The sequence below is a fragment of the Dipteris shenzhenensis genome, chromosome 30 (genome assembly GCF_047967505.1).
Source record: "Dipteris shenzhenensis isolate YYH24624 ecotype China chromosome 30, Dip_SZ_1.0, whole genome shotgun sequence".
Taxonomy (NCBI): Eukaryota; Viridiplantae; Streptophyta; class Polypodiopsida; order Gleicheniales; family Dipteridaceae; genus Dipteris; species Dipteris shenzhenensis.
Window position 1 is genome coordinate 21,480,184 of NC_141625.1, and position 235,642 is coordinate 21,715,825.

The window sequence follows — 235,642 nt, forward strand, 5'->3', positions numbered from 1 at the left end:
ATTGATTGGCACATGGCATCTCAAATGTGTGTATTCGTTGTGCCATACATGAGAACTAAGGTTTCTTTTCCATGTAGAGTACTTGAGCTACATAGCATTAGACATTGAAATGAAGAGAGAGAGAGAGAGAGACAGAGAGAGAGAGAGAGAGAGACGGGTGAAATAAGTGGCGACCTTGCTCTCTTGTGCCATTCCCCGTGTACTCTTCATGTGAAACGTTACATTTCCATCTTTTACTATGGAACATTGTAACATAATCTCGAGTCTTTGTTGGATTTTTCCCTTGTTTCTTTGGAGCCATGGTTGTTGGAAAGGCTATACGAGAAACGTTAACAATGTGGAATGAGTAATGTGTTTATCTTTCCATTTTTATGTCTATAACATAAGATTTAGGAGTTAGGAGAAACATCAATCTTTGGTTTTATTCCAGTTGCAGATCCAATAAATTGATGTAGCAAAACTAACTTCTGGTTTTTTATGGAAACTTGTTGGACCTCGAGAGAGAGAAATCATCCAATCGTCTTGCTCGCTCTTGACATAATTGGATGATTATGAATGTGATAATCTATACCTCTTGACATAGACGTGGAATGGCACACCACCCTCTCTCTCTCTCTCTCTCTCTCTCTCTCTCTCTCTCTCTCTCTCTGCAATATGGAATGTATTGAAAAGTCGATTTGGGACTATATATGGTAGAATCAATAGCATACCATGGGCTAGTTGATGACAATACCAAAGGACAAGGGGGCCCTTGGGCTAGAGCTAGAGTCCCCAAGGGAGAAAATTGTTTGTATGTATGTATGTATGCATGTATATATGTATCTCTGTCTCTCTCTCTTTCTCTAAGCAACTCGTTGCTAAATAACTAATTCTCATGTGGCGTATTTGCACATGGCTTGGTTGGCTTAAATGCAATGGATACCCTAAAAGAATAATCCTAAATGAATATCTAGTTTGAATTTGCTTACCACACTCAGAGCTAGTGAGTTACCACCACATATGAATTCCATCCAAATCAAGCTACCTATAACTCATTAATAGGTGCTATGAACGCGGGGAGTGTTATAGCATGGCCATCTTGAGGTGGCCATAGGTGATCCCTTCGGATCTGCAGATAGATTCAATGGCAAGGAAACATAATCAAGCTTTCATATCCAAAGCAAGATTTCCTTTGAAGAAGCCCACCAATGAAATACTTTCATTTCCATGACATGAAAGCCACGTTGGTTCAAAGTATAAAGAAACACAAACTTTTCAAGGCAACTTTCAAAGGCAATGAATGTGATGACGTTATATCGTTCATATGGAGGAGATTCAATAAGTTGGGCATTGTATCAGGTAACACTTATTTCTTTCATGCACTTTCAAAGCTAGTTGAGAAATATATTTTCATTTAATGAACCTTTTTTACCATGTAATGGAGGATCCGGTCATACTCCCAGCATTTCACGATGATAGCCTCTGTCGAACTTCATCAGACTGCACAGTACAGCCCACAGATCAGGGACGTCAGTTACTGAAGCTCCTCACCTCGCACGGTATGGTCATTTATAACGGCTTGTCCAGGTGGCCACAGTCTTCCATGCCTACATTCTCTTCTGCTTCTGGGCGTGGTACTAGCGTGATCGACTACATCATAGGTCCCGCGACTCTAGTCCCTTCCATCCATAGCCTTATTGTTAGCCCCTTCATGCCCTCTACCGACCATGCACTCATCCACTTTACTTTGACTCATGTCTCCCATGACCCACCCCCCCCCTCGTTATCACGACCGCCAATCCTATTATGAGGTTCATTTCGACCACCAGTTCGATGATGTATATAGCTAGAACCTCAGCCGCCTACTCCGTCCTCATCTATTAGATGCTCTACCATCCACGCAGGACCGGTGGGAACTTGTACATACTTCACTTGTTTCTGCTGCTCACATGTCGTTCCTTGCCACATGCCATTCGTCTAGTCCCCCACCTTGCAACGGTTGGTATGACGAGGAGTGTAAGGAACTCCGTAGGAAACTTCACCTTGAGACCAAGGAGAAGTCTCCCCTCCTTGTCGAAACCAAGAGAGACTACAAGCGGTTGGTTAGGCGCAAGAAACGCCAATTTCTAGCCCGGAATGAGGAGGAGCTGAGAAGTTTGCTTTTCAGCTGTGACTCCAAGGAATTCTGGAGAAAATTCCACCGCTTGAAGTCTCAGAGCCCCCTCACAGATCCACGTGTCTGGTCTGCATATACTTCAGCTCTATACGATGTTCCAGATCAGCCAGCCATCGATTTATCCCATACCCCTAGGCTAGCTTCATCTAGTCTCTTCACACCAGAGAGTGTCCGTGCAGCAGTCCACCGATTGAAGAACAGGAGAGCTAAGGATCATGATGGATTGCAAGCGGAGTATGTAATCCATGGGATTGATGCCTTAGATTTTGTTCTTTCCCGTCTCTTCAATGAGTCTGTTTGTACAGGCCTACCACAGTCCTGGTTAGGCAATACCATAGTACCTATCCACAAGTCGGGGGACCCTATGGAGCCGTCGAATTACAGGACCATCATGATTGGCCACGTTATGGCCAAGATCTATGCATCAGTTTTGGAAAGCCGTATAAATGACCATGCCGAGACGACAGGACTCAGAGCCAGAGGGCAGGCTGGATTTCGCAGGGATCATTCGACACTTGACCACATCCTCACACTCAGGGCACTGGTAGAGGAGGCGAAGTCACGAAGGCAACGGCTTTATTATTGCTTCGTGGACTTCAGGAAGGCATTTGACACAGTTCCGCGATTCAGATTGTTTCAGAGGATTCGTCAGATGGGCTTCAGTGGAGAGATATAGTGGGCTATCATGGCTTTGTATGAGAGGGTCACTGGTCGGGTTCGGACACGTGAGGGGCTCTCAGAGGAGGTATGCAGCACGATTGGGGTGAAGCAGGGTTGCCCGCTCTCTCCTACTCTCTTTGGATTATATATTGATGAGCTAGAGATGTTTGTACAGATGACAGGAGGCGGTGTGGGCTCTACTCTCTCAGGATCCTCCATTCCTATCCTCCTGTATGCGGACGATGTGGTTCTCATTTCCTCTACTGCTCAGGGCCTCCAGGCACATATTGAGGCACTCCACAGGTTTTGCCAGGATAGGGGGTTGACCGTAAACCTTGGCAAGACCAAGGTTATGGTTTTCAACACCTCTGATCGTATTTACAGCACGGATGAGTTTTGCTTCACTTATGACGGATAGCCCATTGAGCTTGTTAGAGAGTACACTTATTTGGGGGCAATTTTCAGGGGACCGGTCTTCACCATGACATATGCAGCACGAGATAGGATTAGTAAAGGGTATGCTTCGTTGGCTCATCTTGAGCGTCAGTGTTTTCAATCCCACTTTCAGCATCCCGATACGAAATCCTTGCTTTTTGATACATTGGTGAGACCAGCTGCGATGTATGCAGCTCCTTTCTGGGCAGGAGACCTCGGCGCTGCAGATTGGAGACGAGTAGAGAGGTTACAGATCATCATGTTCTCTCGGCTCATTAGGGCCAAGGCTACAATTCCGCACGAGATCATGCTAGCAGAGTTTGGAGCTACTCCCCTTGCATTGGATGCAGCGTTTCAGTCGGTCATGTATTTGCACAGGGTTAGGGAGTTTGGAGACTCAGCAGCAGGCAGAGCTCGGTTGCCATGGTTAGCACTTGCATCTTCTATGGAGTTGGCACAATCTGGGGCCTGATACTGCTGGTACTTCAGACTCACTAGGTGGCTCACATCTCTTGGACTAGACATGGATAGACTGCCTCCCTTCCGATACAGCATGGATGCCCCTCATCTCGAGTTGACTCGCCACGAGCTTAGCCAAGTCATGAGAGCAGACTTGCTACAGCTTCATACGTATCGCACTTGGATTTATCCCACGTAGCTTCCGACGAAGATGGCCACATATCGTGACCACTTCCTTCGGATCTTAGAGGATGGGTTTGTCATTCCACCAGGCTCATTCCACCAGGCTATACAGGTATCCACATGTCCCACTCACTGAGGATTGCCCTTGGCCAGCTTAGAGTCTCTTCGCATCAGCTTGAGATAGAGGCTGGTAGGATGCGACGCATGGAGGATGGACGGCGACCAGGCCGAGAGACCAGGATCTGCCCTTGTTGCACCATGGGAGAGGTGGAGTCAGAGGAGCACTTCATTTGCAGATGCCCGCTATATTATGAGCTCAGAGGTAGATTCCACTGTCTCTTCACGGATGGCTTTGGACCTCTCTCACGAGTGATGGACTACGAGGATCAGCATTGCCTAGCTCTTTATGTCAAGGAGGCCACTATGCTTCGACGACACTACCTCAGAGACCATCAGCACAGACCGGAGCGTGATAGAGCCCAGCCTGATAGAGCTCAGGCACACGTTATACCAGAGGACAGAGACCAGGAGGAGCATGAGGAGGTCAGAGCTCACACAGGACACATGCCTCCACCCTGTGGATGTACATATGAGATGGTTTGTAGACGTCGCAGGATCTTGTTACATAGGGGATGTACTCGCCGCTTCATCTCCAGATGATCCAGGATGATGGCAGCTTTTCGGAGGAGACTTACTCATGGAGATCTCGCCCCACCAGCCGCTCACCTCACCTTTGCTCAGATTTGTACTCTCATAGCAGGAGGCAGAGTCGATGGACAGGATTTCCAGTATTATTTTGGTTCTCAGACTCCGTGACACCTGGACTTGTATCTTTGCATTGGCATATTGTACTCATCCCCCCATTTTGTACCCAGGGGCGGTTTTCTTGCATCTAGTTTACTTTGTATTTAGGCTCAGATTTGACATTATGTACTTTCACTTGCATTGTATTGTGTAGCACTTAGATGATATTCGACGATGCCTCTTCTTTGTGGCATGTTGATTTTGTGCTATCTTGTATGCAGAGTTCTTGATGTCCCATGGGCCCATTTTGGCCTTTAGTGGACAATAATACACTTTCTTTCTTTCTTTCTCTCTCTCTCTCTCTCTCTCTCTCTCTCTCTCTCTCTCTCTCTCTCTCTCTCTCTCTCTCTCTTGCGTGCGCGTGCGCATGCGCACTATTGCCCGTCGTCGTGGTGAAACCTCCCACCCCCTCCCCCCCAAACAACATGTGGCGCACGCCATATGTTGGCCGCTGCTAAGGCATCTCAAGGCAGCCAACCTGCCCCCTTAGCAAAAAAACCTGTTGCAGGCTACCCCTTCTTTTCTGCGAGGTAGTGTTGAAGGGGATTTCTAATCTTTGTGCATCCCTTGGCTGGTCAGCTGTCGTATGCTCCCCCAAAATCTAATGCCTTTACTATCACCCCTACCTTTGGATACAGGCAACCCATTGGGTACCATTTGCATGGTCAGAAAGCCATATTTTCATCTTTTTAGCACACAAGGGTGTGGACGCATGCAAGGAACGCCAGCAGAAGGGGGGGGCTGGAGATGGAAGAGAAGGGGGGGGGGGGGGAAAGGGTGGGTGGAGGTGGAGGGGGGGAAGGGAAGGTGGAGGGGGAAAGGGGGAGATGGGGGTGTAGAGAGAGGTAGACAGATGGTGGATCCGACATCGTGCGTCAGTTTCTGCATGCGTCCTCTTGAACGCAAATTCGAAGTCCTGGGTCAGCGTGGAGTAGACTTAGGCTTTCGTTGGATTCCAAGAGAGGGAGAAAACGATGTCCATAGTTATAGGAGTCCCACGTTGCTCCATGGGGTCCAGGGTTGGGAGGCGTGCAAGGGGGGCAAGGAAGCAGAAAACCCCACTCGAGAGAGTTTGATTGACGGTGACTGCATACCAAAAATGTGTGGCTTGTTGAGATGCATAGCCAGAATTGTGTTAGAATCAATCTTCTTATCATTTGTTGTGTGTGTGTGATTTCACTAAAAGAGTGTGTGTGTGGTTTCAAACCGATAACCTTGCTCGGACATGCAATATGTTGTGTATGTTATCTCACAGATGTTTATGGTTTTGACAGTAGCTAACGAGCGAAAGCAAACTTAGGCCGACCTTGCATATGTGCCTTGACCACTAACGGAAGCTTCAATCGACAAAAACATACCTTGGAGCAGTCTTACCACATTGATTGCATAGAGCCTAGAAGTCCATATTCTCACTCTAAGTTGCATTAATTTACTTGTATTTTATTTTAATTCAAAAAACATGCGTAAAGATATAGATCAGGTACAATGCTATTCGGTATACATCTTCTACCTACATAGCCTATGTTTTTTATTGCTAAGGTCTCCGGTGCTGACTCTAAGTTGTCCTTACATTTTTCACCCCGAAAGCAATACGCTTTTGGGTAGCCTAAGGAAAGTACCTCTTCCATTTATAGATAACAAACACCCCAAAAAAATCTACCCCCACTTTGCTTACCTGATTTCCATAGCTAGTGAGGGTTCTATGTACACCAGAAGAAGATGCCTTTTGCAAAGCTTCTCCAACAATGATAGCACAGACACTATTTGCTAGCTTACCTTAGCTTAGCCAGACTGTTAATTAAGGTTAGTATTCAAGACCTTTTTACCATGATACAAATTGCCTTTAACTAAGGGAGTTGTGCAAGAGTCTGTAGGAGCCTTTCACATATATGGTGCTGTGGGAGAACCATGATAAGATTCAGTTAATGAGAAAGAAAGCCATGCCCTCAAAAGATAAATTATTGATCTAGATAGTGAGCATATGGTGAGTAATATCGAGATAAATGAAATCCTATTTTGAATTGCAATCAGTGTCTTCTCTACCAAACAAAAAGACTAACACGAATACAAAATGAGTGGCAAGGTGACGCAAGGCTGGTCCGTCCCCTCGCGGGGCTATATGCTTAATCTATCTCGCAGACTTCTATGATTGTTGATAAGATACTGAAAAATGTTGAGGAGCAGCAAGGTAGAGGAGGGAGGAGGGCATAAGTAGCGATGGGGAGGGAGGGGGGAAAGTGGAGAAAGACGAAAGTAAGCAATATGGCAAAGGGAGAGAAGCGAGAAAATAAGGACAACAAGCCAAGAGGGGTTGCTATAAAGGAAAGGATTTAGAGGACCTATCAAAAGATTGGAACACGAGAATGACGAGGTGGAAGGAGGCACGGTCCTCAAAGGTATGGTGGAAGCGGACGACGTGGGGCTAACCAAGATAATAAGGCACTTTTAGCTAAAGGAAAAAGTCAATCCCAGCAAGGGGAATGGTGCGCCCACACACACACACACACACACACAATGTTGCACAAAGAGAGTACGAGGGGAATGTCCGAAAATCAAATATATTTTTCCTTGGAAGGAGAGGAAGGGGGTAGGTGTGCATGAGGGACAGATGGAAGGGACAATTGGAACCTCGTCAGATGATGCACCAATGCTCGGGAGAGCGGAGTGAAATTCTACGCATGGGCAAACAATGGTTGGTACTTTGACAAGGGGTTCATGATCCTCGCCATCCCGCTCACAGTCATTCCAAACGTTGATCACCGGATCTCAGAGAGAGAGAGAGAGAGAGAGAGAGAGAGAGAGAGAGCCTCCTGACCCCCTGTCACACCCCGTCGTGCACCCTCGTCACCCCTACGTGCCCCCTCGTCGTGGTCCCAGGCTCCCACATCTTACTACTCTCGTCCAAAATCTTGGGTATGGGGTGACAAGGTCCATGTATAATATGCATGGATTTTGACGTGCGATCAGGCTATCTTGATGTTGATACATATGTTCCAAAATATCACAAACTCCTTAGAACAGTCTTGTTGTATTCCAATATCTTCTAAGCATAGCTTTCTGGGATCTCAATCTTGCCTCTACGATGACGGCCCAGAGAGTGAAGACATGATCTATAGTCCTAAGAATGAGGAAGAACTTAATGACCTACAACCGTTGGGATTCCAGTGTGGTGACCTGCCTTTTTTCCTGCCCCCCGTGCAAAGGGGGATGCCCATCAGATATATGCTAGTTTGAATAACAATTTCTTGTGGGCAAGATCGGATGGCACACGTAACACCCAAGCGCCTAGCAGACAGTGATCCTACCCCAGGCCCAAGGAGTATTGGGCATCATTGAGCAATAGATTGCCGTGGTTCTACAGAGCGTAAAAGGTGTGATATATTCTCTTAAGGACTCAATCTCCTTCTTCTTCACCTCATAAAGCCAACAATATCCGATGGTTGTCACAGTACTAGCATTTGTTTGCAAATTCATGTGAGTATTTCATTACTATTAGCCATTGGAGTGGAAGGCTAAGGGGAGACTACAACCATTGATATAGGTTGCCTTTGGCGGTTCTTAGCAAATCTAATTGATGAAGATTGATTAAGGGCAAGCACGCTTGGCTTCTCTTGGAGGGCCACATGCAATGAGCTTGGATTCGAGCAAGCCATTTGGGTGAGTATGCACCCAAAAAGACAAAGTCCTAGTGGGAATAGCCCGAGAGAGAGAGAGAGAGACAGAGAGAGAGAGAGAGAGAGAGAGAGAGAGAGAGAAGAAAGAAAGAAAGATATATTAACATCTGTGAGAGGCCTCGCGGGCCTATGAGACAAAGTGCGAACCCAAGAAGTACCTCATACAAGCCACTTAGGGCTGAAGTAAAGAGAGAGAGAGAGAGAGAGAGAGAGAGAGAGAGAGAGAGAGAGAGAGAGGACAATCAATTAACATGCATAGGAGATGCCTCCATTATGTGCTCTACTTTGCAATCCATAACTTTGGATGCTAGCTAATGTATGTACAACAAGGGCAATGGCCTCCCATTCCCCCCTTCTTTGCTCTATCTCTACTTCCTTCATGAAACATGCAAGCTCACTCAAAGTAAAACTCAATTGTCCATATGTTGCATCTTCTAGCACAAGAAAATCCCAACCGGGACAATTATTGTTCCAAAATTATTCTCTGCATCCACTAATGTGGCATGCTCAATTTCCAAATTTACCACTATTGCAACACTTCAATACTTGAATTGCAAGCTCAACAAGGATTTCACATTGACTTCTGTTGTGCCATTCATGAGCTTATTGTTTCTCAAGAAAATTGACTCATTAATATGTCGTTTGATGGCTAGTCTAGCAACTCCACCACTCTAGAGATGTGCCATTCATGAGCCTATTGTTTCTCAAGAAATTTGACTCACTGATGTGTCGTCTGATGGCTAGTCTAGCAACTCCACTACTCTAGAGATGTTACATTTGTGATTCAATCCATTCAACATCCCAACGCTACCCTTGGTTAGTGTTGTTTCTTGTGCAAGCCTAGCAATTAGCAACCCACAGTGCTCAAACAAAAGTGAGGCTCTACTACATCTTACCATTTGCCCATCTAATAGCCTTAATAGCACAAATCGAAAGCCATCATATGAATACACATTGCTGCCCAAAATCATTAACAATGACTAGACACAAGCAAGTCAATTATATCATTATGGACATCCATCAACTTAGGGGAGTATGGGAGCAGCAGGTATAGGGAGTAGGCGAAAGAGACAGGCGGAAGTAGGAAAAGTAATGAGGCCAAGCATAAAGATCACTAAATGCAACTACCTAGATGCGCACACAACTATGTCTTGAGCTAAGGTGAGTGCTAATAGACTTACGAGAAGTATAGGCCATATGCTTGAATCCTCCAAACAAAGCTCACTATGGATGTTAGAACAACAACACTCTTTTCTTAGCAACACAATTTTGGCTCATCAAAGTTTGATCGGAAAGAAAGAGGTTTGATGCTTAACACATATCACCAATGAGTTTAAACCTACTGCAAAAGCAATCATTTTGTCCATCTTCGACATGCTTATCTCCACAAACAAAGACTTCATTGAACCATAGGGCAATCTTTTGGTCCATCTTCGACATGCTTATCTCCCCAGACAAAGACTTCATTGAACCATAGGGTTCAAAGACTTCAACTTCAATATATTAAATAGAACAATTCTCTTCATTAATACGAATATGCATGTAAGGCTGCCCTGGAATAAATAAAAACTCAAGCTCAAGGTCCACATACTTGCCAGTAACATCATGCATGACGAGTATTGGGAAAGCCTACATAATGGTACATGAGTAGGCTTGGACTGATTCAAAGACGAGAAGTAGATGCCTGTGAGCACAATGCCCCATGCGTGTCAGTAGCATTATCTCAAGATCTTGTCAATGCATCTAATGCTCGTTTTTTATGAAATATTCGTTAACAGGCCATGCAACAAACGCATCCTACAGGTACTAACATCAGTGGTATGCACACCTTGTCAACCATCCATTCTTCTACTAAATAAGATTATCATGGTGCCTCGATTCAGAATCGCTCCAAAGGTAGTGTCATTCTATCATGTGACAACCATAGCTTGGTACAGAGACTAAGATTTACTCTCTCAACGTTGGTGACTGCTTATGGAACATATCAAACAAATCTCAGGTAAAAGGAGCTCCTGTGTCGATAAGTACGCTTTAAAATCAAAGCCAGTGGGGTAGTGCATTTTGCACACCCCTTGCACAAGCTTGCATGCCTTAACCAGGATGCAGCTTGAACTCTCTTGACTTCATATCAGCTTGAATCTTACCCTAGAACATCCATTGAAAAGCAGCACATGTTTGAAGTGAGGCCGCTGTTGAATTGATTCCACTCCCTCAAATTAAGGGAGATGACTTCAGAGATGTACCGACAGTGAAGGCTAAAATCACTGTGGTGGTGGAATTGGCACGACTTGAGCAGCGATCCGCCTTTTCCTCAGATATAGGACCGTCATCAGACAGACAAAAAGAGTTGCCAATGTTATGTTTCCTTCGTCCAATATGATTCTCTTGAACCAGTCTCCAATCTTTGGTAGTGATTCTGGTAGAGCATCAATCAATTTCACCTGCAAACACGAGAAGGATTGAGAAGCAGTCTACTTACTGCAAAGGTTATAAATCCAGTTCACCTAGTACCAGCATGTGGCAACATGTTTACCAAAATGCTGTCCTTGTTATGCTGACGCAACCAGAGGCCCGCAAGTGCTAGATATACTGGAAGAGCAGCAGCTGCATCAGTTTGGACAGCTTCATCATAGTACCGTTTGGCAAGATGAAGATCTAAAGGAAGACCTTCACCGTGTTCATGCATGTAGCCCAGATTGAATATTGCCTGTGCATTTGCTTGCAGACGAGCATGCTTGTATGCCCCAGCAGCACGCTCTAAATCCCTCTCAGTTCCCTGAATATTTTTCAAACACATTCATATGATCAGCTTGAGCATGTAAAGCAAGGGGTATAAGACCCCTAGAACTCGATCACAATCGTATGATCAACTTGAACATGTAAGCAAGAGATGAAGGAAAATAAAACTATCATGTGAATGCATAACAACAGAAGATATAAGACATACACGACCATAGTAATACGCATCTCCAATGAGGAGTGCAGCATCATCATTTCCTTGCTCAGAGGCATGCCACCAGAGAGTGTGAGCTCGCCGATGACGCTCTGCACTTGTGCAAAAACCAGACTCTCCAAGACATGATTCATCTTCACGGTATCTCTCTAGGATCCATGCAGCATTGCTCTGTGCAATTTCATATCCAAGCTCTGCTGCCCTAGAATACAATAGCAAGGCTTTTCCAATATCTCTTTTTAAATAGCTCTCCAAAGCCCACCTCATAAGTGATCCCCATGGACCTCTTTCCGCAACAATTTTATATAGAGTTGTTGCCTGCATAAGAGCACTGTTACTCCTGGATTTTAAAAATAAGAACAGGCAAACTGCACAAGAGAATAATCAAAATATCGGTACTGCTAGATAACAAAATTAGAATAGTAAACTACTTCAACACACAAAAACCATGAGTTCAGTCACTAAAATTCCAAATGAAAACATAAGAAACAGGTGTACTAAAAAGAACTCGTAAACATTGTCCACACCTTGAAGACATGGCAACACTTTCTATGGTTCTCAGCTTGTCCAGACACAACACGGATCACTGACTGCACCTTGTACTAGCACCAAACTCGACAGAGGTAGAATTCTACAACTCAAGATTTTACGTTCAGGCACAGGGGAGCTGCAGCAGAGGCTCTCAAAACATAAGATTTCATATTGCCCTTTCAAGAATCAAGGACAGCAACTACTGCGATGCACCATACATTTCAATCATGTACTTGGGTTAAAGGCTGCATTCAAGATGTTCAGGCGTGAATAGACGCCTTATACACATAAGCTTCATGCACCCAACAGATATAATAATGAAGACAGCAAACGTCAATATCACATAAGTAATGAAAAGACTTGATGTCTTCAGGTAGAGAAACTGATGCCCGGAATTCCCAATTTACTAAATCACATCAAAACTAGGTCAGGTAGCTACTTCAGAAATGCCATTTGACAACTTGAATGTGAAGTTGATTTCCTGCATGACGTTAACCCATACCACCAATGGCTAAACTCCGTGTTGGCATGTAACCATTAACATGTTGATGATAGGAAGCACTCTAGATTAACTGCTCATTCAGTGAACATCAGAAAGTCTTGGCAAGTTGCTTTGAATGTCAATTTCAGTTCTAGCACCTGAGCATCTACCTAGATGAATCTAGGAACATTCCCAAACTCATCCTCTAAAAACACAACATAGTGCAGTTTCAATCTCACGATAGTCACTCATAAGATTGAAAACCATAAACTCCATCATCCATAGCAGGGACTAGCTACTATGACATCCCCACTGACGTCATCAGCGCCCAACAGTGGGTGTAGACCATAGTATAAAAGTATGCTCTCACACATACAAATCCACACACCCACACATACTTGAGCATCCATTTATACAAAGTCTTCGTACTGAGTTTCTGTCGGCACTCCGGAGGTGAAGGGAAAACTCAGCCATCACGAAGGCTAGCACTAAAGGAGAAGGCTAGCACTTGAGCAAATCTTTAAAAGCGTAACAGCTTGACCAAGCTAATCAAGCCCATGAAAGAACATTTTGGCACAATATTCCCTGGAGGCTAAGACAGATCAGATCATTGTCCTTGTATTAAATGCAGGTCCACCCTTTAGGGAAAGACCTGTCCCACAGTGGACAGCCATGGTTCTGGCCATCCCGTGGGCCACACACAGGCATTATCAAGGGGCAGGATTACAGTCAGACCAGTCAGCCAAGCCCTAACTGGGTTGGCCAGTCTGGGCATTCCAGCCCCCATTGGGGGAGGCACAAAATAATTGAACAGAGGCCCTTGCAGGCTGCAGGCAAGGCCCTCAGACGTGCATCCAAGGCAATAGAGGGAGTGAGCAGAAGTGCAGCAGCAAAGACTTCATATCTAAGATTGTGCGTACTTTTTTCATTATTTTACCTCTTGTGTAATAGTAAAGTGATCAAATTACTACAATGAGTGATAAAAGACTCCTTAGTTGTACAAAGGCAGGAAAATCTATGGAATTGGGAAGAAATGACTCTCCATATTTTGCCAAATCAGAAATGTTTGAGTCAATGTGAGGCATTTTTATAATGTGTGTAAACCACTATATGCAGGTTGTTCACGTTTATCGTATATATCAACCTCTAATCCTATGATAGATTGAGAAAGTCTAAGATCTAAGAAAACACAAGAATCCCCTCTTGAAGTGCAGTTCAGTTCACAAGAGTCACGAGGATAGATTCCTTCTCCAAAAGCACTAGCGTCTTTGTACATAAAGTCTTGAAAGTTAGGAACATCTGGTATAAATAAATCATCTATAAAACGCCTAACTTGGCTAAGCTTATGTAAAATGATAGGGCAGGTATTGATAGAAATAAGACTGTCCAACCAACATTTGACCTTACCGACAAACCAGGTGGTCAGCCTGCAAAAGAAGCATCCAGCCTTGCACAGTTGATCCTTTACTTGCAGCCTGCTAATTGTCCTAGAGTCAATGATAGGATGCTAGAATAGAACATCTGCATGGGGACACCCAATGCATCTTACAGGGAAATGATATTCACTCATTCCTGGATCAAGGGCTCAAAATCCTATGAAGGTCTGCCAACTTTTGTTTCTCACCACACAATGAGAACGTGCTACAACACTATATGCTCTCTAAAAATACCAGAGGGAAGATTAAATTTCAAACTAGTCAAAAGCATGCAATGACGCATACTGCATAGCATTGAGACATTGATTCCAAAGTGCTCCTTTGCTACTACAGTATATATCACCATACACTAAGTAGAACATGAGCTACTAAGACTCAAGAGACAACAAATGTGCATCTCAAGGCTTAGTATTGATAGCAATGTATCAACACAGAATGAGTCATTCTAACATGCAACATGAAGAAGTGCGAGTCTGACAGAACTTCTCACGATCCAAGCCTGTGGATGGCTATGCTTTTCGATGTTCAGGTTTCAAATAAAATAACTACATTGTGGTTTTTAGATATTTGGTTTTGAAAATTTGGAAACAAAGATCAATCCATAGAAATACAGGACGATCGAATAAGTTCAAATGCTATTTTATGAAATAGCTGCTTTTCAGACACACTGTACGGTCTGCACCACAATTCTTTAAGAATCTTTGGACTAAAATGAGTGAGATGTGGTAGATGTTACTCATGGGTAACAGCTAAGAGACTCATAGACCCTTAGCGTCCACACAAACAGGGATACTGAACATTCAACGCAGAGCCAATGATACTGTGTTCAGCAAATTGTATTCGACTTTGTGCATGCTGTCCTATACTCAAAAGTACTTTATGCCTAAGACAGCAACAGGGATATAGCACAGTTGATGATGTTAAAATCCATTGATATGAATAAGGAACAAGAGAGAAGAGCACATTAAAATCCAGAGTGTCTATTACCATTGCTAGATCCTTCTTCACACCCATGCCTTTCTGAAATAGCTTAGCTAACTGATAATATGCCTTTGGGTGACCAGCATTAGCAGCGTTCACAAAATGTTTACTTGCAGCCTCCACATCTTTTCTCACTCCTTTCCCCTTAAGATATAAAACTCCCATATTATAGTGCCCATCTGGATCATCATGTTCTGCTGCCATCTTAAAAAATTCTCTGGCCTGCAAAAAAAGGATCACACATGCAAGAATTCAGCATTTCAGATCCCAGACATCCCATGTGTATAAGTAATAGCATCACCAGCAGAACAGAAAAGTTGACTTCTGATATTGAGAATGATCACATACGAGGCACATGAAGTTCAAGTAATCTAATTTGCTGAATGATTCTTTCCATGATGGCTTTGGCTCTTGCAATATGTTTATGAATTTTACAAGTGCCTGCCTCTAAACAATGGAGTAGATTCTGTCTGTGATTCTTCTTTTAGAAGGTTTGTCTTTAAGGAAGTGAACCCCTGAACTGTAGCATGAAAACAAAATGTATATGTACCTTCGTGTAGTTTCTTTTATCTACACCCTGGCCCTTGACGTACAGATAGCCCATGCCATTATAAGCAGAAAAGCGCTTCTGCCTGGAAGCTTTCTTAAACCATTCAAGAGCTCTTGTAAAATTCCTCTCTACGCCATGACCACGTGCATAAATTTCTCCTACAAACTCCATTGCAGTTGGGTCGCCCTTCTCAACAGCCTTTAGAAACCAATCTAATGCCTTGGCATGGTCACGCCGCACTCCTCTCAAACCAGAATAATAAAAAACTCCAATTTTAAACATAGCTGCTGCATTTCCTTTGTGAGCCTGATATCCCAGTATTTGGAAGTCATCATCTTCCTCGCCCCGAGACCTCCTTAGAGCTTCTTTATTTTCTTCCAACCCATCGTTTAAGGCTACTGGCTCCACCAGAGGACTATCAAGTGAAGCTGAGAAACTCGCAACTGCTGTCCCAGCAAGTTCTGCATAGAGTTTTACTGCCTCTTCATTCATCTGCATTCAACTTGAGTTGTGAGAAATGAAGCATTTCCAAATGCATCAACTTGTAGTTGGTCAACTGTGTAGAAAGACATCTTTCCAAACAGGCGGCAGAGTGTGGAGGATGGATGCAGACTGCATGCAACTAACGCCCTAAAACATGTTTCCTTCCGTATTCATGCGCTTATAAAAGGACCCGCACATAGGATTTCTTTCACGCATAAATTGAAGACATGGCAATGATGACACTTTTAATTTAGATGCAGCTATTACCGTTCAAATTTCTCAGCAAGCCCAATATTGAAAAGTAGCCACTAAAAGTTTAGAGGGCTGCAAACCTCAAGAGGAACTTGGACTGGTAAAAAATTATGCTGTATTGCACTTTGGGGCTATTAAGCAGCATTGTATTATCAAAACCAAGCTGCCCAAAGCGTATGATAGCGTCAAGCATAAACCTTGTGTCCTAACATAATGAGGCAGCTTGGAATGTGCGGCAAGTGTGGTGTCTAAAAGCTACGAGCCCATGAAGCATTCCTGGACGATTTCACACGCTTAGATGAACGTGAACCACTAGAGGTACCTGCCGACGAAAGTAGCTGTAAGCAAGAGCCAATTTGGACTGGAAATTGCCGCCCTCGACTGCGAAATAATGATATAAGAATGATTGCGCATCGCTCTGCTCGACACCGATCCCATTTCCATGCAAGAATGCCAACGTTGACTGAGCGTGACTATTGCCGTGATCGGCTGCCTCCTGAAGGTCCCTTACCGCAGCCGCCAGGATCTCCGGGTCGCCTTCACTAACTGCTGAAAGCAGTTTTTGGACTCCGTCCCTGTAGAGCACCCCATCGTGAGCTGGCGAGACGAGGTCGGTCTTGTGGTCTTCCAGAATTAACTTCCATGAACCTGGATCCAGATCCTCAATGCGCGGGTCGTCCGAATCGCCAAAATCGTCCCAATCGGACTGCTCCTGGGCGCTGTCCTCCGACGATTCAAAATCGATGCCCTCGATCCCAGCTTTCGAACCTTCATCCTCAGCAAAGACGAGGACGAACTTTTTCTGGTTTTTGCGAGCGGAAACAAGGAGGGGGGAGGGGAGGAGGAGGAAGAGGAACAGGAGGAGGAGGAGGAGGGCGGAATGGGATGGCATAGCGGGCAACCCAATTCAATTTGTTGTGTGGATATGGCGAAATCCGACTGTGGGTGCACTAAGAAGTACGAGCTTGGGAATGGCAACAAGCAATGTTGTTGTTGTTGATTGTTGTTTGTTGTTGGCTACTATGAATTTGTTGTTTCGGTGGAGGAACCTATGACCATCATCATCATCATCATGAAGTCGGCTCCTCAAGTTCCTTACAAATCACGGTCCAGGTCGGTTTCACCTCAAGTCCCTGCACATGAGAAACCCCTCCCTCATTGCAAAAAAAACCAAGAGTAAATGAATGCCCATGACTAGATTTTAATCCTGATTTGTTTGACCAATTTCTCTCCTCATCTCTAGCTAGTCCTTCCACTTGAATTCCCCTTGGCCAGATCTACCCCCAACATTCACCCCCTTTTCATATAGCATATTGGCTTTGAAAAAATCAATTTCCCTGCATCCTTGAAAATAAAGTTACCTAGATGGAGTCAAGACTCGTAGGCCCCTTTACGAGTTAATAGAATTTGACTTTTGATAGCTGCAAAATCCTTCCAAATAGACTTCCACATTGCACTCTCCTTAGATGAACAAGGTTTTGGATTACAAAGTGTACTCCCCTTAGATGACCAGGGTTATGGATTACAAAGTGTAGAGAGCATGGGATAATTCTTCCACCTAGGGACCCTAATAGGTACATGACGTGAGGAAAAGTCCATCTAAAGATTAAGGATAACTTTGATGATCCATGCCATTGAGAGTTTGTAGGTAGATTGTTGGATGTCAACAACCCCCAATACTCCTCCTTCTTGGGTCTGGTGCAAAATTCCCACCTATCTTTAGATATTCTTCTTTTAAATCTATTTCCCCCCCATAAAAAGGACCTACATATTCTGGCAAACTTTTCCATACTAGGTTCAAAGGGACACCACTAGGGTAGATAGAGATGGCCATAGGGTAGATGCAATGGTCAAGTACCATCCTTCTACCAGCCAAATTTTCTTGAAACCCTTTCCACTTTTCCACCTTTCCCTTAAACCTATCAAGAAACCAGTCCCACATATCCTTCACTGAGACTTCAGACCCCATTGGTATCCACATAAGTTCAAACATAATGCCCTTAGGAATCTTGTGGCAACCCAATAGTGTAAGCAAGTCTTCCTATTCATCCCCCTTGAGAGTTTAGTACCTTGTTTTAGCATGGTTTATTACAGACCTTGATGCACTATTAAAAAACCCTCAAGCGGTGAAGAAGCCCCTTAACATCTTGAGTTGTATTTCTTAGGGTTAGTTTGGTATACTAATTGCATACCAGAAGGTATCTCAATCCCTATTATGTGCCCGTTTTCCACCTATTCATGTTGGAGCCATCCCGAGGCAATAACAAAGATTAGCCTACCTAGTTGAGCATGAAGGCTTGGGTCATTTCTCCATTTGCATAAACTTTTGTAGGAGCATTTGTTAGGATTAACATGAAAAATGACACAAAAGTTTGTCCTAGTCCCATGGATTGGAGAAGAAAGTCCCACTCGAACTTGTCATATGCCTTGTCACAAAGACAATCTTGAGAAAGCATATTTCATGTCTTGTGTCCTTGGCATACTCACACCCCTCCCATCAATTGACAATAGCCTCAAGAAGCTACACGTGCTTCACGAATCCTTTTTGCATCCATGCATTGATTCTCTTTTGAGTTCTTAGTGCCAAGGCTTTGGCAAAAATCTTGTAGCTACAGTTGAGCATAGTAAGAGATATCCAATTTTTAAACTCTTCTTGATTCCCTATTTGGGGATGAGTTTGATTATGTTACCATTTATGTGTGGAGGCCAATGTTATTGCTCCATACTTTCTTGCCAAAGCATCAAGAGATGGGTCAAACTCCTCTAAGAAGACCTTGTAAATATTATATTGGAAGACCATCTTCCCCAGGGTTTTTCCATAACCAATATTATCCACAGCTTCCTTGAGCTCCTTCAAGGAGAGGGGGGCTTTCTAGGTGTATGTTTCCAAAACTATATATCGCCCTTTCTCTAGCTTGTTGATATTTTTTCCTTGCATCCATGAGATCAGCATTAGCTTTCATAGAGGTAGAGGGAAGACCTTGACAATACTGGAAACCTACCATCAAGTTCTCCTCTCTAGAGGTAGCCGTTCTCAAGTCCCCTTTTATTAAAAAAGGAACCTCTTTAGTATCCTCTTCCTCCAGATGACCCTAAAAGTTTCTTTAGTAGGTTTGTCAAATTTTCCAGCCCACCGTTCTCTGTAGTATAACCTAGAGTCATTGATTCTGATTTGTTCCTAAGCCCTTAGATCCCTCCTAGCCTTTTTGAGTTCATCCTATGCCCTCTAATCCCATTGTCTAGCATTTTGCTCAATCCTCTCAATTGTTTGTTTTATGCTATCCATTCTTTCTACTCTAATGGAAACTCTATTATTTTTTGCCCTTTCTCTAGCTTGTTGATATTTTTTCCTTGCATCCATGAGATCAGCATTAGCTTTCATAGAGGTAGAGGGAAGACCTTGACAATACTGGAAACCTACCATCAAGTTCTCCTCTCTAGAGGTAGCCGTTCTCAAGTCCCCTTTTATTAAAAAAGGAACCTCTTTAGTATCCTCTTCCTCCAGATGACCCTAAAAGTTTCTTTAGTAGGTTTGTCAAATTTTCCAGCCCGCCGTTCTCTGTAGTATAACCTAGAGTCATTGATTCTGATTTGTTCCTAAGCCCTTAGATCCCTCCTAGCCTTTTTGAGTTCATCCATTGCCCTCTAATCCCATTGTCTAGCATTTTGCTCAATCCTCTCAATTGTTTGTTTTATGCTATCCATTCTTTCTACTCTAATGGAAACTCTACTATTTTTTGCCATTTTGAGGATCTCTTGAGTTTTTCCCATTGCCTCAAGCCAAGAATCAGTACTAGGTCTGGGATTTGAAAAGGATACCCTCCAAACAACCTTTATTTTCTCCTGAAGAGACTTTAATTACAGGAGTTTGGGGCTAACCTTAAACCAAGATGGAGACCTCTTACCTTTTCTAAATTCATAATAGAGCAAAGGGGTATGTGTTTAGACAAAGTAAATGGTGGAGTAAATGTGGGAAGAGTAACTAGTGGTTTTATCCAAGCAATCCTGAGTGTGGTAACATTTATCAAGCCTTTCTTCTGTTGTCTCCTACATATCCTTTACACCAGGTGAAGGACCCTATCTTGCCAATGTCTACAAGTGAGAGAATCCTATAGATTTCCCCCCAGTTACTGTAATAGATCAATTGTATGTGTCGATAGAACTTGTAAAGGGTCCACTCCTTTCATTCGCATAAAAAACAAAATCAATGGGTTACCCATATACATCTAGGGACATCTGCTTTTGAAAGTGTTGCCTTTTAAATTAAATCAAATAGATTCAATCTCTTTAAATGTGGTTGTAGATGTAACCGACTTGCAATAGCATGTAGTTTAGAGCCCTTGATAACAGATCCTTTGCTCATCCATTTGTCATTCTAGCTCTCCATGATATTGAAGTCCCAATGAGTATGGTATCTCCTCTAAGGACAGAGAGAGACTCCCAGGTTGCTTTTGACAATGAGACTTTGAGCATAAATAGAAAGCACATTGAAAAGAACCCCCTTTATTTTGCATTGTAGAGCCAACCACCTTTCTTGAGTATCAGTAAAGTCAATGACAATATCCCCTTTGAAGTGAGAGAGGACCCCAATTGTTGTTCCTCCTCTACCCTCATCATGCTTGGTATAGAACCACATTCTTCTTCTATCAATTGTTTTGAGCCTCATCTCTAGAGTTTGTTGAGTGAGCTTGACTTCCTACAAAGCTAAAAAATTTACAGTAGAGAATTTGCTCTCCACCTGTTAGAAACTTTCCACCCTCTAAGGGGTCAGTTAAACCTCACACATTAAGTGTGAGGAACGAGGTGGGTTTGCTTACCATTTATATTTTTCCCTTCTTAGCCTTGGGGGGAGGGCTTTTGGTATAAGGAGTATAGCTTCCTTGATTTGAGAAAGTCTTCTTTCATTTTGAATGGTAGCTACTTCTTGCCCTTTTATAGTAAAGTCTTTTCCCCTATCTTTGCTGGAGAAAGTTCGTCTTTAGAATCATTTTCCTCTCCTAGCTAAGTGATCATAGCATCCCCTTGGTTCACCTCATTTTCAAAATCCATTGACCATTCTAGCTTAATATCAATATCTACCTCTGTTTCCTTATCAATTAAAAACGTTATTAGAAATGATAGAAGAGATTCCTATTTTTTACCTTTGCTTTCTTTAGATGTAGCCTGTTTTCCCCTTGCTAAGTCAGGATTTTCCTATATTACATTCACTCCTTTTCTCTCCTTAAGAGTCCATTTAGGCATATTCACCTGAGGTGGAGGAGGGGAGGCATTAGCTTTGATCTTCCCCTTTTTTGGGGGGCAATTTTGATTATACGGGTGGCCAGCCCACACATAAATTAAGAATTAGGGAGGTTTTTGTATATAAGAGGCTGGCCCTTATACACCTCCCCATTCTATTCAAGATTACGAGAGTAAGATATAAGGGTTCCCTCTTGAGTTGTTTTTCCAACCCCTACTACCTTACCCAACTCTTCACAAAATTTGGTTGCTTGATTTGCAAAGAGAGAGGGAGATTTGGAAGCTCAACCCACATTGTATCTTGGTAGATCTAAACCTATCTAGATACAAATCTAGAGTTCAGGGCTCCAAACACAATGGTTGATTCCTTAGGGTCCAAAGACCCTGATTCAAGGCTTTGAAAGCCATCTCCTCTTTCTCAAAGAGGAAGACATAAAACCCTTTTCCAAGAAATCTTACATTTGTAGCTACAAGCCCAATTTTCACCTAATTATTGATGACACAATTTTCAATGAAGAGAGTGTGGGGCAGATTCTAGGTAGGTATCCTACTAATGCATGAGTGCTCAGCCAAAAGCCACAAATTTCTCGCCCCCCCACCCAGCGGCCCAGCTGGTATGCACAGGGTATTTCCAGGTTCTTTTTGCAGGCATTCTGGAAGGCCTTGTGGGAGAGCTGGCGGCCGTGGAAGATCTCATACTTCCTGTGGCTTCTTGCCTACAAAGGTCTTCCAGTGGGGAGCTGGTTGCGGCAGATAGGCCAGGACGGATGCTGTCAGATTTGCCATGAGGATGAGGAGTCACCAAAACACTGCCTGTGGAGCTGCACTCGCGCCCAGGAAGTGTGGAGGTGGACTTTCGGGATTCTTACTCGCGCAGCACCAGAGCTAGGATTGATCACTTGGGGCGCGTTCTGCTGGTGCAGCACCGCACCTGGTCTTCATCACTTATTCGAGGCATGCCAGCAGGACCCCACTTTCCTTATCACACAGGGGACGTGGGGGCCACTCGAGGGTATCCCGTAGCACCTAGCAGAGGCTGATACAGGAGTTTGGGAGAGGCAGCCAGTCTGGGAGATTATTAGCAGCATTGCAGGGTGGCACATCTGGACCTCGCGCTCTGCACACAGATCCTCGGTGGCACCTCCTTATCGACTGCCCAGATCATGACGGAGATTTGGAGCGAGATTATTCATACCCTCAGAGGCCAGTGGGACCAGATTCAGGGAGATTCCCGGGCCGGTCAGGAGAAGCGGAGACGCTTCCTCCGGGCTTGGGACACACAGGGCCTCTTCTTCGAGTAGACTTCGCAGGGCCTTCGGTGGCACTACTCACCACCCCGATGGCTGTTCATTCACACTCGTCTTATCCCTCCGTGAGAGTATGATTTATTTTGTTACCTTTTAGGGCTGTGTCCGATTTGTGAACGCAGCCCGTCAACTACAAGCTGACCTTTTGTATCTTGTTCTCGAAGTAATATAATTAGCACTGTTTTTTCGGCAAAAAGCCACAGATTTCGACTGCATCCCCTCATATATGAAAGCAAAAATTCTATTACCTGGTGCAAGAGATCCGTCCTCTATTTTAGATTCCCCTCCCTTAGAGCAATAGTCATGTGCCATGTTACATGCTCCATTTCTTCCTGTTGGGATCCTGTCTACTGCTAGATGGGGGACGGTGAACCATTCACTTGGGTCAAGCTTGACTTTAGAGGCTCTCCTTTCTTGCTAAGATTTGATATTTCCCTCATTATCATAGGAATTGTTCCCAACCAGCTCTCAAATTTATCCTCTTTCCACTACCTGCTGTGAAGATGCTTGAGACCCTCTAGAGCTATTATCATGGCTTGTCTTTGAGAAGGGGCTAACCAAAAAACTTCCCTTGAATTCCTTGAATTCAATGAAGAGAGTAGGGGGGGTGGGTTCTAGGCAAGAATCCTAGTGATGTGTGAGTGCTCAGCAAAAAGCCAAAAGCCATAGATTTTGAGTGCAGCTCCTCATCTATGAAAGCAAAAATTCTATTACACGGTGCAAGAGATATCTCCTTTGTTTCAAATTCCCCTCCCTCATCAAAGGAGTAGCTTTGTGACACATTGGATGCTCTGCTTCATTATGTTGGGGTCCTATCTACTGCTTGATGGGGGCCGGTGAACCATTCACTTGGGTCTTGCCTTCAGAGGCTCTCCTTTCTTGTTGAGCTTTGGTATTTCCTTATCATCATATCTCTCATGCATTTAAGAATTTTTGTGAGCTACATGGCATCAAGCGGGAGTTGACCACTCTTGAGAATCCTTCTCAGAATGGGGTTGCTGAGAAGATGAATAGAACTATTCAAGAAAGGAATATAAGAATGCTTTCTAATGCCGGTCTACCTCATGGCTTTTGGGCTGAGTCTATCAAGCCAACAGTACATCTTATCAATAGATTGCCTAGCAAGGCACTAGATGGGAAAGTGCCAGAAGAGGTTTGGTCAGGCAAGCCACCATCTTATGGGCATATTCGTGTATTTGGCTGTGAAGCTTATGTTCATATCCCTAAGGAAAAATGCAACAAGCTTGATCCAAAGTCAAGGAAGTGCATTTTTCTTGGATATGGTGATTCAAGCGAGATGGGATACCGATTGTGGGATCGAGAGGTCAGGAAGATAGTACGCACCCATGATATTATCTTTAATGAGGACAAGATGCACAAGAAGCCATAAAAGACTGTTGAGATATGCAGAGTGGTGTTTCAAGAGGATGGACAACCACCATATGAGAGGCATGCACAACCTGTTCCACATGATACAGGGCATGGACAACCCATAGATCGTGAGGTGGGAGAGCCACATCTAGGTGCTCAGTTTATGCAGGAAAATTAGTTGGGATAGCAAGATGCTCATGGTGAGCAAGTGTTGAGATGTTCCACTAGAGTCTCACGACCTCCACAAAGATATGCTCCATCTCTAGATTATGTCATGTTGACAGATTGTGGTGAGCCTTCATGCTTTGAGAATGCTATGTCTAGGAATGACAAGCATAAGTGGGAGAAGGCTATGCAGTCAGAGATGGATTCTTTGATGAAGAATGCTACTTGGGACTTGGTTTATTTGCCCAAAGGAAAGCATGCATTGCCATGCAAATGGATTTACAAGCAGAAGATGTCTCCAGCAGATGCATTGCCTAAGTGTTGGAAAGGTCACCTCCCCATTTGTAAGCCCCCAAATGAGGAGAGCATGGGGGAGGGAGACCTAGGGCAGGATGTGCCCCAAAAGAAGAAAGAAGGGTACCTAGCAAGTCGTGGAGCTCTTGATGTACAGGGCAGACACGTGGACATCAGGGACCTGCAGCAGCCTGATTGCGCAGGGATTTCCAGCAAGGACAGACAGTGCAGTAGTACGGAAGGGTACGGTATGCATACGTGGCTGTATGGGGCTGGTGAAGGCCTGGCAGGAGGCAAGGATGCTGCAGTAGGAAGGCGCCTGCATGAAGAAAGATACGGGGCAGATGGCAGAGGCTATGGGCAGGAGTACAGCCTGCAAAAGGGTCTCCAGCAGTAGCAAAGGTAGCCCAAAAGGGCCTGGCTATGGCCCTTATATAGGCTGGGCCCTTGCCTAGATTGGAGGGCCAAAAGCCCTAAAAGTGTGGGCCATAAAGGCCTAGTTTTGTGAGCCCTTAAAGGGCTGGTTGGGCTGAGCCAACCAGGTCGGTTGGGCTAGCCAACCAGGTCGGTTGGGCTAGCCAACCTAGTCTGTCTAGTCAGCCCAGTCAGGGCAGACTGGTCGGTATTTTTTGCCAGGCCTTACGGCCTATAAAAGGAGAGGCTTCAGGCCTCATTTCATATCCAACAACCAGCAGTTCCAGGGCAGAAAGGAGCAGCAGGAAGCCACCCTTTGGGCCTATATCTAGGAGGTGAGAGGGTGCTTGAAGGGCTGCAGACTTAGCCAGGAAGGGCTGGACCTTGGCTGTCTTCTAGGGCAGCAAGGCGCTGAGATCATCATCTGACTATCCAGCAGTTCAAGGAGCAGACAGGAGCAGCCAGGAGCTACTCCCTTGGGCCTCACACTGGGGGTGAAGGAGAGTTGAAGGTGAGCTGCAGACTGAGTTCCTAAGGGCTGGGACCTTGGCTGTCTTCTAGGGTAGCAAGGTGTTGTGATCATCATATCCAGCCTAGCAGCACTTTAGGGAGCGGGAAGGAGTAGCAGAGCAGCAGCAGTTGGGCCTATGACCAAGAGGTGAACTGTGCTGAGGTGCTGCAGACTTAGCTCAGGGAGAGGCTAAACCTAGACTGTCTTCTAGGGCAGAAGGTTGTTGAGATCATCATCTTCTGGAGCAGCCATTCACAAGCAGGTTGGAGCAGTGGAACAGGGATCTGTGTGCTGCAGACAAAGCTTGGCAGGGGCTACCCACCTAGGCTAATTCACAGGCAGTAAGGTGGAGAAGAACACACTAGACAGAAAGTCTACAGACGCTCGAGGTGGAGCATGCGGGCTCGAGTCTAGAGATAGCCAGCAAATAGGAGAAGGACCTTGTGGTAAGATCAGAGGACCACATCATTGGTGGGACTCTGGATCTGTCTCTTTTGTATTGTGTCCATAGTTGTGGACGGAAATATATATTTTGGTGGTTTCTCTATCTGGTTGGTTCATTGTCTATTGATGAGTCTGCACACCTATTGTATGCACATAAGTAAAGAAGTCTGTGATTCCACACCCACACCGCACACTGTGTGAGCTCTTGGGCATTACTATAAGTCTTCCGTTGTGCATACCCTCTGTTGGGTATTTTCTAACACTAAGTATAAGGCAAGGTTGGTAGCCAAGGGTTTTAAGCAGGAGAAGGGTATTGACTTTGATGAGATCTTTTTCCCCAGTGGTGAAGATGACTACCCTTCATATAGTGCTTGCATTGGTTGCCAGAGAGGACATGGAGCTTGTCCAAATGGATGTAAAAATAGCTTTTCTACATGGAGATCTTCATGAGAACATCTATATGCAGTAGCCAGAGGGGTTTGTTGTGCGGGGCAAAGAACGGATGGTATGCAAGCTTCACAAAAGTCTTTATGGGCTGAAGCAGGCTCCTAGGGAGTGGTACCATAAGTTTGATGCATTTATGCGATCCCAAGGGTACACACGGAGTCATACAGATCATTGTCTCTACACAAAGAAGTCATCAGATGGCAGCCTTCTTATTTTGATTTTATATGTTGATGACATGCTTATTGCTGGGAAATCTTCTTTGGATGTGGATGCCTTGAGAAAAGGTTGCATGAGACCTTTGACATGAAGGATTTGGGTGATGCCAGTCACATACTTGGCATGAGGATTGTTCACATTAGCGAGGTACTTGAGCGTTTCAATATGGAGAGGGGGAAGTCCATAAGTACTCTGTTGCCTCCATATGTGAAACTCAGCCAAGCGGACAGCCCTAAGTCATACGAGGAGAGGGCTGAAATGGCAAAGATACCTTATGCATCCATAGTAGGAAGCTTGATGTATGCCATGGTTGCTACATGTCCAGATATTGCTTTTGTAGTGGGAGCTATTAGCAGGTATATGGCAAATCCTGGCAAGAAGCATTGGGAGGTAGTGAAAGGTATCATGAGATACTTGAATGGTACAAAGAACATGTGCATTTTCTTTGGGAGGAAGGACACATCTATTGTTAGATATGCAAATGCTGATTTTGCAGGGAATGTAGACACCAGGAGGTCTACTATAGGATATGTTTTCTCATTCACTGGAGGTGCAGTTTCATGGGTCTCTTGTTTGCAGCCATGTGCGGCTTTGTCTACCACTGAGGCAGAGTATGTTGCAGCCACTGAGGCATGCAAGGAAGCTATATGGCTTACTCATCTAGTGGGAGACTTGAGCATTGCAGGAGAGATTCCAGTTTTGCACTGTCATAGTCAGAGTGCCATCCAGTTGGCACGGAATCCTATCTTCCATGCAAAGACAAAGCATATTGATGTGAAGTATCACTTCATCAGAGAGGTGATTGAGGACAAGCGCATCCAGCTTGTCAAGGTTCACATAGATGAGAACCTTGCAGAGCTTCTTACAAGGAGTCTTTCCTTAGAGCGGTTTGCACATTGTAGAGTATTGATGGGTGTCGGATGACATTAGGATGCCCATCTTCTCCCTTAAAGGTGCATTGGCCTTTAAGTGGGAGGTTGTTGGGGTAAAGGCCAATGGTCCAGTCTATACCCCTTTGTACCATACATACATAATAAGAGCTTACCTTGATCTGGGTGAGTTAGCACCCACAATTTCGGTGTTCTCCCTTTCTTTGTTGCTCTCCAATAAGACCTTCTCTCCATCATGGAGTTACATAGCAAGTGCCAATGTATGACTTGCAAAGGAGTTATGTAGTAAGCACCAAATGTCTCCAATTGAATCCCCAAGAGTTTATGACTCATTACATGAAATTTGCAATAAGGGAATCTATGGAGACACTAGTAGATTTGGGCATGGCTATTTTAAGAGGTGGAGAATAGGGAATTGTGAATAGCACTCCCTTTAAGAGGAGAGCCTCATTGGCAAAATGCTTTTGCATCCCCATGGCTGGAAGATGCGGAGAGTTGCATTTTTCCTGGTGGTGGGTTGCTAGTCTAGCTGCTTGGGATTTGCAAATTCCAACCTAGCATTCCACGGTTGGGTTGACTGAACCCGCTAGCCTGGGGATTTGTGAATTGATTGCTCTACAGCCTTAGGGTGCCTCCATGGTAGGCTCTTTGCTGCTGCTGGAAATGACTTGGTTCAACGGGTTGCAGACGGTGGAATAGGGTGTCCATCCAACTAAAGGCTAGCAATACAACACGAGGGAAAACAGTCAGTGTCTTCTCAATGCAGTGTAGCTAGCAAGCTCTAGAGCACGAGCGTTGACGCGGGGAGCTGCTCTAAGGGAGGACAAAAAAATGTGGGAGGGGGAAAAAAACAAACAAGGTGAATGATTTTTAATCATTCATAAGGCCTGCCCAAGATCAAATAGGGTGAATGATATTTAATCATTCAGAAGGCGTGCAAAATCGAAAAAGAATACACTGGAGATGATGTGTAGGCAAATAAAGAAAGGGGAGAGAGAGAGAGAGAGAGAGAGAGAGAGAGGGGGGGGGGAAGAGAGAGAGAGGGGAGAGAAAAAGGTGGAGGATTTCAAGGAAAAGAAATAGAAAGTGGGGAGTTGGACCATTCATAAAATCTAGGACTTTCACAAAATGAAAATTTTGAATTTTAGCTTCTTAGAGAAAACCTCCACTTAGACCTACCCAAAGGGCAGGCCAAAAACCTATTGAGGATGACCAAAATTGAGTGCGTGCCAAAAGCTATCCCCAAAAGCCACAATAAGATATCAAGTTGATTCCCGAAAGCCACAATAAGCTATTCCCAAGCTAGTGGAGACCATTGGCAATGCTCAACACAACCTACAAGATTGTGGCCAAACTATTAGCTAATAGAATCAAAGTTCATTCTAGGAAGAATTATTCACCAGAGACAGTACGATTTTAGTATAGGAAGGAACATCAAAGATGCGGTTCTCAACGCCATGATTACACAATGGCTCAAAACAAACAGTATGTGATGCTAAACATGGACTTGGAGAAAGCATCCGACAGGGTGTCATGGGATTTTATATTACGCACAATGCGAGCTCTGGGATTTGGGGAGAAGTTCTGCGGTATGGTCAGAATGCTTTTTTCCAATGCTTGGGCTTAGATAGCTGTTAATGGTTACCATTATTAGAGTTTTGAGATGCATAGATCAATTAGGCAAGGATTCCCACTGGCACCTCTCCTATTTGCCATAGTACTATTGAGTCAAATAGATTTGCACTAGAGCTGAGGAACACTGAAGGGGCTGCTGCTCCCAGATGGTACCAACTATTGCACACAGTTCTTCGCAGACGACAACACGACCCTTCTTGAGGGAACTGAAGAGAATATCGAGAATTTTATGGAAGTTTTTAATGAGTTTGCAGAATTGTCTGGTTCGAAATTCAACAATAATAAAACTGAGGCCCTATGGCTCTCTTGGGCAGAGTAGCCCCAATGGACATATAGATTTGATTTCAAATGGGTCGCAAAGGGCCAGGACATCAGGTACCTTGGATGCCGCATGGGGGGTAGGAGGGAACTTGAAAGATGAGTTTGAATGGGCATTCCAAAGAATCAAAGCAAAGTTTGATAAAATGGTTGGGCAAGACACTGTGACTCATAGGAAGATTAACTGAAGCTAAACACGTGCTATATGGTTGTCGTTGCAAAGTTTGTAAAGAGGGAGGGAAGCTTGTTGTGGAAAGGGAGCTGTGTCAAATATGCAAAGGTTGATGTATAGAGAGTGTTCAGAGGGACTGTTGAAAACGAGCTACTTCAAAATGCACATTCGTTTGCTAGCTGCTGCTGCTTCTTCTTCTTCTTCCTCTTCCTCTTGCTCCCTCCGTCTCCCAACCCTAACATTCCATCGCCATGCCTTGCCTCCCTCCTCCCATTCCTTCTCCCATCCCTTCCCCTTCCTCCCCTCCCCCCTCCCCCCCCCTCCCCCTCGCTTTCCTTCCCTCCGTTCCCTTTCCAGCTTCGCTCATGACTCTGGTGAGCTTCTCCGCAAAAAGCCCGCCAAATCTCGCACCGTCTACGTCTGCCAGAACTGCGGTGACTCCTACGGCCAGTGGTGGGGCATTTGCAATAGCTGCAAGATGCCCAACAGCCTCCGGAAGTACTCGGAGCGATTGGGGACGGACGGCGGCGGGGGTGGAGCTGGTGTTCGAGCTGCGGAAGCAGTGCCCGTCGTCTTGTCGAAGAAGCCGAACGAATTCAGAGCCGAACAAGTGGCGATTGGAGCCAGGGCAAAATCTCACGACACCAGGTCGTGGTTCAAGACGGGAGATTTGATAGGTCCACAGCGTCTCTCCGATATCACAAGAGGAATTTCGGAGTCCCAGTGGCGGCTTCCCTTGTACGTGAGATTCAACATCTCTTTGCTAATCGACTTTAATCGAAGGATCGGTTTCGTTTAAAATTTTTCTCTATTTGGTTACTGTCTATGCGGCATTGAGATTTGCTTAAGAGAATTCCGAAACGCGTCTTCCTTTTGATATGTTTGCCAGTTCGTTTACCAATACCGTTGCGTCTCAATGTTTCCACGGAGCCAAACTCGGGGACAGTCTTACCTGAAGTGATTGTTCCGGACTGTTTTGGATACCAAATATTGTCCAAATATCTGACGTAATGCGACCTTTAATCACAACATTCGGATGCGAAATGCGGCGAGCCCAATGTCGCAAACTTCTCTTTGTATACTCTTTGAGCTGGAACAGCGCGAGTAACACTTAAGTTTGCACAGTCAGCGTGCGATTTAATATTTACGTGGCGTATGCGTGAGCGTGGCGGCTCTTTGCAGAAAGCTGAGGTCGCTTTGGGCGGACGAACTGACACGTGGAGTGTGCTGCGAAGCACGTCTGCTCTATTTTGGACACTTCGCAGTTTTGTAAAGCCTTACATGCTATCTCGTCATCTGTCCTTAGATGTCCTGGTATTTTTGATGATTCTGCACAAAATGCAACGGTTGCATGAAAGTTTTACTCTCGGTTGAATTTGATTATTGAATTCAAAGTGAAAGCAATCCATAGGTTTGTGATCATGTCTACCAGATGCGACTTGTGGGTACATTATAAATGCCACTTTCTCTGTCTTGTGGGCACGACAGGCCCAAACATCTCGTTAGAAAACCTTCTTCGCGCCCTAGGACAACCAAAATATTTTAAGGATCAAAACATATGGATGTGAAATCCTTATGCATGTTTTTGTGTGTGTGTGTATATATATATATATATATATTTGGGCAAAGAAAAAGTTGATTATATTATATTCATATGATTTGTACAATGATGTCAGAGCACTTTACGCATTGACTATAGACCAGATAAGAGGATCTGAAATGTTTTCTATCACTGATCAGTGGAAGTTTTGTCTTCAGACTAGATCTTCCTCCTTAGAGGAGAGAATTTTGTTCATGCTTGTAGATATTACCCCTAACAGTTAAAACATTTGTTTATATTCATTTGGGAAACTGCTGAATCGAAACCCACGTTGGGCCTCCATGCAAACATCATGCTATCCAACTTTTTTTACACTTTTGTTGCAAACATTTTCATTCCATAGACAAATGTAATGAATGCATTATGTAGACAAACTTATGCATTGATCATGTCCGAATCCAATGCGTGCCTTAGCAGTGCCATTTTTTGGCCAGTGGCTCTGGATGTTTCTACCCTTTGGCAAAGACAATTAGAGATTGATATCATGGGACCATATGGAACCCTTGGTTCTTGTGGCAAGACTTATATACCATTGGTGGAAACCGATGGGCCCTTTTTGTATGCATGAGGGAGTTGCTAAGTGTAGAACCATGGAAAAAAGTCCTTTGATTGTAGATAGCAAAAGCCAAAGCTCTTGCTCATTGGAGCGCCTCCATATTGTGTGCCTTTTTTGCACTTTCACTTCTTTTTACATACTTTCCGTGCTAGTATGCGGTTTGCCAGCTCCGTTCCCACCTAGAATAGTTTCTTCTGCAATGCCCTTTTCTATCTCATCAAATGAAAATGTCTTCAATCTACAGTTGCATTTATAACATAGAAACATTGCCATTTGGCAGTTCCTGATCATGTTTTACTCAAGTCAGGCAGACCAATATCATTGAGACCCCTACACCACTATTCAAATTCTATGTTAACCTGCACTGGGAATTGACAGTATTGAAAGGTCACCCTTCCATGTTTTGAAATTGTGTCTAAAAGTGAACTTAGTAGCACCATTCATTTTGTCTTTTTGGCCTGCCATGGGTAGGCCTTAGTGAAGGTTGTGGTTTTGAGATGGGAAAATTTATTGTTATTATTTATGCTATGTTATGTGCTAATTTGTGGTTGGTGCACTTGTTAGGTGCATTCATTGTTATTTTGGGTGTTCGAAATTCCCATTGGCTGCTCCCAACCTCGGTGGAGGGTATTGATGATTTGGGGTCCCCTTTTATGACTTTTGGGCCTTCTCATGCACTCCTCTTTGCACACTCTTAATCTCCTTCTTCCTTTGGGGCCTCCAATTTTATGCTCTGTTGGCATTTCACTCACGCAGAGGCAGGCCTAATGAATGATAGATATATCATTCACCTTGTTTTCTTTGTGTCGAATGTTGAAGTCAAAGTCTTACACCGAGTTTGCCTGGCTCACATTGCGGGCTTTAATGACGGCTACATTATTATTTACAACTTAAAAGAACAAGAAACTTGGGATGATGTACTCAACTGGGAAGATACAAATTTTTAGTCCAAACACTGTAAATACACCCAATTGCAATCGTGCAAAATGAGATATCTATCATATTTAAAGTTCACATAGCAACATGTGCTTGTTGGAAAGGTCACCTCCCCATCTGTAAGCCCCCATATGAGGAGAGCATGGGGGAGGGAGACCTAGGGCAGTACCCCACAGAAAAAGAGAGAAAGGGGCTGCCACATGGACAGCATCATGGCTTTCATGTGGGCAGCACATCTAGAGAAGGTCCAGGAGCAGATCAGTGGCGATTTGGAGCTCTAGACAGAGGCGAGGAGTGGCTGTATGAATGCGACACATGGCGGCTGACCTCAGTAGCAGTACGGATCAGTATGGTGCTGCACACGTGGCTGGAGAGAGCCTGGCAGAGGGCAGAACCAGCAGGACAGAAGGGGCAGAGGTGGAGGCTATGGTGGGCCAGCCACCTGGCCATAGATGTGCCCAAGGGTAGGGCCCAATGGGGGCTGCCCTTGGGGCCAGGCAGCAGCCCAAAAGAGCCCAGCAACAGCCCTTATATAGGGCAGTAAAGTCGGCCCAGGAGGGGCCAGAAAAGTCGGGCAGGGGGGGGAAGAAAACCGACCAGCAGTCGGCCATTAGAGGCTGCTGGGTCTGTAGGTTTTCCCAGCCCCTTGGGGCCTATAAAAGCAGAGGCTACAACCAGCAATACAACCCGTATTCGACGAAGGGTGATACAACAGCTATGGCTTATACAACCCAAACTGACGAAACAGCTTTGACTTTATTTCCACGACGGAAATTAACTCTCCAAAGGCTCTCCCTCTCTCTCTCTCTCTGAACATACACTAGGGCCCAGGACAAATTGTCGGGCTGGACCCCCCCAAAGGTCTTCATTCATTTCAGAAAATCTATTACAGAAGTTCAGCTTCAAGCTGTCTCGTAAGTCTCTCTCTAAACATGAAAAGAATTCTTCTTTTACAAGAGCTTCAAGCCCCATTCAAATTGGCAACATGCCACTTGTCTAAAATCTAGACTAAAACCTATTACAAGCCACTATGGGCCATTCTGGAGTCTTCAAAGCTCTCGGTCACACGAACCGCTTCCTGGATGCTTGTCAGGCTCCCATTTCGCTTTGGAAAAATAATCCTTCTAGTACCTGCAACAATTAATTAAAGCGCACCACCATGGTACCCATTAATTGTTAGTGCTTTGCATGCAAATAACACACTGTGGACTAATCCTAGTCACGGTGGGCGTCCCCACTAAACACATGTGCACATCTAAACAAATATATATATATATATAAATAAATATATATATATTTTCTCTGGTTGACCGGAGTCAACACTCTTGATTATAATTAAAGAGCTTCGACCCAAGGTCAAGGCGCCTTAATTATAGCCAAGTCTCTCCAACCGAGGTTGGCACATCTTGGTTAACCGGGGTTAACCCTCTTGGCGCATACCAAGACTTGTTGACCGAAGTCAACACTCTCTGACCGTAGTCAGGTTTACTTGACTAGAGTCAAGTATCTTTGACCGTAGTCAATCCTTTGACCATTAAAATAACTTTTTGACCGTAATTAACACATATAAAACTCTTTAATTATGATCAAATAAATGGTCAACTGTACTTTGACTTAGGATATTTACATTGTGGTGACAGAGGCCCTTGGCTTCATTCTACATCTTCTGGAGCAGCAAAAGACAAGCAGGCAGGAGCAGCAGGAGACATACTCTTGGAGCCTATTCGTGGAGGACCAGGAGAGAAGGAAGAGCTGCAGACTGAGCTTGGAGGGCTGCCTATCTAGGCTGACACACAGGGCAGCAAGGTTGAGAAGATCATTCTGGACAGAAAGTCTATAGACGCTCGAGGTGGAGCACGCAGGCTCGAGTCTAGAGATAGCCAGCAGATAGGAGGAGTACCTTGTGGTAAGATCAGAGGACCACACCTTGGTGGGACTCTGGAACTATCTCTTTTGTATTGTGTCCATAGCTTTGGACGGAAATATATTATTTTGGTGATTTCTCTATCTGGCTGGCTCATTGTCTATTGATGAGTCTGCACACCTATGCTATGCACATAATTGTGATTCCACTCCCCTATTGTGTCCATAGATTTGGACGGAAATATATTATTTTGGTGATTTCTCTATCTGGCTGGCTCATTGTCTATTGATGAGTCTGCACACCTATGCTATGCACATAAGTTAAAGAAGTTTGTGATTCCACTCCCCACACCACACTGTGTGAGCTCCTTGGCAATTCTATTAGTCTTCCGCTGTGCGTACCCTCTGTTGGGTGATTTCTAACAGTGCTCTCATAAAGAGAGGAACATGTTCTCTTTTCAAGGTGACGATGACTCAGACTGAGATGTGGCAGAAATGATGTAACACGCATGTGAGCTTAAACTACTCTTGTTAGCTGGTAGGACTCAACTGTGAACTGATATGTACTCATGTGTAGCATGCCTGTGAGTGATGGAATTACTACTGTCGGTAAAGGCTGAAAGCTTTCATGTAAGGAGGAGTGGAGGGTCAAAACGTCTTTTCCCTCACTGCTTTAGAATTGGGGAAAAATTGGGCATACTTGCTGTAGATCCTTACTGAACTGTGAAGGCTTGAAGCTATGCTGTAGGACTAAATTGCAGCTGAAGTGCTGCTGCCAAGTGATGATGGAAGAATGAAGGGAAGGAATGGCCCCTTCGAATGCTCCTGTAAATGCCATTCCAACTGCATTGTAACTACCATTTCACAGACTGGTTAGTCTTGAAACTACCATTACCGAACTGTGAAGGCTTGAAGCTATGCTGTAGGACTGAATTGTAGCTGAAGTGCTGCTGCTAAGTGATGATGGAAGAATGAAAGGAAGGAATGGCCCCTTCGAATGCTCCTGTTAAGTATGAGAGAAACAGCTGAGAGAAGAAACTCAAGGCAGAAATACATCATGCAAAGCATGAAATAAAGAAACCATATGTCAGAACAATATAGCTTAATTTGGGAAGGCAAGTAAAGCTTATGCTTTTTGGCTTGTTTCGCTTTACCTAGGAACAAAGACTTACCTACAGATTCTAAGGTTAATTTTTTTTTGGGGGAAAAATGCAAAAATTCATTAGGGAGGTAGTCCACACCTAGAGTAAAGACAGTTTAACAATGAATGATTGTACAAAAAATTACTTAATGAAGGGGGATAATTCACATCCTGAATGATAATTAAGGGAAACAAATTTACATGAATTAAAGATGGGACGTAATTATAGAGAAACGATAGAGAAACCATAGGGTTTGCAGTGGAGCGATCAGAAAATAGACAATACTCAGATACAACTGAAGAACGGAACTCAGAAAACATAGTGCCTGTCGGTAATATGAAAAACTGAATACAAGAACCTCAAGCCATCGTGTCTGAAGGACCGTGGCTGAGGTGAATCTGTAGAGAGACAGTAGAACAGATAGCCGCAGAGGGAGCGTCACGCAGTCCTCCGTGTAGCTCAATGATGACGAGGATGATGGGAGCTGGAGCTGCCCTTGGAGATGGCTGAAACCAGCATGCTCTGAGGAAGGAACCTTCAGGCTATCTGGAATAGCAATAGGATGAAGAAAAGGAACTGATCTAGGGCAGAAGGAGCTGTTATGTAGCAGAGGAGCAGAAGGGGACAGATCTGGAGTAGGATGGGACAGATCTGGAGTAGAAGGATCTGATCTGGAGAAGAGGAGCAGAAGGGGACAGATCTGGAGTAGGATGGGACAGATCTGGAGCAGAAGGAGCTGAGCTGAAGTAGGGGAGCAGATCTGAGCAGAGGAGCAGAAGTTGGGAGCAGATCTTGGAGTAGAGGATGAAGCAACCAGGAGGCATGAAGGAGAGGCAGGAGAGGGAGACAGCAGAGGAGAGGTAGATGGAGCAGGCGGGCCTGCAGCAAAAGATGGAGGAGATGAGGATCAGCTGCAGGTCCTGTCCTGTCCAGGAAGAGTGAAAAAAGAAGAGTGAGGGCAAAGGCCTCTTATAGGCCAGACCTAGCTGGTCGGCCAGCTGGTCGGTGGGCCTGCCAGCTGGTCGGCCAGCTGGTCGGTTGGGCCTGCCAGTTGGTCGGTGGGCCTGCCAGCTGGTCAGCCAACTGGTCGGCCAGATCTGGTCGGCCAGACCAGCTGGACTTGCAGGCCATTTGTTTGGCTGAGAGAGCTGGCCTTTTGGCTGGCCTGTAAGCCATTTGATTGCCCCGTAAAGTGGGAATTGCTTAGTTGCTTAATAGTAATCCACACCCATGATTGGAATTTAAGGAGTAAACAATCAATAATCAAGGTGGAGAAAATTAAAATAAAGAGAAAAAAAGAAGGGGGTCCTTGAGGCATTAATAATGAGTAGGTGATTACAAGTAAATGATTAACTGATTAAAGAGGGGGTCCTCCACATCCTCTTTTGAGAATAAAAAGAGTTAAATGAGGATAAAACTCTATATCATCTTTTTAGGACACAAATTATTAACATGGATAGGGTAAATAATTGTATATGTAGAAACACATAAGGAAGTAGAGTTAAAAGTAAGTGAACGTGTGAGAAGGCCATAGAGTTTTTTTATATAACCAAGGAATTATAGGAAAAAATTAAATAGACAACATCTAAACACAAATATTGAAGATAATTAATGAACCAAGTCCATGGTTAATGGTAAACCACGCCTATGGTCTAAGATAAATACAATAAAATAAAAAATCTTACAACAGTCTGTGGTTAAGTAATGCTAGAGTAAATAACCCTCCTAAGGAAAAAATTACGAGAGAAAGGAGGATTAATTTGACTAGAAACAAAAATTTATAAACAATTAGATAAGGAACGAAACAGAGGAATCACCTTTATGAACAAATAAATAAGCTAGCCATGATTGTTTGGTTGCTTCACCTCAGTTCTGTAAGATAGAAATTTCGGTCTGATAGCGTTGATCTTTTTCTTGCTTTGCCTCAGTCTCAATCTAGCTTTGTGCCTTTTTAATTATAGAGCCACATATTTGTACGCATAAATCCATATTTAAGTACTGTTGTGTTCGGGTGGTACACATACATTCATAGGAAATTTCCTTCTTTGTTTTACTGGTTATTGAAGAACTTAATTCTTGTCATTTTGTGTTTAGAAAATGAACTTTTCCATGCTTATGAAAACTAAACCCTATTCATACTATGTATGTTATTTCACTTGTTATAGTTTTTCGTTTTTGAACTTTTGCATGCATGGTAATCCTTTCATCTTGGTTTTTATATTTACAACGCAAATACCTACTTCAGCATATTATTCCCTCTTGTCATGTGTGTGTCGTTAGGCAATTTCACCATGTCATTGCTTATCAAGTGGTAGTTCATTGAAAGTTGTGTTGCTTTGGTCGTGAATAATGCAATGTGGTGATACTGCCTCAAACATTGGATGGGTTGGCAGACTAGGAGCGACAGGCATGGAAATCTCAAGGGTTTTGGGTGGTGGCCTTGTACCAGGTATGGTTATTTGCCAAGTATGGAAAGCTTTTGTGCACACTTTTGATATACCTCTCTTCACTCTTTCTTGTTTTTCAATTCGAAGAAAAAAATATATTGATAGATGAATCAACCAGTGTTAAAGAATGAGTTGTATTGTTGCTTCTGTTTTCTTCAAAGGCCATGGGATTGGCAATAGTCTTTGGATGAATCAATTAGTAGTTGCAACTTGCACGCATGTTACATCTCTAACTAACCTGTGGTTGCTAGAAGCTAACCTTGGGGTTAGCGAGATTCTAGAGGGTGAGGCTGAAAATATGGAAGAGCATCTTTCTATATTTAGCCAAGTTTGGGCATCTAATGGCAGCCAGTACAGAACGCTCTTTCAAAACTACCAGCCAAATGCTGAACCTATGAGCTCAGCCAAGTGCCTGAACAAACTGAAGGCAATGCTGCTGCTATACTCCTATTGCACATTGTTGGAAGCCTTGAGTAGGACGAGGGAGGGAGTGTTGGGAGGGTCAATGCCCCACCTTTCAGTCCCCAAATAAGGGACTTGACACCCACTGCATCTTGGGTGTAGATTGTGCCATGAATGACAGAGGCCGCCACATAGGCAGCAACCATACATCCTGAGTTTTAGGGCTACCTCATGGGCCACCAACCCACCTGAGTTGGTTGTCCTACAGACAGGTATAGGTGCCTGTAGAGGGCCTATTTATAGGTTGAATTGGTTGGAACATGTGCCGGTCGGAAGTACAGCAGCAACTACAGATTGTTTGGGGCAGCTATTGGTTTAAATACGGGCAGTGCTGGTCAGCAGTACAGTGCATCAAGTACAAACGGTAGTTAGTAGTCCTGCAGTGGAGTTGGCAGATTGCCACTGGCAGAGTTGGCCAATGGCATGAGAACGTGCACAGACTGGGTCGGCCTAGTCTGGTCAGCCGACCATTACCTTTGTCTTATCTATATTGACCTGCATCCCCGAGTGTTCGTGGAAATCTCTCAGCTCATCCAAATGTGCTTGCAGGCTCTCCTTATTCTTTGTGAAGAATACTACATCATCTACGTAGATAAGCATTAGCGAAGCGTACTTGCAATCTGAACCGCCTCTTTGCTGTGTATTTTCATCCACTCTCCCAACTCATCGATAAAAAGATCGAAGAGTGTCGGTTAGAGGGGGTAGACCCCTATGTCGCTTCTTATTACAACTTTTCCCTTGGAGCATGACCCATCCGCTAGTGGCTGTGCTAACTCAGCTAGTACATTCTCATAGAGTTGGTATGTGGCTTCTCTAACTTCTTGAGAAACTTTGAGGTTTTCTAGTCTTCCCATAGCCTGTTACGCGGCATTGTGTCGTAGGCTTTATTGAAATCTATGAAACAGTAGTAGACAGCCTGTGTCTTTAGTGATGGAGGCAGATCTAGACGAGGTTAAAGACGGTGCTAAAAATTGTCGATGATTATTGGAACGATTGCAGATCAATTCTTGTGTGCATTGCATTTAGTTGGTGGATATTGCAAGCTAGGCTTGAAAGATCTATATGAGATCAACAATGCAGTGCGAATACTTAACCTCCGATATCAATTATACACGATGACTCAGAGAGAGGGGGAACCTGTCAACGAGCATTTGGTCAAGCTGAAGGTTCTGAAGGATCAACCTGCACAGCAGTGTGCCAAAAGCTTGATAGCAATCGGTTTGAGGATCGGAGGATCCATATCCTTTTGTGAAGGTGATGGACATCACATGTTGCTCAGATCATGCTGAGTAAAAGGCTGTAGTAGACCAGGATGTGATGGAATGTGGAGGAGTGGAACACGTTCGTGAATGCCTAGAGATTTAAAAGAACGCTGTCCTTATGGGTACTTCGAGAAGGTACTTGACTCGCTCCAAAGGCAAGAAAAATACGGATCATGGTATGTTTTCTCTTTGTGCATCATGGATTTCCAATGCATGCGAGGGTCACAATATTTGTCTAGGTGGAGACTGAAAGCCTTCTAGACACACAAAAGGAAAGTCTCAAGGTAAGAGGAATTTGGATCCGTTTGCATGTCTTATGAATATCTTAGTGTCTCAGACTTTGCGGAGATTGAGAGACTAACAAATGTAGGTGACAAGGAGGATTCTCCAAGAGAGATCATTGGCATGTTGCTGAATAGGGCATAGTTACCAGGGCAATACGAATAAATGGATGCTCAAGTATGTGTGGGTGTGTGGATTTATATGTGTGAGAGCATATTTTTATACTGTGGTCTACACCCATTGTTGGGCGCTGATGATGACATTAGTGGGGATGTCATAGTAGCTAGTCCTTGCTATGCGTGATGGAGTTTATGGTTTTTAACCTTATGAGTCACTATCATGAGATTGAAACTGCACTATGTTATGTTTTTAGAGGATGAGTTTGGGAATGTTCCTGGATTCATCTAGGTATATGCTTCCGTCGTATTAGCGGACATGCAAATTTGACCTTGTGAAGTTTTTGTCCATGCTGCGGCCTGTTGGTATTGCGATGATTCTTTCTATCTTAAATGGTGCGTTGCCCTATCAACTAGATTTAGATGCTCGTTTGGGAGAGACTAAAATGAAATTGTTTAGACTTCACAAGCAATTGTCGCTTGAATGAAGAGATTTTGGACTACTTTTTGATTAGCCTTCTCTTTAGTGCTAGCCTCCGTCATGGCTGAGTCTGCCCTACACCTCTGTAGTGCCGACAGAAACTCAGTACGAAGACTTTTATAAATGGATGCTCAAGTATTTGTGGGTGTCTGGATTGAGAGCTTATTTTTATACTATGGTCTACACCCATTGTTGGGCGTTGATGACGTCAGTGGGGATGTCATAGTAGCTAGTCCCTGTTATGCGTGATGGAGTTTATGGTTTTCAACCTTATGAGTGACTATCATGAGATTGAAACTGCACTATGTTGTGTTTTTAGAGGATAAGTTTGGGAATGTTCCTGGATTCATCTAGTTATATGCTTCCGTCGTATGAGCGGACATGCAAATTTGACCGTGTGAAGTTTTCGTCCATGTTGCGGCCTGCTGGTATTGCGCTAATTCTTCCTATCTTAAATGGTGCATTGCCCTATCAGCTAGATTTATATGCTCATTTGGGAGAGACTAAAATGAAATCGTTTGGACTTCACAAGCAATTGTAGCTTGAATGAAGAGGTTTTGGACTACTTTTTGATTAGCCTTCTCCTTTAGTGCTAGCCTCCGTCATGGTTGAGTCTGCCCTACACCTCCGGAGTGCTGACAGAAACTCAGTACGAAGACTTTTATAAATGGATGCCCAAGTATATGTGGGTGTGTGGATTTGTATATGTGAGAGCTTATTTTTATACTATGGTCTACACCCATTGTTGGGCGCTGATGACGTCAGTGGGGATGTCATAGTAGCTAGTCCCTGCTATGCGTGAAGGAGTTTATGGTTTTCAACCTTATGAGTGACTATCATGAAATTGAAACTGCACTATGTTGTGCTTTTAGAGGATGAGTTTGGGAATGTTCCTGGATTCATCAAGGTATATAGCCATATGGTTCTCACTTTACAGCAAATCAGTTGAAACATGCCCAAGATGCTTGATACTGTGTAGGGTCTAGTCTATTCCTCCTGTTGGTGCTCGGTTATCTTCCTGGCTTGGACCAGTGATTGTACTTCCAATACTTCCAGGTTCTGGTCCTCATCGTATACAAACAACTGGATCTAGTCTAGAACATTGGTGGGGTTCGTGGACCAAGTGATGAAGGTCCCACATGGGAGCTGCGATAGAGTGGCTATTGAACCATGGTGTCATCTAAATGATATTAAGGGTCAATGCCAACCTCTTAGCCCCTAAACAAGGAGTGCAATGGGGCTTGACACTACAGCATGTTGGGTGTAGATTGTGCCACATGGGCACATGTAGGGGGATTGAGAAACACTGCCATGTGGGCTGCAATTGTACGTCCTAGGTTTAGGGCAGCTAAATGGGCCACCAAACTTATCAGAGTTGGTTGTCCTATGGGGCGTGGATAGGAAAAATATAGGTGTCTGAAGAGGGCCTATTTATAGGCTGCACTGGTCGACAATACAGCAACAAGTACAGGTTGTTTGGGGCACGGATTTGTACTTGTTCAGCCAACCATATGAGTACAGAACCAACTCTGATTGTACTTGTTGCTGTACGTTTTCATAAAGGTCTGGGAACCCCTTTTCCCCCCCCAACCATATGAGTACAGAACCAATTATGATTGTACTTGTTGCTGTACGTTTTTATAAAGGTCTGAGAACCCCATTTCCGGAAGTCCTTGGATTATTACATTCGATTGTTAGATCGATATTCTCACCAAGCATTCGATTTTGGATCCAGGTAAATTTTGAATTGTAATCGATGCCTGCCCTGAGGGTGCACTCTCATAATGATCAGAGATGTCTGAAATGGACTATTGCTCAACCACAATTGAATCCGAGGGGGGATGTCAAGTTTCTAGGGTAATAACAATGTGCAACTTACACGTCCTATGGATGGCAGACGGTCCATTGCGATACTCAATACTCCTCGAAAGGCCTTGGATTATTAGGTCCGATTGTTAGATTGATATTTCCACCAGGAATTTGATTTTGGACTGAGGCAAAGAATGAATTGTAATCGATGCCTACCCTGAGGCTTCACTCTCAGAATGAGCAAAGATGTCTTAAATGGACTATTCCTCAACCACAATTGAATCCGAGTTGGGGGATGACTATCAAATCTTCCAAATTGAAATGGAAGAGATGATTTTCAATGCCTTGGATAGAAAGGAGCCAATTGTAAGATAGGCTAATGTTAGAATGCATTAAACACATGCACTAAATGGGGTACTTGCATATGATTGGCTGCCCTAGGGTGAATGAGATGGTAAGTGCATGCCTGTGTGGGTAAGGCCACAAGAGATAGACCAATGGAATGGTCCCATGTTGCAATCATCCCCTTAGTCATTGATTGATGGATGTATGGGGGGGCTTGCCACATCATCTGGCCTTTTAAAAAAATACTTGTCCATGACATAACAATCATGGATGTCGTACTTTAGGACCTAAGGTCTACCTACCACTCTTTTTGACCTTTACTTAAAGCTAATGCAAAATTACTCCATAGCTTATCATTTTTTCCAAAAGGTAGCACTTGACAACCTGGCTTGCAAATTGATGAATGAAAAAAATAGAGGTGTCTCTACATGAGCATCCTAGTGGGATATGTCATGTCGTGAAGAGTGCTTAGATATGCATTCCTCTTTGTAGCAAACCCATGTTAACAAATTGACCCTTTTCATGCTCTTTGTATTTTGGAAATAAGTATTTAAATAGTAATAGATGTGAATATTGCAAATTGCATATGCTATCTCAGGGATATGTTTCTTATCTTTTGGTTTCCAGCCCTTCATTCTCTTTCTTTTATAGGTTTGTCTTGTTTGTTAAGTTCTTCCAACGTAACATTACAAAAGTTATGGCTTCTATTGAAGAGACTTTAGCTAGATAATAATGTGTATGGTTGCGTATGAGGCGATTAACTTTTCATTGCTTTCCAGGATGCCTTTCCTTCACTTTTCTTTGAATTCCGTTGTTTTTGGTACTACTCTATTTTGATTTTGTACAAGATTTGGGTATGCACACATATGCATCATAGGTTAAATGGTTATATATGATTGTTTGTAGGATCCGTCATACTTCTTGGAGGTGACCCTGGTGTTGGCAAAAGTACACTTCTTTTACAGGTTTCACACCTAGACTCCCTTTTTGTGCTTTTTAGAAGAACTAAAGATGAAAACAACGACAAGTTTAGCGCCCACCAAGAGTGAAAGTGGAAAGAGGGGTAGCAAGACTTCATTGCATAGGTTTGTCGAAAAGTAGAGATGCCATGATGCAATAGAACCCTTGTATAGGCTAATAATGCAATCATTCAAGCATATAGATTGATATGAAGGGACATATGCAAATACATGGATGGACTTATGAATAGATATTGGCATAGAGGCTCAAAAAAGAGTGGGAAGGTGGAGTGTGAAAATAGGACAGAAGTTGGAAATGAGGGAGGCCATATGTGAACATCACCCCAAATATGCCAACTATACATGGTTCCATATGCAATGGGACATGTGAAGGACCTTGCCATGGAATGGCTCAAAGTCCATGAAGCTCTTCATCATCATGGGCCCCTTTAGGGGAAGAGCATGGTTGGATCAGACAACCTATGTGGCATACGGGCTTACACAAACACGTGGAGAATTCATAGAGGTGCACATGGTTTAAGATGGCACGGTTGTGGATCTCAATGATGCAGCTAACACGCACATGTTGCAAATGTAATGGTGCATTGAATGTGCCTCCTAGTTCGTCCTCGAGCTAGTAGGGTGTGGAGCAGAAGACCAAGAGCTCAACCAATGAGTAGTGGAAGCTAGAGGAAGGTGCCATGACACGTTATCCCTTGGCTCAAGGATCCATCATCTAAGTGCGTATGTTACGCTCTAGCCGAGGTAGCATGACCTCGGAAGAATCAGTCGACATTTCCCTTAAAGGATCTATGTTTGTAATTATTTGTTTGCGCTTCATGTAAATGATCGGGAGGGAATTAATGTCAAGGTCCTAGGTGAGGGTTGATAGCACCAGACTAGGTGGATCTAAGGCTGAGGGCCTAATGCAAGGAATGTGCCTAGGGGCAAAGGATTTTAATGCATCCCAAGAGAGGGGTGAAATGTTGCATTAGGAAGGCCCTGTGATGATGACATGTGGCATCTAGATCCATCTAGGGAGATGGGGCTTGTTGAAGCTAGTGAGAGAAGAGAATGTGTGATTTTCACGTATGTTTTTGATTCGTAATTCTCTGTCAGCTTGTAAGCTTCAGCAAGGTTGGCTGGGAGGAAAGTAATGGTGCTGCTCCCGTGATCTGCAGTAGGAATAGTTGTTGTGTTTAACATTTGGTATCAGAGCCCAAGGCTAGGAGTTAGAGAGGGATCGTGGTCTACGACGGAACCAGCAATGGTCGACGGGAGGCCTTCGATGATTCGGGGATGAGCGATGCAGGATTACGGAGGTTATGCGGAGCCTGTAAAATTATGCTTCGTCGTATCTCGTGATATGTGGCTATGGGTCTGGCTGACCCGTAACAATCTTTGACCTGCTTCCCTGGCGCACATACGCTCAAAGCCCTCCAACGTCATGCGGCCAGCTCGTAAGTTGTGACTGGAGCGACGCTCAAGCAAAGCTATTGATAGCAGGCGTGGAGCGTAGGTGTGGCGACTCGACCACTTGTGACCTCCACGCGATGGACATATGCGATCGACGCTGACGGGCGACGACGAATTTGGAAGGGGCTACCCGTGACGACGAACAGCATGATTGCAGCGTAATTGGGAGCGATTCGTGAACAAGGAGACCCTTCGATGCAGATAGCCCGTGACTGACGCCGGATCAACGGAGAGCCCAAGGGAAGGTACTAGGAGCGTGGAGCGATTCGGCTACTGCTGACCTGCGACGGACGGACGAACGAACGGAGATACGTATCTAGGAATTCCAAGGTGCAGCGTGGCGTGACGCAGGGTGGAGCGCTATTCGACGAGCAGTTGGCCGTGATTCAGAACTTGGACAGCGAGGGTGAAGCAGAAGATGATCCAAGAAGGCTGTGACGAAATCGTTGATGACCAAGGAGCTCTCTTTGACCTCCATCAATTCCGTGTTTTTTTCTCTGGATTTTGTCGGTTGATGCTCTGCTTTCATAAACAGGATCTCGTAAGTGATTAGTCTGCATGAAGCTTTGATGCTGTAGCAGGGACAGATTATGCTTGAAATTATGCCTATGTGCTACAGTCAGAGTTAGTTTGCAGGAGCTTCCCTAGGATAGGGAAAAGCACTATTTGAGATATATGCCTGTGTCAAATGCCTAGTCAGTGTGCATGTGGGATTGCAGGAGCTCCCTAGTATAGGGAATTGTGTCAGAATGTCAGTACATTGAATTGCGTCAGTTTGTAAATACAGTTTTCTAGCGGTGTTAAAAAAAAAAAAACCAAAACAAAACAAAATAAAACACCCATTGAACTGAATGGAAGGGGAAGAAGGGGCTTCCAGGAGGGACCCTGGTGAGTCAGGAGTCCGGCCGACCCAGCAGGTGTCGCGCCCAGTAGCTCATACCTTATCTGGCAGGATTGCATTGCTGGAGGATGCCTTGCAACAATTGTTAGCGCAGCAATTACAGGCCAATGCAGGGCAGTCTGAACTTAGGAGAGCGATACATAGTATGTCTGCCAGACCTTCTCGAGAGGAGAAGGGAAAGGCTCCAATGGAACCGGAGTCTAGTGTTCATACGGTCGAGCCTAGGAAGGCTAAAGTGCCAAATATTGCCAATTACAGGCCAGAAAAGTATTCTGGTCGGATGAACGACCGTAGTTCCGATGTCATTGAGACCTGGTTACACAAATGGGACGAGGCATTCGCCATTTGTGAAATCAGAAATGACATCAAGAAGATCCGCGAGGCCACCCACATGTTTAGTGAGGTTGCGGATCGGTGGTAGATTAAGCAACAAAAAGATGGTATAGCATCCACTACCTGGGAGGGGTTTAAAAGAGAATTCAGGAAACACTTCTTACCTCCTGACAAAGCATCCCGAGCTTGGGATCAATATAGGAACCTTCGTCAGAGAAATTTATCGGTGGCAGAATACACTGATAAGTTTCGAGAGAGTGTAATGAAGGTTGACGAACCCCTGCCTCAATCAATCCAAGTGAAAGATTTCATATTTGGATTGAATGATCGAATGAAAATGGAAGTTCGGGCTAAGTACGCGAACACGTTAGATGATGCAATAGCCATAGCCCTGAACTATGAAGATGCCAAGGGCAGCAGGCCAAGTGGGTTTGCACAGGTCGGAACCCAGTATGGGTATCCGAAGAAATCTGGGTTTAAGAAGAAATGGATTAGTAAAGGGAGTGGTTCTCAGCCGAGTGGTCAAGCTAAGCAGGCGAAACCGGCTGAAACTCCTAAACCAAGTACCATCATTGGAGTGAAGAGGAAAGTAACCCCAATGGCAGCCCGGGCTTGGTCTAAGTCTCTCTTAAACCCAGAACAAAGGGAAAAAGCGAGGAGAGAAGGCTTATGTTTTGGTTGCCTGCAGCCTCATCAGTGGAAGGATTGTCCACGTAACAAAGATCGTCGGATGGCTGAGATGGTGATCTCGGAATGCGACGTGGAGATGGAGGGAAGTCCCAGAGCGGAAGAGATGCAGATTCAGCTAGCGGGATCTTCTCAGAGGTTAGTACCTTGTTTGTTATGTGTGTCTGTTGCTAAGCTAGTAACGAATGCACTTGATAACATCCTATCTAAGCCCGCAGCAACGGGGTATACAGCCTTTAATGATACGGAGTTAATTAAAATGAAAGGACAAGTGGCCAATCATGATGTCATTGTGTTGTTTGACTCGGCGTCAACTCACAATGTAATTAACTCCAAGCTCGTGAAGAGGCTGAAATTAAAGACAAGTCCATCTGACTATGCGTATACAGTCAGGATGGCAGATGGAAGTTCAACTGAAGTATGGGACAAAGGGTTACCCAGTTGGAGCTTCGGATTCAGGACTATGCTGAGAAGCTTGATTTTGAAATGACCAAGCTTGCTCATGCGGATATAGCCTTGGGTATGGCGTGGCATTCTAGGAAGAATCCAGCCATTGATTGGAAAAAGCACGTATATCAATTCAGGATGAATGATGCTTGATGATTCTTCGGCTAGCACTGATGTTACACAAAGTGGTGAGATGGCCAAGCTAGCTAATCTTATAACAGAGGAGTTCTCTGAATGTTTTAGGGATGAACTACCTTATGGGTTACCTCCAGAGCGGAATGTTCAGCATAAGATTGAACTGATTCCGGGGGCAGAAACTGTAAATAGACCTCCCTATAGAATGAGTTTTACTGAAGAGGTGGAGGTGCGTAGACAACTGGAAGAATACCTCAAGTTGGGGGAGATTCAACCAAGTTTCTCACCTTTTGCTTCGCTAGTGATATTAAAGAAGAAAAAGGATGATACGTTTCACCTCTGTATAGATTACAGAGCATTGAATAATATCACTGTTAAGCACAGGTATCCGATGGCTCGGATTGATGATTTGCTAGATGCATTACATGGAGCCGTGATTTTCAGCAAGATAGATCTTAAGTGTGGCTACCATCAGATCTGGATTAGAGCCGAGGATGTGCATAAAACCGCTTTCAGAAGCAGGTTTGGTCATTATGAGTTTTTGGGAATGCCCTTCGGACTTACCAATGCTCCGGCTACATTCGTCATGCTTATGAACGAACGATCTACTACGTCCGTATATCGGAAAGTTTGTAGTATATTTTATTGACGATATTCTAGTGTTCAGTAAAAGTATTACTGAGCATCGTGAACACCTGAGAATAGTGTTCCATACTTTGAGGAAAGCCAGTCTTTATGTAAATAAAAAGAAAACTATACTGTGTATGGTTAGGCTTGAATATTTAGGATTCATAATTACTCCAGAGGGGGTAGAAATGGATCCGAAGAAAGTGGCTGCGATACTAACTTGGCCAATCCCTCAGAGTTTGACCGTGTTGCGATCATTCCTGGGATTTGTCCAATTTTATAGAAGGCATATCAAAGGATATTCTGAAATAGTATCGCCATTGACTGATCTGACCTCAGATAAAGTACCTTTTATTTGGGGACAGAATCAACAAGAAAGTTTTAACACCATAAAACAAGCTGTGGTCACAGGACCGGTGTTAAAAATAGTTGATTGCCAGAAACCGTTGTTTCTGGAAACCGATGCAAGTGGCATTGCGGTAGGAGCAGTTCTCCTTCAAGAGGGAAGGCCAATAGCCTTTGAAAGCAAGAAGCTTTCTCCCTCTCAAAGGAATTGGCCAACTCATGAAGTGGAGTTGTATGCTGTTATCCATGCTTTGAAAACATGGAGGCATTATTTGTATGGTTGAGAGTTTTATGTGGATGTGGATCATGATACTCTGAAACATTTTTGTAAATAGCTTGACTTGAGGGGCCACCAAGCCAGGTGGGCAGAGCTCATGCAGGAGTTTAATTTAACGATTCGGTACCGAAGAGGGAAGGATAATAAGGTTGCTGATGCGTTGTCTCGCATTATGCACAATATGAGTTTCACGGTATTAGAGAGTGCTCTAATGATCGAGATCAGAGAAACTCAAAAGGTGGACGAGTTTGTCCATAGCTTATGGCCTAAAGCTCATGTGTTTAGACCTGGGGAAAATGAAAAGGATGACCTGGCATCCACCAAAAAAGGCCAAACATATGCAAGATATACCATAAGGGATGGTATGCTAGTTAGAAATGGCAAGGTTGTAGTACATAGTCAGAATGATCTCAGGCAGAGAGTCATTCGACAGTGCCATGATAGCCCGTGTGCGGGACATCCAGGAGTCGAGAAGACATATGATCTCGTGAAGCGAGATTTCTTTTGGCCAAAGATGAAAAAGCATATTCATGAATATGTGACACGGTGTTTCTCGTGTCAAGTAAGCAAGGCCGAACGGGTGAAGCCACCCGGACTTTTACAGCCTTTGAAAATACCACTAAGTAAGTGGGAGAGTATTTCCATGGACTTTATTGTAGGGCTGCCTACGACACAAGGAGGGTATGATTCTATCCTTGTGGTGGTTGATCGTCTAACCAAGATGGCTCACTTCATTCCGACTAGAGAGTCTGTTAGTGCCCCGCAAGCGGCGGATTTGTTTATTAGACATATATTTCATGTGCATGGATTGCCTAGATCCATAGTGTCAGACAGAGATGTCAGATTTACCGGTCATTTTTGGACAGCGGTATTTGAGACACTAAGGACTGAGTTGGGAATGAGTAGTGGGGATCATCTTGAGACGGATGGTCAGACGGAGAGAGTCAACCAGACCTTAGAGGATATGCTGAGGGCATATGTGTCATTGAGGCAACATACATGGGACAAGTGGTTGCCATTGTTGGAGTTTGCCTACAATGATAGGAAACATTCCTCTACAGGGTTCAGTCCGTTTGAGCTGAACTATGGTTATAGACCGGCAAATCCAACTATAGTTAGAGTACCTCAGAAAGTGCCTAGTGCTGCGAACTTTGTGGTTCAGATGCGGGAGATGCTAGCACTTGCGAGAGCTAATATCCGCCAGGCTATGGATAGAGCCAAGGTATATGCGGATGAAAACCGGTCTATAAGAGTATTTAAGGAAGGAGAAAAAGTTTTTCTCAGAGTTCCTTCGCACTCGAAGTCATTGACTTCAGGAGAGTGCGCTAAGTTATCACCTCGATACTGTGGGCCGTGGTTAACTCTAAAGAGAATAGGCAAGGTAGCCTATAAATTAGAATTGCCACAAGGGTGTAAGGTGCACCCGGTTTTTCATGTTTCGCGCTTAAAGAAATTTTTACATACAGGTGACTCACTAATCGAAGGTGTGGTTTTGTTTTAGGAGATAGAGGATAATGCGAGGCGCAAACCAACAAGAATCTTGGACCGAGGAACAATGCAAATACGAAATCGGAAGATACCCATGGTGTTGGTTGCATGGCATGGTCAGCCTCTATCCGAAGCTACTTGGGAATCCGTATGAGAGCATGGGGGAGGTAGACCTGGAGATATTGGGGCTGCCACATGGGCAGCACATAAGGTGCCATGTGGGCAGCTGTCAAGGCAAAGGGCAGGCCATGGACCTGCAAAAGAAGCAGCAGATGAGGGCTGGAGGCAGCGACATGGTGAACTGTCTGGCAGAGCAGATGGGCAGGCTCAGGGCCTGCATCAGGCCTGACAGAAGGACGGAACAGCCTCTGGCTATGGCGGCCTGCTTGGTGCAATAAATGGGCAGGCATAAGGCCTGCAATAGGCGCAAGAAGGGGCAATGGCAGCAGCCCAAAAAGAGAAAAGGAGCAAGGGGGCATCCCTGACGGACTGATCTGGAAATCTGAAATCTCTCACCCCTTACCCCACCAATAAGTACCTGGCTGTGGGCTGATCTGTACAAAGAGGAAACACCTCTGATCCAAGCATCAGTGAAGCCAAAATGTTGAAGGGTGCCCTCCAGAAAACCCCAATCTACTCTGTCATAAGCTTTCTCAAAATCCAAAAGTAGAATGGCTAGATTCTGGTTGCTTTGCATGGCCCACTATGAAGCTTCCCAAAAAGAGAAAATGTTATAAAAAATGCTTCTGCCATGCACGAATCCCGTCTGAGTGTCATGAATAAGATATGGGAGAAGGGGCTGCAATCGGAGGCTGATTGCCTTGGCCAAATTTCTGTAACAAGTCCCACAGAGGGTACACGCAGCGGAAGACTTACAGTAAAGCCCAAGAGCTCACACAGTGTGCGGTGTGGGTGTGGAATCACAAACTTCTTTACTTATGTGCATTCAATAGATGTGCAGACTCATCAATAGACAATGAACTGGCCAGATAGAGAAACCACCAAAATATATATTTCCGTCCACAACTATGGACACAATACAAAAGAGACAGATCCAGAGTCCCACCAATGATGTGGTCCTCTGATCTTACCACAAGGTCCTCCTCCTATCTGCTGGCTATCTCTAGACTCAAGTCCGCGTGCTCCACCTCGAGCGTCTGTAGACTTTCCCTCCAGTGTGTTCTTCTCCACCTTACTGCCTGTGAATCAGCCTAGGTGGGCAGCCCCTGCCAAGCTTTGTCTGCAACACACAGGTCCCTGTTCCATTGCTCCAACTTGCTTGTGAATGGCTGCTCCAGAAGGTATGATGATCACAACACCTTGCTGCCCTAGAAGACAGCCAAGGTCCAGCCTCTAGGGAACTCAGTCTGCAGCACACCTTCCACTCTCCTTCACCCCCAGTGTGAGGCCCAAGGAAGTGGCTCTGGCTGCTCCAGTCTGCTCCTGAGCTTGCTGGATAGGTGGATATGAAATGAGGCCACAAGCCTCTCCTTTTATAGTGCTCAAGGCCCCCTTGAACCAACCGACCAGCCAGCCCTAAATGGGCCGACTGGCTGGTCTGTAGCAGCCCTAACCAACCAACCAGTTGGTTGGCTGGTTGGCTGCCTATCCAGCCCTATTTAGGGCCCTTTGCTGGCCCTTTGTTCCATGCAGGGTCCAGCCCCTTTGCTGCTGCTGTCCTGCCACCTGCCAGCCCTGCTTGCAGGCCATAGACCCGCCCATATACTTTGCCAAGGACCCTGTCATGCAAGCGCCTCTACCAGGCCCTTCTACAGCGCTGTACAGTTCCGTACATTGCTGATGTCATCGCGCCTTCCATAGGGTCCTGCTGCAGTCCACTGAGTGCCTCATGCCAGGCCTGATCCAAGACACTGTGTCCCCGCCATCTTCTTGCACATGAGCTGCTCCTGATGTAGCCTTTCATCCTTGGGATACCCCACCAACCATGAATGCTCCAGATCTGTCCCAGATCCACACATCCAGGTAATCTCTCTTTGGGCACATCCTGCCCTAGGTCTCCCTCCCCCACGCTCTCCTCATTTGGGGGCTTACAGATGGGGAGGTGACCTTTCCAACACCCCCTCTCACCAACACATCTCGGCCCAATGCCAACATGTCGATGAAGATGCATCAGTAACTCCCTGGTCGTAGTCCTCTGGAACTTTTCGATGTCGAAATCTTTTCCTGGCTTTTTATCCAGTGGCTCTTGCTCCACCAGGTCCGGTTCCGGTTCCGCTTCCGCACACCATCCTGGTACACAGGTCCATCTCTGGTAGCACCTACTGACACCACCCCCTTCCATCACATTCCTGGCGTTGTATTCGAGCAACCGAGCCTCCACGATCTTCCAGTCGTCCCCCTCATAATGAGTGAACAACCTGGAGTCTTCCAGGCACCATGCTATGAGGGTCTGTTTCAACCCGTCCTTCCTTTGGCAAGGTCTGCAACAAAAGTACATCTCTAGATTACCTGGACTGCGAACTTTAAACGCACCTAACTGAACCTGAGTCACCCTCCTTCTCGCAAGGGCACAATCCTCCAGTCGTGGAAGGCGATTCCCAAGAGCTTCTGAATCAGGGTCGTCCTTCAGCAAGGTCCTTGCCTTCAGGCTCCCACACCTGTGAGCCTCCTACTTGGGCTATGATACCATGTTAGAAAAGATACCCAACAGAGGGTACACGCAGCGGAAGACTTACAGTAAAGCCCAGGAGCTCACACAGTGTGCGGTGTGGGTGTGGAATCACAAACTTCTTTACTTATGTGCATTCAATAGATGTGCAGACTCATCAATAGACAATGAACCGGCCAGATAGAGAAACCACCAAAATATATATTTCCGTCCACAACTATGGACACAATACAAAAGAGACAGATCCAGAGTCCCACCAATGATGTGGTCCTTTGATCTTACCACAAGGTCCTTCTCCTATCTGCTGGCTATCTCTAGACTCGAGTCCGCGTGCTCCACCTCGAGCGTTTGTAGACTTTCCGTCCAGTGTGTTCTTCTCCACCTTACTGCCTGTGAATCAGCCTAGGTGGGCAGCCCCTGCCAAGCTTTGTCTGCAGCACACAGGTCCCTGTTCCACTGCTCCAACCTGCTTGTGAATGGCTGCTCCAGAAGGTATGATGATCACAACACCTTGCTGCCCTAGAAGACAGCCAAGGTCCAGCCTCTAGGGAACTCAGTCTGCAGCACACCTTCCACTCTCCTTCACCTCGCTGGATAGTTGGATATGAAATGAGGCCACAAGCCTCTCCTTTTATAGGGCTCAAGGCCCCCTTGAACCAACTGATCAGCCAGCTCTAAATGGGCCGACTGGCTGGTCTGTAGCAGCCCTAACCAACCGACCAGTTGGTTGGCTGGTTGGTTGCCTATCCAGCCCTATTTAGGGCCCTTTGCTGGCCCTTTGTTCCATGCAGGGTCCAGCCCCTTTGCTGCTGCTGTCCTGCCACCTGCCAGCCCTGCTTGCAGGCCATAGACCTGCCCATATACTTTGCCAAGGACCCCGTCATGCAAGCGCCTCTGCCAGGCCCTTCTACAGCGCTGTACAGTTCCATACATTGCTGATGTCATCATGCCTTCCATAGGGTCCTGCTGCAGTCCACTGAGTGCCTCATGCCAGGCCTGATCCAAGACACTGTGTCCCCGCCATCTTCTTGCACATGAGCTGCTCCTGATGCAGCCTTTCATCCTTGGGATACCCCACCAACCATGAATGCTCCAGATCCGTCCCAGATCCACACATCCAGGTAATCTCTCTTTGGGCACATCCTGCCCTAGGTCTCCCTTTCCCACGCTCTCCTCATTTGGGGGCTTACAGATGGGGAGCTGACCTTTCCAACAGTCCCTAGAAGTGTGATAGGCCTCCATTGGGACACTATATTTCTGCAACCTCCTTTCGGGATAAGGTGGATGAGACTTTCTGTAAGCGACCCGGGCATCTCGCCAGAGTCCCAAATGCCCTACAGGGCTGAAGTAATGTAGTCTCCAATCATATCCCAAAATGCAATGAAAAAAGAAGGGGTAAGGCCATCCGAACGTGGGTACTTGCCCTTGTGAAGGGCTGAAAGTGCAGTCCTGAACTCTGTGTTGGTGAAAGGTGCATCAAGCAAAACATGCATATCCGGTTTCACCAACAAAGGGATGCTCTGCCAAATAACCTATCTAGCATCCTCTCTACCCCGTGTTTCAGGATCAGCAGTAAGGGTGGCATAAAAATCTGAAGCTATGCGCAAAACATCATCTGGATCTGTCTGTAAAACCCCATGTGAGTCAATAAGATGGGATACACTCTCTCTACTATGTCTAGGGCCAAGAGTAGAGAAAAAGTGTTTATTGACTCTGCCACCTATCTGAATCCAGAAGGACTCCTGTGCATGAAAGGCATACTGTGCTCTCTGATCAAGCAATATCCGTTGATGAGCTCTTGCTGAAGCAAGGCGCTCTTCAATCCAAGCCTTTGAAGGTCGTTTCTGCTCTTTCCTCTGCAAAGCTGCCAACTGCTGGTGAATACCAATCTCACGTCTCAGAATATCTCGTCTCCTGGTGCAAGCAACTGAGAGGTAGAAGTCGCTAATACCAGAAAGGTTAGTAGCTACATGTGATGGAGATGGCTGCCCATCCTGGACATGAGAACCCATATCTGCAGGGCTGCCTCTATAAGGTCCTCCTCTGTGTACAAGGCATCTGGAATCCTGATGCTGGCAGACTGGCTTCTGAGGTGAGGCTCTGAGATAGCCAGCACAACTGGAAAGTGGTCTGAAGTGGAAACCCCAGCAGCAATGCATACCGATCCACCTCTGTCTAGTGCCCAATCATCTACATAGAATCTATCAATGCGTGCATGAATAGGCATTTGCTGCCTCCTGTTCGACCAAGAGAACAGGATGGACTGTGGCTGAATAGGAAAGGCATCGTCCAACCAAGTATCTCTACCACAGTAGTGAAAAAGGAAGGCATCCCATGCTGCTCTCTCCAAAGAGTGAAGTCTTCCTTCTCTACCCCCTTTTTTGTATGACGGTAACTCAACCATGTTAAAGTCACCTCCAATCACCCTTGAATCCGCAATGGGGGCCTAGGAGAGCAAATCCTGACACGTTCCTCTCTAATGTTGGAGGCATACAGGTTAAGGAAACCAACCGTATGCCCTTCAATCAAGAGAATAATCCACTGAGCTCTAGAGGGAATAATGACTCCGTGTCCAACTATTAAGGGGAGAACCGACTGCGAAACTGAAATAGAAGTTCCCCCCTTGGTGCCCAAGGCAGGCGACCAAAAGGTATGGCCAGAAAGCAACTTGCCTGACTCGGCACAATCTCTATAATCCAGTTTGTGCTCCTAAATAAATAAGATATCAATGGAAACCCTAGTAACACCTGGATGAAGCTAATCCCGGATTAGCTGTCTACTGCGGCGATGTGGGACGTCACCTAGGCCCTGTATGTTCCAACTAATAATCCTCATTAACGTGAGAATGTAGAGTGGAACACCTTACGCGACCTAGTGGCGAAAACAAACCCCTCAATAGGGGAAGACCTCTTGCTCGAGGAGCGAGGAATGGAACCAAGTGGCGGAAAATTAACAGGGCAAAGAACCCTGCCAACTGAAGAAGCCTTGTTAAGAGGAAACCCAATCATTGGCTCACCAAAAGTAGAGGGCACAAACTCCTCCTCTAGGAAATCTGAAGCATCTGCCAGGGCTGAAAATGAGTTCCTATGAAGCAAGCCAAACACCGGAGTGCGAAGGATCCCTTCTGAGGGAAGAGGATCAATAGTGTAAACCATCCCCTTCCCCCTAACCAAGGGAGGAAGTGAGGATTGCTCTCGATCTTGTGTCTGCCCAACCGTGGAGACCTCTACTGCCTCAAGGAGAGCGTCTGGCACCGCTGGTTCTAGGGGAGAAGCTGCAATCGAGGAGGAGGTCGAAGCTTCAACGTCTCGGACTGTGCAAGGTGAGACTAGAAGGACAGCCCGAGGTGAAGCAGAGTCCACTAGTGTACCCTCCTGAACCGAAGGAGGGATCTGCATACGAACCGGAACCCACTAGAATGCGTTGGGTGCTCCTGAGGTAGAAGGTCGTGGGGCAACTGAGGTAGAAGGTGGCGGTATCAAAGGAGTGCTCATTGGAGGAGCACTTTGGCGAGTAGGAGCTAAACCACCATCTTGAGGAGGACCGCCATGTGGAGGTCGAGGAGCAGGTGCCGGACTTGTACCACCACCATCCATGCGGAGGTCGAGGAGCAGGTATTGGACTTGTACCACCCCCTGTCGAGGCCGAGGAGCAGGTGCTGGACCTGTACCACCCCTTGTGGAGGTCGTGGGGCAGTAGCTGTATCAGAGGGATTCTTGGGCCTTTTCTTCTTCGTGGGGCAATTCCTGGCAAAGTGTCCAATGGTCCTGCATATCCTGCACTGGTCCTGCTTGCCTGTAATCTCTACTCTCTGGCGAAAAAAGGAACCATCTGGGCATTGGATCATAACATGGTCCATCGTGAGGTTAGGATCCTTACAGAGGACCCTAACTCTAGGTACCCCATCAGCCTTGGCTGCCTCTGTTGTAGTCAATGGCAACCCAGGGAGGGATGGGATCTTAGCAACCGTGTCAAAATGCTCCCCAATAACAAAAAGAAGTCAATGGTAAACCTGGGGAAGCTCGGGAAATTTGATGAAGAGCGAAAAGATTTCCTTATCTGCGTCCATTGGTTGAAACCAATATCAAAGGCGTCAAAGAAGATCTTCCTGTGTCCCAGTTGTAAAAACTCAGCTTTGAGCACAGTGCTCGCAGCCTTTGGAGTATCAAAAACAACTTGGAAAAAACCTCGTTCCAGAAGACGAACATCTAACAATCTTGGAGTGAGGTTTGGGGGGAGAGCCGCAAGCATCCAGTCTCGGGCTTGGGATTTGGAAGGGTGAGACCCGAAGATGTGTGCTAGCAACATGGTAGAGCATTCAATCTCTACGTCCTTCTTGAGCTACTATAACTCGTCTTTAGAAAAAGTAATAGTTTTCGCCGCTGGTGGAGGTGGAGTAGGATTGGCTGAGAGAATATCCATCGCCAATTGAGGTGAGGAGGCCGACTCTGACATTTTTGGGCTCCTTCTACTCCAAAAACCGCTGTGGGAGGAGGAGGAGGGGGGAGACCGGAAGAAGGAAAAAAAAAGGCGGGGGTAGGGAGCGGGGTAGAAGGAGGGCTGAGGTAGAAGCAGGGGGAGGGAGCAGGGTAGAGTGAGCGGGGGAGCGAGGAAGGGGAAGCGGGCTGAGAGGGGAGGGGGCAGCTGAGCGGGAGAGAGGAGGAGGAGGTGGAGGAGAGGGAAGTAGAGATGGGGGGGTAGAGGCGGGGGTAGGGAGCGGGTAGAGGGGAGGGGTGTAGAGGCGGGGGGAAGGGTAGAGGCGAGGGAGGGGTAGAGGCGGGGGGAAGGGGTAGAGGCGGGGGGAAGGGGTAGAGGCGGAAGAAGGGTAGGGGGAGGGAGGAGGCGGATGGAAGGGTAGAGGCGGGGGAGAGGGGAGCGGGGGAGAGGTAGAGGCGGGGGTGAGGGGAGAGGGGTAGAGGGAGCGGGGGAGTAGGGAAGAGGGAGCGGGGGAGAAGGGTAGAGGAGGAGTGGGCTGAGAGGGGTAGAGGAGGAGTGGGCTGAGAGGGGTAGAGGGAGTAGGGAGCGGGGTAGAGGGAGCGGGGGAGCAGGGCAGGGAGGATCGGGCTGAGAGGGGAGGGGACGGGCTGAGAGGGAGAGGAGGGGAGGGGGCAGCGGGTTGAGAGGTGAGGGGTGGGCTGAGAGGGAGAGAAGGGGGAGGAGGGGAGAGGCTGATGGCGGGGGAGGGGGAGCGGCTGAGGCAGAGGGAGGGGGCTGAGGGAGGGGCTGAAGGAGAGGGGGCAGCAAGGGAGCGGGGAGGAGCAGCAGCTGTTGGCAGAGAACCTTTGATGATGGGATTTTTGGAACTGTTGGCCATGGATTATGCACTGGATTTGGATGCCTTTTTGAGCCAGGGATTGGCTGAGTAGTAGGTTGCTTGTGCTGGCCAGTGTTGAGACTCAGTTGGGCTTTGTGTGGACAGATGCAAGGGCATTTAGCCTTGCTGTAATGTTGCCTACTGGTGGATAAAGAAATAAAGAAATACTGTAAGGGGCGCCAAGTTTGGGTCCGATTGTGTGTCCGGTTTGTAAGCAAGAGCAATCTAGCTCCCCGTTCTGGGTTTTGTGTTTTCTTTGTGTTGTGAAATTATCTTCTAAGTGGCTGAAATATTGGTACTTGCTGGTTAATATTTATTTACCGTCTTTTAGTTTATCTGAAGGCTGGTTTCAATAATCACACGAGGACTATAGTTTAGGAATATGAATGACTCTATCCTTGCATTGACATGGTCCCATAGCTGAGGACAGGGTCTCGGCCTCCTTTTGCTACAGGATTCCAGGGTTGAATGCAAGGGGATTGAGCCTGTCAACTCCCACCAATATGAAGTCTGATAAATCATACAATTGTAGCACAAACTCCATCAAGACCTGCGAGACATCGTAGTTGGGGCCAATCAATTGACGGTCAATCGGGAAGGTTGGCAAAATTGACAATTTTGCTTTGCTCTCCGCCATCTTAGCCAGGTTAATCATGTCGGAGTGAGGAGAGAGTCGAAGGTGTGAAGAGACTTGGAGCCTAAGTACCTTCACACCTTTGCTGTCCCGACCCTCGAGAACTACTCCTTTCGAATCGGAAAACACCCTTCAAAGAATCCACGCCTTCGATGACACCCATGAAGGAACATGGTAGAGAGAGGGTAGGCTAGGGAGAGAGGAAGTGATACTCAAAAGGAGACATAATGAAATGGAAATGAAATGATGAGCAATGAACAAAAATGAGAGTACTCACATGTAGACCAAAGAGCTTGTAGCTTGATACTTGATTGATTTGACACTAGACAAGTACAACTCTTATATAAGAGCACACAGACACATATGAACACCTATGTATATGGGATAACTCCCAATATGACACGTGGCATCTAGGACACACTAGACTAGAACTCATAGTAGAACACACATTTTTGACTCACTTTGGCTTCATATTCCAACACCCCCCCATGAAGGCAAGGTGAGAGACTACTGGAATGGAACCAAGAACAGAATATGACAATGATGGTCTAAGGGGAGGGACTATTGGAATGGAACCAAGAACAGAACATGACAATGATAGTCATCAAACTGTGCATCCTATGTAACTCAGAGACTAAAGTCTGAGCGTGTTTAAAGGTTGATCCAAGCACTCTCATGGCTTGAGACTCAACATGCTTAGAGGCTCACGTTATAGCATGGCTACATGACCAGCTCATAGGTCTAGGAATACACCACCATCTTGGAACTCGGCCAGGGCTGATAACGGGACCTATCAAAGCCAATACATGGCTCCCACAATACATCCCCCTCTAAGCCTATCAAAGCCAATACATGGCTCCCATAGTACACATTCCCTCTTGACTCCAGGGTCTAACTAAAAACATGGAGTCACACATCAATAATATAAAAGAAATACATCATTTTAGGAGGACTATCCAAGGCAGAGGACCTTTGACTCAACACACATGATTTATTTGCATTCATTTTGGGGGACAACCTAGGGCAGAGTACCCTTGACTCAAACAAGAAAGTAGTAAAGATATATTTCATTCATTTTATGCATAGCAAGGGCAGAGAACCCATGTGCCCGAAGTAGCTACTGCACAAGAGTGTGCACATCCTGATGCAAAGAGGTATGCCGGTGAAGAATCAGGCGAGAATGCCCTCGAATGATGTGTCGATGAAGGCCATAGGAGCAGCTACAAGGGAGATCACGTCATGACTCTCAATGTGCCAATCGGAGAGTCACCGAATGCGCAGAGGAGCCTCAAAAAAATAAGCGAAAGTGCTCAAGGGAGCTTCCCAACTCACTGTACGGTAGTGGTAATTAACTACAATGTGGCTAGTAATCATGAAGCAGATGCCACTCACCTGATAATGAACTGATAATTAAATGTGGAAATTAACTACACTCTACTGAGCATGCAAGCCCAGTGAGACTGGTAATTAATTGCACTCTAGTGATCATGCAAACCCAGTGGTGGTAACTAGAAGGTGAGTAATTATATGCCACTTCGGTGGTGGCCAATAATTAACTGCCAGCCTGGTGGAATCTTAGCTTCCACCACAGATGTGGTTGGTAATCTTAGCCGCCACCTCGATGGAATCTTAGCCGCTACCATTGGCGAAAAGTGACTGTAATTACCACAAACATAAATCATGAAGCCTAATCACTTCTAATCACTCATTGCTATGTAAGGTAGTAATGCCGCCTTGAATTAATTAAAATTTGGGCCAACCACCATGGTGGCTGTCACCTTGACAATTCCATTCCCTTCATTGTTTTGTCTGATATCCATCTCAACCGTTTTCTTCTCCCTTGCAATCAGGCTACAAACTTAAGCCTCCACTATTCCATTCCCTTCGCTGTTTCATCTTTTATTCCTCTTGATCGTTTCTTTCTCCCTTGCACTCGAACTGCAAACTTAAGCCTCCACTATCCATTTCCTTCATTGTTTCGTCTTCTATCCCTCTCGACCTTGCTCCCTTGCACTCTTCTTGCAACTTTTATCCCCTCTGATAATGGATACCCTTGGACACACCGAGCTCCAAAATGTGTTTGCATAGTTTGAAATCTCCTCACATAATCTTTCCTCCCCCTATGCACAATTCGGGAGCTTCTCACGCAATCTTTTCTCCCCCTCTACAGCATAGTGCGAGAGCCTCTCCTCCCCTGATTTTAAAATCGTGACATATGGGAGATCTCACTCGTTCTTCAAAAGCCCAATTAGGATTCTCTCACGGGAGTCCAAATCTGAGCAAAAAATGCCAAAAAATAGCCTAAAACTGCTTGGAATCGCCTTCTGACAAGTTGTACAGACTCTTGCCACTGTTGCGCATCCGCTTGCAGGAGTCCGTACGGACAAAAAAGTCGATTATATATATATATATATATATATATATGTATAGATATATATATGTATAGATATATATATGTATAGATACATATATATACATATATACATATATATACATATATACATATATACACATATATACATATATACACATATATACATATATACACATATATACATATATACACATATATACATATATACACATATATACATATATACACATATATACATATACATATATATATATATATATATATATATATATATATATATATATATATTTTTTTTTCTCTCGCAAAGATGCAGGACACGGTTATTTATGTTTGGGACGTGCCAAAATTTCTAAAAACGTAGAAATTGGACCTCAAAAGGTGAAAAAACAGCCGCTAGATTGCTTCAAAACAAGTTTCTGGCGACCCTGACAAGGAATGTCCGCCAATGCTGAGGGAGAATCACGAACTGATGTGGGAGTGAGCTGAACTCACAAACGAGGACCGCGGAGTACTTAAGGGCGAGGAACCATGGTGAGGCTAAGGGAAGGGAGGCTCTACCTTAGAGGAGAGTGGAGCTTCCATTTGCAGGCTTCTCTCATCCTCTAGATAGAGCAAGAAGAAGGGGAAGGTAGGAAGGGAGGCTCTGATACCACATGAAGGAACATGGTAGAGAGAGGGGGAGAGAGAGAGGGTAGGCTAGGGAGAGAGGAAGTGATACTCAAAAGGAGACATAATGAAATGGAAATGAAATGACAAGCAACGAACAAAAATGAGAGTACTCACATGTAGACCAAAGAGCTTGTAGCTTGATACTTGATTGATTTGACACTAGACAAGTACAACTCTTATATAAGAACATAGACACATATGAACACCTATGCATATGGAATAGCTCCCAATATGACACATGGCATCCATAGGACACACTAGACTAGAACTCACAGTAGAACACACATTTTTGACTCACTTTGGTTTCATATTCCAACAACCCATATGGTCCATACCTCTGCACACCACTCCTCACGAAAATCTACGTACAGCAGCCCTAAACCTCCTCTTAGTTTGCTGGCTCAACACTCCCTCCACGCCTCAGTCTTCAGCCAACCGTGGCTGTGATACCACGTGAGAAGTGCAGCGGATCTGATGAGAAAATGGAGAGAGAGAGAGGAAACCACTCACAAACTGAACTGGAAAGGAGAGAGAGAAACACGAGAGACTGCAAGGGATCTCAATACAAAAAGTCCCTGAACTGTGGGGAAAACCTCTTCATATATAGGCATAGAACGGCTCCACACTTAGATGCAACATGTGGGGAAGGGGGGGCCTATACATAGGAAGCCATTGCCTCCCTAGGCAGGCTGGTCTACTTGGACCGACCAGCAGGCTGAGGTTGACCGATACCTCTCCCTTGCAGGTTGGAAGGTGTCCAGCAGAAAGCGACACACCATTTCACCACCATCCGATTCTTTTTGTGGCTCACTCCAAGATGGCAAGAAGCAGCCCTAGTCTTCCATTCGTCATCCTCCTCCTATTCTTCTAGTACCTCTTCCTCAAGTTCCTCCTCTACCTCCAGTTCTAGCTCTTCATCCTTATCATCCCTTTCACTAGTGGGTGCCTGCAAACAAAAGAGGAATAGCAAGAGAGCTACTAAGTCAAAGGGCAAGGACGAAAAGCTGGAAAAGTTCAAAGGAGGAGGTAAATTAGGTCGTTTTATAACCTATGATGGTGCATATAGGCATACAGCAAAGGCTATGCAGTTTATGTGTTACTTTGACGTAGCTTTTGGGTCCCGGACGTTTGAGGAGGCACCCAAGCTGCGTATGGTTAGTGTGGGACAGCCAGTGCAAGGTGGAGTGCCCTGTCTGCGGAGGGGACAGCTCCCACAACATGAAATAAATTTAAGAAGGCATTCTACAGGTAGTGCCTCCCCAAGCAGTTTCTGGATGCGGTACACATACCTTGGGAGGGGCTCCATGTGGAGGCATGAGAGACTATCGATGAAATTTGTTTGGAATGCCTATCTGTAGGTTATGTGTTTGGAGGAAGTCTCACACAAGGCGCAGCTCTGTAAGTATAGGGCAGGTTTTCTTCCTATAGTAAGAGCCTTTGTAAACATCTTGCCTAACATGAAAATTCAGGATTTGATGCATTGAGCTTCGGTAGAAGTTCTTATGCCTATGAAAGAGCTACCCTCTGCTACAAGAAGGCTCTAGAAAAGACAGCTTTGGTATCACCGTGTTAGGACAAAAACAATTTGCACCCCTTTTGTTTCCCAAGAAGGAGTTTCAGCCCAAGAAGCTGAGGGGGAATCAAAGGCCCTTCACGGGTAGAACTCGGCTCACATCTGAGCAGATTGAGACCTTTCGAAAGGAAGGCAACTGTTTCCGGTGTGGAACAGAGGGGCATGTTGCTGCCCAAAAGGCCTACGGGTCCGAGGGAGCAGTAAAGTGTTGGGGTAAAGGCACATTGCCTACCCTTAATTAAAGATAGGACACCTATGACTGTCTTAAGACAGTCATAGGGTAAACCTAATCCTAATAAAACATAAGTGAGTTTGTGGTGTGGCTCACTATCACTTCACACCCGCACTAGTGTGTCTCTCTCCCTCTGTCTCACTCTCTTGCTCCCTTTCTCTTCCACTTCCCTTTCCCCCTTACAACTGGTATCAGAGCCTACCTTGCTCCCCCCCTTTTCCTACCCAGCCTCCTCTGACAGATCCGTACGAACGTACGGACAGATCCGTACGGACGTACGGACAGATCCGTACGGCCACGTACGGACAGATCCGTACGGACGTACGGACAGATCCGTACGGCCGTACGTCGTCCGTACAACCGTACGGACGGGCTCGACGCAGGCTGCAGGGCGGCGACACAGGGCGTTGCATTTCGAAGGGCAGCTACAGGGCGGTGCAATTCAGGGCGCAGGCGGCGCAGCAGACCAGAGCGCAAGCGGCGCAGTAGGTCAGGGCGGAGCTGCTAAGGCAGCTGCACAGCAGCTGCATAAGCTGCTACGCTCTTCGGGGGTCGCACAGCATCGCCATCTCCTCCAAGGGCAGCCGTACGGACGACCGCCGTACGGACTGCCGTACAGTCGTACGGTCTACCGTACAACTGTACGGACGACAGTCCTTCACAGCAAGGACTCGTTTTTTGCTGACTCGTTTTTGCTGCAAAGACTCGTTTTTTTTTTTGGGGAAGTGTACCTGCTACAGGGACAGAAGTACAGCAGGTTGTTTGCAGGTACTGGAAAGTACAGCAGACATTTTTTTTTGGTTGGAAGAGAAATAGTGCTGAAGCACTCTGCTTTGTGCATGTACACGCAGTACATGAAGCATTCCGATGCATTCCTGAAGCATTTCAGCGGTATACTGTGCATTTGTTGAGGTACAGCAGGTACTCTCGTGTCACTCACGCTTGAGGTGACTTGTGCCACAGTGGTGGTGTTTGTGCAGTTACTTGTCATTCAGGAAGGTCAGATGCTTGCAGAAGCTTCTATGCATTTACTGAGTGCAATTCTCAGTTTTGGGTGATCTTATCAAAGGGCTTTTGCCTGGATGTGTTTGCAGTATATGCCTTGAGGCAGTGTGTAGCCAGGGAGCACACATTTGCTTTCTTTCCGCAGTGCATTTGGTGACATTTGTTGCAGGTCACATTCTTTGTGCGCACTTTGAAAATCTCAGTCGAGCCACGTTTGGTCAGGGCGCATCGAGTTTACTTGGTTCCTAACTGCCCATCGTTGACAGTGCTCAAAAGATTTTCTTCTTGGTGTCTGTACGTTGTGATTTGTGTTGTTACTGAGTACACAGGGGCAGCCTATGCATTACACATTGTCAGGTACAAGTGTCAGAGAGATTTCATATTGCATGCTACCTCAGTGTTGAGGTGTTCTCCACTTGATTCAGGTGTCAGATCAAGGGGCTTTTGCCCACACTTTGTTTGATAGCACTTGGGTTACCGACAGAGATCTTCAGATGCATTTTCTCCCCTTGGTATAAGGGTGATTGCTTGGGATTTATCCCATTTACTGTTGCAGGTTTTGTGACAGGCTGAAGGATCATTTACTGTTTGTGGGGTGTTTGTCAAGTGGTTTTTGCAATTTAACTCAGTGCCATACCTCATCTGAGGTGGGAGAAGTGATCAGTACAGTCAGTACAGCAGTGTTTACAGCAGTGTTGGTGGTTTTGTCAGATGATTGTGCACTGTTAAGCACTTGTTGAGCAGCAACAGCAGTCTAAAATCACTGTTTTTATGCCTTTTTGAGCTCAGAACAGTTTGTCAGAAGGTACAGTATTTGCAGGGACATTTATTGTTTTGCTGCAGATTTTACTGACAGTAAAAACAGCACCATTGAGAGTGCTTCTGGCTCTTGAATAGAGCAGGCTTTTCTGAGAAATCAGAACTTTTATTCAGTCTTTTTACTTCCAGGGAGTCAGGTACTTTCCTCATCTGATATGGCATCAGGAGGAGGTGATTCTTCAATTCTGAACATAAAGAAACTGGGGGAGCACATAACTATGCATTATGGGCAGAACAGTGCTTGAATGTACTTCTGTTAAAGAAGATTGCTAAGCCCATAAGGGTAAAGGGTGTCAAGCCATCTGATATGGCAGCTGATGACTGGGAAGAGCTTGATTTGTCCGCGAGGGCAGCTATCATGCTCACTATTTCAGACACTCTTGTGTTCAATGTACAGGCTGAAAAGACCTCTTATGGTCTATGGCAAAGACTAGAAGAATTATATGCCCAAAAGAGCTCAGCCAGTAAGGTTTATTGGCTGAAGAAGCTGGTTGATCTTCGCATGAAGGAAGGTACATCACACTTGAGTGAGTTCAATGCTATCTTTACAAAGCTGATTGCACAGGGGTTGAACCTTGATGAGGAGTTCAAGGCTACTTTCTTGTTGTGTACCCTCCCTGAGAGTTGGGACACTTTCAAGACCACCCTGTCAAACTCAAATGCCACTCTTATTTATGCTGATGTAGAGAGCTCTCTTCTTATGGAGGAGATGAGCAGGAAGAATAATGCGGGCAGCAAGTCTTCAAGTGCTTTGCAGGTACAGGACAGAGGCAGGACTCAGCAGAAGGGGAGATCTGCTAGTAAGTCCAAATCCCGTAGTCAGTCCCGTGGCAAAAAGGACATTGAATGCTTTTATTGTGGCAAGAAGGGACATGTGAAGTCGAAGTGCTTCAAGTTCATACGGGATCAGAAAGCCAAGAAGGCTGAAACAAAGGATGCAGGAAATGCAAGCAAAGGCAAAGGCAAGGCCAAGGCAGATGACTTGGATGCAGTGAATGTTGCAGCAGAGGACAGTGACAGTGACATACATGATGTTTTATGCTCTTCTGCTGTAATAGCACATGCTTTGGTTATTGATGGCCATGACATGCACACCTGGCTCTTGGATTCAGGTGCCTCTTTTCATGTTACTCCTCATAGGGAGTGGTTTACTTCCTACACAGGTACTCATGGAGTTGTTCATCTTGGGAACAACTATGCATGTCAGATTGCAGGGATTGGCAGTATAGAGATAGTATTTCCTGATGGACAGTCATTTATGCTTGATGGTGTTCGCCATGTGCCGCAAATCAAGAAAAATCTGATTAGCACTGGCTTATTAGATGACAGTGGTTACCACACCACATTTGGGGATTCCAAATGGGTGATTACTGATGGCCAGACTGTAGTGGCTGAGGGTTTTAAGAGTGATACCTTGTACCCTCTTTATGTTTCCAGTGTGGGTAATCATGTTGTTGCCATAACTGAGCTGCCAAAGGTTTCATTGTGGCATAGCCGGTTGGGACACATGTCTGTTAAAGGAATGCAAGAACTGTCACGTTTGGGTTATCTGCCGCCTCTCTCTTTTTCAGATTTGCCTACTTGTGATCATTGTATTTTTGGCAAGCATTCTGTGACTCCTCATAAGAGGAGATCTCCCCAGAATAGAGCACCACTTGATCTAGTGCACACTGATTTGTGTGAGATGCCACAGTTATCACTAGGGGGTGCCAAATATTTTATTACTTTCATTGATGATGCCACACGTAAGGTGTGGGTCTATTTCTTGAAGCATAAGGGAGATGCCCTAGATGCTTTCAAGAGGTTTGTCGCTCAGGTTGAGAATCGGACAGGTCGTAGGCTGAAATGCCTCAGATCCGATAATGGGGGTGAGTATGTGTCACATGCTTTTGTGTAGTTTTGCCAAGCTAAGGGCATCAAACAGGAACTCACAGCCCCTCATAATGCATCTCAAAATGGTGCAAGTGAGCGGATGAATCGAACTATTCAGGAGAAGGTTCGATGTATGTTGTCTTATGCTGCATTACCCCATGGCTTTTGGGCAGAAGCCGTGCAAACAGCAGTTCACATTATTAACAGGTCACCAAATAAGGCTTTGGAGTTGAAAGTGCCAGAGGAGGTGTGGTCTGGCAAGCCACCCTCATATAAGCACTTACGGGTATTTGGCTGCGAGTGCTTTGCTCATGTACGCAAAGATCTACGCACCAAACTGGATCCAAAGTCTATCAGATGCATCTTTATGGGATATGGTGACGAAAGTGAAATGGGGTACAGGTTATGGGATCCCGTTAAACGGAAGATTATACGCAGCAATGATGTCATCTTTAAAGAAGATAGTGTACACAAGGAACCCGTGCAACCTGTCGAATACAGGAGGGTTATTTATGATGATGTTGGACAGCAAAGAATGCCCATTTATATGCAGCAGCAGCCTGCTGCAGATCACTCTGTTCAAGAGGGTATACAGGCTGAAAATCAGCCAGATAATTTTGCCAATGATGCACCACTGGATGTGCCAACAGATGGGGCTGTAGAACAGCCAGATATGGTGGTACAGCCACCCGTCATGCATGAAGAACAGGCTGGACAGCAGCCTAATCCAGAACATTTTGTGAGGAGGAGCACCCGTGCACAACGGCCTCCTTCCAGGTTTGTTCCAGGAGCCAATAATGTGGCTGATTTTATCATGCTGACAGATTGTGGTGAGCCTTTCAGCTTCAAGGAAGCTATGGGAAGAACAGAGAAAAAGAAGTGGGAGAAAGCCATGCAGTCAGAAATGGACTCCCTACTTCAGAATGATACATGGGACTTGGTGCAGTTACCTGCAGGCAGAAAGGTTTTGCCATGCAAGTGGGTTTACAAAGTCAAAGTGGATTCAAATGCTTTACCTCGGTATAAGGCCAGATTGGTTGCCAAGGGATTTAAGCAGGAGAAGGGCATTGACTTTGATGAGATTTTTTCACCTGTAGTCAAGATGACTACTTTGAGAGCAGTGTTAGCTCTTGTTGCTCATGATGACATGGATTTATGTCAGATGGATGTGAAGACAGCTTTTCTTCACGGAGATCTTCATGATGAGATCTATATGAGTCAGCCAGAGGGATATGCTGTTAAAGGGAAAGAACAGCTTGTGTGTAAGCTCAAGAGGAGCTTGTATGGACTCAAGCAGGCGCCAAGGGAATGGTACAAAAAGTTTGATGCCTTCATGCAGTCCCAAGGGTATCATCGGTGTGAGACCGATCATTGCTTATACACCAAACGGGCAAAGGATGGCAGTTTGATGCTACTCATTCTATATGTGGATGACATGCTTATTGCCAGTAAATCTCAGCATGAGATTAGTGCTTTGAAGAAACAACTGCATAAGTCTTTTGACATGAAAGACTTGGGTGATGCAAATCATATTCTTGGCATGCGTATTACTCGTGACAGGTCCAAGGGACTTTTGTTTCTGTCACAGAAAGAGTATATTGACAAAGTACTGCATAGGTTTAAAATGGAGGGGGGGAAGTCCATTAGTACCCCGTTGCCTCCACATTTAAAACTCAGCAGTAAGGACAGCCCCAGATCAGATGATGATAAGGCTGAAATGGCCAAGGTTCCGTATGCATCTGCAGTTGGATCTTTGATGTATGCCATGGTTGCCACTCGTCCGGATATTGCTTTTGCGGTGGGAGTCATCAGTAGGTATATGGCAAATCCAGGCAAGCGGCATTGGGAAGCAGTGAAAGGTGTCTTGAGGTATCTCAAAGGTACCAAAGACTTGTGCATATGCTATGGTAGGCAGGATGCATTGGTGCATGGTTTTACAGATTCAGACTATGCAGGGAATGCAGATAACCGGAAGTCTACTACCGGTTATATTTTCACATTTGCAGGAGGTGCTATATCATGGGTGTCTCGGTTGCAGAAATGCGTTGCACTGTCAACCACAGAAGCTGAATATGTTGCAGCCACTGAGGCTTGCAAGGAAGCAATATGGCTTACTCGGCTGGTGGGAGATTTGGGCATTACAGGTGACATGCCAGTTTTGCATTGTGATAGTCAGAGTGCTATCATGTTGGCAAAGAATCCGGTCTTTCATCAGAAGACCAAGCACATAGAAGTGAAATATCATTTCATCAGGGAGGTACTGGAAGACAAGCGTCTTGAGCTTGTGAAAGTACATACTGATGACAATCCTGCAGATTTGCTCACTAAGAGCTTGCCTACAGAGCGGTTTGCATATTGCCGCCACATCATGGGATTAGGATGAGACCATTCTTACTTTATGGTCTTGTATACAGTAACTGTATATTGCTGTAATTTTTATTCTTTTCTCCCCTTTAGGCACATTGGCCTTTAGGTGGGAGGTTGTTGGGGTAAAGGCACATTGCCTACCCTTAATTAAAGATAGGACACCTATGACTGTCTTAAGACAGTCATAGGGTAAACCTAATCCTAATAAAACATAAGTGAGTTTGTGGTGTGGCTCACTATCACTTCACACCCGCACTAGTGTGTCTCTCTCCCTCTCTCTCACTCTCTTGCTCCCTTTCTCTTCCACTTCCCTTTCCCCCTTACATAAAGACCACAAGGGCCGCCAAGAATTATGGCGGGGAAATTCTTGATGTACCGGGAAGAGTGGTCGATCCAGAGGCCAGAGAGCTTTGCCTATCATGGGGCAAAGTCAGAGATCAAAATGTGCTGATCCTTTTTTACTCTGGGGCTATGGAAAACTTCATATCCGAGGAGCTAGCCTTGCAGTTGGGGATCGAGATAGAGGAGCTAGGAAGGGCTCTTGCTGCAGATTAGAGGTTTCATGGAGATGCTGTCCCTGTTACTCCCATTATTGGGAAGCTTCGAGTGCATGTATAGGAGTATGTTGGCCAGGAAGAGTTTTCTATTTCACCTTTAAAGCATCATGATGTGGTGCTGGGTATTCCCTGGTTCCATAGGGAGTGAATCTTATAATGCCAAAAAGAGAGCTGGTTTTTACCCATGGGGGTCATGAGATATGCATGAATGCATAAATGCCAAGAAAAAACAGGAGACGATTCCAGTTTTATCAAATGCCTCTGTTGTTGCCAAATCAATAAAGTTTGCAATATCTGCGATTATAATCTTTTCAAGGATAAAGAAATAGATATAAATTCTGATTTGTCTTCTTCAGATCTGAATAAATTTCGGTTTCTTGAAGTTTTCCAAGGCTGTTTTTCAGATATCCTAGCAGGGGAATTACCACTTGAGTGCACAAAAGATCGTACTATTGAACTCATTCCAGGGATTGAGCCACCTAATAAGCCACTCTATAGAGTGAGTGCAACTCAAAGGGAGAAGATAATGACACAGGTGTAGGATTTGCGTTCGAAAAGACTGATTCAACCCAGTTCTTCACCTTTTGTTCACTTGTATTGTCAGTCCAAAAGAACGATGGCTCATTTCGCATGTGTGTTGACTACCGTGCACTAAATAAGATGACTATTAAAAACAGATTTTCCATTCCATGCATTGATGATGTTTTGGATAAGCTGTGAGGAGCTTAAGTCTTTAGCAGGATAGATCTCAAAAGTAGGTATCACAAGGTTCACATCTCCTCTGCCCAAGACAGCTTTTCGGACTACCTTTGGTTTGGATGAGTATCTGGTAATACCTTTTGGTTTGATTAATGCACCAGCCACCTTTAATAGAATGATGGATCGAATATTTAGACTCCATCGACACTTTATGGGCACCTTTTCCGATATCATTGTTTTCTCTCACTTAGTGGAAGAGCATAATTAGCATTGGCCATGGTATTCTAGGAGTTACAAAATCACAAGCTCTATGCAAATAGCAAGAAGAGTGAATTCTCAGAGATCCACTATCTGGGGCATATCATTTTTAAGGATGCGATACAAATGGACCCCTCTAAAATACAAGCCATTCGAGAATGGCCCGAGTTGAGAACCATACATGAAGTATGTTAGGTTCTTGGGACTTTGTTCCTATATCAGGAGGTTATCAGACACGTTGCTGATATTGCTGCTCCACTTCATGTTTTGATCAAGAAGAATGCAGCTTTCAGATGGGGAGAGCGGCAAAAGACATCATTCAACACTCTCAAGGAGAAGTTGAGTACAGAACCGATTCTTGTTTTCCTGATTTGCATAAGTCCTTCGATGTGGACTGCAATGCATGTGGAGAGTGTGTTGGGGATGCTCTTCATCGAAATGGTCACATGGTGGCCTATGAAAGCTGGAAATTGCAGGATGCATATGAGGATTTATCACCTCAAAATAGGTGAGCGGGATAGAGGGGGCTGTTGGGGTAAAGGCACATTGCCACCCCTTTATTAAAGTTATGACACCTAAGACAGTCATAGGGGGAAAAACCTAATCCTAATAAAACTTAAGAGTTTGTGGTGTGGCTCATCACTTCACACCCGCACTTTTGGAGTCTTCTCTCTCTCATTCTCTCCCTCATGTACTTCTCCCACATTCCTTCTCCCTTCAACTGGTATCAGAGCCAGGTTTCCTCCCCACCCCAACCTACGAGCTCCCTCTACCTCTACTTCCCTCGGGGCTTGTGCCCCCCCTTGATATAGAAAAAGCAGCGCAGGCAGCTGCAGCAAGGCGGCGCGGGACGCGAAAAGCAGCGCAGGCAGCTGCAGCAAGGCGCATCGCGGGCTGAAGCAGGGCGGCGCATCGTGGGCTACAGCAGGGCGGCGTCGAGCAGTGCACGCGTGGGCAGATCTGGGCATCGCGCGGTCGCGCTGTACAGTCGTACGGACGTACGGCCGTCCGTACATCCGTATGGACACCGTACCTTCGACTGGTGAAGGTACCGCCGTACGGATTGCGACAGGAAGGGGCGTCTTTTCTCCTTCGTCAGGGATCTGCATCAAGAGAAGTACATTTTTCGGAAATTTTTTTTTCTGAATCCTTCAGAAGTACAGCAGGTACACAGGTACTCTGCACAAGTACACTGGTACAACAGTACAGCAGGTACACAGGTACTTTGCACAAGTACACTGGTACAAAAGTACAGCAGGTACATCAGTTTTTTTTTTGGGAGAAAAAGAGAAGGAGAAAGAGCACTCTGCTCTTCATTCAGGATCATTTTCAGTTCTCAAAACTGTGTTTTTTTGAAAGTACAGCAAGTACCTTCATCTCCCTCGTGCTTGAGGTGACCAGTACCACAGTGTGTGGTTGATTGCACAGTTATCTTGTTTTGGGAAGGTAATGCCTTGATCTTGCAGAGGACTTTTATGCTTTTGCTGAGTGAAATCTCAGCTTTTGGGTGACATTATCAAAGGGCTTTTGCCTGGAAGCTTATGCAGTGTATGCCTTGAGGCAGTGTGGAGCCAGGGAGCCCACATTAGTCTTGTTTCCGCAGTGTATTCAGTGACATTTCTTGCAGGTCACATTTTGTGTACGACACCTTGGAAAATCTCAGTTGAGCCACGCTTGGCCAGGGCGCATTGTACACAGGGCTGTTTATGCATTGCATTGTCAGGTGAAAGTGCCAGGAGAGCGCTACATTTTGTATGCTACCTCAGTGTTGAGGTGTTCTTCACTTGGTTCAGGTGTCAGATCAAGGGGCTTTTGCCCAGATTTTGCTTGAGAGCACTTGGGTTACTGTCTGAGACCTTCACATGCCTTTTATCCCCTTGGAAGAAGGGTGATTGCTTGGGATTTGTCCCATTTTCTGTTGCAGGTTTGTGACAGGCTGAAGTGTCTGGAGCTTTTTTTTTCAGTGAACAAAACAGTGTATGCCAAGTGGTTTATGCATATTAAATCAGTGCAATATCTCATCTGAGGTGGGAGAAGTGATCAGGACAGCAGTGTTTTGTGCCTTGTCAGCTGATGATGCACTGTTAAAGCACTTGTGGAGCAGCTGCAGCATTCTGAAATTACTGTTTTTTATGCCTATCTGAGCACGGTACAGTGTGTCAGAAGGTACAGTAACTGGAGAGAAATTTTCTGTTGTGCTGCAGATTTTCTGACAGTAAAAAAACAGCACTATTGTGAGTGCTCCTGACTCTTGATAGAGCAGGTTTTTTCTGAGAAATCAGAATTTTATTCAGTCTTTCTTGACTTACAGGGAGTCAGGTACTTTCCTTATCTGATATGGCATCAGGGGGAAGTGAATCATCAATTCTGAACATAAAGAAGTTGGAAGGGGCACACAATTATGCATTATGGGCAGAACAGTGTTTGAATGTACTTCTGCTTAAGAAGATTTCTAAGCCCATAAGGGTGAAGGGTGTCAAGCCATCTGGGATGTCAGATGATGAATGGGAGGAGCTAGATCTGTCCGCGAGGGCTGCTATCATGCTTACTCTCAGTGATTCTCTTGTGTACAATGTTCAGGCTGAAAAGACCTCTTATGGTGTATGGCAGAGGCTAGCAGAGTTGTATGCCCAAAAGAGTTCAGCCAGTAAGGTGTATTGGTTGAAGAAGCTGGTTGATCTTCGCATGAAGGAAGGTACAGCTATGACCTCACACTTGAGTGAGTTCAATGCCATCTTTACACAGCTGATTGCACAGGGGTTGAACCTTGATGAGGAGTTCAAGGCTACTTTCTTGTTGTGTACCCTTCCTGAGAGTTGGGACACTTTCAAGACCACCTTGTCTAATTCGAATGTCACTCTTATATATGTTGATGTAGAGAGCTCTCTCCTCATGGAGGAGATGAGCAGGAAAAATAATGCGGGCAGCAAGTCTTCAAATGCTTTGCAGGTACAGGAAAGAGGCAGGACTCAGCAGAAGGGGAGATCTGCTAGTAAGTCCAAATCCCGAAGTCAGTCCCGTGGTAAAAAGGACATTGAATGCTTTTATTGTGGCAAGAAGGGACATGTGAAGTCTAAGTGCTTCAAGTTTATACGGGATCAGAAAGCCAAGAAGGCTGAAGTAAAGGATGCAGGTAGTGGAAGTAAAGGCAAAGGCAAGGCCAAGGTAGATGACTTGGATGCAGTGAATATTGCAGCAGAGGACAGTGACAGTGACAGACATGAGGTATTATGCTCTTCTGCTGTAATTGCACATACCTTGGTTATTGATGGACGTGACATGCACACCTGGCTCTTGGATTCAGGTGCTTCTTTTCATGTTACTCCTCATAGGGAGTGGTTTACTTCCTACACAGGTACTCATGGAGTTGTTCACCTTGGGAACAACTATGCATGTCAGATTGCAGGGATTGGCAGTATACAGATAGTGTTCCCTGATGGACGCACATTTATGCTTGATGGTGTTCGCCATGTGCCGCAAATCAAGAAAAATCTGATTAGCACTGGCCTGTTGGATGACAGTGGTTACCACACCACATTTGGGGATTCCAAATGGGTGATTACTGATGGCCAGGTTGTAGTGGTTGAGGGTCTTAAGAGTTTGTGGTGTGGCTCATCACTTCACATCCGCACATTTGGAGTCTTCTCTCTCTCACTCTCTCCCTCATGTACTTCTCCCACATTCCTTCTCCCTTCAGGGGCCTCAACACCGTATTGGAAGGTAGTTAGCCTATCTATGTGAGTCCTAAGCTCTCAAACCATCTGTATGCTTGTGCATACCAGCACCTCTGATCACCTTGTGCTGCCAATGCCATGGAGGAAGATAGGGCCAACCAAGGAAGCCTAGGATTCTTGTGGTGTGGGATCCATACTATCTAATGTGGTAAAGATATGTGATAACCTGAAATGTCGCATGGAGTTGTAGTGGAGATGTCCCAAACTCCGCCAAAACTATTTGATGTGGGACTAAAGGCTTACTGCAAATCATCCGTGAAAGCATGAGAACTTGAAGCCTCTCAACATGGGCCCAATCTATTTCTGATAGGTCTGGTCCCCGACACGGGCTCCCATACATACCTACTGGTCAGACCAAAGAGTCAAAGAGGCGAGTCTTGGTTTGAGGGTCTTGAAAATGAGAATGAAGCACTGTTGAGTTTGGCTAGCGCAACATATCCCTTGTTGAATCGAGTTTGTAATGCTGGTCGCATCGAAAAGATCAGGCCGGAGAACAACACTTCTAGATGGGTCGGACCTCGATCGTGCGTGTTGTGGCCACTCTTGTGTCATGTGTGGACTCTGCACCCCTTGCTTAGCAGTACCATCGTCTCATTCCATTGAGCCATGCTCGCATGTTTGCTAACTCGAGACCACCAATGTGGCATTGCTAAATGAAAAAGCACTTGTAGACAAAGCATTGGCTGAAATCAAGAAGCAAAGTGGACGAATGTAAGAGGAATGGCGAAGGAGAAGAACAAGAAGGATGAATGGGAGAAGGATAGAGCAGTATGGGAATCTGAGAAGACCAGCCTCAAAGACCAAATGCAAGCTATAGAGATTGAGCTACAACAGCTGAGAGATGCACAAGGGGCCCCGGAGGGAGCATACAAAGCGACGGAAGATCTGAAATCTGAGAACGTAAAACTCAGGAAAGACTATGCAAAGTAAGCACGCTGAATTCACACAGAAAATCACCAAAGGGGAAGCTGCAATCCTAGAATGGAAGGATGTGGTCAAGAAGGGCACAACTGCCCCCAAGAAAGAGTTTATTTCAGATGCTTTGGAGGAGGACAAAAGGAGGAACAGCAACGCTCTTAATGTTCTGGTTCAAGGCCTCACATGAGAGCCCAAGATAGACCGATCACAACATATCACGGACTTTTATGCATTTGAGTCAGCTCCGGGCCATAGAGGGGTCGACCTTCTCACATCTTGTGAAGGTGAGAGATGACATTAGAGATCCTACCTTTGGGCGTTCCTCCTACTGTGTAGGCATTTATAGCAGCTTCCAAAGCTTGCTTTCTCCATGTGTCTTCCACACAACCTTGTGTAGGCATTGTGTCAAATATTTCTCCAAATCCTTACTGTTTTTGAGTGCAGTAGAAACCTTTCCTTCTCTCTTACCTGCCTGGCATATTCCGTTTGCTGTTTTCATATCGATTTTCTCTGTTTGTCCTCTATTTTGCTCTGCCTTTCATGCCTTCCATGTTGTTTTCCACAGAGAGAGAGAGAGAGAGAGAGGGGGGGGGGGGAGAGAGAGAGAGAGAGAGAGAGATGTATGAGTGAAGGGTTTTGTGATGAACAAGTGGAACACAAGGGTTTCCAAAAAAATCGTATTTTGAAGTGAGAAAAGGATTAAAAAATTTTGGAACTGCTTTTGAGAATTTGGAACTGTTGATACAGGTTTCTAGCATCTTGGCAGATGGCTGTGAGTTTTATGAGCCAGCACCAGTCCTCTACGTTTCAGGTGAAGAGGTAAAATTATATCATACAAGGCTTTGAAAAGGGCAATTAAGATGCTGATTATGAGTTGCTCGTATCCTTGTAAATCCAACTTGTGGTTCCAATGAAAAGTGCATTTTGTTGTGAAGTGAGTAGCAAGTGAACTTCACAATTTCAATCTTTGGTTGAATTTTGGGCTATGATTTTCATTAGGGTTTCCTCTTAACCCTCAGAAGAGGGAAGCTTGGATTAGTTGGTGGGTTCTTTTAGGCACTATTGAGATTGTGGGCGATATGTTCTCTCACTTAAGGGGAAATTGTGTATTGTATATTTTATTATGCACATGGCACCTTCGCTCATCCTCAAATAATGAAGTTGTTCTTTGAGCTTCGATAAGGCAAGCATTATTCACCTCAAAGTTATCTTGCAATATCTTCCATGCGTGTGCTGAAGTGTCTGCACAAATGCAATATTTGCAGCGAGAACAGATAAAATGCTTGTTCATTATAATCCATTCTTCTATTTTCTTGGCATCCGTGAGTGGCTTTTTGGATGTGCATTCAACAGTCTTTTGTAAGATCTTTTTTCTTAATAGCATTTTCATTGTGAACTTTCATACATTATACTTCTGAGTGTCACTAAACGTTACTTCCACATGAGGCATGCTATCTAAAGTCATGTTTGCAAAGATTTTCTATCTCAAAATATTGATGTTGTAGAGACTGAAAATACTAGTAGTACCCTTGCTAAAGGCGAAAAACCCAGTTGTGGTTTGCTCAAATCACTAAAAGATAGCTAGAGCACCTACAAAACTTCAAATATTACTGAAATTGCAAAAGCCCTTTGCCAAACACTTTAAACTTCTTTGAAATATGTGCAGTAGTACTCAAAATGCATAAGTCCCTTGTTTCTGGTCACTACAAATTTGAAACTATAGAAAGAATTGGCTTTCTCAAAGCTGAATTTACTACTATCACAAATGCTTAGAAAGATCTTGATGTGTACCAAATTTCATCCTAAGATGACTGTTGAAATAGAATGTGAGAACTCAAAAAATTTCAAAACATAGCACAAGAACGCCAAATCTTTTGTTTGTTTTGCTCATTGTCACTTGCTTGGATGTGCTCGAATTTGAGCATGCATTGATTTCGCCAATTAAAATAGTTATCATATAGAATTCCGTTGCCAAAAAAGAAAGAAAGAAAGAAAAGAGGAGAAAAAAAAACCAAGAAAATAGGATTTAGGCTTATTGATTATCTGTGCATATTCTTAAGATTCTCTTGATTTGTTGGAATCCAAAAAAGCTGAGTTGTCTTGTTGCAAATCGACTTGCATTGTGTGCCAAATTATTCAGGCTGCGTGCTTGCTGTCCCGAGTTGTGTGAAGTGCTCCTAGGTTGTTGTGGCATGTGTGCCTTGATTGTGTTGAGCATGCATGTGCTTTCTAAGGAATTTAATTTTGCATCATTGTAGGAAGCAGTACATAAGTGTAAGTTGTTCCTTTAGTTTTTAATGTTTTTCGTTCATTCTGTCATTCTTGCTTTCCTTAATAAAAGAGAGAGAGAGAGAGAGAGAGAGAGAGAGAGAGAGGAGATTTTATTCCTGTATTTTGGTCTCTTTTGTTTTGTGATTTGTTTGTTTTTTTTTGCTTAGTCACTCTCTTTGTTTCTTCTTTATTTCTTGTTTTCTTTCCCTTTTGTTTAATTGCCGCATTTTAATGAGCACTGGCTTTGCGCAAGAATCTCCACGAGTCTTTAGTAACCCAGTTTATCTGCTTATGCTTGGGTACCCATGACAACATAAGCATTGCTTTGCTTGCTAGGTATGCCTATCTTTGGTTTTCAAAATTTTTGATAGCTCAGTTTTCTTCTCTTTCGTTTTCTCTTTTGTTTTCATTGTAGAATTTCGGACTTTCAATTAACAAAATCTGAATTTGTACGATTGGATTTATTCTAGTCTTACAAAGGTCTATTTTTCTATCATCTTAGTGAACATACAAATTTTTTGAATTTTCGTCAAAGTGGTGATTAACTATTCAACTATATCAAGATATTTTAGGCGGGTGCAAAATCCCAACTGCTAAAAATTCTCAATAGTGTGTTTTTGTTTAGTAATTTTATTCTTTTCATTTTGTTTAATTTTATTTTTATTTATTTATTTATTTATTATCAATATTATTTCTTTAAAAAAGTGAGTTTTGTTTTAGTTGGTCGCAACAGCAGCTAGTTGTGATCCTTTCGTTTCTTTCAACAATCTTTACTTAGTTCTTGTCTTTCCTTTTTTAAATATTTATTTATTTTGTAGCTTTCCTCTTCTAGGATCAGAAGGCTCTTACATTGCCTTGCGGCCCTGGCTAATCCTATTTTTAGCCAGCACTTTGGGGATATATTGGCTTATCGATACACGTTCTGATGAATTTGACTTGTGGAAACCAAGAGGGTGATCTCTTGGGATGTCATCTGGCTCTTGTGACACACCCTTGTAGTAATAAGGGAGGAGTTACCTTGGGACAAGTAACGAGAGAGAGAGAGAGAGAGAGAGAGAGAGAGAGAGAGAGAGAGAGAGAGATCAAAGTTATGCTGACTACTATGTTTATTCGTTATGTTGGGCCTTAGCAATCATCTATACCTCCGTTGTCTTCTTCATTCAAGAGATTGCAATCGTAGGGTCTTTGGTGATCCTCAGTTTTCCATTTTCACAGATCTTTGCAGCAATTTCTCTTTGATTGTGTGCAAACTCACTACATAGATTCTGATGTATATCTTTCTTGTAATGAGAATTTTGGTTGATGTATTGTCCAGCTTTCCCTTTTTGGGAAGCTCTCTTGTAATATAAAGCAACAAAATTTCCACTAAAAAAAAAGTGTGTGCGCGCGTGCGTGTGTGTATAAGGTTCGATGATGGAACTTCTCATAGCTGTTCGCCTCCGGATCACTATCAGAGATTCATAGTTACACGTGTGTGCATCTTGGGAGAGACTCTCATACCACTTGTGAAGTTTGTGAGAGCACGTGGGTAAAGTTTGAGAAGTCAGCACAACTTTGAAATACAAAGAAAAATGGGTTCTATAGGACGTCTTTAATCGTAGGATTAGATGAAGTCCTAGAGGGACATGTGGCATAGTGATGCCAAAAGTTATTATTGCACCATTCTTTTGGGGACTTGGAGTTAGATTCTTGATATGGACTTGTATATAACCCTTGGGCATTATCCTATCCATTTTGAGTTTAAGACCAATAGTGCAAGGATATCTGTAGGTTGTAGAAACCTTAATCAGTAGTTTTGAAAAAATCCAATGGATATGTATAGTGTTCTAATCTCATACGATATGTTGTCATGGGAGCGTGATTAGGTAGGAAATGAATCAATCATTAGGGTTTGAATAATCGTATGGGTTATTATATTGGGTTGTAATATAGTCCCACATATAGTGGAATTCATGGCATGCATCTCTCTGACATCTTGTTGCCTAAGGTGATTGAATGACCATTGTGCAAGATGTAAGTTGTAGATTTTCCTTGTGAGGGTGCCACCACCATAACAAAATGGTTTAAAAATATGGTGAAGGCTATGGTAAAGAGATATATTTGTAATTGAAGAGAACTAATGCATTGGGTTTGATAAGGATAACATGCCAAGTGTGTGAAGTCTTGACACAAGAACTCACACAAAACAGTCTCACTTGTGATGAGTAGACATGTGCACAAAGCATAGAATATATAAATGAGCTCAAAATGACAATAAAATTTCCATGGATTAATCACGGTAGGTTACAATCAAGATCAAACTAATTAATGAGGTTGTTGTGTGTGTACATGGGAGCATCTTGTAATCCATCCGAGTGGTAAAGATAGTTGTTGTGGACTTTGTTGATGGCCATTTATCTTGATGAACCCGCCGAAGTTGAGAGATTAAAAGAGTAGGAGAGTGAAATCTCTTTGGAACCTTATAAGTTGCTTGTATGTTTAAAAACATCTCAAAGCTTAGATGAATGCGCTATAACTTTATTCTTTGGCACTTAAATAATTGTTGAGTCCACAAAATCATAAAAATGAAAATGTGAGATTGATGATACAATTGAATTATATAGATTCAAGCTCTTATGATGATTATAAACAACATTTTGTTGGTGAGAGAGTTTTTTCATCATTGTTAGACGTGACTATTACAAGTCTTGTAGGCCTCAAAGTCTTGGACATGAGAGGGAATTGGAGCATGCTTGCAAGGCACCTTTTAAGTGTAATAAATTTATAGGAAAAGGAAAGCTGAGTCGTTATGAAGAAATCTTGAACTCAGTTTGAAATGTTCATGACCTAGTTGAGAACAAGTTTATGTTCTTTTCCTTTTTTTTGGGGGGGGGGGGTGTGTGGGGCGTGGAACCCCTTTTTTCTTTGGGGGGGGATGTGTGCATTTGGGTGATTGAGACTTATGGTGTTATAGTTTTGCACGTATTTTTGAGGGATTGGACCCAAAATTGGGCATATGGATGTAGTAGTCCGTGCCATGTTTTGCGGCTTGCCAACAATTTAGTTTGAAGAGCTTTGTAGAAATGTATGGGTAGGGTGTGATTGGTGCCTTGCATCCATAGATAGCACGAATAAAGGCCATAGTATGCACAGTAACTAGTTTTTATGTTTCTTTGCTACATCTTAAGTTTAATCATGTTTTTGTTCATTTAGATATATATGGGAGGTCTTGCCTTGTGAAAATAATTGCTATCCTAATTTTGTGAAAAGAGTTGATATGCTTCCTATGTTATGCTTAGGGTGATATCATTCTCATTTCTATTATGTCGATGGTTAGATTTTTTAACCGATGTGTCATGCACTCCTTCGTCTTGTGTCTCTAGGTTTATTTTATCCCTTGATAATTAGACTTTATATCATCACCACTCCTTTATGTTCTGTGTGTTTTTTCATTGTACCTAATCGGTCAAAAGTACGTTCTAACTTCTAAGCTAGTTTTGGAATTGTGGGTTGTTTTCGACAGAGCGAGGATCAAATTGGTAGCCGTGCTGATAGAATCAACATAACTTCTCACGAATTGTTCCTTTATTCTGCTACTGATCTTGAGGTTTAGTATGCTCCCACACATAATGGTTTGACCATTAATCCGAAGATTAGTATTTTTCTCATGCTTTATTGAAGTCTACATATTTCGGTTTTCTTTTTGAAATATAATGTGTAATGGATACATAATGTGTAAGTACTATCAGTATCTTTGAAAGGTAGTTGTGAGGAATACCTAAGTTAAATCGTGTGCTTTAGTGTTAATATGACTCAGTAAGATGAACGGTGCCATGTACAACGGAAAGTTGTGTTTGAACATAGAGATTTCTCTTGGTAGAGAACATTGGGGGAACTTGTTTAAAATTAGCTATGATTTTCTTGTGGGTTTGGAAAGCTGGGCAAGCAAGCTATCCAAAACCATGTGGTGACTTGGTTATGCTAACATGGTGAACACATTTTGGAACACCCGTTTTGTGTGATGGCTTTGATGCATGCGAGTGGAGCTTGGAATGTTTTCTTTTTTTTCAAGAAAATTACTTCATTAAGTATGAATGAAAACCGTGAGAGCAAGCTTAAGTGTGGGAGTACATCATGCAATACATGAGGAAAAAAACAGCTCAAAATGAGCTAATAAAAAACCAAGGCGGAGGCTGAAAATGCTAGCTCAACCGTGAGGGAGACTCAGAGAAGAAGGAGATCCTCTCCAAACTCTGAAAAAAGTAACTCTCCTGGCAATAGCTGCATTGGAGGATCCCTACATGCTCGCCCATATGGCCATCAGAGTGTATACTGCGTTAGTCCAAATATTGGCCATAACCTGGGAAGGGTGAACCTGAATACCCTCCATCGTCTCTGTACACCCGGCTCTCCAAATGTGCCAAGCTGCAACGCTAGCCAGAGTCTCCCCCGACATGTCTACTGAGGCATGAGCAGCTCTGAAAGGAGTGAAGGGAACATCCTGGAGGGAACAAGACTCCACTGAGTGTCGCTGTACAATGAGATCTGGATTTGGATCATTGTCCCTCGAAAAATACCTGAAGGCCAGTAAGAGATAACCAAGCCATTGAACCCCAGGTCATATAGAAAGGTGTTGTATGAAAGATACTGAAAATCCTAGCAATACCTTTTCAAATCGTCCTTGCCTGTCTGCACTCCCAAAGGCAATGCTGTACTAACTCAACTGCAATGTGACAACGAGGACAAGCAGGGTCAGCCGCGAACCTGGATCTCCACAGGTTCATTGCAGCCAAAAGAAAAGAGCGATCTTTCTATTCCTGAGGGATTTCTGGAGCATACGCGAAAAGTTTTTCTGCACAATTGCGGAAATCTGAAAACTATCCCAGTAAGGTGCTTTGGAGGGCCTCCAACCTCTACTGCTGAGCTGAAACCTCCAGGCATTTCTAACTGTATAGCGAAATAAAGGGAAGCTCTTCTCTCGGTGCCCCTCATCAATCCATTCCCACTCCCCTGAGTCCCAGTGCAAGAACCTAATAGGGAAACCACCATATAACCAAAGTCTTGAAGACCCCAGCGCAAGGAGAATAGGATCGGGGTCAAGATACCACTGTGAGTCCTTGCCCCACTCCATGAAACCTGCAATCCTGACAGGTTGAAAGGCAACCTCCAAAAGAATATCATCAGAAGATCTGATAAGTCTGCCTCTCGACTGAACATCAAAGACTAGGGTATCCTCATGTGCATCTTGCAGGGCAATAATCTGTAACGGAATGCCCATCCCTGAGAACACTCCCCACCAAGTGGACTTTGTGATCGGCATGTCATCTGCATCAATCCACTTTGACAGAATGGCTGCATGTATCTGATATTGTAGAAGCACGTCCCCTCTCCCATCTAGACCACTGCATATAATGTGACACTCCAAGTGGCCTCCCATGGTCATCCAAAATTGAGTCATTCCACATGACTGGCTGCCTATGAATTTCTTCACGAGAGGTGGGTGGAACTCTGCGAAGAGTGTTTTTGAAACAGCCCCAAGCTTTCAGAATGGCAACCATGAGAGAGGAAGGGGGAGATTTGAGATGGGCTGAAGTAAAGATCCATCTGATGCTGTCCATCCAATGTCCCCCATGAGATGGGGTACAAGAAAGAATGCTGCGTGAGAAAAAATCTTTCCAAGGCTCCTGTCCAGGCATCAATCCACGTACTACGAACTTGCAGAGCAAGGCCATACACTGCAAATTCGGGTCAATAATATTGAGACCTCCTCCTCCTGTGGGGAGAATGAGGGTCTCCCAAGACACCCTGGCTATAACATCTGAGGTGCCATCTAAACCGCTCCAAAGGAAGCTCCTGATAGGTCTCATGAGCTGAGCGATACAACCTCTAGATCTGCACCAACATGAGCAAACGAACTAGGCAGTGGCCAATAATACCTGGTTCACAACCACAACCCTGGATGCAAGGTCAAGTCTGGCAGAACTCCAAAAGATGAGTTTCCTCTTGATACTCTCCAACACGGAGCAAACTACTGTGCCGAAGAGATGCCCACCCAAACGTGGCATCCCAGATATCTGACGGAAACTCCTCTCTGAATCCAAGTGAACCCTATGTCGTTCCCTCAGTCTGGAGTGTCCTCATCATCGATCCAAAAGCCATTGGATTTGTTCCAATTAATGTGTGCACTTGCCGCAATGCAAAACAAATCCAACGCTGTCTTGAATGAGGTCAATGTCTGTGAAGTGGCATCCAAAAAAACAGCTGTATCATCTGCCAACTCATTGTCTAAGAGCCCCTCCTCTTGCCTTAAAGGAAGCCTGAGCCCTACAATACGAGCTTGAGCTCTAATTTAATAGCTTATAGCTTCAGTCACAAATAGGAATAGAAAGGGGGCTAAGGCGCATCTTTGGCAGACTGATCTGGTAATCTCAAACCTGTCCCCCCTGACTCCACCAATAAGAATGTGGCTGTGGGCTGATCTGTAGAGGGATGACACCCCTCTGATCCATGCATCTGAGAAACCAAAACGAGTAAGTGTGCCCTTCAGAAAGCCCCAGTCTACTGTGTCATAAGCTTTCTCGAAGTCCAAGAATGGCCAGCTTGTGGCCATTATGCATGGCTCGATCCTCTGCATAAAAGGCATGTGGAATCCTAACATTGATAGAGCAGCCCCCCACATGAGGATTTGAAACCATCAGAATCACTGGAAAATGATTTGAAGTGGACACCCCAACTACAATGCTAACAGTACCACCTTTGTCAAGAGCCCGATGATCCACATAAAATCTGTCAATCCGTGCATGGATAGGCATCTACAATCTCTTGTTCGACCAAGAAAATAGGAGAGAATGTGGTTGAGTGTGAAAACCATCATCGTGCCAAGCATCCTTGCCACTATATTGAAAAAGGAAGGCATTCCAAGCTGCTCTCTCTAAGGAGTGAATACCGCCTTTCCTACCACCGCTTTTGTCTGAGGGCATTTCAACCATGTTGAAATCGCCCCCTATAATCCAAGCATCTGCAATGTGTGACCAAGAGAGCAGTTCCTTCCAAAGAAGGACACGATCCCATCAAGAATTGAGAGTATAAAGGTTTAAAAGACCAACCTTATGCCCAATCCACTGAGCTCTGGAAGTGACTATGATCCTGTGTCCAATCACCAAGGGGAGTATAGAAGAAGAAACAGAGATGCAAGTACCTCCCTTGGTGCCCAAGGCGGGTGACCAAAAAGTATGGCCTGAAAGAAGTTCACCCGACTTGGCACAATCCCTGACATCTAATTTGTGTTCCTGAATCATCAAAATATCGATGGGTCCCCCAGTAACACCTGGATGAAGTTGGTTACGAATCAGCTTCCTATGGCGACGGTGAGGTACACCCTCGAGGCTTTGAACGTTCCAACTGACAATCCTCATCTGCGAGAGGAGGAGGACGAATGGAAGATCCTACCCGACTTGGTAGAGGAGAAGCCCTCTCCTGCGAAAAGTTCCTCCTATCAACAGGAGGAAAATCAACTGGGGATAGCACACCCACACCTGCTGAGGTGGAAACTCTGTCCACAGATGTCTAAAAGATGTGCTCCCTGAGTGTAGAGGGTACAAACTCCTTTGCCTCAAACTCAGCCAAGTCTGCCAGAATGGAAAAAGAGTTTCTTCGAAGTACCTCTCGTGTAGGAGTGCGAAGGAGTCGTGCGGAAGGAGTGGGGCCAATAACCCCCTTACCTCTGTCAGAAGTAGACACAGGTGTAGGAGAGGGAGGGGTGCTGTAAGAACTCGGCATGCTGCATGGCCTCGGCGTGAATCTTCATGGCCTCAGCCATGACTTTGGCATTGTTCTCAAGTAAGGCACGGGTCCTCGCCGAAAGGTTCTCCCTAGGTGAGTGCTCCTGCACATGAACACGTGAAGGGGCAGGAGCAGTCTCATTTGCACATGGAACCACGATAGGAATGTCTCTTGCCTGGAGAGATGAGCCCGTGGCGCCATCAGTGGTAGCCTGAGGTGGAACTGGCTCCTTAACTTTGACAGGCACCCAATGGGGGACGATCGAAACAGGACGTGTTGACTATCCTATCTGTGCTAAAGAAGTACTAGGACGAGAGGTTGATGGTCTTGGTTGCGCTAGTACCAGGATGAGAGGCCGGTCTTGTTGCAAAGTTGAAGGTCTAGCATGTGAATTGGTAGGAGCTGGTCGTGAGGAAGGTCCAAGTTGGGTGAAGCTATGACAATCTCTGGCAAAATGCCCAAGGGTCTTGCAAATCCTACATTGGTCCTGTCTTCCTGCAATCTTGACTCTCTGTCTGAAGAAGGAGCCATCTGGACGCTGAAGCATAATGTGGTCATTAGATATGTTAGGGTCAGAGACAATGACCCTAACACGTGGTACCCCATAGAGGCGGCTCCAATGGAATGTAAAAGTCGATGGTACACCTGAGAAAGGTCGAGAAATCTGATGAAGAGTGACGTCGTTCGGTTGTCCTCCTCGACAGGATAAAAGAAATCCTCCTGGAGCTTAGTGCTAATGGGCTAGCTTGAAGCACTGTATGTGCTACCTCCGAGGAGTCAAACACAATCTGGAAGAAACCTCACCCAAGCAGACGAAAACGTGTGAGGTGCCCTCTGTGAGGTTTGCAGGTAGAGCGGCGAGCATCTAGTCCTTGGCTTGTAACCTAGAAGGGTGGGACCCATGGATGCGAGCAAAGAGCGATGTCGAGCTCTCCTGATCTGTATCTTTTTTGAGCTGTTGCAACTCGTCTTTTGAGAAAATGATGGTTTTCGCGGCCGGTGGAAGCGGGCAAGGATTGATTGAAGGCTGAGCCATCATCAATCGAGGTGGGAAGGCCGACTCAAACACTGTTGAGCTCTGTCCGACTAAAAATGCCTGGTTCCGAGGAGAGGGTGAAGGCTGAGGGGAGTGAAGGGCATGAAGAATGCTAAGGGAGGTGGAGAGAGGAGAGGATAGGAGAAGAGAGGTGGAAGGGGGGAGAGGCTAGGATAGAGGGTAGGAGTAGAGAGAGGAGGAGGTAGGAGTAGAGAGGATGCAAGGAGGAGGGGCTAGGCAAGGAGGGAGTGGAGGAGGAGCTACGCAAGGAGGGAGAGGAGGAGGAGACAGCCCGAGGGGGGTGGAGAGAAGGCCGGAGAGGTAGAAGTGTCGTGGGAGGGGGTGAGGAGGTGCCGCAGGAGAGGAGAAGGCCTGTGGGGGAGGGAGGAGCTGGCCGGCGGAAAGAGAAGGCCAGCGGGGGAGGGAGGAGCAGTTTGGGCAAGGGGAAGCAGGCCGGCGGGGAGAGGAGGGACAGCGGGAGAGGGAGGAGCAGGCCAGCGAGAAGGGGGAGCTGGCCGGTGGAGAGAGAGGCTGACGGAGGGGGAAGGTAGCGGAGGGGAAGGCTGAGGGCAGAGGCTAGAGGTAGGGGAGAGCTAGGGAGCAACCGATGGAGCAGCCGGGGAGGAGCAGCAGCTCTCACTGCTTGGAATGTTTTGGGCTAGTTGCGATAGATAATCATCTGGAGAGCTGTCTCTAGCTGAATTGGAGTGGCCACAAGTTTTACAAACATGACATGTTGGAAATTGAGGGCTACGTACATCAGTCTAGAGAACATATGGTTCTAGAGCCACTTGAAGTGACAAATCTATATATCTTGGCTACGAGATGACATACATAGGGGAAGGATTTGGTCTCCCAATCTTGAAAGTTTGCAAATAATAATGTGTCCTAAACATGCTTAGTAATAATAGCGTTCGATTGCCTTTATGCTCAACCTTGTTCATGTAAACCAACCTGCTCTGCTCCCCTAGCATTTTGCTTCTAGATTTGGTAGGTGCCTGCTTGACCATCTCTACGGTTGTTGGGTGTAGCACGTGACTATTTTCATGGGCTTTCCTGTCATGTATAGGGGTAATTCATGACTTAGATAATGAGAAGGGTTAATTAATTATGTACTGCTTTTATGCCTATCAGCCTTGAGGTGGATGCAAGCATTCTACTTCTAAATCAATGGATTTTAGAAAATAGATGTTATTGTCTTCAAGGGACACAAGAAAGCCAAAGTTGAGGCCAGCAATGTATGCATTGGCTCCTTGGATTCTTTTTGATTTGCAAAAGCAGATTTGAAAAATGGTTGGTCTTATCCCATATGTTGTGAGCACTTGTCTTATCGACTTTCTTCTTACTCCCTGTGTAGATAATATTCTTGAGAATGCAATTTGAAATTGAGGTGGCAGCCTGCCCTAAAGCCTCCCATTTGAGTGTTGCGACATCACTTTAGGTGCCCCGGTGCCCTATAAAGATGATGTACATAGGAGATTCAAAAGCTCTTACATGTTGGCGCTTGTGTGTGGTGAAGGAAAACATTTATTAGTAAATGGTACATGTAAGGATGGTTTCTCTATAAGGGGGACTGCCAAACTGAGGCACCTCATTATTGCCTTTGTCTAAGCTTATTGTTTCTTCATTTCTCTTACTTTATTCGTGCGAATGCTATCTTGCGTTATGGGTTAAGGTAGGATCCTAAACAAGAATCTTGATGTCTTTGGAACATGTCAGATCTCTCTCGGTCTGGTTAGCTCAAAGGGCCCTACCCTACAACATGATGAAGTAGCTTGGCATTGTGAAGCCAGCATGAAGAGTATCCCAAAGGGGATGTTTGGTCGTTGGCCTCGTTTCTGTCCTCATGGGTATGAAGCTCAAGATTGCATACTTACCTTCTGTAACATGCTGTGTGTGGTGCACACTGTGTCTGTGTTTCATATACTACCATGAGTGCTCAAATGACATCATTGGCAGTCCTCAAATTCTGAAGTTGTCAAATGAGACAAGTTGGGGTATTTCGAAGTCTATAGTGTGAACAGAGTTCTCTATTCTTAGGATGAGTGTGAAAGGGTTGGTTTGTCTTTAGGATGTTTGAAGGGTCATGTGGCCTTTGGGGGATTGGATTTGATTGGATTGTGTGACATTATCTAACTGAAATCATCAGTGAGGTATGTGTGTGTGGAAGACAAGGCCAGCCTAGCCTAAAAAAAGAGTCTTTTACTTTGCTATCAACATGAATCAACTTCAGCATTTGCCTCTGCATTGTCTCCATCTCTCTGACTCTCTCACCCTCTTTCTAGGTGTCGTTAGCATGGTATCAGAGCTAGGAAACTTTCCTCCACCAATTTTGCCCTCTTTCCTCCGCACTTGGAGGCTCAGCTATGGCCAAGTAGCTGCCGCACCCTCCTGCTGTTAAAAAAAATTGCCATTGCAGGACTGTCCCCCTTATATCATGGAAAACCAGCCCTGAGATGTGCCACGTCATTGTCCTGATTTGAGCTAAATGCTGGTCATCTATATCACATTACTGCTTGACTTTGTTGTCAATCAGGGTGTCGTCATCTCCAGATCTGCGTCATTTTTCATGATGCTGCCATTCTCCTTGTTGGACGACTTCCAAACAGGCCGGCATTGGCCATGCAGGCTGCTGCCTGTTGATGACTTGTTAGCCGACTAGAGCGGAGCAAAGCAACATTTTTGGACATCGATTTTTCTACATATTTATTGTAGGATCTGATAGGAGAGAGAGAGTGCAGGTATGAAAGGGTCGCAGAAGAACACCCGTCACATCCCACTTAGATTATCCAAAACTAAAGAGTACAAGGTACAAGAACCTACACCTAGGACTAAGTGTCCTAGGTGTCACATAAGTGTCCTAGGTGGCCTAAAAGACACTAACACTATAAGTGTCTTTATTTATGCCTACAAGGCACACAGCATATGAAGCATCATTAGCACATGTAACAGTCCCCCCTCGAGGTGCATCAGCTAAAGAATGAAACAGCCGTCTGCAAGATGTGACATGCTTGGAAGCACCACTATCAAAGTACCAGGACTGAGCATCATTAGCAGTAAAGAATGCATCAGCTTTGGAGGGATCAAATGAGCAATGGACAGCCCATGCCCAATCATCCTGAAGAGCATGTGCATATGAAGCATCTTCTGGCTCATGGGATTCAATAGCATGAGAGGCATTAACTGTCAATCTTGCTTTCTTTTTCTCCGAAGCAATGCGCTTCCTGCATTCTGAAATGTCATGTCCAGGCTTGTGACAATAGTTGCATCTTTTCTTCTTTGCCTTATCTGCTGTATTTTTAGATGCCTAGGAGGAATTGCAGTTGCTATGCGCAGATTTTGGCTTGCCCATAGGCTTGGAAGCCTTGCCTCTTCCTGTCTGCTGTGAAGCAAATGCATGATCAGGAATAATGGCTTGTCTATTAGCTCTACTTTGCTCTTCCTGCAAAAGCAAAGTAACTAGCTGATTAAAAGAATAGTGGTTTGGATTACCCATGGTCACTAATCGAAGGGTTGTAGCAAACCCTTGATATGTATGTGGCAGTCCATTCAATGCGGTACTGACAAGCTGTGAATTTGGCACCACCTCATCAATGTTGGCAAGCTGTTCCATGAGGTCCTTGACCTTTGTCAGGTATGCATCCATAGACTCACCTTCATTCTGCCTTCTCAAATATGCAACATGAGCTTCATTACGAATCTGATAGAGAGAAGCCAATTTATCCCAAGCATCCTTTGTTGTCCTGCAAGACCGGATGTGTGGAATAATGATTCTCTTGCATGATAAAGCAATGCATGAATGTGCATTTGCATCTCTTGCATCCCATCTTGACTGTTCTTGAGTTGGAATAGCATCAATAGGAGTGCTAGAGGAAGAGGCATCAGGAGCAGTACCCGCTGCAGAAGGACCAACAGTAGAGGCAACCACTCTTGGCTGGCCTCAGATCAGCCCCTGAAACAATATTTCACAAATGCTTTGCAACAAGAATATGTTTCATGAGATAAGACCACATCCGATAGTTGGTGCGATCCAACTTATCATCTTCACGAAGAACTCCAAATAAATTTTGATTGTTCCCAGCCATAGCAAATATGATACCCTGAAAAAGACTTGAAAACCCAAAAGCCTCAAGGCTATCACTGCAAAAAGCTGGCTGTCCAAAAAAATGACAGCAAATATTTGCAAATTTCTGACCCAAATCAAAGGACAAATGCAGATCTGACCCAAATGTGACTGTGACAGGCAATGTTCAGTGCAAAAAATAGCAAATCTGGCAAAAGCCCCAAATTTATTGAGGGCAAATAGGCCAAAAAGAGGGCAAATGCAGAAAAGCCCTAAATTTTGCTGAAATTTTTGCAAATGTGACCCAATGTATGCAAATCTGACTCAATGTCCACTAAAAGTGACTCAATGTCCTGCAATCTGACCCAATGTACTGCAAACAAACAAGAGATTGCAGACCAAACTCCAAAAAAATAGCCTCAAGGCTTGCAACTGCAGAATTAGGACTTGCTGTCCACAAATTGACTGCAAAAGTGCACCTGTACTGAAATCCCGGGAATAGTACGATCTGTACTGATAGAATGTATGATTGTACGGTAGTTGTACGGAGTAGGTACAACTATATGAGGGCTGTACGGATCAGGTGTGCTGAATCCAACGTACAACTGTGTGGTACAAATAGTACGATCTGTACTGATGCAGGTACGAGGTTGGTACGTTGGTACGAAGACTGCATGGATGCAGTGTACGGTTGAATGGTACCATGTACTACGGTGTACGTATCGCAGTACGGAACAAGTACGAAGAGCGGTAGGGAGCCCAGTACGGACTGCAGTACAGGATGGGTATGGTGCTTGTTGTATGGCGATCATCTGTACGACTGTACGGTAGCGCAAGTACAATGCAAGTACGGTGGCATAGGTACAACGTAAGTATTGTGGCGCAAGTACAACGTAAGTACGATGATTGGAATGCATGACGAAGGTACGGAGCCTTGTAGAATACGTACATATTCTAGCACGCAGATCTGTACGGTCGTCCGTACAATTGTACGGACTGTATAGATGGTGGCATAGGGAGCAAATGCAAATCCGGGGGTAGGAGACGAGTCAGACGTGGCTCTGATACCATCTGTGAGAAGCTAGTGGGTTCCGAGGAAGCTTCTGCCTCCTTACCTCCTCATCTCCACATCTCCCAGCTTGTTTGCTTTATTTTGAGGTTGATTGTACATTTGCAGTTTAGTTTTTGTATTGTCGGTTGTGTGCTTTCATACTAGCATGTACTGGCATTTTAGGTTGCATCAATTCACTTGTGTGCATCTATTCCTACCTGTGTGGAGGGCACTGCAATCTAGCAGGCCTTCTGTTTACTGTTTTTGTTCAATCTTGCTATGGAAGCTAAGTCCCATCTTAGTGCTTTCTCCCTTTGTTTAAGAGAATGCTGCTACTAAAGTGCGTGCAATTGTAGCTCATCCTAATCCCTTGTATCACACTTGCTACCTATCTAGCCTAGTTGTCCTGGGGGAACGCCCGGCTTCTACCAAATCTTTGCTATGGTCTGCTAATCGCTTCCTCTTGTAGCAATGCATTGAGGATCGACACCCCTTTTGGAGGGACTCCATGACAAGTTTGCTCCAAGTGAAGCATGATTGAGGAATGACCTGACATTGCCATCATATCTAGAATACTTGGGGCTGCTCAAGCTCAATTGCGTGTCAATTAGAGAAAGTACAGATGCAACCCTCTCTGGGTATGCCCTCGGCTCGCGTATTCTGAATGCAAAGTTGGTGTGGTGAGGCATGGAACTGTTCGATTGATGTCCTTGAAGAAGGGGGGCGATTGATATCCTCAAAGAATGGGGGAGGTGGATCCATGTGTATACTGGTGAATAGATGAAGCCCTCCTTTGAAATCTGTAAGCAATGGTGCTTGTAGAAGCTGAGCTTCAAAGGGATCTTATTGGGTGCCAACCATGTCTTGAATGTGTGTAGCCGGAAGAGATCCTTCTAGATAACCTGGTTCATTTGGCGATATCTAAGTGGGACAGAGAGGCTGATGCTGAACTGAAAGGGGCAATCTGTCTTTGTGGAGTCCCAAACTCTCAAACCATTTTTGTGTACGTGCATAACAACATTTGATCGCCCTGAGCTGCCAAATCTATGGATGAAGATAGGGCTAGCCATGATAATCTACGTCGTCCTATAGTACAAGAGGGATAATTCTAGACGTGGTAAACGTACGTGATAAGTTGGAATGTTGCGTCAAGTTGTAGTGGGGATGCTCTGAACTCAACCCAAACTATCTGATGTGGGATTGAAGGCGTATTGTGGATCATCCATGATAGCAAGAGAACGTGAAGCCTCTACACTCAAAGGCCAATTTGTATCTGATAGGTTTGGCGCCCAACACGGGTTGGCATACAAACATGCTAGGCGGACCAAAGAGTCAAAGAGAAGAGACTTGGTGTGAGCATCATGGAAGTGAGTTGTTCGAGAAAGTAATTATTTTTTGTAGATGCTGGATTTCCACTGAGGTTATTGTAGCCATATGTCGAGTTAGTTGTGTTGAGCTCTCTTATGAAATTTTCCTCGAGTATATCCGCCTTGCTCTTTTGGTTTGTGGTGGCTAGGACTTCTGTTTTGAAGTTTGAGTGAAACGGTTTGTACTTGTTAACATCATGTTTCATTTTTCAAGGAGGATATTTGGGGTAGCTTCATGGAGTGAGGGTGGCTTGATCCATTAGAAGCATTATGTGATTGATGTATATGAGTAAAATGGAAACACATGGGGAATATTCAGGTGAAAGATTGTGATCAAAATGTATGTCGTGGTATGTAGTGTGTGTGAGCGGTGTCATGGTGTGCGTCGTAAGATGTGGGATAGATATACTAGAAGATAGATAGGTGTGGTCCGTTCCTGGAGGTGGTGGTGAGACAGAAATTCGTGATATGCAAGGTGAAGGCAAGGGATCTCTTGAAATAGTCGACTACACTAGGGCCTGTTCCATGTGGAAAACATGTGAAACCACCTGAGGAGGGCCATCAACCCAGCCCATTATTATGATAGATCATGTATCTTGCCCATGTCTAAGAGCGCATGTCACAATAGGATGTGACTAGCGCTTGTATGTCTGACTCAGGTCACGCCAGCCTCGTCTAGATCAACATCACCCGCCGTGTGCTCGTCCTCATGTTGTAGTCCCCAACAAGGAGAACTTCTCTGTGGCTCAAGAAATCCATGATGTCTGAGTATAGGGCTGTGTATAGAAGTCTCAGCCTGAAACTACTCTGTGCTTTTTAACAACTTGGAGGTATGAATTTACAGGCTTTTAATGCAGAATTTTACAAGGTGCTCATGAGTGCACATTGGAATGGAGATTGCATGAGTGAGAGTTTGCACAACTTGACAAATTGCTCAATATGCATAGCAATAAAGAGATATATACAATTGCACTTGGGTTGAGGGGCCAAGATGGCCCCCCCACCCCCCTCCCTTCCCCTTTTCTAGGCTCTTTTATTTCTTGAAATGGAGATACAAGACCAAGTTGCGATGCACCCTACAAACTCTGAGTCAGAGTGATGATTTAGACATGATTGTAGAATAAGAGTGCTCAAGTACAGCCATTTACAAAGGATGGCTCAAAGGATGGAGCTAGTGAGAACTGGAACCGGGGCACCTCAATCCGCAAGGAAAATGCCTGCGTAATTACAACTTCATCCCACATTACGTGCATGTTCTCGATTTCTAAACAAGAGGAAATTTCAATGCAAGAATGTAACACAAACAAAAAATGCTCAGACTCAAACTCCCCACACTTGTGCTCCCTTGGTTGCTGAGCCCTCGGTGCAATTGGCGGCCCCTCTTGCTTGCAAGGATGAGACTTTGGGGCTTCTTTTTATGGGCCCAGCCCACCATCTGCCCAAATTGCAGGTTTTTGGGGGATGGCTGTCTCAAAGGGGGCAAGGTTTTCCATCTCACCAAGTGGTGGGCTGGCCCCACACTTGTCCCCCTCTCTCATGTCACTTGGCCCCTCCCATTGCCAAGTGGCTGGGCCAGCTGGCCCTACTGATCTCAGCCTGCAGGCCTGCCACGTGCCACCTAAAACGCTAAAAATTCAACGTGGTTAGAATTTAATTCGGACTTCACCAATGGTTCCTGGTAGGTAATCCTAGACCTTGACGTGTTCTAAAGTCATTTTTGAGTTTGATTGTCAACTAAGAGGTTTATTCGTTTGTCGTGTTAGCTTGTATCTCCATCATGTATTTGGCTCACACCCAAGGCTCTGAGACATTCTCTTGAATGGTTGCTAGGTCGGTGTGCAATTGGTGCATTTGATTGGTCCCAAAAATGGATACTTAGGCGGGTGTGATTTCTTGATGTCCCTTTGAAGAAGAGGGCATCACTCTTGTGGGTCACTAATGCCCATAACCCCAAGCAAGGGGGTCCACCCTCAAATGCTAGACCTAGCTTCCGGGACCTAACTGAATAGTAGGAAAAACATTTTCATTCCCTTTTGCAAAGCGTGTTGTCTTAAATAAATAAAAATACAAAAGAAAAAACTACCAAGCAAGTGGATACATGTTGAAGCAGAGTGACATTCCCTCTGTCTTTCATTTGGTTGTCCTCAACTGAAATGCTTCCTTCATGCAATTCCTGAAACATAACTCTCTGTCCATCCATTTGGCATCTGTGGATGGAAATTCCTTAAACTTAAGGAGGTAAATCTTGCAAGTCTGTACACGTCTTTCCATGGTGAAGTTGTGGAAGATGATCTGCTCCAGGATTAAAAGAATCTCATTGTCCTCCACTTCGGGTTGGTCGTCCATACGTGGCTTTGAGGTGATTCACCAACAAAGGGTTTTACCAAGCTGACGTGGAATACATTGTGTATCTCCCAATGGGTTGGAAGGCTGAATCGAACTCAGACATTGTTGATTACATGTAACACTTTGAAGGGACATAATACGTGAAATAGAGTTTGTGGTATATTCTCTTTTGGCCCACCTTAGTTTTTAACTTGGCTTTATCAAACTTTAATAGCACCCATTGGTCCTCTTTTACTTTGAATGCCCTCCGTCTTTTATTTGTGGCTGCCCTTTGCTTTTTTGAGCTTTTTGAATGTTTGCTCGAACTGTGGCATAAGCAAAGTCATAGTCCTCAACGAATGGATCAGCGGCAAAGATCTTCTCTTTAGTTTGCATTAATTACCCAAATCATATCATGGCCTTGGTTTGTCTTGGGAATTTTCGTAATGAAATCAATGGTAATGTGCTCCCAAGGACTTCTCGGGCGGCGGGGAATGGGTAAAGGCTGTAATAAACCTTTGGGTTTCCCTCTCTCGTACTTGGCTTTTTGACATGATAGAGAACCTGAAATGTAGGTAGTGATGTCCTTTTTAATGTCAGGCCATTTGAAATGCCTTTCCAAGGCTGCATACGTAGCCGCATGTTAGGAACATGGTGTGAGCGAGAGAGTGATAGGCTAGGTAGTGGCGGAGTAATACTCAAATGAAGACATAATGAAGGCTTTCATTCATTCATCAAGTATGACATGACAAGTGAAGTAAAAGCTTTATATAGGCTACACACTCACACACTTGCACCAAGTGCATATGGGATAAGTCCCATAGTGACACGTGGCACTCATACATGTACTAGTACTACAACTCCTCGTACTACACACCAACACGTCACCACCACACTCTTTGGTTACGATATGATATGATTATGATTATGATTCTGTTAGCATAGATTAGTACTCAGCAAGGGTCCTAGCGTACCCTTTGGTTCAGCCCACTGAGGCTTGTATGAGTTCGCTTTTCTATGCGCTTTGTCCCATAGGCCCGCGAGGTCTCCCGTGGACGTTAATATATATATATATATATATATATTTCTTTCTTTCTAACACCCCCCTTCAGAGCAAAGGGTGCGAGATCCAACATGCAAGAGTAGACCAATCCCCCCTCGGCCACAATATTGCAAAGATCAAGTTGAACTATCCAACACCTCCCGTGTGAGAGTGACTTCTCAATCAGCTTGCAACCAACAAGGGCGAACCACTTGTCACCCCCCCCTACTTTGAATAGGTGGTCAATACCATCAAACCAAAGTAAAAGACAATACCTTCATTTTGGGGTGACAACCTAGGGCTTCATTTTTGGGGGACAACCTAGGGCAGAGTACCTCTTATCGACCAACCTCACACCAATAAGCGCCAGGGCTTTGTAGGCTGCTCATCCCTAGCTGAAGTGATGCTGATGAGTCTTCACTACGAGGACGAGGCTCCCTAGTGTCAAACTGAGGTAGCAAAGGCAGCGTGCTGAAATAGATAACCGGCCAATAAAGGAGCATGTCTAGGGATCTGAAATGAATCAGCAGCTTGAGAAAGGAGTGAATAAACGTGTCCAGCTGCTGGTGGATGACCTCCGAGGTACCAAAATGCAAACCCTAATGGATAAGCAGCAAGAATATGCCTCAAAATGGAGAACTGAATGAACCTGAATAAAAAATTAGCAAGTATATGCCCTGAAATGTAGAACTGACTGCTGCAGCTGGTCTGGACTCCTCAGAATAGCTCACCAAAGAAAGATGAAGTGGAAAAACAGGCTGTCCACATGGAAGATGGCTCCCTAGAACAATTCAAAATGAAGTAGCAGGCCTCCACAATGCAAGCCGACTGTTGTAGATGAGCTGGAGGCTAAGAGCAGCTTGAAGGTGGCTGGAAATGCCAGCTCCGAGGTGATTTAGGGTTTCAAAATGCTGGAGCAGATGAGGAAAACACCTGAAATCACCCGATGGAGACGGTTATGCAGCAGCAGCACCAAAACAGCTCGAAATTGCAGTAGCCGCTCCAAAAATGGTTGAAAATGCCTCCAAAAGTGACGAAAGTGTGCAGCCAATGTGTGTAGATAGAAAGCTGTGCTGCAGCTGCCTGAAAACCCTAAGAACGGGAAGGAAACAGGTCCGAATCAGCTTGTATGCAGGTGCCACTTGAAGAAGATGCCGTCCAGCTGCACGTTTGCACACGCCTCTTGAAAATGAGTAGAAATGGTCACAAATGAGCTGCAAGACAGAGGTGAAATGGGCAGCAAAGATGGCGGCTGTGCAGAAACCCTAAATGGGTAGTAGGCAGCTGTGCAGAGATGGAAATGAGGATGAATCTAAGGCAGAAATGAGCAAAGCTGAGGCGGCTGTAGGAAGGAAGAGGCTGAGCAAAATTAGGGTTAGGGTTAGGGTTAGGTCAGAGATGAGTCCCATGGTGACATGTGGCACTCACACATGAACTAGTACTAGAACTCCTAGTACTACACACCAACACATCACATCACCACACACTCTTTGGCTATGATATCTCCAATACCGGAGAGGGCATTTGCCACTATGTTTTCTTTTCCAAGAGGGTACTAGATGTGAAAATGAAAAGACTGCAGAAAAGTTGCCCATTTCATATGTTTCTCTATTATTAGAGGTTGCTTCAAGAAATATTGAAGGCTTTGATGATCCATTTTTTACTAGAAGTCTATCCCTAAAAGACATTGTTTCCAAATCTTCAAAGCATTAATTACAGCCAAGAGTTTTTTCTCATAAATGTCAAAATGCAATTCAGCGTCCCTTAGCCACCTGCTTTCATGGGCCACTGTATGCTGATCGTGAGTAAGAGCAGCATCAATGCAGTCACCACGTGCATCAGCTGCTTACAATAAAGGTTTCCTCAAATCAGGAATGATAAGCCCATGACCTGTGGTCAAAGCATGCTTGAAATTCTGAAAGGATTCTTTTTCCTTGATATTTTACTTGATGAGGCCATGAAGAGGGACAAGTTCAGCAAAATGCTGAATGAAACTACGGTAATATGCAAAAAGGATCTTACCTCACGAGTACAATTGTTTGTATCTTGGTCGGGTCCATTTGGACACCTTCACATGAAATATTGTGTCCAAGATAGTGAATCTCGGTTAAGAAGAATTCACTCTTCTTTTCATTGATGAGAAGAGCATTTTCAGGTAAGACTTCAAATACAAATTTCAAATGCTCTCTATGTTCTTCCTCATTCTTTCTGGAATTGAGAATTATCATCGAAGGAGACTGCTGAAAACTTCCTATGATCTCTAAATAGTCGTTCCATCAGCCAATTAAAAAAGTAGCTGGGGCATTGGTAAGGCCAAACATGTGAGTCTCCGTTGAGACTACACAAATCCCTATAACTACTAACAACCGTCCTTAGGCACTTGGTTTTGTATCATTTACTATGCCCTTCAAGCATCGATACTAGCGACCAATCTTTGCCATATACTCAGATGTATGTCTCTTGACCTTTAGTGTTTGTGGCTTGCCACATCTGATCCATAACTCCCTTGCCTTTACTAGGATCTTAGGAAGAGTTGACCGTTTCTTCTTCGTAAAAGGTAGCAAATTCAATCTTTCGGATTCAAGAATGTACGTAGAGTCATCTTTAAATAGGTATATGTAAGTGATGACCTGTACAAACTTTTCCATGTACTCATACTATGGCAAGTTTCCATTTTGTCCCTCTACTAGGGCGATCCTGCAAGCCTCACAAAAGTGTTGGCCATCAATGGGCTGGAACCGACATCTCTCCAAGAATGTGTCCTTTGCTAGCATTAATTTCTTTGATAGGTCACTCCCGTATCTTCTCTCGTACAAACTAGCTGCACGAACAAGGTTGCTAGTTTTGAAGCCGTTAGCTAAAAGTTCTTGAACTTGACTGAAAATTTCATCTTGTTGGGCTTAGCTAACTTTGTAAGGAGGAATTTGGTGGTAATGTTCCAAGAACTACGTCAATCTTGTGATCTTGAGGTCTTTCAGGAGGGAGATGACTCGAATATTCTCTAAGAAAATCTAGTATTTCTTGCGTGATAGAACTTGGGTTTACGTATCTGCTTTATACAGACAAAACTTTCAAGGCGAAATCACTTCATTACTTGGAAAGTATGTGTTTCTTCTTCTGGAGTTAACTCTCTATACTCCAAAAAGGTAGAGAAAGAGCAAAAAATGATAGAACACCCGTTTTTCTCACTCCTTCCAAGCAGATTTAGGTCGTAACTTCAGGAGTTGACTCTCTATACTCCAAAAAGGTAGGGAAAGAACCGAAAAATGAGAGAACACCCGTTTTTCTCACTCCTCCCAAGTAGATTTAGGTCGCCACTTTGGTTTTTAAGGGAGAGTGAAATAAGTAGAGAATGAATGGAAGAGAAGAGGAATGAACAGAGCTTGTAGGAGTAGAGTTCCCTGATACTCGTGATGAAATGCTAACATCTCTACCCTTATGTTGGAGGGTTAAAATGCTCTTTGTTTAATCAATCAATGGGTTGACTTGCTTATGCCAGGGTATGTCGAGAATTACGTCAGCCCCTTGAATTGGAGCCACCATGAAAGACAAAGCTTGCTGATGAGAGGGTACACCTTTTCTTCTTGATTCTTTAAAGTTGTAGATGCTTCTTGGGCCTCTCCTTTGTCTGCGGAGGCTATCCCTACATTTTGTGCCAACTCATGAGAATGAAATTGTTAGTAGCACCACTATCCAGCAAGAAGAGAGCAGATTGATCTTTTGCTTGACTTGAAGTTTTGAGCAAAATATGGGGACCAATATCAGCTTCTTTTCTGGAGGAGCATCCACCTTATTGACCACCGGGATAGCGTTCTTTAGGGCTGCTTCTTTGTTGCTTGATTCTCTCTTCTTCATTGTATCCTTCATCGTCTTCAAAGAAGCCAAGGCAATCTTTTGATAACCCGCCAATGTGTAGTATTTTCTTATTATACACTTTGGCTTCGTGCTCTTTTATTTCTACATAAAGATATTCTTGTTGATTTTGCTGTTGGCCATAGTGGCCATCTCTTGTTTTTCTGTTGACCGTAAGTGTTGGTGTTGGTACAGATGTACTACATTTTTGTATAACCTCTGCAATAATTTCTTGCTTACCATTTCCCGCCATCTCCTTCACTTTCTTGTGAAGAGTTGCAACCATAAGTCTGAGCTCTTTCACTTCTTGTTATAGAAAGTAGATTTGCTCCTATGGATCAGATCCAATCCTCCACTCGTAATGCAATGCATAGGGATTGGGTGTTAATGCCGAGGCTGCAATGTCGGAGTAGGAGGGCTTTTTAATTGGTGTAGTGGAAAAAGTCCTCATATTTGGGAATTCCATGTTGGCTGTGCAGAATTTAATAGGCCCTTTGTTGAAGCTAACCCCCCAAGCTGAGCCAAGGGCTCAGTTCAGTTTGGGGTGACCTTGAACCCTTGCTCTGTAGCAGGCTAGTTGTACGGAGCTACAACGATTGGAGAGCCGTTGTAGGAACAAGAGGTGTGTAGAGGGGCTGTACGGGCAAGGGGTGTGGAGAGGTTGTACGATGACGGTTGTACGGAGGTGAGGACAAGGACTGTATGGAAGCTGTACGAATGGTACAGACAATGAACGGCCGTATGGGCGTCCGGGCGACTTGCGATGTACGAGCAATGAATAAATAGTACAGACGAACGACGCTGTATGGACGAACGGTACAGATGCTGTATGGGCCGAGGGACTGAGAGAAAGACGCTGTACGTGCAGACCCTTGTGAGACACCCATTATAAACCATAGACAACCAGAACAAGATATAACTTATGGACACGAGATCAAGATTGAAGTGTTATTTACTTGTTGCAGCTCTATGTAGCTGCTCCATTGTACTGAGGAAATATAAATCTATCTTTTCCATGATTTTTCATTACTTTTCTTCTCTGCTTGAAGTTCTCAAGTCTCAATTATGCCAATGATTGTTGACTGGTTAAGACTTGTTAACTACGTCTAGGGCCTGTTAAGAATGCTATGTAGTTGCTCCATTGTATCGAGGAAATATAGATCTTTCTTTTTCTTGATTTTCATTGCTTTTCTTTTCTGCTTGAAGACTCAATTATGCCAATGATTGTTGACTGGTTAAGACATGTTAACTACGTCTAGGGCCTATTTAAGAAAGCTAGGCACAAATTGACAAGGTGCAGGTGTCGTATGTTTAACATCCTCTAATTTGAAATGTCTACAAAGTTGATGTTTAGTCATTGTGGTACCAGAGACCTTTGTCTCTCTGTGTGTGCTCTTGCAGACGCCTTTTGTTGATAAATAATGGTTACCTTGACCATGCTGATTTTAAAGCCATGGTTTTTGATGCCATTCAGCCTCTTTCTCATCAGATGCACATTGATCTGGATTATGCATGGTAGGCTTTTGTTGCAAGAATGCAAGCTGTTATTCGGGATTATGGTAAATCCTAATTGCAGGCCACACGGGAGACCTTGAAGCATGCCAAATACATTTGCCAGAGTTTGACAAATCTCAGTCATCTTTCGCCTTTGTCTTTAGAAGAAAGCATGCTATTATGCCAGGCTAAATTTTATCTCCAATCGAATGATCGAAGAAAGCTTGCTAAATGGGAGACCCGATCTAGGCAAAGGGCTTTTTTGGGTAAAGGTTTCTCTTCCAAGCAATTCTTTAAAAGTTTGCATTACAAAAGACAAGCTGTCAATATTTGTCGGATCTGGATGCCTCATGGTTCTTGGTTCTCATCTCGCTCAAAGCTTGCTGCTTTTTGTGTGCATCACTTTTCATCTCATTTTGGCCATGTGGACATTCTTTCTGCTCAGGTTGTGTCTGCCCGCCAGCTTCTTTTGCAGCATGTTCATCCCATCCTCTCTGATGCTCAGGCTTTGGAATTGGAAATTCCTTTCACTGAAAGAGAATTGTCATATGCTGTTGAATCCAGTGGCAAATAGAAATCTCCCGGATGGGATGGCCTCATGGTGGAATATTTTCATGCTTTTTGGGATATCCTCAAGCAAACTTTGCTTCAGATGGTCAATTCAGCCTGGGAAAATCAGCAAATGCCTATGTCATGGAAAAAAGGACTTGTCAAGCTCTTTTCAAAAAAGCAGTAATGTGATTTGCTCACTGATTGGAGACCAATAATGCTCATGCCAGTTATTTACAAGATCATAGCCAAAATGGTTGTTGATCGTATTGGAGGTTATTTGCATGATGGGCTGCATCCTTCGCAATATGGCTTCGTTTCTCGTAGGCATATCACAAATAATATTGCCAATGCTTATATTGGGATTGAATATGCCAAATACACACATCATGATGTTTTGCTCTTACAGGTGGATATTGCAAAAGCCTTTGATACAGTTCAATGGGAATTTGTCTCGCAAACAATGCGAGCTTTGGGGTTTTGAACAAAAATGCAGTAGATTATTTACTGGCTTTATAGGGACAGCAATGCAGCTTGCATTCTTTTTGGAGATCTCTATGATGAGTGGACTTTTCATTGTTCGGTCCGTCAGGGATGCCCCCTTAGTGCTTTATTATATGCCATTGCTAGCCATCCCATGCTGCAATATATTGATCATCTTATGGCTAAAGGCTCCCTTCATGGTTTGGAATTGGATGCAAATCGCAGCATGGTTGCTTAAGCCTATACTAATGATTCTTTCTTTATCCTGAAGAATACGCAGAATGATCTTTCTGCTTTGAATGCCGGCTCTATCTATTCATGATTTGGTAGCTGGTCTTCATGTAAATTTTTAAAATTCCAAGCTGCTCCCATTGCATTCTAAAGACTTTGACTTCACTAGGGTCCTCTTCTCGCCCTTTGAGGCTATCTCAGATAACGGTGCCTGCATTGTATAAAATCCTTTTGCCTTAATCTTGGGTTTCAGAGAAAGGCAATTCTATTTGGCGAATGCATCGCACAGCCAAGTGGTGGAGAAAGTGATTAAAGCAGCTTTGGGCTTACAAAACTCCTCTCCGACAACAGGTTTTCTTTTGGCGAGTGCTTCTCGGTATTTTTCCATCTGCACAGATGTTATCCCTCGTAGACACATTGCTCTTGCTCGTTGTCATAGATGCTTGAGTCCTCAGGAGACTGTGCCTTATTTATTCTGGTTTTGTTCATGTTCTTATGAGTTCATCGATCTTCTTCGCCAGCGCCTACGAGTGAGATTCCGGACTAGTTTTTTTTGGCTCTTTGGTTTTCATCCACCCAGACCAGAGTTTCATCTTTTCTTTGTTTGGGTTCGCTATTGGGCACTTTGGACTTTATGGACAGACATGAACTGTAAAGTCTTTGGTGATCCCATATTTTCTTTCTTGGGTTTTTGAAAGCGTTCTCTGCAGCAATCCTTCTTTGATTGCTTACAGACGCACTGCATAGATCATGATGTATATTTAGCATACACTGAGATTTTCAGTTGATGTACTTTTGACTGCCTCGTTTTGAGGTTGCTACTCTTGTAATATAATCAATCAAAAGTTTTCACTTAAAAAAAAAGTGTGTGTGTGATCATCTCGAGGCTACATGTTTCCTTCATGGTTTGAAATTGGATGCAAATTGCAGCATGGTTGCTCTTTCTGTTTTGATGCAGGCTCTATCTGTTTATGGTTTGGCAGCTGGTCTTCATGTGAATTTTTAAAAGTCCAAGCTGCTCCCATCGCATTCTAAAGATTGGCATAGTCTTTTGTGGCCTGAGGAAATCGTTCCACCCACTCACATTAATCGTCATCTTGGCTATCCTTTGGGGTGGGATCTCAGTTGTCATCAACAAACTAATTGGGTGATGGTCAAGCTAGAATATTGGAAATTGGCAACCTGGCCTTTGCATGTTCGGCTTCGGATAGTACAGTGCATCCTTGTGACATATATTCAATTTTAGTTGCCTTTGATCATGTTCACTAAGGCAGATCTTGCTTCTTTCATGTCTGCCATTATGAAAATCTTTTGGCATTCCAAACATGGCAGAAAAAGTATCAGATTGCTTTCAGTGCATCACTTTGTTCTCCTCATATCAGTATTTCTGTCTTTGGTCACTAGCAAATCAATTACTGGGATTTTTTATTTGGTCGCATCGGTGGCACTTTGCCTGGCTGCCCTTTGGTCTCCAGTTTGCTTCTTGATTGGAAGCACGTCCTCTCTCATCTGGAATGGAATGGTTGACAGCCTTTGTTCAGTAATTCTTTGTGAGCTGAAAGCATTCATTGGTCAATGGTTTTTCAGTCTCTACTGGCTTTACATGAACCCCGTCGTTCCTATTTTGTTTCTTTTAAGGGCATCACTTCTCTTATTGATGTTATTCAGGATGATGGCTTTGTGCTACTTTTCTCTCTGGCAGCTACACGGTATGGCTTGGGCTTTCGTTATCGTGTTTTGTGGCAACAAATTGCTTATATACTTTCGCTGTTTGTTCCGATTCCTCTCTTGAACTTCAGGACAGGTTGGAGGATTGGACTTTGACTTCACCAGGGTCCTCTTCTCGCCCTTTGAGGCTATCTCAGATTACGGTGTCTGCATTGCATAAAATTCTTCTGCCTCAACCTTAAGTTTCAGAGAAAGGTAATTCTATTTGGCAAATGCATCGCACAGCCAAGTGGTGGAGAAAGAGATTAAAGCAGCTTTGGGCTTACAAAACTCCTCTTCGACAACAGGTTTTCTTCTGGTGAGTGCCTTTGGACATTTTTCTGTTTGGATAGATGTTGTTGGCCCGTGGACACATTGCTTTTGCTCGTTGCCACAGATGCTTGAGTCCTCAGGAGACTGTGCCTCATTTATTCTAGTTTTGTCCATGTTCTTGTGAGTTCATCTCTCTTCTTTGCTAGCGCCTACGAGCGAGATTCCCGATTGTTCTTTTTGGGAAGTCTTTCTGGCTCTTTGGTTTTCATCCACCCAGAACAGAGTTTCATATTTTCTTTGTTTGGGTTTACTATTGGGCACTCTGGACTTTATGGACAGACATGAACTGTAAAGTCTTTGGTGATCCCATATTTTCTTTCTTTGGTTTTTTAAAGCATTCTCTGAAACCTTAAAGGTAATTTTCTTCAACACAAATTCACCACTTAATCAATTGGAGAAGAAGAACACAATCACACCACGAAATTGATAGCAGACTCGGTACAATCTCCCCCCCTCCCCCCCCCCCCTTAGATGAGTGGCTCACGCTTCCTCATCTAGAGTATTTATGATATTTCATAAAAGCACCAAGGAGCTAAAATTATCCCTCTCTTCCAAAATGACGGATTTGCTTTACATAACCATCTTAGGGCCAAAAATTGAATTATGTCCATTCCAAAATATATTGCTCAAACTTGCAATAATAAAGCAAATACAAAATTGGTCCATGGCGATATATAATGCGCTGTGCGACACCTCGATCGGTACCCTCGCACTAACTCTAATCCTGGCTATGAGTTCCATCATCTGTACTCAAGCCGCCAATTACATTAGTTATTAACAATCGATTGAACGAATCACCGAATATGCCGATCCCAACATAACCGCGCTCAAAGCACAATAATCAAGCAGAACACCAATAACACTAGCGACATCAGTATTAACATGGAATTACCCACAATACTGACCATCTAGCATGGCAAAACATAAGCTAGTCAGGCGTCTCCAACTAACCACACAAAGTATCCACTAGGACCCTTGCCGCGTCCGGTGCGCTCCTGTGGAGTACTTTGCCATAGTCACACTTGACTAAAAATAATAATGTCCAAAGCAAGATATATCAGAAATATAATTTTCATAACATCCCTCTTGCTTGGATTGCAACTGACCTCAGTTGCGTGTTTGATTATAGGAACTAATGAGGTCTGGAAGAGTTCGAAAGAACCGCTGAGGCATCCACTGAGCATCATCTCTCGGATGATTCTTAAATTTGAGCAAGTATTTAGTATAGACATTTTCTTTTCGGGTCGAGGTCTGTTGATGATCAATAATGCATTTAGGTTCTAGAATTTCTTCTTCATTAACAATGAATGGAGTCTCTTCATAAACAGGATGAATAGGTAAGGGTCCTTTGAAGGGCTTTAAGAGGCTGATATGAAAAGCATTATGTATTTTTTAATTATCAGGTAATTCAAGCCTATAAGCTAGATCATTAATTTTCTAAATCACCTTGAAAGATCCATAAAAACGAGGGGACATCTTGATTACTGGCGATTTCTGAACACTGTTCAATCTTCTTTTCTCAATCTGAAGAAGTACATAATCACCTTCTTTAAAAAGCATATGTTTTCGTTTCTTATTAGCTTGTTTTGTGTACTTCTGTTGAGCGATCGCAATGGCTTCTCGAACCACTTTAAGAATATTTTGATATTCACGGGTAAATGCATCTACTGTCTCCACTCTATGGATCAATCGTTTGATAGGAATAGGTAAAACCTATAGATAATCTTAAAAGGATGCTCTTTGTGTTGCAGAATGAGGAGTATTATTATAAGCAAATTGGCCTCTTTCAATTTGTCCAAAAGATTATCAATCCTAAGGATTGGAGATTTGTTCTTCACTGTGATTTTGTTTAGTGCACGATAATGTATGCACATTCGATAGGTGCCATTTTTCTTTTTGACTAATAAGACATGTGCTCCATAAGGAGAACTACTGGGTCTTATTAATCCTCTTTCTATCAGTTCCTCCACTTGCTTTTGAATTTCCTTTTGCTCTATAAGAGTGATGTCCACTCGCTGTAAGGGTGCCACTAGAAAGTCTCGTCTATCCTTGTAGGGTTTGATTGAAATTTCAAGATTCTTGACTTCTCTAGTGTAATTGTACTTTGTCTTGGTAAAAGCAGCTTTGACCTTATAATTGGATGGGAATGACTCTAGGTTTAGCTTTGCTAAGGCTCTTTCCGAAATGAAATCATGTGTACTACCATCGTCATGTAGAATAACCACTTCTTTTCCATTAATGAAACCTTTGATTTTCAAAAGAGCATGACAATTATACTTACCTCCCTCTTACTTGGCTGCTTCGTCGTCGATCATGTGCACTTTCGCCGTTGGGGTCTTCTTTCTTTCGGGATATTCAGTGGCTATGTGTCCCACCTTGTTGCACCTGAAACACCTTATTTCTTTCTTCGGAAAATTTCCACTGTTCGGCTTCGAAGAAGAATCTGTCTTCTGTGGAACAAAGCCATTTTTAGATTTAAAGAAGGGCTTTTTATCAATCCTCTTTTTCTTATGGAAGGGTACATGCCGTTCCAAATCTTTCCCTTCGTTTGGGATCCCATTCTTCCTCTCACAATTCATTGCAAGAGAAATCGCAGACTTCAGTGAGCGAGGATGAAACATGTTAATCTCGGCTCTCAACTTAGATTTTAGACCTGCCACATACTTCCTGCGTTGATCTCGCTCATTAACTTTCTCTAAGGACTGTAATTGGATCAACGTTTGCCAAAACCTATTAGTATATGTGGAGATCGTTTCTTTATCAAATTGCCTGAAAGTATTCCATTGTTGTCTGGCTTTTGCTTTGAAATGTGAGGGAAGGAAATCTCTCTTGATGAGCTTTTGAAAAGACTTCCAAGATTTTGGTCCGCTTTTACTGTGCTTAGTGATGTTCCACCAAAGTGCAACACTCTCATCTAAATGATTTGCAGCACACTTACTCTTATCTTTTTTAGAGAATTTCTCCCCTGAAAAATAATCAACTAGCTGATTGATCCAAGATAAAACAGTGTGTGCTTCTTTCTTTCCATTGAAATTTTAAAATGAGAAAGCTTTTCTACTTATCTTACTGTTCTTTCTGGAATTATGTGCTCTTAGTGTGGCTTTGACTGTCCTGATAATAGGATATCATCGTCGGATGACTCATCGTCAGATGAATGGCTCTTCCTTTTCTTACCATTGATTTTCTTTTCCAATCTCTCCCTATGCTCACGCTCATCGGCCGACTGTGCCTGAAGTGCGTCTAACTGCTCTTGAAGCGTGGTTGGTGGTAGTTGATGCGCCATGATAATGCAATAAATGCAAATAAAGCGGAGCGGAGGAAAAATAAGGATAATAAGTGTATGAGAATTAAATGGATGAAAGAAAGTGTGATTCGGGTGTATGGTAAGAAACAGATGGTGGAAGATACTAAGTGTATGAAATATAAAGCAAAAGAAATCACTTATCTCGCTCTTTGATCGGAGGCAGAATAGCGTAGAGTGGGAGATATGTGACCGATGATGTCACTCGTAGTCGTCTTTGCGCTTGACCGATCTCCAATTCATTGCATGGTGATTTTGTGGTTCCAATCGCCTTCTTAATTCGAGCTTCTTCAGATTTTGCTTTGCTCTCTCTTTCTTTTTTTAAAAAATACGCCTTTGCTGGTCGGTGGAGTAGCCTTGCACTTGAGTTGCAGATCACCAATTGAAAAACATCTTCTGTTTTTTAAACTTTAGAACGCTTTCTTTTCTTTTTTTCTAAATAAATAAATAAATTCTTTTAAAGGGCCTTTTGAACCTTGGGGTTCCTTTGTATGAAGTCAAAGGATTTCTTTGAGTTAATAATCGGTACTCTTGAGGCTGTTGACCGTCTGCCTGCTGCGATAACAGAGTCCTTGAATCTAGTAGGAGCTGTCTGTTGCAAGACTTCGAACATAATGGTGGTGGCGGCTTTGCAGAGACTGCTTCCCCAAGGGCGGCGGCGGTGCGGTGCGGCGCGATGGAATCTGCCCAGTGCCTTTGTCTACGGATTCCTGTTCGCGATGGCAGAGGGCCAGAGGTTGCCTCGATGGGGGCGCGCAGAGGTACTGCAGGCAAGCAATGTAAGATGGCAGAGTAATAATAGAGATGGCCTCTTGATATTGGGACAATGGGACTGCTTGAGTACACAGCTGCACTGCGCGTGGAGTTAGAGGCTATCTTTTTCGGCGCTCAAGGCAGTGAGAAAAGTCGTTGCTGCCTACAAGAGGGCTACTGGGGCCCTGGCTGTAGAAGAGTCTACAGCTGTGCACGCACGGCGAGACAGTTACTACAGGTGTGTGGAATCTGTGGACTCTGGATCACGCGGTACGAGGCTGAGGAGAGTAAATATACTGCAGCTGTAGCCTGAGCGCTGCTTGGTATAAACTTTTCGGCCTATCCGTCGAAGTCTAAGTGAGCCTTTAGTCTTTTTATAAAATAAGGGATCTTTAGACTCCTTTAGAGCTCTAGAGCTTTGACAACGGCGTAGCTAACGGGGTTTGAAAACACACGCGTGGGTACGTCCCTCGATGCACACTTTCTCTCCCCTTGGAGCTCTGATTTTGCATATGTATCACGTAATCCTTTTGAATCTGGAACCCTCCGCACTCCACAGGACCTTTTTTTTTTCCTTCACAAGAGCTTGACCAAAGCGCTGATACCACTGAAACCTTAAAGGTAATTCTCTTCAACACAAATTCACCACTTAATCAATTGGAGAAGAACACAATGACACCTCGAAAACGACAGCAGACTGGATACAATCTCCCCTCCCCCCCCCTCCCCCCTCCCTTTGATGATTGGCTCACTCTTTCTCATCTATAGTATTTATGATATTTCATAAAAGCACCAAGGAGCCAAAATTATCCCTCTCTTTCAAAATGAGGGATTTGCTTTACATGGCCATCTTAGGGCCGAAAATTGAATTATGTCCATTCCAAAATATATTGCTCAAACTTGCAATAATAAAGCAAATACCAAATTGCCCATGGCCATATATAATGCGCTATGCGACACCTCGATCGGTACCCTCCCACTAACTCCAATCCTCGCTATGAGTTCCATCACCACTCAAGCCGTCAATTACATTAGTTATTAACAATCGATTGAACGAATCATTGAATCAACCGATCCCAACATAACCACGCTCAAAGCACAATAATCAAGCACAATACCAATAACACTAGCGACATCAATATTAACATGGAATCACCCACAATACCGACCATCTAGCATGGCAAAACACAAGCTAGTCAGGCGTCTCCAACTAACCACACAAAGTATCCACTAGGACCTCCGCCGCGTTCGGTGCACTCTTATGGAGTACTTTGCCATAATCACACTTGACTAAAAATAATAATGTCCAGGGCAAGATATATCAGAAATATAATTTCCGTAACTTTCTCTGCAGCAATCTTTCTTTGACTGCTTGCAGAAGCATTGCATAGATCATGATGTATATTTAGCATACACTGAGATTTTCAGTTGATGTACTTTTGGTTGCCTCGTTTTGAGTTTGCTACTCTTGTAATATAATCAATTAAAAGTTTTCACCAAAAAAAAAAGTGTGTGTTTGTGTGTATTTGCATGTGCATGTACATGTGCGTATGCGTGTGCCAGTAGTTTTCATCCACTCAAACCAGAGTTTCATCTTTTCTTTGTTTGGGTTCGCTATTGGGCACTATGGACTTTATGGATTGACAGGAATTGTATTTTTCTTGTTTGGCTTTTTTAAGCGTTCTGTGTAGCAATCCTTCTTTGGTTACTTGCAGAGGCAATGCATAGATCATGATGTATATCTAGCAGACACTGAGATTTTCAGTTGATGTAATTTCGGCTGCCTTGTTTTGAGGTCGCTATTCTTGTAATATAATTAATCGAAAGTTCTCACTTAAAAAAAGAGTGTATTTGTGTGTGTTTACGTGTGCATGTACGTGTGCGTGTGCAAGGAGTTTTCAAAGGCACATTACGAAACCATCATTTCAAAATGACGTTGAGGGTCAACCTAGTACATGCTACCCAACCCAAAAAGTGAAGAATACCATCGTTGCTATCTCACCACTATCACGGCTCCCCTGACCAACGTATTGAAAGGTCGTGGACGTAGGTCTACCTAGTCGATCTCTTGGAATGATGCATTGAACAAGGCTTTTGAAACCTTGAAGTTAACTATTAAGAAAGCACACTTTCTTGCATTACCCCATCCTACCCGGCCTTATGTTTTAAAGGCTGATGTGAGTGATTTTGCGATTGGGGCAGATGTATTCCAAGAGGGCAGACCTGTAGCTTTGGAGAGTAAGAAGCTAGATGACACCCTATATCGTTGGCCCACGCTAGAAAAAGAACTTTATGCAGTTGTATATTCTCTGAAGTTTGGAGACACTACTTGTATGGTTCGACATTTCTTGTATTGACCGATCATCAGTCAATCAAGTACGTGTGTGATGGGTCTAAATTGAACGGAAGAAAGGTTAGATGGGCAGAGTTAATGCAAGATTTGATTTTGAAATACATTATCGAAAGGGTTTGATGAATAGTGTGGCAGATGCCTTAAGTTGAGTCAAGTTTGTAAATGCTATGTCATTTACGAAAATATCCTCAGACCTATTATAATCTTTGAGAGGGCTTTGTGCAACTGCTAGTCATTTTTGTTCTTATTGACAGAAAGTCCAGGATGGGAGCTCCATGGTTGACTAGGACTCAAGGATTGTGCCACCTACGGTACAGGCAGCGGCAGGTCAGTGGATGATTAGGAACGGCTTGCTGTTTCGAAATGGAAAGATATGCGTGCTAGATGTTTCAGATCTTCGATTCAAGATTCTTTGGGAGTGTCATGATGCTCCTAGTGTTGGACATCCAGGTATACATTGGACTCTGTCTCTTGTGAAACATACCTTTTATTGGCCTAAGATGCGTGCATTTATTTGAAAACTATGTGGTAGGTTGCTGGGTTTGTCAGGTTACTAAGGCAGAATGTCTTGGAAGCGCGGGTTTATTATAGCCGTTGCAAATTCCGGGTAATAAATGGGAAAGTATTTCCATGGATTTTATTACCGGATTGCCTAGAACGCGCAAGGGTCATGAATCCATTTGGGTCATAGTGGACCGTCTAACAAAAATGGCTAGATTTTTATCTACTAGAAGAACCATCTCAGCTGTTTAGCTGGCTCACGAGTTTGTGGACCACTTGTTTAAGCTGTATGGTTTGCCGTCTTACATAGTCAGTGACAGGGACTTGAAGTTTACAAGTAACTTGTGGACACTTGTTTTTGAGAAGTTGGAAACTGCTCTAAGTATGAGTTCCTTAGATCATGCACAATCTGATGGCGGTACAGAGAAGGTCAACCAAATGGTTGAAGATATGCTTCGGGCATATGTTTCTAAGAGACAGTCTTCATGGGAAGATTATCTCCCCATGATAGAATCTGCTTATAGCAGTGCAAAGCATTCTAGTACTGGTTACAGGCCTTTTATGCTTGTGTATGGGTTTCAACCTAAGTCACGAGTTATGGTTGGGTTAAAGGGAATTCAAAATGATGTTGCAAAGACCTTCTTACAAGACATGCAAGAACTATTGCAGTTTGCCAAAGAGTCTATTAGATGTGTCCAAGATCGGGACAGATTTTATGCTAATAGACATCGTTCACCTAGAGAGTTCTCGGAAGGAACGATGGTATATTTGCGTATTCCCAAGGAATCCAAGAGCCTAAGTACTGGTTTGGTTCCGAAATTATCCCCCGAGATATTATGGTCCCTTCAAGATTATTAAAAGAATTGGACCAGTTGCATATAAACTAGAATTTCCTCGTGATGTTAAATACAATCTAGTATTTCATGTCAGTAGACTGAAAGAGTTATTAGGTGCGGATGATCAACTTGTTTCTTCTCAAGAAATAATAGAAGTTACAGATTTGACTTTTATTCCACACGAACTTGAGAGTATTCTTGAATTTTGTGAAAGACAGATTGGTAATCGAACGAGTGAGTTCTTAGAAGAGGGGAAGTATGTCATGTGCACAGATTGGTATCTGACGTGTACTGGGTACACAAGACTAGCTCAGGTAGCCTGGGGAGGCTTAGGACTAGGCAGGCTAGATTCTTGGGTTGAGTTCCAAGGGTACAAACCAGTTAGAGGTCTTCGCTATTTTTGGCGCTTGGGGCCCGAGTCTATATAAGGGGCCCAGAGGTTCAGTTTTCAGGGAGCCGATGAGAGCAAGTCTCGTTCCCAGATGCTAGGTCTGATTCTGGATTGAGTCACGGACGTGCGTCTGCATCATAGCATAGCCCAAGGCCAGTAGCAAATCCCAGGCTTCACGGTGCCACCTGGTGGTATGGGACACCAAACTGGTTAGGATCTGGTTGGGAGTTCGTCCCAGTAGCTTTGCTCGTGGCTCGGAGGGGACATCTCGTGATTCGGGATCTTATCCCATAGATGTCATGGCTGGGTGGTGAGCAGCCTGCTCAGATTATTCACGTTTGGTGTGCTGTGTTTGCTTGCAGATCAGAGGTTTCAGGAGTGCTGGGGTCGTGTCAGTGTGTGTGTGTGTGTGTGTATATGTGTGTCTGTTGTCGACTCTTCTCTTTGGGAAATTTTTTAGGCTCTTTGGTTTTCATCCACAACGACCGGAGTTTCATCTTTTCTTTGTTTGGGCTCGCTATTGGGCACTTTAGACTTTGTGGACAGACCGCAACTGTAAGGTCTTTAGTGATGGCAGTTTTTCTTTGGTTGCTTTCTTTAACTGCAGCAATCTTTCTTTGATTGCTTGCAGACTTGCTAGATAGATCAGGATGTATATTTGGCATATACTGAGATCTTCAGTTGCTGTATTTTCTAGGGCCTCTTTTCTGAGGTGACTATTCTTGTAATATAATCAATCAAAGCTTTCACTAAAAAAAAAAAAGGTGTGTGTGTGTGTCTGTGTTGTGTTGTGTTAGACTAATGTTCTTCCACATGCCTGTTCCTACTTGAAGTCTTGAGAGCCGACTTTGATGATGCTTCAAACTGTGTGTTTGTGTCTTGAGACTCCATCATGAATGTTTCTTGGTTTGCATGTAAGCATAGTATTAAACAGGTCTAGGGTCTGGGCAAATGATTTTTTTGTGAGGTGAACTTTTTTAAACCATCATGTTTGGCTGTCTCAATCCTTTATCATGATCATTCTTTTGAATGTTTCTTTGTATACATCTTCATTTCTATCATTTGGAACCCTGTCTTTAGTCAGCCTAGTTTCTTAGCCTCTCTATTCTGTTTCTTTTTACCTTCTTTATATCATGTGGGAGGATACCTGCTGTCGTGAACTACATTTGGGAGAGAGCTTGTGAACTTGTCTTAGAAACCTCTTTTGAATTGATGCAGCACTGTTCGGAGGCCTTGTATGAGCCTTGCTCTATATGAACTTATCATTTGATATAATTTATTGTATACAGGTCATTTGTGACATTTGGATGAGCGTAAAGCTAAGTTAGTGGTCGTATGTATGTTGAGAAAGAGCATGCCATTTTCCTTACAAAAGTATCTGTTTAAATGGATAAATAATTGCACAATCATGCAATAGATAAATTGTGCCAGAGGACTTGCCCTGACCCCTATTTTTTAGTTATGGATAAATTGTGCCCTCATCCATTTTGCTTTGATCTGAAAGAGTGTCCAGTCTTTGAGATGTTTCTTTTCCAGACACAGGCATTCATAGTTGTCTGCAAATGCATAGGTCAACTATATACTGCCCTCATTTTTCCCATGCAGAAGAAGCTTTATGTTGTGATATATGTCACATGGCCATGATTACTATTGCTGACCTAAATGCTTAAGGTGTTTTACTGGCATTAATTATTTTTTGTAAATTTTGTACTTGTTTTGCAGATCATCTTGAATACCATATATGAATTGCGCCCCCGTGCTGTTATTATTGACTCCATCCAGACAGTATACTTGCCTGAGGCAATAGGTAGTGCAGGGAGTGTAGTACAGGTGCTTCAGCCAACTCCTTTAGGGTTTTCATTGTATTAAATATATGTTTAGATTTGGTTAAGAATTTCCATTTAAACTAAGTGAGAGTATAAATGACGTTTCATAACATATGATCAAATTATACCCACAATACCACTCAGATTGCATTTGCTAACAAGCTCGCTTGACGCTAACATTAATTGGGAATTTCCTATTTAGTAGCAACTCTAAGGAATTTTGGCAGAAGTTTCTTGAGCGACGAGCCCCTTGTCAATAGCATGAGGTCATCATCTAGGTATGTCCTAGTCCCCTTCAGTGTTGCCCTCATGCCTATGAAGGCATTGCAGTCTGGACTCTAATCACCATTGGCTTTGTTGGTGCATCAGCTTTACCCATTGTCTAGGCTGGTCAGATTAATACCCATCTTTTTAATCAAGGCTTCAGCATCGCCCATTGGGGTGTCGCCCATTGCCTGTCCTCTGAGACAAGTACATTCATCCTCTTATCTTGTTTGAGAGCATCTGATATAAATTCTTATTTTGGAGCTGAATTGCCTCTCTTGACTACTTCCTTTGATTCCAGCTTCTTTGTTTCCCCCTTTAGTTAAGTTTTGTTTCCCCTTGCATAGCTTAGTTGTTCCTCTCTTGATTTCAGCTCTTTCATTGCGTTACATGGAATCTCCATTTCCTCGAATTGTTGCAGCTCCGTTTCCATGGCTTGCATTTCCCCCTTTGTGCTAGTCCTTTCCAGCTCCCACTTAGCCTTCTTTTTTATCATTCTTCTCTCTTGTGCTTTTGTTTCCCTAGTCCTCTTGTATCTTCCATCCTTGCATCCTCATTTCAGCAAGTACTTTGTCAATGTGCGTGTTCTCACCCATCAAGTGCTATATTTGTGGCTTCTAGGTCGTCAATCTTTCCAATCAACACCAACTCGATTGAGGTTCATGAGAACCATAGCTGTTGCCTTAGGTAGTGGCCCAATTAGGTAAGCAGACATAGCTTGTTCAAGTGTGTCACGGGGGCGTGATTCTAATTATTAGAATTTATGTGTGACAACCCAAGCCCTAGAGTGGTTAAAAGGCTAACCTAGTGCATAAATTCTTAGGGCCAAGGGCAACGGGCAAGTGGGTTAGAGACGGTTAAAAAATCCCTTTCGCTAAAAATAGCTCTAGGAGCCACATTGGGCTAGCTGGCTTGGAAAGCAAGCAGAAAAGGAGAAGTTTGCTTTGAGGCTTGTTTCTAGACCACAGAAGAACAGGGAGAGGTAAGGCACAGGCTGGGAGAGTGATCCAGGGGTATTCTATCACATCGCCTTGCTGATTTTTGACTACAAGGGCAGTGTGTGGGCTGCCAGAAGCTCAAAAACGAATTTAGTTCTTGTGCCGAGGCCCTCCAGATCAGTTTGTTTTTGCTGCATACCTGTTTGGTCCGCGCCTTCTAAAGCCCCCAGGATTGCTTCGCACTTCTTCGAGGAGCCTTCCAAGCTAGGCACCATCATTTTTGCATCTTTCCAAGGCTGTTCGGAGCTCCCAGGCAGCTCAACTTTCTGCCAGGCATGTGAATCTGTTGCATCGCCCTGCCAGATGCCTTTTGGGGTTGTCAGATTTGCTGCTTATCAATTTTGACACCTCCATGTGTCTTCCATGGTTCTCAAACGGGTTGTTTGCAGAATTCACATCTATTCTAAGCAGTTTGGAGCCTCTAGAAGTGGGTGAATTCTCTGTTGGAGTTTGCCAAGGTGCTAGAAAGCGTCCAATTCAAATCGCCCACCAGGATTGGGCTGCCAGGAGCTAAGAAGAGATTGTTTTGCTGCATTTTTCCTCTCGAGGGGTGTTTGCTGATGATTTCGCTTGCCAGGGTTTGGTGTAGCTAGAGGTTGCGAGATACTAGGTCTTTTGGTTGGTGATGCCCTACTCTTGCCTGAGATTGCCCACAGGTTTTTGCTAGGATGGCCATGGAATTTGCATTGGGTTTTCATGCCTTTGCCAGCCACGGTAATGCTGGTTGAGTATTTAGTTTGATTGATCTCTTGGGTGTTGTGCAAAGTTGAGGCTTTGTTGTATTTTGATCGCACTCAATATAATTAAAGAAATACCGCAAGGGGCGCCAACGATTTTGGGGCCAATTTGGTATCTAGTGCGGACCAGGGGCATTCTAGCTCTCGGATTGGCGTTGGAAGTTTATTTATTTGCTGTCTTGAACATAGTCACATGAAAACGCGTTTTGTCCTATCAAAATGCGACGAAACGTTTTGTCACGAAACATTTCGAAACAGGACGAAATGCTCTGTATGAAACGCTGTTTGGCCCAAATCTTGAAATAATTTTTAAAACAATTTTTTTTTCCATTTTTTAATGATTCATCGTTCATATATCTAGATTCTAGAATACAAATGCTTTTCAATCCTTAAAGATTGATTTATTTGAAGTTGAAACTTGAGAATCAAGATTGAAAGCTTGAAATAAATTTGAAGAATGTGTTGGTGTTTAATATATCCTTTTTGGATTTCTTGACTTATATTCCTCTTTGTTAACTCTAAACTTGAGTATAACATATCTTAGGAGCCAATAGCCTTGAATATATATATTATCATTTCGAAACCTATCCGTTTCATTTGACAACATGAAACGAAACGAAACAAAACGTGGCGAAACGGCGAAACAAACGAAACGTTTCTTGTGACTATGGTCTTGAATTTTCTAAGTGGCTGTAATTAAGTGATTTGCTCATTATTTTGGATTTACCACCCTTTGGAGAACCTGAAGGCTGCTGCCAGTGGTTCCATTGCCGGGATCCCACCATCTTTCTAAAGAGTTGAGCTCGTGGTTGTGGTTGGGTAAGCACGGGTAGCTGAAAGTGATTGCAGCCATAGTTTTTTTCATACATTACCATACGCATACGTCATACGAGTATGGAAGGATGATCGGAGTATGGTTCAGCCCCTAGGGTTGAAACATATGTGATCCTAATTTTACGCAAAAACATTTAGAAAGATATACATTGTACACATTACATTGACATAGAGCTACAAACTTTCTCCAAAGACCAGAGTCATTTGGAATCTGGATTCTGATACATAGTGTCAATGATAGATCAATACTACACCAAACATCATGATCAAAGGTAGTAGGTAGTAGAAACTTGGAAGTAGGTACTACACCAAAACATCAAAGGCAAAACATCATAGAAGAAAAGGTTGCCACAGCCTGAAAATAAAGCTGAAAATTGAAATGCATCACGATTCACAACCGATGAGGCTCAAGCCTCAAGCTGCAGCCTGTTGGAGATAAGTGCACACTAAGTGTACTATTTCCCTAGTCTACATTTGTCTAGTCTAGTCTTTGTGTCTTGAGTGTGTGCCATGTGGCACCTCTAGAATTATCCCATAAGCACTCTTGCTCTATGTCTTGTACTTTGGCCCATATATTCATGGGTCACATCATTGCAATCTATCTAGCTTGTGTCTTGTCTACACTCATCTACAAGGTAACTCTTTGTCTTTCAATCTTGTTCTTATTTTACTTCTAGTTTTCTAGTTTCTAGTTCTTGCTTTTATATTCCTACATGGTATTAGAGCCATGTAGATCCCTCTTCTCTCTCCTCAGTCTGCTGTAGCCATAGCCGCACCTCTCCCAGCTATCCTCTGCTTCTACCCCGATCTCATGAGCTGAAGGAGCCGCCTCTTCTCAGATTTCTGCCCCGCTCAGCTGGTCGCCATCATCTCCGAAACGGGCTGCTCCTGTCTGCCCTGCCACTCTCTGCGCCACCGCTTATCTCTGCCAGATCTGCGCGCCAGATTTGCACGCCATTGCGCCATCTCTGCTAGATCTGCGCGCCATTGCTGCGCAGTTCCGCTCTCTGCCAGATCTGCACGCTCACCTCTTTCAACAGGCCGCACCTCTCCAGCTGCTGTTCGTGATCTGTGCCATCTTCTCCCTTGATGCTCAAACTCAAAGTCTTGCTGCTGCGAACCACGGAGATCGCCTGTGAGCTGCCGCCCCTGTTCATGCGGAAGAGCTGCCCACGTCTTCCCTACGGCATTACTTTGGAGCTGAAGAGTCTACAAGTGGTGAGCGAGCCGGCTTCTTGGATCTCTTCTTTCATTTATTTCTGCAATATTGTAAGGGAATAGACACTGCCCTTGCATCTTAGCAAGAGGTAAGACCTTCCCACATGGCCTCTTCCTCTCATTCTCTCATGTCTATCGACAAATTCAATGGGTCAAACTTTCATACTTGGCAAATCAAAATCAAGTGCCATCTTATGAAAGAAGGTCTTTGGGACGTTGTTTACCGTGCTGCTCCCGAAGATTCCAACATTAAGCAAGTTGTCACTGCCAAGAACGACAAAGCCTATGCTATCATCTTGCTCGGTCTTGGAGATGATTACATTCATCACATCTCCGACATACAGTCTGCTTCTCAAGCATGGATCACTTTGGATACCCTTTTTGGACCCCGATCTAAAACCTCTAAGATTGCACTTATGATCTCATTCTTTGATCTACATATGCAGGACGGAGCTACTATAGCCTCTCATGTCAATTATCTTCGCAGTCTTATGGTTTAGCTTGCATCAGTGAAGTCCCCCATCTCCAAAGATATTGCTATTGCTGTGCTTCTCAAAAGCTTATCTGACACCTATGCTACTCTTGTCACTACCTTCAAGTATCACAATAGTCCTACTCTTGAAGTGATCATCAATGCTCTCCAAGAAGAAGAAAGAACTCAACAACGAAAGGTAACTAACACTGCATTTTTAGCAAAGAAAGGAAGCTGCCTTGCACCCATTGTGGCAAAACTAATCATATGGAGAAGGACTGTTTCAAGGCTCATCCATGCACCATTTGTGGCCGTGATAATCACCGGGAGAAGGACTGCTAGTCCAAACCCTCTACATCAGCCCCTGCATCTACCTCAGCCCATGTTGCTGCAACATCTCCATCAGCAGATCTTGCTGTTCCTTCCTCATATGATGAGAAGTGGGCTTTCTGATTACTTCATATTTCTTGTCTACCACTTTGACCACCGATGATGTAGGTCAAGGGGTTCTAGTGTCTTACTCATTCTGCTTTTGGACCTAAGGAGGGAATGTCTCCAAGGTCTATCTATTTGTCTACAGTCAGTCTTCTGTCTATCTAGTCTTGTCTGTCTGTCTATTTGTCTATCAATCTGACTGTGTTTTGTTTTAGATCCATCTTGTCCCTACCCTTGTGGACCCATATGAGGATATCACTTGAGGAGGGGTGTCTCAGGATCTTTGTCTGTCATGTCTTCTATCTTGTCTCTTAGTCTATCAGTCTTTATGTCTGTCTTCTAGTCTTGTCTTTCTGTCTTCCTCCTAGTGTCCACTTAAGGAGGGTGTTGGAGATAAGTGCACACTAAGTGTACTATTTCCCTAGTCTACATTTGTCTAGTCTAGTCTTTGTGTCTTGAGTGTGTGCCATGTGGCACCTCTAGAATTATCCCATAAGCACTCTTGCTCTATGTCTTGTACTTTGGCCCATATATTCATGGGTCACATCATTGCAATCTATCTAGCTTGTGTCTTGTCTACACTCATCTACAAGGTAACTCTTTGTCTTTCAATCTTGTTCTTATTTTACTTCTAGTTTTCTAGTTTCTAGTTCTTGCTTTTATATTCCTACACAGCCCTCATCCTCATCCTCATCCTGATCCTCATCCTCATTCTGTTGCTCATTCTCATCCTCATCATCATTTGCATCAGTGCGATCCTCCTCCTCATCCTTCTCCTTCTTGAGACCATCCTTGAGGCCAACCACAGCCCTGAGCCAAAGTTGGCCAATAGTGTACGCCAGGCAGAAAATCGATCCCCTCTCCCAAACAAAACCAAACCCACCCCCCCCCCCCCCCCCCAAAAAAAAAAAAACCAAACCACACCCAAAAAACAAAACCACCACCAAAAACACACACACACACACGCATGCACGGAAAGTCATACGGACGGCCGTATGGAACACATACGGGAAAAACATCGATAAGCGTACGGATGCAACTATGATTGCAGCCAAGTAAATCCACCAAATATGTCTCATCGTGAGAAGTCGCAGTCTATTCTGGACTCAGAGGAGGAAGAGTCACATGAATCTCAAGAACAAGAATCCCTTGGGGATGAATATTCTGGGGATGAGCAGCAGGTTCAGGAACAACCACCTTTTGGGGAACATGTTTTTGGGCAACAAGCTTTTGGACCGCAAGCTTATGGGCAGCAAGTCTTTCGACAATGGGATCAAGAAGAAACTTCTGTTCAGTCTGAGCAGGAGGAAGAAGACGAGGGAGTGTCATGCTGAGAGCGCAATTGGCGAGTACGATGGATATGTTTACTCAGCTCACTTAGAATCCTTGTATTTAGAAATTTCTAAATCTCGAAGAAGGATAAGAAGAAAAAGAAGAAAGCACACATGCATCAGTCTGGTGCTCAGTCGGGTAATGGACATCCGAACATTATGCCATAGGTTCCTATGCAACAATTTGCTTTTTGCTCTGGTACTGGGATGAATGATCAAGGCAGTAATTTTCCCTATTTTAATTCCGGACAGCAAGTTTTCCCTCAGTCCACAATGTGTATCCAGGTTATTTCGAGGGAGGTTATGTGTTCTAGGCTTCATGGTTAATGAGGGCATGGGTATGGCTGGAAACTTCCCAATGGGGTCTCAGCTTGGTATGGAGGGTTTCCAGGGATAGATGCTTGGAGGAATGCAGCTTGGAATGCCAAACATGATGCAACCTGTCATGCCAAACATGATGCAGCCTGGAATGCCTAATATGATGTATGGAAAGATTAGGATGCAGCTAGGGATGCAAGGACGTATGCGAAATCCTATGGGAATGTTTTGGATGCCATCTATGGGACCCGGAGTCCTCTAAAGGAAATGGAAAAAGTGCATAGAGCATGGGTAATATGATGCAGCCACCGTTTTTGCGACCACCAATCTATGACAATTTGTCCCCGAGAGGCAAAGCAAAGGACTTCAAATAAGGAGGTTCAGGTGTAAAGTTTGAAACTTTTATTGCTTGTTAGTTCCTATAGGTTTGTACCATTGTCGAAACAAATAGGGAAGTACTATTGTGGGTTACCCAAGGAGATCCAGGACTATTGTACGAAGACAAAGGATTGAAAGCGGAGAAGAGTGGCAAGTCTTTTAAGGCTTCTTTTGTTGCAGGCCAGCGATGCAAGATCCGCCAGTCTAAGTTCAAGAGGCTGACTTTCGAGGAAAAGGGAGAACTGATGAGGCAAAATAAATGATGAGGCAAAATAAATGAGGCATTTGGGACTCGGGTGAGATGCTTGACTCACTGACCGAGGGACTCATTCACCTTATCCCGAAAGGTGGCAACAGGAATTTTGTATCCCATTGGAGACCCATCACTCTTTTGGGCACTCTTTACAAAATCCTTGCCAAGGCGATCAGCATCTGACTACAGCCCCTTCTTCCAGACCTCATCCATGATACTCAGATAGGCTTTGTGCATGGCAGGAGCATTTTTGATAATATATTTTCCTTTTGGGAAGCCACAGAGTGGGCTATGTAGATTGGGCAGAGGCTAGCAGTTTTACTCTTGGACTTCGAGAAAGCCTATGACAGAGTAGATTGGGGTTTTCTTGAGGCACTCTTCTACGGTTTGGATTTTCAGATGCTTGGATCAAAGGGGTGGCCTCCCTTTATAGATCAGCCCATAGCCAGGTTTTGATTGGAGGGGTGAGGGGTGACAGGTTTCAGATTTCCAGATCAGTTCGTCAGGGATGCCCTTTAGCCCCCTTTCTCTTTCTTTTTGTGGCAGAAGCTATGAGTATCTTCCTTAGATCTCAGGCTGAGCTTTTTGGGCTGAGACTGCCCTTGAGACAGGAGCAGGAGCTTTTGGAATGTGAGTTGGCTGATGACACTGCTATTTTTATTCAGGCCTCCTTGCAGTCACTTGATTCTTTCCGGACAACCTTGGTTTAGCTGCAGGGGCACACATTAACTGGCATAAATCCTTTGGCTTTTGGATCAGTGACGAGGACACTGGGGGGTTGACATTGGTTTTTCCTGGATTCAGAGGGGTGTTTCTATCAGGTATTTGGGATGCCAGGTAGGATTGGACATCTCTCCAGCACAGTAGTTTGCCCCAGTACTAGAAAGTATAAGGAAAAAGCTCCTATTCTGGAGCTCTGCCAAACTCGACCTTGCTTCTAGAGTTGTGGTAGTGAACCAGGTTCTCTTGGCCACCTCTTGGTTTGTGTGTTCTTGCTGGTGCCGGTCTAGGGATTGCATCACTCAGCTCATCAGACCAGTCATGAATTTTTTATGGAGTGGACTTGATGGCACAGCAGATGTTGCAGCAAGGGTGGCCTGGGAGACTGTTATTCTCCCTACATGTGAAGGGGGACTTAATGTCATTGACCCGGACTTGCAGTGCAGGGCATTGCTTTGTAAGGTGGTGGTGAGGGGAGTCATGCCTGGGCAGGAACCTTGGAAGGATTTCTTTTTGGACGCATTCAGGCTTGCACACCAACCTTGGGAGATGATTGGGTGGATAGCCCTCGCTGGATTTTCACATCAGCCCCTCTCAGATCTCCTGCCTCTCCTCTCATGACTGCCATCCTGAAAGCTTGGGGGAGCTTCAGGAACACTCTTCGAAGGATTCCACCTTCTATTGTCGAAGAGATTGATAGGCAGCCGATCATTTGGAATGATAGTATTCTTGACGAGCATGCCAGACCACTGGGCACTTCCCATTACATGCAGTGGTCTAAATGGGAGAGAGGCCCCGCCTACACAGTAGGTACTTGGAAATCTTTTATCAGGGTACCTGAGGATCAGAGACTGCAGTCCGTGAGTCACCTTAGAGGGGTAGCACGCAGGATTCAGCAGATAGATGCAGCCATCCCGGTGGAATGGACAGTTGAGCTGCCTATTACTTCCACCACTTGGATGGGGGCTTTTTCGAGGACATCAGTTCCTTTACAGGTGATCGCTCTCCGAGGTCTCGGGGAAGACGCACTGGTCTTTGATGTTGGGGATGGAGGTTTACTTTCTACATCCAAGGATGGCATTCTTCTTGAGGTTGTCTTTCAGCCTGTCTGGATTGCTGGTTTTGTGGACCATGGAGCGGGCTTGCAGTGGTACTTAGACCCCGACTCTCTGCTCTTGGCCTTGGGATCCTGGAGGTTGTGGTTATATGGACGTGCACCTATCAGGTGCTTGCAGTGGGACCCAGGAGAGTGGGAATGGATAGATCATGGGCATCGAGAGACGGGGATTCCCTTCTTTCGTTTCACGGTTGGTAATGCCAGGAGGTTTCAGTTGAACAGTAGGGGTTGGATTCCCTCCAGAGCCCCCCATTGGGAAAACTTCTTCATCACTGCAGATTTGCGTAGAAATTTCTGGAGGAGGCTCTAGAAATCCCTCAGAAATAGAAAGATCACTCTTTTCTTTTGGCTTTCTATTCATGGAGGGATTGCAGTGAACCTGTGGAGATCATGATTTGGGGCTGATCCCACTTGTCCTCGATGTCTTTTTGCAGAGGAGTCAGTGTGATATTGCCTTTGGGACTGCAGTCAGGCGAGGACTGTTTGGAAAGGGGTTGCTCGGATACTCAGCATCTTTCACACCTCCCCTTTCTTCATGACTTGGGGCTCGGTCGCATGGTTATCTCTTATCGGGCCCCAGGTGTGTTTTGAGGGTCAGCCTTCTTCTTGGGCACTCTCGGTCAGCTGGCAGGTGATAGAGCCCTGCTCTCTACAGGATGTACCACTTACTCCCTTCAGAGCTTCTCATGTTTCAGTGGACACCTCTTGGGAGATTTTGGCTAGCATTTCCTCTTGGCACATTTGGAGAGGCAGATGTAGTGAGGCCTTGGATGGCACCCAGATACACCCATTACAGGTGTTCACGGGTATTTGGACTGACACGGTTCACACTTTGATAGCCATATGGGCTAGCATGCAGGGCCCTTCACGGGCAGCCTCTTCTAGAAGGACTATATTTCTTCGAGTTTGGAGGGGTTCTCCCTTTTTCTCGGAGGTTTCTACCGGATTGAGATGGCACTATCAGCCTCAATCCTTTCTTTTTGGCTCTTGAGCTTTTCGTGCATTGCATGATGTATCCCGTATGGAGCTTGCTCTAACGGTTTTTCTTTAATACTTAATAGAATTCTCTTTTTGCAAAATAAATAAATAAATGTTTTCACTGTAGGGAGGAAGGCCATTAATCTTGGGAATGCCCAAATAAGAAAAGGAAACAACCTGTTGAACAAAAGGAGGAGCAGAAGAGCGAACAGAAGGGTAAGAAGTCAAAACCGAGTGCGAGACTTATGCTTGATGTGATTGGTGAGGGACAGAATGAGGATAAGTCAGAGTTATGCAGAGCTTGGGGCAAAGTATGTGACCAAACTTGTTTAATCTTCTTTGACCCCGGAGGTCAAGCCAATTTTATCTCACTAGAACTAGCAGGTAAGTTGGGAATCCGTCCGAGGAGATGGGGCTGCTTTGTGAAGATGATATGGCCAACCCCGAGTTCAGCTCTCTTGTAACTCAAATCAATTGAAAGTTGAGGCTGCGCCTCATACCTTGTTGCCCATAATTGGCGATTCTCCTTCCATACTCAGGTTGCACAAAAAAACCTTTGTGTGTTGTGCCATTAGCTTAACTTTGCTTCGCGTGCTCCATTGTCATGTTGTGTGCCTCTTGCCTTTAACTATACAGTCTTCGAATGTTGCATCTTGTGTGGTTATGGTTTGAGATGGTAGAGTCTTAGATGTAGATCAGGAGGCCCCTACTATGGATCCTGGCCCACTATTTCCCATTCAGCAGCCCCTCTTTCCCCTAGCTCAGTAGGTACTTTTCTTTAATCATGGGTCCCTAGAGGATCCGTGCCTCCATTGCTACTAGGGTGTAGCATTGTGTTATTAGAAGTGATTCGAGAAAGGTTTCTTCGTAAATTTTGAATAGAAACATTCAATAATTTTGATAGGAGTTTCAACTAGAAATGCACTCTTTTTTTACATGTAAAATACATAATATATAAAGTATGTAAAATGCTCTATAATTGTGAATATATAAAATCTATCAATTATTTAGAGAGTAGAAGGAGAAAAAGGGAAAAGTATGGGAGGGTTGAGATGTGAATCTTAAAGAAGTAGCTGTCCAAAGTTCAAACAGCCACCTTGTGCTCAAAAGAAACCAAGGGATTTAGATGTAGGCAATGAAGAAGCAAGTATTAGGAGGGAGGAAGTAAGGATGCCCAAAATAGAGAAGTTATAAGGGAGAACTACCCTACTATCCAAAGTAGCCAGCTCAGGCTTCCAAAAGTCCCAAACTCTCTAGTAGGGCACAAGGGGCCGCAATGTCCACAAAGGGCAGGCATATTAGAGGCTTAGATGCAAGGGAAGGACTCAGAAGAGTCAACATGAAATAGCAAAGACATGAGCAGGATGGAGCTGAAAATGGCAAAGGCGTCACGATGGTTTCAAGGCATAGGGATTTCCTAGACGTTTCGTTTGCAAGTGAGCGCTTCCTATGTTTTGGTGAAATAGTTGTTCACGCAACAGCGGATTAATGTAGTAGAGACTTTTACTGTGAGAGTCAAGCTATAGCTTAAGTTTTTTTAAAAATATTATGTAATTAACATTTGGAATTTGAAATATTTATGTAATTAACATTTGGAGTTTGAAATGGCCAAAAACTGAAAAATTGCAAATAACAATAACTTTTTTACGTTTGCACAAACTTTACAAAAAAGTGGAACACAAAAAGAGCAAAATTGGATGGAGTGTGAACAAGCACGTTAGAGCTAAGACCTTGACATACATGATTTCGTATTCCATTAAGCTTGGGTTTGAGTAAAATGGTAATTCAAAAATTTGGATTTAATTTAGTGAACCCTAGGAGAATAATTGCAACCAATTCATGGACAAAATAGGAGCGAATCAATATGTATTTAGTAAATTGTAGGAATGATGAATTAGTGATGATAATTAACTTCTTGACAAAACATGAGTGAATTAATGTGTATCTAATGGACAATAGATGCCAACTATCCTTGGCGAAGCCAAGCATATAGAACAACCTTTGGAAGCCTTAGCCCAACATCACGTTGAAATATAGTCTCAAAAGTATGTAACTAATTTCCCTTGTAGACATTTCTAGAGTCTCGTGTCCTGTTGGGATTGTCATTATCTTCAACCAAAGCAAAAGATCCAGTACCAATTCGATGGAATACCATAACGTGAAACTCTTAACTAGTAGCAAAGTAAAGAAGGCGATTTATTAGTAGCCAAGTAAAGCAAAGGATTTACCAGTCACCAAAACAGCTACAACGTGATGAAGTATTAACAAACAAGAATCAAATGGGGTGGAATATCTATAGCGAGGCCAAGAGCAAGATATGGTTAGGGATTTGGTTTAGGATGGATGAGGTTTAGTTCTGGTGCATAGAGCTAGGCAAGATTAATTTGGAAAAAGATATGCTTTAAGAAAAAGCATCCTTTTAAGGGAATGGCTTTTAATGGGTGCAAGGGCTAGGCTTATATATACAAGCTATGAGCTTGCTTCGTGGATGGTCTAGACATCATGCTCTGTGGAAGGGAGAGTGTGAGAGCACACACACACACACAAGCAGGATAAGCAACAAGAAGTGTGGGGATAAAAGGTATGTGTGTACCTCCCCTAGCACACAGTGAAGCTTTTATATGAAAGGATAAGGTTATAACACTTAGTACGGTGTACTTAGTGTACTTAACAAATAAAGTACTAAGTGTACTTAACTGTACTTGGGTGGCCATAGAGCCTTTACCCCAACAACCTCCCACTTAAAGGCAATATGCCCTCAAGTAAAAATAAATGAAGCTCAACCTATACCCATCAACTGTCGGCAATGTGCAAACCGCTCTGCAGGCAAGCCTTTTGTCAACAGATCTGCTGGATTATCATCTGTGTGAATCTTGACAAGCTGAATCAGCTTATCATCTATCACCTCCCTGATGAAGTGATACTTTACATCAATGTGCTTTGTCTTTGCATGAAAGACAGGATTGTGTGCCAACTGAATAGCACTCTGACTGTCACAATGCAACAATGGAATATCACCTGTGATGCCCAAATCTCCCACTAGCCGAGATAACCATAAGGCCTCTTTGCATGCCTCTATGGCTGCAATATATTCAGCTTCCGTAGTAGACAAGGCTATGCACTGCTGCATCCTTGACATCCATGACACTGCACCTCCAGTGAATGTATAAACATAACCGGTAGTAGACTTCCGGTTATCGGGATGACCAGCAAAATCTGAATCCACATAACCATGCACCTTTGCATCTCGCTTGCCAAAGCATATGCACAACTCCTGTGTGCCCTTCAGGTATCTCATGATACCTTTCACTGCATTCCAATGCTTCTTGCCTGGATTTGCCATATACCTGCTAACCACTCCCACTGCAAACGCAATATCAGGTCTGGTAGCAACCATGGCATACATGAGACTGCCACAAGCTGAAGCATACGGGATCTTGGCCATTTCAGCCCTATCAGCATCTGAGTGTGGGCTGTCCATTGCACTGATTTTCACATACGGAGGCAATGGAGAACTAAGGGTTTTCCCCCTTTCCATATGCAACCTGTGCAATACTTTGCCAATATATTCGGTCTGAGACAGATACAACAAACGCTGTCCCCTGTCTCTCCGTATCCGCATTCCCAGTATGTGATTTGCATCACCAAGGTCCTTCATATCAAAGGCCTCATGCAGTCTTTTCTTAAGGTCATCAAGCTCCTTACGAGCTTTACCAGCAATAAGCATGTCATCCACATATAAAATGAGAATGATTAAGCTGCCATTTGCAGCCCTTTTGGTATATAAGCAGTGATCGTCATCACTTCTCCTGAAGCCTTGGGACTTCATGAAGGTATCAAATTTCTTATACCATTCCCTTGGTGCCTGTTTCAGCCCGTAAAGGCTCTTTTTAAGCTTGCATACAAGTGACTCCTTGCCCTTGACTGCAAATCCTTCTGGCTGCTGCATGTAGATCTCCTCATGAAGATCACCGTGAAGAAAGGCTGTCTTCACATCCATTTGGCATAATTCCAAATTCTCACATGCAACCAAAGCAAGTACAATCCTGAGTGTGGTCATCTTAACCACTGGAGAAAAGATCTCATCAAAATCAACACCATACTCCTGCTTAAAGCCCTTGGCAACCAACCTGGCTTTATACCTTGGCTTAGCTCCAAGTGTGACTTTCAATCTATACACCCACTTGCATGGCAAGTACTTTCATGCCCTTAGGCAACTGCACCAATTCCCAAGTACCATTTTTATGGAGACTGTCCATTTCAGACTTCATGGCTAGTTCCCATAGCCTTTTATCATGCATTTGCACGGCTTCCTTGTAACAGGAAGGTTCTCCACAATCTGTAAGCATAATAAAATCTGCTCCTGGAACAAATCTGTCTGGCGGTTTCATTTGTCTAGTGGACCTTCGGACCCATTGGTCTTGCTGTCCAACTTGCTGCTCACCTAAAACAGGTTGCTGTTCTAGTAGATCAGGCTGCAGAATTATGCCTGGGAGGTCTTCCAAAGGTGGCATGTCCCGTAGTACATGTTCCGCCACTGCGGGCTGTCCATTTGGACCTGCTGCAGCATCATGCATTGGCTGATTACGCTGCTGTTGTGGCTGATTTGCAGCTTGCCTGAACTGTACATGATGTCCCGAGTCATCAATGTCAACCTCTGAAGCATCAGAAGGCTTATCTGCTGCCTTAAACATACATGACTCATCAAATAAGACATCATTACTGCGTATTAGCTTCTTATTCACAGGATCCCATAGGTGGTAACCCATCTCACCACTGTCACCATATCCAAGAAAAATGCATTTAAGAGACTTAGGATCAAGCTTGCTGCGATTTTCTCTGCGTATATGCACGTACGCAGTGCAGCCAAAGACCCTCAAGTGCTTATAGGAAGGAGGTTTTCCTGTCCAAAGCTCCTGTGGCACTCTGCCATCTAGTCTTTTATTTGGTGACCTATTGATGAGGTGTACTGCTATTTTTACAGCTTCAGCCCAAAATCCATGAGGTAAAGCAGCATGTGACATCATAGAGCGAGACTTTTCTTGTATGGTTCTATTGATACGCTCTGCAGTGCCATTTTGCGCTGGACTGTAGGGAGCAGTGAGTTCTCTTTTAATACCTCTAGCATCACAAAATGCATTGAATGCATTAGACATATACTCCCCACCGTTATCTGACCGCAAAGCCTTCAGTGTTCTGCCTGTTTGGTTCTCAACAATAGCAAGCCATTTCTGGAACACTGGAAAGACATCACTCTTCAATCGAAGAGGATACAACCACACCTTCCTTGTGGAATCATCTATAAATGTGACAAAGTACCGTGCACCTCCAAGTGATGGATTAGACATCTCACACACATCTGTATGCACAAGCTCAAGTTGAGCATCTTTATGTCCTAATCTCCTTTTATGAGGACATTGTAACTGTCTACCATATATGCAGTGCTCACAAAACTTTAAATCAGAAAATTTAAGAGACGGTAAGTAGCCAAGGCGAGCCAATTGCTCCATTCCACTTATGCTCATATGTCCCATCCGGCTATGCCACATAGAAATATTCGGCAGCTCGGTGGCATGAATATCAGCATGATTACATACTTTAGCATGAAGAGTATACATTGTGTCAACCTTAGAGCCTCTGGCAACAACCAGGGCACCTTTGGTGACCTTCCAGAAACCATGACCAAAGCTGGTCACAAAACCTTCATCATCCAACATGCCAGTAGAAATCAGATTTTTCTTGACTTCGGGTACATGCCTAACATTGTGAAGCATAAGCTGAGTACCATTAGCAAATACAAGCCTGACATCTCCAATACCAACAATACTGCATGCATGATTATCCCCTAGAAAAACGACTCCATTACTGCCTGCTGCATATCTTACAAACAATTCTTTGTAAGGTGTAACATGGAATGAGGCACCTGAGTCAATGATCCAAGAGCGCATGTCTGCAAGATCTCCTGCATGGAGAGAATGAGCATCCAAAGTAGAGAGAAATAGAACCTCTCCCTCACTGTCATAACCGTGTGTAGAATGAAGCTCTTCAATCTTCACACTGCTCTTGCCATTGCTTACTGGTACAATTGCTTTTGCATCTGACGCATCAGTATTTTTGGCTTTGTCTCTCTTATCATTTTTCAGTTTAAAGCACTGCTTTTTAGTATGTCCCTTTTTGCCACAGTAGTAGCACTCAACATCTTTGTTGGAGCGGGACTTGCTCCTCCCTTTTCCCCTTTCCTGAGATTTGCCTCTTTGCTGACTTCTCCCCCTTGCATTTAAGGCATTGTTAGGCTTTACTGCATCTTGAGCTTTCAGCTTCTGCTCTTCTTGCAAAATCAGCCCTGTGATATCTGAAAAACTTATGAAAGTGTTTGCATTTGTTACAATTGTGGTGAATGTATCCCAACTTTCACGAAGAGAAATCAAGAGTGCCATACCCTTGGTTTCCTCATCCACCACATATTTTTGATTTGCAAGTTGAGTGACAATTGAATTAAACTCATTGAGATGTGCATCCATGGAGGTCCCTTCCTTCATCTTCAGATTGAAGAACTTGCGCAGCCAATATATCTTTGTAGCTACACTCTGCTGCTCATATGTGTCCTGTAGCTTTTTCCACACACCCCAGGCTGTTTTCTCACCATCCACATTCCAAACAACACTCTCATGGAGTGACAATTCAATTATGGACTTTGCTGACAGATCAGCTAGTGCCCAAGCATCATCAGATGTGCCAGTGGGCTTCACACCTTTGTGTATAATAGGAGCACGAAACTGCCTAAGAATTAGCACATTCAGGACCATCTTTTTCCACATTGGGTAGTTAGCAGCACCCTGCAACTTTTTAATATTGAGAAGAGAAGATTCCGAGGATGAAGCCATTACAATCAGCAAGAAATATAACCCACACTTGGGTGCCTGGCTCCCTGCAAACTAAGTGCACAGATGCACTTGTAGTTGTGCTCAAAAGTTAATTCCTGCAATTTTCTCCCACTTAACAGTAAATACTGTTTGTTTCCTGCCGGCTGCAGATCCAGAAAAGTAATACTTAATGCATTAATTGAGGCTCTGTAGTACAGTACAGCAGTACCTTGATTTGACACAATGTATGTCCCTGCTGTAACAGTGAAAACAGCACTGTTTTATGCACTTTAAACTTCAGTAAAGTGACTGTTTACAGTCCAAAAATTGACTCTGGACAGTACCCGACTGTACTTTCTAGTACAGCAACAGAAATTGTCTGTATAACTGTCCAAAACTGTCAGAATTTGACTCTCTCTTGCCTCTATAACTGTGATACACAGTTTAGAACTTGAATGATGCAAAAGCAAGCCCCTTGACTAGAAGCCAATTTTGAAGATTTTAGTGCATACACAGCTTTCCCAAAGCTCCACTGATCACATAAAGCATCCAGGTGTTTCCCCCAACACTGATATGCATAACAATGTCAAAAGCCCCAATTCATATGCATCTGCCACTGTCCCGTAAGTCATAAAATGCATCAAATCCTTGCACAAATCAACTCCAATCAGGAGGATATACGCAAATAAGTGCGTGTAGAAGCCAATGCCTGGCTGTGGCTGCAAAAGCCCCTTGATTCCACAGTTCAGAAATGAGAATTTCTCTCACATTGGAGGCGTAGATCTGCAGATCTACCTCACTGACAACAGAAGGAACCAAAAAAAAAAAAACAGGTGAAGCGGGCTTCTGTACGATCGTGAACGTCCCCGAGCTCTCCGGCGATGGAGATGGTAAGGACCTGCACCTGTGGCCACGTATGGCGCTAATGGCGGATTTGCTGGTGGCCTTGGCCCGGGCTAGCGCCGGTGGTTGCTGGTGGCGCCGATGGCGTCGCTGGCTGGCGCCGATGGCGTCGCTGGTGGCCGCTGGTTGGCGCCGCTGGCTGCTGGCTGGTGCCGCTGGTCGCTGGCGGCCTGCTGGCCTTTGGCCCTGGCTGGCGCCGCGTGGCCGGTGGCCCTGGCGACGGACGGCCTCAAAGGGTTGCTAGTGCAGCGCTAGCAGCTGAAGGCGCCGATGGCTGCTGGCTGACGGCGTGGCACTGAGCCTAGCGATGGCTCTGATACCAGTTGTGGAAGGGAGAGTGTGAGAGCACACACACACACACACAAGCAGGATAAGCAACAAGAAGTGTGGGGATAAAAGGTATGTGTGTACCTCCCCTAGCACACAGTGAAGCTTTTATATGAAAGGATAAGGTTACAACACTAAGTACGGTGTACTTAACAAATAAAGTACTAAGTGTACTTAACTGTACTTGGGTGGCCATAGAGCCTTTACCCCAACATGCTCTAGGGTGGTTGTAGAATTAGTGTTGTAAATGGAAGCAAGAGAATGCGAGAGAGTGGAGCTGAAGCAAGCTGGAATGAAATTGTAGCAGCACCAAATGAACTACAAAGCTAGTGTAGTCATAGAGACAAAACCCTAGAATGAACCCTAACTGGGGTCAAAAGATGTGTGGTGACTAACTTACCCACAAACTCAACCTCTAATTGAGGATAGGGGTAAGAAACCTTAATAAAGTGAAAAAGTGGTCCTAGACCCTTATTACACACATAACATTGGCGACTGGCTTAGGAAATATAAATATTTCTACACCCCTCTACAATGACAATGTTACAATGTACAAGGTAAACATTAATCACGAAGCGGATGTAAGTTTAAACCTTCACAAAAAGCCTCAAACTTTGACGAGGTAATGCTTTGGTGAAGAGATCTGCCACATTCTGTTGTGTAGAACAGAAGACCAAGAAGCCCTGTGCACGCAGCCGGTCTTTGATATAATGATATTGAATTTCAATGTGTTTTGTACAAGCATGAAACATAGGATTCCGTGCCATTGCAATGGCATTTTGATTGCTGCAATTGGAGTAGGTTCCTCAATGATGCATGAAGATCACCCAGCAAATTCCTCAGCCTCGACTGTGGTCATGAAGGCGGCCCTGTACGCAGCCTCACGTGATGAGGTAGCCACCGTAGACTGTCTCTTGCTTAACCAAGAAAAGCACGAGTGTCCAAGAAAGAGATAGTTACCACTAGCAGACCGCCGAGTATCAAAATCACTAACCCGATCTGAATCGCTTTAAGCATGTAAGTGAAAGTCATCTTCAAAGATAACCCGGTAACCTCTTCAAGAGAAAGAAGAGAACGAAAGTAAATTCTTCTTAATCCAAGGGACATACAAAACGTCGTGGATGCAAAAATTCTGAACCATCCACGGTTGTGAGTGAACGTCCTCCAATTGGCATATAAGAAATTGACTTGCCAACTCTTGCACTGGATCACTTTCAAAGAAAGATTTTTGTGAGGTGATATAGCGGGAAGCACTACTATCAAAGTACCATGTCTCAGCCTTCTCATTTATGCTTAAAATGTGCGAGTCCCAAAAGGCTTTGAGACATGCTTTTTATCTTTTCCACTTGCATGTGTATGTCTAGAACCACTGCTAGCAGCATGACTTGGCTGAACTTTCTTTTTGCCCTTATCTTTTGCGGAAAAAGAATTCTCCCTAGTACTAGAACGTGGAGTCATATTCTTTCGCATCTGCTCCTCTTGCAACAAGAGTGCTGCTAACTCTTAAAAAGTGAGGTGATTCTGATCACATCGAAAGGTTGAGACGTGTGAAAAGAGAGATAAGACTTTGCAAGTGTGCAAAGTAATGGTAACAAGCTATGAGTCTGGAATGACCTCATCAATGTTCAAGAGTTGCTCTTGCAAATCTTGAATCCTAGTGACATGCTCCTGCATAGAGCACCCTCATCCATGTGCACACTATGAAGCTCTTTGCGCATATATGAGACTCGCCTCATTACAAGCTTGATACATATGTTAGGATCTGATATGAGGGACCTCTTGATATTGTGTGAAATCAAGGACAAGGCTTGAGCATTACGTCTGTACCACCTCCTTTGCTCAGGAGGAATACGTACAGATGCTTGCCCAACCGGGTCAGCTTGACGGCGGGTTGTGGAGGAATGCTTGTCGCTATAGGACCGGGACGGGCCTCATCACGTGTCTTGGGCAGTATTGTGCAAGGTCAGCCCGTATTTTGCACTTTTAGATGCATGCAGTCCATTCAGTCGTCATTTATAGGCTGTTTTATAGGGAGCCATGTATAGGGCTGTGTGCAGCTATGGAATATCGACAAGGAACCCTGCATAGTGTCAAATCAGCCTTGGAGCTGGGTGAGTGGCTTAGAGAGGAGTCGAGAAAGAATGTGCTCTGTGGTAACATATGTAGGGGAGGTCGAGATAGGGGAAAGGGTGGTAGTCATGATTTGAACTCAACCTAGTGGCAGCACTAACTTTCGTGAATTACAAGAGGCTGGATGATGGCAGCATCAGAAAAATTTAGGCAAAACGAGGCTAGGTTGTAGTACAGGTTGTCTCTAGCTAGGTTTTGTAGCACTTCCACCCTCCAACAATTTTAGGCATTACGATTGGTCTGGTGCAAGGCAAATGCCATCAATATCTCAGGTTGGTATTTCTTGAAAATTGGGCTTATTTTAAGCCCTTTCTTAAAATTTGCTTTGACTCTTTGGTGGATACATGGGAGTGCGTGGATAGATGAAACTTTACATTCACATTATGTGTTAGAGCAGACAGCAAAAGCACATTTAAAATATGTGTTAAAGCAGACAGCATAAACCATGGCATCTTTTGTGCACGTGCGCTGCTTCCCACCTCCTCCTTTCCCCGTGCAGACAAAAAGCAGACATGTCAGCATTTTCTCGTCTACCAGCATGCTGCTGTCACTGCATTCATCTCCCCCCAAATGTTTGTTACATGCCCTTGTCCCCTCTTTGCTTCAATCCAGTAGCTGAGGGAGTCCCTTGTCCCTGCACGTTGATCGAAAAGAAGTCGGCAGCTTTTTTTTTTTTGGGAGCGAGCTGTGTGTGGGTGGGTGTCCCTACAGGTCTAGAAAGCATGGATGGTACAGCAGCAAGTAAAATTATTTTTCCAGTGTCGTGCAAAAGTAGAAAAATAGTTGTTTCATTTCAGCCATATGGAAGATGACTTCGTCCCACCACTTACATAGTGTTGATTTTTAAAGCTTTACGTGTAACTTGATTTTGTTTCTCACTTTAAAGGTTATATCAGAAAAATAGAAAAGAACAGGATTGCTGTTGAGTTTTCTAGTTAAAAATTCACATCCAGAAACCTCCTTGGATCCTCTTCTCTCTCTCTCTCTCTCTCTCTCTCCCCCCCCCCTCCCCCCGCCCCCCGCCCCCCGCCCTTCCCCTTCTTGTTTGTGTTGCATTAACTTGAATTAATGGTTTCTGAGTTTGTGTTGCACTATGTTCTCATCCTTAGGGAAATTTTACAGGTAAGGGAGTGTGCAGCAGCATTGCTACGATCAGCAAAGCGAACACAAATTCCTATTTTCTTGGTAAAATTCCAACTAATGGGTTTTGATGACTAAACTTTGAAGTTTGATTACTGTTTGAGTTCTGTTGCTTAGTTGCAAATCATATGAACTTTTAAAGTTCTAGCGATATTCCATGACATATGATAAAGGATACAGATGCAACATAATAAGGCTTCGTTTTAGCAACCTATTGGCTTGCTGAAACACAAATTTTAAAGTTCTAGTGATATTCCATGACCTATGGTAAAGGATACAGATGCATAGTTTTGGTTTAGCAAGTTATTGGCTTAAGTTCCATTTTGAAGTCACCTCAAGGTATGAGTGCTCTTCCTCAAGGTATGGGTGCTCTTCCTCATTGGGCTAGAGGAGTTTGGAAGCATCGTGTGCTTGCTTGGAAATATGTGAAGACATTAGGATAGGCTTTAAATTATGCAGACATTGGTAGAAACCTTACAATGCATGGAAAGCTAGCCATTCTTAGTAGCCCTTGTTGTTGTACCAGTAAAAGTTTGCTCCATTTTGATAGTTCTTGAGGACAAACTTTGATAGTTTCCATTTTGATAAATGTGCGGTCTTTTTAGCAAACTTTTATCTTTTCATTTATGAATTTGAGTTTATGCAACGTCCTATTTCTATCAATACCTGCCCTATCATTTTACATAAATTTAGCCAAGTTAGGCGTCTTATAGATGATTTATTTGTACTAGATGTTCCTAACTTTCAAGACTTTATGTACAAAGACGCTAGTGCTTTTGGAGAAGGAATCTATCCTCGTGACTCTTGTGAACTGAAGTGCACTTCAAGAGGGGATTCTTGTGTTTTCTTAGATCTTCGAATTTCTCAATCTACCATAGGATTAGAGGTTGATATATACGATAAACGTGAACAACCTTAATATAGTGGTTTACACATTATAAAAATGCCTCACATTGACTCAAGCATTTTTGATTTGGCAAAATATGGAGTCATTTCTTCCCAATTCCATAGATTTTCCCGCCTTTGTACAACTAAGGAGTCTTTTATCACTCATTGTAGTAATTTGATCACTTTACTATTACACAAGAGGTATAATCCAAGGAAAATAATGAAAAAAGTACGCACAATCTTAGATATGAAGTCTTTTATCTATGGTGTATCAGCCTTAGGTATGTTCAGAATGATTGAACATAAGCTGAAAACAAAAAGCGGGGAGCTGAATAGCCCGTTTTTCTTTTAGTTTCAAAAGAGAGTTTGTTTGAGTATGCTTGTGCTTTCTAAGTTAGAAATGTATTTTTGCCTCTTTGTAGGAAACGATACATAAGTGTAAAGGACCCTTTAGCTTTTTATGTTTTAAATAAGAGTGAGAGTGAGAGTGAGAGAGAGAGAGAGAGAGTGTTATTCCAGTTTTTTGGAAGATTTTGTTTCTTGACTTGCTTGTTTATTTTTGCTTAGTCACCTGCTTCCTTTCTTCTTTATTTCTTGTTTTCTTTCTCTTTTGTTTACTTGATGTATTTTAGTAAGCACTGGGTTTGCCCAAGAGACTCCGCGGGTCTTTAGAAACCCAGTATAGCTGCTTATGCTTGGGCACTGATGACGACACAAGTGTTGCTTTGCTTGCTAAGTATGTCTTTCTTTTGTTTTTCATAAAAGTTTTTATTTACCTCTTTTTTCTTCTCTTTCATTTTCTCTTTTATTTTCTTTGTAGATTTTTGATCTTTAGAACATTAAAAATTCTAAATTTGTATGATTAGACTTATTAGTCTTAGAAAGGTATATTTATCTATCACCTTAGCGGCGTGCAAATTCTTTGAATTTTCGTCCAAGTGGTGATCAGCTGTTCAACTACATCCTTTTATCTTACGCGGGTGCAAAAGCCCCAACAGCTAATCTTATTCTCATTTATTCTTATTATTATTTTAATTCTTTTCTTTTTTTTTTAATTTTTAATTCTCTCTCTCTCTCTCTCTCTCTCTCTCTCTCTCCCCCACCCCCCTTAATTTTATTTTATTTTTATTTTTATTTCTTTAAAAAGTGTGCTTTTGTGTTTTGTTTTAGTTGCTCTCCTTGGTTTATTTCACTATATGACCGCTTTATTTTTTATTTATTTTATTTTATTTATTTATTTTTTAAATTATTGGTAACTTTCCTTTTCTCTATCTCTTTCTTTGGTGGTTCTAGGTTGATTAAGCTCTTATAGTGGCCTTGGGGCCCTGGCTAACCCTAATTGTAATCGCCAGTTTGGGGGTATATTGGCATTAGCGATACATGCTATGATGAATTCGCGTTTTGGAAACCAACAGGGATGTCATCTGGCTCCTGTGACATTCCCTTGTAGTAGTAAGGGAGGAGTTACCTTGGGACGAGTAACGACTGTGCAAGTCAGCCCCTGCCAAAATACTAGTCTCACTTGTGCTAGAGTTAGGGGATACAGCAAGTGAGAAACTGCCTTGGGTTGGGCAGGGAGAGTGCAAGCAAGTTCCCCAATGTTGGATCGTTTGACTTCACTAAACAACATTGGAAATTCTAGTGATGGTCTTGTCTCTTTGGTAGGTGATTTAGTTGGGTCTAGCTTGGTAAATCAAAACAAAAAAGTCAGAAGAAACATATATAGAGAAAGGTATAACTTTTTAGCTAGATCAAACATGAATAATCTTCATGATTTTGGGGAAGGTAACATTAATTGGTCTAACTTTAAGGCTTTATTAGTTAGCACTCATTATACTAATAATAACATTAGAATTCTTAATAAACTAAGACGTCTTAGAAACAAGCATCTCAAGACTTCTGTTTCTATTAGTCCTATTCATGCCACGCAAGTAATTTATGTTGTCTATAACATACATAGTAGTAATATGCTTTATGTGGGACAAACCTATAGGACAGCTTTTATTCGTTTTCAAGAACATGTTAGGGAAGCTAGAAAACTTCATAGAAAGAATTCCTTAGTTGAGAATTCAAAACCCTTATATGCAGCAATGGCAAAGTTTGGTTTCGAATCTTTTCGTTGCTTTCCCATTGAGCATATAGAGGGTCATTTTAATAATGCCAAGGGCTTTTACAAGGCTACTCGTCCTCGTGAATTGTTTTGGATGAGAACTTTACATACTTTCTTCCCAAGGGATTTTAATTTGGAAGGAAAATCAACTCTTTGTAAAAATAAAAGAACCTCTAAAAAGAACCTTTTATGTGGAGAACTCCTATCAAACCCTTTAACTTTCCTCATTACCAACATAGTCATACACCTAACATCGTATGGAAACCTAAAGTTATGTTACGAGGTTGTCCTAGCTATCTTGCAATCTCACATGTAGTTCGTGAGTTCCCTCCCTCACTTCCTCTTCCTCCACTTCCTCCTCCTTTAGTTCCTTTAACTTCCTAAGTTCTAAAAGTTTTTGCTTCTCGAGACTATAAAAGAAGACTACTCTACCTAGATAGATTAATATCACCGGGTCTTTTTTCAATAAAAGTTTTTGAAAAATATAATGTCAAAGTTCTTTTTAAACTTCAATACACCTTGGAAAACTTCTCTTTTGAGGATTTAAATCTAAATAAGCTCCATTATATACAACTTAAAACTTCGTTGGATCGCTTTTTAAAAGTAAAAGCTTCCTTGCAAAGCAAAGAAGTCTATCTAAGTCAGGAACTCTTGATTTGTATTTTTACTTCTCCCTCACTTGACAAGATAGGCTTAAACTCCATTTTGAAGTCTCCTAAAGTAATGGATTCTCTCCCTCATTTTGTGAGAAGAATTTGGAAGCATCTAGTAGTAGCTTGGAAGTATGTAAAAGCTTTAGGACAAAAGGCTTTCAACTATGGAGAGATAGGTAAGGCTTTCAGAGCATTCAAAATCTTCTATCCTTAAAGAACCTTGTTGTTGTAAAAGTAAGAGATTCCAAAGCTTTATTCATGCTGATTTAGGACATGTGATACCTCAATTTTGGTTTCTAGTAACCTAAGAGACCTTTTCATGAAAGGCACGTAATTTTGATTGTACTCTTTTAAAGAGTCTTGCCTTTTAAAAGCTATCGATAAGGGAATCTCAAAGTTTGTTTTGTAATTAGAAGAATGTTTAGGAGTTAAAAATATCTCATTAGAATGGAAAGGGAAGATTTTGAAGAAACTTGCTTTGAAACTAGAAGAAGTCCCTTCGGTTGATTGCTCAAAGGAAAGTAACCATCTTTCTAAAGAAGATGAAACTCTTCTTCAAAAATTCCATAGGAATTTTGTCATTTCTGATGTGGACAAATGTTCCAATAACTTTGTTTTTATTTGCAAAAAGTTTTACTTAGAATGTCTTTTGAGAGAAGTGAACTCGTCTGTCAAAACTTACGCCCCTAGGGGCCTTAGTTTCTCAAAAGGATTTGATCTCAAAACATCAGAGTTTTTGCAAGTCTTTTGGGTTTGTTTGCAATCCAAGCATATCTTTTCCTTGTGCTGCTTGGAAGATTCACAAAACTTCAAAAAAGCCAAGATTTATTGCAGCTGCTTGTGAGACTACTTTGACGGATGTCTCTAAATGGCTAAGCTACTGCTTCAAAGCCATGTTGCCTAGTGTCCATGAACTTTGGAGGGACTTATTAAAAGAGGTAGATGTTCCCTCGCACTTAAGCTAGATTTTAAATTTTTTAATTCCTCTCGAAGCATTCAGGAAAAAGAGTTTCCTATTCTCCTTCAAACCTATGAATTTACCACGCTTTACACAAAGATCGAGTTGGAAGACCTGAAGTTTAGAATTAAAAAGGTAGTGGCTGAAGTTTTTAAGCTGAGATTTGACATAGATAGATGCAAAGTGCTAAAAGTTGAGAAAACAACCTTATGCTTTTTTGTGGCTAAAATATAAAGATCATGACATAGGTTCTAAAAAGAAAAGATACACAAAGGTAGTAAGTGTAGAAGATGTTTGCTCTTGGATAGATTTTCTTTTAGATAATCTTTACATCACAATAGGTGATTCTTTGTTTCAACAAGTTATAGGAATCCCCATGGGCACTAATCGTGCCGTCTTTTTAGCAAACTTTTATCTTTTCACTTATGAATTTGAGTTTATGCAACGTCTTATTTCTATCAATACGTGCCCTATCATTTTACATAAGCTTAGTCAAGTTAGGCGTTTTATAGATGATTTATTTGTACCAGATGTTCCTAATTTTCAAGACTTTATGTACAAAGACGCTAGAGCTTTTGGAGAAGGAATCTATCATCGTGACTCTTGTGAACTGAACTGCACTTCAAGAGAGTTGTGTTTTCTTAGATCTTAGACTTTCTCAATCTACCATAGGATTAGAGGTTGATATATACGATAAACGTGAACAACCTGAATATAGTGGTTTACACATTATAAAAATGCCTCACATTGACTCAAGCATTTTTGATTTGGCAAAATATGGAGTCATTTCTTCCCAATTCCATAGATTTTCCCGCCTTTGTACAACTAAGGAGTCTTTTATCACTCATTGTAGTAATTTGATCACTTTACTATTACACAAGAGGTATAATCCAAGGAAAATAATGAAAAAAGTACGCACAATCTTAGATATGAAGTCTTTTATCTATGGTGTATCGGCCTTAGGTATGTTCAGAATGATTGAACATAAGCTGAAAACAAAAAGCGGGGAGCTGAATAGCCCGTTTTTCTTTTAGTTTCAAAAGAGAGTTTGTTTGAGTATGCTTGTGCTTTCTAAGTTAGAAATGTATTTTTGCCTCTTTGTAGGAAACGATACATAAGTGTAAAGGACCATTTAGCTTTTTATGTTTTAAATAAGAGTGAGAGTGAGAGTAAGAGGGAGAGAGAGAGAGAGTGTTATTCCAGTTTTTTGGAAGATTTTGTTTCTTGACTTGCTTGTTTATTTTTGCTTAGTCACCTGCTTCCTTTCTTCTTTATTTCTTGTTTTCTTTCTCTTTTGTTTACTTGACGTATTTTAGTAAGCACTGGGTTTGTCCAAGAGACTCCGCGGGTCTTTAGAAACCTAGTATAGATGCTTATGCTTGGGCACTGATGACGACATAAGTGTTGCTTTGCTTGCTAAGTATGTCTTCCTTTTGTTTTTCGTAAAAGTTTTTGTTTACCTCTTTTTTCTTCTTTGTCATTTTCTCTTTTATTTTCTTTGTAGATTTTTGATCTTTAGAACAACAAAAATTCTAAATTTGTATGATTGGACTTATTCTAGTCTTACAAAGGTATATAATTAAAGAGTTTTCCATCTGCGTTAATTATGGTCAAAAATGTTTTTCTATTGGTCAAAGAATTGACTACGGTCAAAGATACTTGACTTTGGTCAAGTAAGCTTGACTTCGGTCGGGGAGACTTGGTTTATTACCAAGAGGGTTTTAACTATGGTTAATGAGAGAACCACAGAGCTGACCACGGTCAGAGAGTATTGACTTCGGTCAACGAGACTTGGCATGCGCCAAGAGGGTTAATTACGGTTAACCAAGATGTGCCAACTTCGGTTGGAGAGTTTTGCCAAGTTCGATTGGAGAGACTTGACTATAAGTAAGGCGCCTCGACCCTTGGTCAAAGCCCTGAATTATGATCAAGAGCGAGCGTTGACTTCTGTCAACCAGAGAATAAATATATGTATTTATATTTGTTATGTGTGCACATATGTTCAGTGGGGACGCCCACCGTGACTAGAATTAGTCCAGAATGTGTTATTTGCATGCAAAGCGCTAACAATTAATGGGTGCCATGGTGGTGCGCTTTAATTAATTGTTGCAGGTACTAGGAACAAGAGTCTAGGAGGCGGTTCGCGTGACCAAGTGCTTCGAAGACTCCAGAGTTGTCCTTAGTGGCATGTAAATAGGAAAGTAATGTAGAGTTTTACAAGTGGCTTGTTGCCAAGAAAGAGAGCCTAAGAGCTCATGTAATGATTCATTCACATTTAGAATTTTGTATGAACAGCTTCCACTCTGAAGTCATGTACTCCATTTTCTCTCTGATGAATAAAAAACCTTCGGGGGGGTCCAGCCCGACGATTGTCTTGGGTCATAGTGTATCTGTTGAGAGAGGGAGAGCAAATGAGAGTAACTTTGCTGTCTTTTACGAAGAGGGATTTCATTGGTATCAGAGCATGGTTTCACAGCTTCCTTAAACTTTGACAATCCAAGAGGATTTGTGGACGTGAAGTCCCTGGGTGATTGGTGATTTCTAGATCATGGTAGTAGTTGATGTTTTAATTTGGCTGCCTTTAAGAAGCACCAATAGTAAGGGCTAGCGGGAATTCTGAAGCCAGCTGATTAGAGCGAGGTCATGAGACAAAGAGACCAGTGGCCTTGCTCTTCAAATGCCTCTCTTTGCTTGATGCAGATAGAGTATTGCTGCTAGCTGTGGGGAAAAGAACCGACGCTTCCACACGATTGTGATCACGTAGGATGCTAAGGGTGTTTGAAGGACTTTCCACGCAGGTTATGCTCATGGAAGCGTTGTCTGTCAACCAACAGAGATTTGGTGGTAGAGCGGCGTACGGAGAAGACCAATGACCTCGACAGAAATCTCCACGCAAAGCCCGCTGAGAGAAGCCTTCACGCGGGAATATGGTGTAGTTCTGTATGCTCGACGGTGGCCAGGTTGGCGACGCTGAGCACTGACAAAAGTCCCGCGACGACGGAGGTCTCTAGAAGGCGCATGCGCGACGTGCGATGCAGATCAGCAAGCCAAGGTCTGGAACCTTAGGCTTGACGACGTGGCAGGCCTGACACGTGGTGCTGACATGGCAGGCAAGGCAGGCCTGAGAGATGCTGATGTGGCAGTACACGTGGCAGCCAGCTCAGATGCTGATGTGGCAGGACATGTGACAGGTGACGTGGCGCCCACACGTGTGTGATTGACAGGTGGCAGCCAGTTGGCAGACTTATGGTTGGTGTGGCGTTGGTCAAGTGAACTGCAGTTAGTTGACCTTGGTTAGAGAGATGGTCAGAGGACAGCCTAACTAGACTGTCTAATTAACTAGACTAGACTGGTCCAGTTAACCAGTTTGGTTAAGTTAGTGGCCAAGTTACAGACTAACTAGTCTGTCAATGTAACCAGACCAGAACAGGACTGATCTGGTTAGTGTAACCAGTAGTTACCCATCTCGTTACTGTCCAAAAAAAAGAAAAAAGAGAGAGAGTTGCAGAGTCTGTTTCTGCTAGCAGTTTTCACCTATCTGAGAGAGTATTTACTGTCAGAAAAAGAAGAAATCAGAGAAAAATCAGAGATTTGCAGAAAAAGAAATATGCATGCCTTTGAGCAGTGAAAAAGGGTTTTGAAGTCATTTGCAGCAGCCAGAAAAGGGGCACACAGGTTTGAGTTTATGCCTTGAGTTGACAGCCCGCCACTGGCATAAGTTGTGAATGCAAGACACCTCTTGTTGAGGTAATTTTCTCTCTGAAAAGCAAAGACTGCTTGCATTAGTTGCATACATTGTGTGTGAGAAACTTGCAGATCTCAGATGAGTTGTAAAAAAAAAAAAAAGGCTCAATCACCTATCCAGAGGGATTCACAAGATAGGGATGCACATCCAAGACTGAGAAGTGTGCAACAAACTGAGAAAGAATATGAGCAGATGGTATGCACTCGTATGCAGGAGATGGAAAATCTCAGAAGGGATCCAAGAGCTCAGCATTTGTTTCAAGCAGAAAGTATGCCTAATACAGCTTATGATGTGCCAATGCCAGAGGCACACTCTCGTGTACAGCCCGAGAGAAAGGGATCTCATAGGGGACGGTCTCATAGCAGGAAGAGATCGAGGCATCATCACCGATCTCCCAGTCCTTCACCGTCTACCTCAAGCTTGACTTCTGTATCTTCTTCTTTATCAGATAAACCATCCAGGAAAAGAAGGAAACACAATAAGTCTAGGAAGAGTAAGTCTTCCAGAGAGACCAAGGAATTCAAAGGGGGAGGTAAATCTGTCAAGTTTATGACCTATAATGGACAATATGGTCATACAGACAAAGCATTGCAGTTCATCAGGCAGTTTGATGCTGCATTCGGTACAGAAAAGTTTTCAGAATTCTCCAAGTTAAGAATGGTATGTTTGCACTTGACAGCGACGGCTAGTGCATGGTGGAGTGCACAGACCACAGATGGGTCAGCCCCAAAGAGGTGGAAGGGCTTCAAGAAAGCCTTCTACCAGTAGTTTATGCCTAAACAGTTTAGAGATCATGTTCTTCAAGATTGGGACAGTTTGCATATGGATGCATGAGATGCAGTGGATGTGTACAACCAAAAGTTTTGGGATGCTTATTTACAGGTTGCACCTTTCAAAAAGATCTCCAAAGGAACCCAAATGAGAAAGTACAGAGCATGTCTCAGTCCAAGAATTCAGGCAATAGTGAATGCTTTGGGAGCAAAGAACATTCAAGACTTTATGCATTCAGCTTCCGTAGCTAGTCTTGTGCCGTTACAAGATCCATCCACAGTACTATCCTTGCATGCAGGACATACTGAAAGTAAGAAAATTGATTTTTCAAAATCAGAAAAGAAAGAGTATCCCAAGGTTGAAAAGAAAGGATTTCAGCCTCAGAAGCTGAGGGGTACTCAGTTTTCAAAGTCATATAAAGTCGAATCTCCATTCACTTCTGAACAGATAGTTGAATTCCGGAGAGATGGGAAATGCTTTAAGTGTGGGAAAGAGGGGCATATGGCTGCCCAGTGCCTTGAGAAGCCTTCAGGTTCTAAGGAGCAAAAAAAGCCACAAGTAGCAGCGAGGCGGATGGTGGGAGCAGTCCCAGATGTTTTGGGGAGTACCTTAGACCTAAAGGAAAAAGAGCTTTTGCTATCATGGGAAAAGATAAATTTCAGTTTCTTGTAAACTTTAAAGATTGCTTTTCCGATGCTTTGTTAGGGGAGTTACCCCCAGAAAGACCAGAGGATCATCAGATAGAGTTAATGCGTGGTAGTGAGCGACCAAATAGACCACCTTATAGAGTCAGTGCGACTCAGAGAGAGGAGATTATGGCTCAGGTACAGAACTTGCAGACCAAAGGGTTGATTCAGCCCAGCTCGTCTCTTCTAGTACAGAAGAAAGATGGTTCTTTTCGAATGTGCATTGATTATCGTGCATTGAATAAGATGACCATCAAAAATAGATTTCCGATACCACACATAAATGATGTGCTTGACCAACTCGGAGGAGCAACAGTTTTCAGCAGGATCGACTTGAAGAGTGGCTATCATCAAGTCAGGATACAACCACAAGATGTGCATAAGACAGCTTTTCGCACTACATTCAGGTTGTATGAATACTTAGTGATGCCTTTTGGGTTGACAAATGCTCCAGCTACATTCAATAGAATGATGGATCGCATCCTCCGAAAGTACAGGCATTTCACGGGTACTTTCTTTGATGATATCCAAGTCTTTTCAAAGACAGAAGAAGAGCACATGGAACATCTTGCTTTGGTATTTCAAGAACTTCAAAATCATCAGCTTTTTGCCAATAGCAAGAAAAGTGAATTCTTTTTGGAAGAGATCCATTATCTGGGGCATATAATATCCAAGAATAGGATACAGATGGATCGTGCAAAGATCCGAGCCATCCAAGAATGGCCTAAGTTGACATGAGGATACCTTGGGATTGATGCTGTTACAGCAATATCTATCCCAACCCACCAAGTATTTTTGCATCGAATGATTCTCCTTCAAAAAAATTCTAGCTTTCCAATCCTCTTGCTTGCTGAAAATGGGTGACTAGCCAACAGAGGCATATTGTGAAATCATTGCACCCCATGACAGCCTATGAGAGCAGGAGACTCCGGGATGCATAGAGATATCTGGGAATCTATGAGAAAGAGTTATTGGCTGTAATCCATGCCATCCATACATGGAAGCACTATCTTTTGGGTGCAGATTTTACTGTTAAAACAGATCACCAAAGTCTGAGATATATTCTAACTCAGGCAAAACTTTCCGAGAAGCATATGAAATGGGCAAATATGCTGTCAATGTATCATTTTCAGATTGTCCATACCCCAGGAATTCGGAACAGAGTGGCAGATGCCTTGTCCCGAAGAACCCATGTCAATAATGTGACTATTGCCTATCATTAGGACCTAGAAGGCATGAGAGAGGAATATGCTAATGATGCAAATTTTGGCGAGATTTTACAGCAAATGCAAGAGGGACAGTCCACCAATCACTATTCCCTAAAAGATGGGTATCTAATGAAAGATGACTGCCTATGCATCACCCAGGAGATGAGGAAAAAGATATTGGAGGAATGCCATGCACCTCCCTATGGTGGACATAGAGGAATTACAGCAACAACTTTAGCACTAGAGAGGTATTTCTTTTGGCCAGGAATGCGAAAAGATATACATCAGTTTGTTACTGAATGCCTTACGTGTCAGAAAGTGAAGTATGATAGATGGAAGTCACCTGGCCTACTTATGCCTCTTCCCGTGCCTCAGGCACCGTGGGAAAGTATTACAATGGAGTTTATTTTTGATTTGCCAAGATCAAAGTCATGGAATGATGTGATTTGGACTATCATTGATAGATGCAGCAAGCAAGCTCATTTCATTCCAGTTCGTAAAACCATAAAGGTAGATCATATGGCTAAGCTTTTCATGGCACAGATCTTTAAGCACCATGGTATGCCTAAGTCCATTGTTAGTGATCGAGATCCTAGAATGACCAGTCTATTCTGAAGAGCTTTATTTGATAATATGGGGACCAATCTGAAATTTTCTTCTTCTTTCCATCCCCAGACAGATGGTCACAGTGAAGTAGCCAATTCTACAACATTGGATATGCTGAAATGCTACGTGGGTGACCAAGTTTCAGATTGGGAAAAGTACCTACCATTGGTAGAGTTTGCTTACAACAATATAGTACACAGCTCTATAGGGAAAGCCCTCTTTGAGGTCATCTATGGAAAGGTGATTCAGCCACCTATCCTGAGGACCAAGGACGAAATATTTGCAGCTGATCAGCTTATTAGAGACCTCCAGACAGCTTACAGCCAAGTCCGGACAGCAATCGAAAGGTTTGAAGAGAAGCATAAAAGAGCTGCAGATAAGAATTAGAGACAGCTAGATCTCAAGGAAGGGGATTGGGTACTTTTAAAGTTCAAGAAACCTAGGTTCCGTAAGTTCAAAGGCAAACAGAAAGTGTATGCAAAGCTATCTTCTAGATATTATGGCCCTTTCAGGATTACAGAAAGAATAAATGAGGTTGCATACAGGCTAGCATTGCCGGAGCATTGGAGGATTCACAATGCATTCCATGTGAGTCTTCCAAAGAAATTCCAAGGACCAGAGCCTACAGAGCCAGTATTAGAGGATCCACCAGAAGTGGATGAGCTGGAGGAGGTCCTTCAGTCTGAGCAGATTGTGTACCATACTGTATGCAAAGGCCCTCTGGGCAAAGAGTTTTACAGATATCTTGTAAAATTCAAGAATTATACGGCATTAATGCCAAGTGGATGGATGAAGACATGTTGTCCGATCATCCACAACTTTTGGATGTTTACAAGGAAGCTTTTCAGTTGAGGTCAACTAAATAGAAGCGGAGGGGATGTCACCACAATGTAAATATCCTAAGTCAAAGTACAATCGACCATTTATTTGATCATAATTAAAGAGTTTTACATCTGGGTTAATTATGGTCAAAAGAGTTTTTCTATTGGTCAAAGAATTGACTACGGTCAAAGATACTTGACTCTGGTCAAGTAAGCCTGACTTCGATTGGGGAGACTTGGTTTATTACCAAGAGGGTTAACCACGGTTAACCAAAGAACCACAGAGCTGACTACGGTCAGAGTGTTGACTTTGATCAACGAGTCTTGCCATGCGCGAAGAGGGTTAACTATGATTAACCAAGATGTGCCAACTTCGGTTGGAGAGACTTGACTATAATTAAGGCGTCTTAACCCTTGGTCAAAGCCCTTAATTATGATCAAGAGCGTTGACTTCGGTCAACCAGAGAATAAATATATATTTTTATATTTGTTATGTGTGCACATATGTTCAGTGGGGACGTCCATCGTGACTAGAATTAGTCCACAGTGTGTTATTGGCATGCAAAGAGCTAACAATTAATGGGTGCCATGGTAGTGCGCTTTAATTAATTGTTGCAGGTACTAGGAAGAGTTATTTTCCTAAGCGCTACGGTAGCCTAACAAGAGTCTAGGAGGCGGTTCGCGTGACCAAGTGCTTCGAAGACTTCAGAGTTGCCCTTAGTGGCATGTAATTAGGAAAGTAATGTAGAGTTTGACAAGTGGCTTGTTGCCAAGAAAGAGGGCCTAAGAGCTCATGCAATGATTCATTCATGTTTAGAATTTTGTATGAACAGCTTCCATGCTGAACTCATGTACTCCATTTTCTCTCTGATGAATAAAAAACCTTCGGGAGGGTCTAGCTCGATGATTGTCTTGGGCCCTAGTGTATCTATTGAGAGAGGGAGAGCAAATGAGAGTAACTTTGCTGTCTTTTACGAAGAGGGATTTCAATTTAGTACTACCATTTTGCTTTTTTCCATTCTGTATTGGTATGGATGCTCGTTTAGTAGCTCCACTACCACAACTCATTGTATCAGGTTTTTCACAGTCTCATAGACCCATCGGTCTTCCGAAAACTTTAATAAACTTTCTTTCTCTCTCTCTCTCTCTTGAACAACCTTTCTTCAAACATAGCGAAACCAAATCACTTCCTTTAAAAATGAGCTCCGGGGGTGACCTGCTTCATAGAAGAATGTACTGTGTTGTTGTTGCAAAGTCAACCAATGGCAAAAACTGTTCCCACTCTGCCTTATGCTCTGAGACATAGCATTTGAGAAGATCGAAGACAATAGACTTTGCCTCTTGTGATTGTTGGTGGAAAGAGGATGAAAAGTTCAGTCTATTGTCCATGTTTTTAAAGAGACCTATTGTTGGGCGCTGATGACGTCAGTGGGGATGTCATAGTAGCTAGTCTTGGCTATGCGTGATGGAGTTTATGGTTTTCAATCTTCTGAGTGACTATCGTGAGATTGAAACTGCACTATGTTGTGTTTTTAGAGAAGAGTATGGGAATGTTCCTGGATTCATCTAGGTATACGCGGATCTCTATCACTAACAATGGATTGAGGCATTCTATGATACTTGAAAATATTATGCAAGTATATTTTCACCATCTGATCCGCTGCAATCTCGTTTCTGACTGGAATGAAGTGGGCTTGCCTTCAGAATTTGCATATGATTATCTAGATCCCATCATGTCCAGTTCGAGTACAAGGAAGATCAAACACAAAATCAAATGCCTATCTGGGATAGGTAGTGGAGGTACCTTTTCCTCGTCCTATTTTCACTTTCTTACAACTGATGCTTGCTTTCACATATGCCTCAAGATCTTTCCTCAAAGCTAGCCAATAAAAGAAATGCTCCAATGCTTTTACTGAGGCATCAATGCCTCTGTGTCCTGCATGTGGTGGGGCATGACTTTGGGCTAAACTTTCGGCCTAAGCTATGAACTCGATCAACACGCTGGTGTGCCTGTGCCAATACAATGGGCCTCTCATGTGCCATGACATGTCTTCATAAGATTCCATTGGCTCTTTGATTGTATAGCTTTTACCAATGATGACCTTCTATGCTTTGCAGTAATTGTATGCATTTAGTCATTAGATCAAGAGTCATGGAAGGTTGGGCAGCTGTCATTAAAACAAATTGTGTAGTTCAACTCCTTAAACAAATAAGGCTGTGGATCGTAAAGATTTCATAGAGAGCCATGGATGCTGTCACACATTAGTGGAAATCACAAGAATGGATCACCTTGTTGAAGCCTTGTCAATGGAATCCTCACAGAGGACAGGCCATGATTGCTTGTAATTGTTTGTGGAGCCTCTTCTAGAACCATTTTGCCTATGTTATCTCATACTGGTAAGATTGGGCAATCTGCTGACAAACCTGTAAGATTAGGCAATCCACTGACAAACCTGAATAATCTCATACTATAAAGATTAGGCCATCCTCCCCCCACCACTCCCCCCCCCCCCCCCTCTCCCCCCATCCTCCTTGCCCCTCCTCTCTTTCTTTCTCTCTGCCCCCTTCGTCTGTTATTTTGGTTGGGGGAGGGGCTTACTCTAAAATGCTTGTGCTGAAAAGAATGTTTAGTAATATCTACTTGCATCTACTATTGTTTCCTGAGCTTAAAAAGTAAACAGAAACTTCCAGTCAAGAAGAATGTCACAGATTTTAATTTAAAGTTTCTTCTTCTTCTTGTTCTTCTTTTCTTTTTGGTGCAAGTTTAGTTGCAGATATTTCCCTAGAACTATGGATTCATCCGTGCAGGTTGGACACGTGACAAAGACTGGTGATATTGCTGGGCCACGTGTGTTGGAGCACATAGTTGATGTTGTATTGTACTTGGAGGTTGGTCTCCATTAGAGTCCTTGCTTTTTATGATGCATTCAACTTCTGTTTTGTAGTTTTTTGATATATTGTTTTGTGCTGATCATTTATTCTAATCATGCCTTTGTTTGTATAGGGTGATAGTAGATTGTCTCATCGGATTCTGAGGGTTGTAAAGAATCGTTTCGGCTCTACAGATGAGGTAATTGTTCTTTAATTTTATACATATTATTGGAATTTTAAAAACAAAGCTCTGCTGCAAGCACTGCATGCCTCACAGGAAGCATTTGAAAGCTCTCAATGGAATGTTTTCTTTCATGCAGGTTGGTGTTTTTGAGATGGCTGAGTATGGCCTTGCAGCAGTCGAGAATCCAAGCCAATTATTTTTAAGACAGAGGACGGAAGACATGAATGTCCCTGCTTCGGGTGCCATCGCTGTGACCATGGAAGGGTCACGACCTTTCCTTGTGGAGATTCAGGTATTGACTAGTGGACTAGAGTTATTGCTTTGAATCTATAAAGCTGGGTTTCGTTTTGATGAAATGAGTATTGGTTTTTGTACTTATTGTACAGATATCTAAAAAAGAAGCCTACAGTGTTCCAGTCTAGAAGTACATATCTCTTGAAATACTTGGATCCTTGCAAAGAAAGACTCTTTTTTTTTTCCTGCCAACTATTTTTGTGTGTTTCATTTATTGTAATTTCATTCTTCCCTTTGTTACGATAGCTAGGAGGCTGGTGAAGAGCCTTTCGACAAAGAAGCAATCTACAGTTCATTCCACAAATTTTATTCAGTCCTGTGTTATGATAGCTACAAGGCTAGTGAAGTAAACCCCCCCCCCCCCGCCCCCACATTCTTATCTGGCATTCTCCGCCTTGATTTCTACACTGGACACCAGACCAATTTCCCTTGTGAGCGCCCATGTCTTGTGAACTATTGAACTCCCTTGGAGATGATGCAGACCTCGCCTATGCCTTAAACATCCTAGTATCAATGGTTCACGATGCTTCTTCCAGAATATTCCTATGCACGACTCAATCCACGGCACGTCCTCTAGTCGGGATGATGCCCCATAAGTTGTGGTTCTATGTTGAGTACGCAGAGATGAGATTTCACCTCATACATGAGCATGCTTTGGGACTTTGATGATGTTGGAGGTGCAATGGTTTCATTGCCTTACGGGCCGTAAGAGGCGGTATTTCCTCTCACATAGGCTTGATGATATGATCCTCTCTTTTTGGGAAGGGGACCCCACTAGTGCATTGGAGTTGTAACACCCATCCCCATGACGGGCCCACACACATACTGAGACCGGCCTCTAGCAAGCTAAAGGGCAGTAAACCGTAACTAACTGGACTTCCACGCTATTCACAGCCACAATGCATCATTTCCAGCCACGTCCATTAATTAAATATCACTTAGAAACAACCTTTGGAAACATTGAAAGGGAGTCTAGAGTGCCCCGTCTTAGAAACCAAACACAAGAAACACAAATTGGCCCGAAATGCTTTGGCGCCCCTTTCAGTATTTTTGAAATTCTTCTGGCAATGGAAAATGCTTTTACAACAAGGGCTCACCCGTTGCAGTCTGCTTCACTAGTCGTTCCACTGTCCAAGCTAAATCTTGGCTTCAGAATGCATCCAATCCCTTGTACACAATAGACCCTAGCTGCCAAGGCAAGGCTAAGGCATTTCCATTGTATGTGTCCAATTGAAAGCTGTCAATGCATTCCACAAGGCATCCAGGGTTTGGGAGTCCCATAATCCAGTGTCCAGCAACACAAATCTCACATTGAACAAGTGACCTCAAGGCAAGAAGAAATCCACAACATTGTCTTTTTGGCACCACTCTAGGCTCATCCTCTGTGTCTGGGTGACTATCCACAACGTGGATGGCCAAAAGAGAACTTTGAACAACAAAAGAGCAAGGACAATGTGAAGAACATACTTTTCGAGAATGCAAATGTGTGCAATGAATGCAGAATTTGAATGCCAATTGGCCCTCCAATGGGGAAGAGCGCCCTCGTGAGAGTACTTGTTTATATTTCGACCTACTTGCAAGGTGTGTGTGAGATGGCGGATGAATACAATGTGAATGAAGAATGCTACGTGAGATTCATAATGAAAGGGTGATACCCTTTCATTAATGTCTCTTGAGATCACTCAAGTTCCATCTTCCCATTTACACGTACCCTTAGCCTATGAGCCATGCATCTACCATTCAATGTACTCTTCCCTTCCTATTGCCCCTAGGACCTAGACTCGTGTGTGCACATTTTTATTAATAAAATAACTGTCACATGTCCAAATTCGATGCTATCTGAAGCAGTGGCTCCTGCTCAACTAGTCCTAGCTACTGAGATGATCCACCGCCATAACAGATCGGTTGGTGTCCATCATAAATACAACTACATGTTACACCATTGGCATATAATATATAATAATGTTTTAATGTCTACTGATCACGGATTAGTGATTTCTCTTGTCATGACAATCCCTCCTGCTTGAATGGACATAAGTCCTCTTCTGGATCCTCTCTTGTCTCTTTCTCTTGTGTACGCTTCTCTTTTACTTCTGCATTTGCATCTCCGCTTCATAATCTGCAAATAGTCTTCTCTTGGTAGTATACGATCTCTTCTGAATCAAAACTTAAATCCCATCTTCAAGTTTTGATTCCTCTTGATGCTGCATATTCAAAATGTAGAAGTAACACTGCTGACACGACCCCGTAAGATCTAACCCTATCACTGACCTAGAATCTCGTCCTCAATCCAACCAGAATCATAGCGCAGGCGCCTCGATCCTCGCGACGCCCGAGTACGTAGGCTACAGCTCGACTCATCCGTAGGCCTGTATCTAACCCATGTGTCCGATACCACCTGAGCCCGACCCTCGATACACCACCTATGATCCGCGATGTAGATGGCGAGAGTCCCAGCCTGGGTCCAAGCCCCATCCATAAGTTGAGAAGTGCTCAATTGAACTACACAATAGCACTGGCCCTCCCTCTATATAGAAGGAAACCCGCTATAGATAGCACAATGCTATGATTAGCTCCCTCCATATAAAGCGAGCACTATATATGAATCAATCTCTATATATAGCAATCTCGGCTAAAAATAGCCATCCAGCCCTATGCTATCCCGTAACCCACGTTCGCCTGCTATCCAACCCTAGGTACACCGTGCACATTACATACTCCCCTTCCTCTAAGAACTCACTCTTGAGTTCACCAGAAAGCCTGACAACTCTATGTGAAGATGTGTCAATGTAAAAAACTATACTGTAACTATTAGTTTGAGTGTGCTATACTTTCCATGAGATTCAAATTAAAGAGAATCTGAGGCCAAAGCCATAACCTTTGATAACCAACCCAAGGAAAGTAAATCTCTCAATCTAAACAAGGTTACGTATCGTCGAGTATTCTCCTCGAGAAATCAAGTAACCCCTGAATCCACAGAGTTAGTTCCGTTGACATAGCCATACACAAGCATGGTAAAATCCGTACCTGAAGGTAAATGATTCTATCAACCTTATCTATTGAGTTCTAACTGGGAATTCGCAAAAAAATATTCATCATGCTGAATACCCTTGAACTCAAAACTCTTAGGTTGAGATCGGGGAATAATTGTTCGAACAACCCCATCAATTGAGCCGCTCAAGGTCAATTTCTTGGTTGCAATTTCTATCAACCCTAGTGTCCTGAATCACTTAGTATTCAGAAAATCCCTCAATGGAATGCCCTTGTAATTCAAATTCTTGGGTTGAAATACATGACAGACTTTCCGTCGCAAAACAATCCGTTCATAACTCATGATGGAAGAATCTTCATGGAAGTTTCGATGGGCAAAATCCTGACAAAAAATATGGTCCCCTGATCTATCCTTGGAATGCCCCTACATGAGGATAATCAGTAAAAATTCAGTTGGCTATATCTAGTTAATGGTACTGTTCTAGACATGTATATAGTCAACCATCATAGGAATAACATCCTATGTGATCCAAAGACTACGGAAACATACAATCCGAAACGTACAATTCTATGTGATCCAAAGACTACGGAAACATACAATCCGAAATCTCTTAAAACAAGATCCACTATCGGATATCTTGTATAAACTTGTGCACAATAAACTGCTCCTATCATAGGATCATTTAGTTCTTAGGATCTCTTTATCTAGGAATACCAAGTTCCAAACAAGGCACTGGGAGACCATCATCAGAAGAGATGTGGTAGCCCTCCTTGAGATTGAGTCTAGACTATGGAGATCCAGGGTTGAACCCAAAACAAAAAAACATGGCTTCTCTCGGGGTAAAGAATCTTAGTCCGCCGCCCTCGTTAAAAACATCTAATCAGGTTGCCCCCAATTCAATTCAGCCTACTTGTACTTCACCCTAGAGGTCCTTGGGTATTATATCACGCTGGATTATACTACCACATTAGAGAATCTTAAATGTAATATACCTTAGTGTCCCATACCACCAAAGTATACTACATAGTGGACAATATGAGTGAATGAGGGTAGCCAATCCTTCTTCAACTCAGATGATCCTAGATTGAGTCAGGGCGGCGAGTCTGTTCTCAATCCTTTTCTTTTTTTTGCCGAAAAAACAGTGCTAATTATATTACTTCGAGAACAAGATACAAGAGGTCAGCTTATAGCTGACGGGCTGCGTTCACAAATCGGACACAGCCCTAAAAGGTAGCAGAATAAATCATACTCTCACGGAGGGATAAGACGAGTGTGAATGAACAGCCATCGGGGTGGTGAGTAGTGCCACCGAAGGCCCTGCGTAGTCTGCTCGAAGAAGAGGCCCTGTGTGTCCCAAGCCCGGAGGAAGCGTCTCCGCTTCTCCTGACCGGCCCGGGTGTCTCCCTGAATCTGGTCCCACTGGCCTCTGAGGGTATGAATAATCTCACTCCAAATCTCCGCCATGATCTGGACAGTCGATAAGGAGGTGCCACCGAGGATCTCCGCGCAGCGCGAGGTCCAGATGTGCCACCCTGTAATGCTGCTAATAATCTCCCAGACTGGCTGCCTCTCCCGAACTCCTGTATCAGCCTCTGCTAGGTGCTGCGGGATACCCTCGAGCGGCCCCCACGTCCCCTGTGTGATAAGGAAAGTGGGGTCTTGCTGGCATGCCTCGAATAAGTGATGAAGACCAGGTGCGGTGCGGCACCAACAGAACGCGCCCCAAGTGATCAATCCTAGCTCTGGTGCTGCACGAGTAAGAATCCCGAAAGTCCACCTCCACACTTCCTGGGCGCGAGTGCAGCTCCACAGGCAGTGTTTTGGTGACTCCTCATCCGCATGGCAAATCTGGCAGCATCTGTCCTGGCCTATCTGCCTCAACCAGCTCCCCACTGGAAGACCTTTGTGGGCAAGAAGCCACAGGAAGTATGAGATCTTCCGCGGCCGCCAGCTCTCCCACAAGGCCTTCCAGAATGCCTGCAAAAAAAACCTGGAAATACCCTGTGCGTACCAGCTGGGTCGCTGGGTGGGGGGGCGGCTCTGCATCCTCCCAAGAACTCGCCTGCCCAGAGTCGTGCTGTAGGCGAAGAAGGAAGTCGGCCCCTGTCCTGTCACAATTTCTGGCCACCACCACTCTCCTGGGTCCCAATCAAGCTCTGACAAGGCCCGCCCCTCCCAGAGCCAAAGACGCCAAAGCTGCATCTGGTTCTGCTCGATGCTAGGGTCGGTACGCCAGACCTTCCCCAAAAGGCCTACGACCCGAACCCTCTGCCATGGGAGTAGGGGGTCGATGAGCGCATCCTCTCTCCTGAGTCGTCCATCCCCAGAAACCGCGAAGAAGGAGATAGAGGAGTCATCCATACGTCCTGCGATCACCAGTGGGATGCCACGGGGGGTGAATTGTCCCAGCCAGCGGGCGTCACCAGGCATGAGGACCTGAGGCTCAGGTGGAACCAACCAAACAGCTGGGATCGCGCCGTCGATCTCCGTGCGTCTCGCCTGGGCTCCACGTGCACCTCCAGCTGCGTCTGCAAGATCAGCCGTCTCCAGATGTCTGTACGTATCCCTCCAAACTCGAAGGGACCGGGCTGGCCCCCTCATCCAGCCGTCCCACCTGATATGTGATCTCTCCCCCAACTGAAGGACCTCGGCATCTCTGACCTGACCGTTCCAGATAAGCGGCTGGCGATCGATCTCCTCCTGACAGCTGGGAGGGGACTGAATGAGACTGAGGCGGAGCCGCCTCCAAACCATGAGGAGGCTACGAACGAGTGGGGAACGGGGCTGAGTGAGCGGGGCGGAAGTGAAGATCCACCTGAGGGACGGTAGCCACTCTCCACCTCGGCGCGGGACACAAGAACCGACTCCCTGCTGAAGTAACATCTTCCACGTTTGCCCCCCTAGGGTCAAACCGCGGATGACAAGCTTGCCTAACAAGGCCTGACTCTGAAGCTCTGGATCGATGACCCCCAGGCCACCCTCAGCCTGCGGAAGAATGACTCTCTGCCAAGCAACCCTGGCTCTGGTATCTCTAAGACCATCCTCCCCGGACCAAAGGAAGTTCCGAACCAACCTCTTGAGCTGTGCCACGCTGGATCTCGAGAAGCACCAGCAGGAAGCCACATACCAAGCCGTGGCTAGGAGGACCTGGTTAACTACCAGGGCACAGCCTGCAAGAGAGAGCTTAGCAGTGCTCCAGAAAGCCAGCTTCCGTCGGATGGAGTCTAGCACCGGGAGAAACTGCTGAGCTGGCGTGATGTCTAGGCCAACCTGAAAGCCAAGGTATCTAGCTGTCTGTCCCCGTGGAATCCATCTGAAACCCAGAAATCGCCCCCACTGAGAACACGCCCCAGGGTCTGTGAGAAAACCAACTGATTTGTTCCAGTTGATTTTCGCACCAGCGGCCGAGTAGAAGACCTCCAGGGCCATCCGCACCCTCTCTAGCATCCTCTCATCGTCCTGGACATAAAGGGCTGTATCATCTGCGTACTCCGAGTCCAAAAGCTCCGTGTCCTCCCGGAGTGGAAGGCGAACACCCCTGATCCCTGTGGACCTCGCCCGAAGGTAGTAAGTCATGGCCTCGGCGAAGAAGAGAAACAGGTAAGGAGCAAGGGGGCAGCCCTGACGCACTGATCTCTCCAAGCTAAAGCGCTCACCCATCTTGCCTCCAATGATGACCCTGCTAGACGCTGTCCTGTACAAAGCTGAGATACCCTGAATCCAACCTGCCGGGAAACCTAGCCGCTCCAGAGTCCGCTCCAAAAGGACCAGTCCACTCGATCGTAGGTCTTCTCGAAGTCGAGAAGTAGAATGGCAAGGTGTGATCCGCTGTGCTGAGCCCACTCCGCCGCCTCTGAAAAGGTGAAGACATTATCCAGGATACTGCGATCCTGGACAAAGCCTGTCTGAGTGTCATGGATGAGGTCTGGGAGTAGAGGCCGAACTCTGGCGCTGATCATCTTGGCGAGGATTTTGTAGGCAGTGGTAAGGAGAGTGATCGGACGCCACTGGCGGATCTCCTGTCTATCTCCTCCCTTCGGGATGAGGCAAATCAGTCCCGAGGAAAGGCTCTCTGGCATCTGACCGCTGCTGAAAATCCCCTGCAGAGCTGCAAGGAGGGGCTGATGGATCTGGTCCCAGAAGGAGGTGAAGAATGCCCGGGATAGCCCATCCTCACCTGGGCATTTCTGTCCGTCGATGGCCATCAAGGCCTCCAACATCTCATCCATGGTGAACGGTGCCAACGTCGCCTGCATGCTAGGCTGGACCAGGGATGGAATGTGCCTCCACACCTCCTCACGGGCACGACTAGCACGAGGGGCAAGCGGCTCCTGCTGGAAGAGGGTCCTGTAGAAGTCAGTGGCCAACCCTAGGACCTCCCCCGGATCCGTAACGATGTGACCATCCGCTGTCCTGAGACTCCGAAGCTGATCACCTGCTGCCGCTCTCTGGCCATGCGTCCTGAAGAACTCCCTGCACATCCAGTCACCCTTTCGGGCCCAGAAGGAGAGAGAGGCGTGATAGGAAAACTCTGAGCGACGCTGGAGTGTCTCCTTCAGAAGGGCTCTAGCTCGAAGGGCCTGGATCCGAAGCTCCTCCGAGCCCGGGGAAGCCTGTTGGAGTCGCTGAATGGAGGCGAGGTCCCTCCGAAGAGCTCTCTCTCTGCCCCACCAATCCTGTCGAACCTGTAGGGCTGCGAGCTGGCAGATCTGGCTGGACTCCTGCAAAGCCTGCGCAACCGAGTCAACCAGATCCACGCACTCGCCCCAGTCTCTGTCCCAAAGACTGCAAATACTGCTGCGCACGTCCACCCTCGAGAAAATGGAGTCGGGAATCCTGCATGACCGGGGGGGAAGGGTCTGGGCTGCCGAATCTAATGATAGGAGCACAGGCGCATGGTCGGAAAGTGTCGTCCCTGGAACTATACCCGCCTGACCGCCTCTGCTGATGGCCCAATCACTGACATAAAATCTATCAAGCCTCTCCAGGAGTCTGCCTCCTTCCCTGCGGAAGCCCCATGAGAAATCCAGGCTCCCGTGCCAACGCCGGAAGGACGGGACTCTCCAACTGTCCCTCCCTCCTGTCGCGAAGATGAAAGAGTCCCAAGCTGACTGCTCTGCCTGAGCCATACCTGTGAACTCCGGACCTCTGCCCTGCTGGTCCTCCAAGGTCTCCAGATTGTTGAAGTCACCTCCAACAATCCAGGAATCCATGTCTGGAAGAATCCCTGTAAGTGTCCTCCAGAAGGTGGCTCTGCATCGGAGGTCTGTGGGAGCATAAATGTTGAGGATTCCTATTTTGGATCCCTCCAAATCCAGGCCTACCCAAAGGGCCTCAACGTGCCATGACCAAAAACTCCCTGGGCTAACTGCTCGCACACGGAGGTACAGACACCCCCACTCCTCCCCTGTGCGCCGATCGAGGGCTCCCAATAAGTGTAGGAACGTCCAGGGAGAACCTTCCCGCAGCTACGGGAATGAGCCGCAGAAAGCTTGTGCTCCTGGAGCAGAAGTACATCCAAACGACCAATCACTGCAGGCTGAAGTTCCTGTCGCAAAATGAGCTTCCTGGGACCACGGGTGCCAGAAGAGTGAAACCCGTTCACATTCCAGGATACGAGGTGTAGGCTCATGGAGAGGGATGGGAGGCTGCGAACAACTGTCTGCTCGCGGTCGAAGTCGATGAAGAAGCAGACATATCGGAATGGAGGCGCTGCCGCTTATGAGAAGGTTTGGAGGGGGAGACGGGGTCGTCCTGCCCGTTCTTCAACACCTTCAGCAAAGGCGAGAGGCCTTTGGTGCCATGAGCAAATGCTTTCTCGAGCCAGCTCGAGATCTCTGAAGTGGTCATCCCATAGAAGGTTCGGAGTTTCTGAGGGGACCAAGCTCTGACATCCTGGGGGAGGGGCCATGACAGGGGAGGTCTGAGGATCACAATCAGTCGGAAGCGTTTGGCGGCGCAACGCCACCGCAGGCGCACATCGCCCTCGGACCACTGAGTCTCGAGAAGCTGCCCACCGGACGGGCCTATCCAGGAGCAAACCTGGGCGTGTGTCTGCTCTCTGAGAGCCTCCCAAACCGAGTCGTCTGTCCAGGTCTCGGTGCCATCGCTGAGGAACGTGAAAGCGAAGCTAGGGCCATCCCTAGGGGCCAAGGCGGCAATCTTCCCATCCGCCCCTTTGCGGAGCAGGAAGATACTGATGTCGAGACAAGCCGGGAAGGTCCCAAGGTCGGCCACATCCAAGTAGTCCTAGGGGCCAGATCTGTAAAAGTCACGAGGAAGCTCTCTCTCCTGAAGCTGAGACCGAGGGGCTAGCGGACAGGGAAGCTTGCTCCAGTGGTGGTGTAGACTCTGGGTGTCCTGCCAGCGGGGGGGGAGGGGGAGGAGGCTGAGGGGTAGGCGACTCGGACTCCACGGAGGCGACTAGCGGAGGAGGAGGAGCGGGGGCTGCCCTCGGCTGGGAAGCCGACGGTGCAGCTAACTCTGTAGGAGAGTCGAGGGGGACGGGGGGGGGGGATGGGGATGCATCTGGAACTGGGGCTGAGAGGGAGGAGGAGGAGACTGAGGAAGAAGAGGCGGGGGCTGAAGCTGCGGGTCGGGCGAAGGGGGGGGAAACTGGGGAAGGGGCTGGGACTGAGTGGAAAGGGGCGGGGGAGCGGGAGAGAGGGGGATCTGAGGCTGTGAAGGGCGGGTCTCCGTCGAAGAAGAAGCTCTCCCAGGTCCCTGGGGCGGCTGCCTGTCAGGTCTCTGGGGTGCTGCTGCAGGAAGGGTAACCTCTGCCTCCTTGCCTTTATCCGAAATCTTCTTGTTCTTTCCTCTTTTCCTTCTAACCTCGGTCCAACCGCCCACTAACTCTGGACCGGACTCCGGCTGCCTCGGCTCCTCCTGACGTGGCTGTCCGGGGGGGGGGGGTAGGGGCGGAGGGGGCGGGGGCGGGGGGGGTCGAGACGAGCTGGCGAAACGTGGACAAGCAGCTGCCAAGTGCCCAAAGCCGTGGCACCTCAGGCACTGACCTGGCTGTCCGGTGACTATCATGCTCTGGGTGATGCTGCCGGCATCTGTCACGATCTCGATCACTGCAGGGAGAGTCGCTGGATCTGCCACAGCCACACGGACTCGGGGGGCTCTTGCCGTAGTCACCGCGTCGGCGAAAGTGTCGTGCATAGCCCAGCCAAAGTGGGAGCCCAAGTCCCTGACAATCGGCCGCAGCTCAGCAGCAAGACCTGGAAAAACTAGTGTCACTGGGTGGCGAGGTATACAGAACCGAACATCAAAATCCGCTGCGCTGAATCCACGGTACCACGGGACTATCATGATAATCTTTCCATCCACCGATGTGGGGGAACCGGCAATCAGGTTGCTCGCAGCTTTCTCATTGGAGAGTTTGAGCCAGAAGATGCCCCTTCCCATAAGGGCCACCTCCTCAATATGGCCATCCTCTAGCAGGAGAGTGGACTGGAGCCAGTCCCTGATGGCTGATCTGGAGGGAGAGTGTCCAATGACTCTACCGTAAACAGAGGTACGGGCAAAGTCAATGGCAACCTCCTAAACACGAGATGATTGTTGCTCTGTCAGGATAACGCGGTAGGCATCTGGAGAGGGAGGGTCCGACTGGGCCTCCGGATCCGGGCAGGGAGCCGCCATACCGCCAAGACTAACTGCAAGCTTCCGATGAGGAAAAGGCTGCCACCCAAAAAAAGGGGGGTCGAAGCGGGAGGGTGGAGCCTGGGTGTGGAGAGGACGGTTGCGGAGGCGGAAGGTGGAGAGAATGGAGGGCGGAGGACGGAGGGGCGAAACGGAATGGCTGGGAGGCGGGGGTGACGCGGGGGGAGTGGGGGCGGAGAGTTGGTGAAGTGAGGAGGCGGCGGGAGCGGGGTGAGGCGGGGCGGGGCGGAAGGGAGGGGGTGGCGGGGTGGAGGAGTGGAGCGGAAGGCGGGCGAGGCGGAGTGAGGGGGCGGGGGGTTCGGGGGCGGGGGGCGGGGTGAAGGGTGCGGGGTGCGGGGAAGACGGGGGGCGCAGAAGGGCGGGGGGGCGGGGTTGGTGTGGCGAGGGACGGAGAGGTGAAGCGGGGGGCGGGGAGAGCGGAATGGAGGCGGGGGGGCGGGTGAAGCGAGGGGGGTCGGGCGGGTGAGGTTGAGCGGCGAGAGGGGGGGTGAGGTGAAGCGAGGGGGGGGTTGCATGAGTCGAGGTGAGGCGGAAGGGGGCGGGATGGAAGGGAGCGGAGAGGCGAGGGGCGGCTGAGACGAGGGAGGGGGGTGAGAGCGGAGGCGAGGGGCGGCGATGGAGAGGCGAGGTGGAGGGGAGCGGAGGGACGAGGTGGAGGGGAGCGGAGAGGCGAGAGAGCGGCGAGGGGGGTGAGAGCGGAGGCGAGGGGCGCAGCGAGGTGGGCGGCGGGTGAGGGGGAGGGGGGGCGGGGCGCGAGGGCGGAGGGGCAGGGGGTGGGGGTGGTCGAGGCGAGGGGAGGAGCTAGGGGGGGGGAGGTAGAGCTAGCGGTGGGGGGGGAGGGGAAGCTCGCAGGAGCGTGCCTTGAACATCAGCATATGCTACGTATTACTCTTCTAAGTTCAGACTGCCCTTCTCAATCCTTTTCTTAATGTGATTATATCACCCTCTTGTGTTACAATACCCCAACCAATAGGTCAAAGAAGAAAACAAGCATGTAGCATCCCTAACAACTCTTGAATCTGACTACCCATGACCTCGGGGTAAAAGTGTGAGAATCAGAATGACCCCGTCTTTGGACACGATTCAAAGAAGATATTCAACAAGACTCATCATGGTCTAATCAATAAGAACCTTCATATGTTCAAACGGTAACTCTAAGAAACGTCATAACTCACAATCACATCGAGATCAAAACTTCAAATAGAAACCAAACAGGAATCTATGCACCAAGATTGAAGAAAGGGAAATCCAATTGCCTTTGTTAAATCCGGTCTAATATGTAACAAATACTAAGGCACCATCAATGTACCATATATCTAAAAAACTTAAAGATATATGCAAGAAAAAAAAAAAAACCATCAATTATAGATGCCATTAGTTACAAATCAAATCCAAATTAATAGAAACCTGATCAATTTAATAACAAGACAGTTTACAATTCATAGAAAATTGGGGAACATCTTGAGCCAAAAGTGGTTCAAAAGATCCAGTTGAGCCAAAAATAATTGATCTCAGTCGGAAAGAAGGTGGGAAATTCGCCTTCATGCGATGAAGTGCTGAAGAGAGAGAGAGAGAGAGAGAGAGAGATCCAGGGTATATAAATAGCCAGGAAGGGCCATCAAAAGCTAGGCGAATTTAGGGTGGGTGCTTGATTTAGAGCAAGTGCTTTCCTTGTTAGAGAAAAACAAAAAAGCAACCTGCATTTTTGACCAAAAAACAGTCTCGCTTTTAATAGATCTGGTCCCGCTTTTCACCAGCCTGCCAAGAAATAGTCAAAACGTGCTAAAATCGGCCATACACTCCTTCCCAAAGCCAAGCGCCTGCCCCAATCATATCGCCCTTGTCTCTGATGCCCGAATCTCCTAGATAAGCCGTTCTCGGGCTTATGAACGCCCTCTCTTTCCTCCTACTTCTCAACTGTAGCAAATCTAGGTCTCTAGGGTAGGAATCTCATCGTTGAGAACCTAGAGTGAATTCTTTCCCTAACCAGCCCCCTCTTCTCCACACAGCCAATCACATCAACAACCCAAGTGTGAGAAGTTATAGGTCAGAAACAACACATACACATATCTCTTGCTGAAACATGAGGTCTTCTCATCGCCTACCCTTCTCAGGGAATCTCGATTTCCAAACACGTAGCAACTGAGAGAGAGCACACAGCCTATTGTGGGCCATCTTCTCTTGGTCGTATTGATGCCCTCTGGGCCTTGGTATGTGCCATGTAGCTTTAGTTATTGGCACTCAGGTCACCTAGTACTTTTAGTGTCTTATGACACCTAGTACTAGTGGTACCACTAGGACACTAGGTCCTAGGGTTCTCTTTTATAGTACTTTGTACTTTCATTTTCATTCTTCTAGTTGATGTGATAGCTTCCACTTCTTGCTCCACTCTTGTGCATCCTTTTGCTTGCGTGAGCCTACGGTGGTATCAGAGCACTTCCTTCCCGGACCTGCTCCCTACTCCTAGGTTCCTGCTTCCAGCCCTAGCTCCCGCACTTCAGCTCCATCTTCAAGCTCAGCTACCGGACGTCACGCACAGCTGCGACGCGACCGCGACCTATTCGTTCCGTACAGTATGTACGGATTTTCATATAGCGCGCCAAATTTTTTCTATCCGTATAGTTTCATATGGCTGTCCGTACAACGCGTCAAAATCTGTCCGCACAGTTGTACAGATTTTCGTACTGTCCGTACAGTTGTACGGATTTTTGTACAGTTTTGATTTTCGACATCCGTACTTTTTCGCGCCGCTCCGTCTGTAGACTGTACGGATTCTGTACGGTTTTGTACAACAAGATTTGTTTGCAGGATGAAGGTGTTTGGTGTCCTTCATTTGCACGCTAAGTTGTGCACCAACCATCGTTTGGCTTCAATTTTAGGAGTAGACATTGTATTGTAGTAGATCTGCAAATTTTTGGCGACATTTGGGGCTTTTCCATTCGGGCTACACGATTTTGCAGGTAGATTACAAATTTGCAGACAATTTGGGGCTTTCCTGAATTTGCCTCATTTTGGCTCAGTTTTGCTCTACAAATTGGGGCTTTTGGGTCTATTGCAGGCAGATCGCACAATACTTTCAGATTTGCAGTGAATTTGGCAAGAAATTGCAGGCTATTTGATCACATTTGCAAATTACAGCTTATTTTTGGGCTTTTCCAGATTTGGACAGCAAGTCCTATTTTTTGCAGTTGCAAACCTTGAGGCTATCTTTTGGGTCACTTTGTTAGTGCTTTTTGACTTGTCCCATTTGCAATGGCTGGCAACAATCATGATTTATTTGGCATTCTTCGTGAAGATGATAAGTTGGATGGCACCAACTATCCGATGTGGTCTTATCTCATGAAACATATTCTTGTTGCAAGGCATTTTTGAAACATTGTTTCTGGGGTTGATCTGAGGCCAGCCAATGCTACAGTGCGTGCCCCTACTGCTGGTCCCTCTACAGAGGTTACTCCTCTTGATGCTTTATCCTCTAGCACCTGTGTTGCTGCTCCTCCAACTTAGGAAGAAACAAGATGGGATGCAAGAGATGTAAATGCACATTCCTGTATTGCTTTATCATGCAAGAGAATCATTATTCCACACATCTGGTCATGCAGGACAGCAAAGGATGCTTGGGACAAATTGGCTTCTTTTTATTAGATTCGCAATGAGGCACGTGTTGCATATTTAAGAAGGCAATTGCAGGAAGTCAGCATGAATGAAGGCGACTCTATGGATCCATACTTGACAAAGGTCAAGGACCTCATGGAACAACTTGCCAATATTGATGAGGTGGTGCCAAATTCTCAGCTTGTCACTACCACATTGAATGGGCTACCATATACATATCAAGGGTTTGCTACAACCCTTCGAGTAGTGGCCATGGGTAATCCAGAGCACTACTCGTTTGATCAGTTAGTCACTTTGCTTTTGCAGGAAGAGCAAAGTCGTGCTAATAGGCAAGCTACTATTCTTGATCTTTTTTTTTTTTTTTTGGGCAAAAAGTAGTGTTAGTTATATTGCTTGAAAACGAGAGTACAAGAAGGCCTAAAGGCCAGCGGGCTGTAATCACAAAACGGATACAGCCCGTGGTAACAAAATAATTACAAGCCTCTCAGGGCATAATCATCTGAGTGTGGACAAACAGCCATGGTGGGGGGGAGTAATGCCACTGAAGACTCTGAGTAGAGTGCTGGAAGAACAGCTCTTGATGGTCCTAGTCGCGAAGGAAGCGCCGTCGCTTCTTCTTCCCTGCCCGGGACTCCCCCTGAATCTGATCCCACTGACCCTTGAGCGTGTGAATGATCATGCTCCAGATGTCCGCTAGGGTCTGGGTAGCAGAAGAAGCCTGATCTCCTAAGGTCTGCGCGCATCTGGAAGTCTAGATATGCCAGCCTACAATACTCGCTATGATCTCCCAAACTGGGTGCCGAGTCATCGCTCGTGCATCTGTCTCTGTCAGATGCGAAGGGAAGCTTTCCATGTATGCCTAGGTGGCCTGCGTGATGAAGAAAACAGGATCCTGCCGAGAGAACTCATAAGCCAAGTGATGTCCCATCTCGGTGCTGCACTAGCAAACGGCTCCCCAAGTGACCGGTCCTAGCTCGGGTGCAGCCCTCGCTAAGATCCCCATGACTCCCTTCCACACTGTCTGAGCATGCGAACAGCTCTAAAGGTAGTGCTTCAGGGACGACTCCTCCTGAAAACACATCTTGCAGTGCCCCTCCTGCCCCATCTACCTCAGCCATCTCCCAACTGGTAGCCCCTTGTGGATCACCATCCAAAGAAAGTAAGAGATCTTCCTCGGCCGCCAACTTGCCCAAAGAGTCTTTCAGAATGTACGAAGAAAGACCAGAGATATCCTTTGGGCATACCAACTATGTGCCTGGGTGGGTAGCCTGTGCTGGAGAGCCCCGAGAGCATGCCTACTGGTACGCGTGCTGTATGAGAAGAAGGGGGTAGGGTTCTCTAAGATCTCTAGTGGTGGCCAGGGCCACTCCCCTGGGTCCCACTCCACCTCTTTCAAGGAGCGGCCCTCCTAAATCCAGAGTCTCCAGTCTTGGTCCTGAACAATCAGGGGGTCTATATGCCACGCTTTCCCTTGTAGCCCTATGATGCGAAGGCGTTGCCAGGGAAGCTGGGGGTCGATCACGGCCTCTCTGCTCTGGAGACGGCTACCATCGGCGACGGAGAAGAAGTGAATCGAGGAGTCCGAGAAAAGGCCAGCAACCACCAAAGGAATGCCGCGGGGAGTGAACTGCCCTCGCCACCTCTCATCTCCTGGGAGGAGCTGTCTGGTGATCATGGGAATCCTCCAACCTGCAGGAATGGCAGCATTGATCTCCGCTCGCCAAGCCTGGATCCCACTTGCCGTACCTACTGGTGCTGCCAGCTCGCCTGGGCCCAATTGGCTATAGACGTCCCTCCAAACCCGGAGCGAGGGCATAGGCCCACCCACCCAGAGCGCCCATGGGAATGGGATCTCTCTCCAAGCTGGCGACGTGTATCATCTTTCACCTGGCTACTCCAGAACAGGGGCTGTCTGTCTATCTCCTCTCGGCAGCTGGGGGGAACCTGAGAGAGGTTGTGCCGCAACTTCCTCCAGACTGAGACGAGGCCGCGGAGGAAGGGGGAGCGGGGCTGAGTCAGCAGGGCTGAAGTGAAAATCCACCAGATAGTCGGTTGCCAATCAGCCCCTCTTTGGGGGATACACGCGTTGAGACCATGCTGAAGCAAGAGCTTCCACGTTTGCCCTCCTGGGGTCAGACCGCGGATGACTTACTTGCCAAGTAATGCCTGATTCTGCAGTTCTGGATCTATGATGCCAAGACCGCCCTCTGTCTGGGGGAGAATGACCGACTGCCAGGCGACCCGGGCTCTGGTGGTGCCGGAACCATCGAGCCAGACCATAAAAAGTTTCGCACCAGTCTCCTCAGTTGGGCTACGCACGATCTCGAGAAACACCAGCAAGATGCCATGTACCAAGCGGTGGCTAGAAGGACCTGATTGACCACAAGGGCCCTGCCTGCCAGAGATAGCCGAGCCGTGCTCGAGAAGGCTAGCTTTCATCGTATGGAAACTAGGACCGGTAGGAACTGTTGAGCTGGCGTGATATCCAGCCCTACCTGGAATCCCAGGTAACGTGTCGTCTGTCCTCTAGGGATCCAGCGAAACCCGAGGAAAATACCCCACTGTGAGCTGGCTCCCGGATCCGTAAGAAAACCAATTGACTTATGCCAGTTGATTTTCGTCCCAGCGGCTAGGCAAAAAACCTCTAAAGACAGTCTCACTCGCTCCAGTGACTCGATATCATCTTGCACATATAGGGCCGTGTCGTGTGCATACTCAGAGTCGAGAAGTTCTGCATCGTCCCGAATAGGGAGGCGCATCCCTTGAAGACCAGTGGTGCAGGCTCGTAGGAAGTGAGTCATGGCCTTCGCAAAAAATAGGAAGAGGTAGGGCGCAAGCGGGTAGCCCTGACATACCGAGTGCTCGAGGGTGAATCTCTCCCCCATCCTGCCATTGATGATAACCCGGCTGGAGGCCGATCTGTAGAGGCTAGCAATACCTCTGATCCACTTGTCCGGGAAACCAAATCGAGAAAGTGTGCCCTCCAAGAAGGACCAGTCTACCCTGTCATATGCCTTCTCAAAGTCAAGAAGGAGTATGGCAAGGTGCTGGCCACTATGCTGGGCCCACTCCGTTGCCTCTGAGAATGTGAAGATGTTGTCCAAAATGCTGCGATCTTGGACAAAACCAGTCTGGGTGTCATGGATTAAGTCATGTAGTAGGGGTCGGATGCGGCTACTGATCATCTTGGCGAGGATTTTATAGGCAGTCGGGAGGAGGGTGACAGGGCGCCATTGTCTGATCTCCTGACGGTCCCCCCCTTTGGGGATGAGGCAAATCAAGCCTGTCGCAAGGCGCTCTGGCATCTGTCCGCTGGAGAAGATATCCTGGAAGGTTGTGAGCAAGGGTTGGTGGATCTACTCCCAAAAGGTGGTGAAGAAAGCTCTAGAGAGCCCATCCTCACCTGGGCATCTCTGCCGATCAATATCGCTCACAGCATCCTGCATCTTTGCCACGGTGAATGGGGCGAGAAGGGTTTCACTCATGCTAGGTTGCTCGTGAGCGACGACATATACCTCCACACCTCCTCCCTGGGTGATCTCCTCTAACATGGCTCGGGCTCTAACCTCCTATCGTCTGAGCTCCTCAGAGCCTGGAGAAGACTACTGCATCCGCTGTATCGAGGCAAGGTCTCGTCTGAGACCCCTCTCCTTCGCCCACCACTGCTGCCTGACCAAAGTCGCCTCCTGCTGACATATGAGGCTAGACTCGGCAAGAACCTGAGCTACTTGAGCTACCATATCCCCCATGGGGTCCCAATCGTGCTCCCACAAGTCCACTATCCTGTTGCGAACCGCTACTCTGGAGTAGATGGAGTGTGGGATCCGGCACGAGCGGGGAGCTACGGAATGAGAGGCTGAGTCCAAGACTAGGATGACTGGGGCATGGTAAGAGAGGGTCGTCCTTGGAACCACCCCTGACTCTCCACCTCTGCCTATCGCCCAATCACTGACATAGAAACGGTCCAATCGCTCCAAAAGTCTACCCGCTCTCCCTCTTGTAACCCCAAGAGAAGTCCAGGCTCCCTGTCCATTTGCAAAAGGAAGGCTCCCTCCAACTGTCCCGACCTCCCACAACGAACAAGGAGTCGTCCCATTCTGCTTGCTCCGCCTGAGCTATACTGAGGAACTCTGGGCCCCGTCCCTGCTGATCCTCTAAATCCTCAAGGTTATTGAAATCCCCTCCTACAATCCAAGAATCCATCTCTGGCAATAAGTCTGTCAAAGAGCTCCAGAAAGCGGCTCTCCGTCTAAGGTTGGTCGGGGCATAGATATTGAGGATGCCGATGCGGGATCCCTCAATATTCAAGCCCACCCAAAGCGCTCGTCCTAGGATCAAGGTGCCAAAACCACACACATGCTGAACTAGAGAAGTGTCGATGGAGGTACAGACACCCCCGCTCCTCCCCTGCTCGCCAATCGAAGGTTCCCAGTAGGTCTGGGAGTGTCATATGAGGACCTTCCCACATTTACTGGTCTGAGAAGCCGAAAGCTTGTGTTCCTGCAATAGGAGCACATCTACCCTTCCCACCAAAGTTGGCTGGAGCTCCTGTCTGAGCACCATCTTCCTGGGGCCGCGGGTTCTTGATTAGTGAAACCCGTTGACATTCCAAGAGATAATGTGTATACTCATGAAGAGGAGAGATGGGCCACAAACAGCTGTCTGCTTGCGGTCGATGTCGAGGTGGTCGGAGGATGTCCAGTGTGCAGACGAAGGCGCTTGTGTGAAGGTTTCGAAGGAGAGGCCGGATCATTGGACCCATCATCTAAAACCTTCAGCAGAGGGGAAAGGCCCTTCGTCCCATGGTGGTCAGCTCTCTCTAACCAATTCGAAGCCTCCGCTAGGGAAATACTGTAGAAGCCCGCTACCTCTGAGGTCATTCAAGGGCGGAGCCCTTACGCGTAGATCCACTCCAAAGGCGGTCGAATGATGACCAAAAGGTGGAATCGTTTGGCGCTGTGGTGCCATCTCAGACGAACGTCACCCTCCTTCCACTGCTACTGAAGAAGCTCCGCTGCTCTGCTACCGATCTAGTCCTATATCTGCTCTTGGGATTGATCACGAATCGTCTCCCAAACATTTTCATTCGTCCATTGCTCATTCCCGTCACTGGTGATAGTGAAGGAATAGCTAGGACCATCATGGGGGGCAAGGACGGACACCTTACCCTCTGTCCCCTTTTGGAGGAAGAAGATGCTGATGTCTAGGCATGCAGGGAAGGAGCCAATACCAGCTGCATCCAAGTAATCCCAAGGTCCTGCTCGGTAAAACTCCAAAGGTAGAGCTCTAGGAGCTACCCTTGGGTGGGGGGACGAAGATGAGGAGTCAGAACCAGAAAGAGGGGTGCTGGTTGTCGAAAGAGTTGGAGTGGTGCTGGCCGTCTGCGGGGAAGGGCCTCTCCCCTCCACCGGGCCAGGGGGGATAGGCGCGGAGGAGGTCTGTGCTGGCTTCGGGGCCACAGGCGGATGGGGGGGTTCCCGCGGGATCATGCTTGAGGGAGCGGGGGGGGGGGGGCTGAAACCAAAGGTGCCGGGGGGGTCCCGTAGGGGGGGGCGGTAGGGGAACGGCGGAGGAGGGGGGAGGGGGGGGGCGGGGTGAAGGATGAGGGGGATGCTGGCTGACCTTCTCCTTCCCTTTCTCCTTTCCCTTACCGGGATGCTGCTGACTGGTGACCATAGGGGTCTCTTGCTGGAGAGGGGGGGGCTTTTTTGTTACTGTTTTGTTTCCTTTTGACCTCAGTCCAGCCTTCCCCTTCGGGAGGGGTGTCGATGCGTGGCAGGGGGGATCCTGAGTTGCCTTGATGGGGGTCATCTGAGGTTCTATCCTCGTGAAGCGAGGGCAAGAGTGCGCCTGGTTGCTCGAAGCTGTGGCATCTCAGACACTGATCTGGGCGACTAGTGACCATAATGCGTTGCGTCACCATACCTGTGTCCGTCTCAATCTCGAACTCCGAGGGGATACTTTGCAGATCTAGGACTGCCACTTTGACACGTGGCACCCCTTGGGCTGTCGCCGCATCAATGAAGGTGTCCTGCATGAGCCAGCCAAAGTGCGCCCCCAAGTCCTTGACGATCGGGCGAAGCTCTGTTGCGAGGCCTAGGGTAACTGGATGGCGGGGAATGCAGAAGCGGGCATTGAAGTCCGCTACACTGAAACCCCTATACCATGGGACCATAAGGATGATCTTCCCACCCACAGAGGTAGGGGACCATCTGACCATATCGCTCGCAGCTTGTGCTAAGGAGAGCTTGAGCCAGAAGATACCACGTCCCATGAGTGCGACCTCCTAAATGTGGCTGTCCTCAAGATAAAGGGTGGATTGCAACCACGCCCTGATGTCTGCTCGTGAAGGGGCGTAGCCAATGACTCTCCCATAAACGGACGTCTGGGAAAAGTCAGTGGCGGCCTGCTTCACCAAGGAGACCTGATGCTCTGTTAGTGTTATGCGGTAGGCTGAAGGAGGGGGGGGGGGTCTTTCTGGGCCACCGGTTTCGGACTTACAGCTGCCATACCGCACGGACAAACTGCGAAAGCTCCAAAAGGCGGGGGAAAGGAAGTGGCAGAGGCGAGGGAGGGAGGAATGGGGCGAAGGCGGGGAAGGAAAGAGGGAGGGGTGGAGATGTACGAGGAAGCGGGGGGAGGAGAGGCGGTAGAGTGGGGAGAGAATGGCGAGGGAGGGGAGGAAAGGAGGAGGGAGGGGGGGGTGGCAGCGCGGCGCAGGATGGGGAAGGGGAGGGAGGAGAGGCGAGGGCGTGGCAGCGCGGCGCGAGGGAGGGCGAGGAAGCAAGGAGGGGAGGAGGGAGGGGACGGGGGGGTGGTAGCGTGGCGCAAAGGTGGGGAAGGGGGAGGAAAGGGGGCGGGGGGTTGGTAGCGCAACGCGAGGGGGGGGACGTGAGGAAGGATGGAGGGGTGGAGAAGGAAGGAGGGGGGGGGGAGATGGCGGGCGGAGAAGGAGGAGAGGGGGATCGAGGGAGGCGCGGCGGCTGCGAGCAGAGAGGCGGCGGAGAGGGAGGAGGGGAAGGGGGGAGGGGGCCGCGCAGCGCGAGGGAGGTAGACAGGAGCGGGGGGGGTGGGAGCATTCGCAGGAGCTACTATTCCTGATCATGCATTTGCTTCACAACAGATAGGAAAAGGCAAGGCAGTGCGGCGCAGGATGGGGAAGGGGAGGGAGGAGAGGTGAGGGCCTGGCAGCGCGGCGCGAGGGAGGGCGGGGAAGCAAGGAGGGGAGGAGGGAGGGGACGGGGGGGTGGTAGCGTGGCGCAAAGGTGGGGAAGGGGGAGGAAAGGGGGCGGGGGGTGGTAGCGCAACGCGAGGGGGGGGGACGCGAGGAAGGATGGAGGGGTGAAGAAGGAAGGAGAGGGGGGGCGGATGGCGGGCGGAGAAGGAGGAGAGGGGGTCGGAGGAGGAGGAGAGGGGGTCGGAGGGAGGCGCGGCGGCTGCGATTAGAGAGGCGGCGGAGAGGGAGGAGGGGAAGGGGGGAGGGGGCCGCGCAGCGCGAGGGAGGTAGACAGGAGCGGGGGGGGTGGGAGCATTCGCAGGAGCTACTATTCCTGATCATGCATTTGCTTCACAACAGATAGGAAAAGGCAAGGCTTCCAAGCCTATGGGCAAGCCTTAATATGTGCCTAACAGTGGCGATTCCTCCAATGCATCTCAACATATAGCAAATAAGTCAAAGAAGAAAAGATGGAACTATTGTCGCAAGCCAGGGCATGAAATTTCAGAATGCAGGAAGCGCATTGCTTCGGAGAAAAAGAAAGCAGGATTGACAGTCAATGCCTCACGTGCAATTGAATCCCATGAGCCAGCAGATGCCTCACATGCACATGCTCTCCAGGATGATCGAGCATGGGCTGTCCTTTGCTCTTTTGATCCCTTCAAAGTTGATGCATTCTTTGCTGCTAATGATGCTCAGCCTTGGTCTTTTGATAGTGGTGCTTCCAAGCATGTCACTTCCTGCAGACAGCTGTTTCATTCCTTAGCTAATGCACCACGAGGGGGGACTGTCACATGTGCTAATAATGCTTTCTGTGCTGTAAAAGGAATTGGAGATGTGCAGCTCACATTCATTTCAAGCCATCCTGTCACTTCGACAAATGTTCTTTTTGTGCCTGGAATTGAAGTCAACTTGATTTCAATTTCAGCAATTGCCACTTCAGGTTTCAGAGTGATATTTGATGGATACAGATGCTTAGTATATGATCTTCGTGATGACAATGCCATAGTTCTCACTGGCACTTTGCAAAAGGGGCTTTCTCTGAAACTCATCTTTGGCATGAGAGAATGGGTCATCTCAGTTATAGAGCTCTTGCCAAGTTACATTCACAGGGCATGGCAAATGATGTATCTCAAACTCACACAGTTTCCAAACATGTGTGTAAGGGTTGTCTTTTGGGTAAGATGCATTGGTTTCCTAAGAATTGTCCAAAACTCTCACAAAGGAAATTGCAGTTAGTGCACAGTGATGTCTATGGCCCAATGAGGACAAATGCCATTGGGGGGTACAAATATCTCATGACTCTAATTGATGACTTCACAAGATATTGCAGGGTATATGCTTTAAAAACCAAATCTGAAGTGTTCTCATGCTTTCAGAGGTGGCTGAATATGGTTGAGAATGAATCAATATGCAAGCTTGTCACCCTCAACACAGATAGAGTCTGCGCTAGCGTAGACTCTATGGACCGGACTAAAATGGATTGCAAACCTATTGTGATGAGTGGAGGAAATGCCTAGAAATCACGATTGACGCAGGTTCATTTGTGTTGTCCTTATTTCTCTCCTTCCTTTGCACTCTCCTCACCTTCGCAGCAGCCCAATTGAAAATAATATAATGCCTGTTGCATTGCATATCGATTCGGCTCAGATCCATCCGTTAGCTTATACAGAAAAACTCGCTTTAACGAAGCTTTACCTTTCGCATAAGTTTCTTTGGCAGTTGTGTGTGGTTCGTAATGAGTTTTTAGAATACCCGAGGAAGCTGCCATCATGATTTCATAGGTCTTTGCTCTCTTCACGGGTAGTTAACTCTCCTTAATGGATGATTGTCATATCATTTGTAAAGGCATGGCTAAGGGAGTGAGACGAGAGGAAAGGGGAGTTGTGTGAGTGCTAAGGAGGAGGAGGTGGAAAGGTGGAAGGAGGGAGGAGAGATCCGAGAGAGGGGGCAAAGAATAAGGTGACCACAAAAATCCATGTTCTTGGACTGCTATCATTAACTAGTGTCAGATTGTGGCGGCAAGGCATAATCCACGTTCCACCATCAATCCTCTCTACCCGATTAATCGTCCCTATATGGTTTGTTAATGAATGTGGTGGTTGTAGTTAAAGATTTATAGCATGTTGCTTTTAAGGCTTAAGATTGTGGCATCCTAGCATAATCCAAGTTTCTGAAAGAATCTCGGCCGCCACCTTTCCCACCATCATTCCAACTCAATGGGTTGTAATGACGGTCACATGGCTACTTCTGATTATGGTGTTAGGGCATAATTGACGTTGGAATTACCTCAAACACCACCTGTTTCACAATCCTCTACCCAAGGATAGTGCTCCACTATGTCCTCTATCCATTTTCAATATTTGCACTCTGCTTTCTCGTGACCACATTGAAGAGAGATGGTAGCTAGCTAGGAATGGAATGGAAATATGGAAAGCATAATGAAAGGCAAAATGGAAAGGAAGGAAAGTACAAGTGCAAGGCAATAACCAAAATACTCACAATGTATTGATAGCTTGATGTTGACTAATGTAATAGACAATAGACAAGTATAACAATATATAGTGTGCCACTAGACTCTAGAAAGTCACAATGTCTATGGGATAGCTCCCAATATGACACGCAGCATGTCTAGGACTCACTAGACTATAAAACCACTAGTACACTCATTTTTGACTCACTTTAGCTTCATATTCCAACACCCCCCCATGAAGGCAAGGTGACAGACTACTGGAATGGAACCAAGAACAGAACATGACAAAGACGGTCTAAGGTGAGGGACTATTGGAATGGAATCAAGAACAAAACATGACAATGACGGTCATCAAACTGTGCACCCTATGCAACTTAGAGGCTAAAGTCTGAGCGTGTTCAGAGGTTGATCCAAGCACTCTTATGGCTTGAGACTCAACATGCTCAGAGGCTCACGTTATAGCATGGCTACATGACCAGCTCATAGGTCTAGGAATACACCAACATCCTGGAACTCGGCGAGGCATGATAACAAGACCTATCAAAGCCAATACATGGCTTGCATAATATATCCCCCTCAAACCTATCAAAGCCAATACATGGCTCCCACAGTACATCCCCCCTTGGCTTTATAACATGACATGTTAGGAAGACACATACCAAAATAGGAAAACCAATACATCTTTTTAGGAGGACTATCCAAGGCAGAGGACCTTTAGACTCAATGACAACCAAACACTCAATACATATCATTTTAGGGGGACTACTCAGGGCAGAGGACCCCAAAATACATCAAGATGTAGGAATAATAAAAATAGATCTCTTAGGAGTAAGAGATGTCCTCCAAGTAGCCACTGCACATGTGTGCACATCCCTGCGAGTCGATGACGATGTCGATGAAGCACTAGGCATGGATGCCCCAAAATATGTGTTGGTGAAGTCCATGGGGTAGCTACATGGAGCGGTCATGGCATGACTCTCAAGATAGAAGATGGAGAGTCACCTAAAAATTGATTTAGAGGCCAGAGGTGCCGCAAGGACTAGTAGAGTCACTCAATGTGTAAGCCTAGCACCACGGGCAATCATAGAAGTAATCAGAGAAGCCGGGAAGTAACCGTACCTCACATCAAGATAATTTTTCTTTATCTTGTTGCTGCAAATTAGTGTGGAGTCTACACACCATTATAGAAGGCGGATGAGGTGTGCAATGTGGGAGCTCGAATGGCGAGAAGATAGAGCTTCGTGGACAATAGGAGAAGCGTGAGTAGTAGGAGCAGCTGCGTGGGCAGTTAGAAGCAGCGTGGGTAGCTAGATGGCAGGCAGAGAGGATAGCTACGTGGTCAGTAGGAGAAGCTACGTGGGCAGCTGCAGCTTGGCTTCGTGGGCATGAACTAGAGCAGAGAAAGATGGAGGTGGAGATCAAGATAGTGACAGTAGGCTTCATCCCGTGGACTCAGGAACAAAATCCGCGCGCATGAATAATTTTCGTCACTTTTTGCAGGAGCTATATCTTTTCATAGAAAACTCGGATTTTAATTATGTAAAAACGAAAATTGTAGTACTCAAGGTCCTCTACAACTTTCCAGAAGACACAAAGTCGTGATTAATCTTCCAGATCTATATAGAAGCGTCACATCGTCCGCAGGTCACAGAGAGAGCAAGAGAAATAACACCGCTTCAGGACGTCTTTGTAGCTGAAGGAAGGAGAAGAGCTCACCAAGGAAAGGGAAGAGAGGTGGTAGAATCTGAATGGAGAAGACAACGTTGGAGTAGAATCCAATTATTGATGAAGCCTTCAATGGAGAGGACTAGGGAAGGGGAGCTCCTCTAAGAGAAGATGGATGATAATCTAACATGGATCATGAAAATAAGAAGGGATGAAAGAGAGAAATGCAATGTGATGCAAAGCTAGAAGGCAACCAAAGAGACATAGCAAGTAATGGTGGGAGAGAATGAAGAGGAGGAAATTGCAAGAGAGTAGTATGAGGATGCGAGGTATGTGTGTTGGAATATGAAGCCAAAGTGAGTCAAAAATGAGTGTACTAGTGGTTTTATAGTCTAGTGAGTCCTAGACATGCCACGTGTCATATTGGAAGATATCCCATAGACATTGCAAGGAAGGCTGGCTCTGATACCATATGAAGAGACATGGTAGCTAGCTAGGAACAGAATGAAAATATGGAAAGCATAACGAAAGGCAAAATGGAAAGGAAGGAAAGTACAAGTGCAAGGCAATAACCAAAATACTCACAATGTATTGATAGCTTGATGTTGACTGATGTAATAGACAATAGACAAGTACAACAATATATAGTGTGCCACTAGACTCTAGAAAGTTGCAATGTCTATGGGATATCTTCCAATATGACACGTGGCATGTCTAGGACTCACTAGACTATAAAACCACTAGTACACTCATTTTTGACTCACTTTGGCTTCATATTCCAACACATATACCTCGCATCCTCATACTACTCTCTTGCCATTTTCTCCTCTTCATTCTCTCCCACTATTACTTGCTAAGTCTCTTTGGTTGCCTTCTAGCTTTGCATCACATTGCATTTCTCTCTTTCATCCCTTCTTATTCTCATGATCCATGTTAGATTATCATCCCTCTGCTCTCAATGCCATGTTGGATTACCATCCCTCTGCTCTCAATATTGTCTGTATTCTTTGAGCTCCTCTAATAACCAGTTTCACTGAAGCAAGGCTTAACATATATCTGTCTTTGGTACCTTTTGTTGTGTCATGCATAATGGCTACAGAAGAGGCTTCTATTGAATGGCTTATTGAAGGAGCGAATCTATCACACTCTATCCTGCTCAAGGAGGAAGAAGGATTGTTAGTGCACATTTCCTTCAAAGCCTTCTTCCCCATACGCACAAGTTCATCTGTCTTAAGGCAGTCATTAAAGGTGAAGCAACAATGAAGGTAAAGGTTTCGTCTAAGTGGGATATTGATGGTCAAGAGCATTACGTATTGGATGCCTCCTTGAGAAGAAGGTATGCTCTCATCCACAATACAATCATGGAAGCAAGTACTATTAGTGATCTTGAAGAGCTTGGTTCAGCGCGTTGTGTTGCTAGTAGAGTTTACTCCGAAGAGTTTGGCAAATAAGGAAAGAAAACCTCTCAGCCATCTCCTTATGTGAATCTTGAAGAGTTAAGTCCCATTGAGAAGCTTGGCATGTACCCCAATTCTTATAAGTCGAGAACTGATGCTGACATTGAGGTGATGCAGACTTCACACATTGATTTTGAAGGCTCAAATGAGGACCAGTCAAAAGATGATTGTCAAATTAGCAAAAGCATCATACCTTGGATCATGGAGAACAAGCAAGCCAATATACTCAAAACGCAGATTGCAAATATAAAGCAAAGGAAGCAAGTCACTGAATTACCAAGGGTATACAATGGAAGTATGGTATTGGAATTTCCTCCAACTTTTGGAAACATCAATGCCATGATTGGCATGGAGCAAAAATTTGATGGCCACATATGGACCACACCACAAACATGGCTATCTCATGTACAGTAAGGCTTAGCTACTATGTTGGCTCATTAGAATGCCATAGGATTACTGGCTCTTATTTTGCAAACAATAAGAAGTTTAACACATCCTTCTTTAGAGGCTACCTACAAAAGAAGATTGCTCTTGGACTCTTGATTGAAGAGGAGAAGAACAAGATTGTTTGTCACTATTGTCGTAAGCTTGCTTATTGCATTGATACTTGTAATTGCATGGCATATTATGTAATGCCATTTGATGAAACAATGACTAGATTGATGGTCCATGTTGGTGAACATGTAAGGCAATGATAGAGAAAACAACGAAGCTTGTTGCAGATGTTTTAAAGGTGGATAAAAATGCTAGACCACGCAAAGTTCAAATGAGTGTTCCCAAAGAGCCCTTGAATTCATCCTTGATGAGAGGAGACAATAACGAAGGGGCAAGTGTGGGAGATATAGAGTTGACCAACTTTCTTGAGCAATTGGTACCCCTAGTTGAGAATCAACGGTATGTTTGTTTGTAGCTAAGTGATTTTTAGTTTACTGAACTTTAGAATGGCATAGGGACCTTCTAAATAGTTGACTTGTGATGTTACAGGTTCAAACGGATTGTTGCACAAGAGAAGAAGGCAAGGTTACCTGTTGGGGAAGGCTATGACAGCCTACTTTTACTGAAGAAAAGGTTGATGTATTCATTCTTCCATGGAAGCCGTTTTCTGGGGCAAGGCTTGCCAGATGAAAAATGTTTTGTTTTTAAAATGTCAAGCAATGGTCCAGCATCTGGTGTGGATCTTGTCAATCGCATGAGAAGAGGAGGAAATGGTGATTTGTGGAATTCATGGGTGCAATTTGATCACATCCATCGAGTGATTGGGTGGAGCACAATGGCATGTCATGTTTATGATCCTAGGTATAACTTCCCTTCATCCTTATGTATCGATGTTGCTATCATCAAGAGAGTTGTGGTATAATATTTAATAATGTTGGCTTTGTCTACAAGTGTGCAGGAATTAATGACCATCGCCACATGTGAGGTGAAAGATGAAGATGCTGAAAGCCAAATCCTATTTTGGGAGATGTTGAATGCCACAATGAAACAATGTGGGTATCCCCCTGCAGATTTTCACGGTTTCATGTCTGATGAAGCTGGAGCGAATTGGATAGCTGTGAGAACCATTTTCAATGGGGGTCCAAACAATATAATTGTTTGGAGAGAGCGCTCATGTCTCTTCCATTGGGAACAAAGCTTGCATAAGCACACAAGGAAATTTGTCAAAGAGGATATCAGGAATGAGCATATCACCATGTGTAAGAATTGGAGATTATGTAAGACAAAGCAAGAAGCTACCAACCAAGCAAAGCTCATTTGGAAGTGGTGGCATGCAGGACATGTCCGTGAGGCCGACATTCCTTCAATGGACATATGGTTTAGTTGGTGGGATGTGCGGATTGCCCATTGGGGGAATCTCATGAGCGAAGTATGTATTTTGTAGATAAATGTAGTAAGCTAAATAAATGTAATAAGCCAATTCTAATGACCACCTTTTTTACCACAGGTAACAAAGTTCCTTGGAGGAGGCACACACTCCAAGGTCAAATCTAGCTGAAAGCATGCATGGTAGTTGGCTAGTAGGAGAAGGGTTTAAGACAAAGATACAATTATATGATTGTTGCGTCTTGGACATGGCAAATGCCCTATTACAAAGTGCCAAACAATATGCATGTATGATTGGCAGGCATGTTGGGGATGGTCCTAACTTGGAAGCCTTGATGCAAAGAGTGGCCTCAAGGAGTACATCACCAGCACAAGTTGCACAAATGGTGCATGAAACAGTTGCAGGGACATCAATGTATGAAGAACCAAGACCATTACATGGGGATAAGGTAACAATCCAAAGAAAGAGAAGTAAGTCATCAAGTATACATTTAGCAAACACCTCATATAAGCCAGGGTATGTGATGGAGACCAAAGATTATAAGCAAAGAGGGCGGCCGAGAAAAATTAGGTTCGAGCCAGAAGGTGGAGATTGGCATTCAATAAAGCTGCAGGGTAATATCCAACGAGTGGATGTTAGGGCTTCCACAATGGAGCAAGGTGGAGTTCAAGGGGAGTCTACGAAAACATCGTGGGGGAAAACATGGCACTGTAGGGGAAGCTGAAGGAGCTCAGAATGAGACCATGCCCACAAGAGAACAAGCCCCAACGGCTCCACCCATGAGACAAGGTGGCCTTCCTAGTGGCCTCTCTATTGTGAGGTGCCTATCCACCGTATCTTTTGGGCAATTCGAAGCACCTCCAAAAACTCTAAAGTGAAGTGTCTTGGATTCATAGATGGAAAGGTTAAGTGTAATCGATATATACAAAGCAGCTCACAAGGAGTGGTGGCACCCTGTTTCTACTCTAAACGGCAGCATCTAGAGGTAGGAGGACCAAAAGCACAATGGATGTGGTTTTGTAATGATGATATAACTCATACATGGCACCCATATCATAATATCATGCATGTTCCTTAACGTCCATCTGTGTTAAAGGTGGATGTGGAAACAAACATCACAAGTGAGGAGATAGACAATCTCATCAAGGCTGGTTTTAGATTGCAAATAGTGGATCAAGCCCATGTGAACTGGAGGACACCAAATGTACCTCAAGGATCGGCACCGATGCCAACTAATTTTTGTAATGCACATGGAGGGTCGGCATCCATACCAAGGAATCCAGCTCAACACACATTGGTAAGAACCTCAAAATGGAGGCATGGCATATCTAAGGAGGCTGCAAAAAGAATAGCTAGTGCTCAATCTATGCATGCTGTTGTCATGGGAGAATTGATAGTGGAACTTCTTCATCATAGTATTTTCCATTTGAGAACAACAGGGTCTGACAAGGCTCTGATGTCTTATGATGTGCACATCAAGACTGAACCCATGTGTACATGTCTAGATTTTCAAAAAAGAGAGTTGGGTCAAAAACCTTACCTGGCATGCCAACATATCTATTACATCTTCATCCATGTATTGGGATTGGATCCAAATCAGCACATGCTTATTCATCAACCAACCCTTTCCACTATTGATGTTTCATTAGTCCTTAGTCGACCTAGGATCAATCCATAGACCTGAATGCAAAATATAAACTTGGTCGGTGTTATGATAGCCCACTTTTTGATGTGACTATTTTTTGCATCGACATGCAATACATATTGCTCAAAATTTGTTGTGTTGAGTCAACACAATTTTCTTGATGTGGAACATTTTACTAATTGCTTTGGCCTTTTCAAATAATAGAACTAGATGAAAATTGGCATATGCTTACTTGAAGTTTCATTAAACCTTTGTTGCCTTAGCAACAATCCATAGACTTGAATGCATAATACATATTTGCTGGTATTGTGATGGCTCGTTTTTATATATGATATCATTTGATACTGACTTGCAATACAAATTACTTGGATGAATAGCTTTGTCTTTTTTAGTCCATAGAATTGCTAATTGCTAATTGCTTTGGTATTTCCTAGGATAAATCCGTAGATACAGGATAAGTAATTATTTTGTTATTTTTTGATTAATAGGCCTTTTTTTATGGGACTCTAAAAAAGCTCGCAAACTTTGATAAGTTAAAAAAAAAACTCGCATTAAAAAGCTCACAATAAAATTTTTCCCGTACCATGGAGGGGGGTTTGTAGGCCATCTTCTCCCGGTCGTATTGATGCCCTCTGGGCTCTGGTATGTGCCATATAGCTTTAGTTATTGGCACTTAGGTCACCTAGTACTTTAAGTGTGACACCTAGTACTTGTGGTTCCACTAGGACACTAGGTCCTAGGGCTCTCTTTTATAGTACTTTGTACTTTCATTTTCATTCGTCTAGTTGATGTGACGGCTTCCACTTCTTGCTCCACTCTTGTGCATCCTTTTGCTTCCGTGAGCCTACACCTATGGATGTCTATTTCTTCCACAACTCTCCCAATCATGAGCACACATCATCAGCCAACAATTCAGTCCATACATGAGCGGAAATTCAGATTTGCAAGAGCAATCTCAAAAAAGCGTACCTGGAAGACATCTTTTCTACATACCTCGCGTTGAATTTAATTGTGATAGGACGGCTCTGATACCACATGACACGACCCCGCAGGATCTAAGCCTATCACTGACCTAGAATCACGTCCTCAATCCAACCAGAATCATAGCCAGGCGCCTCGATCCTCTCGACTACTCCTAAGCACGTGGGCTACAGCTCGACTTATCCATAGGCCTGTATCTAACCCAGGTGTCCCGTACCACCTAAGCCCATCCAGAGGACGTGTGATACACCACCAATGATTCGCAATGTAGATGGCCAGAGTCCCGGACTGGGTCCATGGGTCCAAGCCCTATCCATCAGTTGAGGAGCGCTCAACTGAACTACACAATAGCACTGGCCCTTGCTCTATATAGAAGGAAACCCGCTATAGATAGCACATTGCTATGAATAGCTTCCTCCATATAAAGTGAGCACTATATATGAATCAATCTCTATATATAGCAATCTCGGCTAAAAATAGCCATCCATCCCTATGCTATCCCATAACCCACGTTCACCTGCCATTGAACCCTAGGTACACCATGCATATCTGGTCCTATTTGTGGCCAAGAATCTCATCCTCAATCCAACCAGAATCATAGCGCAGGCGCCTCGATCCTCCCGACCACCCTCGAGCACGTGGGCTACAGCTCGACTCATCCATAGGCCCGTATCTAACCCAGGTGTTCCATACCACCTGAGCCCATCTAGAAGACCTTCGATACACCACCTATGATCCACCATGTAGATGGCCAGAGTCTCGGCCTGGGTCCAAGCCCCATCCATGAGTTGAGGAGCACTCAACTGAACTACACAATAGCAGAGACCCTCCCTCTATATAGAAGGAAACCCGCTATAGTTAGCACAATGCTATGAATAGCTCCCTAGATATAAATCGAGCACTAAATATGAATCAATCTCAGCTAAAAATAGCCATCCAGTCCTATGCTATCCCGTAACCCACGTTCACCTGCAGTGCCTCTTCAGTCTCTCTTCATGCTTAGAATCCTCTTCTGAATACCAAGTTGCTGAAATCTCTTTATAGTAACCTGCTCAATAAACTGAAACATATTCTTCACAAACTTGTTAGTATTCAAAAGATGTTCTCTCACCCAAATGTTTCATTGCACTAGGTGATGAAGAGCTTCTTAATCTATACAGACTATAGATCATCACTCTCTTTTTCCATCTCTTCTATTTCAGCCCTATTCATCCCATAAGACGCTCTACACGGAGAGCACTCTCTTAGTCCCAAAATTTGTCATAATGGACTGTTCAATCATATGCCTAAGCTGAGAAACCAGCTTATCAACGGGAGACTCTTCTCTCACTCTTGCCTTGGATTATAATCCATGTGACAAAATACCGTGTAAATCTAAGAATATCCCGCAATCTGCTGTCAGCAATAGATCCAAAATCCCTATTGTCGTAGTGGAAATGAAGATAAAATAGGGCAAATACTGCAAAAGCCCCAAAATGTGACCAAAAGGAGCAAATATCACTACAAAATCTGCAAATGTGACACAAAAGCCCCAATCTGTAGAGCAAAATCACCTCAATGTCACTGGAATGTGTGCAAACGTGATATAAAAGAGGGTGAAAAGCTTCAAATCCAACTGTACCAGGTAGATCTGAGTCAAGAGGGAGAGAATCAACTATTAAAAAATGCTCAAAATCAATATGCTTAAACTATTAAAAAATGCTCAAAATCATCTTCTGACAAGTTGTACGGATTCTTACAGGTACGTACGGCCTTACAAACAATTTTTTTTCCAGCTAGAAGGGTGCGGGACAGGGTCGTTTGTATGCGGGCAACTCAAAATTTTCAGGAAACGTTGAAATCGGACTTAAAAAGTCAAAAAACAGTCGTTTGACTGTTTATCTGCTCAAAAAACAGGTTTTTGGCGATGAAATGAGGCACCAGACTGAGCTGCAGCAAAATGGCAGGTAGGAGCAATGGGAGAGCACGAGGGAAGGTAAGTAGGAGCAAGAGAACCTGCTTTGGTACCACTGTTGGATGGAGGAAGCAATGGAACAGGAGTGGAGTGCGGGAAGCAAACAACAAGCTGGAGCAAGTAGTATTGCTCAAATGGATAAGAGGAAAATACAAAGGGTGGCCTATATGGCCCCCAAGTCAACCATATGGTTCAACTCATAGACTTGACCTGACCTACAAGGCTCATACCATGGCTAAGTGCTTACAAAAACAGCCCTGCAAAAAACTCAAGAGAAGCATAAAAGAGCAGCAGATAAGCACCGGCGTGACTTTGGTCTTTAAAGACGATGATGGGGTCACGGGTGTTGCTGTGTTTTCAGAAAGCAAGACTTTGGCGAATGAAAGGCAAGGATAAGGTGTCTACCAAACTGAAAATGCGGGAGTATGGATGCCTTTCATGTGAGTTTGTTGAGCCTTTCCAAGGAGATGTGCCAAAAAACATGCGTGATGAGAAACAGTTTGAAGTGGAGGAACTGGATGAGATTTTGTTTCCGGAACAGATTCTGGCACACCGTGAAAGGAAAGTCAGAGGTAGAGTTTCTAGAAGATAGGTGTGCAGAGGCCTGGAGCATTACCTAAAACTCAAGAGGGGGGTAGCACCTTCGCTCCCTCATGATACAGACAGCTCACATGATATCTAGAGGTTGCCTGGTGAACTGTAGGTCTCACCCAAGGTACTGGTTGCTAACAGTATGCCTGTCGTGGAACCTCTACGATGAGTGTATTGATCACTCCACCCAGGTGATGCATTGATGTATGGATGGAATCGCGCGCTCTCCTAGACCATATCATCATTGCTGGTTGTATCATACAGATCATGTATTATCTAGTATGGGCTATTCATGCCTTTTCCATTGTTGTATATTTGTTGTAATTTGTAGCAACAAACGAGATGGTTTGCTGTCTCAACAGGGAGGTATGTCACAGGGATGTGAATTTCATGTGCATCTAAACTTGTGGGTATTTTGGCCGGGAGGGATTGCCTAGACGAAGTGTCTACTTTCTAGAATTCCCTACTGGCCACGGGGACTAGCCTAGAGGAAGCGTCAACTTCCTAGAAGTCCCTAGTTCAATTTCTAGAGCACCCACTATGCCCAATGTTGGGCAAGGCAAGGCTAAGAGGGGTCTAAAAGTTGGGCCCAAGGAAAAGTTAACGTTTCATTGGTTGGAGAGGGTTAGGACTTTAAAGTTGGACAAACTGATCCATCGGTTTGGAAAGTTTAGACTTTAAAGAAGAGCCATGTGGCAATTTCTTATGCAAGCCTACCTGTCCTTTACTCTTCTCCCAAGCAAAAAAAACACTCGGAATTGACGTTTTGACTCCTTGCTCTCATTTTCATGCATCCCGAGTTGTGTTGGCGTTCACCTTTGTTTCTAAGTTCTTTTTCTAAGGCCTTCGTACGGTTGTATGGAAGCATTTATTGCTAAGGTACGGAGCAAGGGGAAGTGTATAGAACCATCTCATTGTTGTACGGCCTCAATTCCTTGCTATACGGACTAGGGCTGCCGCTTTCGGGCTGTTTTGGAGCTGGCACGCATTTCAAGGAAGGTTTTTGAAGCTGTTCGGGACTTCCTGCTTCCATTCTGGGGTTCCTTCCTTTGTAGAACAGCTTCTCTCTACTGTTTTCTGGCTTCTTCACCCATGAGCCTCAGCTCTCAGAATGTGTATGCTTACTTTCTCTCTTCTTTCCCCTTGATTGGAAGCCATTTCTACACCCCTGGGGTCTTGGACAGAGGATAGGTGCAAGACAGAGCTTGCCCCTTTGCCATGGACAACGGGTATAGAAAGAAATTATGGCTTCCTTTTGGAGTTCATTTGTCCTTTTTGAAGTTTATTATTGCTCTTTTGTTGTATGAATCCCCCCTCTTGGCCATTGAGGTTGTGAATGGACACCCTGTTACAGAGGGTGTAACCAGATTGGAGTCAGAGGGGCAGTCTGTGGATTCCTTGCTGTATTGAGGTCATTTACTCAGTGTGAGAACTGTATCGATGCATTGCTGCCCTGAGAGGCCGGTTAGTGGATTGTGGGATTGCAAGATCCTTAGAGGGACAGTCTAGCTGAATTTCAAGCCTTGAGGGTATTTTAGCATTTGTTTTGGACTTGTAGAATGCATTGCTACTCTTGGTTGGACATAGATGTGAGGAAATGCCTTAACGTTGCCTGGCAGTTGGGCGCTAGTGGGTGCACTCGAATTGATGCATTTTGAAGCCAATTGCTGGCTTGTGCACTGGACTACTAGTGTAGCAGAGTGGAAGGGTTAAATAAATGCCGAACAGCGTGCCAAGGTATTTGGGGCCAGTGTGGTGTCTCGTGTTTGATCTCATTGAGCAGGGGCACTCTAGCCTCCATCCAGTTTCTTTTTCAAAGTTGTTTCTAAGTGGGTTTGTACTTAATGAAGTGGCTGAAAGATATGCAATGTGGCTGTGAATGACATGGATGCTAAGCTACTTACAGTTTACTGGCCTTTATTTTATTGAAAGCCGGTTTCATCTGACCTGCAAGCTGCAAATTCGCAAAAGAGGGCAAATAAGGCAAAGGAACAATTCGCAAAAGAGTACTCCATTAACCGAAGAACTTAGAAGAGAGCAGCCATTGTCGTTGGACGATTGGAGAATAGAGTAGCCATAGGTTATAGCCATACTTTGACGTTTGGAGCAAGTAGTTGCTGTTGTGCATTGATGTTTGGAGGGAGCAGGTAGATTGTAGACCGCAGAGGTGCCACAAGGGCTGGTTGCTGGAAATTCAAGGTGAACTGTGAAGGGCTTCTTCAAGCTTGTTGAATCCTTGGACAAAGGGCTGCTTGTATAGGCCCTTGAGACGAGCAAAGTCGGTCAACAATGGACATACGTGAGGTGAATCAGCTGTACGGACGATGGGAGGGGTGTCTAGACGAGGGCGGGAGTCGGGAAAAGCTCATAATAGCATATAGGAATGAAAACTGCATCGAAAATGCAGTTTTCTAATGTTTGGGGGCCAATTTTTTTGGGGCAAAAAAGGTCACGTACAGATAGCCATACGGAATGACGTACAGTTGTTGTAGGAAAATTCCATTTGTATGTGTATGGTGTAGGAGAGTGCTCGAGTCTGTCCATATATCAAGGCATCACCTGTGTCGAGTGACTAGTATACTCATCATAGAGGTCTTGTGGCTGAAATACTGTCAGCAATCAATACCTCGGGTGAGACCTGCAGTGTCACCTCTAGATACGTGGGCCTGTCTGTCTTGAGGGAGTGGAGGTGCTCGTCCCTTCTTGAGTATCAGGCAATGCTCCAGACCTTTGCCTCAACCGTGGTTGGGTTGAGCTGAAATGCATCCAGCTAGAGCTGCAATAACCTAGGTGAATTTGCCAAATCTTCTTCTCCATCCACTTCGCATCGAGTTCTGAATAATTTCTGATTTTCATGAGATAACGACGGGAAACTCTACCTCTGATCGTTCTTTCCTTATGTGCCAAAATCTGTTTTGGAATCAAGAGCTCATTTTGGTCTTCCATTTTAGGCTAATTCTCATCAAGGATCTCATCAGGCACATCCCCATGGAAAGGTTTCAGCCTGTAAGCTACATCATTAATCTTCTGCAAGACTTGGAAGAGCGCATAGTACCTCATATTCGGCTTGATGTACAGCCTTTCTTTGCCTTTCGTATTCCGAAGTCTTGCTTTCTGAAAACACAGCAAAACCGAATCACCTTCTTTAAAAACGAGCTCCGACGGTGACGATCGGCGGCTCGCTTATGCTTTTCTAGGCTTTTCTTGAGGGCTTCTTTAACCTTCTTATAAGCTGCATTCAAACTTTCCACATACTGATCTGCTTCAGAGATCTTTTCCTTCATCTGCAAAGTGGTAGGTACCTTTCTTCGAGCTTCCACGACTTCAAAGGTGCTTCCCTTGTGGAAGAATGCACTATGTTGTATGCAAAGTCAACCAGTGGCAAAAACTCTTCCCACTTTGCCTTATGCTTTGAGACATAGCATTTGAGAAGATTCAAGACAGTAGAACTTGTGTCTTCTGACTCTCCATCTGATTGTGGGTGGAAAGAGGATGAAAAGTTCAGTCTAGTGCCCATGTTTTCAAAGAGACCTCTCCAGAAAATGCTGGTTATACACAGATATCTATCACTGACAATGGATTGAGGCATTCCATGATACTTGAAAATATTATGCAAGAATATTGTTGCCATTTGATCCGTTGCAATCTTCTTCCTGATTGGAATGAAATGGGCTTGCTTGCTGAATCCACATATGATTATCTAGATCCAATCATGTCCAGCTCGAGTATGAGGAAGATCAAACATGAAATCCATGGCTGGCCAATAAAAGAAATGCTCCACTGCTTCCACTATGGCAACAATGCGTCCCTTTCTCAAAGGATAGATTCATAATCATATCTACAATACTCCCTCCATTGAAGTATGTAAAAATGTTGATCCAAGGTAAGCTTCTTGTAAATCCTATGCATCTGACACTACCTGGATGTGATATTTGCATTCCATATTCGTTATCAAATGACTTTAGGGTGTGAGCAACATTCCTTTGTAGCGCTTTGCTGCATAAGTGATGCTTCAAGGAAAGAAAGTGATCCCATTAAAAGTGACTTTGAAGCACACTCCAAACGATCCGACACCAAGCTTCTCGCCCTCCTCTATGGCCTTATGGGGGACCCCTAATACAATGGAACAATCAGCATTTCTAAATGAATGTGCTTTGTGAGAAGCATCCTCGTGACTTCTCTCCATGGATAACCATGCCTTAGAAGATGGATCACATGTATGTTTTAGTTGCTCATATCGCACTCGCTCTGTGTTTTGCATATGGTGGGCATGACTTTCGGTTAATACTTTCGGCCAGCTGATAAAAAATCTTTGCAAAGTCAACATCATTAGTATATTGATCCTTCATGGCACCCAGCTCACTGTGGTATGCAATGGTGATAGCTGAAACTTGCGGTTTTATGGATACTACTTTTGGCATTGGCTCCCTTGAAAGTGTATCAGCAACAACATTTTTCTTGCCAGGCACATGCACAATCTGAAAATGAAACATGCAAAGGAAGTTTGCCCACTCCATGTGTTTTTCTGACAGCTTTCTCTGAGTGAGAGAGTACCTCAAGGATTGGTGATCTGTTGGGACATAAAAATCAGCAACCAAAAGGTAATGTATCCAGGTAGAAAGAGCATGTATGACAGCCAACATCTCTTTCTTATAAATCTGCAAATACATTTCTGCATCATTGAGCACCCTGCTCTTATGCAACCACTCTTCGATCTTGCCTAAGCACTCCTCCTATGCTGTTTCCACAGGCATCACATTGGACAGCAAAGGGCTTGCGTAGATCTGGCGAGATAAGGACAGGATTGGAGGATAGCTTTTCCTTAGGCTCTTCAAAGGCTGCAATTTCCTTGTTACCCCACCTGAAAGGCACTCCTTTCTACTGTAGAGCATGAAGGAGTGATGCTATTTCTACAAAATAGTGAGAACCATGCGTCCCTTTTATAGGCTCGAGGGGCTCTTTAAATGCCGTTGCAATCTAAGCGTGGAATTGTAAAGTTTCCTATTATTGTAGGGCTTAATTGTCTCCCTTTGTACGCAGGAATGGAAAAGAACAACATTCTTATTCTTTTGTTTGTTTTCGGGAACACACAAAGCAATACAAAACTTTCAGTTGTATTCCTGTGGTTTGTTATAGTGTGGTTTCTTTTGGCTGATTTTCCTTCTCTGCATGTGACTTTAGTGAGTATGATGTTAAAAGCTAGCATAGGGTATGTAAATTGACATATGATGTCTGATGTAGGCTTTGTGCTCTCGGAACAATGCTAATCTTGGTAAGCGGATTGTAAATGGACCCGATCCTCTACGGCTGCTGTTAATTATCGTGGTAAAATCAATGTCCTTTGTATTGTTGAATTGGTGCTATGATGTTCTTGTTAGGGTTCTTCTAACTCTTACGCAAGAACACAGTTTCAATAGTAGGATGTGTTATGTATTATTGGATTTCATACATATCTACATACTTTTCTATGTCTCTACATCATTCTACCTAGTCCTTCCCTCACACCACTACATTCACCCATCCACCACCCATTGGATCGGTCCCTACAATAGTTGGTATGATGACGAGTGTAAGGCCTTGCACCATCAGCTTAGACTTAATACCAAGCATCACCTTCTCATATATATATATATATATATATATGTGTGTGTGTGTGTGTGTGGTGTGCGTGTGTGCGCCCGCGAGCATGCATGGGCATGTGTATGCATATGTATGTAGATGTGTGTATGTATATATAGATATATATATACATATATACATACATGTGTGTGTGTGAGAGAGAGAGAGAGAGAGAGAGAGAGAGAGAGAGAGAGAGAGACCTAAGCGGAGCAGGTGGGCTCCCCCTTGTGCAGCTCACACGCGTGTGTTAGCATTAACCAATTCTGACGGTTTGGTTTGTGCACGTGTGCAGGGGAGCGGAGCAGAGCAGCTCGATGCTCCCCTCTTTTTTCTATGCATTGCTCAGCCTGTACCTCGCTGGGGCTTTAATCCTAAGCTCTTGTTACATTCCGAACCCCTTTACATTCGTACCACGCCCCTGCCAAGCCGTTTGACCTTGCTTTGCCCCTCTTTTTTGCCTCAGGTTCTGCTCTCTGTGTGTTGCTTCTTGGCCTCTCTTTGCTCTTTACTCATTGTTGATTTTTGTAAGTACTCTTCTCTCTTACTGTTTATTCATCAAATATAGGCCTTCGCTACTTTGGTTCCACATCGTCTGATCTGTCATAGTAGCGTGTTAAAGACTAGCACAATCTCTTATGGCCAAGGGAGATCATCCCACCCACTCAGTTAGTTCGACACCTTGGTTATCTGTTGGGCTAGGAACTTACTCGTCGATAGCAAATTGATTGGGTTCTAATCAAGCTTCCATGGGCTAGGAACTTTACTCGTCGACATCAAATTGATTAGGTTCTAATCAAGCTCCATTGGGCTAGGAACTTACTCGTCGACAGCAAATTGATTGGGTTCTAATCAAGCTCCGAAAAAAGCTTGAATATTGGAAATTGGCAACCTGGCCTTTACATACATGTTAGTCTCCGAATAGTGCAATCCATTCTTGTGGCGTATATTCAATTTTGTTTGCCTTTGATCATGTTCACCAAGGCAGATCTTGACTCCTTTATGTCTGTCATTATGGAAATCTTTTGGCATTCCAAACATGGCAGAAAAAGTCTTAGAGTGCTTTCGGTGCACCGAATTTGTTCCCCTAAAATGCATGGAGGATTGAATATCACTAATATCCAGGTGCACATGCTTGCTCACAGGGGGGAAATGTTGCTGCAATTACTGAAAGATGATCAGCCCGGCAGCAACTGAAAGGTGATCAGCCCTGGGCTCTCATGATTCAATCTCTGGTCACACATATCAGTACTCTTGCTTTTGGTCATTGGCAACCCACTCAGTGGGATTTCTTGTTTGGGTGCATTGATGGCACTTTGCATGGCTGCCCTTTGGTCTCCAACTTGCTTCTTGACTGGAAGCATATTTTGTCTCACCTTGAATGGCATGGCCGACAGTCTCTGAGCGCTTAAAGAAAGCAAATAAATAAAAATTGGGATCACTAAAGACTTTACAATTGCGGTCTGTCCATAAAGTCCAAAATGCCCAATAACAAGCCCAAATAAAGCTCTGGTTGTTGTGGATGAAAACGAAAGAGCCAGAAGATTTTCCCAAAGAGAAGAGTCGGTAATCTCGCTCGTAGCCTCTATCGAAGAGAATCCTTAAACTGTCAAGAAGACGGGCAATGCCAGAATAAATGAGGCACAGGCTCCTGAGAAATCAGACACCGATGACATAGAGCAAGAGCAATGTGCCTACGGGCCAGCAACTATCTAAATGGAAAAATTCCCAGAAGTACTCGCCATAAGAAAACATGTTGCCGAAGTGGAACCTTGTAAGCCCAAAGTTGCCGTAGTCTTTTTCTCCACCACTTAATTGGCCAATGCATTTGCCAAATAGAATTACCCCTTTCTAAAACCCAGGGTTGAGGCAAAAGCATTTTGTATAATGCAAGCACAGTAATCTGAGATAGTCTCAAAGGACGAGAGGAGGAACCAAGGGAAGTCAACAGTCCTCTAATCGATCATGGAGTTCCAAAGGGGGAATTGGAACCAAAGTGGAAAGCATACAAGTGATTTGCTACCTCAAAGTACGATAATGAGAACCCAAACCATATTGTGTGGCTGGCAGAGAAAAGGGAAGCATAGAACCATCATCATGAATAACATCAACAACAGTATTGATCCCTTTAAAAGAAATAAAGTAGAAACGATGACGTTCCTGTAGACCAAGCGGAGGCTGAAAAACTTTTGACCAGTGAATGCTTTCAGCCCGCAAAGAGTCTCTACAGCAGTCTTTCTTTGATTGCTTGTGGACTCGCCAAATAGATCAGAATGTATATTTTGCTTATATTGAGATCTTCAATTGATGTGTTTTCTAGCGTCTCTTTTCTAAGGTGACTATTCTTGTAATATAATCAATCAAAGCATTATAAAAAAAGTGTGTGTGTTTGGGATTCACTCAGGTAGACAAGGGTTTGAGTTGTTCTTCACTTGGGTTCGTTACCAGGCCTACACGCAATGCAACGTCTGGTGCTACAGCTACCGCCTCTGGTTCTACAGGTACTGCTTAAGGCTCATCAGGTGATGGGTCTAATGTTATTTTTGGAGCAGTTGCTTCTACTGCTACATGTAATTTTCCTCTTACACAGGAGCAGATTCAGTGGGATGGTCATGATGCCAAAGCACATGCGTGGATTGCTCTTTCAGTGAAAAAGGTTGTTATCCCTCATATCCGGCCTTGCAAAACAACAAAGCAAGCATGGGATCAGCTTACATCCTTATATCAGGTGCGCAATGAGGTGAGGGTTGCCTATCTCTGCAAGCAGTTGAAGGACTCGAAGCTTGAAGAGGGTGGTAACATGGATGCCTATCTTACCAATGTGAAGGATTTGAAAGGCCAATCGGCTAATATTGATGAGGTGGTGCCTAATTCTCAGCTTGTTTTGAATACCCTTGATGGGTTGCCTCACTCTTATCAAGGCTTTGCTACTACATTGAGGTTGGTTGTAGGTGGAAATGCCAACCATGATTCTCTTGACCAGCTGGTTGCTCTCCTCCTTCAGGAGGAACCAAGCCGTGCAAATCGCAATGCTTCTATGGCTAATGATCAAGCCTTTGCTGCCCAGCATAAAAGCAAAGGCAAAGACAAGGTTTCAGCTGGTAAAGCCCCTCATTGACATGCTGGTCACTCCATGGTGGCTCTTCTTTGGGAGATAACAAGAGATGTAACTATTGCAGGAAACTTGGGCATAATATTTTTTGAATGCAAGAAGAAGAAATAGTTTGGTCTTGCAGCGTACTCCTGAAGATAGACACAAGTCAGCCAGTGTCACAAGAAATGTTTCGAGATCTTGACAAGCATTTCGTCTAGAAACATGTAAAATTAGTGTATTCTATATAAATTATTTGATATAAATGATAAAAATAGTATATTTTATATAAATTATATTTCATATATAAATGATAAAAATAGTGTATTTTATATAAATTATATTTCAAAAAGCGTTACCACGTTTCACACATTTCTTAGAAACGTTTCGGGAAGAAACGTTTCTTCACGTTTCTACTGCCAGCTACACTAGAGTCGGCTAATTTTGCACAAGACCAGCATTGGGCTTTCTTGGTTACATGCCAGTATAATCTTGATGTTCATGATGCCCGCATGACAATTTCTGATGTATCTGATGCCTGGTTCTTTGATAGTGGTGCTAGCAAGCACATACTTCCTGCAGGAAGTTAGTCAGCTCACTTGAGCATACATCAAACATGTGCCAATAATGCATCATATACAATGAAAGGTGTTGGCCAAGTTACTCTTACTTCTGTTTCTGGTGGTCTTTTCACAGTAGAGAATATGCTTTATGTTCCAGGCATTTGTAAGAACCTCATCTCTTTTTCAGCGATAGCTACTTGTGGATGTGCAGTGTATGATGCTACACATGCCTTTACCATTGTCTTGACTGAGACATTGACCAGAGGATTGTATAGACTTGATGCCTATTACAAATACATGGACTTGCAGATGCACATGCCTTTGCTGTTGATTCCTCTACCATGGAAAATACCCATTTGTGGCATGAGAGGTTTGGCCACCTCAACTTTGGGGCTTTGGTGAACCTTGCTTGTTGATCTTCCCAATATGCATATGCCTTCAAAGCATGTTTGTGAACCTTGCATGCTTGGTAAGATGCACCGTTTTGCATTTCCCGAGGATGGGAGAGTTGGTGCCTCACGCAAGCTTTATTTGGCTCATAGTGATGTTTGTGGATCCATGCGGGTTGCATTTCTTGGGGGATTCTATTATTTTGTTATATTCATTGATGACTTCACCATGTACACTTGGATTTTCGCATTGAATTCATCTGAAGTTTCTACATGCTTCAGGCATTTCATTGCTTTGGTTGAGAATGAGAGTGGGCCGCACATTGCTCACCTTAATACAGACAGGGGGGTGTGAATATATGTCAAAGGAGTTTGGTGTTTTTTTTGAACTCATGTGGCATTATACTCTGCAACAGAATCCCGAGGTTGAGCACAAGAATAGATCAGTGCTAGGTGTATGTTGAAAGGCAAGCACTTGCCTAACAAGGTGTGGTTGGATGCCGTTATATAAACTAATTACATTGTGAACAGATGTCCCACAAAGGCATTGAAGACCATCACACCTTCTGAGGCCATAAGCCCAAGATTACTCACATGAGGACTTTTGGATGCTTGGCATATGCCCATGTGCCTTCTCCGACACGCACAAAGTCGGATGATAAAGCTCTCAAATGCATTTTTATTGTTTATAGCTGAGAGAGCAGGGGCTACAAGCTCTATCAGCCCCACACGGGCAAGTGTTTTGTCACTAGGGGTATTGTATTTGATGAATCCTACCATGCCTTTGTTGGACTGTGAAAAACGCGCGCCAGTTGTTGATGCCCCATATCTCCTTGACAGCTTGATGCCTTTGTTTCCATCAGATGCTCATGATGATGTCACATCTGAGGCTGCTCCCCCTTCATCTGTTGGCATTTGCAAAACAACAAAGCAAGCATGGGATCAGCTTACATCCCTATATCAGGTGCGGAATGAGGTGAGGGTTGCCTATCTCCGCAAGCAGTTGAAGGACTCAAAGCTTGAAGAGGGTGGTAACATGGATGCCTATCTTACCAATGTGAAGGATTTGAAAGACCAATTGGCTAATATTGATGAGGTGGTGCCTGATTCTCAGCTTGTTTTGAATACCGTTGATGGGTTGCTTCACTCTTATCAAGGCTTTGCTACTACATTGAGGTTGGTTGCAGGTGGAAATGCTAACCATGATTCTTTTGACCAGCTGGTTGCTCTCCTCCTTCAGGAGGAACCAAGCCGTGCAAATCGCAATGCTTCTATGGCTAATGATCAAGCCTTTGCTGCCCAGCATAAAACCAAAGGCAAAGGCAAGGTTTCAGCTTGTATTTGATGAATCCTCCACTATGCCTTTGTTGGACTGTGAAAAACAGCCCATTGTTTATGCCCCATATCTCTTTGACAGCTTGATGCCTTTGTTTCCATCAGATGCTGATGATGATGTCACATCTGAGGCTGCTCCCCCTTCATCTACTGGCATTTGCAGCCACATGTGCAGCATGATATTCAGCCTCATTTACAGCATGACATGCCTCAGCTTGATCATGACATTATGCACGGCTCTTGACCAAGAAAGAGCTGAAATCCAGGACTCCAGAAAGGTCCCCTGTTGGCTCCTTGACACATTAAACGTCAACAAACATGATACTCTTTTGCGAGCCCGTACTAAAGCAGCTGTTCGTGAAGAGCATGCTAATTTGGTTGCTTGTGCATTGGTTGCTATAACATGCAATGAAGAGCCATTATGCCATCATGATGTTTTGAGAATGATTGTTGTTTGAAGGCTATGCAAGCTGAATTGGATTTTATCTATCAGAATAACACCTGGGAGTTGTGTGACTTGCCTCCTAGCAAGAATGCTATTGGAACTAAGTGGGTTTATAAGATTAAACGAAAAGGTATTGGTTCAGTGGACCGTTACAAAGCCCGTCTTGTTGCTAAGGGCTATGCTCAGCAGCAAGGCATTGACTTTAAGGAGACTTTTGTCCCCTCTTCCAGGTTCACTACTATTCGCATTGTTATTGCCTTTGCTGCCCACTTTCATTGGGAGGTACATCAGCTTGATATCAAGATAGCTTTCCTTCATGGGCATTTGCAGGAAGGGGTCTATGCTTCCCAACCTCGTGGATTTGATGTTGAAGCTTCTGAAAGCAAGGTATGCCATTTGAAAGTCCTCTATGGGAGGGAGGGTTTATTACTGTTGTCAAAAGACTGAAGGGTCTATGAGACTGGAGAAAAGCTAGATACAAGGTAAGACGCTAAAGCAGGCATCCACACCCAAGGCTAATGTCTAAGATGTGAGGCCAAGAAAGAGAAATACATGGTTCTATCATTGCGAAAGAGTACACACAAGACTATCTGTGTGAGAACCACTAAAACCAAACTAAAACATCATGAGGGGAGGAAAACATCATCGGTGCGCCTACGTGTCATTTAAGTAGCTGAGTGACAATGTTTGGGGGACTTACTCTGCTAGTTGGCTATGGATAGAAGAGATGATCTCGCCCATCAGTGGCTCTCACCTGGTGGGAATTGGCTTAGTCGAGGAATGGGATCAATAATAGAGCACTTCTAGTGCTTAGCCTGATAAGCCTTTCTAAAGCCCTCCTTGCAACCAATAGTTGTTAAGTAATCTAAGTAGTGCTTAACTTTATAGCAGCTAAGAGACTTATCTAAGGTGTATTTAACTTTGTAGACCTATCTGTATCGAATTACCTTCTTCTCTTTAGGCAATGGCATCAATTTCCATATCTAGGGCAACCATGTCATCATACATGTTTTCCTCCCAATGTGTGGCTATTGCATCCTCTAAACTTGATTTTTGAAGTTGGATTGAAAGCATTGATGTTCGAGTCTGGCAACTGCGACATACCCACTGCTTGCATAGTGTACGGAAGGAGGCAGGGGCAGACTAGAGGAAGGTGATAGAATTGGCAGGAGGGAGAGAGAGGAAGGGGGAGGAAGAGTGAGAAGTGAGGAAAGGGGGTAAAGGGAGAGGAAGAGAGAGAGAAGGGTGAGAAGAAGAGAGAAAGAAAGAAAGACAGTCTGTTAATGTCCATGGGAGACCAACAGGTCTATAGGACAGCAAGAAACCATCTAGTACATCTGCTTGTAGGGAGGGCACATGGCAGCTCATAGGGAGTGCAAAAGCGACCCCAATTTATTTATTTAGAAAGAAAGAAAGAAAGTTATTAAAGTCTTTGCAAGATCGATGGGTCTATGAGACTGTGAAAAACCTGATACGATAAGTTGTGGTAGTGGAGCTACTAAACGAGCATCCACACCAATGCAGAATGCAAAAAATGCAAAATGGTAGTACTAAGTTCTTAGTACAACAGTCATGTTGATAGTCGAGAGTACCTACATAATAGTTTGAAAGAGTAATCAAGCATACATCAGTTTAAGATTGAGAGTATTTTGGTTTGGATTTAAACTCTTTGATTAATGCTACGCCTTCACGGTAAACTGCCGTGACTTTAGCTAATTCAAATTTCAATTGCTTTATTCTTGAGTTGAGCTTGTGTAAGCTCCTCAGCTATCCATACTTTTGTACCCTTCAGCTTGTAAGATTGTCAGAGGAGCTTGATCCGCATATCTTTGGAGTTCAATGTAAGGATGGCATGACTTTTAGATTGTTCAATAGAAGCTGGCTTGGAATCGTCATCCTCCTCATCACCATCCATCCATTCAATGTTGGGCAAGGCTGCTTTGATCCTTGTCAATATTTCAGTATATGTGTCCTCCTCTTTGAGCCAATCTTTTGGGCGAGTTATCACGTCTAGCTTCATGTTCTTTAATCTCTGCTTGAATATGGTGTCCACTTCCACAAGCACTTCCTTCTTAGCGGTATGTGTGAACTAGATCTTTGACTGTAGAGACTAGCTAGGGGGTAGGGAGAGATAGAGAGAGATTCGGAGAGAGAGTGTAGGCAGCACATAGGAGGAAGGAGGCGGCAAGAGATAGGAGTATCCAACAATGAGTGCTGGATGGAGACTTACATAGTCCCCCCACATTTCCCACCTAAAAGACCTCTAAAGGGCCTCTAAAATAGCCCTTTTTCCTCCTTTATTACTGCCATCCCTTCCCATAGGTCCTGGCTGTCCAAAGGGTATAGCAAACAGCAACTACTAATCTGACCGATAGGAGATAGGGGTAGTCCTAGACAATGCTTTTTGGCTGCCATGAATTCTCATTCTCAGGGAGTCCCTGCCACTTGATGATATACTCGATGTAGACCCTATTTCGGAGCATATGGTCTTTGAAACCCATGACATGCTTCGACACATAGAGGATGTGACCCTCCTCATCCATCGGTGGTAGCTCAGGAAGAACGTGGACATGCTGTCCTACATGCGGCTTCAGCAAGGACACATGGAGAACATTATGAATCTTGGAGGTACTGAGTAGTGCCAACTCATATCCCACCTCTGCAACTTTGCGGATGATCTTATAGGGATTGTATACCTGTGAGCAAGCTTCGTGTTGGTGTTAGCCTTCGGTGAGGCATAACGGTTCTTATGGACGCGCCAATGCACGTACTCTCCTTCAAAGACAGATGCCTCCTAGGTTCATCTGCATACTTCTTTTGCTTGGCTTGGGCATCCTGCATATTCTTCTTAGCCAATTGCAGAAGGGCATCGATTCTGTCCAAGTCACTCTTGCTTGCTGATTTTTCACAACCATGTCTGCTATTCAAGGCAGCATCCCAACCTTGCATCCATACATTGCTTCAAAAGGGCTCATGCCAATAGAAAGGTGCTTGGTACTATTGTAACAAAATTCAGCAAGAGCCAACCACTTATCCCAAGACTTGTGCGTATCATGACAAAAGTGCCTCAAGTATTCCTCCACCCATTTGTCACCCTTTCTGACTGTCCATCCGTCTCACTTCCGTGAATAACTCCTACCAAAAGTGACCCAAAAATTTTGAAGCCATGATGCTTAAAAACATGCTGAGTAAATTGCCAAGCAACGTGTGATGGTGAATACCGGGTCTTAGTGGATGAAATGAGCCTGTTTTGCTATCCCATCTGTGTAGAAGGCAACCCTGTGATGAAATCCATAGCTATGTGAGTTCATTTGCCTTCTGGAATAGATAATGGCTGTAAGAGGCGTGCGGGTAGCTGGCTGTCCACCTTATTTTGCTGGCAAGGCAAGCATTCGTGACATATTTAGCCACATCCCGCCGCATGCCATCCCAAATAAAGGTCTTTTTTATGTTTTCATATGTCTTAGTGATACCCGCATGTCCTGCCATAGGAGATGAGTGCATTTCATGCAAAAGCAGTAGTCTATACTTTGAATCTGGCACGGCTTGAAGGCTCCTTTAACTCCAAAAATATGGGAGCAGTCTTTGAATTCTGCATATATTCTTCTTGAATGCCATGAATGCACTCCTGGAAACGGCAGATAAACTGTAAGTACACATTCTAGACAAGGCATTGGCAACCACATTTTCTTTCCCTTTCCTATATAAACCTGATCCAAGCATCACTTTGAACTCATATAGACCTCTCTCCATGCAAAAGGCTGTCTTGTGCTCATCTCCTTTCATTCTAGATGGTAACCTGACCTCAAATCAATTTTAGTGGAGAATTGAGCATCCTTGAGTTTATCCAATAGGTCATCTATCCTGGGGATCGAAAACCTGTTCTTGATAGTGCCCTTATCCAAGTCTTTGTAGTCAATGCACATGCAGTATGAACCGTTTTTGTTCTTTGTGCTATGAGAGAAAAAAATTCTTAAGCAATTCTCGCACATGTGTTGCCATTTCTTCCTGTTCTACCTTAGAGAGACAGTACGGGGCCTTATTAATGGCTTATGGCTAGGTTCTAGGACTATGGCATGATCAACATCTTTTCTTAGGGATAACTGTGAAGGCATATCAACAAATACATTTGCAAATTTTGAGAGCAAATAGTAGTGGATTTGTTGTGTTCTCATGGAGGAACAAATAGTAGTGGTAGTTTCGATGTTTTGGACTTATGTCCGAGTTACAATGATGTTAATGAGTTTTGGCTATATCTTAACAATCAAAAGCATGTATTTTGGTCCAAGTTTCGGAATCCCTCCACATACTTCTCAGATGTGGAATCCATTCAACAGGAGTGCAGACAGCAGGCTAGGGTTATTTGGAAGGGAATCATGGGACTTGTGGGTAGCTTTGTTTCCTCCTCTTTTTTCATCATTTAGGGTTCAGTGCCTTGACTCCTTCTGATTGGATCCGTGTATTTTATGAGAGACATATGTCCTGATAGGCTCTTTGGATGATAATTTTTGGTCTCAATACCGACATGCACATGCCTGGGTGGACATATCAGCTTGGCATAGCTAGAGATCTAGATGCATCGAGGTACTTAATGGCTTCCAGGTCCACCCATTGCATACCTTGTCTAGTATATATACCTTGATGGCCATCTAGCTGAGTATGTAGGGGTCCTCCAGGGCTGTTATTGCTAGGACAAGTATCCTCAGAGGAGGAGGAGATTTTACTCTCTTCTATGACATCCCTATTGGTTCTCGGTGGCATTTTTAGTGTCAATCCTAACTCTTTGATTTGAATAGGGCTTGATCCTATCAGGCTTTCTCATGCTGTGGCTGGATGCCTTGAGCACTTAGCTCTTTAGGGATGGTTTAGACTTAGGAGTCTTTTTCATGGAATGTTGCTTTGATTTTTGAAATAAGAGATGAAGTGACATTGAAACATAAAGAAATGTAGTTAAGGCTTGTTTTGTCTTCTTTTCTCGATGAGACCTTGCCTCAACAAAGCAGTTCCTGTGTATGTGGGATTGCTAGACCCTTGTTGAGAAAATGAAGAAAGACATGAAGGTCCGTAGAACATCAAATTGATCTATTGGACCAAAAAGGTTAACCATTAGATTATTAGTTCGGTGGAAGTGCATATAGCATCACCTAGGAGTGCATGAAGCCCATCATCAATTATCACACGATATTCCTAATTTCTGCTAGTTGATAGAGACGAAATTGAATAAAGAAAGAATGATTTCTATTACAAGAGCTTAAGAGTCAAAGTCTTTGGGTTTAACTTGAACTCCATGATAAGTACTTTGCCATTTTCCCTTCTAGCTTTTTGGTTGAGCTGGTTCAGAGTGAGCTCTTTTGTTTTTATGCCTTTCAATTTCTTAGTGGGTCTCAGGATCTTTACTATTGTTCTCTCCCCTACAACAAAGCTGAGCATGTGGTCCCTTTTTCTTGATAAAGCATATGTCCTTTTTACATTCTGGCATGTGAATTGAGTTATAGTCTTGTGGGCTTCTTTTTCATTCCTTGATATTTCCAATTGGCATTTCAATGTTGTTAATATTTGGTGTGACATTATATATGTGATACATATTGACCTTGTATTTTTTTGGGGGTGATGTTTCACAGGTGCTTTCGAAATTGGCAGGTGTGAAGATTCAGGATCAGGTGATCTATACGACTCAACAACGTTAATGTTCAAATGGATGGAACAGCATTATAATTTTCTACTATCCTTGATTGAAATGTATAAGTAGCATAACTGTTCACCTAGTGTTTCCATGAATAATGCCAACTCACCAATGTATAGGGCAAAAAGGGTAGGGGATAGAGGGCATCCTTGCTTCACCATGATAGTGTTACTCATCTCCTTTTACATACCTTGCATCATGTACACTGTGTATATGACTTTATTGTACAATGTGAGTACTGCCCAGAGGAGTTATTTGATGCCCTATAGCATGTTGGAGAGGTATTGCTAGTATGCTTTGTTTCGGATGGTTGGATAGACACACGTGGTGTGGAGATTTTACTCAAAGAGTTACTCAAAGGACCTTTTGTTGAAGCAGGTGATAGTCTAGCACCTCTAACGAGTGAGCTGTGCCTCCATATCCTCGTGGATGCCTACTTTGTGGAGGCCTACTTTGTGGAGAGAGAGAGAGAGAGAGAGAGAGGAAAAGTCTGTTACAATCTTCGGAAGACGAATGGGTCTATGAGGTTGTGAGAAACCTGATACAACAAGATTAAAGGGTGGGCTACTAAATGAGCATCAACACCCACGCTAAATTCTGAATGCTGCATAGGCATAAGAACATCAATACTACATAGTCATAACATTGCCGTCACCAACTATCATCATATATTAACAAAATCCGAAGTCAAGTTTTGTCCAATCTAGTAGATACGGGAACCCCCCGCCCCCCCGCCCCGAAGGAAGATCTTGATGGATCGAATGGTCGGTTTGGAGAGAGAGAGAGAGAGAGAGAGAGAGAGAGAGAGAGAGTTTATTAAAAGTCTTGGGAAGACCAAAAGGGTCTATGAGACTAAAAGAAATCGATACAATGAGCTAAGGGGTGGAGGCACTAAGTGGGCATCATCAGTATCACTAAGGGGTGGATCTAGTGGCCGGTTGGAGAAAGAAAGAAAGAAAGAAAGATGTAATAACGTCTGCGAGAGGCCTCATGGGCCTATGAGACAAATGCAAAGCCAAAAGGTAACTCATACAAGCCAGTAAGGGTTGAAGCAAAGGGCTCACTAAGGCCCTCGCTAAAGATTGAAAGCTAAAGTGCTAAGCTAGTAAACAAAGTAGTAGAAGCAAAACATCAGGAGAGTATCAGGTGCTCAAAGTTCATGCTTCTAGTACATGCCCAGGTAGCATATATGCAGGTAACCTAGTGGTTCTCTGATGAGATGTGAGAAGCTCTTGTATTTGTGTCGGTCGAGCTGTCACTCGATGTGGTGAAGGGCGTGGTCTCCTTGATCTTTGTATCCGAAGGGCTACATCAAGGGTGACTCCTCGTCTTTGGCGGTCACCTCTGAGGAGGGCTGAGATGGATCGGGCCTCGATCGGCGTGGCTCTCTCCACGTCACATGTGGAGCACGTGTCTCTTGTTTGGTACCATCGTGGTGGAGACTCCCACTGCTAGTTCATGATGCTCTCATCTCATCAAGCTCCTCTCCCTCAGCCTCACCGGCAACTGACTCAGATGCATAGAAATCTCTAACAAGTGTCTGTGCTCTATCGATCTCTAAGACCTGTGGCCTCAATCTTTGCTTATCTTTGGTCTGTTGCACTAGTATATCTCTCTGTCGTCGCATCTCAATCAGATAGGTCCCAACACAGACCAAATCGGGAAAATGGATCAATGGTGTAAGTGGACCAAAGCCATGCCCCTCTTGGAAGAGGCAGTGATATCGTCCTCGGATCTCATAATAGACTGCACAAACACATAGAAAGTGCTCCTCTATCTCGATCTCATCCATTTGGCATAGTGTGCAAGTCCTCTGCTCTTTGGGTATGCTTGTAGCTCTCTCTGCCTCAATCCTCAATTGATGTGACGAGACTCGCAATAGACTGATGGCGATAATCAATGCATGTGAGACTCTCTTGTCCTCGAGATACTGAGGTCTGATGACAATACCGTGCTCCAAGACCCTCATCAAGTGGTTATGGTAGAATTGGATCTTGGTGGAGAACTCCTCTCTCCCCCAGCCCTAGATGTATGGAGAGAGAGAGAGAGAGAGAGAGAGAGAGAGAGAGAGAAAGAAAGAAATTTATTAAAGGTCCACGGAAGGCCATACATGGCCTATGGGACACAAAATCATCCGAAAGGAAAATACATCATCAACGATGTGCCAACTAGGTGGCCTAGATACAAAATGAAATGAAATAGAGTACCAAAAATGCCTAGATACAAAATGTAAAATATGAAATATGAGGAACATCGTCTTCCCTAAGGGGTTTGTGATCCAAAGAAGTGATGGAAGTCATGGCCATCGACCATGCCTCCTGCCATGAGTGTGAAGATCTGGGCAAGTGTCAAGTGGGCTGCTGGCGGTGCCAAGTCTCCATGGAGCAATCTCCTCCGAAAATCTGCCATCATCCTCCGTCGTCTAGAAATAAAGCGACGGGTACGGCCTCTGTGTAAGATCATCCTGCGGTGCTGCCGGATCATGTCATATGTACATCCTCGGGGTGGAACCATCGGTGCTCTCTGGCAAGATGGGCTATCTCTGTGCTCATGGTCCTGCGCCTCGTCCTGCTCCTCATGAATAACCAGGTCTCTGGCAGGGATGCGACGGTGCTCTCTGAGGAATCTCTCTCTGTATCTGGTGATCTCCCTGATGAACAACGCTAAGCAATACTGATCCTCATACTCCATAATCCGAGAGCGAGGTCCAAATCCGTGCCCAAATAAACAGTGAAATCTGCCAGGGATCTCATAATATAAAGGGCATCTGCAAACAAAGTGCTCCTCAGTCTCCACCTCCCTCATAGTGCAACAAGGGCATTTCCTAGTCTCTCGCCTGGGTCTATGTCCGGTAGCTGTACGACGCATCCTGCCGGCCTCAACGTCTAATCTGTGGGAAGATACCTTGAGCTGGCCCAAGGCAATCCTGAGTGAGTGCGACATATGAACGCGGATATATCCTGGGAAAATGATAAAGCCATCCTCTGAAATCCTGATAAAATGGTCAAGGTATGTGGCCATCTTCGTAGGAAGCTCCGTGGGATGAACCCAAGTGCGAAACGTGTGTAGCTGCAATAAATCTGCCCTGATAACCTGACTGAGCTCATGTCGAGTGAGAGGGAGGCGAGGGGCATCTATGCTGTATCGAAATGGTGGCAGCCTATCCATATCCAAGCCCAACGAGGTGAGCCATGTGGAGAGTGTGTGGTACCAACAAAAAGTATGACCTCTCTCCGCTAACATCTCCGAGGATGTCAGTGCTAGCCACGGTAATCGTGCTCTGCCTGCTGCTGAGTCTCCAAGCGCCCTGATCCTATGCAAGTATGTAACTGACTGAAATGCTGCATCTAGCGCTAGGGGTGTAGCTCCGAACTCTGCGAGCATAATCTGATGCGGTACCGTGGGCTTCGCTCTGATCGATCTGGAGAACATGATGATCTGTAACCTCTCTACTCGTCTCCAATCTGCAACACTGAGATCTCCTGCCCAAAAGGGGCTAGCATACATGGCTGCAGGTCTCACCAGCGTATCGAAAAGTAAGGACTTCGTGTCGGGACGCTGAAAATGTGACTGTGCACACTGCCTTTCGAGAAGAGCCAAGGCGGCATACTGATCCTATCTCGTGCTGCATGCGTCATGGTGAAGACTGGACCTCTAAATGTGGCACCCAAATATGTATACTCCCTGACTAGCTCCACCTCCTGCCCATCAAATGTGAAAGAGAACTCGCCTCTCCTATAAACCTGGTATGATGTGTTGTGAAGACCATGACTTTGGTCTTCCCAAGGTTTACAGACAACCCTCTGTCCTGACAAAAGCTGTGGAGTGCATGGAGATGTGCCTGTAAACCCTGCTGGGAGGAAGAAATAAGAACCACGTCATCTGCATAGAGGAGAATTGGTATCGTGGATCCTGCTAGTAAAGAACCTGTACCACCCATCGTCTGTATGTACATCTCTAACTCATCGATATAGAGACCAAAGAGTGTCGGAGACAAAGGACACCCCTGCTTTATCCCTATCGTAATGCGTACTTCCCCCGACAGCCCCGCCCGTGTCCTGACTCTACCTGTGACTCTCTCATACAAGGCCATGATCGCCCATTGAATCTCCCCACTGAATCCCAAGTCACGAAGTCGCTGGAAGAGTCTGAAACGCGGCACAGTGTCAAATGCCTTTCTAAAGTCCACGAAGCAACAATAGAGCTGTTGCTTACGTGACTTCGCCTCCTCAATCAAAGCCCTGAGTGTGAAGATATGATCTAGAGTCGAGTACTCTGCACGAAATCCTGCCTGCCCTCTAGCTCTCATACCTGTCGCCTCGGCATGGTCATTTATATGTCCTTCTAGAATGTTCGCATAAATCTTGGCCATGACATGGCCAATCATAATGGTCCTGTAGTTCGACGCCTCCAAAGGATCCCCCGACTTGTGTATGGTACTATAGTATTTTCTAGCCAACTAGGTGGAAGACGTGTACAAATGGACTCGTTAAAAAGACGGGAGAGGACTGTAGCTAAGGCATCAATCCCATGGATTACATACTCCGCTTGCAATCCATAATGGTCCTTAGCTCTCCCAGTCTTCAAACGATGAACTGCTGCTCGGACACTACTGGATGAGAATAAGGCAGAGGAGGTGGGTCTAGGCACATGGGATAAGTCGATCTGTGGTTGGTCTGGAATATCATATAAAGTGGAAGTATAGGCAAGCCAAACCTGCGGGTCTGTAAGAGGAGTTTGAGATTTCAAGCGAAGGAATTTCTTCCAGAATTCCTTGGAGTCACAGCTGAAAAGTAAACTTCTCAGCTCCTCCTCATTCCGGGCTAGAAATTGGCGCTTTTTGCGTCGCACCAAACGCTTGTAACTCTTCTTGGTCTCAATGAGAGAGAGAGAGAGAGAGAGGGGGGGGGGGGGTGTTGTGGAGCAAAGGGCGCGCTATGTCCCTTTGCTGAGTACTAATCTATGTTAGCAAAATCATAACCATAATCAGAACCAGTCAATCATAGGCTGAATCAAGTTGATCTTGGAGCTGTGACTCATAAATCAAAGCCTAGCACAGTGATGGCTCTCGGGTGAGCTGTGAAAATATCTCGTGTCTACGTGTTGAGCCGTCTCGCGTTGTGGCTAGGGGCATAGTCTCCTCGATGAAGGTACGGTGAGAAGAGAGAGTGCAGGTACGAAGGAGTCGAAGTAGAACAGCCGTCACATTAAAGTCTTAGATAGAAAAAAACACACAAGTACAAAGTACTTGTACCTAGACCTAGGACTAAGTGTTCTAGGTGTCACATAGGACTAAGTGACCTATGTGGCCTAAAAGGCACTAACACTATAAGTGCCTACACTTATGCCTAGAAGGCACATACCATGGCCTATAGGGCATCACTAGAACCACCAGAAGATGGCCTACAAACCCCCCTCTATGGGATGGGCTGAAGTACTCTAGAAACGTCTCAGAATACCTAGTAGTTTCTGGTCATGGTGGCACATGTTCATCCAAAAGGATATAGCCACCTATGAATGTACAAGGAATGTCAGATCATGTAACAAAGGGAACCAAGTGTAAAGCCTGTCGGAAGACTTCGAACTTGGGACGAGGAAGTGCCTTTGTAAACATATCTGCGATGTTGTCCTCTGTGGGAAGATAGGAAAACTCTATGTCTCCTGCTGACAACCGCTCCCAAACATAATGATAGTGAACTTCAATATGCTTGGTACGCGCATGAAACACTGGGCTACGCGGAATGGCCAAAGCACTCTGGCTGTCAGTGTAGACAATAGTGGAGGATGCTTGGCAAATACCAAGATCTGTAAGTAACTGTTGAAGCCAAACACGCTCTACTGTAGCGGTGAAAGCTGCCCTGTACTCAGCCTCACAGCTAGACGTGGCAACTGTTGGTTGCTTCTTGCTGAGCCAAGAGACACATGAATTGCCAAGCAAAAAACAATTGCTAGTATGTGACACTCTGGTGTCGGAACATCTTGCCCAATCACTATCCATGTAAGCATGCATGGTAAGTGAACCTTGATCACCATAGAAGAGGGCTAAATCTTGAGTGCCTCATTTGAAGACTCTCTTCAGTGCCTGCCAATGCTGTGAACTGGGCATGTGCATGAATCTGCTGAGCTGAGATACTGCATACTGCAAGTCAGGTCTGGTGTGACATAAATAAATAAGGCATCCAACAGCCTGCTGATAAAGAGTGATATCACATGGTGGGCTCCCATCATGAGCTGAGAATTTGAAGCAGGGTCCACTGGAGTAGAGATTGGCTTGCAATCCTCAAACTGAAAACGATCAAGGAGCTGTCCAATATACTTGGACTGAGATATCTGAAAGGGACTGAAGGGGGAAGAAGAGCAAGAGTGAGAGAGTAAGAGAGAAGACTCAAGGTGTGTGGGTGTGAAGTGATGAGCCACACCACAAACTCATTTGTTTTATTAGGATTAGGTTTGCCCTATGACTGTCTTAAGATAGTCATAGGTGTCCTATCTTTAATGAAGGGTTGGCAATGTGCCTTTACCCCAACAACCTCCCACCTAAAGGCCTATGTGCCTAAAGGGGAGAAAAGAATAAAAATTACAGCAATATACAGTTACTGTATACAAGACCATAAAATAGAATGGTCTCATCCTAATCCCATGATGTGGCGGCAATGTGCAAACCGCTCTGTAGGCAAGCTCTTAGTGAGCAAATCTACAGGATTATCATCAGTATGCACCTTCACAAGCTCAAGTCGCTTGTCTTCCAGTACCTCCCTGATGAAATGATATTTCACTTCTATGTGCTTGGTCTTCTGATGAAAGACCGGATTCTTTGCCAACATGATAGCACTCTGACTATCACAATGCAAAACTGGCATATCTCCTGTAATGCCCAAATCTCCCACCAGCCGAGTAAGCCATATTGCTTCCTTGCAGGCCTCAGTGGCTGCAACATATTCAGCTTCAGTGGTTGACAGTGCAACGCATTTCTGCAACCGAGACACCCATGATATAGCACCTCCTGCAAATGTGAAAATATAACCGGTAGTAGACTTCCGGTTATCTGCATTCCCTGCATAGTCTGAATCTGTAAAACCATGCACCAATGCATCCTGCCTACCATAGCATATGCACAAGTCTTTGGTACCCTTGAGATACCTCAAGACACCTTTCACTGCTTCCCAGTGCCGCTTGCCTGGATTTGCCATATACCTGCTGATGACTCCCACCGCAAAAGCAATATCCGGACGAGTGGCAACCATGGCATACATCAAAGAACCAACTGCAGATGCATACGGAACCTTGGCCATTTCAGCCTTATCATCACCTGATCTGGGGCTGTCCTTACTGCTGAGTTTTAAATGTGGAGGCAACAGGGTACTAATAGACTTCCCCCCCTCCATTTTAAACCTCTGCAGTACTTTGTCAGCAGTACTTTGTCAATATACTCCTTTTGTGACAGAAACAAAAGTCCCTTGGACCTGTCACGAGTAATCCGCATGCCAAGAATATGATTTGCATCACCCAAGTCTTTCATATCAAAAGACTTATGCAGTTGTTTCTTCAAAGCACTAATCTCATGCTGAGATTTACTGGCAATAAGCATGTCATCCACATATAGAATGAGTAGCATCAAACTGCCATCCTTTGCCCGTTTGGTGTACAAGCAATGATCGGTCTCACACCTATGATACCCTTGGGACTGCATGAAGGCATCAAACTTCTTGTACCATTCCCTTGGCGCCTGCTTGAGTCCATACAAGCTCCTCTTGAGCTTACACACAAGCTGCTCTTTCCCTTTAATAGCATATCCCTCTGGCTGACTCATATAGATCTCATCATGGAGATCTCCGTGAAGAAAGGCTGTCTTCACATCCATCTGACATAAATCCATGTCATCATGAGCAACAAGAGCTAACACTGCTCTCAAAGTAGTCATCTTGACTACAGGGGAAAAGATCTCATCAAAGTCAATGCCCTTCTCCTGCTTAAATCCCTTGGCAACCAATCTGGCCTTATACCTAGGTAAAGCATTTGAATCCACTTTGACTTTGTAAACCCACTTGCATGGCAAAACCTTTCTGCCTGCAGGTAACTGCACCAAGTCCCATGTATCATTTTGAAGTAGGGAGTCCATTTCTGACTGCATGGCTTTCTCCCACTTCTTTTTCTCTGTTCTTCCCATAGCTTCCTTGAAGCTGGAAGGTTCACCACAATCTGTCAGCATGATAAAATCAGCCACATTATTGGCTCCTGGAACAAACCTGGCAGGAGGCCGTTGTACACGGGTGCTCCTCCTAACAAAATGTTCCGGATTAGGCTGCTGTCCAGCCTGTTCTTCATGCATGACGGGTGGCTGTACCACCATATCTGGCTGTTCTACAGCCCCATCTGCTGGCACATCCTGTGGTGCATCATTGGCAAAATTATCTGGCTGATTTTCAGCCTGTATACCCTCTTGAACAGGGTGATCTGCAGCAGCCTGCTGCTGCATATAAATGGGCATTCTTTGCTGTCCAACATCATCATAAATAACCCTCCTGTATTCCACAGGTTGCACGGGTTCCTTGTGTACACTATCCTCTATAAAGATGACATCATTGCTGCGTATAATCTTCCGTTTAACGGGATCCCATAACCAATACCCCATTTCACCTTCGTCACCATAACCCATAAAGATGCATCTGATAGACTTTGGATCCAGTTTGGTGCGCAGTTCTTTGCGTACATGAGCAAAGCACTCGCAACCAAATACACGTAAGTGCTTATATGAAGGTGGCTTGCCAGACCACACCTCCTCTGGCACTTTCAACTCCAAAGCCTTGTTTGGCGACCTGTTAATAATGTGAACTGCTGTTTGCACGGCTTCTGCCCAAAAGCCATGGGGTAATGGAGCATAAGACAACATACATCGAATTTTCTCCTGAATAGTTCGATTCATACGCTCACTTGCACCATTTTGAGATGCATTATGAGGAGCTGTGAGTTCCTGTTTGATGCCCTTAGCTTGGCAAAACTGCACAAAAGCATGTGACACATACTCACCCCCATTATCGGACCTGAGGCATTTCAGCCTGCGACCTGTCCGATTCTCAACCTGAGCAACAAACTTCTTGAAAGCATCTAAGGCATCTCCCTTATGCTTCAAGAAATAGACCCACACTTTGCGTGTGGCATCATCAATGAAAGTAATAAAATATTTTGCACCCCCTAGTGATAACTGTGGCATCTCACACAAATCAGTGTGCACTAGATCAAGTGGTGCTCTATTCTGGGGAGTTCTCCTTTTATGAGGAGTCACAGAATGCTTGCCAAATATACAATGATCACAAGTAGGCAAATCTGAAAAAGAAAGAGGCGGCAGATAACCCAAACGTGACAGTTCTTGCATTCCTTTAACAGACATGTGTCCTAACCGGCTATGCCACAATGAAACCTTTGGCAGCTCGGTTATGGCAACAACATGATTACCCACACTGGAAACATAAAGAGGGTACAAGGTATCACTCTTAAAACCCTCAGCCACTATAGTCTGGCCATCAGTAATCACCCACTTGGAATGTGGTGTGGTAACCACTGTCATCCAATAAGTCAGTGCTAATCAGATTTTTCTTGATTTGCAGCACATGGCGGACACCATCAAGCATGAACATGCGTCCATCAGGAAATACTATCTGTATACTGCCAATCCCTGCAATCTGACATGCATAGTTGTTCCCAAGATGAACAACTCCATGAGTACCTGTGTAGGAAGTAAACCACTCCCTATGAGGAGTAACATGAAAAGAGGCACCTGAATCCAAGAGCCAGGTGTGCATGTCATGACCATCAATAACCAAGGCATGTGCTATTACAGCAGAAGAGCATAAAACATCATGTATGTCACTGTCACTATCCTCTGCTGCAACATTCACTGCATCCAAATCATCTGCCTTGGCCTTGCCTTTGCCTTTGCTTGCATTTCCTGCATCCTTTGTTTCAGCCTTCTTGGCTTTCTGATCCCGTATGAACTTGAAGCACTTAGACTTCACATGTCCCTTCTTGCCACAATAAAAGCATTCAATATCCTTTTTACTACGGGACTGACTTCGGGATTTGGACTTACTAGCAGATCTCCCCTTCTGCTGAGTCCTGCCTCTATCCTGTACCTGCAAAGCATTTGAAGACTTGCTGCCCGCATTATTCTTCCTGCTCATCTCCTCCATAAGGAGAGAGCTCTCTACATCAGCATATATAAGAGTGACATTTGAATTAGACAGGGTGGTCTTGAAAGTGTCCCAACTCTCAGGGAGGGTACACAACAGGAAAGTAGCCTTGAACTCCTCATCAAGATTCAACCCCTGTGCAATCAGCTGTGTAAAGATGGCATTGAACTCACTCAAGTGTGAGGTCATAGCTGTACCTTCCTTCATGCGAAGATCGACCAGCTTCTTCAGCCAATAAACCTTACTGGCTGAGCTCTTTTGGGCATACAATTCTTCTAGTCTTTGCCATAGACCATAAGAGGTCTTTTCAGCCTGAACATTGAACACAAGAGTGTCTGAAATAGTGAGCATGATAGCTGCCCTCGCAGACAAATCAAGCTCTTCCCAGTCATCAGCTGCCATGTCAGATGGCTTGACACCCTTCACCCTTATGGGCTTAGCAATCTTCTTTAACAGAAGTACATTCAAGCACTGTTCTGCCCATAATGCATAGTTGTGTGCTCCTTCCAGTTTCTTTATGTTCAGAATCGAAGAATCACTTCCCCCTGATGCCATATCAGATAAGGAAAGTACCTGACTCCCTGGAAGTAAAAAAGACTGAATAAAAATTCTGATTTCTCAGAAAAAACCTGCTCTATTCAAGAGCCAGAAGCACTCTCAATGGTGCTGTTTTTACTGTCAGGAAAAACTGCAGCAAAACAGTAAATGACCCTGCAAATACTGTACCTTCTGACACACTGTACCGTGCTCAAAGAGGCATAAAAACAGTAATTTCAGACTGCTGCAGCTGCTCAACAAGTGCTTAACAGTGCATAATCATCTGACAAAGCACAAACACTGCTGTAAACACTGCTGTACTGACTGTACTGATCACTTCTCCCACCTCAGATGAGGTATTGCACTGAGTTAAATTGCATAAACCACTTGGCAAACACCCCAAAAAAAATGACACTTCAGCCTGTCACAGAACCTGCAACAGAAAATGGGATAAATCCCAAGCAATCACCCTTTTACCAAGGGGAGAAAATGCATCTGAAGATCTCTGTCGGTAACCCAAGTGCTATCAAACAAAGTCTGGGCAAAAGCCCCTTGATCTGACAGCTGAATCAAGTGGAGAACACCTCAACACTGAGGTAGCATGCAATATGAAAATCTCTCTGACAAAATCATCCACCAGTGTAATGCATATACTGCCCTGTGTAGAAATGACATACACAGATCCGAACGTACAAACACTCAATGAGGAACCTTTTGAGCACTGTCAACGAAGGACAGTTAGGGACCGAGTAAACTCGATGCGCCCTGGCCAAGCGTGGCTCAACTGAAGTTCTCTGAGTGTGGCACAAGAAATGTGACCTGCAAGAAAATGTCACCTCGACACTGCGGAAATCAAGACAAATGTGTGCTCTCTCTGGCACCACACTGCCTCAAGGCATACAATGCATCACCTTCCGGGCAAAAGCCCTATGATCTGCTCACCTGTAAACTGAGATTCAAACCCAGTAAAAGCATATGTCCTCTTGCAAAATCAAGGCATTACCTTCCCAGAACAAAATAGCTGTGCAATCAACCACACACTGTGGTTCTCTTCACCTCAAGCACGAGATGAATGAAAGTACTTGCTGTACTGTCAAGATAACACAGTTTGGTGAACTGAAAAAAGACCTTGAATCAAGAGGAATGAAGAGCAGAATGCGCTTTCACCTCTTTTTCTTCCCCAAACAAAGAAAATGTACTCCTGCTGCAAAAGTAGGAAGCAGCTCCCTGTACCTGCGCTGTGGAGATCCGTACAGATGTACGGCTCCTGTACGGAATCCCGGAAGAGGAAAAAACAGTCGAAAAAGTGTGGCGGCGTCGTCCGTACGGTTGTACGGCAGTCCGTACGACTGTACGGTAGTCCGTACGGCTGCCCTTGGAGTAGACTGTGCGACGCCTCGAGAGGCTTAGCAGCTGCTGGCTGCTGGCTTGATGCGGCGCCTCAAGCTGCAGCTAGCAGCTGCTATGCAAAGAAGGCCCGCGCCCGCCTGCGCCCGCTAGATGACTGCGCCCGCGCCCGCTCGATGACCGCGCTCGCACCCGCTCTGCTCCCGTGTCCTCGCCACAGCTCGCGACCGGTCCGCGACGATCCCGTGCCCACGCGCCCTTCCGTACGGCTGTACGGACGTCGTACGTCCGTACGGCACTGTAGAGGTCGAAGGGGAGAGGCCAAGCAAGAGGGAAAACCTTGCTCTGATACCAGTTGAAAGGGACTGAAGGGGGAAGAAGAGCAAGAGTGAGAGAGTAAGAGAGAAGACTCAAGGTGTGTGGGTGTGAAGTGATGAGCCACACCACAAACTCATTTGTTTTATTAGGATTAGGTTTGCCCTATGACTGTCTTAAGACAGTCATAGGTGTCCTATCTTTAATGAAGGGTTGGCAATGTGCCTTTACCCCAACAATATCATGATACCCCCCTTAACATGAGCAAACTGAATGCCCAAATAACAATGGAGCCGGCCCATGTCTGACATGTCAAAAATCTGGTGCAAATCAGCCTTGAAAGCTGCAATTTGTTGAGTATTTGGGCCCGTTATGAGCATATCATCCACATATAAAATCAGCACTAAAAAATCAGATCCACTCCCACGGACATAAAGAGTGGGTTCTGTGGGACTATTCTGAAAACCAAGGGATAGTAAGTGTGCATGAATTTTGGCATACCATGCCCTGGGTGCCTGCTTCAAACCATAAAGGGCTTTTCTAAGCCGGCATACCTTATTTTCAGAATTAACAACCTCAAAGCCAGGAGGTTGTGTGACATAGACTTCTTCCTGCAGATCCCCATGAAGAAAAGCGGTCTTGATGTCAAGTTGGTGCACTTGCCAATGATGATGGGCTGCAATGGCAATGACACATCGAATGGTAGTAATCCTGGATGTGGGAGCAAATGTCTCCTCAAAGTCAATGCCTTGTTGTTGGGCATACCCTTTTGCAACAACACGGGCTTTGTATCGATCTATGCTGCCATCACATTTCCTTTTTAATTTGTAGACCCACCGCGTTCCAATGGCATGCTTGCCAGGTGGGAGATCTACTAATTCCCATGTGTCATTTTTGGCAATAGATTGTAACTCAGCTTTCATTGCATCCATCCACTCTTCACTGTCAAAAGCATCTTTATGGCACAAAGGCTCTTCATTGCAAGCTGTAGCAAGGAGTGCAAACTCAAGAAAGTGACCATGCTGTCTATTCCCTGATCTTGTCCGGGCAGCAAAAGGCTGATCTTGTTTGCTGTCCCTCAATGTATCAAGAAGCCATCTGGGAACTTGCCTTTGCTGTCTATTGACAGCTCTTTCTTCAATGACTGCATCATGAGTAGTGAGATCATTTTGTGCCGGAAGAGAAACCTGCAAATCAGCATGAGGTTGAGGCTGATTATTGCTTAGTGGAGGGCCTGCAGGAGGCTCATGTTGCTGCTCAAAATCCTCTTCTGGTGATGGCAGAGGTAACCAAGATTCAAAGGCATCAAACATGTCAACATCTGGCTTTGCTTTGCAGTCCACAAGAGGAGAAGCTGAATGTTCAGCAAAGATCACATCTCTACTAACAATAATCTTCCCAGTATTTGGTTGATATAACCTATATCCTCTGCTCTCTTGGCTGTAACCAATGAATATGTATTTGATTGCCTTGCCATCAAGCTTATGTCTCAGCTGAGATGGTACATGAACATATGCAAGAGACCCAAAAACTTTCATGTGTGAAAGTGAAGGCTTCCTGCCTTTCCATGCTTCATAAGGTGTAATAGTCTTTAATGCCCGTGTAGGTGATCTATTCAGCACATAGTTGGCACACATTACTGCGTCAAGCCAAAATTTATTGGGCAAAGACTTGGCCTTAAGCATGCATCTGGCCATCTCCATTGTGGACCTGTTTTTCCTTTCAGAAACAGGATTCTGCTGAGGAGTGTAAGGAGTAGTGCATGAGTGAATAATGCCCCGTGAGGACAGAAATGCATCAAACTCCTTTGACATATACCCACCCCCCCTATCTGTGTTGAGGGTGACAAGCTTGCTTCCTGATTCATTCTCAACCATATTCAGCCATCTCTGAAAGCATAAAAAAACTTCAGATTTGGCCTTTAAAGGATATACCCAGCAATATCTTGTGAAATCATCAATGAGAGTCATGAAATACTTATACCCCCCAATGGCATTTGTCCTCATTGGGCCACAGACATCACTATGTACTAGCTGCAATTTCCTTTGTGAGAGTTTTGGACAATTCTTTTGAAAAGGAAATCGATGCATCTTACCCAAAAGACAACCCTCACACACATGTTTGGAAACTGTGTGAGTCTGAGGTACATCATTTGCCATCTGCTGTGAATGTAGCTTTGCAAGAGCTCTATAATTGAGATGGCCCATTCTCTCATGCCAAAGATGAGTTTCAGCAAGCTGTGAATCTGAAATAGCCAATGCTTCAATAGAAAGTGCAGCTGGATGATGATCAAGGTGATAAAGCCCTTTTTGCAAAGTGCCAGTGAGAACTATGGCATTGTCATCACGAAGATCATATACTAGGCATCTGTAGCCATAAAAAATTACTTTGAAACCTGAAGTAGCAATTGCTAAAATGGAAATCAAGTTGACTTCAATGCCAGGCACAAAAAGAACATTTGTCAGAGTGACAAGATGGCTGGAAATGGATGTGAGCTGCACATCTCCAACTCTTTTTACAGCATATGAAGGAAGCATTATTAGCACATGTAACAGTCCCCCCTCGAGGTGCATCAGGTAAAGAATGAAACAACTGTCTGCAAGACGTGACATGCTTGGAAGCACCACTATCAAAGTACCAGAAATGAGCATCATTAGCAGTAAAGAGTGCATCAGCTTTGGAGGGATCAAATGAGCAATGGACAGCCCATGCCAATTATCATCTTGAAGAGCATGTGCATATCAAGCATCTGCTGGCTCATGGGATTCAATGCCATGTGAGGCATTAATTGTCAATCATGCTTTCTTTTTCTCCGAAGCAATGCGCTTTCTGCATTCTGAAATGTCATGTCCAGGCTTGGGACAATAGTTGCATCTTTTCTTCTTTGCCTTATTTGCTGTATTTTTAGATGCATGGGAGGAATTGCAGCTGCTATGCGCAGATTTTTGCTTGCCCATAGGCTTGGAAGCCTTGCCTCTTCCTGTCTGCTGTGAAGCAAATGCATGATCAGGAATAATGGCTTGTCTGTTAGCTCTACTTTGCTCTTCCTGCAAAAGCAAAGTAACTAGCTGATCAAAAGAATAGTGGTCTAGATTACCCATGGCCACTAATCGAAGGGTTGTAGCAAACCCTTGATATGTATCTGGCAGTCCATTCAATGTGGTACTGACAAGCTATGACTTTGGCACCACCTCATCAATGTTGGCAAGCTGTTCCATGAGGTCCTTGACCTTTGTCAAGTATGCATCCATTGACTCACCTTCATTCATATTGACTTCCTGTAATTGCCTTCTCAAATATGCAACACGAGCTTCATTGCACATCTGATAGAAAGAAGCCATTTTATCCCAAGCATCCTTTGCTGTCCTGCAAGACCGGATGTGTGGAATAATGATTCTCTTGCATGATAAAGCAATGCATGAATGTGCATTTGCATCTCTTACATCCCATCTTGACTGTTCTTGAGCTGGAAGAGCAGCAGCAGGAGTGCTAGAGGAAAAGGCATCAGGAGGAGTACCCCCTGCAGAAGGACCAGCAGTAGAGGCAACCACTGTAGCATTGGCTGGCCTCAGATCAGCCCCAGAAACAATATTCCACAAATGTTTTGCAACAAGAATATGTTTCATGAGATAAGACCACATCGGATAGGTGGTTCCATCCAACTTATCATCTTCACGAAGAACTCCAAATAAATCTTGATTGTTCTCAGCCATAGCAAATGTGATACCCTGAAAAAGACCTGAAAACCCAAAAGCCTCAAGGCTATCACTGCAAAAAGCTGGCTGTCCCAAAAATGACAGCAAATATCTGCAAATTTCAGACCCAAATCAAAGGGCAAATGCAGATCGGAACCAAATGTGATTGTGACAGGCAATGTTCACTGCAAAAAACAGCAAATTTGGCAAAAGCCCCAACTTTATTGAGGGCAAATAGGCCAAAAAGAGGGCAAATGCAGAAAAGCCCCAAATTTTGCTGAGATTTTGCAAATGTGACCCAATTTATTGCAATCTGACTCAATGTCTTGCAAAAGTGGCTCAATGTTCTCTAGAATGACTCAATGTCCTGCAAATGTGATTCAATGTACTGCAATCAAAAAGAAATTGCAGACCAAATCCCGAATCTCTCCTAAAGGTATTGAAAGCCCCAAATTTTGCCAAAGTCCTGCAAGAGACTTCACACGTGCAACACCTGTACGGCAGTCTCGAGAGAAGTACCAGCTGTACGGACAGCTCAAGTATAGTGTACGGTTGTACGGTGAGCTCAAGTACGACTGTACAGTACGACTGTACGGTGTACGGTTGTACGGCCATACGTTGAACGGGAATCTGAAGCACTGCAGATGTACGGAGGCTCCCACGTGCATGTACGGTGATGTACGTGTATGGCGATGCAGATGTACGGTGACGCGTAGGTACGGCGATGTAGATGTACGATGATGCACATGTACGGCGATGCAATACGGGCGTACATGGTGAAGTACAGTACGTCGTAGTACTGAATGTAGGTACGGACGAAGTGCAGGTACAGATTTGTACGGAGTGCAGGTACAAGCGTACGACGAAGGTACAGATTCAGTTGCGACAGATGTACGGGCGGCTGCAAGAAACGTACGATATCCGTACGTGGCTGTACGGACAGTACGGACAAGAGGCACAGGAAGCAAAGCTGGGCTCTGATACCACTGAAGGTATGGTGAGAAGATAGAGTGTAGGTACGAGTGAGTCGAAGTATAACAGCCGTCACATCAAAGTCCTAGATAGATGAAAAACACATGAGTACAAAGTACTTGTACCTAGACCTAGGACTAAGTGTCCTAGATGTCACATAGGACTAAGTGTCCTATTAGGCCTAAAAGGCACTAACACTATAAGTGCCTACACTTATGCCTACAAGGCACATACCATGGCCTATAGGGCATCACTAGAACCACCAGAAGATGGCCTACACTCGACCTTTGAACTCTCTGGGCTACGTCTAGGGTGACCCCTCTTCTCTGTCAGTCCCCTATGAGGAAAGCTTTGATAGGTCGGACCTCAGTAAAATGTGCTCTCGGCACTCTCTGTGTTGCCCGTGATCTTTGCATCCCAGTGGCACGTTGCCCTCATATCAGTTAGCTCCCTTTCCTCTACTCCACTGTATCCTGGAGCTTACTGCTCTTTGATCCGCCGTAGAGAGAGAGAGAGAGAGAGAGAGAGAGAGAGAGAGAGAGAGAGAGAAAGAGAGAGAGAGAGAGAGAGAGAGATATTTATCAACATCTGCAAGAGGCCTTGCGGGCCTATGTGACAAAGTACAAGCCAAAAAGTAGCTCATACAAGCCACTGAGGGCTGAAGCAAAGGGTTCATTAAGACCCTTGCTGAAAGCTAAAGTACTAAATTGGTGAATCAAGTGTCACAATACTAGAGTTAGCAAAAGAAAAATAACAGAGAAGTATCAGGTGCTCAGAGCTAGCACCCTTAGTACATGCTCAGTATATCCAAGTAACCTAGTGGCTCTCTGATGAGATGTGAGGAGCTCTCGTATCTGTGTCTGTTGAGCTGTCTCTCGCAAGGGGGAGGGCGTGGTCTCCTCGATCTCTGGATCCGGTGGGCTACGTCAAGGGTGATGCCTTGTCTTTGGCGGTCACCTCTAAGGAGGGCTGAGATAGACCGAATCTTGATCGTGCGTACTTTGGTCCCTCTCCGTGTCGTACGTGGAGTGTGTCTCCCTCATTTGGCAGCATCGTGGTGGACACTCCCACTATTAATCCATGATGCTCTCATCTCATCAAGTTTCTCTCCCTTATCCTCACTGGTAGCTGACCTAGATGCATAGAAGTCGATCTCGGTGACCTGTGAGATCAATCCATGCTGCTCTCTGGTCTGTCGGATTAGTATATCTCTATGTTGTCGCATCTCAATCGGATAGAGCCCAACACAAACCTGATTGGGATAATAGATCAGCAACCAAAGCCATGCCCCTCCTGAAAGAGGCATACTAGACTGGGGAGACATGCTCCTCTGTCTCAATCTCCTCCATCTGGCATACTATGCAAGTCCTCTACTCTCTGGGTATGCTTGCAACTCTCCCTGCCTCAATCCACAACTGACCAATGGCGACCCGCAGTGCATGTGAGACCATCATGTCCTCGAGATACTGAGGTTTGATGAGACCCTTAGGAAGTGGTCATGGTAGAAAACACATCAGTATACGGTGAGGTATACTCCTCGTCAGAATGGGAAGGATGAAAGGAAGAACCGGTCACTTTCAGAGATTGAGAGATACATGCTAAGAGCAAAAGGGGTGTCACACAAACTTTGGATGGAAGCCATCATGTGCTCGAATCATATTCTGAACAAGTGTCCATGAAGGCTCTTAAGGTCTGACACCTTATCGAGCATAGTTTGGTCGTAAGCCCCATGTGGGCTATTTTCATACAATTGGTTGTGTAGCATGTGCCTCAAGAGTTGCGTGGCAAACTTAATGACAAGGCTGATACTGCATCTTTATCCGCTTCAACAGTAAAAGCAAGGGGTATAGAGTTTATAATCCCATGACCAAGCAGGTTATCACTAGTCGGGATGTTATCTCTGCTGAAAATGCAGATATGCCCTTTGCTGGTTTTGGCAGAAATCAGGGTCCTTCTGAACCCTCGGACAGGCTACTACCCATTTACTTTGATGCTGCACCTGATATGCCAGTGGAAAATCAGAATTTGCAGCAAGATACTCCAGTGGGTGATGCCTCAGTTTAGCTTAGGGCTGAGCTTGTTTCTCAGGACAAGATTGATGATGTCATAGCACATGAAAGTATAGAAGTGCAGGAAGCAAGATCAGTACGTCATTGTCTGATCGGCATTCTTGAGGACAGCAAACTTTCAGCACCAGTTCCTAGCCTTAAACAGAGTGGTATTAGCGATGCTGAGGATGCCCATTTATGTGTGGGTCACCAACATACATGGGGCAGATGAGCCTGATAGTTTTGATGATGCACGAGAGAATGTGCATCGGATGCAGGCAATGCAAGCGGAATTTGACTCCATTAAAAAAACCCACACGTGGGAGTTGGTGGGCTTGCCTGTCAGCAAGAAGGCAATTGGTATGAAGTGGGTGTGCAAGCTCAAAAGAAAAGTAGATGGTTCCATTGATAGGTACAAAGCTCGTCTTGTAGCAAAGGGCTATGCACAACAGAAAGGCACATATTATGATGAAACCTTTGTCCCCACTTCTCGTATGACCACCATTAGGGGTGTGGTTGCATTGGCCACATTTCATGGATGGAAGATCCATCAGCTAGACATTAAAGGTGCATTCTTGAATGGAGACTTGTAGGAGGAGGTATGTTTGTGAACCCATTAAATTTGTGGAACCTGCAACCCATTAAATTTGTGGAACTTGGCAAGGAAACCAAAGTATGCAAACTGCGAAAGGCCTTGTATCGGAAGCTTCTCGAGCTTGGTATGCAAAGATAGATGCCTTTTTGACCAGCTAGGCAATGCAGAATAGTCCACATACGAGCACCCTCTATGTATGCAACTTGCGAAAGGCCTTGTATGGCTTGAAGCAAGCTCCTCGAGCTTGGTATGCAAAGATAGATGCCTTTTTGACCAGCCAGGCAATGCAGAATAGTTCACATGCGAGCACCCTCTATGTCAGGAAGGAAGGGGGGTTTTGCTCATCATTGTTCACTATGTCGATGACATGCTGCTCACTGGTACTAATGCTGCAAAAATCGCTGAGTTTTAAGCTGGTAGTTCACAATGCCAGTGAACCTTTAGATGCCTCTTTTTACCGCCAGGTTGTGGGATGTCTTTTTTATTTATGCAACACATGTCCTGAGTTCCATATGCAGTGTCCCAATTGAGAAGGTTTATGCACAGTCCCAAAGACTTCACATTGGCAAGCTATGAAGTGTGTGTTCCGTTATTTGCAAGACAACCAAACTCTTAGTTTGCTCTTTCCCAGGTGGGGTGACTTTCACTACATGCTTACAACGGTTGGTGATTTTATGCTCGGCAATCCACTAGTTGTAACGATTTCTATCTGGGGACTTGTGCATTTCTTTGTTAAGCAAGAAACAATCTACAATGGCTACCTCATCATGTGAGGCTGAGTACAGGGCAGCGTTCATGACCACAGTTGAGTGTATTTGGTTGAGGGTTTGCTTCATTGCAGGAGCCTACTCCAATACTCACTGACAGTTAGAGTGTCCTTGCAGTGGCGTGGAATCCTGTGTTTCATGCTTGTATGAAACACATTGAAACTCATTATCATTATATCAAGAAGCGGCTACATGCACGGGACATCAGCAGAATGTGGTAGGTCTCTTCAGCAAAGCATTACTTCTTCCAAAGTTTGAGGCTTTTTGCAAAGTTTTAAACTTATATCCATTTGGTGATTGATGTTTACCTTGTACAGTTTGACATCGTCACTGCAAGGGGGTGTTAAAATATTTATATTTCCTAAGGCAGTGCCCAATGTTATGGAATAAGGTGCTAGGAACACTTTTTCCCTGTATTAAGGTTTTTTATGCCTAATGTCAGCTAGACGTTGAGTTTATGGGTGAGCTGGCTGCCTCACATCTTTTTACCCAATTAGCATTCTAGAGTTTCATCTCTATACTACCCTAGCTTTTTAGTTCATCATTGTTTTTGCAATTTCATTCCAGCTTCCTTCAGCTCCATTTTTTCATTCCAGCTTGCTTCAGCACCATTTTTCCGCTTCCGTTTCTAACATTTTTCTCCACTCCAATATGTCATTGAGTTGACTCAAACGCGTAGAGGGTGGTGAGAGAGAGAGAGAGAGAGAGAGAGAGAGTTTAGTAAAGTCTTTGTAAGACCAATGGCTATGAGACTGTAGAAAACCTGATACAACAAGTTGAAAGGATGGAGCTACTAAAACGATCATGATCAACTATGCTCTATTCTAAAAGATACGTAGGCTTGGAAAGCATCAATTCGACATCGTCATAACATCATCTACATCATCATCATTTCACATCAAGTTCTGTGCCAAGTCTGGCCTGATACAACGGATACTGGAGCTCTAGAAGAGAGTTCATGGACCCAAAGGCAGGCGAGGCTGTGATACGTATAAGATCAGAGATAGAGCGCGAGCGGATATCTATGGGTGTGGTCTGGCATGGTCTCCTTGTTGTAGCTCTAACTCTGAGTAGAGCCACAGTAACTCCAGTAAGTCATGTAGGTTGCGCCTTGAGATTGAACATGGAAGGGATGTCCCCGAGCGTGATCTATGTGTTTTCTCTCTGTCAGGTATGTCTTGTCGCTGGCTCGGGATCTCTACCTCGTTGACTAATTGAGGGCCGAGGGTCTGTGTGATTTGGCTGAAAGAATACAGTGATCATGCTCTCAGATGGTTCTGCTTCTGTGCTCCTTACCTACCTCTGTAATTTGAGCAAGTGCTCTCGATGCTTAACTGCCTCATGAATGACGGCTGCCAAGCATATAGGAAAGGAATTGGGGGAGTAGTCCGGAGCTATCCCTAAAGAGACAGTAGTAGCGGCCTTAGATCTTGTAATATACTGGGCATTTGAAGATGAAATGCTCCTCTGACTCGATCTCATGTGTATCACATAAGGCACAAATCTGTCTCTCTTTGGGTATTCCCTCGGCTTGCCCACTCTCAATTCGGAGTCGGCGTGACCCGAAATTGACCAATAGACATCATAAGTGAGTGAGGGAGATGAATCCGAGTATATCTTGGGGATCAATAAAACCCTCATCGAAAATTCATAAATAGGAATGTCTATAGAAGATGAGCTTAATTGGGAGCTCACTAGGTGCATGATTGTATTAAAGTCCCCTTGAGACCCTACTGGATCTATGGGATTGGTTATCACTAGTAACAAACAATGGTCTTTTACATCTGGTGAAAGAAAAATACTATAGACTTGCTATGAAGCTTGTGTGCTAGTCCAAGTAGCTTATTGCAGTGTTCCAAAACTTCTTGTATATAGCTTCCTAGCTTTGTGGCCGGCTGCTCTAATAGAGTTTTTAGGTTGCCCCTGTTCCATCGTATCTTTCTCTGATGTGTGCATAGGCACGGCATCTTAGAAGTATGTGCTGCTCATTTTCCACCTCCCTTGTGGGGAAGATTTTGCATATCTTACTTCTCTTGCTACCCTAGGTTTTGTCCACCTTCCCTTCTCCACTTGTAGGTTGTTGGAGGTGGTGGCCTCACCCCTTGTTAGCATTGGAGCTTGGTTCATTTGAGGGGGGGGTGGCGCCTATTTGACACATGGAATCAGATGGCACTAATCCCATAATCAAAAAGTGTATATTGGGAGGCCTTGGATATAAAGGCCTCATTTGCCCACTCTCTCTCATACCTCCCGGGTTTTTTGGGGAGGAGAGAGAGGCATTGCATGGCTAGGGACCGGGGCTTGGGACCCCCGTACCCGGTGCACACATGGCACGCTCTGCGTGCTAACATGGTATCAGAGCAGGTATCAGACGTGTGAACTTGACTATGCATTTCGACATGACCCTTGCGTGGTTGACATTTGGCGGTCGTAGATTGTTTGGCGGCAGAGTTGGCGTGATTCATGGCGGCGTTTAAGTGCACTTGTACCTTAATTTTAGTGGCAGCTCTATCTCCTTGGTGCATGTGTTTCCTCCCGTGGGCTTTGGTGGTTGACTACTCCTGGCAGATCATCGGTGTTTGGTCAACCTGGACTTTGGGCGGCTGTGCCTCGTCTGGTTTGTCTCACGTGGCCTTGTTTTGTTGGCCCAGCCTTGACTTGGCTGTGGGCTGCCTTTGTTTGATCAATTGTACTTCGGGGTTTGTCCACAGGGGGGTGTTGGAGGTGGTTGCCTCACCCCTCATTTGCGTTGGAGCTTGGTTCATTTGAGGGGAGCCGTGCCTATTTGACATGTGGAATCGGATGGGAGTAATCCCATAATCAAAAAGTGTATATTAGGGGGCCTTGGATATAAAGGCCTCATTTGCCCACTCTCGGGATTTTTTGGGAGGAGAGAGGGGCATTATATGGCTAGGGGACGGTAGGGCTTGGGACCGCCCGTACCCGGTGCATACGTGGCATGCTCTGCGTGCTTCTATAGGTCATGTGAGCTTCTTCTCTTTTTGCATATCAGATGCCTTTTAAACCTCGATATGTCTTCCTGATCTGTGACATTGTGATCTTGATGCTTATCTTTAGTCAGTAGTGGGTCCAAGGTATTTTTGCATCTTGTGGCTGTCCAAGAAAGCAAAGCATACAAATTGTATGATCCTATTAACGAAAAGTTCATCATCTCCAAAGATGGAATTTTTTAGGAAGACTAAGATTGGAAAACATCAAATACACAGGAGATGATCACACTGATTACTCAGTCATTTACTGAAAAGGGGGATGAAGAGGAGCAAGAATTGCCGGACACACCCCAAGAAGCACAGCAGCTCAGATAGTCTACCAGAGAAAGCAAACCACTAGCAAGATTGACATATGCTCAGAAAGGCAAAGCAATTCGGATTGAAACCACCAATTATGCTCTTATGACTACCATCATTGCTCCAGAAGAGCCAGTGTACCTCCAAGATGTAGTAGACAAGCCAGAATGGCAAGCCACTATGGAAGCTTTGTATCAAAAAAACACTTGGGCAGCTGCTATACCTTATAATTCCATCCCATCTCGGTACCACTAGTGGTTCGGGTAGGTTCCAATACCTTGTGAGGTATCTTGTTGCCATCCATCCTCTCAACTTTGTTGAGGTAAGCCATGAATTGGTAGTGCCTCCCCTTTGAGAGGCATGATACCCCTCTCAGCTAGTAGGATGGGGTATGGAGAGACAGAGAAAGTTTATTAACATCTATGAAAGACCAAAGGGCCTATGAGACTGGAAAAAATCAGATACAATGAAAGCTAAGCTTGGGACCACTAAACGGGCATCCCTACCTACGGCTGATATCTGCGATGAGAAAAATGTCATACATTGCGTTGTGACTGCAAGAGAAACCAAAAAGGGGAAAACACAAAGGAGGATTCCCTTGGCCACCTACCAAATAGCCAATTGTCCGTTCGAGTATGCACTTGTGCATCATGTTTGTGGGACCAACACCACCGGAGGATTGAGGAGAGATAAGAGGAGCTCATCTAAGAGTTGCTCGGGATCTAGTGAGGGCTAGCGTCAAGGAAGAAAGTCAGTGATAGACCGTTATTGGTCGTTCATTTAACAAGTGCTATTGTCACTCTAGTGGTCTATCTTCCCATGTAGAAGAGAGAGGATATGTCTACAGCCTTCATGTGAGCATCCACCTAGGGTTGGGTCTATCAAGTCATGCTCTTTGGCTTTCTGGCTCTGCTACGTCTGGTCCCTTGTTGCCCCTAGCTTAAGGCACCATTAAAAAATTTCGTGATTGTGCTCTGGTTGGGCTCAGCTCATTTGGTTTATCGTTTCAGGGGTTAACATTAGTATCCGATTTGGACTTGAATTAGGTTGCCTAACAAGTGAATTATTTTTTGATCGATTAATTGGAAGTGAAAGAAGAGAAGTGTGATTTGTACCTGTACTAGTTTGAAGGATTAGACATCTAGAGTTGACTGGAAGGCCAACGGCAGGGCAGTCTCACACACTCACAAAGCACATGAAGGACAATGTCAAGCCATCCTTACCTAGGCACTTCGATGATGGGAGGGCCTACAAGAGCTCCTCATCTATATGCTTCCCTAGTCGCATTTGTTTGATCCCAAATAGGAGAGACGAAACAAGGATTCAACAATGGTGCTGATCATACCCCTTTGGACATCACCTATAAAATTGTAGCTAATATATTGAGTATGTGATTGCGTCCTTAACTCGTTGACATTATTCTTGATATTCATATAGGTTTTGTCTAGGAATGCAGTATCCTAGAGAACATCTTCATCTTTTTGGAATCAGATTGGGCTCGAGAGGAGAATCTACTTATCGCATTTCTTCTCTTGGATTTCAAGAAGGCATATGACAAGGTGGAGCGGCTTTTTTTGAAGGGCACCATGTGGAGGATGGGTTTGTTGGAGTGGTGGATTTGGGGGGTCTTGACTCTCTATATGAGGAGTGCCAATCAGATGCTTGCTTGGGAGCGTATAGAGGATGCATGTTTTCTTTTTCGCTCATTGTGTTAGGGATTGCCCTCTTGCTCTGCTTCTATTTCTTTGCATTGCAGATTCTTTGGGCTATTTTCTATACTCTCATGTGGTGGGCCTCATAGTTATGCGCTTCTCAATTCAACAGGAGCTACTACACTCAAATTTTGCAGATGATGCGGCCCTTTTTGTGGAGGGCACGACAGAGTGTAGAGGGACTTTGTGATGCCCTAGAGGTGCACATCAAGCATATGAGGCTAGGATTAATTGGACAAATTAGGCAGCTTCCTCATAGCGACTAAGGAGATTCAAGAGATCTTGGATTGGAGGGTTTCTCTTGGCTTTCGTTAGTTCCCGTGGGGCCAGATATCTAGGTACTTAGGATTTCATTGGGCATTGACATTTCAGCTGAGCAGATAGCCCTTGTGCTACATGGTGTATGGTACAGGCTATTGTATTGGAGCTCGGCAAACTGTCTTTAGCAAGTCGAGCCTCGTGGCAAACCAAGTCCTCCTAGCCACAGCTTGGTAGATAGTCTCTTGCTAGTGTTTCCACAGGGTTTTCATAAGGCAGCTCAGGCTCTTGTTACACAACTTCTTGTAGTTAGGATCGGTTGTCCCTCGCTCCCATATGGTGCCCAAGATATAGATGATATCCTGCCAAACGACGGTGGCTATTGGGGGGGAACTTTAGGCCTCCCATCCCAAACAGCACAAATGTTTCAAGCAGTAGTGCTCGATACTATCTCCCAAATGCTCTCCTTAGGTGAGGATACAAGCCACTTGCCATACCTCCACCTTCAGTCTAGAAGACTGTTTGTCCATGGATCCTCTAGGTTGGCATAACCGTGTCATTTGAGAAAGCATGACCCCCTCTGTCAACCAAGCTTCCATGCGCTGGGTGAAGTCCTGCTGCACGTGCTGCGTCCTAGCCATGATCAGAAGGGCCACGTGCCAAATCCTCTAAGATACGAGGCAACTCCATATGTAGTGCAGAATCTTTTCAAGGTCCCTATCTGTGCATTGGTGGCACCTCCCATCCGCTCACATCTGCTCCAATGATGGTTCGATGGTGGGCAACCCCCGGGCCCCCATGGGCCACCAGTAGACATAAATATCTAATCTTTCGTGGCCAAAGGCTAGTCCGTAGTCGCAACCAAAATCTAAACATGACCTCTTGGGACACATACAATGCATCCCTATAATCCTCTTTGAGTGCCTTGTTCTAGAAGGCCATAACCACTCGCCTGGGTCCCACCATACCTCTCAAAGGGGGTGGCGCTTCCAGAACCATAGCCATCATCATAACTTTTCCTGCCCCAAAGTGACCGGTGCTACCAAGACAACCCGCTATGCTAACGTGTTGCCACTCAAGCATCTCAAAGGCCCTATCCAACTTTGGGTCTCCCTTGACTCGAGGGGTGGAGAAACTACCCTGGCCCCACTTTGTAATGCATGGGGTGGAAGGTGCAAAGGGATCCAATCACATAAAGGATCTTGTCCTAAAGAAATGCCTATGCCAATTGGGTGTAGTTGAGGCCCTATGTAGACCAACCCTTTGGTATCTCAAGCATCCTCGTACGTACCTCTTTCACATGAGAGAGGGCACTCGCAGATGCCTCCGTCTCTCGAGGAGCCGACTTTATCCTCCAAAGAAACTAGTTGGGCCACTACCTCCTAGCATGTAATACTCTTGATTCCGAGCCTCTGGATGTCAAAGGAGAAGCTTGCGCTCAAATTCCTCTTTGACACTAAGGGCTAGCTTGGATGATCTCTCTAGACAAGCGTTGCCAGACCTTGTGTAAGCTCCTCATCAACAATGACCCCTTCCCTGTGAGGGGGGCCTCTAGGAAGATCCACTGATGAGCTTGTTGCCATTGTTCTCTTGTGCCGGGGGTGTTCCTGAGAAGCCCTCTCCACTTGTAAAGCTCTGATCCTAGGGTGAGACCACAGACTACCATCTTGCACAAGGCTCTACTCTACATCTCTAGATCAATGATGCCGAGTCCTCCCTCCACCTAGGATAGGATCGTCGTCCGCCAAGCAACCTGGATCTAGTGGGATCTTGGACAACTATCGAAAGGCACACATGTTTCTACAAGGATTTTTTTTTGTAGGTGTGTTCTACATTTTCATAGGGTGAGCTCGGCATTCCTTGGTTGTATAACCCCGTCCTTGGTTGTTGGCCCTTGTTTCAGAGTTTTCCAGGCAGTGAGCCAGGTCCTCTTAAAACAGCCTGGTCGATAGGGTTGACGGCCAGTCTCTTTGATTGTATTGATTCCTTGATCAGTGCCATGCGAATAGCTGATTTGTATCGTTGGTCAAGCATTAATAGAAAGTTCTTTTCTTTTCTTTTTTTTGTTAAATAATTTCGTTTGAAGAAAGTGAGAAGTGGAAAATGATGACCTACAATGGGATTTTAAACTACGTTGGAGTTTCCAAACTTTTAAAATCTAGTTACTAAGATGCATGCAAATGATTATGCTATTGGGGTGGCATTGTATGAGGATGGAAGACCTGTGGCAATTGAGAGCAAGAAATTTTACGGAACCTCAAATGGGGTATCATGGATAAGAAGAGGAACGCATGCTTCGAAAGTTTGGAGAGAAATGAAATTGGCAAGAAATGAAATTGTATCTCGAATAGTATGTTCTCAAAGTTCAAACATTAACAATGCCAAGTCATAGTGCTAAACATCATAGGTTGGATAATTGTTGATGCCTTTCTCTATGGACTTTGTGGTTGGGCTACCATGAACAAGGAAAGGCATGTGCTAGCACAATTTATTCGTATAAGCTTAAGGTTTTTGTGAATAGTTAATTGAATTCCGTGGATTACCTAAAGTTATTGTCAATGATAGAGACACAGAGTTCCTTGCTTGATTTTGCTAATTTGTATTTTAGAGAGTCGGCATGAGTTCTTTGGATCATCATGAATCCGATGGTCAGACCATGAAAGATACGATAATGGCAAATGTTTCCAAAATGTCTGAAGCTACGTATGTTCCATATGGACCATGATTGGTTCCAGATTGGATAGCTTGATAGCTTAGAAATTGTATTCATTATGAATACATAATTAGATGTAGAGAGATTACAAGATTATGATTCTTGGGGAAGTGTTTGAATGTGGTTCCCTACCTGTCATTTATAAGGACATAAATGATTGTGAAGGTGGGAAGATGGCCACGTCCTCGGCTAACTATGGTTCGTTGGTAGCTATCCTAGGCCATGGGTATTGGCTAGGTAATGGACCAAGGACATGGTTAGCAGTTATTTTTGCATTAGATTAATTATAACTACAGTGTTGGGACAATGCAAGGTGATGCTTGTAGTTTGAGCATCAAGTGAAGATCCTGGCATTCAGCATAGGGGTGGTCCAAGGTATTGTGACCAATGGTCAGGAGGTGAAACAAATGCCTATGACTCTTGGTTCTGTGTTGTCTTCCTAGTTGAGAGAGAATTATTTAACGCGGCTAGTTAAGCGGATTAAAGGCTCAAGCTTAGCCTAGGACAGGATGGAGCCGTAATATATAGGTGAAATTATTAATAGCAAGCATTCACTTGTTTTGTTTCTAATGCTATTGAGAACTATAGCATGTAATGTAGATGCTGGCCTTTTGTATGGCGCAGCTGGGCTCAAGCTGTGTGGATAGGCAATTTGTAAAGGAGGTATTATTGTTTGCATTATTTGTGATAGTGTGAATGGTTCATCCAGGATGTGCTCATTAGTGTTGTGGGTGGATTACAAGTACGGGAGCCAGCAGCTGACCTGGCAATCGCCGTTGCAATCTGTAGCAGGTAGGTGGGTGCTGATTAGCCATGTTTTCTGCTCAGGTATCTGTTTCAATTTTCCTGCATTCATGGTCATATTCTCTGTAGTTCTACATTGCATAGGTGTCCAACAAATAAAAAATCTCAGATTCAGTGCACATGTTTTTAATTTTTTCTCTTATTCGAATCATTCTAAAAGTGATCATTGTAAAATTATTTTACTGCTATTTGTTTTGCAGCTTTTTTGAGAGACAGATTCCAGCGGACATGGCATTTGTGGGTGAGATTGGCGTGGGTGGTGAAATAAGATCTGTATGTCTCTATGATCATGTTTTTTTCCCACGACTCGTCTTTTGCAGATTATTGATATGTTCTTTCACATCATATCCAATCCATGTACGTCTTTGACTGCTTGAACCTATGATTGTTTCCAGGTTCAGCAGCTCGAGAAACGAATTCTAGAAGTTTCTAAGCTAGGGTTTAAAAGATGTGTTATTCCAAAAGCATCAGAGAAGGCATTGAGAGGCTCTGCAGTAGACGAGGTCACCCTCATTCCCTGTAATACTATCCAGGATGTGATTCAGAGAATAATATTGCCTATTCCTTCAATAAGTCAACGTATGTCTGGATATACCGAAATTGCTAGTAGCGACTCTTGAGGTCTTCTGCAGCTTGTGAGCACTGAGTCGTCTGTATAGAAATCCTACTGAGGAGGTAGTAGGAAATACAAGCGGCTTATATGTGAAATCTGGATGGTAAAAGCGATAATTCCAGGGCAGCAATTGCAAGTCTTGTAAAGCCCGTAGTGACAAGAATATCATGGGCGTCAATTTCAAGTCTTGTAAAGCCCGCAGTGACACCTAGAGGGGATGGGGTCTCAGACTTGTGTACATATATTTAGTACCATCTCGTACTTCTGCAAGAAATTGTTTAACTCTTCTTCACTCATTGAAGAACCAATGATGTGTATACAAAGGACTGTAAATTTTGTGCAGAGCAAAAGTTTTGATAGGACATTCTTGTCATATGAAAGTGTGAATCCAATAGTATTTCTTTGATTCCTGCAAGATATCAGCGGCCTTCTTACATCCAAACTCTGCAATGATTTGCATGCCATCTTATCAAGCAAGGTGGAGCCCTTGTAAATATTGAGTTTTATGTTATGTTTTCAAGCCCACAGAACATAGTTGTACGATTTTATCATCAAGATGTGCAATGTTCTAACTGAAGATGGGCACCAATGACGTCATCTACGTTTGAAATTGCGAATGCATTGAATGCGTGTTATGAAAATTGGATGTGCTGTGACTTTGCGTAGTACTCGCCTTAATTCGAATTTTCCAGTTTGGGTGAAAGGTTTTTGTATGTATCCATAATAAGCCTGGCTACAATTATGAGTCTTGCAAACTTTGATAAGAGTCTTGTAATTTGCATGTTCTCTTTATATATATGGTCGAATTATATTTGATCGACTTGCAAAGTCTGTACTCTAATGGTTTGGGTATTAACTAACAATTGACAAATAAATTGGTAAAAAATGTTACTAATGGGTTAATGTATTTGGGCTTGTAACATGCTTTTTGTCCAACTACGTAGTGTTTGTCTCTAGCATCTAATTCCTAATAGTAAAACTTTGTCCAATTTTCAAAGTTTTAATCTCGAAAAGTAATACTCTGGGGTTTGAGAAAATCACGAAGGCATCCTTAATTCTTGGTTCATTTTTTAAGAATCAGCACAATGTTAAAATTTCTATGTGTATTTGTCTTGGTCAACATGTTCTTGAGATGGAGTTTTCCATGTAAATTGAATGTAATTTTAGAATCTTATGCCCTTTATTTTCATGATGGTTTTGCTTTGGACTATCTATGTGTATGGAATTAGGAATATCAACACTATAAGTTAGTGCAAGTGTGAAGACAACGGCTATGGAAATAGTGATTATAGTAGACATGAAGATTACGTCGGGGGCTAAAATGTTGAACACAAGGTATTGTAAAAGTAGCTGATGTTTATTTTTGCTCTTGTTTGGAAGAGTCCACACATGAAGTTTGAGATAAATGAGGCAAAAGATGGGGGATCCAACAAAGCTAGTTGACAACATTGAACCCCCATGTTGCGATCTCATTTATAACCTTGTAGAGAAGTGTCCTTTCATTGGTTTGGGGAAAAAAGTATATCATGACATTATTTGATATTTTATTATCTGACATTTATAGAAATTTTACTCAAAAATTAAGGGCATGGGGATGCATGGTTTGGTCTACATCTATTATCATAGTGTCACACAAGAGTCTCTTCTAATAGTATCCTTTATATAAAGGTTAGTTGTTTGATTTCAAGGGCAAGACAACCAAAGACTTGTGGAGGCCCTTTATTTGGCCCCATCCACATAGACCTCGCTC

At 44.7% G+C, this 235,642-nt stretch overlaps 2 protein-coding genes across 4 annotated transcripts; one reads left to right on the forward strand and one right to left on the reverse strand.

Annotated features, from left to right (window-relative positions):
- Positions 1–9,882: 9,882 nt before the first annotated feature.
- On the reverse strand, positions 9,883–17,171 carry EBS5 (HCP-like superfamily protein). Its single transcript, XM_087401640.1, has 6 exons — positions 16,360–17,171; positions 15,303–15,794; positions 14,759–14,974; positions 11,318–11,641; positions 10,904–11,146; positions 9,883–10,811 (listed from the first exon to the last, which is right to left on the reverse strand). The coding sequence occupies exons 1-6, from the start codon at positions 16,927–16,929 to the stop codon at positions 10,632–10,634; spliced, it is 2,025 nt and encodes a 674-aa protein (XP_087257766.1). The 5' UTR covers positions 16,930–17,171; the 3' UTR covers positions 9,883–10,631.
- Positions 17,172–29,549: 12,378 nt separating this feature from the next.
- Positions 29,550–234,410, forward strand: LOC147881835 (DNA repair protein RadA-like protein). 3 transcript variants are annotated; one of them, XR_015543932.1, is made up of 15 exons: positions 29,550–30,197; positions 37,950–38,005; positions 43,667–43,725; positions 76,837–76,908; positions 81,863–81,946; positions 115,512–115,619; positions 137,014–137,076; positions 152,286–152,366; positions 152,482–152,547; positions 152,669–152,824; positions 192,141–192,224; positions 203,960–203,998; positions 233,185–233,271; positions 233,480–233,552; positions 233,675–233,689. XR_015543932.1 is itself a non-coding variant. In XM_087401430.1 (15 exons), the coding sequence occupies exons 1-15, from the start codon at positions 29,560–29,562 to the stop codon at positions 233,897–233,899; spliced, it is 1,887 nt and encodes a 628-aa protein (XP_087257556.1). In that variant the 5' UTR covers positions 29,550–29,559; the 3' UTR covers positions 233,900–234,410. The 3 variants fall into 3 exon arrangements, 2 of the variants coding, with proteins under 2 accessions (XP_087257556.1, XP_087257557.1); XM_087401430.1 differs by having other exon boundaries at positions 233,185–233,267; positions 233,675–234,410; XM_087401431.1 differs by lacking the exon at positions 192,141–192,224 and having other exon boundaries at positions 233,185–233,267; positions 233,675–234,410.
- The last annotated feature ends 1,232 nt before the right edge of the window (positions 234,411–235,642 follow it).

Excerpts from the sequence above, each read along its gene's own strand:
- EBS5 (XM_087401640.1), bottom strand. The coding sequence starts at position 16,929 with ATGCCATCCCATTCCGCCCTCCTCCTCCTCCTCCTGTTCCTCTTCCTC. Across the intron at positions 11,147-11,317 it reads ATGCGTATTACTATGGTCGT|GGAACTGAGAGGGATTTAGA; the intron begins GTATGTCTTATA and ends AAAAATATTCAG. Across the intron at positions 10,812-10,903 it reads ATAACAAGGACAGCATTTTG|GTGAAATTGATTGATGCTCT; the intron begins GTAAACATGTTG and ends TCGTGTTTGCAG.
- LOC147881835 (XM_087401430.1), top strand. The coding sequence starts at position 29,560 with ATGCAAAGGTTGATGTATAGAGAGTGTTCAGAGGGACTGTTGAAAACG. Across the intron at positions 115,620-137,013 it reads GTGCAGGGAGTGTAGTACAG|GTAAGGGAGTGTGCAGCAGC; the intron begins GTGCTTCAGCCA and ends GAAATTTTACAG. Across the intron at positions 192,225-203,959 it reads GGCTGCTGTTAATTATCGTG|GTGCTTTCGAAATTGGCAGG; the intron begins GTAAAATCAATG and ends GATGTTTCACAG.